Source organism: Dipodomys spectabilis, unplaced genomic scaffold (assembly GCF_019054845.1).
Source record: "Dipodomys spectabilis isolate Male_0828 unplaced genomic scaffold, ASM1905484v1 ptg000095l, whole genome shotgun sequence".
NCBI lineage: Eukaryota > Metazoa > Chordata > Mammalia > Rodentia > Heteromyidae > Dipodomys > Dipodomys spectabilis.
The window spans coordinates 23,456,009-23,704,109 of record NW_024870772.1 but is presented as its reverse complement, the minus strand read 5'-3'; the positions used below and the strand labels follow the sequence as shown (position 1 = coordinate 23,704,109).

The 248,101-nt window shown below is 38.1% G+C and overlaps 3 protein-coding genes, 1 long non-coding RNA gene and 1 other non-coding gene across 8 annotated transcripts; 4 read left to right on the top strand and 1 right to left on the bottom strand.

Annotated features, from left to right (window-relative positions):
- Window positions 1–34,769: 34,769 nt before the first annotated feature.
- LOC122112953 lies at window positions 34,770–34,875 on the top strand. The gene has a single exon (XR_006148328.1). It is a non-coding gene; the product is annotated as a U6 spliceosomal RNA (small nuclear RNA).
- Window positions 34,876–53,702: 18,827 nt separating this feature from the next.
- On the top strand, window positions 53,703–89,560 carry Rcbtb2 (RCC1 and BTB domain containing protein 2). Of its 4 annotated transcripts, XM_042685576.1 has the most exons (14): window positions 53,798–53,826; window positions 63,099–63,154; window positions 65,184–65,339; window positions 65,562–65,712; window positions 68,365–68,531; window positions 69,047–69,205; window positions 69,348–69,455; window positions 73,233–73,375; window positions 76,367–76,432; window positions 80,786–80,976; window positions 81,782–81,908; window positions 84,130–84,269; window positions 87,204–87,334; window positions 89,204–89,560. In XM_042685576.1, exons 3-14 carry the CDS (start codon window positions 65,214–65,216, stop codon window positions 89,342–89,344), a joined length of 1,650 nt encoding a protein of 549 aa, XP_042541510.1. In that variant the 5' UTR covers window positions 53,798–53,826; window positions 63,099–63,154; window positions 65,184–65,213; the 3' UTR covers window positions 89,345–89,560. The 4 variants fall into 4 exon arrangements, with proteins under 4 accessions (XP_042541512.1, XP_042541511.1, XP_042541510.1 ...); XM_042685578.1 differs by lacking the exon at window positions 63,099–63,154 and having other exon boundaries at window positions 53,703–53,826; XM_042685577.1 differs by lacking the exon at window positions 63,099–63,154 and having other exon boundaries at window positions 53,740–53,810; window positions 65,182–65,339.
- Window positions 89,561–97,282: 7,722 nt separating this feature from the next.
- Window positions 97,283–231,127, bottom strand: Rb1 (RB transcriptional corepressor 1). The gene is made up of 27 exons (XM_042685770.1): window positions 230,885–231,127; window positions 227,081–227,207; window positions 207,419–207,534; window positions 205,271–205,390; window positions 198,746–198,784; window positions 196,800–196,867; window positions 194,339–194,449; window positions 192,175–192,317; window positions 189,179–189,256; window positions 186,503–186,612; window positions 184,684–184,761; window positions 179,212–179,299; window positions 175,934–176,050; window positions 174,595–174,651; window positions 174,123–174,154; window positions 173,964–174,040; window positions 172,641–172,837; window positions 119,750–119,868; window positions 117,427–117,572; window positions 115,684–115,829; window positions 113,077–113,181; window positions 111,289–111,402; window positions 111,034–111,197; window positions 107,742–107,772; window positions 103,821–103,963; window positions 102,252–102,301; window positions 97,283–99,103 (listed from the first exon to the last, which is right to left on the bottom strand). Exons 1-27 carry the CDS (start codon window positions 231,013–231,015, stop codon window positions 99,030–99,032), a joined length of 2,781 nt encoding a protein of 926 aa, XP_042541704.1. The 5' UTR covers window positions 231,016–231,127; the 3' UTR covers window positions 97,283–99,029.
- On the top strand, window positions 145,241–147,244 carry Lpar6 (lysophosphatidic acid receptor 6). The gene has a single exon (XM_042685771.1). The coding sequence runs from the start codon at window positions 145,952–145,954 to the stop codon at window positions 146,984–146,986; it is 1,035 nt and encodes a 344-aa protein (XP_042541705.1). The 5' UTR covers window positions 145,241–145,951; the 3' UTR covers window positions 146,987–147,244.
- A 531-nt stretch (window positions 231,128–231,658) lies between the features above and the next one.
- LOC122112506 lies at window positions 231,659–235,212 on the top strand. Its single transcript, XR_006148230.1, has 3 exons — window positions 231,659–231,834; window positions 231,933–232,166; window positions 234,337–235,212. It is a non-coding gene; the product is annotated as an uncharacterized LOC122112506 (long non-coding RNA).
- The last annotated feature ends 12,889 nt before the right edge of the window (window positions 235,213–248,101 follow it).

Genomic DNA, 248,101 nt, shown 5'->3' with positions numbered 1-248,101 from the left:
AAACTTTCTCCTTCTTATTCTGGTTCCTTTTCGTCTCATCAGTGTATCTGGCCTGAGCAAAGGGTCTTGGTGCTTTATCCCTCCATTGTTTCTCCTTTGTCTCTCCTTCTGTCAATTACTTTTCCACCAAATTTATAGAGGTGAGCTTTCCCCAAAAGATCTATATTCTAACTGCTTTCTATCCTTCTCCTCTTGTTTATATATTTCTACATTATCCTCAACCATTGCCAAATTTAATATGGTCCAAATTTAATATGGTCCAAATTTAATATGGCTCCTTTCTGTCCCAAGTCTACATTCTCCTGTCTTCCCCATGTAAGCCAATGGTACCAGTTCAGCCAGTTAACTAGATGCCATCCTTAATGACTCTTTTTCTCCTACATCCCACATTGAAGATCTTTTACCTACAAAATATGTCACAGATGTATCCATTTCTCACCATCCTCATCCTTCAAACCCTGATTGTTTCTTGGATATAAAGTTGCAGTAATAGGCTGGGATTGAAGCTCAGTGGTAGAGCAAGGCTTGCCTGGTATGGCTCACACCTGTGATTTTAGCTACTCAGAGGCTAAGATCCATAGGATCTCAGTTAGAAGGTGTCCAGGACAAAAATGTTCCCAATACTCTATCTCCAATAAACTAGCAAAAAGACAGGCTGAGTCGGGCGCCGGTGGCTTGTACCTCTAGAGGCTGAGATCTGAGGACTGCAGTTCAAAGCCAGCCCCGGCAGGAAAGTCCATGAGACTCTTATCTCCAATAAACCACCAGAAAACCAGAAGTGGAGCTGTAGATCAATGTGGTAGAGTGCTAGCCTTGAGCTGAAGACTGAGGGACAGCACCCAGGCCCAGAGTTCAAGCCCCATGACCAACAACAACAACAAAAAGGCAGTCTGGATGTATTTTTTTCAAGTGATAGAGTGCCAGCTGTGAGCAAACAAGCAGAGAGAATAGGGGACCTTCTGATTTAAAGCCCTGATACAAGCAAAAAAGAAAAAAAAAGGAAAAGGAAAAACTATTGTATTCACAAAACATCAAAAAGAATAAAATACTTAGTAACTGATTTAACCAAGAATTTGAAAGACTTTTGCCCTAAAGGCTTCAAAACATTGCTAAAATAAATTAAAGGAAGATAGAAATAAATGGAAATACATTTCCATTACATACATTAACTCTTTCAATTGAGAAATTGAAAGAATATTGCCAAGATACCAGTGCTATGCAAAATGATACATAGAGTCAGTATAATCCCTACTGAAATCTCAACAATTTTTTTTGCAGAAATAGAAAAGTTGAGTTGGACACTGGCAGCTCATGCCTATACTCTTAGTTACTCAAGAGGCGGAGGTCTGGAGGATCACCGTTCACAACCCGAAGGGGCAGAAAAGTCCTCAAGGCTCCTTTTTCAAAATAACCAAAAATAACCCAAAAGTAGTACTGGAAACATGGCTCGAGTTGGGTACTGTCTGTCCTCTATTGCCATCTGTACACAGGACAATGATTCATCTTGAACAGAAAATTTGGGAATATTTGGGACACTGAGGCATGGGGAAAATTGGGGAAAAGAAGAGGAAGGGGAGAGGTAAGTCAGTCGCAAAATATCATCCTATGTGAAGACATACAGACACAGAGACAGACAGGCAGACAGAAACACACACACACACACACTTCTGTCAGACTATTTCATTGGATAGTTCTCCCAGTGAGAGATATTCTTGAGCAGCTCTATTTGCCCTCAATTCTCTTCCTTGTCTCTCCCTCTGCTGTTCTCTATGGGGCAGGGTGAAGTGTTTCAGTACCCTGAAATTCAGGACACCATGTTGGTACAGGTGGGACATGGAAAGTTGGAAGAAAAGGACCAAAGGCCATTTCTCCCCATTAGCTCTGCAGAGTGTATTTCTGATGGCATCTGGATGTTCTGGCTCTAGATCCCGCCCCCTGGCTCTAGATCCAAGCCACACACACACACACACACCCCTACCTCTGACCCTGTGGTCCAGGTCACTGTAGCCTCTGCTGTGTTCACCTCAGTCTCCCCTGCTTGTTCCCTCAGCAATTCTATCATCTCTGTGAACTATCTCTGGTTTAAACATCAGAATAGATCCCAGTGCCTGTGAGATGTGAAGGACAGGCTGTTTTGATGAGCTCCTGGGTTTAGGAAGGGCAGCACATTCAAATGTCTTAACAGCTTCTAGGAGTCTTCCTTCCATGTATACCAGGCCCACAATAATCCCTTCACACATAGTGAGTGTGTGTGTGTGTGTGTGTGTGTGTGTGTGTGTGTGTGTGTGTGTGTGTGTATGTGCACTGCTTCTGGGGCTTGAACTCTTGGCCCAGGCCCTGTCCCTGAGCTTTTCATTTTAGGCTGGTGCTTTACCACTTGAGACACACCTCTACTTCCAGCATTTTAGTGGTTAATTGGAGATAAGAGTTTCATAGACTTTTCCTGCCCAGGCTAGCTTCAAACTTTGATCCTTAGATCTCAACCTCCTGAGTAGCTACACCTATGCTTTGGCTCACATATCTCTTTATTCATATTGCTATGCCCCTGTGTGTTAGTTCCTTTTTGACAATATCTAAATGATAAGCAACCTACATTTCTGAGATGGGAAGACAGACACAGAGAGAGAACACTTAGCATCTTAGCATTGTGAAACATTTCTACAAGGCTTACATGACTTTGATGCTCGCATGAATATGATGTTTAAATGAATCCTTAAAGATGGGGGCAGTGGGTGGCTCTGAAACCAGGTATGTTCAAGTAACAGTCCAAGAAAACTGTAAAGTTCAGCAAAAAGAAACACATGGTTCAGGCAGAAAAGAGTTTCTTGGGGGAAGAGCATACTGCCGACCTGCACAAGTTGGAGGCATGCAGAAATGGGGTAAGAGGCTAAGGGCAAGAGGGCAAGGGTGCCAAGGGAAAAAGGGGCTGGACTAGTTATGGAGATGACTGTATAGGGAGAGGGTGGGGAGGAGGTGTGGCCTCTGTGAAGACCTCAGAGCCTGGGGGCAGGGCTTCCCACTGCCCCCACATGGGCCAGATACCTGGGACTTCTAAGGGAAATGACCACTGTGCGCACCAAGGGAGAACAATGGGGAAGGGACCATATTTCTCAGGCGGCCCTAACAAAAACTATTCCAAGAAACAGATCCTGCACTTAATGTCTAGAGAGCACTTTGCATTGGCCTTAATGGCTAGAGACTTCAGAACTCCACAGAGCCCGAAAATTACATTATTTTATCCAAATCATTAGGGATGCCCTGAGCACGGAGACGCTTCGGTACCGTGCAGACTAAATAATTTACTTGGCTTCTCACAAATGAGCCATGAGGCTCCTGCTGATGATAGACCAGAGCGCAATTAGTGCTCTGCCTCCACCCTGGAGGGGAGGGCCAGCCTCCATGGGAGAGAGAGCCTCGGCCAGGGAGCTGTTCCCGGCCTCCCCCCCAGTGGCCATGGCCCAAGAGGCACTCTAAATCTGATTTCCCACCCTCCAGCCATGTCAGTGTCTAGCGGTTCCTTCCTCTGGTGTATACAGAAAGTCTCTTCTGTCTGGAACCTGTTAAGTCATGAGGAGCTTGGAAACAGGAAACCAGAAAAACTAGAAGAGTAGTTTTAAAAAGCAGCTTAGTTCCATATCTTAGCTATAGTAAATAGTGCTGCAATAAGCATAGTCGTGCTGGTAGCTTTAGTGTGGTCTTGTTTGTAAAACATTTGGGTAAATGCCCAAAAATGGGATTGCTGGGTCATAGGGGAGCTCTAGGTGGAGTCTTTTGAGGAACCTCTATACTACTTTCCAAAGTGGTTGAACAAGTTTACACTCCCACCAACAATGCAGTAAGGTTCCCTTCTGTCCACATCCCCTCCAGCCCTTCAGTAGATGACTGGATCAAGAAAATGTGGTATATATACACAATGGAATTCTATGCCTCCATCAGAAAGAATGACATTGCCCTATTTGTTCGGAAATGGAGAGACTTGGAAAAAATTATATTGAGTGAAGTAAGCCAGGCCCAAAGAAACATAGGTCCCATGGTTTCCCTTATTTGCAATATCTAGTATATGTATGAGTCAAGTGGAAAAGGTCAGATAATGTGATGTTAGGAAAATGAACCCTTACATATGTATTTTAATGCTTTTTTATTTCATGCATTTGTTTCTAACGCATCTATAAGATTATCTCTTTGTTGCTTTGTATGTCCCTCCCCCACAGTATAACCCCTGCTTTCACTATATTTGATGTCAGTATAACTTGTGGAGGAGATGGGGAAAAACAAGTCATTTAAGGATACAGGTGGACCTGTTGCAACAATGAGAAGTACAAGCTGTCATGTTGAAACAAAGGAGGAAACTATGCTTGATAAGAAATGTACTCATTATCTTGCCCATGTAATTGTAACCCCTCTGTACAGTATTTTCACAATAAAAAATAATTAAAAATTTTTTAAAAAGCAGCTTCGTATATAGGTTGTAGTTCTCTCCTTTTTCCTTGCAGTCGTGTGTGTGTGTGTGTGTGTGCACATGCGTGTGCACGTGTGTTCATTTAGGGTGATATTTTGTAGCTGACTTACCTCTTCCCTTCCTGTCCTTGTCCCCTGGCCTCTCAATGTCCCAGCCTGATACTCATAGGAGGTGGTAGAAATTTCAGGAAGTATGGCCTCTACTGCTGCCATGGTACCAGAGGCCTGGCTCCTGCTCAGGCTGGCAGTACCTTTAGCCATGTCTGCATGATGCTGTTTTTGAAAACAGCACAGGGTCATGAAGGCTTCCACAGAGATTTCAAAGGAGGGCCTTACCCATCAGGCAATGTATGACAGGGTTGGATTCCCAGCAAGGAGCCCCTAAAAGGGTGAGGTACAAAGCGGTGAAGATGAAGCCCAAGCTACAAGACAAACCCCAGGATGTTATGGGATTTATTGGCTAAGGAAAGTGGCAGGCAACAGTGCAGTCGGCCCTAGACAGAAGTCACATGGGCTGCGGCCTGGAAGGTCCCAGAGATGGCTGGCTCTACCTGAGCCCACTGAAGCTCAGTTCATGACACCATGTGCCCAGATGTGGACATGGAGTTAGTTACAAGATTTCATGTTTGTCCCAGTGGGTTTTGGCCCTACCTTAGTCTGACCTTTCTCCCTTTTAAAATGAAAATGCTTTACTCTGTGTCATTTCAGAGTAAGCATATATTTACATGTGATTTTTTTTTTTTTTTTGGTGCTGGTCCTGGGGCTTGAACTCAGGGCCTAGGCACTGTACCTGAGCTTTTTTACCCAAGACAAACACTCTGTCACTTTGAGCCATAGTTCCATTTCCAGCTTCTTGATAGTCTTACAGACTGCCCTGCCCAGGCTAGCTTGGACCTTAAGTACTCAGATCACAGCCCTCTGGGTAGCTAGGATTACAGGTGTGAACCACTGTTGCCTGGCCATGTATGTTTTTGTTTTTGTTTTTGTTTTCATTATAAAGGGACTCAAAGCTAAGACTTTGCTGTTAGTCTTTGGACTTTAGGAGGAAGGGCATTATTAGGTTTTGAACTCAGGACCTCACACTTGCTAAACTTGAGCCATACCTCCAGCCCCGCCTTTTTGCTATTGTTGGCTTTTGGTGGAAAAGGGAGAAGGAGAAAACAGTGTCTTAAATTTTTTTCTGCCTGACTTAGGCTGACCTTGAACAATTATCCTTCTGTTCTCAGCCTCCAGCATAGCTAGAATCAGCAATGACTGAACTTGGGCTTTTGAACAACTACTAGCACTTATAAAGGTGGTCAGTGCCCTTTACATTATGAAATGAAGATGACCCGTTGGGGAAGCCAGGGAAAGAATGCAATGGGGATATTTTGGAGATTGACAAGTGTTAGTTAATCTTGTCAACTTGATTGGATTAAGAAACACCTCGATTAGTAAAATACTCCTCTGGGCGTGTCTATGACAGTTTTTCTTAAGACAATTATATCATGAATGCTTTGACCTACTGGAGAGATTAATCCTTAATGGAGACAGGTGATGGCATTATTGGGAGAGAGTCAAAAGTAGAAGGTGGAGGAGGCAGGTCATTGGGGTGGGTCCTTGGGGAGCTATGTCTTGCCCTTGACTTTCTATATTCCCTGCCCTCTGCTTTTTGTCTACCATGTGAACTTCTCTGCACCTCCATGCTCTTCCCACCATACTGAACAGACACCTTTGAAACTGTGAGCCTATTCCTCTCTCTCTCTCAAAGGAAAAAAATGGGGCTTAATATAAATCCTTAGGTCGTTGAAGGGTATGTCCTCAGAGGGACAGTCATCTCTTTCTCTTTTTGTGTTCTCTGTTTTGAAGGAGGAAAGAGGAGAAGGGAGGAAGAACAGAGAGGAGAAGAGAGAGGAGGAATAAAGAAGACTCTATCATCAAGCTTTAAAAATCAATATTCTGCTAGTGAAAAGGACAGATGTTGGACCACAAAACAAGCACACAGAGCTTTAAATGTGCCTTTTATTGCTGAGAAAAATCCTGGCTACTCAAGAGACTGAGATCTGAGGATAGTGGTTCAAAGCCAGTCCAGGCAGGAAAGGCTGTGAGACTCTTACCTCCAATTAACCACCAGAAAATCAGAAGTGGAGCTATGGATCGAAGTGGTAGAGTACTAGCCTTGAGCAAAAGAGCTCAGGGACAGTGCCTAGGTTCTGAGTTCAAGCCCCAGGACCAACACTTATATATAAATAAATTCTATCCTAAATTAATGATTTGTGCAATGATTGGTAAGAAGGTATTAAATAATATTTCCCCCTGTGGTCATGAAAAGGACAAACAAGCACACACATACAAGATAGATGCATTAAACAGTTTCCCAGGGAACTCTGTATATATGTGTGTCTGTGTGTCTGTGTCTGTGTGTCTGTGTCTGTGTCTGTGTCTGTGTCTGTGTCTGTGTGTATCTGTATCTGTGTGTGTGTGCATGTACAGGTCCAGGGATGCAGAAGCTGTGCCCTCAAGTTAGTTGCAGACCAGGATCAGAAACGCAGCACTGCTCATCCATAGATACTGCTACTATATCCCTGCATGAGCAGAGCTGAGCTCCTGAGGGGAGAGAACTACTGTGTTCTTCTCATAGAATATAACAGGTCTCAAGCATTTGAGCCCTGTGTGATGGTACAGTCCTGAAATATTTGCATATAGGAGGCTGAGGCAGGAAGATCTTGTGCTTAAGGCCAACCTGAACTAAAAAGAAATATTGGAGGATTGAATCTATGAATAGCTTACATTTATTCATCCATTTACATGCTGTGCAAGAATATGATTGTAGATGCCATGACAGACACCTCTGTTGAGGTTAGAAAGAGAAAGAGATTCAATAAGGACATTATAGAGGGATATTTAGATTCTGTGTGGCTAAGGAATTGTTTGGGTCTGGAAACCCAGTCTTCACAGCACACACCACAGTTGAGTGCTGGGAACTACCTCAGGCTAACCATGCTCACAGGAGACCAGATGCAATTAATTAATCTACCATGTGCCAACAGGACTGAATATTTGAATTGGCTAATTAACCTTTCTGTCCCTATGGAAAAGCCTAATTGGGAAACCACCTCTATTAGCTACATACCCCTAGAGGGCCAGTCTTAATCTATGTTATGGTTGTCCCAATCCCTAGCATGGAAAATAATTACTCAAAACATCATTTTTTTTCATAGAGAAGTAGCTCCAGGAAGGCTGACCTCTCTGCCTGTCTTACTGTCTGCTATATCCCAAGTAACTAAGAAAATTTGTTGAATGACTAGTACTGTCGATGTAATGTTAGAACAAGGACATTTTGCCTTATTCTCCTATTGTTGTTGATAAGCTCATATGAATGGACATAGCCCTCTCTGATGAGAAAGCAACAGCCTAGCAGAGGCCATGGACTAGTCTCCCTCCTTCCTGGGTGGTTTCCCACCGGCAACTTTTCTGTCATGGCCTCCCTCTCATTCTGCAGATCTGCCCCCTGGTGGGCATACTCCTTCTTCAGACAACATAGAAGCCAGGAGTGACTCTCCTTTATAGTCACTTTCCTATGACTCCCCACAGGTAATTAATTATATATTGATCCCCTGGCCATCTTGCCTGAAAGGAGTGAGCTGATGCCTGTCCAACAGACCATTTGTATTTCTTAGAGGGAGTTGATACAGCTTATGTGGATTCATCCTTGTTTCCTTCACCAAAGCCAACTAGGCCTCCAAGTTCAAGGTTTCCAATGGTCTAACCAGGGTCTATACTATAGTAAGCATTCAGTGGAAGTTGTAGAAGGAACAGATAGCCAGAAAGCTTGTCTTTTAATGTGGGGACCCTCCTTTGTGAATGTAATCATGAAAGGTCTTGTTCTGATGCCACCAGAGAAAGGCAGTAAGTGGAGAGACCATGTGACTGGGGAAGAAAGAGTTTTACTGGCCAGCTGGCAAGGTAGAAGTTGGATTAATGTAGGGATTTGTGTAGAGCATTTTTTTTTTTGGCTTCAAGCAAGTAGCAGAAGGCCAGGCCTGGGGTGGTCTGCCCTATGGGACTTCTGCTGAAGCTGCTGATGAAGGTCACCCCAAGTTCAGGGTTCTGGAATTCTAAAGAAACATTCCTTATTAGAAAGTTCCTTTTGGAAGTGGCACTATAGCTCAAGTGGTAGAGTGCTCACCTTGAGTTGAAGAGCTGAGGGACAGCACCCAAGCCCAGAGTTCAAGCCCACAACCAACCAAAAAAAAAAAATCTAGAAAGTTCCTTTTTTGTCAGTCATAGGGCTTGAACTCAGGACCTGGGCACTGTCCCTGAGATCTTTTCCTCAAGGATAGCACTTTAAGCCACAGCTCTACTTCCAGTTTTCTGGTGGTTAATTGGATATGAGTCTCATGGACTTTCCTGCCCAAGCTGGCTTTGAACCATGAGATCTCAGCCTCCTGAGTGGCATAATCCACTGACACCCAGATAAAATTAGTGATCTGTAAAGTCAACCTAAAGCAAGTGAAGCTAGAGGCTTTATTTAGGTTTTCTTTCTGCTATACAACTAGCTCAGAGCTTTTCCCATTCACTGTCAATCTTAACTAACACAAACAAAAGGCCATATCATTTGCCAGCACTTTTTATACATATCTATTTTGATCGTGCTCAAAATAACCACCTGTCATAGGTACAGCAGATATCAGAGTCATTTCACAGAGAAGAACATGGTGGCACTGCATTAAGTACCTTAACTAGAGCTGGGATTGCTAACAGATCCGAGGCTTAAGACTTTGGAGTCCTAGGGTGAGTCTTTTTTTTTTTTTTTGGTCCAGTCGTGGGGCCTGAACTCTGGGCCTGGGCTCTGTCCCTCAGCTCTTCAGCTCAAGGCTAGCGCTCTACCACTTGAGCCATAGCGCCACTTCTGGCTTTTTTCTTTTTGCTTATGTGGTGCTGAGGAATCAAACCCAGGGCCTCAGGCATGCAAGGCAAGCACTCTACCACTGAGCCACCTTCCCAGCCCCCCGAGGCTTAAGACTTTGTAAGACTCCATCCAGATGTCTTTCCCTTAACCTTCTGTCGAAGGATATCATTCAGGGTCATCATGCAGTGAAGTACAGTGGCTAAGCCAATAGTATGTCCAGGTCATTAGCAAAACTATCAGGGCCCCTGACTACTGGACTGCATTCTTCCTATCCTCACCAACATTGTTCTTCAAATGTTTTATTTTTACAACCCTGACCAATGTGACCAAAAAAAGGAATTAAAAAGTCATAAATCCACATGTGTAAAGACGACATAAGGATGCAATGGTGATAAAATTTTAAAAGGATAAAACTTTGTGGATCAGGGGCTTTTTCATGTATAGACTATTTGAAAGATAAAGGCAACCTATAACACAGAAAATAACACAATAAAACAGAGATGGATAATCGGTGTTAAAAATAGGTAAAAAGACTTCTCAACAATAGTGTGAGCTAGCATATGGGGAAAATGAGTGCTTTCATATAGGAACAGGATATGAAAACTGATGTGTTGTATCTGTCAATTAAATATGTAGAATGAGGACATTATCAGATGGGAAATTTTATTTCTTAGGTATGTTTTCTCAGGAAGTTACCAGAGCATACAGTTGTCAAAAGTATAAATATGAAAAGGCAAGAATGAATGCAGGAAGAAAGGGCAAAACAATAGATCTAGAAATCCAGCCACATGAGAGTGGCAAGGAGGCCAACAGTGGAGCCTACCATAAGTGAAAAAAATTAAAGGACAGCACCCAGGCCCTGAGTTCAAGCCCCAACACTAGCAAAAGAAGAAGGGAGGAAGGGAGGGAGGGAAGAAGGAAAAACGAAGAAATAGAGAAGGAAAGGAAAGAAGAAAGGAAAAGGAAAAAGATTAAACAGTAAGGAAAAGAAGTGGGACTGTGGCTCAAAGTAGTAGAGCATTAGCATTAAGCAAAAGAGCTCAGGGGTAGTACTCCACAACTCATCCAAAAAAAGAGTAAGAAACATAATAGCTTCTGGACAACTGGAATATTAAATAAGAAAAGGAAAAGGAATGTATTAGTACTCTGCTCAGCAGTGGCCATATCTTAAACAAGGGGAAACCTAAAAAAAAAAAAACCTGTTAGTTTCACTCATTTTTTTTTTCCTGTACAAAAAAATGGCTGGAACTCCTTGCACTCTGCTTGGCTTTTTCCACTTGAGTTGACCCTCTACTACTTGAGTCACACTTCCTCTTCTGGCATTTTACTAGTTAATTGGGTGTAAAAATCCCATGGATTTTTCTGCCCTGGCTGGCTTTCAATGGCAATTCTCATATTTCAGCCTCCTGAGTAGCAAGGATTACAGGCACGAGCCTCCCCTGTCTGCCTCCACTAGCTTTTATGAGCACTTTAACTTAGAGGTCATCTAGCGAAGCTTTAGACTCCAGTATACTCCTGCAGGCTTTGCAGTAGATAGCATCTCTGACATATTGGTCATTGTGATAACAGTTGCCTAAGTATTTGCCCTCAAGGAGCAGACTTAAGGAGACAGTAGCTTTTCCACTGGAACAGGATGACCCATTGCAACAATGATACTCACAAGACACTATGTTGGAAATGATCTTTACAACTTTGGCTGGAGGGAGATGAGGGGGGAGGGAAGCCATAGGGATAGTAGAAAAAAAAAACAAAGGAGGGGGTAACAATATTCTACAAGATATGTACTCATTACCTTACTCATGTAACTGTAACCCCTCTGTACAGCATTACAATAAAATAATTTTTTTTTAAAAAAAGGAGACAGAAATGTGAAGCAGGGATCCAACCTTATTCATAGAGCTCTAATTTCCCTCTAACTTTTCTAAATACATTGGCTGTTCCTTGGAGAGTTATCCTTTTGCTTTCCTTTCCTTTGCTAGGCACTCTAATTTCTTTTTCTTTCTCTTTTTTTTTGTCGGTCGTGGGGCTTGAACTCTGGGCCTGGGTGCTGTCCCTCAGCTGTTCAGCTCAAGGCGAGCGCTCTACCACTTGAGCTACAGCGCCACTTCTGGTTTTCTGGTGGTTTTATTGGAGATAGGAGTCTCACGGTCTTTCCTGCCCGGGCTGGCTTTGAACCGTGATCCTCAGATCTCAGCCTCCTGAGTAGCTAGGATTACAGGCGTGAGCCACCAGCGCCCGGCTCTGCTCTCTTAAGCTCAAGGCAAGCGCTCAACCACTAGAGCCACAGCACCACTTCCAGTTTTCTAGTGCTTTATTGGAGATAAGAGTCTCACGACTTTCCTGCCCAGGCTGGCTTTGAACCTGGATCCTCAGATCTCAGCCTCTTGAGTAGCTAGGATTACAGGTGTGAGCCTCCGGCGCCCCATGAGCACTCTAATTTCTAAAAAAAAAAAAAAAAGCAGATAGATAGATAGGATGGATAGGTAGATAGATAGATAGACAGATAGACAGACCTTTACGACTTGTTAACTGCTAAACAATCTTTCATTACATTTTCAGAACCCAGAACATCTGGAAATCTTCAAATACCATTAGAATGTGTGTTTTCTCTCCTTCTACTTCAATTATAGGAACCAACAATCCCTAATCCCAAAACATATACATTGCTATAGCTAACTTTCAGAAAACTTGATCAAAAACCTAAGAGAGAATCCGAGGTTGTGAGTTCAAGCCCCAGTAAAAGAAGTAACTATAACCCTTCTGTATATCACCTTTACAATAACAATTTTTAAATTTTAAAGTTAAATTTAAAAAAAAGATGATGAAGAGGAGGAAAAAGAAGAAAGAGGAAGAGGAGGAGGAGGAAGAAAAGAATGAGAAGGAGCAAGAGGAGGAGGAGGAGGAGGAGGAAGAAATATATATATTCACGGGTCCCCTAAGCATCTCACAGACACAAGCTAAAGGGAAAATGAACCCTGAGGGTGTGAGGCAGGAAGAAGAAAAGGTAACTGAAGTACTCTGCCACCCTCTGCAGGTCCTGGTAGAAAATTAAAAGCAAAAAAAAAAAACCCAAACAAACAAAAAAACTATACATAAACACACACATACACACACACACACACACACACACACACACACACACACATTCCCTAGGTGGCTGAGGAGGACAGGTGCCACACCATAGCACCCAAAATGCTTCTCCCTTTACTGAGACAAGAGATCTATGCCACCACAGAAACTTTTATGCCCAGCTTGGTTTCAAACTTCCCAGGTAGCTAGGATTACAGCCTTGAGCCATTGTACCCAGCAAGGTCGGAGTTCTTATGACTTATTTCCCTCTTCTTTCTTTTTGTCCTTCTTTCCTTTTTTCATTCAGACTGTCATAACAAAGATACCACAAATTTGAATGTCTTATAAACAACAGAGCTTTATTAATCTCAGTTCTGAAGGCTGGAAAATTCAATCCCAAGGTACAGCAGATTCAGTGTCTGGTTATGGGCGCATTCTGGCTCATAGAGAGTGCTTTCACACACATGGCAGAAAAGAGTGAATAGGCTCCTCTTTTATAAGGATACTCATCCCATTTGTGAGGGCCCTACCCTCACGATGGAGCATCTCTGGAATGTTCCACCTCTGTTGTAGTTTGGTTGTTAATATCTACTAGGACCATGTGCTAGAAGGCTGGTCCTAGCAGATGATGATTAGGAGTTGTGGACTACCAGAAGTGGAGAAAATAGATGATTGCAGACATACCCTTCACAGGTATATCTTCTCTCTGCTTACCACCAGGAGGAGAGCAGCCTTGCTCTGCCACATGCTCTTTGTCAATGTTTACCTTGTCACGGACCCAAAAGGAATGGAGTCAAGTAACTATGTCCTGGAACTGTGAATCATAATAAATCTTTCCTCCTTTAAAGTTAATTTTTCCCAGTATTTTTATAATAGCAACAAAAAGTTGACTAACATAAACTCCAAATATCCTCTTAACCCTCAGATTAAGATTTGACCAGATTTTTGTTTGTTTGTTTTTAATCGGTCATGGGGCCTGAACTCTGGGCCTGGGCACTGTCCCTCAGCTCTTCAGCTCAAGGCTAGCGTTCTACCACTTGAGTCATAGCACCACTTCAGGCTTTCCTGTTTATGTGGTGCTGAGAAATGGAACCCAGGACCTCATGCATGCAAGGCAAGCACTCTACCACTGAGCCACCTTTCCAGCCTGAACATACAGATTTTTTTTAGGGGGAATACATATATTCAGTTCATCACACCAGCCAACAAAAGATTCCTGGTTGGCATCCCTGCATGGCTATTCATTAGCATTGTGCACAGCCTCTTGGTGAAGGCTGAGCCTCCACCTCAAGTGGCTCCACTTTGAGCTAGCTGTGCTATAAGACATTCATATATCCTAGCCCCCCACTTCTACCCCATCTCCCAGAATCCAAATTCAGATGAAGCCATAGTCTGTAATTCCAGCTTCACCTCATTTTTTAATCAGGCTTTGTCTGAGAAGGATTCAGTGGGGAGTGGGTGGCCAGGAGTGACAATTTGCATTTATATAGAATCCTAGCTTTTAGTAAATTAATCAGAACACTAAGCTACCTTGACAAATGCTTCTGGGAGAGCCAGAAAACTAAACCTTGGTACCTCTTGTTTGAAATAATGATTTCAGCTGAGGCAAAAAATCTCCCAACAGGCCCTCTAAACCTCACAACCTATTATCTCTGACATAGGCAATGGTCTCCTCTAAGAAGATTGTTTAGTCCAATGAGATGATTTTCCTTCTCACTCTTCCTACCTTCCTACCCACCTTTACACTCACTCTGCAAATAGTATAATTCATGATTAGAAAGAAAGGAAAATTCCCAGGAAATAGATGTTTCCTATAATAAATGAGACCACCAAAACAATCCAGAAAGGATGGGTTGAATGCCAGCCCACCAGCAGGCTGAGGCAGAGGTATGCCTGGATAGAGTTGATGCACTCTCTAGGCCCAAGTGACCATAGTACCAGCGCTTCTATCTTCTGGGCTGCTCATGACACACAGTGGGACACTGTGAGAAATCACCTGAGTGAAGGAAAGGCAGACATTTACAGAAGAATCAAGAAATAAGCTTTGGGACATGATAAATTATTCAGGACTCTAAGCAGTCACACATAGTGAGACCAAAGGATATTCTTATGCATCTGATCATATAAAATAATAGTTATCAAAATGAATTCCAGGAAATGGAAACTAGAGGTTTTTCTCTTTGTTGCTGTTTTTGTTTTCTTTTCTTTCTGTCTTGTTGGTTCATTTATCTGTCTTTGGAGGGAAAGGAGGGACACAGAAATGGAGGGACCAAAGGGTGAACACATGCAGCAGTGGTACTCATTAGATGCTATTTTGAAAATGAACTGTACAACTTGTGGGAGGAATGGGAATTTAAAACTGGGAGAGAGTGAGGTAAAGGGTGACATTGTCCAAAAAGAAATGTACTCTACCTGATATTTGTAACTATAACCCCCTATATATCACCTTTGTAATAATAATAAAAATGCAGAAGAAAAAGAAAGAAGCTTGATTAATATGCTCAGTGATGTGGTTTGGGCCCCAAACTGTCCACTCAGTAGATAGATACCTCAGGGAAATAGAGTGGGGAGGGAGAAAAGTGCAAACATTCTCCACTTTATATTGTTCTGGAGATTTGAAATATTTTCTTAAACAAAGAGCCCAGTGTGCACAGACATGCGCCAGAAGGATTATAAAACATAAATTATTACTTTCACCTACTGCACAAGACATACTAAATTATAGCTATGGGAAATCTCCAAAGAGCTGATGATAAGGACAGAAAAGCCAGAATCAAAGGATCTCATTTCCCCACTCAGCTTTCTGAGCCTCGGGTTCTTGAAATTTAAAAGAAAAAAAACGGAAGAATTTTTCATACTTACCTGCTGTGACCATCCTAGGAAGGTTAAATGAGATGATAGCTCCTTATCATTAACCCCTCAAATTTATTTAATAAAAAATTCATTAAAATGTGCCAAGGAACTTTCTGGTTATACCCCGACAGCATGAGAATGACAACCAGCGCTGAGTAACTGTCCCAGCAAACATAAGCTGCAGATTCCCACCTCAGTCCAGTGTCCAGCACAAAACTCTCAGATGCCCAGACATGTCACATGGGTGAGGATACACACTCACAAGTAACATGAAAACATTCACCTCATACCATTTCCCAATACTTAAATGAGGCAATACAGAAACAGACCAAAACAGGTGGCCCAAGGCACAGAAGGCTCCAGGACAGTTAGAGTAGAGGTGAGATAGGGTATCATCCTGCTGAGATAAGCTCTAAATTGCAGGGGTCAAGCAGAACTGCCACGAAGTTTTAGTTTGGTCTGTACTTTCACATACACACACACACACACACACACACACACACACACTCAGAGTTACCCCATACACTGGGCATCTCATTGAGTGGGGGGAAGAGAAGTTTACAGTGGGGCAGCTGCCTTAGCCAGTATAGGTACTTAAAGAACCATATCTTGGGGGCTGGGAAGGTGGCTCAGTGGTAGAATGCCTGGCATACATGAGGTCCTGGGTTTGATTCCTTGGCACCACATAAGCAGAAAAACACAGAAGTGGTGCTGAGCTGAAGAACTGAGGGACAGTGCCCAGGCCCAGAGTTCAGGCCCCACAACAGACAAAAAAAAAAAAAAATTTTTTTTTTTGGTGGGGGGGTCCGGTCCTGGGAGGAAGAGGAGGAGGAGAAGGAGGAGGAGGAGGGAATTAAGATTAAGACAAGAAACACAAGAATGGAACCAGCAGTTCTGAGCAAACCAGAATTTGACTTTTGGTAAAGAAAAGGAAGAATTCATTCACTCCAGACAGAAAACTAAAGGTCTGGGACTGAAAACAGATGCAAGTCAAAAAGCAGCATTGACTGCAGAAGAAATGGCTGACTTTCCAGAAGCACATGTGTTATAACAAAGACTGGTACAGGCATAAGTTCACCATCACCTACTTCATGGGGAAGGTGGCCTTGGAGAGGATTTGGAACACGCTGACACAGAAGCAAGAATAGAGGAACAGCTAGGACTCCCCTCCAACCCGCCAGCCTCTCCGCTGGTCTGGTGCACCTCCAAGGAGCCCGGGAAATGCTGCAATGACGCTGCAGTGACCGCCACAGCCCAATGTTTTTGTCTATGGCTCCATGTGGCTTATTGTCAGAAATGTTGTAAATAAAGCTCTGAGTACTGTAGGGAAAAAAAAGTTAGATGGTCATCTTTAATTTGTAAAAATGATGCATGTAAGGACAGTGAGTATTACGTTATTAGACTGAGAACTCAGGATTTCATAACCCTTAGAACTAGGCTTTGCTTCATGAACCATGATTGAAATAAAAGATTTGTCTTTTTTTTTTTTCTGTTGAAGACATTGAGACAGGTGGTAGCAGAGGGAAATGAAGAAAAACAGAAAGGCAACAGTTTTAGGCTCAAGAGAGATTAGACAAGAGATTAGACAGACTTCAGGCTAGTGATTAAAGAAGAATGTTATCTGTTGTGTGTTACTGATAACCTATGGCTGAGAAAGAGTACCTGTCCTTTCTAGGGGAACAAAGTGGTTTCAGAGTGCGTAACGGTATTTCCCAAGGTGAAGGAAAAACAGAAATCAGCAGCATTCCAGTGGATATGGAAATGAGGACATTTGATCCATGCATTAAGTTGTCAGATGAAACATAGGATACGGGACTACATTCCAATTTCAGATAAATAACAAGTAAACTTTAAGTGTAAGTAAGTCCTAAGAATTGTCTGTTTTTAAGTTTCTCATTATATATCTGAATTACAGATGCAATTGGACAACAGTACTTTTAAGATCTGACAAGACTGTTAGTTACTTCAGGAAGTTAAAAAAAACTAAAACTTAGACTAAAAATAAAAAATAATTCACACAGAGTTCAGATGAGAATGGAGTTCAGAACACAAAAGAAAGGTCGGTGGGAGGTCATCCAGGGGACACCACAAAGGGTTTGTATAGAAGATGTTGAAAACCACACAATCCAGCGCCAGCTTCTTGCTCCTGTGAATGGCTGGCTTTGTTCTTAGCATGATGGAGGCTGCCCTCAGCAACCCAAATTACAGCCAGCTTGGACAAGCTTCCCGGAGTGGAACTGGTTTCCATGGCAACACTGGCTGCCAGGTGGGCAGAGACTCTAGTAGGTGCTCCATGAAGAAGGGCAGGTTATGTGAAAGACAAAGCAGTTGGATTCTCTAAATGCTTTAGTCTGTAGAGAATAGGTAATTCTTTTACAAAACATCTTAGCAACCTAAAGTATTCCCACATGGACTTATGGAGCAATGTTTAATTTTTAAAATACAAAATAAATGAGCAGTTCTTCCACCAGCAGAGCTGGGATAAACTATCCCAACTTTGTACAACTAATAACTAATATAAGCTATTAAAAAGATAAGTTTTTTTTAAAAAAACTAGGCTACCAGATAAGAAACTGTCATTTTAGACCACGAAATTGGAATAAGATTTCCTCCCTCTGTTTCTCTTCCTCTCTCTCCCTTCCTTCCTTATTTTCTTCCTTCCTTTCCATTCCCTCCCTCCCTTCTTTCCTTCATTTCTTCCTTCTTTCTTTCTTCCTTCCTTTCCTTTCTTTCTTCCTTTCCTTCCTTCCTTCCTTCCTTCCTTCCTTCCTTCCTCTTTCTCAGATCTCAGCCTCCTGAGTAGTTAGGATTATAGAAGTGAGCTACCACTGCTTGGCCAGGTATTCATTTTGAAAGACATTTTGTAAACTTGTGTTGCAGCAGTACAGAATGAACTGAGACCAGAATCACATATGAGTACTTGCCCCTTGCCAAATATGAAAATGAATTCAGCTCTCTTCCCAAAGGGCTCCAGTCATCACTACAGTGAGATCATTATAACACACAGTAAAACACAAATGGGCCTACAAAGGTACAGAATATTACAGAAGTTTAGAGAAAGGAGAAACGGAACAGAAAACAATAGTTTACAACTTAGGAAGGGCTCACATGATGAAAAGATGAGAGTCAAAACAAACCAACCAGGGGCTGGGAAGGTGGCTCAGTGGTAGAGCGCTTGCCTTGCATGCCTGAGGCCCTGGGTTCGATTCCTCAGCACCACATAAACAAAAAGAAAAAAGCCGGAGGTGGTGCTGTGGCTCAAGTGGTAGAGCGCTAGCCTTGAGCTGAAGAGCTGAGGGACAGCGTCTAGGCCCAGAGTTCAGGCTCCACAACCGGACCAAAAAAACAAAACAAAACAAAAAAACAAACCAACCAGGACTTGCAAGGAAGAATGTCCTAGTCTCATAACACAGGATGTGAGGTTTGAGGAGCTGAGTTTGGAAAGGTAGGCTGAGATTGAGTGGCACAGGTCTAGAATGTCCAGTCTGTCATTCAAAATGTTCCCTCTTTCCCAGTATCCCTGACATAGTTAAATACATGGACCCTAGGCACTTTGTTCAGCTGCCCACTGGACAGGAAATCTCTTGACCTGTCAAGTGGAGCAGAAATCTGCTATAAGATGGCATTCACCCTTTTTCTAGGTAGCTCCTAAAGAAAAGGCTATTTTTTAAGTCTAATCTTGCAAAACATGGCAGAGGCTGTCACAGTCCTGCCCTGTGGGCAACCCCAACACCATTAAAGGTCAAAGCAAAAATTAGAGATAACAGTCACCTGAGCCAAGTGCTGGATGCTCACACCTGTAATCCTAGCTACTCAGGAGGCTGAGATCTGAGAATCTCGGTCCAAAGCCAGCCCAGGCAGGAAAGTCCATGAGACTCTTATCTCCAATAAACCACTCGAAAACTGGAAGTGATGCTGTGGCTCAAGCAGTAGAGCACTCACCTTGAGCTGAAGAGCTGAGGGACAGTGTCCAGACCCAGAGCTCAAGCCCCACGACCGACCAAAAGAAAAAAAAAAGAGTCACCTGAACAGCCTTTGGATCCCCATCAGTGGCAAAGCATGCATGTGCTCCTTGGCTACAGAAATTGTTTGTCCTGGGCTGGGATGTAGCTCAGTGGCAAATCACTTGCCTAGCAAGTGCAACATCCTGGGTTCTATCCTCAGTACCAAAAAAAAAGAAAAAAAATGCAGTTAAAAAAAAAGAAATTGTTTGTCCACATCTTCTGACCCTGACTTCCAGAGGGAATTTCTGCTTAGCTGGCTCAATGAGCTCTTCCCAAATCTCTGGTTTGTATCCTTTTCTTTTTACAAAAGGAAGACACTGGTAGCTCACGCCTGTAATCCTAGCTACTCAGGAGGCTGAGATCTGAGGATCGTGGTTCAAAGCCAGCCCAAGAAGAAAAGTCCATGAGACTCTTATCTCCAATTAACCACCAGAATATTAGAAGTGGTGCTGTAGCTTGAAGTGGTAAAACACCAGCCTTGAACAAAAAAAAATGCAGAGACAATGCCCAGGCCCTGAGTTCATACCCCATGACTGACTCTCCCCACGCCCCCCCAAAAATAGGAAGACACACACCTCTCACTGTCCCAAAACTCACTGTAATATACTGTCCTAGTGTGTCAAAATTTGCACCAAACAAGGACCTACCAAGAAATTTCAGGCTCGTGAGAGGAAAATCTCCTGGATTGTTCTCTGAAAGCCATCTACCTACTTCAATATTGGAACAGAGAAATGAAGTAACAGTAATCAAAATGAATAAACTTAGTTTCTGTCAGAAAGCTGTTAGAATTTGTCTGCTTGGTTTGATTATAAAGGATGAGCTTGTCTATCAGGGGATATGGACATCTTCCATAAATTCCATAAATTCATCCTGTCAGTTTGGGTTGTTTTTTTGATACCATTAGGAGTTATTAGAATGTGTTCTAGTGCAGGCTCTTGGTATATAAGGCCCAAATACACTGTCAGTTCTTAAGCAGGAGATCAGCAGCCAGGTGGATGTGGTAGACATGCCTATTGTCATCTTCACATAGATGGGTGGCAACACCAGGCCGACCACACTCTTTGTGTAGAATTTGATGGCAGACTTCCCTTCATTGGCTACGAATGCCAAGTTTTCATGGCAGGAAAGGGAACTTGCCAACCTTACATGGGCCCAGGGGCAGGATTGGGGGAGATTTGCTTTGATCTGTGTCTCTGAGGCCAATACAGCATCACACTCTTTAGCCAGTTCCTTCTTCACGTTGCAGCTCTTCAGAGACTCACGGTCCACACGGGTAACATCCATACTTCACTTCCTCCTGTGCTGCTGGTCCCTCAGGACACAGTCAGTGAATTGGGGTGGGAAATGAGCTTAAGCCTACTGTGACCCAGAAGCATTTATCTTATTTATCTTGTTCTTTGAGTTTATCTGCAGCTCCATCGTTTCCAAAACTCCCTGTGCTTCTGCTGATCCCCAATCAGGCCTTCTAATACCTCCTGTTTGGGGGCGGGGGGGGGGGGGCAGGGAGAGGGGGAAGGAGAAGATGTCCAGACAGACTTTGCTGTGTGTGGTAAGTCACACCACATAATGGAAATACTTTAAAATACTTTAAAGCATAGAATAGACGTGGGGAAGAATAATCCCTTACAATTCAACTGATGTAGTACTAATGCTTGAACATGAGTTCAAGGCCACATAGTGAAATTCTGTCTCAAAAAAAACATAATTAAAAAGAGATATCAACTTACAGACATGACTGTTTGCAACTACGTTAGGTGGTTATGAGCAAATCTTGAAGAACATGAAGGTGCACTTCATGTTCTCGCTAAGCTAACCAGTGCTGGTTTGAATCAGACGTTGGGCTAGCTCCAGCCCCATCGGTGCCACAGCCATCTGTATAAACTGCTGGCACTGGTATTCCAGTTTTGCTCTGCAGAGGGCAGCATTGCTTAACTGTTATCAGGCTGTAAATTTTTGTTGTTTTGTTTTTTTCTTTTTAGAGTTCACTCTAGGACAACTTCTTCCTCTTGTCTTCAGGCAACTTAATAAAAATAAAAATGAACTTCAGCATGGGTGGCCCTAAGGAGAGAGTTCCAATTTAACCATATCAGAAATACTCTACTGAAGGCATGTAGGTCTAGCGCCGCAACTCTTTTTTAATTCCTTTTATAGATTCTACTATAATGCTCAGCATCAAGTGTGTGTCCAAATTTTATCTGATGGATAAGAAGTTGTGCTACTTTTAGCTCTGAGAAGGTGTCACCAGGAAGGGAATTTGGACTGACAATTTTCTAGTAGGAGATAGGAATTCTATACTCAATTTTCCAATTACCCACAGAAATCACAGTTCTTGAAATCCACTGTGAAAAGCATTTGAAGGGGTTTCACCAGGAGGTGGAGAAGATGATGGAGGCAGTAGAGGAAGAGGAAGAAGAGGAACCCACAAGGTAGAAATGTAGCAAAGGTTTATTTAATAAGACAGGGAAAGGCAAGGAGAAATAGAATAGGAGCACATACCACCTGCGTGCATGTACCCGAACCCATTACACACCCCACACAGACACACACACAGAAAAGAGCTGACAGGCTCAAAGTAGTGGTACTTGTCCTGCACTGGACATATTTATATTTTAGACTAAGTTGGGAAATCTGGTTGAAACTCTCCTTAGATAAGTGATCATGAAGACGATGTAGCATGAAGACAATGGGTTTAGGGTAACCATGTGATCTGCTTGTTTTTTAACTGTATTCTTTTTTTGTTGTTGTTTTGTTTTTTCTTTTTTGGTACTGGGGATCAAACCCAGGATGTTGTCCTTGCTGGGCAAGCACTTTGCCACTGAGCTACATCCCAGCCCTGTAACTTGTTTTGATGTGATCATCCAAATTTGTAGACTATGGGTTTTAGAGTGAGTCTAGTAGTGCCCAAATGTGGAGACAAGGCATTTAGTGATTTGGGCATGCTTGCTTGTGTGTGTGTGTGACAGAGAGAGCTTAAGCTTTCATTTCTGGTCAAAGAATTATTTCACTAGGCATACCTTCTATTCTAAGGTGGATTACTGACTCATCTAAGATTGTAATTCTTGTAATAGCTAAAAGACAAGGGTGTGAAGGGTGCAAGTATTTTCTTGAAAGGATTAGTTTGACTTTTGTTGCTCTAAAAGAAGGAATATTTGGCAGTCAACATCTTAATCCTTTAGGCGTGGTTTCTCTTCAGAATTTAGAATGCTGGGCAAAGGGAGGGGAGGCAAAAGTCACTTAGCCAAGTAACAGTCCCCTCTGAGCGTTATCAAGTTATAGTGGCTGGTGGTAGCAGTTCCACAGCTGTGGTGGCATGGTAACAGCTATTCATTTGTCACATATTTACATATTTCAGTGAATTCTTTTTGTCTTCACGTGGACTGGCTGATATTCAGAGTTTTCTGGTTAAAAAAGTAAATGTTTGGGGGTTTTTCCTTAATTTAACTTTCATGAAAAGGATGACATTGATCAAGATACAGTGTACTCATAAAATAACATGTTGAACTGAAACCTCTTTGTTCAGCCACTTAAATGATGGTTTACACTTTTAAATAAATAATTAATAAAAACTATTCTGCCTCATGCTATAGACACACAAAACAATTACTGTCTGCAAGATTCCAAAACACAAGTTGCTCACACTCGTCCCTAAAGCCCTGTCTCCCTCTTTGCTCAGATGGCTCCTAACTCAGCTGTCCCCTGAAGGCGCAGACACTAGAACTGTAAAGGACCTTTATGCTGGCTGGAACACAGCACTCAAATCCAATTACAGCTGTTTACAGGGCTTACAGGGCGCAAGATATTTTCTGCTGCCATTTCACTAAGAAAACCCTGTGGTTTCCTTATAGCTAGTTAATTATTGCCAGGCCTTGACTAAAGGCCCAAACCTTTTTTTACTGAAACTCAAGTAAAGCCTTCCTGGTTCACACCAAACACATCAAGAGCAGGAACCCGAAGCCTCTCTCAATGATCAGTTCCAGCAGGGAGCTCTGGTGGAAGAGAAAGCTCCAGGTCATGAGTTTTGCTCCTGTATTTTGTCCTGTACCGTGTCCCTTTCCAACCTCACCTAAGTGTGTGCCTGCCTCTCTTTCGGGGATGCAAAAGTTGTCTTTAGGCAAGTTTAAACTTGACAGTGTTAATCGTCTCCACCAGGCCATGCGACTAATTGTTTAATTTGCACTGAAATGCAAGATTGTGCTTACCTTAAAAAAAAAAAAAAGAAAGAAAAGAAAAAGAAAAAAGAACTCCAGCTTGAACAGGTGTGGCAGGCAGCTTTTCCAGAGAGCAGCTCTGCAGCTGTTGCTGAGCCAGCCTGGGGCAGGAAAGGAAAGAGCAGGAGGCCGAAGGCCTCTGCTAATAAGTTCCTGTGGGACCGAATTGAGCCCAGTGGAGCCAAAAGCCCATGTTCCACTCTGTTACTTCCCCTACTTCCTGGACTAGCCCAGACTAATGGCCCATCAATGTCTGTTGAGTAACAGGTTTTTTTTTTCCTTTCCTTTCCTTTCCCTCTCTCTCTGTCTGTCTCTGTCTCTCTGTCTCTGTCTGTCTCTGTCTCTCTCTCTCTGTCTCTGTCTCTGTCTCTCTGTCTCTCTCTGTCTCTGTCTCTTTCTCTCTCTCCTTTCCTTCCTTTCACAGGGAGGGGTCAGATGCATTAGGTTACAGCTTGTTATCCTGCAGGGGAGAACTATAAATCCTCTACCCTATAAATCCTCTCAGTAAACCCTAAATAGACTAAAACCAGGATGGAGAGGTGGGGTTTTTTTGTGGGTTTTTTGTACCAGTTTTGGGGCTGAAACTTGAGGCCGGGGTGCTATTAGTTTTTTCACTCAAGGATGGCACTCTACCACTTGAGCCACATCTTCACTTTCATCTTTTTTGCTAGTTAATAGGAGATAAGAGTCTTACAGACTTTTCTGCCCAGGCTGGCTTTGAATCTCCATCCTCAGATCCTGAGTAGCGAGGATTACAGGCTGGAGTCAATAAGTCTGACTTTGTTAATTCTTTCAATCAGTATTTGATAGAGACCTACCACCTACCAAGTACTTTCCATACAATATGTCCCTTCCTCCAGCTTCTAGCCTGGTGGGGAATACAGAAATGAAATGCAGCATTGCATTGAAGGCTGATGAGTGTCATGACAAGGGAGACAGAAGGGTCACAGAGAAGGTGAACCTGTTGCTGTTCAAGCTGTGCCTTTCAGTTTTGGAATTTGGTTTGATACTGCTTATAAGCTAATAAGGACATTGTTAAAAGACGTGACTCCTGGGTTAGAGACAAAGGGCTTTAGTATTTCTAGCCACCAGGCATGAGCATCCTATGTGAATTGTTTTCCTTGCCTTCAAGCCCCAAGGATCCCCCCTATAACCACATGAGTGCTGTCAGGCACTGAGCTGCAGGGACCTTTGGCTTGTGAAATCAACTCCTTTTAGCAGCTAGTAAGGGACTTACATCTTGGAAGATACATTACTTCATCTGTCTTGATAATTGGCAGCAAGTACATGCAGATGGCGCCTTGCATTGGAATATCCCAGAAGAAGACTTGGGATGCTTTCAAAATGGCTCTTCTTGAATTTCAATTCTGCATACAAACTCAAACCCTCTCTGTCCTAAGCCTTCTCAGTCCCACAGCTATCTCTTCCAGCCCTGATTCTTGTTCTTTGTACTTTCCGTTTTGATGCCTAATCATATGCTGCTTTCTCTTGTCATCTCTTTGCATTTCCATAAATGATTTAACTACGACTGAGGGAAAGAAAGCCCTTCCTCACCTACCTGTTGAGTGAGTGGCCAGTGGGAAGTAAGGGGGTAGAGATTCTTCACTTCTGGTTTTCATTTGCAATGTGTTGGGATAAAGGGCTTAATTTCCTCCTTGTGGGATTCCTCAACTTATAAACTGAAGATAATATTTGTCTACCTTGTCTTCAGAATTAATTAGTGGTTGTGTTGCACTCTGAGTCCACAAATGAAAGGCAGTTTGTAAACAGCACATCATCATTATCATCATCATCATCATCATCATCATCATCTTCATGGTCATCACCATCATTACTTTGTGTCCCAAAGATCAAAATAATTATGGAATCACCACACAAATCTTCCAAGAGACTTTACTTTCCTAGCCTTTTCAATCTCATTTATACGTTTGTAAAGAATCCGCTCACTTCCCCCATTTTTGGGACCTTGTTACCCAGAACTGAGGTTAGCTATAATTCTAAAACTTGGTTTTCAGATCCCTGGCCTAAAATCCAGGAGTCCTAAGTTAGATCTGACCTCATACCCTCATAAAATAAAGAGACATGGTGAAGGGCAAAGAAAGGAGATTTATTACATGGCAGCCATGGGAAGACAGCACTTCAATACATCTTCAGCCTTCTTTTTTTTGGGGGGGGGGGGGGAGAGGGTCCAGTCATGGGGCCTGAACTCTGGGCCTGGGCGCTGTCCCTCAGCTCTTCAGCTCAAGGCTAGTGCTCTACCACTTGAACCACAGCACCACTTCCGGCTTTTTTCTTTTTGCTTATATGGTGCTGAGGAATCGAACCCAGGGCCTCATGTATACAAGGCAAGTGCTCTACCACTGAGCCACCTTCCCAGCCCCTCTTCAGCCTTCTTCTAAGGTACAAACATTGGCTTCAGGTTAGATAGGGAGAGCCCAGGCCAGGGGATGAGCAAAGCATGCACCAGTTAAAACAGTTCCAAATCACAAGTGTGTGGCCTGCTTGGCTATTAGCTTAGTCTTTGTTCCTAGAGGAGTTACAGAGAATCGTTACCACTTTAGGACTGAAGTGAAACAGGAGCAAGTTGCCTGGTGGGTGATCTCACGAGTTTTGGGCTGTTTCCTCTAAGATGACAAGAGGCCTTTGCTTGTTGGAGGGGCAGTTTGCCTCCTACATAAGATGCTAATCAGTAAGTTTTCTCTTTCCTGGAACCCAAGGTAATTACTTGCAAAGGAACTGCAGCAGAGAATAACTCTAATCAAAAGGCACAGATACAAAGTTGGAGGGCTTTTAGTTCATTTGCAGGGCCCAACCGAAGCATCTTTTAGGATGCCTTTTACAGTTTTTGCAACTTGTGTTTCATATATCCTAACTTCAATTTGCCTTCCTCCCAGAAATTGAGCTCGAATTTTCCACCACACTCTCAATCTAAAATAGAAAGAAGCAACTTTTTCAGAGATTTGTTTTTTTTAAATCTCAGGACTCTTCAAAAAAGTTATTTCATTTTTTCCTCCCAGAATTTCTCATTAAATTATCTTTTGAGATGGCATTATATAGGTAAATATTATTGCCTTTTGATTTAATACTCTGTACCAGACCATACATTCTTTTTTTTTTGGGGGGGGGGTCCTGTCGTGGGGCCTGAACTCTGGGCCTGGGCGCTGTCCCTCAGCTCTTCAGCTCAAGGCTAGCGCTCTACCACTTGAGCCACAGCGCTACTTCCGGCTTTTTTTCTTTTTGCTTATGTGGTGCTGGGGAATCGAACCCAGGGCTTCAGGCATGCAAGGCAAGCGCTCTACCACTGAGCCACCTTCCCAGCCCCAGACCATACATTCTTGACAGTTTGTCAGTCTCTAACTCACTAAAAGTTCAAATTACAATGGCCCAAAGTGGAGTTGTTCCCAGCAGAGACTGACAGGCCTTAGGGTAACATCCTACTTTGGATAGTAGGAGCTGGACCCAGAAGTGGTGTGGATTGTGAATAGACAGGAACAGAGCTGAGTGAAGGGGGATATCTGCTGAGGACCTTCTTTATGCTAGGGTTTTCTACAGAGTCCCAGGGCAGCACAGGATATTCATTATAGCAAGAGGGGCACACACAGGGCACAGAGCCAAACTGGCTTTTAGGACCATGCTACTCCTGAGAAAACCCATTGGCTCATCAATAGATTAATCTGTTCTTGAGGGCTTAAAAGCCCCAATTAGTCCCACATATTAGTATCTCACAGTGGGAATCAAGTTTCAGCATGAGTTTTGGTGGGGATAAACCATAGCACCCCAAAATATAGATCTGGTGTTTTGTTTTTTTTTTTTGTCAGTCATGGCGCTTGAACTCTGGGCCTGGGCACTGTCCCTCAGCTCTTCAGCTCTAGGCAATGGCTCTACCACTTGAGCCACAGCACCATTTCCGGTTTTCTGGTAGTTAATTGAAGAGTCTCATACCCGGGCTGGCTTTGAACCATGATCCTCAGATCTCAGCCTCCTGAGTAGCTAAGATTACAGGCGTGAGCCACCAGCACCTGGCTTAGATTTGGTATTCTTATAAAATGATAAAATGACCACTTCTTAAGCACTCCTCTCCCTGGGACTAGTTTAATTGGTATCTGGATTCTGAAACCACCAAAATGGATGGTTTGCTAAGCTTTTTCACTTAACCTGTTCATTCTAAGTTAGTGTTGAAATGTGAGGACTGGTGAGAGCCACAAGAGCTAGACTGACTCAACCACTCAGTGATTCTAGCCCTGGCTTGTTTCTTGAATGAATGATGACAAGTTGCATAAAGAGATGGAGTTTTGATTTTGGGGTTTTGGTGACTCACTTGCTTAGCCAGACAATAATGCTAATCATAAACACACATATAGTTCTTCTAGTACTAGGCATTATTCTGTTCCTTTTGTATGACCTAAGGTGTTTAACCCTCAAACAACTGCAGAAAGCAGCTTCTGTTATCACCTCTGCTTTAGAGATAAGAAAGCTGTGGCAGAGAGGGCTTAAATGCTACATCCAAGGTCTCATGACAAGACCAGGACCTGAACCCAAGTTGTTTATGCTGAGAACACCGAACTCCTTGAATCTGAGAGTGCCTTTCGCTACATTATTTAGCAATTCTATGTCAGAAGACAGTCACTATTCTTGAGTCAAATGTAAATCAACTATTTTTCAACTCTGGAATTTTTTTTTTTGGTCAGTCATGGGGCTTGGACTCTGGGCCCGGGCGCTGTCCCTCAGCTCTTCAGCTCAAAGCGAGCGCTCTACCACTTGAGCCACAATGCTACTTCCAGTTTTCTAGTGGTTTATTGGCAGTAAGAGTCTCATGGACTTTCCTGCCCCGGCTGGTTTTGAACCGTGATCCTCAGATCTTAGCCTCCTGAGTAGCTAGGATTACAGGCTTGAGCCACCAGCACCCAGCTTCAACTCTGGAATTTTTATTCCTAGAAAAGCTCTACAAATATAACCAACCGCAAACTAGGAAGATGTATGAAGAATTTACAAGTAAAGACTTTTTTTTTTATAGTCCTGGCTTGAACTCTGTTCCTGGACTCTGTCCCTGAGCCTCTTTGTGCTCAAGGCTACACTACCACTTGAGCCACAGCACCACTTCCAGCTTTTTCTGAGTACTTTATTAGCAATAAGGGTCTTGTGTACTTTTGTGCCCTGGCTAGCCTCAAACCTTGATCCTCAGATCTCAGCCTCCTTAATAGGAAGGTTTACAAGCACGAGCTACTGGTCCCCAGCCTTTTAATTTTTTTAAAAAAAGATAACTAGGCAAGAAAAGAATATTCTGAGGACTATCTTCTGACTCCAAACAGTTTAAACCTTGTTTATTCTCTAACCTCCTCATACTTCCATTGATAGATGGATCAAATATATAGAGATATTTGTTGAATACTGGATGTTCTAGAAAGAACATAAAGGAGGAATAAAGGAAAGCAGAGTTTAGCAAAAAAAAAGCAATAGAACAATATTTTTTAGCGCAGAATACTGAAATAATCCATTGAGTGCTAAGAAAAAGAAAAAAGAAAAGATGCAACAAGACATGTCATTATTATGTAACGTGAAGGTAGGGATGGGAGGGGGGAAACAAGGAGAAGGATGGAAGGGTGGCATTGATCAAGATGCATTGTGCTCATAACCTGACTTATGGAATTGAAACTCCTTAGTACAACTACTTAATAATTAATCATCAGAACAACAGTAAAAGAAGAGCTCTGAGAGTGTTTAGAGGGAACTCAGAATGCCATTGGATTTCCCAATAGCACTGAAAGCTAGAAGATAATGGAGAAGTGTTCAAAAGTTTAAGGGACAGCCAGGCACAGGTGGCTATGCCTGTAATCCTACCTATTCAGAAGGTTGAGATCTGAGGATAAAGGTTAGAAGCCAGTCCAGCAAGAAAGTCCATGAGACTCTCATCTCCAATTAACCATCAAAAAACCAGAAGTGGAGCTGTGACTCAAAGTAAGGAGCACTAGCCTTGAGCAAAAAGAGCTCAGGTACAATGTCCAGGTTCTGAGTTCAAGCCCCAGAACAAAAAAATAAAATAAATTAAGGGAAATGATTTCCAATCTAGAAATCTACATGGGTCATATTGTAAAAACATAAACTCAACAACAGAGTGGAAAGAAGGATGGGTAAGAGGTGTGACGGGAGCCTGAGCAGGGTCCCTGGTGGTTGACCATATAGGAAAGAGGATAGAGGTGCATGCTTCCCAATCCTTCACCTCTATCAGGGACACAGAGTCCAGGAAGTGGCCAGTGGCTTGACAGTGTCATCTTGGAATGTCAGCAGCACCATTTTTTCATCTCTGTCTCTGGAGTCTCTGTATTTTTTTTTTTTTTTTTTTACTTTGAATCTATTTGCAGGTTTGGAAAACATGTTCAATAATGTTAGCACCAAGGACAGATCCAGGGTTTATGGGATCTCAGACTTATGCAATTTAGGGAAACCTCTCTAAGACAAATGAGGCAAAAGAATCAATCCAAAATTTGATATGAAATGGAATATTTAGAATCAATTAACTTTGATCACTTGGCCATATAAAAGATTTTGCCATGTTTTCCATGGAGAAAACAGAGATAATTCTTAGTCTTCCTGCTAGCAGGGTTGACTGAAATCTGTTTTCTAGAATCAGTTTCAGAGACTAGTATATCACTGGTTTGCAACTCATTATTGGTAAAGTCATGTATGTTTTCAAGATTGTTATTTAAAGTTGGATATCTTTCGACCAAGTTTTTGTTCTTTTCACTCATGAGCTGCTATACTTGCTTTGCCTATTACTCTTCAGATTTGCTGCCTACACACTCAGGAATTCTGATAAATGTTGCAGGTGTTTCTTATCAAAACATGAAAGGAAAATACTGCATAATTGTTCGAGCTGTGTTTTCAGGTGTATTCCTGACAGAAAACAACTTGTATTTGCTTTTTAAAACAAAACATACCTGTAGCTTGAACCTGGGGCATTTGTACATGTTAATCACATGCTCTACCATTGAGCTACTTTGCCCAGCTCTTGCTTAGGCTTTTTGAAAACTGAATGTAAAGATCTTGCCACAAACTGCTTTCTGTCTCCAAAGATTTCAAACCCTGTTTCTCCTCCATTCTCGTTATACTTCCGGTGACTAACAGAAGTTATGTCCATATCACAAGATGTCCTCCATCCCTGCAACCTCCTGTCCTGACTCGGAAGTTGTCATAGCTGGGACACTAGGACTGTAGTGCAAAAGCTTAACTCCACGTGAAAGAGCATGCAACAGAGAGTAATAGTTCCCATTAAATCCAAACTAAATATGTCTTCAATTCTATTCCCTCTAAAAGCCCATGGACACACAAAGGCCAATGACCAAAGGAAGAAATTAGAATGACAAAAATGACAGGAGAAAACAGAATTAGATGGAAAAGAACAGGAACTTAAAGTGATAATGTTTGAAACTTAGCTTGTAAATCTTAATTTAGAAGACTTATGGTAGCAGGGCAGCAGTGGCTCACATCTGTAATCTATTCAGGAGGCTGAGATCTGAGGGTTGCAGTTCAAAGCCAGCTCTTCGTGAGACTCTTATCTCCAATTAACCACCAGAAAACCAGAAGTGGTGCTGTGGCTCAAAGTGGTAGAGCACTAGCCTTGAGCAAAAGAGCTCAGGGACAGTACCCAGGCCCTGAATTCAAGCCCCATGACTGAAAGGGGGGAAAAAAAGGACCTAGAGCCTTAAGGGGTCTAGGTAAGGTTCCTGAAACTTATGTTCCTTTTCCTATTATTTACACACAGAAAACAGGTCAACTCACCTCTTCCCTGAGGAACTGAGGAGCCTGGGCAGAGTGAAAAAGTAGGACTGCACCTACCTAATCAAAACTGATCTTGGCTGTGTGGCTTGAGAGGGGTGAGTAGTGGTCCAGGAAGAAGCATTTCCTCATCGCCACTCTGGGAAATGTGTTCCTGACCAGCTAGGAGGACAGGAGGTGTATGTGTAGGTGTGGGCATGCATGTGTTCATGTGTCTGTATGTGTTAGGGAGGGCAGGAAAGAAAGGAAAGCTTGTCCAATTATTCTGGTCCTTAATTACTAGTAGGCACCAAAGAAAGTCTCTTCTGACATTGAATCTTGTTTTCAAATTACCAGGGTAATCAGCTAATTTATTATAGCTATATATTCTAAGTACAACCACCCCCTCTATATTTGCAAGTGTGTGTGAATCCTGTGACTTATAACCATAGCTGGATTGCCAAAAATTACGTTTGATATCTCCTTCTTACATCACCATTTGAATGTTCAAAAAATCTAAAAGCAGATCTCAGAGAGCACAAACATTGTTTTAAAGTAGGAAATGAAAACAAGAGGGTTTTTTTCTTTTTTGCTGTTTTAATTTTCTTCCTTTCTGTTCTATATATTCATTTACCTGTCTTTAGAGGGCAAGGGGGCACAGAAATGGTAGGAGAAAGGGTGAATAAATGCAGCTGTACTCAGTAGACACTATGTTGAAAATGAACTATATACTTGTGGTTGGGGATGGGAGGGAAAAACTGGGAGAGAATGAGGGAAGGGGTGATACTGTCCAAAAAGAAACATACTCTTTACCTGATTTATGTAACTGTAACCCCTCTGTATATCCCCTTTATAATAACAATATTTTTTTAAAAAATTAACATTGCTGGTAGGTAAAATCTAGAGGAACAGCAGACCAATTTAAGGCAGAAGGGTAACATATTGTATTCCAAAAAGTTATTCTTTAAAAATTCCCTGTTTATGGGTGGCTTTTGGAGAAAGGACTATTTTTAGGAGTTACTTTGTGCTAGCTCCTTTCCTCTCACAGTAATCCTAGAAGAAGATATTTTTAGGGAGACTCATAAAAAAGAGGCAAAGGGCCTGAACAAGACACCACAGAGAACTTGGGCTATTTTGTTCACTATTGATTGGTCACTGAACATTGCCCTCAATGTCAAGTTCCCGCAACAGCCTCAGTCTTCCCCTACAGGGCTCAGCATCTAGACATGAGCACTGAACCCTAGCAAGAAGCAAAGAAAAATTTTTTCTTAAGGATCTAGTGCAACACCTTCTTTGTACTTCATAATGTCTCTGGATACTTGCTGAGTAATCCAGACAGCTCACCAAAATATTATTCATTCCAGAAGAATTAATACTCCTTTTCTAAGTAAACCCCAGAGTGGAGACAGTTTATAGAAAACTTATTTTAGAAATACCTTCAAAGCCTACCATGCAATCAATACATGAGAGAGCAGGACAGACTGACCATGTGTCTCAAGGGGAACAAATCTCATCTTAGAGTCACTGCACATAGTTTTCACTCTGTACGCCTAGAAAACAGCCCAGTGTGTGTTTCCTCTGTGAGTTCGTGGGTCTGAAAGCCAATAGTTCTTGTTTGTATGCTTAGAAGTTGTTTCAAAAAGAAACCAGAACATTCTTAGCCTGCAGGGAGCTCTGCTAGCCACAGACAGCTGGAAATCCTACAATTGCAGTGAAGTAGGTTACATGGAGTCTTCAGCCCCTCCCATTCGAATTCTTGTTTTCAAAATGAAGATGCAGAAAAGCACAACTGCAGTCATAGAGAATGGTACCTGGGTTTCAAGTTTACAGTCCCCTGGAGGGGTGGTGTTGGGGCTAAGGAGAGGAAGGTACGAGGCTAGCAGCCCTTGGATTCTGTCAGATTTTTCAGAGATTTCTGGAAGAACAAACTTGATGTTTCTGTTTCTGTTTCTCAAAAAAAAAAAAATTACATGAAACGCAGAGCAGAGTTGTGTTTTCTCCTGCAAACATAATTTTGGTCTCTGATAGAATGTCATTGGCTTATATGTGCTGTTCACAATATCAGACTCATGCCTGAATGTTTGGGATAGGTTTTCTTTCCTTCTCCTCCTCCTCCTCCTCCTCCTCCTCCTCCTCCTCCTCCTCCTCCTCTTCCTCCTCTTCTTCTTCTTTCCAACTCTGAGGTTTGGACACTGTCCCTGAGCTCTTTTACTCAAGGTCAGCACTGTACCACTTGAAACACTTTTTCCAGCTTTTTCTGAGTAGTTTGATAGAGGTTAAGAGTCTCATAGACTCCTGCCCAGATTGGCTTTGAACCAGGATCCTCAGATATCAGCCTCCTGAGTAGCTAGGATTATAGGCTTGAGCCTCCAGAACCTGGCTTCTTTTTTTTAAAAAAAATTATTGTTATTATAAAGGTAATATACAGAGAGGTTATAATTACATAAGTCAGGTAAAGAGTACATTTCTTTTTGGACAATACCACCCTTGTGGGATGAGTTTTCAAATGACAAAAATAATCATCACATTTGTGTGACATCTTTCTCATGAGTAGCACAAAGAGTTACAACATTCTCACTAACTCTGGCCTTTCCCTATAAGACCCTAAATCCATTTCTCCACAAACTGCACACCCGAGTGGCCATGTCTCTCCTTCTCTATATGGTTCCTTTTTTCCACCACAGTAGGAACCTCAGATACCTCTGATACTGGTTGGTCAGACCCCAAGACAGACATAGGAATGCTATTAACCATCTGCTGTTCCAGGTCTCATCTGTGAGCTGTTAGAAATAAAGGATCTGGGATCCCTGCCCAGATCTGCCTTCATTCTAATGAACCTGCATCAATGAAACCCTGGTCTAGATTGTCTTCCTGGGACACAGTTTGAGTTGTGTTGCCAACTCTCGGGAGAACTAGGGCAGGGCACGCCACTGCCACTTCTCTGGGTTTCAATTGCTCATTTATAAACAAGGAAGTAAAACCATTTCCAGGGGCAGTGTGGTGAAATCAGGCCACACATTGGACATTGAATCAAGTGACTCAAATTTATCAGGCCTGCAGTTACACATCTGCAAGATAGCAGTAAGAACTTCCCATCGGATAAGGCTCCTGTAAACACTAAGTGACAAAATCTGCCTGTATTTCCTGTAGCAACTGTAACACATTGTTTCACATGCAAAGACTTAACTTCAGGTTTTTAATCTTACAGTTCAGTGGTTAAAAGTCTGACATAGGTTTTATTGGGCTAAAACTGAGGTATCAGCAGGGCCAGGAGGCCCTAGAGGTGAATTTATTTCTTGCCAGTCCATATTCCAGAATCAGCAATGGTCACATCCTTATACCACATCTCTCTAACCTCTAACCTCTTCATCTGTCTGTTAGCACAACCACTTTGACTCTGGACTGCCTGCCTCTAGCACTCACTTCTAGGTGCCCACATGGTAATCTAAGGAAATCTTCCTCTGTTTTAGTCTGTTTTTTTTTTTTCCTATGAGAAAATACCTGAGATGGTAATTTGTAAAGAATAGAGGTCTAGTGCTCACTGTAGCAGCACATAGACTAAAATTGGAACCCTATAGCAAAGATTTGCTTGGCCCTTACCGAAGGATGACACGAAAATTATGAAGTGTTCCATATTAAAAAAAAAAAAAAAAAGACTAGAGGTTTACTTGGGCTCACAGTTCTGGGGGTGAAGAGTCCAAGATGGGGCAAGGAGACTAAGGTCTGAGGATTCCAGTTTGAAGCCAGCCAGGGCAGGAAAGTTTGTGAGTCTCTTATCTCCACTTAACCTCAAAAAAAGCAGAAGTGAAGTTATCTGTGGCTGGAGTGGTAGAGCTGTAGCTTTGAGCACAAAAGCTCAAGTTCTGCATCCAGGCCCAGAGTTCAACCTCCCAGGACTGGAAACAACAACAACAAAAGAAAAAAACCAACACTCACCTAATTATCTTCAGATTACCTACTCACTATCTCATTTCAGCAATTACTCTATCCCATTTAATCATTCAGCAATTACTAGGCCAAGTCAGGCCAGGCATGACTTGCTAGAGATAAATTGAGAGTGAGTGGTCGTGTACCTATCAGAAGACCCCTGAAAAAGTGCTCTGTGAGTTGCTGGTCTTAGACCTGAAAGCCTTGTTTCAACCTACCAGCTTCAATTTTTTTTAACCCAACACATTAGAGTTTTGCATAAAAATATTTGAAAACAGGATCCTTCTTATGTTGTCTGGCAGACAGTAGGCACAAAGGAACCTGATAATCTCTTAAATTGAAGACCAGTGGTTTAGGACAGCAAGCCCTGCTGATTCTCCAAGTTTGGCCTTCAAGGTTGCTGAACCCTGAACTCTTCACTCCAGACCCCTTTGCTTATAAGCCTGGAAATATCTTCCTTTGCGGCCCCACAGAGGCAGCTTCAATGGGTAAGCAGCTGCTCCTCCTCTGCCCTTTGTCAGTCCCAGCTATTGCTGCTGCTGCTGCTGCTGCTGCTTCTTCTTCCTCCACCTCCTCCTCCTCCTCCTCCTCCTCCTCCTCCTCCACCTCCTCCTCCTCCTCCTCTTCCTCCTCCTTCTTCCTTCCTTTCTTCCATTTCTGAGCCACATCTCTTGCTCTACTTGTGCTCTTTCTGAAGCTCATTTTGGCCCCTCATGCCATCTTTTTTGTTTCTTGTTAGTTAAATCCCAACTCATCAGAATAGCTGTATTCTCTAAACCATTGTTGTATTTCCTGCCTTGGCTGGGAAGCATTTTAATATGGCCCTAGTTTACCAAGAGAAGAGGAAACACCACCTGCCCATCCCAGTGCCCTTTCTTCCCTCCCCACAGGGCAACGCAAATACCCAGCCTGCTCACACAGCTCTGCTGAGGCATCCAAAATTGTTGAAATTAAAGCTGGCTCATCGCTTACTTTCCACTTCTAATAACACCTTATACTTACAGCTCTTTAGAGTTCACAAAACTCTTTAACATTATTGTGTTTAATTGGAGCCTCCAACGCCCATATGAAGTCAGCAAGGCAGTGACTTATCCTTTTCTGCAGAGAAGGAGCAGGATACAGAAAGCTAGTACCAGGCCCAGCCCAAGGTCACAAAACCAGGCCCACGCTAGATCTCAAGTCCAGCACCTTCCATGCTATGTGGTCTGCTTTACTCCAATGATTATGAGGCTCAGGGCCTGTTTCACAAATAGATTTGGCAAAGGAACAAAGCAGTACAGTTAATCCTGGATGCAGCTGCTAGATCAGTGTTAGCTGCATGTTGAATTTGGAACCTCAAACAAAACTGGTAGGAGGGAGCCATGCACCCATGTCTCATGCCTATAATTCTAGCTACTCAGAGGCTGATATATGAGGATGATAGTTCAAAACCAGCCCAGGCAGGAAAGAAAGACCATGAGACTCTTATCTCCAGTTAACCAACAGAAAACTGGAAGTGGAACTGTGGCTTAAAGTGGTAAAATGCTAGCCTTGAGCAAAAGTTCAGGGACAGCACCCCAGGCCCTGAGTTCAAGCACTACAACAGACCCCTCCCTGCCCCCACCCCTGCAAAAAAAACAAAACTGATAGGAGGAAGACAAAGGAATTGTCAAATTGCATTTGGGGGTCTCCTTTGCCTTCAAAGAAAGCAAAAAAGGAGAAAAATCCACATTTCTGTCCTTGTTACACTCATGTTAAATTAAATGTCACTTGAAAATTAAACCTGTTCTTTCTGTTACAAAAATCTTTTTTTTAATAAAAGAATGTTATTTGAAGCCAATGAGGGTATAAAGTTTTCTCTAGGTGCCTGTGGCTCATGTCTGTAATCCTAACTGCTCAGAAGGCTGAAATCTGAGGACTGAGGTATGAAGCCAGCCAGGACAGTAAAGTCTTTTAGACTCTAATCTTCAATTAACTACCAGAAAGCTAGAAGTCAAGCTGTAGCTCAAGTGGTAGAGTGTTAGCATTGAGCAAAAAAGCTAAAGGATAGTGCCCACCAGTGCACAGACACACAATATTTGACAAATTTCTACACAGCACACCATTGTAAGAGGATAACATGTAAGAGGATAGACAAGGATTCTGGAGGTGAGGAGGTAGAAATAAATGGTAGGGCACATGTGTAGTTGCAATTGGCCCCAAGTTCAATCCCCAAAACAGAGAGAGAGGGGGGAAAAGGTCTCTTAACTTGATGTAGTATACATCTGTCACATTTGAGCCAGTGTGGGCTACATAACAAGTTCCAGACCAGCCGTGGTTACATAGTCAAAGCCTGTCTCAAAACAAACAAAACAAAAGATGCTTCTTCTTAATTATTTGGTAGCAGAAATATGACTCCCCTAAGTCTCAGGACACCAAATAGTAAAATGCTAATGCCTGCTATGTGGTATCATGGTGTTCACTTCTCTGCCATTCTCTCCTTTATTCTCCTTGAAGACAGCTGTAAAATTTGAGCTGTAAAAGAGCTCAGGGACAGTGCCTCATGACTGATTAAAAAAAAAAAAAAGATGTGCATCAGAAAAAAGCTAGAAGTGGCACTGTGGCTCAAGGTCCAAGTGGTAGAGTGCTAGCCTTGAGCAAATGAGCTTAGGGACAGCACTCAGGCCAAGAGTTCAAGCCCAAGGACTGGAAAAAAAAAAGATGTGTATCTTAAGAGGATATGGAGAAATCTTAAAGGCATACATATTACTTAGTGAAAGAAGCCATTCTGAAGTTACATACTACATAATTCCATTATAAGCTTTTTTAAAATGGCAGAACTTTAAAAATTATCAACAAAGCAATGGCTGCCAAACACTTGAGGTAAGGAGGAAGACCCCAAGTGTTAAGGAGGAAGACCCCCTAGGTAAGTAGGGAGGAGGCATACAGGGTGATAAAACTATTCTGTATGACACTGAGGTGTTGATTCATGGCTAAAAGTCACAGAGCCTTTTAGAAAATGAAAATTTTGAAAAATAATTTAGAAAATACCAGTATGGAATGTAGAATATCACTAAACAATCTAACTGTATTAAGATGTATAAAATACTTTCTTTGAAGAGGTGGATAAAAAAAGGCACTGATCTAAGTAACTTTGAGGAGAGTGAATCTGAACTCAGGGTATGGCTTATGTGGTTGATCCCTTGCCTAAGAAAACAGGGGGCCTCGAGTTCAGTCCTTAGTGTTAAGAAAAAAAAGTGGTAACACATCTTGCTATTTGTACATTTTGATATAAAAAGTGAGAATTTAGGTAGTTCAGAAGTAGGTGGAATTTGTAAGATCGAAGTCAAAAGGAAGTTCCATAAGCACCATCTCTAGCTAATAATGTCACTCTAGCTAATAATGTTGCTTCACACAAGTATACAGATGAACAATTCTGAAACCACTGTATGTGTAAACTGGAATTAAGATGGTAAGTGGCAGGTGCTGGGAAACAAGATTTCTCACTGCTGGGACAGGAGCTTGCAGATAAGGAAGGCAAGAAGGCTAGAAGGATCAGAAGGTAATTGATCAGAATTGGATATGAGCATGAACTCATGTGTAGCTTAGTATAGGTACAGATGATTTTGTATAGAAATATTTGTAGATACATGTATACACATGTATCATTACATATATTTCCCATTGTCAGCTAAGAGAGCCAAGAAACAGTATGTCACAAGTAGCACCTTGTGCCCAGACAATAAACCAAACCAGGGCTTCTTGAAGAAAAAATTGGGGTAGGGGATATATATGAGAATATTGAAAACTATTCATTAAGATAAAAAAATATTTAATGATGAGAGTTTCCAAAAGAGATATAAAACCAACTAAAAAAGTTCTAGCATGGCTGGAACAATTGATATAATGAAATAAATACTTAGCATTGGAGTGCAATTCAAAGGACAAAATGAATATCTATAAATTCATACTGAAGTAAATAAATGATCAAATAAGTAAAGAAATTTCGTGATGGAGGGGAATATGCAAATAATCAGTGTAGAAGAATTCTACATAATTTATGTAGCTAATCCATCATCTAAAAAGTAGAATACTTCTCCCTGTTTTTTAGGCATGACTATGCAAAATACAAGGGGGTAGAGGCACAAAATACCTTTCCAGTGGGAAAACCCAAAAGACTGCCTGGGCTAGGTAATTAAGGTTGACACCAGTAATACAGGGTCCCTCTGTGTAGTCCAGGTTGGCCTTGAACCTGTGATCTTCCTGCCTTAAGCCTCTTGAGGATTACAAATTGTATGCAGCTCATCTTAAACTATTTCATGCTTAGTGATTCTCTGTCACCACCATGTAAAAGTACCAATTACAGTAAATAACTAAATACATATATACATACATAAAATAAAAAACAGAGCTGGGTTCTGGTAGCTCACGCCTGTAACCCTAGCTACTCAGGAGACTGAGATCTGAGGATCGTGGTTCAAAGCCAGTTCAGGCAGGAAAATCCACGAGACTTATCTCCAACTGACCACTAGAAAACTGAGAGTGGTGCTGTGGCTCAAAGTGGTAGAGTACTAGTCTTGGGCAAAAAACTCAGAGATAGGTCCCAGGCCCCAAGTTCAAGTCCATGACTGACAAAAAGAATAAATAAATCTATAAATACATAAAACAGAATACATAAAATACATAAAACAGAACTATGAAGCCATTATAACAATTTGAGTATGATTGTGTTGCTTCTTTAAACTATATTCTTATTTCCCCTAGCCAATTATATCTGCAACTTTTTTTTCAGATTCTCTTCTCTCAAAATATGCAAGTCTAACACAAACTACATTGCACAATTTGTTTTCTTTTTGTTTTGCTTAAATAAGGAGCTGGGATAAAGTTGCTGATCAAGGCAAGCTAGGCAGTTGGTATTTATAAAACCTCTCAAAGTGCCTCTTATCACTGCTATAACAGTGCAGGTCAGCAACCCACAGAGGAAGTCAAACAAAGACAAGGAAAGATGATCCATCTAAACATCCTCCTTTATTTTCCATGGTCCCTATGATCATCATTTTTTTCTTTGCTGTGATAGCATGAATTTTTTTATGGGCTGTTATTGCCAATTACCTCAGAGAAGGAGTATTTGTCAATCCTTATTTCTCTGTAAAAAGTGTCTTTCTGCTTTTGTGGTTGTAATTTTATTTTTAATCTTTTCCCAAGACTGGTTGGCAACTCTCTATAATACCTTCCCTTGGGCACTTTTACCAGCAAGCACTCTGAAACACTGACAAAAATCTATGGCTGTCTTGCCAGTGAGTCACACGGCTTATTAAAAGTCTATCAAAGCCCACTGAGCAGGGATGATTTGATAGTTGACAAAACAAAGAAGTCTGTTGCCGTTTTTGTTGTTGTTATTTTAATTTAAAAAAAGCTCACTTAGCTTAATGCTCAGGTTCTTTGGCCATAGTCACTTAGAGTTCAAACACTTACATTTAAATATGGTAATTACCCTTAAAAATTAAAGCAATTCAAGTTTGGATAAAAGCAATCTGAAGAATGGGATTCATAACTGGAAGCTTTATAGCATAAAGAAAAGATGGCTTTGTCTAAGTCTTCAGTAGAAGTGGGGGCTGTTGGAACAGGCTAGGACCCTGGGTGTTAGCTGACCAATCCCATTTTTTCTTTAAGGTAAATAAGGAAGCAGGGAGCTAGGGAATCAAGTGACTCACCTAATGTTAGCAGGAGACAAAAAAGAAAAAAAAAGACTTGTTCCAATTTTTAGAATTATATTATTTTTGGACATTTGGACAATAAAGGAATATATTATTAATTAAATTGCACATTTCCTACCATTGCAATGCTAGATATTATTATTACTATTATTATTATTATTATTAATATCTCCAAAGGGCAAGGAACCTGACAGAAAATTAAACATTTTTCTTAGGTCAGGCATAGTGGTGCATACCTACAATTTTAACTATCCAAGAGTCAGAGACAGGAGGATTATGACAGGAGGCCAGCCCAGGCAGAGTTAGAGAGTCTATCTCAAAAGCAAGTAGGGCATAAGGGTGCATTATTCTCTAATGACAGAAGTATTTCCTGTAGAAAAGGCATATAATGTCTCAAGTCCCTGTGGACCACTTTTTCCACACAAATAGCATTAAGCTAGAAGACACTTGTAAAACATAGATTTGCATATCTGTGTATACTTCTGGTCTAGGAGCACATTTTAATGAGTATCTCTTGGAGACTTTCACTGAAGACCTGACCTTTTAGGATAACTTGTTTCTTTACCCTGACCTATTGTAGAAATTCAGGTATATTTTCTGCAGGTTCATTAGGTTAGTTTGTGTCTGTCAGAGACTTACTTCTTTTTCCAAAGGCCTTAGAGGAGTAGATGGTCCAACTGCTAATTAATGTTTTTGATGCATTTCATTTCCCTGTTGAAGAATTTATAAATTCACATATTTGGATGTTAATCTGGTTATATATTTATGTCATATAATAACAATATACCTGAAAATAGAACTTCCAGTGTTTAACTGGCAATGTCAATCTTACCATGAGCTTTCAATTTTCAAATTAAATATTATTGTAAACAGTAGAAGCACAGCCAGATGCCTGTGACTCATGCCTGTAATCTTAGCTACTCAGGAGGCTGAGATTTCAAGGATCACCTTAGAAGCCTGCCCAGGGAGGAAAATCCCTGAGACTCCATCTCTAACTAACCAGCAAAAAGCTGGGCTGGAGGCATGGCTCAAACAGTAGAGTACTAGCCATGAGCAAGCAAGCTTAGTAAACACAAGGTCCTGAGTTCAGACCCCGGTATCCACAAACCTTGATATTGAACAACAACAAAAAAAATTTTTTAAAGCAAAACAATGGAAAAAAAAGTGACTATTAGGTTAGATTTTTCAAAGTTGTTAAAGAATAAACAAATCATGGTTATTGGCATAATTCTTTCAAAAATCAAGGTGCTTGGAGAATAACCAATAATATAATGAGCTTCCAGCAAATTTTCAAACTAATACTGGCTGATGCAATGATTGTCCTGCCTTTTGAAGTCACCTGTCTCCATTTGAAGATGTCAACATCAAAAGTAGAACAGTATTTACAGAGAGTCTGTCTTGCTGCAGGCAATGGAGTGGAACCAAAATGAAAGAGCCTCACCCAGTGAGCTTATAATTACAGGGGAAATGACAGGTAGGGTACTTCAAGGGACAAATACATAGAAATAACAAGATAACATTGAGCAAGAAGAAATTTCAGCATGAGCTCAGGAAAATAATCTCTATCAAACTTCTCAGCATAATCATGGAGCCATTATCCTACATAATGTTGTTGGGGTTATTAGTATTAATAATAGTAATCATCATTTAATATGAATTCAGCATAGAGAACAATTTTGCAGTGGTAGACAGATAGGATAGATAGACTTGAAGAGAAATGCCTGTTCAATTCAGTGAATCCCAAGAACAAAGGTCCTAACCATTTCAGTGCTGCCTGACCACATCTAAGTCTTCTCTGAAACTCTATGCCTGTAATTAAAGAAGATGATTCTTAATATGACTGACTCAGCTGACAAAACCCCAGAAAGAGAATGGTCCGTTTACTGTTTGTTAGCTGTTAGCTGAGAGCACATTTATCCTTGTCAGCTATCTAACCACCTCTTCTCAATGCTTGATACTTTTCCTCTTCTTTTGTACTGACTCTTATTCAAGGAACCATATATACGATGTGATGTTCTAATCCACCATCTTGCCCCGCCCTCCTCAATTTCCTGTTAGTATGTACTGCCTTCAACTTTCTCTTTGTTTTGCTTTTAATGTATCTCATAAATTTAGGTGTGCGGTATCACTTTCATTTGAAACTTAGTAAGACATTTTAACGGAAATTTTATTGAAATAATTGTAGTTTCACATGCAGGTGAAAAAACTGAGAATACTTACTACCAAGTTTCCTCATTTTGCAAACTATAGTGGAATGTTGCGATCATAATGCTGATACTGATACAATTCATCTACTGTAGTCATATCTCCTCAGCTCAATATGGATAATTTATGTGTATGCATTTAATTCTATACAATTGTTTTATACATGCGAAGTTTGTGTCATTACCAGTCAACATATAGAGCATTCCATTACACAAGGAGCCTCCCTTTGCTCTTCTATAACAATCCTAACTTCTTCCCTTCCCCGTCTTGGAACCCTGCCAACCACTTCTAAAATTTTGAATTAAATGTTATATTAGTTTGGTGTGGTGTTTCACACCTGTAATTTCAGATCTCTAGGAGGCAGAGATGGCAAGGATCATAGTTGGAAGCCAGTTCAGCAAAATTTAGACACTGTCTCAATCAATAAGGATGTGGTCCCAGCTATACAGGACATAGATAGGAGGATAAAAAGAAACTGAACTCAAATAACTATCAGAATTCAATAAGCAACCAGCCACTGGTGGTTCACACCTGTAGTCCTAGCTACTCTGAAGGCTGAGATCTGGAGGATGGAGGCTTGAGGCCAACCCAGAAAGAAAAGTCTTCAATTAACCAGCAAAAATCTAGACTAGAGGTATGATTCAAAAGGAAGAGTACCAACACCATGAGCCAGAAGAGCTAAATGAGAACACAAGGCCCTAAATTCAACCCTCTACCCAGAAAAATAAATAAATAAATGAATAAATAAATAAAACACACTAGAAGCAATGTAAAGCAAAGAAGCTAGATGATATGTTGACATACCCAATAGACTAACTATAAAAATTACCTTTTGAGATTAATTTTGAGATTATTAGGAGGGATATTGAACCACAGAAAGATCACAACACAGGATATTGGCAAGTCAGGAGGAAAACAGATTCAAACTAAGATTGATATATAACTCAGTGGAAGGATCACTATTTAATTAATGTTTCAGCTACCTATTATTTATTTATTTTTGCCAGTCCTGGGGTTTGAACTCAGGGCCTGTGTACTGTCCTTGTGCACTCTACCACTTGAGCTACAGTGCCACTACTGACTTTTTCTGTTTATGTGGTACTGAGGAATTGAACTCAGGGCTTCATGCTTGCAAGGCAAGCACTCTACCACTAAGCTACATCCCCAAACCTCAGCTATCTATTATGCAGCTGTATATTTCCAGTACCAGAGGCTTAAAACAAGTGATTTTTATTTGCTTATAGTTCTATGGGTAAATGGTTCTTTCAATGACTTGACCAATGCCTGTACTAGGAAAGTTCATACACTGGATGCTGGCTGACACACTCAAATGGGACCATATGTTGGGACCTTGTGTCTCATTCTTACCCGAGTTCCTCCATTCTCTTTCATATAGCCTCAAGTTTCACTGCTTCTCCCTTTCCATGTGGCCTTTCCATCTGATAGCTCCATGCTGATCACCAAGAGGGATAGCTAGATCCTCATTTCTGTAAAATACTGCTAAAAGTTAGTAGATTCAGACAGTCCTGGGCTTGAAGACCAGTTCACTTTGAGCAAGTTGCTTAACCTTTCCCAAGCTTAAGTTTCCCATTTTTAAAATGAGGACAGTAAAACAGAGCTTATAGCATGGAATTATTTTAAGGATCAAAACAGGTCATATGTAATGGTTTGTACAATGCCTGACACACAATATTGCCCATACAAATATTACCTTTATGGTTAATTGTGCCTGTTCTTGATATATAATAGGTCCTTTCTCCTTAACAGAAGTTCTTGGCAAGAGCTTCCATGCATCAAATTCTTTCTTTCCTTCCTTCCTTCCCTTCTTCCTTCCTTTTCTCTCTTGACACTGGAATTTGAGTTTGAACTTCAGGCCTTATACTTTACAAGTAAGTCCTGTTACTGTTGAGGCCTGTCTTTAGCTCCATCAAATAATTTTCTATGTGAATGTCTTAATTTTTTTTAAATATTTTAAAGTACAATCAGATCAGGCCAAAAAACAAATACTCATTGACAACAGTTTGGGATATAATACTAAACATATCAACTTTCTATCTAAAAACTTGTTTTGACCCACAGCCACACACTATGTGAACAAATGAGAATTGTAAGACTCACTGGTGTTGTTTTCTTGATCTCCAGTTAGGTATCCAAGAGTCAGGGCCAGAAATTTTCTACAGCTTTCTTGCCCAGTTTTTGTTTTCTTTTTTGTGTGTGCAGATCCTGGGCCTTGAACTTGGGGTCTGGGCGCTGTCCTTAAGCTTTTTGCTCAAGGTTAGCACTCTACCATTTGAGCTACAGCTTCATTTCTGGGTTTTTTGGGGTAGTAAATTGGAGATAAGAGCCTCATACACCTTGCTGCCTGAGCTGGCTTCAATCTAGTCTGTAGATTTCAGCCTCCTGAGTAACTAAGATTACAGATTCGAGCCATTGGCATGCAGTTGCTTGTCCAGTCTCGTTTTTGGAAACTCTGAAGTTGGGCTTACCTGAAACCTACAATATAGTAATTGTTTCAATATACAAAAAGTTAAATTTTCCATTTTGTTTCTCATCCGATGATGATAAATATGAGACTAACAGTTCAGACTTTCTGTTATTGAGCTTCAGAAACTTTATACTTAGCCTTGCAAAGTCAAATGAGGCACTGGTTTTCAGGTTCTCTCTAATAGTTGGGATTATGGCATCAAAGATTAGTTAGGAGCTAGCATAGCAGATAGGAATCCCAGAAGGATTGAATAGATACTAAGTAATAGAGTCTCTTCTAAATAGGGCTCTTCAACTTTCTAACCAGCTAGAATGGCATTCTCAACACAAAGTAGATCTGAGATCCTCAGTACTGAATGGTTCTGCCTTTACTCCAGGTTGCTAATTTGCTACAGTGTGTCCCACAGACCTAGCTTAGCTCAAGCTGGAGCGGTAAAATCAAGTTTGAGTTCCTGCTGTTCCAGAGAAGCATTTGAGGGTCTTGTTTTAAATCTGAGTTGACTGTAGGACAGTGTTTTCCTTACAAAGAAATTTTAAAACAGAATCTGTTTTGTAGGGAAACTGCAAATGTCCTGTCCCAGAAGTTTTAGGATCACTCCAGAGTCTAGGTGTCAAGAATACCACCTTATTGAGAACCAAGACATTGAAAAAAAATGTCAAGGTTAAAATCTGGCCTTGGAATCCATGGTTTATTGTTTTTGTATCAAGAGGGATTTCCACTGTCAATCCAAGGTCAATGGGTAGATCTATCCAACTTAAACACAAACCTACACATGAACTGGATAAGATTTTAGCCACATCCATCCAAGCTACCAGGTACAAGCTGTTCCTTTTTCAGAACTCTGAAGGGTGGATAGAAAACCTTCCCCATCCCTTCAGTTTTACTGTTCCTTAAAAGCCCTCCTTAAGATTCCATTAATGCTCTGAGAGTAGAGAGAAATGCCCTCAGAGATTATATAATGTGAACATTTAATTCTAAAGTTTTCCTTTCTTCACCATGGCAAATGATTACTGAAATTCCCCTGGACTCTTGAAACCACTTCTCAGTAGTTTCCCTACATCTACATGTCCTTCTCCCACCATCTTCTATAGTGCATCTGCTGCTTAAGTTCGTCAGGGTACTCTAGAACTACCACTCCAGATTCATTACTTTAGATAATGAACTCATTACCTATCTTCCTGGGATTTATAACTTTAGATTATCAAGTCAAGGATAACAAAGTTATTTTCTACATTTAATTTGTCATAAAAACTGTCCTAATATAAAGCACACAACAATTATTTTGTTTTTGTCCCCTGAAAAGCTTGGCCTTGTTTCCTTGTGGGATAATGTGGGTTGCTAAAATCAGCTATATAAAGGACCATTAGATATAGGAAAATAGGACTAGCTTCAATTTTGCTCCAGAAGCCTAGCATCTTAAAAGTATTTCTAAATTGCATTTTAAATATTTCTTCTAAATATTCCTAAATAATATTCTAAGCATATATATTTGATTTTAAGAATGTGTAAATTTTTTAGGATAATTAAATGGACCAATGCAATTGAAATTGCTTAAATATAGGCTAAATTAAGATTCCTTAGTATTTTTTTTACTAAGTGAAAAGTGTATTAGTTATGTTTTCTTAGTGAATAAAAAATGATTCTGATAAAACATATGTTTTTCAGAAAAGTATTTCTTCAATAGGATAATTATGCTTCACTAGGCTAAAGAGTATTGTTAATTATTACAACATATTACACAAAGCAAAAGAATCACAAAAATGTTTAAGTCAGGAAATGCTTAGTGTTTCTGGAAAGCATTTATTAGGAAATGTTATTCTAGAGTCAAAACATTTCCTGTCTGATGACCATGCCATAGAAAAAAAAAACATGTGATGCCAGATAGAGGTGTTATTTTTAAAAAGACTTTTTTTAATGCTGGGATTATTTATTTTGAAAAGAAATCCATTACAAGTAACATGAAATAAATAAGAATTGCCCAGAATCATGCTTTTTAAAAACATTTACTGTTCACATAAAAATTTAAACGTTTTAGAAAAATACAGAAGAGAAAGTAAATATATTTGAGTAAACATATTTCTAAGCAGGTCTCTGTAAACATATATTATGTTCAATTTACATGCATAATTTAAAGATTTTTATATTGGCAAATACATCTTGCATATCGTGCATGTCTTTACCTGTCATAAGTCTAGGTTTTAGTATTAAGGTTGGTAATTGTGTATCTGTCACATGAACCCACTGGGACTTCCCAAGCTTCAGTGATAGCTCTCCAAATAAGTCCTCATCTGCCAGCAGAGAACAAAAGAAAGCAAGAGAAACTTGAGTGGGTACCCGTTAAGGCTTGTACCTCAGGTTTCCTCCAAACACAGGTCTGACCGGGGCCACTCACATGCTTCCCTCTCACATTCATTGCCTAATGAATTGGTGTGATGAACTCAGAAAAGCCAAGAGTTCTTCTTTGTTACCTACCAAATTACTACCTAAACAAGAATCAGTCTTCTGTGAACAAGAAAAGGGGATGACAAGTATGTAAGCTTAATTCATGAATCCACCAAAAAAATCAAACAGCCCACAAACCTAGCTGATGATGATTGCAGAATATTAGGTCAACCAACTCACTTTTGAAAACTGGCAAATTAAAGGGATCAAATGCTTATTGTTCTTTCTCATATCAACTGGGAAATCAAATCATTAAGGAACAAAGCTTCCATTTGCAGTACTATTTCTGCTCATAAGAAGTGGTAGAACCTGGGCGCTGATGGCTTACGCCTGTAATCCTAGCTTCTCAGGGAGCTGAGATCTGAGGATTGCGGCTCAAAGCCAGCCCAGGCAGGAAAGTCTGTGAGACCCTTATCTCCAATAAACCACTAGAAAACCAGAAGTGGCGCTGTGGCTTAAGTGGTAGAGCGCTAGCCTTAAGCTGAAGATCACAGGGACAGGGCCCAAGCCCAGAGTTCAAGCCCCACAATCGACAAAAAAAAAAAAAAAAAGTGGTAGAAGTTGAGCGCCAGTGGCTCACACCTAGGTACCCAGGAGGCTGAGATCTGAGGATCATGGTTTGAAGCCAGCCTGGGCTGAAAAGTCCCTGTGAGACTCTTATCTCCAGTTAACTACTTAAAATCAGACATATAGCTGTGTCTGAAAGAGCTCAGAGACAATGTCCAGGCCCTGAGTTTAAGTCTCAGAACTGACCAAAAGAAAAATGGGTAGATATCATGATATCTAACATCAACTGGATTAATAGATTGAGGGATTGAACATCAACAACTATCAACATTTATGCCTTTCATGTAAGGACTGAAGACCATCTAAGAAGTCATCTTCCAAAAAAAAAAGAATTGAACCAAGACTGTAAATCCAATCACCAATTTATGAGAAACATGGAATGTGTATTCAGGTAAATTAGAGTTCAGAAAAACATAGATGACAAGTAACTTTGGTCCTTTTTTTTTTTTCCTGATCCAGGCTTGAAGTCAGGGCCTGAGTGCTGTCCTTAAGCCTCTTTGTGCTCAAAGCTAGGGCTCTCCCACTTGAGCCACAGCACCACTTCTGGCTTTTTCTCAATAGTTTATTGAGAGAAGAGTCTCAGGAACCTTTCTGCCTGGGCTGGCTTCAAACCTCAATCCTTAGATCTCAGCCTCTTGAGTAGCTAGGAAAACAGGCGTGAGCCTCTGGTGCCTGGATTGTAACTTGGATTTTTTAATTAATAGATTTCAAGAAGACAAAAAAAAAAAAGGTTGGAGGAAGAATCTACAGACTAAAAGGAGCTTAGAAGCTATATAAACCAACTGACATGTGCAAGCTTTCTTTGAATCCTAAGCCACACAAAATATTAAGGAAAAATTATACTTATGAGGTACTTGAAAATTCAGACTCTGAATATTACATGACCAAGGAAGTATTATTACTTTTTTCTTTTTTTGGGGGGGGGGGGTGAGTCCGGTTGTGGGGCCTGAACTCTGAGCCTGGGCTCTTCAGCTCAAGGCTAGCACTCTACCACTTTAGTCACAGTGCCACTTCTGGCTTTTTTCTTTTTTGCTTATGTGGTGCTGAGGAATCAAACCCAGGGCCTCCTGTATGCAAGGCAAGCTCTCTACCACTGAGCCACCTTCCCAGCCCCAGTATTACTGTTTTTTTTAGGTATGGTAAGAGTATTCTAGTTTTTTTTAAGTCTTCTGTTAGAAGCATTCACAAAAATACTTAATTTTATTGTCATTATAAAGGTGATGTTCAGAGGGGTTACAGTTACATAAATCAGGTAGAGTACATTTCTTTTTGGGAAATGTCACTCCTTTCCTTGTTCTCTGTTTCCCCCCTCATCCTCACCCACAAGTTGTATAGTTCATTTTCAACATGGTGTCACCTGAGTATCACTGCTGCATTTGTTCACCTTTTTTTTATTGTGAAAATACCATACAGAGGGGTTACAATTACATGGGCAAGATAATGAGTACATTTCTTATCAAGCATTGTTGCCTCCTCCTTTGTTTCCCCTTCCCATCCCTTTCCATCTCCCCGCTTCCCCTATTTGTTCACCTTTCTCCCTACATTTCTGTGCCCCCCTTTACCTTCCCAAAGACAGATAAACTAACAAACAAGACAAAAAAACAATAACAACCAACAGTAACAAAGTAGAAACTTCTTGTTTCCATTTCCTGGAATTCATTTCAATAAATATTATTTTATATGATCAGATGCACATAGGCAATTGTTTCTTTGTTCCTCTCCTAAGAGTATCCTCCTTTGGTCTGTGTGAGATTCATGAAAATATTTCAGTGAAAGGAGATGCTTCAAACTAATATGGTGATAGAGGGACTGAAAGTATTAACAAGACAAGGTTCACCATGAATTCCTAATTGCTGAAACTGAATGGGTATATGAAGCCTTACTAATTAGCACATATATGTACACATACATGTATATATGTGTACATGCATGCATATATTTATGTACATACATGCATACATACATTTGTGTATATATTTATATATAAAAACTGTCTTCCATAAAAGATATATATACATTGTCCTCAATTAAAAAATATATAAATTGTCCTCAATAAAAAGAAAAAGCATGACTTTTTGGCAGGCTTCTACTAGTAATTGCTATCCTTCAATTTACTAATATAGTTTTAGTGTGTTATATGTGTATTATTCCCATGTGCTAGAATGTGAATATTGATACCCCTACTCTTCATCTCCATTCATATATTGGAACCTAATACCATTATGTTAATATTAAGACACTGTTCTTACTCTTTCCTTTGTAAGTACAAAGAAACAAGGTGCCAACCATGAAACACACAGTATGCATTTACCAAACATCAGCTTCATTGATGACCTCACTTTGGCCTTTTCTGGCCTCCATAAATGTGATCAATACATTTCTGTTGTTTATACATTAAATACCCAGTCTAAGATCTTTTGTTATGACAGCCTGAATGGACTTAGCCACCATGTATCACAATAAAACACAAGCTGGTGATTACCATTCTTCTACATATTTGCCAATTAGTAAATTCCTAGAGGTGAGATTATTTAAGTCAAAGGGCAAATTTAATCTATAAAGCCAATTGTCTTCCTCTATCATACTATGATTTCCACTTCATTTTGAAATTTAGGTAAAATCATTTTTTTACTGGTATTACATTAGATTTGCACGTCTTAAACTGTGGCATCATCTTATGTAAAAAGAAAGTATGCTTCTTCATCTTGTCTTCTTTTGTCTCTGATTTATAGTTTTCCCAATATTGATTTTTTTATTGATTTTGTAACTGGTCATATTTTCTAAACTCTATTTTTTGTTTTTTGTCAGTTGTGGGGTTTGAATCGGGGGCCTGGCCATTGTCCCTCAGCTCTTCAGCTCAAGGCTAGTGCTCTACCACTTGAGCCAGAGTGCCACTCCCGGTTTTCTGGTAGTTAATTGGAGATAAGAGTCTCAAGGACTTTCCTGCCCCTGCTGGCTTTGAACCATGATCCTCAGATTTCAGCCTGCTGAGTAGCCAGAATTACAGGTGTAAGCAACCGGTGCCCAGCAAACTCTACTGTTATTTCTAAAACTTTCTTAGTTAATTCTTAGTTCCAAAAATAATCTAAAGTCTATTTAATTTGGGTCATAAGAACAATTAATGTGGTGTTTGAGCAGGAGAGCCAGTATAACCCAAATCCTGCCCTTGACCTATTTGTTGCTGCCCCTGGAGAACTGCATACACAGGAAAGCAGAGCAGGGTAAATGAGCCATTTTGCTAGTTGAGGATTTGATCCAAGCTCTAATGTTAAAACTAAGAGTAAATTAGGCTATGGTAGTATGCTCTGGATACCAATGACTTAGAACCATCGTCTGCCATGAAACCTCTCCTTATTTACCAGCAATTCATCTTCAATCCTCTTCAATGCTCGGAAAAGCCAATTTATAGCAGAACATTGACCTGAAGTAGTTGCAAAAGAGCATTTACTCCAATGCTGGGAGTGAGCTAGCATTGTGCCTGTCATATCCTTTGGTGTACAAGGAAGGAAAAGCTGAAGATGGAACTTAAAATGTCTCCAGGTTAGGAGACATTTCCTGACTAAGAGTCACTGCCAGTATATACCACTGTGAAGCAAACACTGCCAAAGTGAAGTGTGCTACCACAGCATAGAGACATGCTCACACCCATAACCATACTCAGGAGATTGAGTTTTAAGGACTGAAGCTCGAAGTCATTCTGGGCAAAAAAGTTCCTGAGACACTTATCCCCCATTAACCAGCAAAAAAGCTGGAAGCGAACATGTGGTTCAAGTAGTACAGCATTAACCGTGAGCAAAAAAACCCCCAAAACTGCAAGGCCTGAGTTCAAGCTCCAGAACTGCGCCACCCCCCACCCTGCAAGAAAAAGCTCAGAAACTATTAATTGGTCAATTTTACATTCTTTCCTAACTTCTATACCTAATATTATTTTAACTCAATTTTTCTCCTCCAGGTCCCCTTTCCTATCTTGTTTCAGTGAGTCTGGTCAAAGGGGAGGGAATTATAGCATCCAAACCTAAAATCCTATGTAAGATCCTGTGATGCATCTAGTTGTATTGCCAAGGCCTTTTATTATTTGGCCTGCTTTCCTAATTAATTTGAAAGCGGCTACATGGTCCAGAGCATGAAGTTCAGTTACCCCCAACTCCCACTAGTTATAGGACCCTAGGCAAATTATAGGAAGTGTCTTCAAGACGATGACGATTACTTAAAGTGCAGGTTATCCTAAGGATTGAGATAAAATACTATAAAGAGCCAGGCAAAGAAAATTGGTGTGAAATTACTACTTAAAAAAAAAGTTCAGCTGGCAACATTATATTTGTATCTTACAACATGTTTTGATATGTATACACTGTGGTCTGGCTAAATCAAGCTAATTAACATGTGCATTACCTTACTTTTTTGTGACATTACTATGGAGGGTGTGATGGGTGGCGGGACAGAAGCTGGAGACGCCTGGGCTGAAAAGGGAGATTGCCTCAAACTTAACAAAAAACCCTCCAACAGTTACTATCTAATTCTCTTAGCAACCTCTGGCATACAATACATGGCTATTCTTATTAACCACAGCTTCTTGTACCTGGTCCTCTTAGCCAGACATTTTGCATCTGTTCATCAGTATCTCTCCCCGCGTTTCCCCAAGCCCCAGGCTTTAGTATCCACCATTCTGCTCTCTCTCCTCGAAGAGAACGTCACATGCAATCAAGGAGATATTTGTCCCCTGAGCCTGCTTATAAACTCCAAGATAAAGTCCTCCCAGTCCGGTTTATCCACGTGGTCACAGAAACCAAATCTCCTTCTTTTTAAAGACTTTGGACGAGGCGGCCAAAAACAACCCATGAAAAGGCCGTAAATGGAGCTGGGGAAATTAGATTGTCCCCGTGCAGAATGAAATCAGACACAAAAAACCACCCACAATGGACTCGAGCTTCAACCTAAGACCACGTGTGGGGACCACAACCCTGGAGCGAAGCGCGTCCCGCCGGGGTTCCCAGGGACCCGCCGGCCGGCGACCCCCCGTGGAGACCCGGCGTCCCGAGTCCCAGGGGGAAAGGGAGGGGGTGGGGCGAGGCGAGGCCCCGGCCCCCTCCCCTCCGGCCCCCCCATCCCCTCCCCCCCCCCCCCCCCCCCCCCCCCCCGCCCCGCCGCCGCCCGGGCACTGGAGCGCAACCCGCCGAGGCCAGGCCGCTGCGGGCAGGGGGAGGCGCCAAGCCGTCGTGGCGCTGGGCCCAGACCGTGCCTAACGGCGACCCAGAAGGCGGAGCGGACGCGGCTCCGGCGGGAGCCGGAGGTAAGCAGGTGGAGGGATGGCGTGGGAGGCTGAGGGGAGGCGCCGGACGTAAAGCCAGCCCGCTCTTCAGGTACCTCAAGACTGGGAACCGCTCCCAGACCGCCTCCGTTGCGGCGGCAGGGGCCCCCGGGGCCCCTGATGAACTGAGGGCCTAGGCGTCGCCGCGCATGCGCAAGGCGGGTGGTGGGAGGCTGGGCGCGCAAAGCTCGAAAGTGATACCCAGCGCTGGCCCAGAAGCGGGGCCGGAGGGCGCCTAAGTGAGGGGGCGGGTGAAGCTGGTGAGCATGCGTGTGAGGCCACAGCGCTTCTCTGGCATTGCGCCCACGCTGCACTGCGCGCGCGCGAGCCGAGAGCGGCGGAATGTCCAGGGCCTTTGTTTCTGTGAAAGTGGCTCCCTTCAGGGCGTTCTGTTTTCCGCTCGTCTTTCCGCTCTTCGCCCGGCGTGGGCTGCCCGTGTTTTTACTTCCGCCACCCCGTCACTAGCTCCTGCGCCTCCACCTGGCCCGCGGACTCTGGCAGTTTCTGTTCCCGGGGATAAAGGCGGGCGGCTTGCTTCCCAGACCGCTGGTGGCGGTGCGGAGGAACGCGGGGAAACAGTTCGCGCATCCTAAACCGGAAGGCCCCGCGCGGCTCAGACCGGAAGTAGAGGGCTTCAGCCCGGGAGAAACTGGGGAGACCCCGCCCAGGCCAGCCTAGAACTTTCTGAGTTGGAAAAGGGAGCTTTTTGCTCTTTCTGTGGTGGTGGTTCCTTGCGGGACTGACTGAGCTGTGAGCGCTGGAGTCGAGGCTCGCAGCCAACCCTTGTGGAGGTGCTCTGCGCCGACGCCTGGCTGCCGGGCCCGGCCTGGGGCGGGGGGGGGGGGGGGGGGGGGGGGGTTCCCGAGCTGTGAGAAGCCGACGTTCTCAGCCTCCAGCGCGGCCGGCCCTGTGCGCCGCGCGCTCGCGGCCTCGCGCCGTCCGTGCCCGCTGGGCTTAACTCCTTCCCGGACAGGGCTAAGCCGGCCTCTGGCAGCTGGAGCGACGGGGAGTCGTGTCTAGCAGTCTGGTTACTGTGTGCCTCGAGGTGTTCCGTGGCGTGCCTGTGTGTGGTATTTGGGCTGACACAGAAAAGCGGCGAATCCGAATGCTCCAGGTGAAATGTCATCTTTTCTCGCAGACGCGCCGTTCCGGGGAAAGCACAGCGGGGCGTTCCGCGCACGCCGCTCCCGCGTGCCGGCTCTAGGGCTGACTGGGCACGCCCAGAGGACCTTCGCCCCGGGGCTTGTGCGTGAGGTGTTCCCCTCAGAGTTCGCTCTGACTCCACCCACGTCTCTCCGTGGACGCTGGATCCCATTCTAGACTTTCTGACAGTTGTGAGAGAAGTGGCTGCTTCTTCTGAAATAACCACTGCCCTGTTAGTCTCACCTCTTATATCTTGTTCTTCGGACTCATCACTCTATGATTTTATCTTAATGGTCCTCTGTGTTACCCATAACCAGAGCTCAGAAGCTGGTTTGTTCATGGTATCAATGAATTGGGACTCCAACTCGCTCCAGAGAAATTTTTGGGAATTCCTGGGCAGGGAGGAGCTCAGGTATGGGTGGAGCCAAGGACCAAAGGTGGATGTCATGCTCACATGCCCTCTATGTACCGAGATTTCCTTATACTGCCCTTGGACCAGATGCTTCCCACCACTGCAAGGATACATTTAAGATGGTATACAAAGTGGAAGTCTGGAGTTTAGAATTAGTTATCTTTCTAGGAGAAAATACTTGGTACCCATGCTCTAGTATATCTTTCCTGGGTGCAATCCGTAGAATAATCATTGTGACTGATACAGAATTTATGGTATATAGTTAAAAAATCATTTTCTCCAAATAGAGTTCAATTATTTGGGATTTTGCAATTTAACCACTCATATGAAATGAGGAACCTGGATTCATGCAGAGAAGAGTAACCAAACACTAAAACTGTGCTGAGGAAAATTAGACAGTTGGCTTTCTATATACTGTTGTTCTGCACTCATAGGTAAACAAACACTGAGTTGAATTTTTCTTGAGTTTATACTAACATGTACTTTTATATGTCACTATTTCTAAACAATAAAGGATATAAATATTCACATAACATTTACATTGTATTATGTGCCATAATTAACTTAGAGATGATTTAAAGTATATGAAGAGGAGGCTAAGTGTACATTATCTGCAGTGTTAGGCTATTTCAGATAAGGGGCATAAATGTCCACAGCTTTTGGTGTTCTTGGAGTGCATGTGTATGTGGGGTGTCTTTATACTTGTCTCCCTTGATACCAAGAGAGGGCTGTATATTCACAATTTACTTCACTTTGCAATTTGTGTGTGTGTGTGTGCGCGTGCGCGTGCGTGCGCATGCACACGCACGCGCATCACACACTAGTCTCCTGGCTTAAACTCAAGGTCTGAGGGCTATCATTTAGCGTTTACTGCTCAAGGCTAGTGCTCTAACACTTGAGCAACAGCTCGACTTTCTACTTTTTGATGATTAATTGGAGATAAGAGTCTCAGACTTTACTGCCTGGACTGACTTTGAACCGTAATTCTTGTATCTTAGCTTCTTGATAGCTAGGATTATAGGTGTGAGCCACTGGCGTCTGGTGCCTTTTCTTTATCTGAAACTGTAGAAGAGGAGCTTAAATATGATAGGCTTTATGCTATCATATTCATCTCTCGTAGAGAGTTTTGAATGAGCCAGACAAACATAATTAACTTTTAGACCTTACTTATAGTAAACTTAGAGAAAGAGGACAACAGGAACAATTTTAGAAGGTAAATTGTTTACCCTAAGATCCTTTCTACTTAAGTACATCACAAGCAGTCAACATTCAGACATTAAAAATGACTAATCTAGGACTACAAATGTAGGAGACTCACAGAATTTGCTTATACCATTAGATCACTGTCATGTTCAATTTCAGCCTTACCAGTAGCTAAAGTAAAATTAAAATGCTAGGAAGTTAATGCTACTTTTGGAGTTCCTTTGGAGTTACTATAAATCATAATTGTCCAGGATCAGAATTATTGGTATTGTAGAGTGATGTCAAAGACTCTTTCTGTTCAAAGCTGAAAACAGAGGTCCATGTGGGAATGTGTGTGCTGCTACAAAAGAGCAGATAGTTTGCCTCTTGTAAGGAGTGTTCATAATGTCTACCAATGGAAGGCTGATAGGATCCTTACAGCTTTTGATATCTGAAAGGAATATGTATTTTAGTTCAATGGTGATCCCCTCCTAACAACATGAAGGTCTCTAGGAAGTTTTAAACCATAATAGTTTTTTTTAAACAGTAATATAATACCAAAGTGTGTCTTTAATGTCTTAAGCCTTGTCAATCTAACACGAGATAAGTAATTCATATGTATCTCCCGTGGAAGACATTTTGAGCTAACAAGAACCAGTGGATGGTATTGTGTGAATAACTTAGACATTTTCTGTATTGTGTTGAATGTATATGATACTGACTAAAAGGAATCTTAAGTGGAAATGAGCTGAGATCAGGAGAGTACCATGTTCTAGGAATTATTTACTTTCTCAGGCCTATATCTGTTTAATAGATACTTTTTAAGACCTATTTAAAAATTGAATTAGATTTTTTTTTTTTTTTTTTTTTGCTAGTCCTGGGGCCTGAGCACTGCCCCTGAGCTTCTTTTTGCTCAAGGCTAGCACTCTGCCACTTGAGCCACAGCTCCACTTCCAGCCTTTCCTGTTTATGTGGTACTGAGGAATCAAACCCAGGGCTTCATGTGCACTAGGCAAGGGTTAGGTCACGTTCCCAGCCCTGAATTAGATTTTTTTTTTTTGGTCGGTCAGGGGGCTTGAACTCTGGGCCTGGGCGCTGTCCCTCAGCGCTTAGCTCAAAGGGAGCGCTCTACCACTTGAACCACAGTGCCACTTCTGGTTCTCTAGTGGTTTATTGGAGATAAGGTCTCACAGACTTTCCTGCCTGGGCTGGCTTTGAAACATGATCCTCAGATCTCAGCCTCCTGAGTAGCTATGATTACAGGCGTGAGCCACTGGCGTCCAGCGTGAATTATTTTTTTTAAGAGACTGAATTTCAAGTGGGTTTACAAATAAAACACAAGTACATTACTTGTAACAATTTAAGTGTTTTGTAGTTTATGTTGAATATTTTCCATATTTGAAAAAGGCACTTTTGCTAGGTATCATTGAAAAGGCCAGTGTTGATGAGCTTAGCAATCTCTTTAAATTTAATATAGCTTTGCTGTGGACCAATCTGTTCCAATACTCTTGGTGAAATTCACAAACTTTTTTTCCCTTGTGCTAGTACTGGGGCTGGAAGTCAGGGGTCAGGGGCCAGGGTCTGAGTCCTGTCCCTTAGCAGGTGGCTCACTCCTGTAATCCTAGCTACTCAGGAGGCTGAGATCTGAGGATCACAGTTCAAAGCCAGTTGGGGCAGGAAAGTCCATGCGACTCTTATCTCCAGTAAACCACCAGAAAAACCGGAAGTGGCCCTGTGGCTCAAGTGGTAGAGTGCTAGTCTTTTTTTTTTTTTTTTTGGGTCTGGTCGTGGGGCCTGAACTCTGGGCCTGGGCGCTGTCCCTCAGCTCTTCAGCTCAAGGCTAGCGCTCTACCACTTGAGCCACAGCACCACTTCTGGCTTTTTTTCTTTTTGCTTATGTGGTGCTGGGGAATCCAACCCAGGGCCTCATGCATGCAAGGCAAGCGCTCTACCACTGAGCCACCTTCCCAGCCCTAGAGTGCTAGTCTTGAGGTGAAGATTTGACGGACAGCAGCCAGGCCCAGAGTTCAAGCCCCACGATAGACAAAAAAAAAAAAAGAATAAATAAATTTATAGTGTCTATTCAGACTTGGCCTTAGTGGTTAATAGTAAGCTTGTCCAATGATGTGTTGTCATGATCTCTCTCTCTCTCTCTCTATATATATTTTAAAGGGCTTAACCTTATTTTGATTATCTGCTGTAAGGTTCTAATTCTACTGTAGTGAATATCAGATAAAATCTTCTGAGATTAGTACTTGAAGCATGATTGTATTTAAGTAAATAATATCCTATATAATAAATTAGGAAAAAGTATTATTGGATACTGTTTATATTATATATTTATGTGTGTATATATTATATATGTATATATAAATACAAATATAAAATTTGATATATTTACATTTTATATTTGTACTTATATATACATATATATGTGTGTGTAATGCATACATAATATATGTATATATGTGTATACACATATATGTATGTATATATGTTTGTATACATATATATACACATGCACACATATATATACACATATACATACCAGTTATCTATCTTGTTGAATATATATATATATTTGGTTATCATTCCTGTTGAATGTATATTCAGCATAGATAATGTATTTATATATATTCTTGTTGAATAGATATAGATGGATAGGATAGATAACTGGTAAGAATTTAACCACAGTGTGCACATGCTTCATGCTTTCCAGAGGGCTGCTTTTGTCATTCCAGTGTCTGCTGTCACTTCCACGTGGTGGCAGCATGTGGAGATGGTTTTTTTTTTTTTTTGGGGGGGGGGGTCCGGTTGTGGGGCCTGAACTCTGGGCCTGGGCACTGTCCCTCAGCTCTTCAGCTCAAGGCTAGCGCTCTACCACTTGAGCCACAGTACCACTTCCGGCTTTTTTTTCTTTTTGCTTATGTGTGCTGAGAAATCGAACCCAGGGCCTCATGCATGCAAGGCAAGCGATCTACCACTGAGCCACCTTCCCAGCCCAGAGATGGTTTTTAAGATAAGAACTTTCAGTATTCTTGCTCCATACTGGATGACTGTTATTTCAGACTATTTTTGTTGTTGTTGTTAAAGTCTTGGAAACAAAGCTGTGTTTATTCATTCATCCTTTCATCCTTTTCATTCATTTCTCCTTTTATGTATTTATTTTACAGCTTAGCAAGTCATATATTCTTCTGTGGAACTGAGAATTGATAAGTCTGATCTTCACTGGAATTTTCTAAACCCAGAAAAAAAAGTTGACCAAATTATCAAAGTTATGAATTTTTCTTACCTATAGAACATTAACTCTGAGATGAAAAAATCCTGCTGATGTTCTTGTAGCTAGAAGGACCTACATTTATCCTGGGATTGCCTCCCCAGACCTCAGCAGCTTGATTCTATCAGAATTCCAGAACAGAACACCTGTGGATTTTATTGCTGTGAACTCCCATACCTAAAGCTTATTTCCCTTATCTTCCCTTTACTATAGTTAAGCTTAACTTGTCTTTGTTAATTAAAAGTAATTTTTTTTATAAAACATGGGGTCTCACGTGTTTTTCTCAGGCTATTCTCTGTCCTCAAGCAATCTACCTCAGCCTCTCTGTGGAGTGACTACAAGTGTGCAACACTGTTCCTCATCTAGAAGTAAAAGAATTTTAACCTATTCAGTTTCATTTGATATATGGAATCTTGATTTTACCATGTACTTTTCCTTCAGGGACTGCACAGGACTGAGTCCATATGGAAGAAGAACTTCCCCTTTTCTATGGAGAAAGTGGCCAGGTTAGGAAAAATAAGCATGCCCTGACAGCATGTGTGTTCTGTTGCATGAATTATATTTCATCAGATATCCATTGGCCACTGATGTGAGGACCAATAAGTTAGTGTCTGTCTTTGTGGCACTCTTGTGTACTGAATGAGATGCCACAGGTTTGTGGAATGCTGAAGGGCAACAGGGAACTGGTACCACCTGAAGGGAAGAGAGAGGACTGGGGTGGGGGAGGGTGCGGGCAGATGAGAATGACAGGCCTCTGCTTACACATGGGTCTGGGTCTGTCCTGCAAAAAAGCTCCTGAGTTCAACAACATTTATTACTTCTCCAAAGATTAATACATATATTATGTAATCTTAGAAGATATGTTCTCATTTCATTGCAGGTATCTTTTAATTTTTCCATCATATGTGAACATAACACTCAACTAGCTTTAAGTCCAGTCAGCATCCAAATGATACTAAAAATTACACACTTTTTGGCATGCCTAGTGATTCCCATCATGTTATTAATTTACCAAATATCTGCTCATCACCATTAAACAACTTAATACTAACAGTCACTTTTTGTGCCAGCTTTTCACTTTAATAAATCACAGTAAATCTGCAATAAGAGATGGAAGTAATTATGCACAGGCTGTATGTATGTACATATATATGTATGTATGTATGTGTTTTAAGACAGGCTCATTATGTAGCCCAGTCTGGCCTTAAACTGAATCCTTCTGACTCAGCCTCCCAAGTGCTGAGATTACAGGCAGGTACTACCGCAGTTGGCCATTCATAGACGATATTTTAAGTTGAATTATGACAACTTGGTGGTTATCCATCATCAAAAGAAGTGTGGTTATATACTACATTCCTCATATTGATGCAGAAGCATGGCTGTACAGCAACACACTCTCTAAAGACTAGTGGGATGATCTCTTGATTTTATGGCACCTGTATTTCCTTTATTATGTTTTCCTTGAGATTATCTCACTACTTTGCATTCCAGAGATGCCAGCTACAGGTGGGAAAAGTGGATTGAATGTGATCTAAGTAATAAAAGACCACTGGCCTGGGGTTAACTACCCTGTAGATGGTAGTACAGTCAGGTTACTTAGTCCACGCTAGGACTAGATTCTAGGACATGATGGTGCTGGGCCATTCCTATGGAGGCTTGTTTCCACACATAGATTTGTTTCCTGCTGGTGTCAGCTCTTACTTAGCCCATCTCTTACCTGACTCAGGGAACAGAGCTGCTGAGGGTATTTGCAGACACACTGCCATCATGCAGAATGGCTGTCTCACAATCAAAGCTTCTGCAAGTGCTATGTGTGAATTTATATACATTGTCTCATAAGTATGTTGGACAGAAGCATTTATTCTAATGTGATTGATAGTGTAAGATTCCATGAAACTACTATTAAATGTTCATATCTTGAAAAGAATAAATATGTGCATTTTATAAATTAAGCCATCATTTTCTTATTTCTCACAGCCTTAAAAACATCAGGCTTTGATGACTAATGTCCAGCAATTGGCCTTTTGATATATTTAAAAAGTATATATCTGAAGCCTGGGTTGGTGGCTTATACCTATAATCCTAGCTATTAAGAAGGCTGAGATCTGAGAATCATGGTTTGAAGGACTCTTTTGTCCTATTAACTAGCAAAAAGCCGACCCAGAGTTCAAGCCCCAGAACCTGCACCAAAACAAAACCGGAAGTACCTATCTGGTGTTCATAGACTATAGTACAATTATTTATGTTCCATTAGATTATGCCTTCTGGAAGGGAATAATTTTATCTTTAGTGATCCGGTCATACCTGACGTTCTCTTGATTGGTAGCATCTTTTCTTATTATTGTTATTGTTATTATTATTATATGTGTGTATGTATTTGTGTGTGTGTGCGCACATGTGCCAGTACTGGGGCTTCTACACAGGGCCTTGTGCTCTTACTGAGGATTGCAGATGTTGAGCTCAGGTACCTGGTTTCAGTAGCACCTTTTAATAAAGGTAATACTATAGGTTGCATTAAACACATACACCTATACATTGGAATCCCAGTAGTCAGAGAGTTACCAGTGGGCACTATAGCTATTTGTATAAGTGGACTAGGAGGAGAGTTGACACCTACTGCCATATAGATAAGTGTTTAGTAGCTGATTGGAATTTACAGCCTGATTGTAGGCATCCAGGAAGCCACTTGATTTTGTAATCAAGCAGAATGAAATGAAGGAAAATGAGCTAGTAGTTAGTCATTGCATCTTGCTACCAGTATTGTTTGCAGAAGACAGTGCAGAGCAGGCATTAGCACTCTGAAAACAATCATCAAAGCCCTACAAGTACAAAGAGCAGACTACAAGTATATAGTATTTTTTAAAGTTAAAAAAATTACCTTTAAGTAGCTGTTCAGAGGAATTGCCATTTAACAAAGTAGTTTATGAATACAATGCATCTTGATCAATGTTCCCCTTTCAACATTCTCACCTGTGTCTTCCAACCTATCCTTGGTGTATAACATTTTGTGTGAACTTTTACTCAGCCATTAGATGATATGTGGAAAAAAATGTATGCTTTAATCTGGGCTCCTCTACCTAAAGCTACTGATTTTGTAGGATGTTTAGTCATTTTTTTGTGCCTTACTTTCCTCTTCCTCACATGTATATATAATATATAAAAACTCTAATTAGAATATTAATACATTATCTACATTAGATAATTAATATCAGTTACAACCTTTGTTCTTGAAATTTACAGAAGGAAACAATAAAAAGCAGACTTCTTAGAAAATAAGATTCCTTCATGATAAGAAGGTAGGTAAATTAAAGTAGGAACTTAGACTACATTTTTAATATAATCTGATCTTTCCATCTCTGTGTAGTGGCCTTGGACAATTGCTTTTCTTTCAGTAAACAATATTTCACAGGGCTGTTACCAGTACTGGGGTTTGAACTTACGGCCTTTGGCCTGCTCATCTTGCTTGCTCACTGGTGCTCTACCATTTGAGCCATGTATCAGCCCTGCTTTTTCTGGTTATTTTTGGAGATGGAGTATCACGTACTTTTCTTCTCAGGCAGACCTTATACCTCCATCCTCTGGATCTTGGCCTCCTGAGAAATTAAGATTACAGACATGAACCCTAGCATCTGGTTTTCCTTTCCTTCCCTTCCTTCCTCCCTCCCTCCCTCCCTCCTCTCCCCCTCCCTCCCTCAAATAAAATTGGATTCCAGAGCAGAGAATGGAGGTACAGGGTAAGGGTAATGGAGTCACAGGGTAAGGGTAATGGAGTCACAGAAGGTAGGACTGGAAGGCATGTTTTGAATGTGGAAGTAGAAGTAGAGCCATTTAGCTGAACATTTATTTGTTCATTTAACCAATATATATCATCTATGATACCCATGCAAAAGATCAATGGCATGGTGGTAAAAGAGACTGAGTCTTTTCTGTCTCCGTGAACTATATTCTAGAAGCCTATGAAGGTGGCCTCAGAAGCATGCTGGGTAATAAGGATGGGGGCGCCTTGTAAATCTGTGGCATGCACTTTGCAAGTGAAGTATTGTTCTCTTGCGCTCTCAGACATCCTCAAGTGACTCCTAAGATGGAAAGAGCAATGTTCTTTTCTAGAAAATAAGTGGCTGGCCCACAAGTCTATATTAGAAGTCATTCCTAGTAAGGTTTATCTAGTAGGTGATGCATATGGCCAGATAATTTTTGCTCCATTAAATCAAACATGTTATCATGTGAACTGAGCAAACATGCCATTAGACAGCAGGTATCAGCATGGCATATTGTCTGTTTATGCATCTTGCTGTACTATTCAAAATTTTTACATGTCAAAAAATGTGTAAATAAAATGTGTCCAGTGGCAGATAAAGACTTTTTTGAGACAATTTTATGATGATCTTAATAAATGCTGTTATGGCCTTACTTGTAACCCTTCAATATTCATGTGTTCAAGTCCTAACTGACCAGTACTTCAACATGAAATGGAATCATGGCCGATATAATTATATTAGTTAAGATGAAGTCACTAGGATGAGCGCTGGTGTAGTCTAACTGCTGTCTTTATATAAAGGAGGAATGTGGACACATACACATCCAGGGTAGATGGTGCAAACTGACCTAGGGAGAAGGCAGCCACCTGCAAGCCAAGGTGGAGCCTAGAATAGATCTTTTCCATATCACTTTCAGAAGGAGCAAAACTAGCTGATTTTGGACTTTGGGTCTACAGACTGTGGGATAATCTTGGTTGTTTAAACCTCCTGCTTGCAGTACTTAGTTATAGCTGCTGTAGCAAACTGAATGTTTCTTCTAAACAGTCCCAAACCTGAGGGTTGAGCAGGGAGGAAATCCAGCCACTCCTCAAACTGAACATCAGCTGATGCTTGCCCAAGACCACGCCTCCAGTGTCCCCTTCAGCAATGACCGTTGCCAAGGATTTGTTTTATTAGGATTGAGGCATCCAAGTAGCCCTTCTCCCTTTCCTCTTTCTCTCCCTAAGTTTTTTCTTGCCTTTTTTTTAAACCAAGCCTTGTTTCCATGGCTACATTGAAAACACAGCCAATATTTAAAGTACTTGTTGATTATTCAACTTCCTAAGGGCCAGCCCTGGGTAGTTCCTGTGCCCTTGAGTAAAATGAATAGATGAGATCTGAATCCATCTGGGCCTCTGGTGCCTACTTGCTGCAAGAGCCTTCCTGAGGCAGCTGCGAGGGGCTCTCAGTGACAGACACACATGTTTAGGACTTGCTTCTTAAGATTTTGGTCCCCCTTCTGCAGAAGTAAAGGGACTAAGAAAATGTATTTTTTGTATTACTAATCTCTCCTATTTTTCCTTTTCAGCCATTACTGGCTATTCTCTCATCATTGAAGATGTTAGATGTGGGAAAGTGGCCAATTTTTTCCCTTTGTTCTGAAGAAGAACTGCAGTTAATTCGTCAGGCTTGTGTCTTTGGCAGTGCTGGCAATGAGGCTTTATATACCACAATAAATGATGAGGTAACTTGAAGAAAAACATCCAGCCCCCCCATATGTTTAGTAATGGATTTGTTCAATTGAGGATCAATGCAGATTTTTGTTTGTATGTTTGTTTAAAGCATGGCAAGTTGATTTGTATTTATTCTCTATGAAGCAGTTTGCACAGGAAGACTGCGCTTATTTGTGGTCGTTCTTGGCTCATCACATATTGGCCAACTTGAACTGACAGTGGTTTTCTCACAGATTTTTGTGCTTGGCACAAACTGCAGTGGCTGTCTGGGTTTAGGTAACATCCAGAACACCATTGAACCTCGGAGACTGGATTCCTTAAGTGGCAAAAAGATTGCCTGCCTCAGCTATGGAAGTGGCCCACACATCATCCTGGCAACAACAGGTAACAGGAACTCCACAGAGAATTGTAGCCATTGCTTTATTGATTGAGGAACATGACGAGGACTGCCCTGGAATTGAGAGGAACGTTCTGATTGGGAAAGCATTGCTGGTTCTGTCCTATGAACTTGACCATGCATTAGAAAAGGTAAAATAACAATGTATTTCAAGATCTGACCAAGATAATGTAGCAGATGGAAGGTAGGAAGTGTTGGTATTTTAGATGTAGGAATACCTGCTGCATGTCCAGTGTTTCTCTTCTCTTTGTGAATGAAATTACTGTGTGAGAATCTTATACTTACTTTGGCTCCTGAGATGACTACATTTTGAACTTTAGATGTTTGATCCATGAATTGAGTGACTAAATGTGGATTCTGGCATTTTGAGATTGTTGAGCTAAATAGTGGCATGAAATTAAACATTCTTAAGGCTGTTTTATGAATTAGACTATACAATTAAAATTAAATTATAGAGTTAAATTAAATTAAATTAGAGTTAAAAGTTCCAGGGTTTTGGTGTTGCCAGTAATGGCAGGTGAGAATTTTCACTGAAAACAACTAAAGTTCTAGATCGTTTTGCTTTTATTTTATCTCATAAAGCACTGACAAAACAGAAAGGAATGGTTAGACCAAATTTAAAAAAAAGTATCAGGGGCTGGGAAGGTGGCTCAGTGGTAGAGTGCTTGCCTTGCATGCATGAGGCCCTGGGTTCCATTCCTCAGCACCACATAAGCAAAAAGAAAAAAAGCCGGAAGTGGCACTGTGGCTCAAGTGGTAGAGTGCTAGCCTTGAGCTGAAGAGCTGAAGGACAGTGCCCAAGCCCAGAATTCAGGCCCCACAACCTGGACCAAAAAAAAAAAAAAAAAAAGAAAAGGTATCAAATCCTAGTATATAGGAGAATTGGTTACTGTGTTGCTTTCAAGGTGCCTGTCTCTATCAGCTGGAGCCAAGCTGTGGTTGTATGTACCCAGGAGGTAAAGGAACACAAGTCAAGATCCTGCCTAATGGAATAGTAGGAAACTTCCCAAATAGGCTGAACAGGAAAAGGCTTCCTCTCTGGGAAAGGATTAGCTACTTCCTAAGAACGGAACAGGAAAACTTTTTTCTATGAGCAAAGCAGGGAAGAAAGAGGGAAATGAAATAAACCCCCAGCACTTGGATGATGAGACAGGAGAATCACTATTTTGAGACCATCCTGGAATTACCAAGTAAGATCCTGTCTTACCTCCCTCCAAAAAAAAATTTAAGAGAGAGAGAGAGAGAGAAACCTCTCAGAGTTTAGATCTCTGTATTAGTTTAGATCCATAGGTTACTTTAATTCATATTAGACTCAATGGTCCTAGAAACCTCAAATTTGAATTTATTAGCAATTCTGGACTAGAAGTGCCTTAAAGGTATTATAGAAATTAATGCAGATCATTTCTAGAAGAAGACTCTTCCACTAAAGACCTGGGGGAAATCATCACAAATATCTTTTCAGTGATTATAAACAACACATAATCCAAATAGTCAGGCATAGAAAAAAAAGACAAAATCACAAGTTTAGTTTACTAAAGATTTTTATTTATTTATTTTTGTCAGTCATGGAGCCTGAACTCGAGCTATTTAGCTCAAGATTAGCACTCTACCACTTGAACCACAGCACTACTTGAGGCTTTTTTCTGCTTTGTGGTGCTGAGGAATCGAACGCAGGGCCTCATGCATATCAGGAAAGCACTCTACCACTGAGTCACCTTCCCAGCCCATACTAAAGATTCTAATTGACTTTTCTTTGTGATACTACAATCACACAATACTTCATTCCATAAAACAGAATAAGCATTATGATAACCTGATTAGAAGAGGTTGGTTTTATAGATAGAGTAGGACTGAAGACGAGGAAACAGAGAAGAGAGCAGACTGATCTTTTCAGTTATTTTCCTTATAAGGATAAACCAGAGGGAACATCATTATCTGCTGACTGAAACTGGCATGTTAGGCAATTTGACTCTGTCTTCCTCTCTTGATTCTCAAACCAAATAAACAACTTAGTTTCTGCTTGGTAAGGTGGAAAATGACTACAAGGAATGACTATTTTACTTTGGTTTGTTAGGCCTACTCTAAACCAATGGCCTCCTGTACATTCTTTAAAAAAAAAAAAATGAGAACCAATAGAAGCAACAGACCCAAAGAACTGACTACTAAATATCAAACATTAGAATTTAATATAAATTAAACACTGACTACAAGGCATTTATAGTTGTTGTTTGAAAAATTTTTTATAGAGATCATAAAAGATTTAGAAAAGACCCAAGTAAACAGTGTAGGTATCAAAAAGAAAATTCACTGAACAAATTCTCTATCACAGGAGAAAATCAGTAAACTGGAAGATAGGTCAGAAGAAAGTAGAACATAATATAAAGAGGCAATATGGGAGAAATTGTAAGCAAAATGAGTACATATTGTCTGAGTCCATTTATTTAAAGTTCAAAAACAGGAAACAATTTATGCAAGATGCATATATGAGGGACTTTGTATTTTATTACTTAAGATTGGTACATAAATGTGTACTTTAATTATTTATAAATAGTAACTGTGTTATCATCTATGGAAGCCATACAATGTATGTGTTCAGATAATGAAACATTTTGAAGGTGGTTACTTTCTTTTATTTTCAGAAGGAGAAGTCTTTACCTGGGGTCACAATGCTTATAGCCAGTTGGGCAATGGAACAACGAATCATGGTTTAGTACCCTGTCATATTTCTACTAACTTGTCAAATAAGCAGGTGATTGAAGTTGCCTGTGGGTCTTACCATTCTTTGGTCCTAACTTCTGATGGAGAGGTAAGGACAGTTAACGTAATGTCCCTTTTTTTTTTTTTTCCTGTTGCATTCTATAGATTCCTTTATCAGTCCTGGAAATAGGACCATTAGATTAAAATAACCACTTTCCTCAAATTCAGTCATATTCTTGATAGCAACTCATAGTTGTGGGGTTTATATGATAAAGTCCACTTGATTATAGTAAGGAGTTTAATCACTGCAAAATTAATCTATCTTTCCTTCTATATTGCTATGATGAAGAGATTATTGAAGAAAAGGGAAATCCAGAAATATTGAAAATATTGCTGAGGCAAAGTAAATACTTTTGTGTAATTGATATTTAATAGTAATTATTATTGTTTGACTGGATAATAACAATAACCTCATGTTACAAACTAATGAGAGAATAAGTTACAGAAACTTTAATACCAGTGCTGTGAGAATGGCTAGCTCTGAAACACCTTAAGAAGAATGTGTCAGTATTTAGTGGAGAGACTATAAATGATATTCCACATATCAAACTTTGCTTTCAATAGGTGTTTGCCTGGGGTTATAATAACTCTGGGCAGGTAGGCTCTGGATCAACAGTGAATCAGCCCATCCCTCGAAGAGTCACTGGTTACTTGCAGAACAAAGTTGTGGTGAACATAGCGTGTGGACAGATGTGTTCAATGGCTGTTGCGGACACTGGAGAGGTAGGAAGGTCATTTTGTACTTTGGTTCATTTTTTTCTTCTTTTTTTTTTTTTTTTTTTTTTACCACATCTCTGTTGTATGAGCATGACATATTATATTTCTCAAACAAACATAAGCCTTGAGTTTCTCATCTCCCCCCTAGGTCTATGTCTGGGGGTACAGTGGGAACGGACAGCTGGGACTGGGAAGCACTGGTAACCAGCCAACCCCTTGTCGAGTGGCTGCACTGCAGGGCATTCATGTTCAGCGGGTAGGTCCAGCCTTGGTTTGTGTGTATGTTTTAAGGCCTTTAATGATGAAGATACCAATGTGCTTAAAAACATAATGTTCTATCAGGATGTAAAGTTGAGCTGTTGAATGTCTTTGTTGAAGTCAAAATTAAAGCTCTGTGTACCTGAATGAATGTTTGGAGACATTCTGTTTCTAGGTTACTCTTTTTTTTTTCATTAAAAAATTTATTGTAAAGGTAATGTCCAGGAAGGTTACAGTTACATAAGTCAGGTAGTGAGTATATTTCCTCCTTTATTCTCTCTCAGTAAACCCTCCTGACTTCCCATCCCCACCCCTGAAAGTTGTATAGTTCATTTCCAACATAGTGTCTGGTAGGTTTCATTGCTGAATTGTTTCATCCTTTGTTTTACCATTTCTGTGCTTCCCCTTTTCCTCCCCAAATCAGATAAACTTATATACAAGACAAAGGATTACAGAAATCTAAAACAGGGACAGACAGGAATAAAGAAAAAAAAAAGAATTGAAAACAATATAATAGAAAACCTCTTACTTCCATTTCTTGGAGTTCATTTTGATAAATGTCATTTTACATGACCTTAAGCACATAGCTATCGAGCCCTTGATATCCCTACCCAAGAATATCCTCCTTTATTCTCACTGTGTGAATGTTTAGACTGCTGTTTAATTAATCCTGTCCTGGTGTAATTATTTGTCTTTTACTATCCATTGAGTTAGTTGTAGATTTATAGGCACATTCTAGTTATTACCAATGAGAGAAATCATGTAAACTATGTTTCTTTGGGTCTGGCTTACTTTGCTTAGTATAATTTTTTTTCGATTTCCTTATGAATGGGGTGATGTCATTTTTTCTGATGGAAGCATAGAATTCCATTATGTATATATACCACATTTTCTTGATTTGTTCATCCACTGAGGGGAATTTGTGTTGATTCTATGTCTTAACTATGGTAAACAATGCTGCAATGAACATGGTCACACTGGTGGCTTTAGTGTAACCTGGTTTGTGGTCAATTGGATAGATGCCCAGAAGTGGAATTGCTGGTTCATGTTTAGTCTTTTGAGGAACCTCCGTACTGCTTTCCAGAGTGGTTGAACAAGTTTACATTCCCACCAGTAGTATAGTAGCATTCCTTTATAGCCACATCCCCACCAGCATCTGTTACTGTTGGTTTTCCTGATAATGGCCATTTTAACTGGGGTAAGGTGGAATCTCAATGTTGTTTTGATTTGCATTTCTTTTATGGCTAGAGATTTCGAACATCTCTTCATGTGTCTGTCTATTGGCCATTCTTATTTCTTCTTTGGATAAGTCTCTCTTTAGGTCTTTATTTAGCCCATTTATTAATTGGGTTGTTGTTTCTTTGAGGATTCACTTTTGGGAGATTTAATTTCTTAATGCTCTGAGTATATTTTAGATATGGGGCTCTTGTCTGATGTATGTATAGCTAGTAAAGATCTCCCATTCTGTGAGCTTTCTGTTTTATCTTTCTAGTGATGTCCTTTGCCATGCAGAAACTCTTCAGTTTGATGCAATGCCATTTATCTAGTCTTTCTTTGATTTGTTAATTTTGGATCTTAGGAAGTTTCCATCTGTACCTTAGTGTTTCCTCTATCCCTCCTTGTAATATTTTCAGAGTATCTGCTCTTACATTAAGGTCTTTGATTTATTTGGAATTGATTCTGGTGCAGGATGATATATAAGGATCTAACTTCAGCATTCTGCACGTGTATAGTCAATTTTGCTAGCACCATTTATTGAAGAGGCTGTCTTTCTTCCATCCTAGGTTTTTGGCTCCCTTATCAAATATTAGGTGGCTATAGGTATGGGCTCATTTCTGGGTCTTCTACTCCATTGGTCTCCAGACCTATTCTTGTGCTAGTACCAAGCTGTTTTTATTACTACAACTTTTTAATGGAGTTTGAAATTTGGTTTTGATATTTCTTTAGCACTGTTCTTCTTGCTAAGTATTGTTTTTGATATTTGGGGTCTTCTGTTATTCCATATGAATTTTTGGATTGCTTATTCTATATCATTGAAGAATGCTTTTCGGATTTTGATAGGTATTGCATTGGATTTGTAGATAGTTTTGGTCAGTATTGCCCTTTTCACAATGTTAATACTTCCAGTCCAGTATCATGGGAGGTCTTTTCACTTCTTTAAATCTGCTTTAATTTTCTTTTTTCCCTCCCTCCCTCCCTCCCTTCCTTCCTTCCTTCTCTCTCTCTCTCTCTCTCTCTCTCTCTCTCTCTCTCTCTCTCTCTCTCTCTCTCTCTCTCTTTCTTTCTCCGTCATGGGCCTTGAATTCTGGGCCTGGGCTCTGTCCCTCAGCTCTTTAGCTCAATTCTAGTGCTCTACCACTTGAGCCACAGCACCACTTCTGGTTTTCTGGTCGTTTATTGCAGATAAGAGTCTCACGGACTTTCCTACTCAGGATGGCTTTGAACCATGTTCCTCAGATCTTAGCCTACTGAGTAGCTAGGATTATAGGCATGAGCCACTAGCACCTGGCTTTGCTTTAATTTTCTTGTTCAGGTTTTTAAAGTTTTTTTCATAGAGATCCTTCACATCTTTGGTTAATTCCTGTTATTTTTTTTTTTTTTTGAGGCTATTACAAATGGAGTTGCTTTCCTGATTCTACTGTCTCTCTTCTCATTGCTTGCACATAAAAAAAGCTACTGATTTTTGTGGGTTATTTTATATCTAGGGACTCTTATTTGGGACTATCAATTGTGACAACCTTTCCTGAAGAATCTTTGGTAGTCTCTTGTATCAAGAGACTTAAAAAAATTCCCTCTGACCTATAATTCTACTCCTAGAGAATTGTCCTCAGGAACTCAAGAGAACATTTCTTACAGAATTAGGTAAGAGTCAAATTGAAGTCCATTAGTATGTACAATTAATATTCATTAATAATTACTATAAAATGATTCATAAAAAGCAATAGATATAGTATAATTTACTAATCAAATAGTATGTTAATGATAAGATAAGTTATGCCAACTCTGGATGATAGGATGTTTAGAAAGAATAATGAAAGAGGAGAGAGGGTACCTTGTGTGATGATAGAAAGAATGAAGATGGAAAGCTGAATAGACAATATCATTAAAAAATTTGTGGTGCATCTCTATACCTGTACATAAATAGGAAAATACCCCAAACCCCGATCTCTTTTTTTTTTTTTGGTCGGTCGTGGGGCTTAAACTCTGGGTCTGGGCGCTGTCCCTGGGCTCTTCAGCTGGCTGAAGAGCCACAGCACCACTTCCAGTTTTCTGGTTGTTTATTGGAGATAAGAGTCTCACAGAGTTTCCTGCCCGGGATGGTTTTGAACCGTGATCCTCAGATCTCAGCCTCCTGAGCAGCTAGAATCACAGGCGTGAGCCACCGGTGCCTGGCTTCAAACCCTGATCTTGAGAATACTTATATGTTTCTATTCGTCTCCATTATTTTATGTATTTACTTTAACTGTTAGAGAAAAAGAATGTCTCTCTTACATTCAGCTCCCAACTGTGAGTTTCCTGGAGCATAAGGAATGCCTCACGAGAGCCAGTGATCCAGGCTGAGAAGTCAGAAGGACTCACCCATGTCTTTCCTGAAGTTCCAGCCTCTCAGGGAGCCTGTGCCTATATGCAAGAGTATTGGTTAGCTTAATGTTTGTTTATGGGCAGGCTGCCTCCCCCTCTTGTTCCATTTTCATTCTTAACCTACTTTTTAGAAATAGTGAGATGTTTCCTTTTATTTACAATCTTGAGAGGGTTTGTTTTTTTGTCTCCACAGGTTGCCTGTGGCTACGCACACACATTAGTATTAACAGATGAAGGTCAAGTGTATGCTTGGGGTGCAAATTCTTATGGCCAGTTGGGCACTGGCAATAAAAGTAACCAGTCCTATCCTACCCCTGTCGTTGTGGAGAAGGACAGGTAATGTTTGCATTTTCAAACTTACCCCAGTGCTCTGTTAAGTTAAAGAAGACTCAAAAATCACAACAAAGGATTGTAGGAACTTTACTGCTAGCACTAGACTATTTGTCCAGAGTATTCCTTTTTTAAAAGTTGATTGGGAATGGTTGGGGAGGTTGTTGTATGTTAAATGTTTTCTTTTCACCTGTTCCTCTAATAGCTAACCTCAGTTATGTGAGCTGTTACGACTAAACCCACAATAGCCATTCCACATTCATATCACAAATTACTCTTTTTTCCTCTTTGGAGATTTTCATACTAAAAGGGAAGTTGACAACATTTGAAGTCTGTCTTTGGTACCTTGATGAGATATGAAGCCAGTCCTCAGCTTCCTATAACAGTCCTCACTTACTTGTAAAATTTGCCAGGTGCAGATGAAACATTATTTTGATACTTTAACTCTCAAGCTATCACTATGAGAAAGAGTAAAATGGTTAGGAAAAAAGTCCTTTCTGGTGTACAGGGTTATGTTAGGTAATTTACAAATATGGAAGTTGTTTCTAGATAATCCTAATATTTTTGAAAGCCTACTGGATTTCATAAGAATGACCATATTGCCTTTTCACTCATTCTTTTTTTCTTTTCTTTTTCTTAGCTTTTAATTTGTTCTCTCTCCCTCCTCCCTCCCTCCCTCCTTTCTTTCTCTTTCCCCTCTTCCTTCCCCTTTCCTTTCCTTCTTCTCTCTGTTTCTCCCTTTCTCCCCCCCCCCCTCTGTTTCTCCCTCCCTCCCTCTCTTCCTTTCTATGAGGGATTGAACCCAAGTCCTTGAGCTTTCTAGGCAAAAGTTCTGCCACTTGAGCCATGTCCCTATCCCTTCACTCATTTCAAGACACAGTAGTATGAAGTAAAAACATTTTATTTTTCTTTTAAACTAGCGTTGTAGTCATTGTAGAAACTAATACCACTGTTCTTATTTATATTTCACGTGTCATTTTTATTATATTTGATTTAAAACAAACATGAGAAACTGGGCACTAGTGGCTCTCATCTTTAATCCTAGCTACACAGGAAGCTAACATATGAGGATTGCACTTCAAGGTCAGTCCAGGCAAGAAAGTCTGTGAGACTCTTATCTTCAGTTAACCCCTAAAAAAGTTGGAAGTGGAGCTGGCTTAAGTGGCAAATTACCAGCCTTAAGCACAAATACTCAGTGACAGCTCCTAGGCCTTGAGTTCAAGCCCTGGGGCTAGCACAAAGTAATAAAAATAAAGATAAATTGATTAGCATTTGTACACCATATATTAGATTTTTTCTGTTGGAATATGTAACAGTTAAAGAGCCAAATTGTCATTTCTTAGCCACCTCAGTTTTCATTTGCCTATTGTGAACTTGGTGAACTGTATTGAGCTTTTATTGAATAGGTCCTAAAAAAAGGTGTTTTTTTTTTCCACCCAAAGTCTTAGAATTAGACCCTTAAAATCTTAAAATTGGAGATGGGGGACAGTGGAAGGATGAACTGGCTCAGGAATGCCTACAGAGTTGTGGTTTGCTTGTTTTGTAAAGGTATTCAGAACTACTTAGGAAGGACACACAAAACACACAGTCTTGAATGAACACACCACCAGTCCAGTTAGTGGGACAATTAGTAGTTAGCCTGATCAACAAAGTGTTGAAAAATCATATGAAGACAGCTTGGACATCAAAACAATGATTTACATGGCATACACATTCCTACTTTTTTTTTTCACATTCCTGCTTTTTATGGTGCATTTATACTTAACAACTTTAGTTCCTGCATCCCTGGCTTATAGTCTGATTTTACTACTCTACCCCCACCCTCACCGCCACCCCGGTGATTTGCTCATGTTGTCTATTGGTCCCTGGTATAGAACACAAGTCTAGGTCTTCTGACCAGTTCCTGGGGGACAGACAGTTTATGAGAGAACGAACAGAAACAGGGACTAACAATGACCTGAGTACCAAGTTGGGGACTTTGAGAGTTTCTGTTGCCTGTGTGTGTGTGTGTGTGTGTGCGCGCACAAACACACGCTTGGGGTACTGAACTTAGAGCTTCCTCAGGTGATCAACTTAAGATATGCCCCACCCTTTTTTTCTTTTTTCTGTTTTCTTTTCCTTTTCTTTCTTTCTTTTTTTTTTTTTGTTAGGTAGTATCTTGCTTTCTTCCCCATATAGTTCTTGAAACTGATTCCCAGGTGTTTGCCTCTAAGCAGCCAAGATTACAGGTTTGAGCCACTGGGTACCACACACTATGCCTTTCTGTCTTTTAAAACTGCAGTTGTTTTTAAATTGTAAAGATGGAGCCAGCTATGCATCTGTGCATTTGCTGTGTCTATATTAACATTATTTTGACAGAAAAAAAAATCATGGATGAATGAGAGATGTTTCTGACTGCCTTACTTTTATAGGCTTGCTTTGGGGTGGTAGTGTTTCTGAGCTTGCTCAGTGTCTGTTCGGCCTATCACAGGTGCTAGGATTTGTTCTGCATTCTCCACCCATTTTAGTGGCTGAACCTTGCACATAGGTTATGAGTTCTTCCTCAGGAACCTTCCTCTGACTCTTCCAGGTCCCCTATGGGAGTCTGGCTAGTGAGGAATACAATTGCACTTGAGGTGGGTCAAGAACAGGTCTTTAGTTCTTAGTTACCAGCTCCCCAAAGAGAAAAGGGAGACTTCATCTACATTGAATTGTTCCCACTTTTAGTGGGAATCATAAAGAGGAGGATTGTGGTCCACGCTAGCCTAGGCAAAAAGCAAGACCTTATCTAAAAGATAACTAGAGCAAAAAAGGACCCAAGTGACTTAGTACCTGCCCAACAAGCATGAAGCTCTGAGTTCATATTTCACTACTGACCCTGCCCTTTATGGCTGTTTGGTACACATTAATTTAAAAAATGACCCAAGGCACAGAGAAGGTTTTATGGCAGTTTGCTTGGGTTCCAAGCCCAGACCTGAAGATACCCACTAAACTCTCTCTACTCTTGTTCCTATGTAGCAGCTGCTGCGGTCAGCCCGGCCCACACCCCACCCCTGACTTCCCTTGTGGAGCGAGGTGTGCCAGGTAAATGTCTCAAGGCCGTGCCTTGGGCAGCCAGTGTCAGTATTCCCTCCTCACCTCCCTCCTCTGCTCTGCCTGCCCAAGTCCGGCCCAGATCACCAGCTGCTTTAGTGACTGTAGTCCTTCATAGATGAAGGACTAATGATAGACTAAGTGTCTAATGACAGACACTTCAGAAGGGAACACAGAGACTAAATTTTGTTGCTTTTCTCAGTTGGATTGTTTTGTACAGGGCACTCTTGTGTTCCAGTTAGTGGCATTTTTTTGTAGAATATTATCAAGAAAAAGGGAGCCAGATGTTTTTTTAACCCGGTCTCTGAGTGCACAGAAATAATTCAAATAAAAGTAACAGTCTGTGCTTTGTAGGTTATTATGAAAGGGCTCAGATAGGAAGAGAGCATGTGCAGCTCACCAGTGCTTAAGGAAAGATTGTTGGGATTGCCCAGCACCACACAGCTTTACCACGGACTGGTTAAGTATTCATGACCTTTTCTTTCTTTTATTTCTTGTGTAACTCTGTATGCTGAGCCCACAGCAGTACCAGGCCAGGCCAGTATTATTTGAGCCTCCCTCAGTACCATGAGGCTGGGCTTTTCCTAGATATATTCTCCTGGGGCCATCTTCGGGTCCTGTCCTTGGAAATGCAAGCTACCCTGATTCCTCCGTGGTGACATGGCTTGAATGAGATTGGCCTCTATTAGCTAGCCTCCCACTATCCTTTCTCTCCCTTTCAGACTATCTTTCTCATTGTTGCCAGAGGGATACTTCTCAGAACACCACTTTTCTCCCTTACTACCCCATTCACAAAGCTGTTTCCCGTTTGCCTACCACTTGAGATCAAGACAGAATTCATTGTTCTTCTAGCAGTTGCTGGGGTCAGCCTGGCCCACACCTGGCCCCTGGGTATAAGACAGCATAGTTCTTTGTAAGACATGGCTTGCTGCCCCTAGATGTACTCTGTTAGGAGCACTTGTAGTGTGTGCCTCTCTCCAGTCTCACTATGTCTGCCCTCTGCCTACATGGTGGCTCACTCACTTCTCAGCCTTACAGGTTCTTGGTCCATTTCTGACAAGTCCAAAGCCTCTGGGACCCAGTGAGCTCCCCAGGTCTCTTCCTTTTAGTACCTCAAGAAGTGTTTTTTTTTTTTTTTTAAATGCTCCACTCTGCTGGGTACCTCATTTCATTTCTTCTGTACCACAAACCCATGAGATCACCTTATCTTATCCCCTGCCTGTGCCTGCTTTCCCCTCCCTCTGAAAAGAGGATAAAACTGATTCTAAGATTGAAATTAATTAGCTTGAGCCCATGTCCTGTCTAGCTCAGACCATCCCAGAGGACTGGCGCTATTTCCTTCAGGTTTGCTTGTCAAGAAGTAGACAGGAGCAGGGGATGTAGTTACCTTTGAGTAGATAAGTTTCCTCTTCTTCCTTCTTCCCTTTGCTTTATTTGTTGATGAGTATGCTTATTGGGAAGCCAAATAGTATGGACCATTTTCCTTTGGGTCAAGGCTTCTTTGCAGAGTGGAAGTTGGAGCCAGTTGACTAACCCAGCCATGATCATGTCAGAAAAGGACTGTTTTAGAGAATTTGGTCGTTCAAAATACTGTACCTTCTTGGAGAGGCATCTGTCACTTGAAATGCTGAGCAATGAGAGTGCTAAGTTAAAAACTACCAGAGGCCCATTGATTCGGACCAAACCTCTGCACTCGGGCTCCCTATACTGGACTAAAAATCAAAATGGACTTTCTTATGTTAAATTTCCCATCGAAGAGCTGGAACTCAATTGTTTATCTGATTTTCTGAGAAATCAGGATTAGAGAGATAACAAAAGTTCTTAAGCAGACTCATTTTAACTCACATAAGAGTGACATTCCCTGTCCTTAGTCTTTAATGCAGAAAGGTAACCTGAGGTAGCCTGATGCCAGCTAGTCAGTCATTTCCTCACAGTTCAATCTCTGGGTTCCTGTTTTACAAGGACAGTGACTGTGTTTCCGGCTGCCTTCCATTAGCCCTTCTCTGCCTATGTAACCAATCACGGTTGCTCAGCCCATTGGAATGCTCCTTCCGTTTCATGGAAGGAAATGTTCTCTGATTCTAGAGTTGAAAATGAAGCCAATTAAGATCATTAAAGTAAATCATTGTAATTTTGTCCTTGACTGTATTAAGAACATTAAGAAAAATCTTATGTCACTTGTACACTACACACTGTGCTTGACACTTAGCATTTATTTGAACTCCCATGCCAATCCTGAAGTGTAATGAACTGAGGCTTCCAGACCTAAGAGTTCTCCCTTCTGCCTCTCAGTTTTAAGGCAGGGCTGGGATTCAAACCTGAATTCCAGGTTCTCCACTGTGGTACTTCATGGTCTCTTTCCCTCTAGTACTACTGGGTATTGAAGAGCTGAGAGCTGTCCTCTAATAAGTCAGTGAAATTGTTTGTGCTGGCCATGAAGACACTATGTGTCAAGCTTGTGAGGCGAGCCAACACCTCAGCCTCCAGGTTGTGTTGAACAATTTTCCTCCTATTGGGAAACATCTTGAGGAGGCAGGGGAGGGCATAGCCCCTCCCACTGCTGCCCTTGGCCAGTGAGGTGTTGCCCAACCCTCAGCTGCCCTAAGTTGTAGAATCTTCCCTGGTTAGCCAGTCAAAGCCTGTAAGTTGCATTTACTAAGGTACTGTATTATATGCTTAGAGATCTAGGAGGATAAGCCAGTGATCAGGCCTGATGAGATCTTGTAATCTGAGACCAAAAGGTGAACCTTATACACACATGAAAATAAATGAAGGCCAAACTGGAGTGGCATAGACGGAAAATGCTATAATTGCTTAGGTGAGCATCTCACTCAAGGCCTCACAAGACAGGTAAGGTTTGTAAGGCAGAGGAAAAAGGAAACATTGCTGTTCTGAACAAGCATGGTAGCCACGAATGTAAACTTCAAGGGGCCAGAACACATGCTATGTAACCAACGTGATTTGAGTGAAGGCAGCACTGAAGAGGAAGCCAAGTTCTGCACAGCCTTACTGTCAGCTCTCAGTCTTGGTGGGTGTGAGGTCTCAGGAGGATTGCTAGCTGCCAGTTTGGTGTGACTTGGGGCTAAGGAGAGAGACAATCTACGGCCTGAGCCCAGGGAGACTGTAGGTGTCATAGATAAGGACTGTGTCTGGCCAATGACCAGGCTGATAGAAACACTTAGAAAGAAGAGCATTGCTTGGGAACTTGCTGTTCTGGAGGAAGTGGCACATGAGAGAATTCAAAGGCCACTATGAAGTGCTGAACCCATCTCTGAGGTTCCTGGAAACTGCGAGCTTACTTAGGGTCAGAGAAAGAGTTACTGTCTTTCAAATTGAGTAGTAGCTTAGTTGTACAGAAAAGAAATTGTTTCTTGATCAATAGGACAATGTTTTCCATTAGGAAGTGTTCTCACAACAATGTCTCCTTCACTCAAGAACTTAAGTAGGAGGGTCTTCACTGAGTCAGCCCAGGAAACTACTGTCTGGCTATAGTTGACTTAGTCCTGGATTTCATCCTCAGCATCCCCAAAACAAAACCAAAACCAGAACAAAAAATGTACTGAATTTATGCAATCAGAGGGAGTTGGGGTGACTCTGCATACTCTCTTTAATCTCAAATTAGGTGAAATTTATCTTTTTGAGCTGAGGATTGAATCCAGGGCCATGAACTCTACCACTGAGTCACATCTCCAGCTCAAAATGGCAAAGTTATGACTAAAATATGTAATTGTTCACCCTAAACCATGATAGTCGATGTCTTTATTAACTACCAAGTAATGTTTTGTTTTTTTTTGTTGTTGTTGTTTTTGCCAGTCTTGGGGCTTGAACTCAGGGCTCCCTGAACTTCTTTTGCTCAAGTTTAACACTCTACCACTTGAGCCACAGTGCTACATCTGGCTTTTTCTGTTTATGTGAGTCTGAGGAATTGAACCGAGGGCTTCATGCAAGCTAGGCAAGCACTCTACCACTAAGCCACATTTCTAGCCCCCTAGTAATGTTTTAAGAGTGAAAAAAAGAACGAAATCATCCTTTTCTTTTTGATGTCCACTTGACTTGCTTGTACTTGAATTTCGGAATGGGATAGTGTGTATTTTTTATAGGCCTACTGGATTGCAGGAATAATAAACAGATCCTTAAAACAGATGAGTTATAAATGTCATTAAAATGTAGCTCCAGTGTTTGATGCCTGAAAATTTAGGAGGTGAGCTGCCAAGTCTTGTTTTGCTCCTTTTTTTTTTTCCTCTCTCTCTCTTCTTAGACCTGCTTCTCTCAAGTTAAGTTTAAGAGACAGTCTGGCTTTCCTGTTGCTTACTGTATTTCTGTGGTGTTTGCTTGTGAATTTAGGGTCATAGAGATTGCAGCCTGTCACTCCACTCACACGTCTGCGGCCAAGACCCAGGGTGGGCACGTGTACATGTGGGGCCAGTGCCGGGGCCAGTCCGTCATCCTCCCTCACCTCACCCACTTCTCCTGCACAGACGACGTGTTTGCGTGCTTCGCCACCCCGGCTGTCACTTGGCGCCTCCTCTCTGTGGGTGAGTTGGTCTCTGTCCATTGCCACATGGCCTAAAAACCAGGAAGAAAACCTAATGCTTTCATTTTGGTATCAGGATTTCCTTGGGGGCAGGGTTCAGATTCATTTCCTTCTAATGGGTTCCTGTGAAAGAGAAGTTGGTTACTTTTCTTAAAATCATCAGGAAACACCACTAACACTAAATTAGAAGTAATTTTATTTGTTTGCTTTTTTAGTTTAATGTACACACAGAGATACATTTTTTTGGCGGGTGGGGTGGGGTGGTGGTAGGGCTTGAACTCAGGGCCTGGGTAGTGTCCCTGAGCTCTTTTGCTCAAGGCTAGCACTCTACCATTTTTTGTCACAGCTCCACTTCCAGTTTCGGAGTGGTTAATTGGAGATAAGAGTCTCATGGGGACTTTTCTGGCTGGGCTGGCTTTGAACTGGGATCCTCAGATCTCAGCCTCCTAAGTAGCTAGGATTATAGGCGTGAGCCACTGGTGCCTGCCTACACATATTTTTTTAGCTAGGCTATTCATTCAACCATTTTATTATTTCATTCAAAATTAGTGAAGCAGATTGGGACTTACTTGGTGTTTTGGTAAGACTCATAAGCAAATAGGTGTGATTTTTTTTAATCTTTATGGATTGCAGAAATGTGAATCCATATTTCATGAGAAAGCATTGCTCAGTTGGTCAGTTATTTAGCAAATCAGCATTTTGTGAATGTTGGAAGAGCTAGGCCTCGTCGAGGTCTATAGGTGTGAGCCTGTGGACAGGGTCATGTAGCTGTGGCTGAGCCTAGAACCCTTGTGTTGCTTTCTTAGAACCTGATGACCACCTCACAGTTGCTGAGTCATTGAGGAGAGAATTTGACAACCCAGACACTGCAGACCTCAAGTTTCTGGTTGATGGAAAATACATTTATACACACAAAGTCCTTCTCAAAATTAGGTAAGGGATCATTTATTTTGAGAATTAACATCAGTCCATTCAACAGTTATTTCCTTGTCCAAGGGACTGCTGAACACTTCAGTAATTTTATTTATTTATTCATGTATTTATTCATATATTGGTTATGGGTCTTGAGCTCAGGGCCTGGGTGCTATTCCTGAGATTTTTTTTGCTCTTGACTGGTGCTTTACTACTTTGAGCCACAGCTCTATTTTGGTTTTCTGGTAGTTAATTGGAGATAAGAGTCTCATGGACTTTCGCGACTGGGCTGACTTCATGTTGCAATCCTAGATCTCAGCTTCCTGAGAAGCTAGGATTACAGGTGTGAGCCACTAGCACCCGGCTAGTAATTAATTTTTATTAATGCTTATACTAGCATAGAATTGAGAGAAGAGTTGTTGTGGCACTTCAATGTTTATGAAAAAGTGTTCTTTGCCTCTGGGAGCACAGTGCAACTATGGGAAGCAGGATTTGGGAAACAGGAAGTACTGCTGGTCACTGTGACGGTGCTGGGTGCATGGTGGGGAAACAGTGCTGTGGTCATTCCTCAGGGTCTAGAGAAGGTTCTGTCCACCTCGGCATTACAGAGTAGCCAGCTGCCAGTGGGTAAATGTGCTTTATGCTTGTCAAGAGTGTTGACCTAAGTTATCTTCCCTGCCAGGAGACTGAGCTCAGCCCATGGCAGCACGTGTTCAGTCAGAACAAGGTCTGGATGACGGCAGCATAGAGATGTTTACAATCACAGGTGTTGGTTTAATTTATGAACAATGAGTAGTATCCATTTCAGATGCGTGTTGGATGACTTTTGTGCACACCTGTGAGACTGTGGCCCCACCTCCAGACATCTAGACCTGGAAGAGTTCTGCCACCAAGATGAGCCTGTTGGCCCCAGCCTGGGCATCCCATGCTCTTTCTCTACCACAAATTACTTACATATTCTAGAGACTTATAGAAACTAAGTGATACCATATGCCTTCTTTTGTGCCCAGCTTTTTTCCCTCTTGGCATAATAATTTTGAAATTCATCATATTGTTGCATAATTGATATTTAAATTCTCTATATATTATTCACAGACTTGAAATGACCTTTCAGCCTCAAATTCCTCTTTCATAAGGTCAGGCTGTGGCTCATGAATTCACTCTCACCATCGTAGCACATAAGCCTTAATTGAGGCAGCAGGTGGACCACTTTTCTGTACAACATAGAAATAGCTCTGACACTTCCGGAGGCTGGAAGTCTGAGTTGTCAGAAGTATGATTTTTAAATGAGGCTGGGAGGGAGGATCTGCCCCATTCCCTTTTCTGGCTTCTAATAGTTTGTGACAATCTCTGGCATTTCTGTTCATGTGACAGTTTGCCTCAGATCATCCACAGTGTGTGGATTGTGTCCAGATTTCCTCTTTTTGTAAGGACACCAGTAATATTGGAGTAGGGCAAACTACAATGACCTATTTTAACTAACTACTTGGGAGGTTTGAGTTCAATACAAGAACTTTTAGGCAACACAGTTCACTGTATCTTGTGATACGGATCACAAGAAATACATTAGCTCATCTTTATCAACCTTCCTTATTTCAGTAGGGATGTTATGAGAAAGATGCCATCTTCAGCAGCACACATAAGAGGCAGCTTCCCTGACCACGCACAGCAATAGTAGTTTGCATTTGCAGCCTTGTTGAATAAATGATGAAAAACTTCAGGCCAGCAGAGAAAGTGAAGAGCCAAGGCAAGGATGTTAGCTTAGTCAGTTTTCTATCACTGTAACAAAATAGCTGAGACAATGAACCACTAACAATAGGCTTAGTAGTTACTTCTAGAGATTGAACCCACACATGCTAGGCATCTGCTATATGTCTAGCTAAAAAGACTTATTTGCCTCATAGTTTGGGGGTGCCAATAAGTGATCGACTGGCCTCATTGTTTTGGGCCTGTTGTATGGTAGCATATCATGGCAAGAACAATTATGCACAGAGAACAAAGAAGGAGAAATGGGATTGGGTCCTACAGTACTCCTCGAGAATATGTCCTTCATATCTACCCTACCTCTTAAAGGGTCTGCCATCTTCCAGTATGCCACCCTGAGACTAAGCATTTGCAGTCTCAAGGTCTATATTATGACAAAGAGGAAGGTGTGCAGCTTTAGAGAAAGAGTGTAATCCTCTGGAAAGCCTTTGGCTCTGGCCTGCAATCCTGATCAGACCCATTTTCTTTCTTTCTTCAGGTGTGAGCATTTTCGTTCTTCCTTGGAAGACAACGAGGATGATATTGTAGAAATGAGTGAATTTTCCTATCCTGTGTACCGAGCCTTCCTGGAGTACTTATATACAGACAGCATCAGCCTTCCTCCTGAGGAGGCAGTAGGTAACTGCCCAAGAATTTTACCAAGAAACTGGCAAAATGTTGACAGGTGGTTTCCATAGAGCCTAAAAGAAAATAACAGTGAGGGTAGTCAGAGGAAGTTCTTTTCTGTGTGTTGACTTCAAACTCTTTTTTATGGAGGGTGGGTAGGAGGGAACCCACAATCTCATGCAAGCTTTACCACTGAGGTCCATCCCATCCCCATGCTATGAACCTAAACTATGCCATTGTTGTTATTTCACAAAAAAGGTTTCCTGGGTAGAGAGAGGTCAGTGGAATATCAAACTATCACTGGAATATCACAGGTAGCAGGATGGAGGAACGAAAGAAGAGCCTTGGCTAGTGGACTAGAGCAGTTAGGCCATACCTGCTTGCACAGGAGACTGGGAAAGTGGGAATATCCAGATGTCCATGACATAGCCAAACATTCTATGATTTGGAGCAAGGGCAGAATATGGTGTGTGTGTGTGTGTGTGTGTGTGTGTGTGTGTGTGTGTGTGCACGCATGCATGAGTGTGTGTGTACATGTGTATAGGTGTATAGAGGGTAACAACTATCAGCTTTGCTATGGAAGAGATGTGATCTGTTTGTAAAAGGTCAGTAATTTTAATTGTTAAGGTGAGAAATGGTGGGCTCTGGGTTTTAGAGGATGTAGCAGTGGAGATGTTGAGAAGAGATCAGATTCTGGATATGTTTTGAAGATGAGGCTGGTGAGATTTACTGATGGAATGTCTTGTGGCAGGAGAAGGATTAACTTTGCTGAGGTATTTGGCTTGCATAGTTGGATTAGGGCAAGTGTTATCAGCCAAGATGAAGGAGGTATAGAGCAATTCAGTTTGCAGTCTGAAAGGTTAAAGAAGTAATTAACATCTCAGGGACATTTTTATTTTATTTGAATTTTTAAATAATTTTTTCCTTGCTTTTTGGTAGGCCCACCATAACAAGGGGAATAGTCCCAATAGCCATCTATATTGTCTATCTAAAAACTTACGGTAAACCTCAACTATCCATCCTGTACTAAAGGCAGCACTGTGGTTTGGGGTTGTGCTAGAATGCAGTGGTACAGGAAGGACAGACCTCTGGCCTCTAGATTGCAGCTACATCCTGCATAACAAGGACTGTGCAGGCCCTGCAGCCTGCATGTCCAAACTTAGCTCATCCCGATTCTGGGCCACATCTGGGGTTGCACACTGGTGGTGTAGTTGTCAGAGGGAGGAAACCTCAGGCCCTATGGGTTTCCACATATCCGAAGTGTGAGCTGCAAGGCCTGGGGTTCTTGTGACAAGAGGATACATGGAGGAGGGGCAGAGCCTGGGATCCAGGCAGGTTTCTCTTCAGGTGGACTGTATCAATTGAGTCTAGAATTTGGGGTTGCTGGTGTGAATTTCAGTGTTGGGGGGAACTGATTCCAAACAATTCATTAATTCACAGGTTTCAGAAAGATTCAGTGAGCCCTAGGTCTGCCTTAATTTTTTTCTATTAGCCATGTTATAATGAAGGAGGGTTTCTGATCAGATTCTACCACATGGACAAAACTTATTAGGAGCCAAATACAAGCACAATTAATAGCTTAACAATAATGAAATACCAGCTTCTTCTTTCAGGCACGCTGGAAAGCTCAACCCTCTGCATGAAAGGGGAACTTGAGGATTTGACAATATTCTAGTAAGCAAGAGCCAGGCAATCTATTGATCAGGTGGCAACCCAGGACTAACTGTAGACCTGGCATAGGTATCAGTCAAGAGTGTCTGGCCACTGGGTGCCAGGGCTGGAGCTCCACTCATTCAAGGGTAGAGGCCATATATCCTCAAGAGCACTTACTCATCAATAACTTTCTCTCTGCTAATTAAAACCTTCTAATAAAGATTTAGAGGGCAATATCTGAAAACCAATAGGATCTTCCAATGTTAGTTGACCATTGCTGATGAGGAGCTATCGTATTGTTCATTAGGATAGATGAACTCAGTCTCCATCAAACTATTTGAAACTGGTGACATGTATTACCTCTGGGCCCATCTGCATCTGCACATAGTATTTATTTATTTTTATTGTTATTGTTATTATAAAGGTGATGTTCAGAAAGGTATAGATGATATTTAAAACGGAGACTGGAGCTCACTTGCTGAAATAATCAAATAAGTATCTGAGTCTGAATGCTGTGGAAGTTGGGTACAATGGCCCAACCAGGGAATTTGGTAGTCCCCAATAAAGGAGAAGAAAAACATAAACAAGAGCAGAGGGTGATATGAAGTATCATCACACACATCCAATTCAATGTGAGCTTTGCATAAGAGGAAAACAGAGACTGAACCTTAGGTTTGGCCCTACAGAGGGACTTCATGAGTGGTGGGGGTAGGCTTTTGTTTGGACTGGCCTTTTGAGGACAGAATCAGAGATAAGAGCCAGCAGATGTAGACAGCCCTCTAGGAGTTTTACAATAGAGAGGAGTAGAGAGATGGGGCAGTTACAGGAGGCAGACATGCTCTCAATGAAAAAAGTTTCTCTTCTATTTCTTTGGTGCTGGGGATTCAACCCAGGACTCTGAGCATGTTAAGCACATGCACTACGCCATGGAGCCACATCCTCAGCCACTTTCCTTTTTAAAGGATGGACTCTAGCACAGCATGATCGCTGATGGGCCACATCTGGGAGGAGACAGTTACAATTCAGGGGGCTTGTTATTAACATAAGCATATGCATGTTCTTCCAGCCCTCCCCCCAGGAAATTATTAAAGCATCTTCACTTTGCTCCTGTTTTTCTTACAGCTTATTTGCTCAGTCCTGCCACCATCTTAGGGGAGCTGCACTCCCCAAGTGTAAATCAGGGGTAGTCTGTTTACACAGCACTCTACCAAGTGTCACACGGTTAAGTGAGTTTCAATCAGGATGCTTGACATGCCTCCCTAGCACATCTTAATAAGCACTTCTTCCCACCAGGATTGCTAGATTTGGCCACATTTTATAGAGAAAATCACTTGAAAAAACTCTGCCAACAAACTATCAAGCAAGGAATCTGTGAGGAGAATGCCATTGCTCTGCTCTCCACTGCTGTGAAATACGATGCCCAGGTGAGACAAAGCAGCCTTCCCTAGCTGACCTGGACACAACAGAAGTTCCCTAAACTAAAAGAAACTAGGAGATTAAAGATGCAACACGAAAGAAAACTAAACAATAAAAGTAGTAGAAATAAAGTGTCTATTAGGATGGTCATCAAAGGCAGAGACTCTGCAAAATTCAGTCAAAGAGACATATCTTTCAGTGCACTTTTGTATGCTATATGCAAACATTTCATTTCTAAACTTCAAGTCAAACTGTATGATTTTTAAGTGTATTTTGGGATAGTTAGCATATATCAGCAAAACACATTTTTATGTGTAATGACAAGCCACAGTGTCAGAAGTGTATGTGAATTTCCCATTTCTTCTCTGAGATTGGAATATATCCAGAGCTTGGAATATATCACACTGCCAATGTGACTTTTAGCAGCTTGCTTGTCTGTACTGAGTAGCTTTTCTTCCTGTAGTTTGTTTCTTTTCCTAAAGATAAATGTATTCGAGGTTCATGGGCCCATTGACATGACTGTCAGCATCCACAGCTTTTCTATTATACTGCTGTTTTGTTATCAGCATTTGCCATAGTTTATATGTATCTAAAGAAGAAAACAGGAGAGTGTGAAATGTGTTTATATGATTGCTAGGAAGTTACTTAGGGTTTAAAAAAATTAGCTTTAGCAACATAGAGAAGGAGCTTTAAAAATAGACTGGGCTGTCACATCTTGTGCTGGATCTGATGACTGAATAGCCCAGGTTCTGAGGCTTATTGGGGTTCATCAGGCTAATCTTAATTTTCCCCAGGAGGGAAAAATAACTACATCTGCTGGTATGAGAGTGTTGCTCATTGGTAGATTACATACCTATCATACACAAGGGCCTTAGTTCAATCCCTAGCAGTACAAAAAATAAATACTATAATTTTACATATTATATATATATATACATATATATGTATATATATATATATATATATATATATATATATACACATACAATTATAGCTTGAGATATACCTGATATTATTTTGATGTCTGGGATTGAACTCAGCACCCTGAAAATGCTCAGCTTACACAATACCACTGAGCTACCCCCTAGTTAAGATTACTGAAGGTATGTGTAGCATGGTAAAATCTATCCATTCTACTCTGTCGTCTTGAAAAGGAAAAGCAGCAGTGTCCTCTTATAAAAGGAAAGTATTTTCCTGGCATTACTTTTTTCTCTTTCTCTTTTTGGTGCCAGTCCTAGGGCTTGAACTCAGGGCCTGGGTGTTGTCCTTGAGCTTTTGTGCTTAAGGCTAATATTCTACCACTTGAACTACACCTCAACTTCTGGCTTTTTGATACTTAATTGACGATAAGAGCTCATGGGCTTTCCTATCAGGGCAGCTGGTTTATAACCTCAATTCTTATATCAGCCTCCTGAGTAGCTAGGGTTACAAATATGAGCCACTGGCGCGTGGCTCCAGCAATGCTATTTGTTATAGCTCCCACCTTTTCTTCTACAAAGTCTTTATAGGTAGAAAATTTAAAGGGCTTAAGGGAACAGAAATGGGGATGCAGTACTTTTAATACATATTGAACATGGAAAGAATAGTTACAAGTGCTATCATTCAAAACAGGTACTGAATAATTGAGCTTTCTTTGGAAAAAAGTCAGATTCTTTGCATTGGTTAAAGGAACTTGAACATTTCACTTTGTATTATTTGTGTTTTTACAGTCTTGAGTCCATACTATTTTATATACTTTAGCCCGTGCTACTATAGTTTTTGTAACTGTTCTTTAGGTACAGTATTGTTGCACCAGTATTTCCTTGTTTGAGCAATCTTGCCATGTTGCATTGCATTGGGATATATGAGTTTGTTACTGCTGTTTTTGTTGTTTCTAGGATCTGGAAGAATTCTGCTTCAGGTTTTGCATAAACCATCTGACTGTAGTAACACAGACTTCAGGTTTTGCAGAAATGGATCATGATCTCCTGAAGAACTTCATCAGCAAAGCTAGCAGAGTTGGAGCCTTTAAAAATTAATTCCCACCTACAAGAAGGGAGTTTTTGAGCATTTCCTTTCTTCCTGCAAATAAAAAAGAAAAGAAAAAGAAAAAAAAGTTCTTAATGGACAGCATTTATGATGAGCTACAACCAGATGAATTCTTGTGTCATCAGGATGGTAGTCTTCTCCATCTACCTAAATCTGAAGTTTACATAGAGAGCATCCAGTGCCCTGATCAGATGTGATTATACACAGGAAAAAAGGAAAATGTCTTATATATTTACCATTTCTTCTTTTGAGTCACTTAAGTTGGATACATTTGGTGAATTCGTACTTATGGTATCTTGGCCATATGTTCCATTATTCAGCTGCTTAAAGGGTAGCTAGACAAGGAATGCTGTCATTATCCTATTTCAGCCACCATACCATGCGTGGGGTATGGTAGCCACTCAGTTAATTATAAATCTGTGGAAGGCTAAATGAAGGAGTTATACAAAATAAATTCTAAAACAGTCTTAATTATTGAGGCTTATATTCTGGAGCATCATTCTGAGGAGTAGTGACTAATTTAGAGCAATAATTGGAATTCAAAAAGGCCTAAGGGCTAATTTTAATTTTCTGTTTACTCTGAGTCATTTATTTCTCACATGGGATTACTGAATATGAAAGTATTATCTGTGAATGAATGTTTCTTCTGGTCTCATCCACCTTACATAATTGCATAAAGTCCTTCATTTTTTTCTTTGTGTTAAAGGGGTTCCGCCTCTGTAAGTACAAATGATTTTTTTCTTATTCTTTTTTTTTTTTGGTCAGGTTGTGGGGCCTGAACTCTGGGCCTGGGCGCTGTCCCTCAGCTTTTCAGCTCAAGGCTAGTGCTCTACCACTTGAGCCACAGCACCACTTCTGGCTTTTTTTCTTTTTGCTTATGTGGTGCTGGGGAATCGAACCCAGGGCCTCATGCATGCAAGGCAAACGCTCTACCACTGAGCCATCTTCCCAGTCCCACAAATGATTTTTTTCTTATAGTGGATTTTTATATCACTATCAGTAAAAACCAGGTTTCTTAACCTGGCATTAATACAATTTTAGCATTAAGAATGAAAGAGATTTATAATTTTAGATCAAGTTACCCAATTGCAAATGTGAAACTGGATGTAGTGTCAGATTTTGTAATTTGTGTCTCACAGAAAGATGCTGTGTAAAGAAATCCATTTAGGAATTAGAAATCTTGTTTTAATGCCCAACTATTTGATAATAAAGTGCTTATTTGCAGTATTAGAACTCATGTGCTTTTTTAAGAAACAGCAAACATAAATTGTCAACTGCATCTCTCTCATCAATGTATGTTAAGTCTGTGTGTGTGTGTTTGCATGTTTGCACGTGCACGCACATGCCAGTCCTGGGGCTTGAACTCTGGGGCCTGGGCAAGGTCCCTGAACATTTGTGATCAAGGCTAGCACTCTACTTCCAGCTTTTTTGGTAGTTAATTGGAGATAAGAGTCCCACAGGCTTTCCTCCCTGGGCTGGCTTCAAACCATGATCCTCAAATCTCAGCTTTGTGAGTAGCTACAGTTGCAGGTGTAAGCCACCAGCACCTAACAAATCCATTGTTTTTTAAAAACAGCTGTTTAGCCGGGCATTGGTGGTTCATGCCTGTAATCCCAGAAGGCTGAGATCTGAGGGTCACGGTTCAAAGTTAGCCCGGGCAGGAAAGCCTGTGAGGCTCTTATCTCCAATAAACCACTCAGAAGACCAGAAGTGGCACTATGGCTCAAGTGGTAGAATGCTTGCCTTGAGCTGAAAAGCTGATGAATAGCGCCCAGCACAGAGGTCAAGCCCCCCCCCCCAAAAAAAGCAGCTGTTTAGATAAGGTCTCAGAGCAAAGCCTACACTAAAACATAACTTACTTATAAACAATCTAATTACTATCTATACTGTTGCCTTTACTCTTTATTAATGAGAACTCTATTAAAGATTTTTTTTTTCAGAGTTTGCAGCAGAACAGGAAAGAAAAGAGATTGTTCCTTTACCCCATCCCCATACATGCATGGTCTTCCCCATTATCAGCTTCCCTCTCCAGAGTGGTACACTTTATCTGTTGTGATCACTGTATGGCCATAGTTTACATTAAGATTCACGCAAGGTGTAAATTCAATGGGTCTGGGCTGTTGTATTCCTGCCAACAATGAAGAAGAGTTCCTGTTGTTCTACAGCCACACTGGCATTTGATGTTATCAGTGCTGCTGACTGAGCAGTCTTAATAGTATGTATGAGTATGTCATCATTTTAACCTCTGTGATGACATGACAGTGTCTTTTCATATGATTTTTTGATATTTTTGTATCTTCTTGATGTCTAGTTAGGTTTTCTGCCATTTAAAAAACTGAGCTGTTTTTCTGTTGTTAAATGTGAAGAGTTCTTTTTATATTTTGGGTAAATTTATCAGATATATCTTCTGCAATGATTTTCTCTCAGTCTGTGATTGGTCTCATTCTCTTGAGATTACTTTTGGGAAGTTTAGTTTTTGACAAATTGTCCTTTTTTTTTTTGTATGCAGTAGAGGCAAAGAACATGGGTAACTCTAGTTCAAAATCAGACTCTTGTGTCTGAAGGTGTGTGTGTGTGTGTGTGTGTGTGTGTGTGTGTGTGTGTGTGTGTGTGTGTGTGTGTGTGTGTGTGATGAGGCAAACCAGAGTCCATGACTGCTAGGCAAGAATTCTACCACTGAGCTAACATCCCCAGCCCTATTTTTTTTTTTTTTTTTTTTTTTTAGGTGCTGGTCCTAGGGCTTGAACTCAGGCTGGGCACTATCCTTGAGCTTTTTTGCACAAGCCAGCTGCTTTACTACTTGAGTCACATGACCACTTCTGGCTTTTAGTGGTTAATTGGAGATAAGTCTCATGGGCTCTTCTGCCTAGGCTAGCTTTGAACCATGATCCTCAGATCTGCCTCCTGAGTAGCTAGGATTATAGGCATGAGCCACAGGTACCATTTTTATTTTTATTTTGAGACAAAATCTTTTTTGTTGTTGTTGGTCATGGGGCTTGAACTCTGGGCCTACATGCTGTCTCTCAGCTCTTCAGCTCAAGGTGAGTGCTCTACCACTTGAGCCACAGTGCCACTTCCAGTTTTCTGGTGGTTAATTGGAAATAAGAGTCTCACGGACTTTCCTGCCTGGGCTGGCTTTGAATCACGATCCTCAGATATCAGCCTTCTGAGTAGCTAGGATTACAGGTGTGAGCCATGGTGCCCAGCAAGACAATGTCTTTTTAAGTTCGCCTAGGATCTGTGCCTCAGGATCTGGCACTGTATATTCTTATTTTCTTTAAAGAGCCACACACTTGTCTTCACTTTTTATTTTATCAAACAAAGAAACATTTCGACGTGGGAAGGACTAATAGCCATCATTTCTAGCCATTAAGACAACCATGATCTTCATTTATTTGATCTTTATTCTTCAACCTCTTATGCTAGCTTGAATAGACTTGGCCTTTACAGCTTCATGCATCTTCAGAAACATTAGGTTCCTTTTCCTGCCTATTTCCAATCAGATCTTCTTAAGTTCTCATGCCTTTTTATTTTATGAGTTTGTTCCATGTAAAAATTGAAACATTCAAAGGGGAATGAACTGCCCTGTACCAAACTCCACAGTGAGCACTCTTACCGTACAGGTTGTACCTGTCAATTTTTTATTTTTTGCCTAAGCTTTAAGTAGGGGGCACTGTTATCTTAATGCTTATCTGTATACAACATAATCTATACAGAATATAGCTTTGAGTATTCTAGTTGAGTATGTTTAAGAAGCTCCCTAAATTAGTTTTTTGTTTAACCAAGGAAAAGAAGTGGTTTAGCTCTTAAAACTCGTGGCTCCAAACAACAAGGAAGTACTAATTTTAGAGCAGCTTGAGAGATGACATGTGGTCTGGGTGTGGATACTTTATCTAAAAAAAAAAAACAAACCAGATTTTTCTTTCTAGTTTTCATAGGCTTGCTGTTGACACTTATATGGGAAAGCAACATATTTCCTTCCTTTATTTCCTTCTGACAGATGAGTGAGTGGAAAGCCTCAGAAAATCACTCTGCTTATTAGTGGTAGGTGGAGAGAAAGGGACATTTTGATAATGATATCATATCAGAAATGACTGATCTTGACTGGGTCTTTTCTTTTATACAAGCTCCTCTTAAGCTCTAAGCTCTTAAGTTTTTTTTCTCTTTCTTGCTCCCACGTCAAGAGTGCAATATACACAGGTGTATATTGCACACCTAATGTACACAGGTGCTAATCCCCACCTGTAGAAGTTTGTGAAGGTAGTTATTTGATTTTTTTTTTTTTTTTTTGCTTGCCTGGGCCTTGAACTCTGGGCCTAGGTGCTGTCCCTATGATCATTTTGCTCAAGGCTAGCATTTGGCCACTTGAGCCTGAAGTAGTGTTTCCGGCTTTTCTGTAATTAATTAAAGAATCTCTCACTTTCCTGCCTGGGCTGGCTTTGAACTGTGATCCTAAGATCTCAGCTTCCTGAGTAGTTTTCGATTATTCAGGCATGAGTCACTGGAGCCTGGCTTGATTCATTTTTAAAAGCAAAGTTAAAGCATATTAAATTGTGCTGTTTAGTTTACAGCTACTTTAATGTACTATCATCCAGACTGTAGGGTTGAATTATAAAGAGAAAGGGAACTAAATAATTTTTAAAGAAATGTTGCAGTAGCAGGGTTGGAACTCAGGGATTTGTAATTGTTAGGCAGGTACTGTACTGCTTGACTCATGCCTCCAGCCTCTTTGCTCCTGTTACAGGAGGGTGACAGGGTCTTGCTTTTTGTAAGGCTTTCCTGCTCCACAATCCTGTTTATGAAAGGTGTGCACCACTGTACCCAACTATTGGTTAAGAAAACTTTTGCCCAGGATGCCTGAAACTGGCAGTGGGATCCTCCTAATATTCTCCCTCCCCACCCCACACCGGCAGGAGGTAGGATTACAGGTGTGAGCTCCAGCTCTCAGGTGAACATTGGCATCTTACTATTATTTTTAATTCAGTCTTAAGCTGGGTACTGGTGGCTTATGCCTGTAATCTTAGCTAATTGGGAGGCTCAGATCTGAGGGCTGAAGTTTGAAGCCAGCCTGCACAGACAAATCCAATACGGTTATCTCTGACTAACCACCAAAGAGCAAGAAGTGGAGGTGTGGCTAAAGTGGTAGAGTACCAGCCTTGAGTAAAGTAACAAAGCAAGAGCATAAGGTTCTGAATTCAGGTCCGAGTACTGGCACATACACTCAAAAATTCAGTCTTTGTCAAAACATAGCAACATACATCCTACAGATTTTCTCGGTAACTTCATTTAACAATTGTAACATTTTCACTTTAGGAAGTAAATATTGGACTGTCTAATAAGAATGTCAATACTAATATTTAAGTATAGTCCCATGCAAAAAGATTTATAAACATGGATGAAGCCGGGCACCGGTGGCTCATGCCTGTAATCCTAGCTACTCAGGAAGCTGAGATCTGAGGATCGCAGTTCAAAGCCAGCCTGGGCAGGAAAGTCCGTGAGACTCTTATCTCCAATAAACCACTAGAAAACCAGAAGTGGCACTGTAGCTCAAGTGGTAGAGCGCTCTCGCCTTGAGCTGAATTGCTGAGGGATAGCGCCCAGGCCCAGAGTTCAAGTCCCACGACCGACCAAAAAACACAAAAAAAACAAAAAAAATAGATGGTTATCCCAACTTAAAAGTTTGTTTTAATCCTGTACACATTATCCATGCTATTCTCATATGTATAATTCAGCATCTTATTTCTATTTTGTAATATGTGAGGGCTACCATATAAAGAGAACAGGTTTGTTTTGGCTCACAGTTCTGTAGATTCCAGTCCAAGATCTCTCTGGGCCTCTGTGAGGGTGTTGTATCATGGTAGAGTTTACTGCGAAGCAAACTGCTTATGTCATGAACAAAGAAAAAGAAAAGGAGACCGGAAGGTGTGTGTGTGGGGGGGGAGGTGTCCTATGGGGCCTTTAAGGATATGTCCCCATGACTAAAGAACCTCCCAACAGGCCCTAACACTGGTTTCTCCACCTCACAGTGGTGTTACTCCGCACCAAGCTTCTACCAGGATGGGGTGGGGGGAGGGCACTTAAAGTTCAAATTATGACACCATGCTGTTTCTACTGAAGAAGGTATTTGTGGCAGAAGCTTAGTACAGTTTTTCTAGAGGTAACGTTTCAAGATGCCCTTTAAAAACTACTGAATCCAAAGGAAAAGTCTACTGACTCTTAACTCATACTGTATATACTATATTGGCCCCAAAACAAAGGAACATAAATATGCTTCTAAAGGCTAGGGTTCATGAAACTATCCACATAATAGAACTAGAAGGTAAAAAGAGTTACACCTTCATCCATTTGTGCCAAAATTTTTAATGAAAAATAAATGTATGATTTTGGATGTCTCCTTTATTATTTATAATCCTATAACATAATCCTTTAAGTACAATACAATCCTATATTATTATATGTAATAATGTCTCTATTATAAGTTATTATAACATTTAAATCATTGGGATGCTAAATAGATTACCATAAGTGATGAACTTTTTTGTAATTTAGACTACAAATGTTTGGTGATAGCATTAGGCTCTTTGGTTTTTCCTTTGCTGGGACTGGGGTATTAACTCAGAGCCTTGTACTTGCTTGGCCTACTTGGCTAATGCTCTATCACTGGAGCCATGCCTACAGCCCAGCTTTTTGTTAGGTATTGTGAAATGGCATCTTAAAACCTTTTTCTGGGCTGGCTTCAAATCAAGTTCCTCTAGACTTCAGTTAGGATTACAGGCAGGAGCCACCAGCACCTGGAAGCTCCTTGATTTTTACTTAATCTAAGTGATACATTTCATGTAAGATCATGAACAGGAGTACAGCCTATTGAGATGCAACTTTTCATCTTGTCCTCTTTGCCTTTCTCCCTTCAGTAGCAAACATTTCTGTTCCAGAAGGAACAGCTCTGTTTTGAGAAATTATGTAAATTCAAATCCATAGTGCTGAATACATTTCAGTGTTTGTTTTTTTATGTTATAAATGATGGTATGGGGTTGGAGGTGTGGAGGTAAAGACTTGCCCACCAAACCTAAGCCTGGAGTTCAAACTCCAGTACCACCACTAAATAAATAGTAAGACAGATGATATATAATATCCAGAAATCAAATTTGCTTCCATTTCTACAGAGAAATATGAATATTCCCAGTATGTGAGATCAAGACCATAGAAGGATGCATGCCTATTTAGACATCAACATAATTTGTGACAGCAGGGGTTGGAGGCATGGCTCAGGTTGTAGACACAAGCCAATGAGTGAAAGCAAGCATCAGATACCAAGTTCAAGAGGAAGGAGGGAAGAAGGGAGGTAGGAAGGAAGGAAGGAAGGAAGGAAGGAAGGAAGGAAGGAAAGAAGGAAGGAAGGAAGGCAGGCAGGCAGGCAGACAGGCAGGCAGGCAGGCAGATGTGGCACAAAGAAGCATTTGGTTTTTTGAATTCTAGATTTTCCTTTTCTTGTTTCTGGAGATTGAACCTCAGACCTCAGGCAAGCACTCTACTACTTGAGCCATGGCACTAGCCCAACTTTCTATATTTTATTTCTATATTTTAAAAATGAATAGATTAAGCAGTGGTCCAGACAAGAGTTAACCGAGGACTCCTTTTAAGTGTTAGGCTTTTTCACAGTGTTTAGTAAAAGGGTGAAAGAGTAGCATAGAAACCAGTACTTTTTGTTTGATCTTGATTTAAATCTCTAGAAGCTGGGAGCAGGAAGAATTTGACAATTTGATTGGCTATGAGAACTTTGACTTCTGAGGAGAGGTCAAGTCTAGCAAAATAAACTTGGGGATCATCCAAGTCCATCAAAGGCTGTGAGGGGATGAGACACTTGGAGACAGTTTACATACAGAAGAGAACATCACTTCACATAATTACAAAGACCACACACCAGACCATTAAGACTTAACGACTAATTTATTTTAAAATAGACAAACTATTGTAGAAAATAGTAACATAGCAATTTTAAATGTACAGTTTTAACCAGTACAAAGAAAAGGCAATAAAGCAGTATATGATAAGCCTGAAGAAACTTCAATGCATGATCTTGGAAATTCCTAAAATTCTGTCACTAATTCTAATGTCAGCTTAGTAGCAAACAACCCAGAAATATGGTAAGCCCTTGACCTAAAAATGAACTGATCTGTCTGTAAAATATTCATGCAAAACTTTAAATGAAGAAATAGGGTAAAGCTAATGTCATTGTTATCCAAGTAACTGAAATAGTGAGCTTGAAACTTAAGCACAAAATAAAATTGTTCTCTGACAAATAAGACCAGATTTCTTTTTAAAAAGAACTCTGAGTTTAGACAAAGTGATTTCCCTAAATGCTAATTGATACTATCTTAAATACCACCTATTTTAAATTATACCATCTCTAAATAAGTTAATCACACAAGATAGTTTAAATACACCTTTAGGTATGGGGGTAGGGAGAAAACGTCTCTTTTTCTAATACGGCTATTTTAATTGAAAATTTTGCACAAATCAGAAACATAATACCTAACTTAAAAAGACCTTTGAATACTTTCAACTTCAAACTAGAAATGTGGCTTTGAAATGTGCCAGTGTTAGACCATATTGACTTCAAAAGATACATGGAATGTATCATTCCAGAGAAAACACAAACCTTCCCAAATCTAGGATGGCAGACTCATTGTTGCAGTGATTTGTCCTTAATATCCAAGGGGGAAAAATTAAGGCTCCTACAGTTAACAGTCTGTTTGTGGAATAAAATTAGTTTATGTCATGATTTTTCAGGACCCAGAAAGCTTAGAAAGTGCACTTGAGACATACTATTATCAGGGTCCCCTGTGGCAAAGCTCTGGCTGGACACTACTTTTTCAAGTATTAGATGGGTATATATATATATATAAATTCAGTGATCTGAATGGTTTTTTAAAAGTTTCAAGAGTATTTTCAATAATCCTTTTTTAAAAAAAGAATAAGTTGGATGAAGAAAAGGGTAAGTTCTAATAAGTTCTGAGGTATGAAATCTGTTTCAGTAGTATGATAGTATTACGTTTAAACTCTGTGTTTTGCTTGTATTTAAAAAGCCAAAGTTTGTAATACAAGCACATGTCAAGTCAGATTCCAATACTAAAAGTCTAACATGTAGAAATTAGTAATTTTTTCCTAGTTTCTACTGTGTTTTACAGTTTATGATAATGTGGGTGGTAGGCAGTCAATTGCATTTGGAAGACAGGAGACATTTCCTAAAGGTGTTCATGTTAAATTAAAAAATATACATATAAATTAATAAAAACAAGAGCAAACATCACACATATGCTACAAGGGAAGGCAAAGTAGTCAGACGGGCATGGCCTGTTAGGACGCTACTCCAGAGCCAGCCTCATTACTCATAAAGCAGAGCCATTTTACTTTGGGAATGCAAAAATCTGAAGTACTTTTTAAATGGCATGGTTTACACAAGATTCTCAATCTTGTGTAATAAATCTTTATACCATTGACCACAACATCAAAAGTGGCTTAGGAATTACCACGCACAAATGTGACTTACATCTGCACCTTCTATTATCTACAAAGCTGGAGATGTTTCATGGGCTGTAAACAGAACCAGGGAGAGGGCCTGGAGAGATGGTGAAGCCAGAGGTGTATGCAGTGTCCACCAAGGCCCTGAGATCCTCACTTTTCTTCCTTGTTCAAGGTATCCATGCTCTCATTCATCTTCTGCTTTTGCATTCGTGTTCGAGTAGATGCTGAAATGAGGATGAAGAACTGTTAATAGTGTTGAGGGCACTGGGTTAGTTGGAAAGGGCTGCTATATAGGTTATATGCATATCATATTGATGAAGTTCAGAATGTTCCCCACAGTGGTCTCTAAGGTTATTTTGTGAAACAGGCTCTGGATATATAGCACAGGCTGTCAATCTTCCCTCCTCAGCATCCCTGGTGCTGGGATTACAGGTATACCACCATGCTCAGCTAAACTTTTAAAATCAAATCACTAGAGGCATGCCCCAAGTAATTGAGCACTTGCCTAGCAAATGCAAGACCACTGAAATACCTATTTTCTCTCAGTAAAACTTTTTCCAAACATGTGCCACCAGACTATTTGCCTGTCTCTCAGTCTGAATTGCTGTGCATACAAACTATAAAATATATACCTCAAATAAACAGTAAAAGGAGATAAAAATAAATAGTACTTCTTTCCTTTGATATACCAAAAGATGGTTCTGCACATTCCCAGATATGCCCCACTTTGAGGTCAAGTTTGGCATGAATTTGAGCAAACTAGAAGTATGGGCTAGCTGCTGGCTCTGCTGGAGTGAGTGGTGGTATTCTTTACAAAGCTACCAGGTGGCTTGTATATGGAGATCCCTTGCAGGTATTACAAAATTAAATTGGACAGGAACATCTTGAAACAAATTATTTATTTAAGTCCATAACTTTAGAGGTAGCAAAGAATTCTTTTTTTTTTTTGCCAGTCCTGGGACTTGAACTCAGGGCCTGGGCACTGTTCCTGAGCTTCTTTTGCTCAAGGGTAGCACTCTACCACTTGAGCCACAGTGCCACTTCTGCTTTTTTCTGTGTATGTGGTACTGAGGAATTGAACCCAGGGCTTCATGCATGCAAGGCAAGCATTCTACCACTAAGCCACATTCCCAGCCCAGCAAGAATTCTTTATTTGAAAACACACATACACATACACATGCACGCATGCACACTGGAGTTATGGCTCTAGCAGTAAAGGACTTGCCTAACAAGCAGAATACCCCAAGTGCAAACTCTGGTGCTACAAAAAACAAAGGGTGCGTTTGTGGTAGTATATACCTGTAATAAACATCACTTGGGAGGCTGAGAAAGGAAAATTTTGAGTTCAAAGCCAGCATGAACTATGAGACTTGGTCTCATAAGACAAAATAATAAGGGATAAAGCTTTCTGAGAAGGACCCCAAATTCAAGTTCCGGACTCTCAGTCCAGAAAAGAGAAAGGAAGGAAGTAAAGAAAACAGGAAGGAAGAAACACAAGAAATATTCATTTCTGGAAAAGAAAGGAAATAGTCAGGAGCTGCACCACGGCTCCTGTTCCACTTGGGCAATCTAGCACCATGTGATGATCTTTCCTGAACGCCAGAGGCAAGCGGACAGGTCTTCTGGAGAAAGCCTAACTTGGCCTTAGCAGTTAAAGCTCCCATTGCTTGTCTCCAGTACAAAGACTGCGAACTTCAGCCTGGCAAAGGAAAGTCAACATCTTAGCTCCTGTGTCACTAGGAACTGGACGGAGTGCAGCCACAAAATTCTTCTGAGGCAATAGACATGTTTTTAGAGCCTTCTATCCCTTTTTAAATGTATGTTTGTGAGCTCGAAAATGCTTCTCAATGTTTACAAGAGATAATTTTGATTAGAAGCTTCATATCCATTTTCATGTACTTGGGGAAAAGCTACAACTACCAAGATAACTAACAAATATACTAGTTGATGTAAAGCCTACAAAATGTAAATGCTTAGTATATTCAGTTGTTATTGTAACATATTAGCACACTTAGGAAAAAAGGTTCAAAATTCAAACAAAAGCATTATTTTAAATACTTCATATCTCAAGGTTAGTTTGTACAAATGAGTCCAAAGCCTATCCCTGGTATTACTCTCCCTGATATATTTTCTGATGCAGGAATGGCACTTACTAAATCTTTTTCTGCTTTCCAAGTCCCCCTGTTCTTTTTTTTAATTAATGGATGTGACAGCAGCTATACTCATGAATACACTTCTGAGACAAGCAGCAGTGGTCAGCAAACACTGACCTCTTTCCTGTAGTACTTCCTGTCTACTTATTTGGACTAATTTTTTAAAGTCTCAGAATAGCTTAAGAGAAGAGTTTCGTTTGTCTTAGGATTCCTTGAAATAGAACCTAGGAGCTTGTCCACTCTAGACAAGCAAGTATTTTACCACAGAGTGATACTCCTAGCCTAGCATTCTAAATCTGCCTCATTCTGAAACTTAGAAAATGGACTTGATGTTCTTTATCAAAATTTTGATGGCCAGGGGCTGGGAAGGTGGCTCAGTGGTAGAGCGCTTGCCTTGCATGCATGAGGCCCTGGGTTCGATTCCTTAGCACCATATAAGCAGAAAAAAGCCAGAAGTGGCACTGTGGCTCAAGTAGTAGAGCACTAGCCTTGAGCTGAAGAGCTGAGGGACAGCACCCAGGCCCAGAGTTCAGGCCCCATGATGGACAAAAAAAAAAACCCCAAAACCAACATTTCTGCAACTTAGGCAAATCCAACAATTGCAAAACTAAAAATTCAAGTGTGAGGAAGTTTAGACATGGTAGGTTTGTGAAGCCTTTCCCTGTACCTCACATTATGGAAGAGCTTCCAGGATGATCCTGTTGAGAGTGCTTCCTGAGCATGAGTCCCTTGGATGTGGTAGGCAATGTTTTACTTCTTAAGTCTTCTTGAATGAAAGGTCTTAGGGTGCTGATGACCTTCACTTTGTACTCACATTTAGTCCACAAATGTATGAGATACATATACACCTGATGATTTATATTGTAAATGTATTATAAGTCTGCTACTTGAAGGAATAATGTATGTAATCTGTTAATAAGGTGAGAAACTTCTTTGCAATAAAAATAATTTCTTTTGTAGTGCTCTGGTGGCTCTCATCTATAATCCTAGCTATTCAGGAGGCTGAGATGAGGATGGCAGTTCAAAGCCAGCCTTGACAGGAAAGTCCATGAGACTCTGATCTCCAATTAACCACCAGAAAATCGATGTTGCGCTGTGGCTCAAGGGTGGTGTGCTAGGCTTGAGCTGAAGAACTCAGGGACAGCGCCCAGGCCGAGTTCAAACCCTACAACCGACAAAATTTTTTTTTCTTTTATAAAGGAAAATGATAAGTACTTACTCATTTCTGCCAGTTTCTGTTGAAATTTGGACTCCCCTGGGAGATGTTTACTGCAGATTAAAAAGGCAAAATATTTCATATTAAAGTATAAACAGAAAGCTAAAAATGAATAATTATGGTATATTCAATATCATTTATCCTATTGTTTTAGTAAGAAATTGTTAGTCTCCAAAGTTTACAAGCCATCTAGAAATGTCACACATTTAAATTTGCTTCATAAATGTATTATAAAACCCAGGAGTTAACATTTTTCAAGAGTAGGACTTTGTAAATCTAATATTAAAACTAACAAAATTTTTATCAATAGTTTAAAAAATGATGAGTTTTCTTTTTGTGTGTGTGGTTTACAGAGTAAACCTACTCAATATGCCATCAACTCGTCTCTTATGTGAACTATACTGTGAAATTGACACTGAGAAGATTAACAAGGTGTCCATTTCATAAGTCTGAATTCATTTTCACATGATTTTACACACCATTGTCTACTAAAACAGTTTTAAAAAAACATATCTTAGTTTTCAAAGGCATGACTATAAACTGGCAGACAGCAAATTAGTTCCTTTGTCTTTACTTACCACAAAATAAAGAATGTAGGTCAAAGAAAGCATAATCAATTACTCATATAGAACAGTATGTTTGTATAAATCTGAAGCTTTATGAATGGATGGGTTCAACCTGATCTACTGAAGAGATTATTTAATGAATAGACTATAAGGAAATTAGATAGATTTTTTTTTTTTTGTCAGTAATGGGTCTTGAACTCAGGGCCTGCACTGTCCCTGAGCTTTTTTGCTCAAGGCTAGTGATCTACCACTTTGAGCTGCAGTGCCACTTCTGGTTTTCTTATGGTTAATTGGAGATAAGAGTCTCATCCATTTTCCTGCCAGGGTTGGCCACAAACCGTGATCCTCAGATCTCAGCCTCCTGAGTGGCTAGGATTATAGGTGTGAGCCATGAGTTCCCAGCTGGATTCAGTGTTTTAAACTTTAATCATTAATAATGTAAGTAGCACTATTCACGCTACTTAAAAATTTAAAAACCTGTTTCTGAACTCCAAGGAGGTGGCATATATATACCACTGTGCCACCTGTCCTTAGGGTTACGTCATTATATATTCCAAAAAAAACACTTTAGCTTTCAGAAACAGTCACAAATATTTAAAGAGTGGTTGTATAAAGCACATAGGGGATATGTGTGGGAAAGTGAGTGATAATCCTGAATCTCAACAGTGATGCTGGAGGGTGAAGGTCCCTCCTACCTCTGAGAGCTATAAAACCTTGTGTGTATAGGTAAGACGATGACAAGAAATCCCTTTGAAACAAAAATATTAAATAGAAAACTCATTCACTGTGGTTAACAACTAATGTCGTCAGTATGGGTAGATGGTGTATGATTTGTATTGTGCTCTTACATGGGCTGCTGACATTATGTTCTATTTTGAGCCATTGTCACAAACAGGGACCATTGTCATGACAAGGTCTGGAGGACATTAGAAGCTGTACTGGAACTCTGGCTCTCCAGAGGTCAGTTCAGTTCAGCTGCCGGGAAGCATTCCAAGACACTTCCTACCTTCCATCTGCTTCATCTGACCCTTCAATGTCAAAGCGCAGTTTTTTCAGTGGTTTAGGAGGGTTACTTCCTTCAGCACTTCTTTTGAGTACTCGGTCGCTGTTACATACCATCTGATTTATTTTGTGGAACTTCTCAGAAGTCTGCAAATTACAGAGTTCTTGATGTCAAATATATGCCAGCATTTTGAAGTTAATGACTATAAATTACAGTTTGTGTCAAAAATTAAACAGAAATAACTTTAAAAATTCCAACCCCATAAAATATTTTAAAAACTTCAAAATCATAATAACTATACCAATTCTGTTCGCATTAAATATCCACTCTTCCTGTCATTTTCCCAAGGCTGCTACTCCTCCAACACTCTGATATCCTATCTCCTCGTGGCTAGAACTCACTCCACAATAAATGGGTTTCTCCACAAAAGTAGTAGAGCCAAGTCAGTTTTCTGGAACCTTATTTTTGACAGAACCTTTTTTAGAATGCTACATAATAGGAAGGAAAATCATAAGAATCTGGTAAGAGGTGATGTGCCCAATGGATAGTCATTTTTTATTTACTTCATGAGTTTTATGTTGAAAAGCCATACAGTTTATGTACCATAACTACAATGGTATAGTATTTGTTGAAAATCTCCTGATTCATAAAGGTTTTTAATGAAAAACTTTAAACATTTCTGAATTTCAGTTGAGGCAATATTTTTTGAAATAACTTCGGATATCCTCCTAGGGAGAATACTGTCATAGCAAATAGCAAAAAAGCTGGTAAGAAGTACAAAGTGGGCATACCATGCATTTTATTCAATGGGTACATACATGGAAAATTTCTATTTCTTAGCTATTTGTTTAGAACCAGAGAGGTGACTCAACCATGTATATTTACATGTTTATTTGAACTAAAGAAATAAAACCATGCTTTCTGATAGAAATTAAATATGACTTGACTCATTGATAACAGGATTGGCTTTGTCAGTTGTGATTTATTTTTTTAAAAAATCAAATACAAAACAAGTTTTGATGGAAAATATATTTAGAGCACATATTCAATAAGACAAAGTTAAATTGTTTGCCCTTATTAAGATTATTTTAGTTAGCCTGATTAAAGATATGGAAGTATAGATGTTTTCTCATTGTTTGAGAGGTTATGGCAAATAAAAACATTTGAAGGCCTCTGTTTTATGCTTGTCCAGCTTCAAATCTTCTTGCATAGCTCCACATTTCCTTTGTGATGTCTGACAGCTATGGTCCATCTTCAAATACACATCAGAGTGCTAAGCATTTGAAATGTGTAGTCTGACAGTTAGTAATCGAGCATACAAGCTTTACTCTCCAGTTACTTCATTTAGGGCAGTGTAGTTCACAGTCTCTCAAATAGCTCCTGGTGATCTCCACCTCCTAGTACTCATAGCTTATGTGATCTTTTCCCACTGAGCTTAGTAGAGCTTTAACACTATATTCCTCCTAACCCAAGTAACTTGGCAAAAGTGATAGAATGTCATTTCTAGTATGTGCTCACGGAAGACTGTAAATTCTATCCTTCTTTGGAAAGCTTACTATAGGAACAACAAGCAGTATTATGGACAGGCTGAGTGGTAAGAAACATATGACTTCAGCTGAGAGCCTTTAAGGATCATCCCACAATTATGAGGATCTTCCAGTTGAACCTAGAGAACAACTGGTGGACATCTTGATCATAGCCTTGTAAGAAATCCTGGACCCAGTGAAGCTAGGCTCAAGTTTCTGACTCATAGAAAGAAACCAAGATAAATAACTAATTTGGGAAGTAATTTATTTTGCAGCAATAAGTAATCCAAGCAGTGTTCTCATAAGCCTATGAGCTCTCTAGAGGAGTGGTGGTACAACATACACGGAATACAGGTCTACCAAATTAGTGATATGCTGCTAGTGATGCTAATGAAAAGCTAACCAAAGTAGGGGTTTTCAGCCTAAAGCAACTGTTTCAAAGCTATGCTTGCCCTTGGATCTTTTAAAACAAAGACCATCATATCAAGTTCTGCCTCTTTCACTGTGGCAGGGTCTCATGTAACTAATTCTTAATTTACCAGAGGAAGATATCCTAGATGTGAAAGGAAGGAAAAGTAAAAGGAGGAGGGAAGAGGAAGGAGACCACTAGTTAGAGGCAATCTGGTGCTATTTGGATATGATGGTTACTACATAATTTACAGTATCACAATTCAAATCAGTCAAACTGTTTTGGAAATGTTCTTATGAGATTATATACATATACATGTGGTTCACAGAAATATTTGGTCTTTGTCCCCTGTTCGTGGCACTGACCACAGAAAGCCCTTGGAATTTCCTCAGTAATAAGGATGATAGAACCATCTTTTGATCTAATGAAGAGATACTTGCTGAACCCCTAGTTTTATGATAGAGACTGGCTTTGATTAGAAGCTAGCAAACTCAGCCATACTTTCTAACCTCCAGGGTGGGAGAGGACCTGGAGTCTGAGTCACTCAGTCATGTTAAAATCATGAACTTCTGGGAGAGCTTCAGACTTGGCAACTCTTCTGGGACAGAAGTTGCTGTGTCTTTGTAATACACTGATGATGATAAGTAAAGCATTTTCCAGAGTTTTGTGAGCCAGACTAACAAATAATTCAATCTGAAAGGTGAAGGTCCTTGAGAAATTCCTCAACCTTTAGCCATGTCGAACCGAAGTGTGGTATTACCTGAAGCCTAACACTTGTGACTTGGTGTCTACAGCAAGAGCAGTCTTGTGAAGCTCTTGAATTTGTAGAGTTCTTATGATAACTGGATAATCAGCATCAAAACTGAATTAAATGGTAGGACATTATTTGTGTTCTGAGGGTTACAGAGTACACATAATTTGGTGCCAAGACTGTTTTGAGTAAAAATAGTTCACATATATGCATATGTATATACATGAATGTATACATTTATATAATCTCAGGAATGTTTGAAAGTTCATCAACTGTATCATTTAAAATTAAACTTGATTTTAAAATAAATCTTAGATACTGTCCTTTTTTGTGGGGGGGGGGAGAGGGAGGTGTAGGTTCTAGGGCTTGAACTCAGGGCCTGGACTCTATATCTGAGTTTTTTTTGCTCAAGGCTAATGCTCTACCACTTGAGCCACAACTCTACTTCTACCTTGTTGGTTGTTGAGTGGAGATAAGTCTCACAGACTTTCCTGCCTAGGCTGGCTTTAAACCATAATCCTCAAATCTTAGCCTCCTGAGTAGCTGGGATTACAAGCGTGAGCTACCAGTGCCCAGCAGATGCTTTCTAAATTCTATTTAAAATGCCTAAATGAGGTGTTTGAATAACAATATTTATAAATTCTTTTTTTTTTTTGGATCCGGTTGTGGGGTCTGATCTCTGGGTCTGGGAGCTTGTCTCTCAGCTCTTCAGCTCAAGGCTAGTGCTCTACCACTTGAGCCACATCGCCACTTCCGGCGTTTTTTCTTTTTGCTTATAGGGTGCTGGGGAATCGAACCCAGGGCCTCATGCATGCAAGGCAAGCGCTGTACCACTGAGCCACCTTCCCAGCCCTAACATTTATAAATTCAAGTAACAGAATCTCAAATTGCTTTTTTTTTTTTTCGCCAATCCTGGGGCTTGAACTCAGGGCCTGGGCACTGTCCCTGAGCTACTTTTTCTCAAGGCTAGCACTTTAGCTCTTGAGCTACAGTGTCACTTCTGGCTTTTTCTATTTATGTGGTACTGAGGAATCGAACCCAGGGCTTCATGCATGCTAGGCAAGCCACGTTCCCAGCCCTTGAATTACTTATATAGCTGTACCATATATAGTAGTATCAACACATAGGTATTCATCAAATAAGGGCTAACAGCAGCCAATAAAAGCAATTGTACAATACTGTCAATTTTTTACTTAATATTCTGAATCATATATACTTCATAGAAAGAAAATACTTACCCCAAATGATTCACCAATTGATACTAAAATTCTGTCAAGTTAAGAGGAAATACAAATTAGTGAAGAAAATCATATACAGATTTTACAGAGTACAGAGATGAACAGAGACACATCATTCTGTACTATCAGAAACACTGTATCAGAATGTTCTCTACCTAGAACCATTGATAAATTATCTTAACTAGGGAGTTATTCTAATAATGCTGATCAAAAGCTCAGCTGGTCATTTAAGATTTTTCTTTTAAAAAATGTGGTGCTGGGGAATCATATTGAGGGTCTCAACATATTAAGTTTGCACTCTATCACTGAGCTGCAATCCCAGCCTGCTTAGATTTTCAAACCAAGAACTATAGGTCTTCAAGAACATATCCTGCCATTGCCCACATTTACAAAGGGTAAAAAAGTTTCATGTGTATTCATAAATCAACAGGTAAATTACCAAACTTAAAAAAAGATTTTCATTTGCAGGTCTCCTCACAGTCTAGATCAGGCAGCAGTGGGAGGAGGGAATTTAAGTTCCATTTGGGCCAAACAGTGTTCCATAACAATTAGACTTCTAATTACTATCTATATTAATACATGTTGTTTATAATATATTCTAGAATCAGAAATCCCTACTAGTCTATTTGCCTTTTAACCATATAATGTTCTTGATAATAAGGCTGAAGAAAAGCATTGATATGGTTCAACAACAGCTTTAAAATATGCACATGGAACTAAAGAATATATATTTTATTGTCCTCTATGTCCTTGATAAATGACTATCATGGCAGTTATAATATTTGATTAGCTAGAATACTGAAATATGCTGAGTAAACAGAGTAGTTAACATGATCTCTTAATGCCTAAATAATGATTTATCAGTTTAGGATATCAGTATGTGACTTTTTTTGCTAGAGATTACCAACATAAAAGTGATTTCATTATTAGAAAATAGCTAACATTATCAACATAATATATATTATCATACTTTAAAAAGAATGATAGAGGCTAGGCGCCAGTGGCTCACACCTATAATCCTAACTACTGAGGAGGCTGAGATCTGAGGACTGCGGTTCAAAGCCAGCCTGGGCAGAAAAGTCCATGAGACTCTTATCTCCAATTAACCACTAGAAAACCAGAAGTGGCACTGTGGCTCAAGCAGTAGAGCACTTGCCTTGAGCTGAAGAGCGCAGGGATAGTGCCCAAGCCCAGAGTTCAAGCCCCACCATCAAAAAAAAAAAAAAAAGAATGATAGACTATATTTTCATGTAACATGAGACTGTATAAATTTAGTTAATAGACATGATGTGACTCTTAACAGCTTACTATGTGAGTTATAGATGTCAGAATACAGACATTCATCAATAAGGACTCCAAAAAAGTAAAGGAGGCTCGAGGGTCACAAAGAACACTTACATCGTATTTTCAACTATTTTTCATTTAACATTTTTCTGTAGTTTGAGATTTTTCTTTTAAGTATGTATTACTAATGTAATTAAACATACTACACAGATATATCCTAAAAGGTTAAATATACTCCCCTCTTGTTTTTCTCACCCAGTACATATAACTATATGAGCTGACAATTTCTGAGCTGAGATATTAACTATCTTAGCTAATCTGCCTCTTACTTCATGCAAATAAAGCCATTTCAAATAGCCCATGATAACACATAATTAGTCAATTGAAGGGCTTCAAAGCCAGAAAAGATAATATAATGACTTGTGGTTGTACCACCTTTCATCTAGGAATTTAAAACAGCTTTTCACACTCATTCCCCTGTTCCACAGTGCCTTCTGAAGCAGATATAAAGATATGCCCACGGTAAGGTAAGGAGGCAGAATTAGGGACAGACCTCTAAAGACTTAATTGATAATAACAAACATTTAGTAATTCATCTCTACTTTTTAACAAGCAAAATGAATGAAATCTACAAAGAGTTTACAGAAAATTTAAAAAAAAACTATAGAATAAAGTTTCTTAAGCTAAAGCAAGCTACTTTGTTGGCTACTTTCAAAAATATGAAAGTGGGCTGAGCGCCAGTGGCTCACGCCTGTAATCCTAGGTAGTCAGGAGGATGAGATCTGAGGATCGCAATTCAAAGCCAGCCTGGGCAGGAAAGTCCATATGACTACCATCTCCAATAAAACCCACCAGAAAACCGGAAGTGGTGCTGTGGCTCAAGTGGTAGAGTGCAGAGCTGAGGGATAGCATCCAAGCCCAGAGTTCAAATGCCATGACCAACAACAACAACAAATTGTTTCAAAAGTGCAGTGTCTATTTGCCTCTGATCATATAAAATGATATTTATCGAAATGAGGGTCTGGGAAAGTGGCTCAGTGGTAGAGTGCATGCATGAGGCCCTGGGTTCGATTCTTCAGCACTACATAAGCAGAAAAAGCCCAAAGTGGTGCTGTGGCTCAAGTGGTAGAGTGCTAGCTTTGAGCTGAAGAGCTGAGGGACAGCATCCAGGTCCAGAGTTCAGGCCCCACAACTAGGAAGGAAGGAAGGAAGGAAGGAAGGAAGGAAGGAAGGAAGGAAGGAAGGAAGGAAGGAAGGAAGGAAGGAAGGAAGGAAGAAAAACTTATCGACAGGAAATAGAAACAAGAGTTTTTTACTTTGTTGCTATCTTTTTGTCTTATTTGTTTATCTGTCTTTAGGGGTAAAGGGGTACAGAAATGGAGGGACAAAGGATGAACAAAAGCAGCAGAAGCACTCACTAGAATTATGATGAAAATGAACTGTGTAACTTGTGGGTGGGTATGGGAAGGAAAAACTGGGAGAGAGCAAAGTAAGGGGTGACATTGTCCAAAAAAGAAATGTACCCATTACCTGACTTATGAAACTGTAATCCTTTTGTATACCACCTTTATAATAACAATTTAAAGATAAAAATTTTAAAAAATTAAGTGTTTTTAAAAGTAAAAACAAATTGGGAACGTGAAGGTGTGGCTCAAGTGGTAGAGCCCTAGCCTGGAGCAACAATCGCTCAGGGACAGTGCCTGGAACCTGAGTTCAAGCCCTATTACTAGCACATACACAAAACCAAAAAGGAAAATTGATTCTCAGAGTTTTTACCAAAGAAGAGACTAGTAACAGGGAAAGTTGATAACTCAAATTGCAAAACAATCTAAGTAAACAGTATTTCCCCTGCTCCCCCCCCGCAATTCTTACCATACCACTATAAATAAGCAAACTAAAAACTCAAGGGGTTAACTTGTTTTAAATAAAGAAAGTTTTACCTTTTTATGTTGAGATGAAAACAATTTCCTTATTTTTTAGTACTTCTCCATGAAAAGAAAACACTAACCTTGATCTTGGAGTCATTTTTGTTGGTGTTGGCAGACCTTCTGAAATTTTATAGGGACTTTTCAGGGGTGATATATAGATGTTTCCCCCAGGGACCCTTAAGGGAGAACTAGGAAACTTGTAAGGGCTTCGAGGAATGTGAGGTATTGGTGACAAGGTAGGAGGCTAGAACAAAACAAAACAGATCATCAAATATTGTAGTAGTTTTATTACTTTACCATTAAAATTTCCCACCCAAAGGGTGCTTTCAACATACCCTGGTGGAAGCATACTGTAAGATATTTGTTTTCAGCCTCTGCATGAAAACTGAGTTATAGAATACTATAATGGAATCATACTCCTCTTCACGGATCAAAACACGTTTGAATGTCTAAGGAAGAATAAAAACATTTGTTAAATTAATGTAAGAACCTTTTTAGATTTTCTTTTCTAATACCCTGCATTATTTTTTAACTAGTGAAGAATATATTAAATAAGAAATAACAATCTGAAAAGCCCTCTTAGGCTTGGATTATAGTGCTATACACTAGGATTATACTGGTATACATTAAGAGAAATGTCCCAGAAGGAAATTTGGAAGCAATGGAAATTAAGGGGACACAGCTGAGCAAAATACAATGATATTAAACACCGATATTTTAAGCCACATCTTAGCCTGTGCCTCCCTGCATCCCAACAACCAAAAGGTTCAGAAAGCGTGCAGGTTCAGAAAGTGTGCAGGTTCAGGAAGTATCCATTGCAAGAAGTAGACATTTAGTAAAAGCACTCTTTTTGTTTAAATAGCTACCTTTTACCTAAATTTTACCTTGTTTATGCTGCTTTAAGACACGGGGTCTTGTTATACAGCCCAAACTGGCCTAAATCTTGGGATCCTCTGGCTTTAGGTCTTCTGAGTGCTAGAATTATAGGTATATGCCAAATGCCCAGCTTATTTAAATTAGGTAAAGGCTGAGAAAATTTTAGTATGACTCTGATACATAATTTAAATGCTAGATTTAGAAAATAAGTCCAGGGGCTGGGAAGATGGCTCAGTGGTAGAGCGCTTGCCTTGCAATGCATGAGGCCCTGGGTTCGATTCCCCAGCACCACATAAGTAAAAAGAAAAAAAAAAGCCGGAAGTGGCGCTGTGGGAAAAAAAAAAAGGAAGAAAGAAAATAACTCCAAATATGTAGAAAGCAATGTGGTTTGTATTGCTTTTGAAAACTCCAAACAGGAGGGCTCAGCCTGTTCAAACCAGACCTGGCAGCAAGTCTGAGAGATTCTTATCTCTAGTTAATCTCCAAAAAGCTGTAAGTGGAGGTATGCTCAAGTGGTAGATGACCAGTCTTGAGTAAAAAAGCTAAGTAAGAGTAGGAGCCCTGAGTTGAATCCTCAGTACTGGGAAGAAAGGGAGGGAGGGAAGGAAAAGAGGGGGAGGGAAAAGGAAGTAGGGAGGGAGGGGAAAAAAAACAATAATAAATTGGAAAACTAACCTAGAAAAAAGCATATAAAATGTGTGCCATAATAAATGCTGTTTACCATTACAGCTTCTCTCCATAGGGAAGGGAAACTTGAAAATACAAAATGCATTAACTCTGAAAAATTTTAATGTTTATTTTTTCTTTACTTTTTAGTACTGTGACTTGAACTCAGAGAGCTCTATTAGTCCATTTTGTTTTTGACAGTCTTGCTAATTTTGCCTGGGCTGACCTTAAATTCTTCCTGAGCAGTTGGGATGATAGATGTGTGCCAGAACACTTGCGTTTACACTGTCTTTTCTTATGGAAAGATAAAAACTTATCTAATGTCTTATCACGCACGTTAAGTTTATTACAAACATCCACCTTATTGTACAGAAATAGACCTAACTTTAAACTATGAATTTGGATAGTTTCATAATTTGCCTTGTCTTTCCAATTTCATTTTAGTTACTATTAACATATCATATGAAAGTACAAATGTGATTTATGAATATACATAATAAAATTGGAAATGACCCAACTAATGAGTGAAATTATATGGAGTTACAAAAAAAAACAACACCTTACCATGAACAATTACCTACCTCCTGAACAGCATGAGGAAGATCCTTGTATGCTGTTACAATGATTTTGAATTTAAGGTCTATATTCTTCACTTTGCATATACCATACATAGAACACATCATAATCTAGTAAATAAGTAAGCACAAAAAAGTCAGAATTCTATTACATGATTTTGTTCGAAACAGCACTGCTATCTTTTTTGTTAACCTTAAAAAGAGAGAAATTCAATTTCTAATAGGGTTTGTTTTTCATCCTGAGCTCAGTTTGAAAGTCAATATGAAATGCTTAATTCACTTTTGTGCAAACAGCAAACTCTCAGGTTATATAGATCAACAGAAGAGAATTGAAAATGCAGAAATAATCACTTATATATCTGACATACAATATATATTCATACTCAACTTATTTTTCAAAAGCTGTTAAGGGAGAAAGAAAAAAATTTTTTTTCAAGAAATGGCACTGGAGTGGGGCAACACTTGTGTAGCCTAGATGAGTCCCTGGGTTAAACTCCCACACTGAAACAAACAAGCAAAAAACAAAAGAAACAGAGAAGAAATGGTGTTGGAATAATTATCCACAACAGGAATAACAACAAAAAATGAAGTACCCTACTCTATACTATTTATAAAATGTATTGAAACCTAAATGCAAAACCTAAAACTATAAAACTTTTGAAAGAGATCAGGGAAAAGTCCTAATGATTTTAGATTTGGCAACAGTTTACTAAGCACCAGTAATAAAAGAAAAAATATTTATATTAATTGAAGCCATTCAGTGGCTATCTATGATCCCAGTTATGCGGAAGATGGAATTCAGAAAGACTGCAATTCAAGACCAGTCCATATAAGAAGTTAGACGATCCCATCTCCACAACAAAAAAACAACATGTGGTTCCATGCCTGAAATCCCAGCCAGGTGGGAAGCATAGATAGGAGGATCACTGTCCAAGGTCAGCCTAGGCAAAAATGTAAGACTCCATCTGAGAAATAATTAAAACAAACAATGGGTAAAGTCATGGTGAAATGGTAGAAAACTTGTCTAATAAGTGTAAGGCCTTGAATTTGAGCTCTAATACTAACAGTAAAATTTATAGAATGAGGAAAAATATTTGCGAATCATAGATCTCATAAGGAACACATATGCAGAATATTCTTGCAACTAGGTAACAAGATAATCTAATTTTAAAATGGAGAAAAAAATTTTTGTTATGTTATTTTCTTTTTTTTTTTAGACCAGTTGGACCATGTAGCCCATGCTGGCCTCAAATATAACACCTTCTTGCTATAGCCTCCAGTTGTGCTAGGATTATAGGCATAAACCATCATGCCTAGCAAAAAGGATTTTAACAGAGAATTCTCTAAGTAGGATGTATTAGTGGACAATGAATACATGAAGATGCTCAATATCATTAGCTACTTGGAAAATAAAACTTGACACTACAATAGATAAATTGGAACCTCATGTTATTTGTAAGAATGTAAAATGCCATAAACACTTAGGAAAATAATGTGGCCACTATTCAAATGTGAAATATGGAGTTATCGAAAGACCTAGCAATTTCCCTATAAGGTATATAGTCAAGAGAAATGAAAACTTCTACCTAAAGCTTATACATGAGTGTCCATGGTAACTTTACTCTTAATAGTACAAAAGTGGAACCAATCCAAATATCCATGTAGTATAGATCCATATAACATGATATTATTTGGCAATAAAAAGGAATCAAGTACTGAATCAAGCTACACAAATCAACCTTGAAGGCTTGCTAAAAAATAAGCCAAACACAGGACTGTAATGTAGCTCAATTGTACAGTATTTGACTAGCATTCACAAGACCATGGATTCAATCCTCAGCAAAATACACGAACACAAATATACACACATACATGTGTCAAAGATCACATGATCACAAAAGATCATATATGATGAAATTCCATTTATATAGAATATCCAGAACTGGCAAATTTATAGACAGAAAGTACATTAGTGTTTCCTAGATCCGAGGAGATGCAGGAAAAGGTGAGGCTTATTCCTTAAGGGTATGGAGCTTGTTATGGTGTGATAAAAATGTTCTCAAATTGATTATGATAATGGTACAATTTTGTGAATATACTAAAAACCACTGAATTGTTTATTACAAATATGTGATTTGTAAGATGTATGAAATATAATAAACTGTTATACCCATGATATTGTGATTTTATCCCGTTGAAGAGGAGAAAAAGAAAGATATGAGATCACTCTTTTTATAAACTAATTTCATTTATTCATTAATTAACTTATTCATGATTATTTTATGTCAACTGATTCATAAGTCTCATATTTTTTCCATACTAAAGAGTAGGCTTACCACAATACAAAAAAGCTTATGATAGATTCTTTGATTTTTTTTATAAAGGCAATTTTATCATAAATATGTAGTTATAAAATATATTCTTGATGTCTAAAGCTCTAACTTGTAAGAATATAGTAAAAATATAAATAGTACCCAACAAGTAGATATAAGTATACTATGTTAATCTATGCTAATCTAGCTTTTCATTTGAGTTCAATCTTTTCTTAAGAAGTAAGTACAGAGCTAACAAATAAGTAGGGAGAAGAGAAGGTAAAGTGCTTGATTTTCTTACCTGGTCCAAATGCCTGTCTCTCATGAGCTCATACTCATTTTGTAGTGTATGTTGGAACAGAGTCCAGATAATGTGCTCTAGCTCTGGGTGGTCAGAGAGGAGGCGTGCACATAGGGTATTTAGTCGGAGATATGCCAGCCGGTATACTGTAGATATAGTGGAATGAATCATGTTTACTGTTCACTTTTAAGCACAAGTAGATTTTTAAATTTTTTTATTGTAAAAATACTGTACAGAGGGGTTACAGATACATGAGTAAGGTAATGAGTACATTTCTAATGGAGCATTGTTACCTCCTCCTTTGTTTTTCCCCTACTATCCCTTCCCTCCCCATCTCCCCAACTCTTCCTTCCCCTCCCCCGAAGTTGTAAAGTTAAGTTTTCAACATAGCGTACAAGCAGATTTTTTAAAAACCATTAAATCGCTACAACCACAATGCTGTTAGCATTGTGACCTTACCATCACCACTGTATTCCTTATGAATAAGTGATTCCTGGTACTAGGTTAGTGCTAGGTATACAAAAGACACCGTAATACTTGCTGAATTAGCTATTCTATCACAAAACTGAGGCAGTGGTGGAAGGGTAGAGAGAGGGGAAAGGTCAAAAAATATTGTGAAATTAGATAAATCAAATAAGACTTGCTTCAGTTTTGGGGTAATTACTCAGCAGAAATGTTGGAAATTCTCACTACCAATATTCAAGAAGGATAATTCTTTTTAAACTAATGGAAATGCCCATGTGTATTAATTTTTCCAATCCTAAAAGCAAAATATAACTATCCTATTCATTTCTCCATGAAATACCAACAGAGAACACTCTGAAAAAAATGGTAAATATCTAGATTATCTAAGTGAAATATGACTGTGATATAAAATCCATAGTCTATTAAAATATTATGATAAATACAAGTTTGGAAAAAAGAATTTTATTCTATCTACTTCAAATATACTCTCAATTTAAAATGTACCCTTAAAGACTTGCATAAGATACAGAGAACTTTTAAAAACTAACAATTTGTCCTACTGGTTCTAAAACTTTATCACATATCAGACTTGACTAAGGGTTGGTTACAACACAGACTCTGGGGGCCTATCTTAGATTTTCTCAGTGACAAAGTCTAGGTGGAGCCCCCAACTCCTGCTGGCTTGGGATTATCTTTGAAAGCTCCTTCCCTAACCTAGGGGAATATTCTATAAGCTTCATTACATTTTTAATGTGAATAACCTGAAGAAAATGTCTTGGACTTGCAGGTATGGACTTGCATGTACAGATATGTAAAACTAACCTCTCTACCCACAACATATATACACAATCAGAGAATGCTATACATTCTATACTTCTAAATGTTCTGCAAATGTCAGAAGATGTGTCTGTATTAGTCACTGCACATTACATAGTCTCAACTCTGCATACCCAGCATAAACTCTGCATAAACAGCAATAACATTGATGCAAACAAAGGAACAACCACAGAAGCAGTAGCATCACTAATGTCTAACATTTTCTGAGTGCACTGTATGTACTAGGCATTGTTAAAAATATTTTATTGTATTAACTCATTTAATGATCTAAAAATACACTTATTATAATAATGTAGCTTATTATTATTTTAAAGATGAGGAAACTGAGGTACTGAACTATTAAGTGTTCAAAGCCACACCTACTAAGTAGAGGAGCCATGATTTCAATCTAGTCACTCTCTTTTCAGAGACCATGCTCTTGAAAGTAAATCTTCTACTAACCCTTTTTGTAAAAGAGTGAAAGGGAGGTAGATTTCGATGGCTTCTGAGTCTGTAATGCTGAGGTGGCTTGTGTCTCAACATTTGCAGTAGCATTCACACGTGTTGTTGAACCTTTTTTCTTTGGGGATCTTAAAGGAGAAAGATACCTAGATATAATCAAAGAGAAAATCATCATTAAAAGTTTGCACACATATACTAAAATACATTTTACCTATTTGATCTGTTATTCTATATCAAATTCTCTAAGCAGGTTATTAAAATTCAAGCGAGGGAGAAAGCTTAATGATTATGCTAGATATAGTCATGTCTAATTCTATTGTAATAAGTGGCTTTACTTGGAAATTATTGACTTACTGGGGAAAAACAGCTGAAGGTGCATAATTTTCTACCTAATAATTACATTTAGATTGATATCATAAAATGACTCCAGCTTAAAAAGCAAGTTATTAATTCCAAAGTGTTACCATTTGTCTTTTATTCTACACTTAAATTTTGTTCATAAGTACAATTCATATGCATGTTAAGAATTAAGCTGTGTATGCATCTTAATGATATAGTACAGAATTCTATCACTAAATACTTCAAATAACATCAAAACAGATTTAAACCTGTATACTACATATGCCAGTATAAATTGAAGTGGAGGTATTAACAAATATCTCGTAACTTATGACAATTCTATTGTTTTGTTGCCCTTTAATAGAATAGCTCACATCTTTGTCAGTCAAGTGGTGTGGTATGGTGTGGGGTATGTGAGTGCATGTATATGTGTGTGCACGTGTGTGTGTGTGTGTGTGTGTGCATGAGCATGTGTGTGCACCGGTCTTGGGGTTTGAACTAAGGGCCTAGATGCTGTCCTTGAACATTTTGCTCAAGGCTAACTCTCTACCACTTGAGCCACAGTTCCACTTTTGGCTTTTTGGTGTTTAATTGGAAATAAGAAATTGAGACAAGAGTCTGGTTTTCCTGCCCAGGCTGACTCAGATATCAGCCTCCTGAGTAGTAGCTAGGAATACAGGCATAAGTTACAGGCACCTGGCTCTTTGTGAGTTTTAAGTAGCAGAGAAACAAAGTATGACCCCTTACTATTTCTACTATATACAGTATATTAACTAGTAAACAGGAAAATGGATTCACTAGCACAATTATTTAAAAATACATTGGTGTCTGACCTTTTATAACTGCTCTTCCACTGCCCTTTAGTTCTTTATCAGGTAATTATAGACTGATTTAACTTGGTTACTGGTTAATCTCCCTGCAATACTAGGTACAAAAATCCAGTTACTTAATACCCGTAACTATATTCATCACAAAAGTACTAAGACTAAAGCAGAACCTTGGCTTTCTTTCCCAAGTTCTTCCTGTCTGAACAAATGGCTCCATATTATATTTAATGTCTTAAAAGTTAAAAAAATGCAAGAATTGTTTTTTAATTTTCCAGTTTCTTATAGGCTTGCTTTCTTTTGTCATCACAACTACAGTGTACTAATTAGACATGCTGTTCCGTATCTCACACTACTGCCTAATTTAGGCTGCCCTGCACTCCAAATGGTGTGGCACATACTGAACTGAAAGTGTTTCCTGCTTCCCTTGCTATTATGGGTTTACATCATGTCTGGCTTTTAGAACACTATTCAACTTCTCCAATTTTCATGCTGATATCCTACTCAATCTTATGGTTTATCTAAACTGTAACCTCTGCCAGAGAAACTACCTTCAACTGGGAGTTGGTTGCTCATGCCAATTAACCAGCAAAAAGCTGGAAGTGGTAGAGCACTAGTCTTAAATGAAAAAGACAAGTGACAGCATTGAGGTCTGAGTTCAAGCCCCAATACTGGACAAAAACAAAAACAAAAAGGACTCTGCCTTTTATACCAAGCCTATATAATTCAGCTGTATTTTTATTCCTTTCAACAACTTTATTTTTAGGTTATTATCTTTTTTAAAATTTTTGTCGGTCACAGAGCTTGAACTCTGGGAGCTATCCTTGAGCTCATCAGCTCAAAGCAAGCACTTGATCACTTGAGCCACAGCACCACTTCTGGTCTTCAGGTGGTTAATGGAGATAAGAGTCACACAGACTTTCCTGTCCAGGCTGGCTTTGAACCACAATTCTCAGATCTCAGCCTCCTGAGTAGCTAGGATTACAGGTCTGAGCCACTGGCGCCCGGCGGGGTATTATCTTATATCCCTCATTCTCCAAATTAGAAATAACGTCATATGAAAAGTTATATTCCCTACAACTTCTATGAAGTATCTTGCATTGCCCTTATGCTCAAAATCTATTTGAAGTTTTAATGAATAACATAAAATATCCACTTACATATCTGCTGCCGTGTGATTATTCTGGAGAGGGAGGTTGAGAGGACAAGCAGATTCAAGGTGATCTACTGGTCCTTCTCGGTCCTTTGATTGTTTAATAAGATCAAATAAAGGTGAATCCTATAGGAATCAAGATGTCATTTTAAAACAAAATTAGTAAGTATGATTTTCCCATGTAGATAAAAAATAAAATTGATTGATATGGTTACCCTATCAATTACAACTGATAAAGGCAATTGAGAAGTCAGGATGAGATCCTTTTCTTTTGTACTTACATATACAAAGTAAAAAAGAGGAAAATATATAGCCTTAAATAATTACACAGGTAGGATATCCTTTATTAAATCTTTGGGACAAGGAATATTTTAGATTTTTACTTATGTGGGTTTTTTAGTTTGAAATATTTGCATCCACATATAGAAATATCTTAGGATTTGGATCCATGTCTAAACCCTAATCTATCGAAGCTTCACATACACCTATATACATACAGCTTGAAGGAATCTAAATACTCTTTTAGTACCATTTTGATTGTGTTCTATCATATGATCTCACTCATAAATTACACCTATATACATACAGCTTGAAGGAATCTAAATACTCTTTTAGTACCATTGTGATTGTGTTCTATCATATGATCTCACTCATAAATTTTTAGGTCTGAGGTGGTACAATGCCTGCTTAGATGAGCAAGACTCTAGTCTCCATTCCCAGAATCACAAAAACTTGCAGATATTAAAGCATTTAATGTTTCAGGTTAGGTATAATACACCTTTACACACACACAAAAAGCATTAATATGTCAGTAAATGGACCAATGTTAAAATGACCTAATTCTAATGAGTAATGAGTGGAAGATGAATATCAAATATGAAGAAAACTGAATCTGGAAAACTATGGATAAGTGGCAACCACTGAGCAGGTAAGAAAAGGCCATATGGAAATCTAAAAATTAGGAAAAGCAGTAACAACAAGGGAACCCTTTGGAAGCAGTGAAAAGCCAAGCAATGAGGGGAAAGGAAATTAGCAGACAAATTAGCATTAGTACCAGTAGGAAGTGCAATTCAGAATATGGCAGACTTCTAAATAGTCTCCTTTTTTTCGTTTTTAACTGATGAAAAAAGGGTTTATAAAACACATACATTTATTATGGAATGAGTGTGAAACAGAATCCTCTGTCCTAAAAAACTGAGTCCAAGGAGGATCTACCACATTAAAATGGACAGGATCAAGGAAAAGATCATAGCATGAATACTGTATATACCAGACTGCTTCCTATCTCCATACCCTAGGATATTTGCAGCCTTGATCATATCCTCTAGCCATAAAAATAGAAGAGTCCAAGCTGAGTATATATGAGTTTAAGAGTCTACCATGAGTTTAAGAGAAAAGTCCTAGAGGCCTTAAATGAGGATTTCTTAAGAAAACATTCTAGCAAGTTTACAATCTCCACCCAGGAACTCTCAGCGCTGAGCTAATTTTCAGTGACTTGTTCTTATGCATGAGTTACAATCAAGTATTTGGGGCAAGTCTCTAATATGAAAATGAGAAAACAAACAAAAAAGCAACTTGAGAAAAATGTATAAAGAGCAAGTTTTGAAGAAAAAAGTGGTAAATTACTCAACAGTCCTTTATGATAAGTTACTCATGATTAGGACATACATTCCTATATACAACTCATCTACCCCAACAACAAAAAAACTTTGAAGAGCATAGGTTCTGGAATAGGAAAGCTAAAAGCTTAATTCTGTCTTCAATCTTACTAGTAAAGAGAAGTTTTGCTCTCAGAACTGGTTTCATTTCCTCAACAATAGAAAGAACCACACCATGTCGCAGGGGAAATAAAGTGGCTTCACTGTAGCACTCACATATTTAACTCTTTTATTCTTTTTTCAGTGACTGAGAATGAATATTTTGAGTACCTTGAATGTATATATGAATTCATTAAAGATAATGCTCTCAGGAAAAAATATGCCCAGGAAAAAATATCCTTTTAAAATTTACTTTTTCTTTATGAGGCATCATGTAGGCCCTCATAAGTTGAATTTGAATGAAGAGATACAACAAAAATTGATTATTTTCAATCCTTCTTCCATTCCAACGAAACAGTGAAAGACAGGCTACATTTGTAATAGTGCTCAGTATAGGAAGCATTCTCAAAGCAACATTGGTGACAGGCCTGGGTTGTCTACTATGGAGGCATCAGTGGAAAAGAGTTGGAAAAAGAAAACTTTACCTCCCACATGATGTAATTTTTTACTGTCAAATTATTGTTTTTTTATATTCATTAAATAGTGGCTTTCATTTCAGTAATGTTAACAATTAGCACCTAGAAGATTCACTCTAGTTACTGCATAGCTATACTTGGTGTTTCACATTTTATAGTCACGGATGAATTGCTCTTTTCTTAAGTATAAGGGTATAAACCCATATACATTCTGGAAGAATGGCCTACTCTCACTTTCCTCTCAAACTAATTAGGAGACCCTTGACAGTTCACAACAAATAGGACTTAAGTATGCTATTCAGCAGGCATTTTACTTACTTTTTAGACATATGTTAAAAACCTGCTTTATAATTCAGATTATCCTAATAGAATTATACTAAAGTCCCCCTCTAGGGATTAAGGTAACATTTTTGACAAGTAGGCTTCATGCCTAGTAGTCTTCATGTACCAGTAGTCTTCACTTTATGACACCAAATCAAGAGGTTACACAGATAGTGAATGATAACCAATATGTTCTAATGGTAGGAGGAAGAATAGTGCAGTATACAAACCCAGAGCATACACATGGGTTCAAGCCTGGCTGCTTATTTGTTACAAGACTTCAAGCAAGTTATTTAACTTCACTAGGATAAATGTAAAGTGAAAATATTAATGATAATAAGCTATAATATTGTGAGAATTGAATTAATACATGCTAAGCATTAGAAACAATATTAGCAAGTCTTATTTACATGTAGTTCTTATTTATACCTATAAATGCCATTACACAAACAACAATGCATTTGTTCAAATGCAAATGTATGCCTAGTTATCCATCTCAGTTATCCACCCAGTCCTCTATTCTGTACTAGGAAGTAGGGACATTAACAACCCTCCCCTCCAATTGGCAGACATATCTGTCTCCTTCACCTTACTTAACATCTTTACTTGAAGTCTAAGAGAGTAAGTTGCTTCTATGTCCTCCTTTAATTCTACTACATATTCTTCATAGCATTCATAAGTACTTGAAATTATATCATGTATTCATTTGTTTATATGTTTATCAACTATCCCACTAGAATTAAAGATGCAGGAAAGTCTGAGTTTTATTTAGCATATTCACAACAGTATTTCTAAAATGTAAAAGTGCTTTGCAGACGGTTTCTCAATAAACATTTGTTGAATGAATGATTTAAACAAGAACATTAAAGTGCTCAAATCTCAGTGGTTAACTCTGCCTTAAAGTAAGGATGAAAGTAAAAATATGCTTCTGACAGGCACTGATGGCTCACGCTTATAATCCTAGCTACTCAGGAGGCTGAGGTCTGAGGATTGCCGTCCCAAGCCAGTTGGGGCAGGAAAGTCCACGAGACTCTTATCTCCAATTAACCACTAGAAAACTGGAAGTGATGCTGTGGTTCAAAGTGGTAGAGTGCCAGCCTTGAGAGAAAAAGCTCAGGGATAGTACCCAGGCTCTGATCAAGCCCCATGACTGACAAAACATTACAAATTTTATATATATATATATATATATATATACATACATATATATATATATATATATATATATTAGTTACATAACTAAATCTTTAAAAAATATTTTTTGGTGGTAGTGGGAAGAAATTAACCCAAGGCCTTGTGCATACTAGGTATGCACTTTACCACTGAGCTACATCCCTAGGTCTCAAAGTATTTTTAACTACTCCTTTCTCCCATGTTCTCCCAATAATTTCATCAAACAAGCATGTGCACTTTAGCCATAAAGCATGTAAACTGCTTCAAATGTTTTTCTGAAGACTTTTTTTGGGAAAAGAGCTGTACAACCTGGAGTAAAACTGAAAATTACTTTTATCTGTGAATCACTGTCCACTGAGTGTAAAACATTCACTGAATACCTAAAATGTACCAGCACACAGATTTTGTTCTTGTCCAAATGGTACTTAGGAAGAGGCAGAGAATAAGCAAGGAAGTAAGCATGTAATGACAAACTCAGAAAAGTTCTATTAGAAAACAGTAAATATTTGTAAAATGAGTAAAGTTCTGACTGTAGGAGGAATTAATATTATAACGGAACTGATACAGAGCGAGAAACAGACATGGAAAGGGGAACAAGGCATGGAAGTTCTTGAGGGGAAGCTGGCCTGTCTGAAACTGATGAAAGACAATGCTTTGCCAAATTTTGAAGGAAGAAAAGGTCACTGAATAGGAAGCATAAGAAGGGTAAATAATAGTTCAAATGTCAGGTATAAATATGCTTGAACTGCTTAAGTGGGGAGACATCAAATTATGTACTAACAATGCCTATGTCTATAGTAAGCTAACAGCACACATCCTCTGATTAAATGATACAGTTAAAGCAATTTTCCTCAAATAATTTCCTGCCTCTCAACTAGGGCCTGTATTCCAGAAAATCAAAATAACCAGATTTTTAGCTTATGGAAATCTACCAAGTATCTTTTACTCATATTTTTAATCCCATGATAGCTGATATTGCATCATCTTTAAGTTATTCATAGTGCCAAAGTTTTATGTTACAAATTGTTTACTAATGGAACATGGTATAGTATTATTTTCAAAAATTAAAACTAGCCAAGCATAGTGTCACATGCCTGTAATTCCAGCACTCAAGACCCCGGGGTAGAACAATCACAAGAGGCCAGCCACAATGCAGAGGAAAAATCCTGTCTCAAAAATTAATCAACTAAAATAAAATGAAGAAATTAAAATAATTAAAACAAACTTAGAAACTTGAGCTAGAGGCTAGGGATGTGACTCGGTGGTACAGAAGACATGCCTAGCATGCACAGAGCTGTGGCTGAGTTTCCAGTACCACAAGGGAAAAAAATAAGATAGAAAATTAATAAAGTATTTCATTGGCTTTGGATTTTGTTGCTTCTACTTCTAAGTTGTAGAATTTAATTATCCTTCAAGGTTCTAACTCTAAAACTGAAGTAGTCACTTTAACTGTTTTCATAAATATAAAGCCAGATACTAAATTTGAACTAAAAAAATTAACTTGGGTCAGGCCCATTAGGGCTATACATACAAAGAGCCTCCCTTACACATTTGGATAAAAGTTAAAAAAGAAATACATACTAGCTATATGTCCATGAGTAAATAAAAATGAACAGGATCTAATGTATGTGAATGTGCAAAAAGAATGTCTTCATCATCTCCATCTTCCCTCTTCTCTGCCAAACAGAACATAGCTAAAGCTTAACTACTTTTGTCCCAGGATCCCAAGAAAAGGAATTAATATGTTTTAGAACATCTAGCTTTAGTTTTAAATTATATTTTATCATGTAAACTCTATATTCTGTCATGGCCTGTAATTTATTTGGAAGGCAGTATGTATTGAAGTCCTTAAGAAGTTTATTAAACACATGTCAGGTTTCCCTTCCTCCACTTAAGACTGATACAGTCAGAAAGGGTGAACAGCTACATTGTAGATGAACCCCTGGACAGGGCTAGGGTACGGCTCTGAGGTTAAGTATTTGCCTATCATGTGTGAGCCCCTGGATTTGACCGTCATATTTAAAACTTTTTTTTTTTAAAGGAAGTATTCAAATAAAAGAAAGCTCCTGAGCAATTCTACCTCCTCTCTCATGCACATTTCCCAACTATATACGATATATATTATCTCGTATGTCACATATGTATACATTATACATTATAGAGGTGGCTAATATACATGTTTATATATATGTATCTTACATACATATATAAAGAGAGAAAGAGAGAAAGAGAGAGAGAGATTCACTATCTCCTTAAGAACTGTATTTTTCCTACATCTGATATTAAAAGTGATTAACTTTTCAGAATATTTTATAGGAACTCCATTTCTGGTTCTCTTAGGTTTGAAAAGGTCTCCTTTCAATCCTTGCTCAACTTCTGTTTCTAGAATAATGTAAATCTGAAGTATGTTAGTCATAAAGTACAGTTTCAATTGTGAAACTTAGAAATCTTCTCAGTCATAGCAGTCAATTTGCTGGTAGAAGACTTTGGATTTTCTTTTTCTTAGCATTCTGGCAAATGTAATGAATGTAAGAAAACAGAATATTAGAAACATATCATTCAGTGTACTTTATAAGTCTAATTTTTAACTTTATTTCAGACACTCTAGGCCAAAGTGTTCTGTCTGCCAGTAAAGGTACTTATGTTGTAAGATAGAACTGTAACATTTCTATCACACCTAGATTTTTGATAATTCTGATTTATGACTCAAAGCCATTATTACTACATATTTTATAAGCTGATTTTTATTTCTATCACTACTAAAAGTTTGCCTTCATGATTCTGTCAATTTAGTAAAAGTGCTAGTAATTCAGCATCTACTATATGACAGGTATTATATTTTACATACATGATATCATTTAATCCTTTCAATTAATATATAAAGCATATACAATTATTGCTGTATTTTAGAGACAAAAGTTAGAGGCATATAAGTTAAGAAGTCTGTCCATGTTGTACAACCAGTGAATGGTATGGTAGAATTCAAACCCAGTCCACTGGTTTCTGGAACGTGTGCTGTTAGCTACTACATTAGCAGGTAAATTTTGTTTCTTTGTCCATTCTTGTTTGCCTGTTGCCATGCCTGAACCATGTTTCCATGTTGTTGTCTACGCCTACAATTAGCACCATCCCTCACAATTTTATCTATCATTCATTCACACCTCCATTTGGCTAGAGATGCTTAGAGAAACAACACATTAATAGTAGTAGTACCATTAAACTACCAAAAACTTTCCTATTGTTATCATTGGGATGTGGGATGTCCCTCAAAGGCTCCTGTGTTAAAGGCCTTGGATGCTACCCTGTGGTGCTCCGGGCTCCACTGTAGTGGAACCTTTATAAGGTGGGGCTTTGTGGAAAGAAATTAGATCACTAGAGATAAACCCATAAATGGGATCCTGTTCCCCTCCCTTCTTTCCTTTCTCTGTGCTTTCCAGGTACTATGAGGGGAGCAGCTTGCTCTACCACATTTCATGTCATGATGATTTGCTTGAAACCTCTGAAATCATAAGCCAAAATAAGTCTACTTCTTTTTTTTTCTTTTCTTTTTGTACTGGTACTGGGGCTTCAGCTCAGGCCTGGGCATTGTCCTTGAATTTTTGTGCTCAAAGCTATTTATGTCACAGCTCTACTTCTGGCATTTTTGATGTTTGCTTAGAAATTAGGGAAAATTTCTTAGAAGAGGTTATGCCTAAAATGAATCTTAAAGAATAAGTAAACAGAGGAATAGAGTACTTAGAAGCAAGGGAAGAGAAATTGTGGCCCTAGAAAAATGAAGGTAGCTCATTTATAAAATGTGGAAAATAATACTTCCTCATACGATTTGTATTATTCATTTTCTATTACTATGAGGAAATACTGGAGGCTGGGTGACTTAACAACAATAACAACAAAAGAAATTTGTTTTATTTGGATGCTGAAAATCCAAACAACATTGAGCTGGTGCTGTTAAGGGCTCCCTGGTAGCAACCCCACCAGGATGAAAGGTCATAGAGTAAAAGAGGAAGGCAAAGCCAAGCATGGTGGTAAATATCTGTAACCCCTGCACTTAGGAAGCAGAATCAGGACTGTGAGTTTGAAGCTACCCTGGACAGGAAGTCAGGGCACTAGGAAGGGCCAGACTCCCTCTGTAATAGCACTCTAGTTACAAGTCAGGGTTCCGTGAAAAGTTCCTTCTAGGACAAGGCTCCACTAGGTTCAAGATTACCACACGGAGAACCAAGATTTGAATACATTTAAGCAACAGCAAGGTTATTCTGACAATTAAATGAAATGGCAAAGATAAAGTACTTAAAATGGCACCTGCCACAAGAGATCTTAAGAAATTATTACTTCTATAGAACTAAAACACAGATTGTACACACACAAAAAGGAATCTGTGACTCTCCTGATCTAGACAGAAATCTTTTAGTCTTTAAAACAATATCCAGAGTTGGAGCTGTAAGCCTATCTACTTGAGAGGCTGAGAGTAGGATTGTGGTTTAAGGGGACTTCAGGCAGAAAAGTTCACAAGACACTATCTCAAACTAACCTGGAATAGCCAGGCATGGATGGCAACTCAGGAGGCTGAGATCTGTGGATTGTAGTAAGAAGCCAGTCTGAGCAGATTAGCCTTGGAGACTCTTATCTCCAATTAACCAGCAAAAATTCCAGAAGTGGAACTGTGGCTCAAATGGTAGAGTGCTAGCCTTGAGCACAAAAGTTGCAGGCCCAGAGTTCAAGCCCCATGATCACCCACACACACAAAATAATCTACAGAAAACGAATGAAGGTATGGCTAAAGTGGTAGAGCACCAGTCTAGTAAGCACAAAGTCATCAGCTCAAATCTCAGTACCACATTCCCCGCCCCCCCCCACAAAATAAAAATAAAAAAGGAAAAGGAAAAAAGGAAATCCCCGTGGCCAACTTATAATGAACACTTAGTACATGTTTTTAAAACATTAACATCCAACATATCCATATAGTGGATTAAATTAAATACAACAAACCACAAATAAGAACACTGACAAAATGATTTGCTTTCTGACACTGAATGAAAACTGTGGCCAAGATCACCACCATAATCTCTGACACTGGTTATTTGTACACTCATAGACCATTCCTACATTGGACATAATTAGTCTGTATAACAATATGCAAAAATAATAGCATTAGCCTATAAAAATCCCTGCAGAACTTTCTGAGATCTCCTGATTTGGTGAAAAGCAGCTGCTACATAATGAGAAGACTAATTAAAAGGTACATATGACAAAGAAATGAAACCTGCCAACAATCACGTGAGTGAACTGTCAAGCCAATTCTCCTACCCTAGTAAAGCCTTAAACTACTGTGGAGCTGGTTTACAACTTTAGGATGGCTCAGAACAAAACCTGAGCCAATCCAGATAGCTAAATTACTCACATTCCAGACCCAGGGAATTATAGAAAAGAGATTAACATTTATTATTTTGAGTTGCTACAGGTAACTTAATAACTCTTATCAATACCTAGGTACAGTAGTTGATAACGACTACAATGAAAAGATGTAACTGAATAATAACCTTTTGAAGTAAACTAGGCATATTTTCTCTGTAGCATTGTCTCCATCCAGCATTCAGGCAAGCTGCCTCATGCCACTACTTATCTACTCAAACTGTCAGCATAATTGTTCTCTGTACTATACTCTATTGCCCTGAATTCTGTCATGTTACTAAATCCATGAGAAGAACCAGACTCTGTCAGCAAGATTAGCCCAAGTCTCATCGAATAAATAATACTGATAGAAGTAGACGCTAAATGTATGCTTTTTTTTTTTTAATTTTTAGGTCCAAGACTGAAATTCAGACTCAGTACCTGATGCTTTTGCTTACTGGCTAGTGTTGTAACAAGTGAGCCATGCCTCCAACTCCTATATGTGTGTATGCTTAATAATCTTTCATAATTAGCACACATTTATAAAGCAAGTATGCTTTTCCCCCAAAACTAAAAGACAACAAGGCTATAAAGACCTGATATTCCTAGAAGAAGTTCTGATTATCTAAGTAAGCATAAGGTCTCCAGTGCTATTAGAAAAATAACAATAGGGGAAGTAGCAGGCAGGAATTGCTATTGTTTCTGGGTATTTTAAGGAGTATTACTGGGCCTACATTACAGGAAATGTTTTTCCACTATCCTTAGCTAAATTCTAAGACTGTTTTGCCTTTCAGAAGGAAACTAGTTTAGAAAATAGAAAAGACTTGGCCCTGACCTTCCTGACAGTGCTCTTTCTTTTTTACTTTACTGGTCCTTTAATTCTGATATTCCTCTGGATCCTCATGTCAATATATATGTCCTGGTTAAGCCACTATCTATCATTGACTAAAACTGGTCTTTTAAGCTTCAGATTCATGTTTTCAATTAGATACTGAAAATTTCTAATATGAAAATCACAAACATATCAACTATGACATGTTCCAATGTTAACATGAACTCATTACAATGAGGCTGGGAGAAATAGAGAGATGGAAGGGGTGACACTGAATAAGAATCATTACACTTACAAATTGGCATGAATTCTAACACTTTTGTACAATTGCAAAGTAATTTATTTTAAAATGAACTCATTACCTTTGTTACTAATGGGCTAGAATACCTTCAATATCCTCTTCAGTTAACTATGTTATCAACTACTTAATTTTCTCTCCCTACATATGTTATATATTTAGTTATCCTTAATTTCATCCAGGCTTCTAAATTTTTGATTTCTAATATATATATCCCTATATTTAAAACTGGCTTCTACCAGGTGCCAGTGGCTCTTTCCTATAATTCTACCTACTCAAGAGGATGAGATCTGAGGATCACTGTTCGAAGCCAGCCCAGGCAGGAAAGTCTATGAGACTCTCATCTACAATAAACTCTTCAGAAAAAAACCTGGAAGTGGCACTCTAGCTCAAGTGGTAGAGTGCTAGCCCTGAGCACAAAGAGGCTCAACGGCAATACCCAGGCCATGAGTTTGAGCCCCAGGACCAGCAAAACCACACACACACACACACACACACACACACACAGACACACAGACACACACACACACACACACACACGCTTTCTGTTGACAGTATTGGAGTTGGGTCTAGCTTTTTATCCACTGATAATTTTTACTAATTTGGCTGGTTAGATCACTTACATTTAATGCAATTATTAATATGATTAATTTAAATCCTATATCTATTTGTAAATCAATAGAAAAAATGATCATATTTTTTTTAAAAAAGGTCCTAGAATATTGAGCAAAGGTCATAAAAACAAAGAACAATAAAAACCCCAGAAAGAACCTTGACCTTAATCTTGAAGCTTCTATAAAAGCAAATAGCTGATAGGATTTAATCCCCAGCATCTCCCTAGAATAAATAAACTCAAAGGGTTGTGGACTTAAAGTATCATTACAAAACTTTCTTTTTTTTAAGTATAGGGGAAAATCACTAGGATTTACAGTTCTTAGAATTGATACCAAAAGCATAATCCATAAAGGAAGAAACATAAACTAGTCTTCATCTCAAAAATAAAAACTTTTCTATGAGAAAAGCCCACAGTATTTAAAATAAAAAAGAATTCTTAAAACTCAACAGTAAAAAAGTAATAATCAATAGAAAATGGGCAAAGAAGATGAAATACAGATTATGAATAAGCAGAGAAAAAGATGTTCATTAACCATTAACCTGATGGAAAATGCAAATAATAACCTTGACATATGAACATGACTAAAATAAAAAAAATTGATGAAATCAAGTGTAATGAAGAGACACTGGATCACTCACACAGTGGGAATTTATTTATTTTTTATTTATTTATTTTTTTGGTCCAGTTGTGGGACATGATCTCTGGGCCTGGCCGCTGTCCCTCAGCTCTTCAGCTCAAGGCTAGTGCTCTACCACATGAGCCACAGTGCCACTTCTGGCTTTTTTTTTTTTTGCTTATGTGGTGCTGAGGAATCGAACCCAGGGCCTCAGGCATGCAAGGCAAGTGCTCTACCACTGAGCCACCTTCCTAGCCCACACAGTGGGAGTTTAAAATGGTTCAACCACTCTGGAAAACTTTGATAGTTTCTTATAATACAAATGACACACCAAGCATACAACTATACTCTTTGGGTGTTCATTTTAGAGAAATAAGATCATGTTCTTTTTTTTTTTAAGGGGTCCGGTCATGGGGCCTGAACTCTGGGCCTGGGCACTGTCCCTCAGCTCTTCAGCTCAAGGCTAGCGCTCTACCACTTGAGCCACAGCGCCACTTCCGGGTTTTTTCTTTTTGCTTATGTGGTGCTGAGGAATCGAACCCAGGGCCTCAGGTATGCAAGGCAAGCGCTCCACCACTGAGCCAACTTCCCAGCCCAAGATCACGTTCTTATAAAGCCTATAAACACAAATGTTCACATATACTTTATTTGTTCAAGTAAAACACTGGATCCTGTCCAAATATATTCTTCAAATGTGTAAGCCTAAAGAACTGTAGCACATACATAGTATAAAATATTAGTCAGAAATGAAAAGGTCTAAATTCTTTTATAGGCAATATACTCAAAAAACGATTTTGAGTTAAAAACTAAACTATTTAGGCAATATACTCAGTAAATCTCCAGGAAATTAAGCTGAGGGAGGAAAAGTTAAACGTTAAAAACTAAATCTTGTTAGATTCCAATAATGTAATACTTCTGAAGTGGCAAAATCTGAGAACAGATTAATAGCAGTCAGAGGTAAGGGGCAAAGATAGGTTATCCAGAGTAAGTGGGGCCATTCTTGTGGTAATGGAACTGTTCTGTATCTTAAGTTGGTCAGGCTGCCAGGTGCCCCTTAGTGGGGGTGGAATATGGTATAATTTCCCTTGAGCACATCTTATTGTATTGAGAAAAATGGTCAGAGAAAAGGAGTCTTGGGCCTGTCCGGTCAAGGAGACTTCCTGCCAAGCTGTTTGATGTAGCTGGGTCCCTGGCTAATTCCATTTGCTTGCCACAGGACTCCTGCTGGGAAGAGAATTCCATGATTCTTAGGTCTGTCAGATAAAGTTCCATGTGTACAATGACTAATGCCACAAACAGATACTGCTGGCAGAACAAAACTGAAAGAATGTAGGTGTTTAAAAAATTCTCTTTTTATCATCAAGACAGAATCCTACTCCTAGCATTTGAGAGGTTGTGGCATGAGAATTGTGAGTTTAAGGCTTATATCTTTTAGAAAATCTAAACAAATGAATGAAAAAAAATTTTAAAGCCTGATTCCCATAATATTGAAGCAGAATTTTAAATTTGCATTTCAATGAGTAATAAAATGCCAAGCCATTATTTCCTCTAGTTATCAAGATTTTTAAAAGTACATTTTCCTTATAATCATTAAATACTGAGGTAATAAACATTAAATTGTAAGACATGCTCTTCCTCAAGAAGAAACTAATTTAAAGATGATCAATAAAAACAAATGTGAAGATGCCAAACATTAGTTTTACAGGATAGTCAAAAAGTCAGATTGTTGTTTTATATGGCAGTACATATCTAGCTTTAACAGTAAAAACAAGAATGTGAGTTTATCAAATAAAAACAATACTCTAGCCATAGGACTTGATAGTGATTCTACTAGTAATTTAAAATGAGTTCATTTAAATATAGTCTATCCTACATCATACACCACAAGTTTATTAACAAGCAAATTACAAGTCTTGTCAAATTCATCTCCAGTGAGTAATCTAAGGGAATCCTGAAAAAGCTCTAGCTACATTAGACAGTAAGGCAAGAGTCTCAGCTCTCTCTCCCAGAGAGTACACAGCACATCTCACACAATTTTGCTATTTCTGACCAACGAATGTTCCAATATTTACAGTTAAAAATCAACTAGATGATTTTAAATGTTTTAAAACATCAAAGCACATTTTCCTATCATCTAAGTTTATTTAAGTATACTTTTATATACAGAAAAGCACATGGCATTTTCTAAAGGAAAAATTAAAGTCTACAAGAAGTAAATGTATTCCTAACACGTCACATCCACATGGTAACAGTGATGGGGCTTTAGTGGTTTACATGTATGCTCATGTCAGAACTTATTCATTCATTTCTCAAATAATTTAGGATGGACGGTGGTTCAAGTCACTCTGAGAACTTTATGCTAAGAATCAGTTTAAAAGACACAATAAAAAGTGTTCTTAACTATAAAAAGAATCTTAACTATATTATTCTCTAATTGGAATTATTGAATTATATTATCATAAATCATACTATATACATATTATATATGCATATCATGTATATGATATATGTGTATAGTATATTACTATATAATATATACTCTATAATTTGCATAATAATGATTGAAACCTAGATAGTTATAAACAGTTGACTTATTTGGACAGTGATCTTTTTCCTTCTAATTTTATTTTAATTTCACCTATGAGCCTTAACATTAACATATTTCTTATATTAAACCTTGTATAGTTAAAAATGAAGCCACTGAGCAAGGGCCTGATTAATGAAAGCTATTTTACAAGTACCAAGTTCGAAGAATACTGTCAAGGAGTCAAAAACAAAGCAAGTTTCCCCCCATTTATGAGGTAGCATGCAATCAGAATTAGATGCACAGAATTCACACACACACACACACACACACACACACACACACACACACACACACACACACACACTTTGAGGAGAGCTGTATAGGGGAAACTAAGTCCCTTTAATTGGGTAAGCGGTTGCTCTAGACCACTTGAGCCGCACTGTCAGCAACTAGATGAACAAAATTAGAAATTCCTAATTGCCATTAAATCTTGTAGACATGAGCTTGATGAGTGAATTTATGGGAGAGGAGGCTGAAAATACTGATTGAAAAGGCCTTTTAAAGTTGATCAGCTAAAGATTAATCCCTGAGAGAAACACAAGATTCCTTCAATCTTTTCATTTATCAAGAAGGCCTTCTTTTGATCTTTCTAGATAGAATAGTTTGATCCCATCCTTTTTTCCTCCCAAGTACGTATTTTTTTTCAGAGCACCTGTTGATCATCCCAAGTTGATCACCTGTATCCCACACATCAAGTATAAATCCAGAGATTCTGTTTTATTCACTGCTGCATTCCCAACACTTAGAAAAGCATCAGGCATACATCTGGCATTCAGTTAATAGTCCCATTGAACAAACAAACATCAGTAGAACCAGAGAAGAAGATAACATGAGAAAGCAGGGTGGAGTGTTTGGAGATTTTGTTTGCTTTGGGTTTTTGTTTTTGTTATCCTAGAAGGAGTTTGAGCTCAGCTTACTTGCTTGGTGGTGCTCTACCCTTGAGCCATTCTTCCAGACAAGCTTTTTGCTGTTATTTGAGAGATGGCATTTCTATCTGTTCTAGCTGAGCTGGCTTCTACTTGAAATCCTTTGGCTCTCAGCCTTCTGAGTAGTTAAGATTCTAGATGTGAGCCACCAGCAGTATCCAGCTACTTCATTTTACTTTGTTTTGTGGTACTGGGGATCAAACTGAGCACATTAGCCACCAAGAACACCACCAGTGGCCCATAAGAATGATTTTCTAATATGACTACTGTTTGTCTATATGTGAGCAAAAGAACTATCTAGCAACCTTTTTGGGTCAGGTCAAAGGGTGCAGTTCTGTTTAACTTAAACAACAACAACAAAATGTGAGCTTAAAGACAGCTCTTTTGTAGAGACAGGCACTCCTTCCTGTCTTTTGTTTAATTGAGGAAGTACAGCAACATCTGGCATTGACAGAAAATCTTCAAAATTTCCAAGATTCAGTTAAGTGAAGCAATTAAAGTAACATACTAGTAAAAGAAGTGGCCAATAGAAAGTTCATTCTGGAATGGATAACCAGTGTCTTGGAACCTTTCTCACAAGCCTAGATCTTTGAGTGTTCCTATCTGTTGATGAGCCAGTCTTTCTTCCATTGTAATTGGGCTATGAGCATAACTTCCTAAAGTAAAAAAAAAAATTTTTTAAGTACATTTGAAATAGTGTTCATAGAAATAGACTTTTTAAAAATCTGTCATTTAAAAAAAATCCAGTGTAATATGTGATCTCTTTTACTTTGAAGGTAAAACCTTGTTAGAGATAAAAATATTAAATTTAGAAGCTGGACTCTGGTGGCTCTTGTCTATCCCAGCTACTCAGGAGGTTGAGATCAGAGGATCACGGTTCAAAGCCAGTGTGGACAGGGAAATCTCTGAGACTCTTAACTCCAACTAACCATCAGAAAACTGGAAGTGGTGCTGTGGCTCAAAGTGGTAGAGCACAAGCCTTGAGCACAAAAGCTCAGGGACAGCACCTAGGCCTTATGACCAGTAAAAAATAAACTTAGGTAATGAAAATTGAGATCCACTTTTAGGAAAAAAGTAGATCATTTCCCTTTTGTTTGAATAGTCTATTAAATTTTGTCAGTATGTTCTAATGGATTTTTTTTTCTATCAAGATATGTATGGGGGCTGGGAAGGTAGCTCAGTGGTAAAGCACTTGCCTTGCATGCATGCATGAGGCCCTGGGTTTGATTCCTCAGCACCACATAAGCAAAAAGAAAAAAGCCGGAAGTGGTGCTGTGGCTCAAGTGGTAGAGCGCTAGCCTTGAGCTGAAGAGCTGAGGGACAGTGCCCAGGCCCAGAGTTCAGGCCCCACGACTGGACCGCCCCCCCCCCAAAAAAAGATATGTATTATTTAAATACACAAAAATGAAATCTGACAGGCATTTTCTTTCCACTTTACAGTATGGGTATAACAAAAGTATCTAGTCAAACATTTATCTTTTTTCTCTAAAACTTCACAGTTCATGTAATTCTGAGAAACTTTTAGCATTCTATTATTATTATTATTTATTTTATTTTATTTTCATGGTGCTGGGGACTGAACCTACAGCTCTGGCAGGGGAGTCAAGCACTATCCGTGCTACACTCAGCCATACTGTTACTTTTTTCAGTGTACTTCCCTTTCCTCCAGAATTTTTATGGAGTGACTTTTCTTTTTTCTTTTTGCGGGTCCTGAGCTTGAACTCACAGCTGGGCACTGTCCCTGAGCTTCTTTTGCTTAAGGCTAGCACTCTACCACTTGAGCCACAGTGTTACTTCCAACTTTTTCTGTTTATGTGGTACTGAGGAATTGAACCCAGGTCTTCAAGTATGCTAGGCAAGCACTCTACCACTAAGCCACATTCCCAGCCCACTTAAGTGATTTTTTTTCTTTAATGGATTTCCCTCTTAAAATTGCTATCCAGATGACTTACTTGCATTTTTATTGAGCTATCCATTTTCTCCAGGGATCTGAAGTAATAAGGTACAGTAAGCCACCTTAGATTTATAGTCTATTTCTAGGGTCAACTCAGAAACAAATGCAAATAAAGAAGATGCTACTTCTGATCTATTAAAAGTCTGATAATCATCTGGTTTGGGTGGGGTTGTGAGAAGCTAGGTACAACTGATAAAGGATGCAAATTAAGAGAGGAGGAAATTTTCTTAGAAATGAAACTGCCTGGCTATATAAATCACAGATACATTTCTATAGGAGAACAAAAATATAAGGACAGTTGATAAAATCCTATGGGGATCTGTACTGGAATGGCATTAAATTTATAGATTCGTCACCTATACAAGTCTTCTTTCATGGCCTTCACTAAAATTTGTCTTTTTGTTTATATTTAAAATTTTGGTTTTTGACTATTTATTGCTAAGGTATTTTATACTACTTTTGGCTCTATACTGAATCTTTTCGATTACATTTTCTAGTTGATTACTGCTAGTACAGAAATGTCTACTTGATAAAATCAGTAACAATGAACTGAAAAGACTAATAAAAATTGTTTTTAAGTGAGACATGTAATTCTTTGAAATGACAAGATCAGGTTCTTTTATGAGCAGAGTTCCAAGTTGTTTTTCTTCTATAAACCACATCAATGTTTATGATTTTTACTATGAATAGGGTAATGACACTTACAATTGAACCTGACAACTAGAAAAACCAATTCTTCTAGTTTATAATTTCCCCTTCCCCTATATTTACTTCTGAATCATTTCAAAGCAACAAATTCATTTTACTAAAGACAGCAGTTTTCTCTCTTATATTTTAAGTACAACTACTATTTATACTTATAAGTCAAACATGAACAAACTTTTCTTTAAATATGTACAAATTTGTAATAAGCATGTAATTTCACTAATGGGAGAACTGTGATCTATCAGACATTGGCTTTCTTAAAACGAAAAAAAATCTTTTCCTACCCTCATCCTCAGTCATAAGTTTAAAAAAAATTCAATGTTGCTGGGTGCAGATGGCTCATGCCTGTAATGCTAGCCACACATGAGGCTGAGATCCTTCCCATCTCTGGAAAGGAAAGTTCATGAGACTATTATCTCCAATAAAACTACAGAAAACCAGAAGTGGATCTGTGCCTCAAGCAGTAGAGCTCTAGCCTTGAGCTCAGGGACAGTACCCAGGCCCACAGTTCAAGCCCCACAATAACAACCACAACAACAAATTCAATGTTTATTGAAATACACTCTGTAGATTTCTGACAAAGTATTCTGTGAGCTGTTAAATTCACAAAACGACCCCCATTCTAATCATTTGAAAGCAGACATACTTCCTTCCTCTGTATGTTGGCACAGTAGTATTTTAATCAATAAAGGTGACACTGAATGCTTGCCACAGTATTTTAATGTACAAATGGATGGAATTTTCTAAGATTAAATTTCCATCAACATGTTGTAACTTGGTGTTTCAAAAAAGTTTATAATATAGAATCAGATATGTAAAAGATAAACTACCTTACTTAATAGTAAGCTATGAAGCAAATTTCTGAATATATATATATATATATATATATATATATATATATATATATATATATATATATATATATATAAACAAAGGCTAGAAGCTACCTGTAGAGACAGAAAACATAATAAAGTCAAAAACTGGACCTAGGATTCTAGGTCCAGTTAAACTTTAGAAATTTGCTTCCCCTACTGTTTTCCTAGCTGTACTTCAGAAGAAAAGCCCAACTAGTGAAAAAATGAATAACACATAAATGATATATATGCTAGATGAATATAAGGCAGATTTGTATTTTATAGTTTCTCATATGCATGTGTATATATGTATATACATATATCTAATGTGTGTAATTTACTGATGTTTTATATTGTGATATGAACTACATAAGTATTTCAGTTTTACTACAGAAGTACAAGAAGGGATTGATAAGATTGAGAAGACTTATTAAAATTTATGATAGGATTCTAAGAGTTGGAGATGAGGGAAGGATGGAGGAACACGCAGAAATGGGAAAAATTACAGGAATAACTCAAGTGTAGGCAAAGATAAATATTTTTATTCAAGTTTTACATCTCATATCAAAATAACATCCTTCTAAATTTTCTCTGCCTTCTTTCTAGAACCTGCTTCCACTATCATTTCCATCCCCTCTGACTTTGCTATAATTTAATCATCATTCTTGTCCTCCCACACAACTTACAAGCTGGCTCGATCCTTTGAAACTAGGTCAATGACTCACACTCCAGTAAAGTAACATAAAGCATAAAGTTTGAAATCATGACAGGAAAAAAAACAACTTCTAAATTATATCAATAGACATAGTAATACCAAATTTGTCTAGAATGTTGTACTTTTTGCTTAAGTAAAAAGATCTTTCTATAGGAAATAAATGTATTCTGTTTACATAAATTACTGATGTTGATTTATCAGGTTGAACATGTTCTATTTCTAAACCTAAGTAGAAAATATAAATAAACTGGCTTTAGAAATATTCAAATGAACAAAACTTTACTTTTTCTTTCTAAGTGTAAATTAATAGGTAAAAAAAGAACACAAAAGACTCACATCTCACCAGGGCAAAATTTGTTGCATTTAAAATGAGTGCACGGGCTGGGATGTAGCTCAGTGGCAAAGCGCTTGCTTAGCAAGTGCAACGTCGGGGCTGGGAAGGTGGCTCAGTGGTAGAGTGCATGCCTTGCCTGCCAGAGGCCCTGGGTTCGATTCCTCAGCACCACATAAGCAAAAAGAAAAAAGCCGGAAGTGGCGCTGTGGCTCAAGTGGTAGAGCGCTAGCCTTGAGCTGAAGAGCTGAGGGACAGCGCCCAGGCCCAGAGTTCAGGCCCACGACCAGACCCCCCCCCCCCCAAAAAAAAATAAAATGAGTGCACTTAGATTTATTTATTGACTGAGTGATTGATTGATATTGGAGTTTGAATTCAGGATCAATTCTTGTTGGATATTGTTACCCCCTTCCTTGTTTTCTCTCCCCCTCTTTTTTTTTTTAATAGTATATTCTTTGTCCAGGCCAGGTTAGACCACAATCCTATTTATAGTTCTTGAGTAGCTGGAATGACAGATATGCACCCAGATCATGCTCAGCTTCTATTGGTTGAGATGAAGTTGCCTAGTTCTCTGTTCTCTTTAAGGAGAACATTACTGCACTGTCCAACCATCACTACTACCCCCAGCCGCCCTGCTCCATATCTCACACCTTCCTGTGGTATCACAGGGAGGACAGGTGAAGCAGAAAGTTGGGAGGTCCCATCAAAATAAGGAGGCTCACATAGAGAGTACTGGAATGAAAGTGCAATTCTAAACAGCAATTTGGCTGTTGCTGATTTATCCTGTGAAAGTACCACATCACTTCTACCTGGCCTCAACTGCTTCCACCCCTCATCTATATTACTCACAAAATCTTGTTCCAAAATCTTGTTACAATTACTTAAACATTGAGAATGCAAAGTGAATCCTTGATTTGTTAGACCTAAGAGTATAAAAGCTCAATGTGGGAGCTTGACGACTCAAAGTATTAAAAGAATTAAAATCAGATAGGGCTGCAGAAAGGGACCTTTATGCACTTCAACTTCTTTTGTTTTTACAGTCAAATAATCAGACTCCTCCAAGAGCCAGATGACAAGACGATGAAACTTCTCTGATTATCTGGGTGGTGTACTTTGAACAATATTTTCCTATTAAAGAATAATATGTAGATTCACATTTTATGGGTCACATATAAATTCTATATTTTATACATAAAAGAGTCTGCACTAGCAACAGTCTAGATTCTTTTTAGTTTGTTCTCAGACAAACATTCAAAATATTTCAGATATTCCCAGATATTTCAGAAGAATAACCTGCGAGACTTGTTGATCCTTGATTTCTTCAGATGTTTGTTTCTCATGATTTTAGTCATGTTTGAGAACCCCAAAGATTGTGACACTAGACCCTAAGTTGGGAAACACATATGAAAAGGGTCTCAAGATGTTAAGATTACAAAGGGCAAATTCTTTGCCCTAAACTTACTTCTGAATTAAACTTAATTATCACATATAACTGATCCACCAACAAATGTTTTCCCCTAACTCGATCTTACATTTGGTGAATTTCCTAAAATGAGGGCCAAAATGACATGGCATTTCATAAGTAAATATTTCTGCCATTAGAAAATATTCTTCAGTGGTATATGTGTAAAGATAACCTTTTTTTTTTTCTTGTGTCAAATGTAGCCCTGTCCTTTAGTCTAGATCTTTCTAATACATCACACACCTTCCCATTATGTATCTCCCCTATAGTTTATGACTAATTCTTTTACTAATATATAAATGGATTTCCCTTCTAAGAATTTTTTGCATCTTGTAAACATTTATTGCATTCAAATGAGTAATTTTAGAAAAGGAACATGACGTGGAGAAGAATACTTATCATATTTCTTTTCTTTTTCTTTAACTGTATTTCATTTTTTTCAGCACTAGCAATTGAATCCAGGGCCTCCTAAATGCTAAGCTAGATACTTTACCATTAAGTTACACTTCTAGCCTTCCATATTTTAAATTAACTCTTCCCAATGTTAACTCCTCTTTGTTTTTACACACTTATCCACTAAGTTATAATCTGCATATCTGAAAATCTTAATTTTGAAAATAAGACCAGGCATTGGTGGCTCACACCTGTAATCCTAGCTACTAAACACTCTACTTAACCACCAGAAAATGGGAAGTGGAGCTGTGGCTTGAAGATATAAAGCCCTAGCCTTGAGCAAAAGAGGTCAGAGACAGAGCCCAGGCCCTAAGATCAAGCCCCAAGACTGACAAAAAGAAAAAAAAAAAAGAAATCGATTGAACATTACAATAATCACATAGATAAGAATGATTGGTTTTATCCAAAAAGATTGCAGTGAGAGTGAAAAACAGGCAAGACAAAACTAGTCAGAAAATATTAGCATGAAAAAGAAGAGAAGAATGGTTGAGGAACCCTCTTCATACTCTATTTATACTAGTGTTCAATAAAGAGTTAATTAACAAATGTCTGAGCCTATTTTGAAGTAAGATTTCCTGTCTCTTCTAAGCACAGTCACAGAAGAATTTTAGTCTACTGAGAAGTGATACCTGCCACAGTAACACACTCTTGTAATCCCACAAAAGCTGATATAGGAGGATGGCAATCTGAAGCCAGCCCAGATAAGGTTTGGGAGACCTTATCTGAAAAAAGAAACTACAAAAGCCAATAAGGGCTAAAAGCATGGTTCAAATACTACCTCACCAGCCTAGCAAAGCAGGAAACTCTTAGTTCAATCCCCAAAACTACCAAAAAAAAAATCATCCAAATCCTTCAACTTCTAATAATTAACAGCTAACTTCTGATAATTAACTCTCAATCTGATAAAAGTTTTATAACTAAAAGAGTAAGACCATTACTGATAAATAAAACATCTACTTTAGAGGCCAGTTGGTTATTTACCTAGCTTCTTGATATAATTATATTTTGAAAAGTTATTAGTTGTATGAGTCACCATTTCAATGGATTGTTGTACACTTTAGAAAAATGCCAAAACAATATAAAATAACTCCTCCTCGTCTTCCTCCTCTTCTTCTGTCAGTGGGGCTTGAACTCAGAGCCGTGGCACTCTCCTTGAGCTTCTTTTGTTCAAGGCTAACACTCTACCACTTGAGCCAAAGCACCACTTACAGCTTTTTCTATTTATGTGGTACTAAGAAATTGAACCCAGGGCTTCGTGCATGCTAGGCAAGCACTTTACGACTAAGCCACATTCCCAGCCATAAAATATCTTCTAACACTCCTGAATGTCTTAAATTCTCTTGCTTTCTCTCTCTCTTCCTCTCTTTCTGGTGACAGGGGCTTGAATCCAGGGTGTCTTATTTGGCTTTGTCCACTCCAGACTGGTGCTCTACCACTTGAGTCACACTTAAATTCTGTCTGGTTAACGGATAAGAGGCTCCTAAATTTGTCTGCTTGGGCTGGCTTCTAACCATAATCGTCAGATCTAAGCCTCCAAAATAGCTAGTGTTAAAGGTATAAAGCATTGTTGTCTAGCTTTTATATCAACTTCTGACTTTAGTGTTTTTTTCCCCCCAATTTCATTACAGAACCCCAAAATTCACTTAAGAAAAACTGTCTCCATGGCTTAACTTGGAAGAGTATACACATTTCTCACCAAAATAAGTTTGTCTAATCTATCAAATTTAAAGCACCTATTAAATGTTTAACATTTAACTAGATTTAACTCTTTTTTGTAAGTTGCCATTTTGCATTTTAAAAATCACCTAAAGATTTTTCAAGGTAATGAATTTCACTTTGGTTTCTTAGAATTCAAATTTAAAAAATATATTTAAAAAATCCAACTTCAATCATCTTCTTCCTGTTGAGACAATCCCTCTGCTACTGTTCTTCCTCAACTGAACAAGCTTCAACAAAATCCATGTTTATTGATATGATTTATTCATCACCAGACATGTCTGTGTCTACTAAGGGTCAAGAATTATGCTGAAAATAAGCAATACATACACTAACATACTACTAATAAGGAAAGTCTTAGCAAATAATGATCTTTCCATTGTTAAGCAACAACAACTCAAACATGCAAAAACTACAAATGAACAATGAAATGATTAACAAGTCAAGTGAGAGGCGGCAATGTATAGAAGAATACTCTAGCGCAGACTGAATATATATTTGCCTTCTTTGATGAGACACCATATTCAAAATGAAAGTAAAAGTAGGTCAGGGCATATAGCTGTATATATTTCATTTTGAAAGGTGATTAAAAAGACTATAAATTTGAAAGAGATAATAACTAAGATTTTATATTTTTCTGCAAAAAGAATGATTTTATTAACTGTTCATTTCATTTCTGCCCAACATTCTAATATGAGTACATATATGTATTTTTCCCTATGCCAAAAGTAATACAAAGAAATTCAAACCTAAAAAAAAAAAAAAAAAGAAATTCAAACCTTCAATGTTTCAAGTTTTTGGATTATAAGTAATAATTATATTATTTGTATATTATTTAATTATAGATAAAATTTCTTAGTCAAAACACTAATAGCTTAAATTCACCAACAAAAGTTGCTTAGCATGAGAGTAGTCCCAACAAAAAAAGTTGCAAAACAGTATAAAACATGTTATGCAATATTCTTTAATATTTTTAAATTAGCTTAATATTTTATGAAGAAAAAATAAATTACTCTTAAATGTCTTGACTCAAAAGGAAGTGTTTTGGTTCTAACAGTAAAACAAAAAGGAATCTAGACTTCAGAAAAATAGAAATTTAGGAGCTGAGGACCTAGCTCAGGGAGGTAACATGTGCTTAGCATGCACCAGACCCTGGGCTCAGTCCCCAGAACCAAAAAATGGGGGAGGGGAGCAGCTTAAAATATGAAAAACATGTGTCTCTGAGGCTCTGAGAAAATAACATTTACATTCAGCTATCCTTCCCCACTCATATGTTCTTCTGATATGAGAGTGGTCAAGTATGAATATACTTGACCCATAAATCTAGAGAAATCATTTATAGAAATGTTTAAATGAAGATAAGGTCTGAAATACATGCCATCATATAGTTAATGTAATATAAAGGAAGTTAAAGGAAAAGATGGAATGAATGAAAATAAAATTATGAACCTAGAATTACCCAAGTACTAACTCATAGTCTCCAAAAATTATTTCATTAAATTTAGGGGGGGAAACTTAAAAACCTGATGGGCAAAATAAAAAGAACACATCAAAAAACTGTTTTTTGTTTTGCTTTGTTTTGTTTGGTGCTAGGGACTGAAACCTAGGGTTTCCCATGCTAAGTACATTGTATTCTTACACTGAGCTACATATGCAGCAAAAACCAACATTTTAAAATACATTCTTTGGTGAAAGGGCTAATTACAAAGTAAAATAGCTCTAAAATATTGTTTCAAAGGAATGAAGAATGTTTAGAAGATTGTTTGTCAAAAACAAAAACAAAAACAAAAGAGACCCAGGATTAAAGCTACTCACAATCATACCAATTAAGTTAAATCTGGAGGAGTAATTAGAAGGGGGAAAAAAAGAAGGGTGGAAGAACTACTGGTCTCTAAGTCAAGTCCTTTTCATACGTAAAGGTTAAAGGTCTCTTTCAATTACTAAATAGTTCCTTAAAATGCTAGTATTGCTAACAATTTCAGTTTGTAAATATATACCCATACACACTTTATCTTTTTTAAAAAAAGCCATATTCCAAATAGAAAGCACTAAATAAAAGACAAATAGACTTAAATTGATTTAATTCTAGTTCAATTATTACCACTAAAACAAAACAACACAAAACCAACTGAGAGAGCTTGCCAAAACCCCACAAAGCATTTCCGCATAAAAAGAGTTAATTCACCAGTGACCATTTGCAAGCCTGCTAGGTACAATCCCAGCAGACACATTATCAGATGAAAGGAACTGCAAACAAACTGGGCTGAAACCTTTCTTTGTCCAAACCCAGCCTCTTCTTCCTGTGATGTCATACTACAAATCTAGTGAGCCTTTTCTTTCTACTTCAGAGAAAGCCCGCCTCACAACAGAGCCAGCAACTGTGGAAAAAGCCTCAATTCGGCAAGAACTAACAAGCTTCGGAGTTTATTTTGGAACCTTAAAAAAAAAAAAAAAAAAAGACTCTTCTACTTACCACCATTTGAGATCCACTGCAGGAAAACCAAAAAGGAAAAGCTCGTTTAAAAGAAGTCTAAGGACAAATTAGGTATGTTTCAGTTTCTGAAACCCTGCACTGAAAATCAAAGTGAGATTGACAACTGGAACTTAAACTTTCTGGAGCCTGAAGAAACTTTCATTTTGGAATATTCATCTTAACTACAGCAAAACAAGTTTACAAGACAAATGACTGTGTTCCTATCTAAAGACGCAGCTTTTCTTTACAATTGCGATCCTATGGGTTGGCTTCACGACTGAACTTTCCCTCAAATAAGCCCCAGATTCATGGATTTTCTCGGGACTAGAAAAATGAGAATATTTTCCTGTTGAAGAAGCTACTGGAAAGTTTACAGCAACAAGTTTCATGTTTCTTTTGGAGATTTCTGAAGGAAATATAATTTATAAAACCACTAAGAGATCCAAATAATCTGCAAACAAATTGAGTGTTGGTTAGTCACAATCAGAATACCGAAGACGACTGCCAGCAAGGGACAAAAGGGCCTCACTCAGAAAGCGGGACTGCCTTTATCATGGTAAGCTCTAACAGCTCCCATTGCTTCTATGATGACTCCTTTAAGTACACTTTGTATGGCTGCATGTTCAGCATGGTGTTTGTGCTTGGGTTAATATCCAATTGTGTTGCCATATATATTTTCATCTGTGCCCTCAAAGTACGAAATGAAACTACAACGTATATGATTAACTTAGCAATGTCAGACTTGCTTTTCGTTTTTACTTTACCCTTCAGAATTTTTTACTTTGCAACACGGAATTGGCCATTTGGAGATTTGCTTTGTAAGATCTCTGTGATGCTGTTTTATACCAACATGTATGGAAGCATTCTGTTCTTGACGTGCATTAGTGTAGATCGATTTCTGGCGATTGTCTACCCATTTAAGTCAAAGACTCTAAGAACCAAACGAAATGCAAAGATTGTGTGCGTTGCTGTGTGGTTAACTGTGATGGGAGGAAGTGCACCAGCAGTGTTCTTTCAGTCTACCCACTCTCAGGGTAACAATACCTCAGAAGCCTGCTTTGAAAACTTTCCAGAAGCCACGTGGAAAACGTATCTCTCAAGAATTGTAATTTTCATCGAGATAGTGGGATTTTTTATTCCTCTCATTTTGAACGTAACTTGTTCTAGTATGGTGCTAAGAACTTTAAATAAGCCAGTGACATTAAGTAGAAGCAAAATAAACAAAACTAAGGTTTTAAAAATGATTTTTGTCCATTTGGTCATATTCTGTTTCTGTTTTGTACCTTACAATATCAATCTGATTTTATATTCCCTTATGAGAACACAAGCGTTTGTTAACTGCTCCGTAGTGGCAGCAGTAAGGACAATGTACCCAATCACTCTCTGCATTGCTGTTTCCAACTGTTGCTTTGACCCCATAGTTTACTACTTCACATCGGACACAATTCAAAACTCGATAAAAATGAAAAACTGGTCTGTTAGGAGGAGTGACTCCAGATTCTCTGAAGTTCAAGGCACAGAGAATTTTATTCAACACAACCTACAGACCTTAAAATGTAAAATATTTGACAATGAATCTACAATATAAGCTGCCTGAAATAAAAGCACTGGGACTTCACTGGGACAAAAAGCTACAAGTTCCTTCAACTGTGAAAAGTATTCTCTTGGAAAAACTATTTCTCCACCTCCAAAAGAAAATAAACATGTGGACATTTTAATGTTTTTAAAGAAGATTTGTATTCAATGTATTAAGCATTAAAATATATTCCGTTCTTGTATAAACTCCATTTTATTTTTCTGAGCCACTATCATGTGTTTTCTTCATTAAAAAGATCTCAAAATTTAACTCAAAGTCTGAAAGTGGTTATGATTTCAATAAGGTGATAACTCCTTACTTTTAAAATTCTTCATTAAAATACTAAATGGTTTCCTGAATTTTTATGCTAAACTATTTACTCATGTGAAAAGTTTTAAGAAGTTAATAGATTATTCAGTATATTTCTATTTCATTTTGGAAACTCCCAATCCTGTTTTACACTATAAATGAGAAAGAGTAATTTGAAATAATAAAAAAAAAAGTAGAGTTATTTCTGCCAAATAGCTAAAAATGTAGTCTCTTCTGTAGAATGACATCCTAACACTATTTGAAGGTCATAAGCAGTTTACATTTGTAGAAAACACTTAAAAGTTTTCTCTCTGTAGTTAATAAAGAAAAAAACAGGTACTGCCTAAACATTTTTAACTTTCTAGCAATATACTTAATATTGGAATTATATATGCCACAAAATCTAGAGTGAAGAAACTAATAAAATGCTACTTTGTTAATAAGTACATTACTTAAGTAAAATGCTATCAAAAAGTATATTTAAAGGTATATTTATGACACAACAAAGAACTTATATTTTAAGTTTAAGAAACACTAGATAGTGGAGTAATTAAGATACTATTTACTTTTCCTTCCTTTTCCTCATCATTTTAAGCTACAGAGTTGAAATATGCTATTTAAATAAGCCAAATGGTTGAATAGTTAGAAATGCTACTTAAAGCTGGAAAAATGTTAATGTCACAAAATTAAGGTCATAATTTTTACACAAAAAGAAACAAACCTACAAAACAAATAATTAAACACAAATTTTCATTACACAAAACGAAAAGATAAGGCTTTGAGCTTTAATTTAGAAAGAAAATACCAAGTACACATAAACTTTCATTTTTTCAGTGTATCACCTCAAAAATTCAAGCAGTTTTCTCCAAGGTGGACCTGTTAGACTGAATTCAGTAGCTTATTCAGTTTTTACCACTTTATTTCAAGTCTTAACTATAACTGAAATGGTACTTTTAATTTTGAGTTTTGCTGTTCTGAGCTTGGAATGCAATGATTACAGATAAAAATCATAGTCTTTTGCCAGATCAGATAAATAAGATAATAGAGATCTATACTTTCCTTTAGGTAAGCCTAAAGTAAAATAAACCTTTAAAGAAAAACAAACAATAAACTAACAAAGAAATTTAAGCCTGGTCTAAGAGACATTTATATATAAACTGTAAATATGTTTTCTTCAACTGACTACAAGTTCCTATATGTCATATCATACTTCAGAAAAATAAATAAATTTAGCCTTCTCAAACATGATTGCTGCGTTAAATGGCACTGATTTGGAGAAAAGTGGCCAGAGTTCTGTTAACTTTGAGATTTCTCAGAGTTTGAGATTTCTCAGAACTCTCCTTGCCTAAAAACAAGCAAATAAAACTTAAGGTAGATCACAAAGCATGAATATTACTTTAAAATTCTACCAAATAGTTACTACACAGTTGTTAGTACTGAGCTCACCACAGAAATTTTTCTTGCCCTCTTGTGAATGGTAGGATGTATGAATCAACATTTATGATTTCTTCATGAATACCATTACAGGTAATACTAGTTTTTTCATCTAGAACTTCAATTACTTAGCAAATCTTACCTATATGGACAGAAAGAGTTCCAGAACACAACTAAAACTATCTTCCTTGGCTTGAGTTGCACTTAAAGTTAATCATATATTGCAAGGGTTTTTCTTTCAGCTTTACTCAGGAAATCTATATTAATCTTAGAATACTGAAGCTTTACTTACTTTTTCTTACCTTGAAATGATAGTACGAAATTTTAGTCATTCCCCCAAAGTACTGTGCCATTCTTTATTTCTGGGTTTTCTCCTTTTTTTCTTTTTTCTTTTCTTTTTTTTTTTTTTAAGATAATTTACTTTCTACAACATTTTATTCTTTTTTTTTTTTTTTTGGTATGCTGGCATGAGGCTTGAACTCAAGGCCTCCTGTGCTAGCTTGGCTTTTTTGCTCAAGGCTGGCACTCTACCTCTTAAGCACAGCTCCAGTTCTTATGTCATTGATTTCAATATCTTCATAAAATCGTTAACTATTCAACTCGTGTTTCCGTGTTACCTTCCTTCAAACAGAGTAAAATCAATAACTTTTTCATACCTTTACAGAATTCTAGGAACTCATTCTGAACTTATATCTTTCCTGAGAAAAATACCAACTAATTAACTATGTACAAAGTATGTACATACTATAGACACAAAAAAGTAAAGAAAATGAGGAAAGTACTTTTTCATATAGCACTCATCCAATCTTATTTACATTCAAAATATTGGAAGTCAATTTTAATTAAAATCCTGATTACACATACTGTTATTTCAAGAAATTAGCTGTTCAATTGAGGATATAAAATTAAGAATGGAGAAAAGCTCACCTGCCCAACTGAGAAACATTTATAAATGGTAGGTAGCTACTACTCATCTAAAGAAATACAATTAGTTTTGTCTTTTGTTGCTATATTAAGTTACTATTGCCTAAAGAATCTTTATTATTTCCCAACATTCTATTTCAAGGTCAATCCAACTCTACATGTCACAAATGAAGATTTTGTTTTTAATTACAAATGACATTTTTGCATATAAATTATTTTAGTAACAGCACTAAGATGTAGATGAAATCCCAAAGTAATGCTACAATAAATTTCTTAAAAAGTGTGGCCAAGAAAACTGAACTACCCATTTAAAACATGATGTCTAAAAGATAAATTCCAAATTCAAAAGACTAATAAATTTATGATAATAGAACATATTTAAATCGATCAATTATTTAATGGTCAACAATACAGTTTAATTGGTAACATGAGATCAACAAGTACATACTACTAAAATTATGAATTCTCATCAGGAGCTGGTTGTGCACATCTGTAATCCTAGCTACTCAGGAAGCTAAGATCTGAGGATCGTGGTTTGAAGCCAGTCTAAGCAGGAAAGTCTGCGAGACTCCTATCTCCAATTAACCACCAAAAAGCCAGAATGGAGCTGTAGCTCAAGTGATAGAGGGTCAGCGTTGGGCAAAAAACCAAGGGACAGTGTCTTGTCCCTGAGTTCAAGCCCCAGTACTGGCATGCATGTATCATGTATACACACACACACACACAAAATTATTCAGAGTATTTTAGTATTTTATCTCATATTCCCTAATACCTGACAGGGATTTTTTTGTTTGTTTGTTTTTGTTCGTCATGGGGGCTTGAACTCAGGGTCTGGGCACTGTCCCTAAGCTCTTTTGCTCAAAGTTAGTGATCTACCACTTTAAGCCACAGTTCTACTTCTGGTTTTCTGGTGGTTAACTAGAGATAAGAGTCCTATGGACTTTGCTGGCTGGGCTGGCTCTGAATCAGACTCCTCAGATGTAGGCTTCCTGAGTAGCTAGGATTACAGGTATGAGCCATCCTCAGCTAACAGTTTTATAAAAGAATACAGTGTATAAATTAAACAAAGCAATGGAAGATTTTTTTAAAAAAGATCAAGAAATTAACTTCAGGCAACTTCTCTATTCTCTGCAAAATCCTTCTCCCTTTCCAAGATTTACTTTGTTAACCTTTTAAAAGAGTATAAAATTATCTCCTTCATCTGAAAAGTAGTGATAAAAACACAATTTAGGAAATATGACCCCAAAGTAGGCATAATTAAACAATTAATAAATATTCAGGGGGCGGTGGTGGCTCATGCCTGTAATCCTAGCTACTCAGTAGGCTTAAATCTGAGGATCATGGTTCAAAGCCAGCCCGGGCAAGAAAGTCTGTGAGACTCTTATCTCCAGTAAACCACTAGAAAACCAGAAGTGGCACTGTGGCTCAAGTGGTAGAGCGCTCACCTTGAGCTGAAGAGCTGAGGGATAGCGCCCAAGCCCAGAGGTCAAGCCCCATGACCGACCAAAAAAAATAAATGCTTTATAACATTGAGCTACATCCATCACCCTGGTTTTCGTAAATAAAGTTTAATTGAATGTAGGAGTAGCAAATATGTATTGTATACTTACAGATGAGCTAATCTAATAGCCTTAGTGAAACCTTAGTGGTTTCAAGGCAGTTCTGAAATAGTTAAGAGGAAACCCAGAAACTAAAAGTCTAAATAACTTGTACAAAAGTCATGTAAGAAGTTGAGGTGGAAACTGGGTAAAAACTCAATTATTTTGACTTACCTATCTCATTAAAAAACAATTATTAGCACCTGTTAACTGTAACTAACATAGTTCTTCAATATTTAATAGTGGCCAAGGAGAAGCACATGCAAAGACCAACATACATACATACATACACACATACACACATATATGCATACACACACAAACACACATACAATTGAAAGAAAGAAGGAAGAAAGAGAGAAAGTATATTTGTGTAAGGTTAGTGCAGTGTTAAGATTATACTATATTTGAAACTAGATTCTCAAGCATCAATAGCTGGTGAAATAACAGTACACACATCACATATAAAAAATGTAGTACTACTAAGAAGTTAAAAATAAGGAGAAATGACTCTGGTCATTGTGATATGAATTATTTCCAGAAAGAAGTATTAAGCAAATAAAAGCAAAGAGTAAGAGTACCTTCATGTACGGAAAGGCAAAGGAGAAAAAGGAACCATGTTTACCTGTTTATTTTTACAAAAATAAACTAAATAAACTAAATAACAAGGCATGGGTGCAGATGAGGTTCAAGGAATGCTGAAGAATATGATACTTTTCTGAATATATCTTTTTGTACAATGTTTATTTTGGGAAGAGTATTTATGTACCTGTATCAGTGAAAAGCAAACTTTGTCCTCAAGAATCAGAGAGGAAATGCTTTAGGCCTGTGGGCTACACAATTTTGCGCAATTTAATTCTGAACTGCAGTGCACAAGAAGGTCTAATCAATAAAGTAGCTGTGTTCCAATAAAACTTTATTTACAAAAACAGGTGGTAGCCCTGTGAACCACATGTGCTCTTGGCTAAAGCCAAGGAAGATAAAGAAAGAAAAAAAATCCAAATCTTAATTTGTATTACTGCCTTGTATATAACATTATTAATAACTATTTGTTGAATAAATGTATATTAAAAATTATTGTATTAGCACACATGAATTGAACAAAGTGAGGAGTTTCATTGTGGTATATCCATATATTGAACATTGTACTTGATCAAAGTCATCACTTATATCACTTTTCCTTATCCTATCTTCCCCCAAACTCACTTTGAACTTTTTTGTGAATTTTTTTAGTGAATTATGACCTGTTCATAAATCCATACAATGTATTCTAAACATATTAACAGAAGGACAGGAGTTCTGATCACGGTTTTGCTAGTGCTAGTATGCCCTTAGTTAAATCCTTTATTTACCATGTTGAACTCTATCTTCAACTAAGGATTTTTGGATTAGGTGAAACTTAAACTCCCTTCTTTTTTAAAATATTTGCATTGCTCTGACAGCTTTTTTATTTTTTTAAGACCATGATCTCTCCTTTTTTCAATCCCTTTTTCATTTTTTTTGTCATTATTGGAGCCTGAACTCTGAGCTTGGGCGCTGTCCCTTTTTCATTTTGTTAAAGTATATTCTGAAGGAATTTCATTTCAGCTATAACAATCAAGCGATAAATTATTTTTTTTGTCTGAAAATTATGTTTGACCTCAGTTTGACAGTGTAGCTCAGAACTTTGTTATCAAATATCTAGTATTCCTGACAAGAATGCTAATTTGGATCTTATTCCAAACTTATTTGGTTTGAAAACTTTTGTATTATGTTAATCATGAATTTTTACCAAAACATGTTCATTCATGGATGGCACAGCAAGTGAGCTTTCCATCTCACTTTGGAAAACTTCTGCTCTTTTATTTTGGCAGTCCTGGGATCTGAACTCAGGGCCTTGTTAGGCAGGTGCTCTATCACTGAGGAAGCCTCCTGTTATATTTTTTTCTCACCTCCATTTTCCCAAATCCTTCTTGTGGAATGAAGAGAGAAATACTGAACTGTCATGTTCCAAAATATCCAAGTAAGGGACAATATTATCCAACCTAACAATACAATATTTTGTTGAATTGTCCAAATCTGTTACAGAAGTCTGAATTTACCAGTTTCTACTTTTTTCTCTTTGGCACCATCAGGAAACTCCAGTCCTAGGTATTTATATACACATAAAACTTAAGATGAGGTAGGGCCAGACATAACCAGATGCTCCCTGATTTACGGTTCCATTAATGGTGATTTGAAAGCATAAACATTATTCCATAGAAACCATACTTCAAACTGTAACTTTTTAATCTTTTCTAGTAATAGGACTTGTTTCCATTCTGGGTAGCCACAGTGAATCATAGTCATGTGACCACAAAGGCAAACAAGATGCACTGTTCAGTTTACAGTGTTGAGTTGCTATGCTATTCAGTAGATTAAAGGTTTAAAATATTTTTTCTTGTTGTATTTTCAACCTGAAATCAAAGGGGTAATTGGGCTATAACATCACTGTAAGATGAAAAGTGTCTACATTTGTACCCTTTGTACTTTGTGCCAATAGTAAGGTGTGCCAAACTCTGCACTTAGCTGAAGTGGGCCTTACTTTTTGCCCAAACTGGCTGCAAACTGTGATCCTCCTGATTGTTATCTCTAGATTTTGATCAGAATAATTAGCAGTAACATCCCATTCTGCATTTGTTACATGAAGTTTGGAGGCTAAGACTCTAATTTTTATCAGAATTTTTTTGTTACATCCATCAATAGATGCTCACTTACTTTTTGGCAGTACTGGAGTACTGGGTTTGAAGTTTAGGCATTGTGCCACTTGAAATACACCTCCAGCCAACTCTCACTAGTATTTTTTATTTTTTGACAGTTGTGGTACCTGAATTCTGGGCCTGGACATTGTCCCTCAGCTCTTCAGCTCAAGGCTAGCACTCTATCACTTGAGCCACAGCGCCACTTCTGGCTTTTTCTCATGTGGTGCTGAGGAATCAAACCCAGGGCCTCATGCATGTAAGGCAAACACACTACCACTGAGCCACCTTCCCAGCCCTCTCACTAGCATTTTATTCTCAAAAAATAATCAACATCTCCATTTCCTTCCATACTTCCCCACTTCATAGTCTTAAGCCCTGCTGAGTATCGAGTGTGTGTGTGTGTGTGTGTTTGTGTGTGTGTGTGTGTGTGTAAGGGAGAGGGAGAATTTGTCATTTCTGAAGGTTTTTTGGAGATAAAGGGTGTAAATGTATGTGAAAAGCAGTTTGATCCAAAAAAAAATTTGAACCAGAAAAATTGTTGGGTACAGGGAGAAAGGAAGTAATAGCATCATCTAAGAAAAACAAGAAAAGTCATACCATTTAAAAATGCTTTTAATAGTCGGGCGTCAGTGGCTCACACCTGTAATCCTAGCTACTCAGGAGGCTGAGATCTGAGGATCATAGTTCAAAGCCAGCCCGGGCAGGAAAGTATGTGAGACTCTTATCTCCAATAAACCACTGGAAAACTGGAAGTGGTACTGTGGCTCAAGTGGTAGAGTGCTAGCCTTAAGCTGAAGAGCTCAGGGACAGCACCCAGACCCAGAGTTCAAGCCCCACAACCAACCAAAAAAAAAAATACATCCTTTTACTCCAGCTAAGTAATAACAAAAGGGGTTTTCATCAAAATGTAAGTATTTTATGAACAATATAATCTTCAACTTAACTTTGCTTAAAAGGATAATTTTCTAATTTATTTTATGTTATTGTTAGCTCATATTTTAATAGGACATAAAGACCTATGATTCATATACAATTCTGTTTTAAAAATAAAGAAATAATTACAGAAGTATAAGATATCCATATTGGCAAGGCATAGATGGCTCATACTTGTAATTCTAGCTACTCAGGAGGCTGAAATCTGAAGGATTGCAGGTTGAAGCCAGCCAATGAAAAAAAAGTCCGTAAGACTCCATATCCAAAACAACCAGCAAAAATACAAGTTAGAGGAGTGGCTCAAGCAGAGGAGCAAGCAAGCCTATCAAGAATGTGAGCTGATAAGCAATCCAAAGACAAAGATGGGAAGGGAGGCATGAAAGGGAAAAAGGGAACAGCTTACACTAAGCAAAAAGAAGGAAATGTACATATTACCTGATATGGAAGAAATAACTGTATTGTTAAAGCTCATAGAATTCACAAACTTTATAAATCATGATAATGACAATTTGCCTTGTAATGGTTAAAATGTGTTTGTGACTTTAAGTATCACTATTCCATAATACTGTGAAATTTATGTAATCACCTAATCTCAATTAAAACAAAAAGGAAAGTGAGAGAAGGGATGGGTTAGGAGCACTGGGTGAAGACAATGTTGTCAGACACCTTGTGTTTATATACTCTTTTGTAGAATGGGAACTTCTTTGTACAACTACTTAAAGATAATATAATAAAAATATTATCAAATTATAAAAAAAGAATGTTAGTTCAGGGGTAACAATGCTCAATAGGAAATGTACTCATGTAACTGTAACCCCTCTGTACAGTATCTTTACAATAACAAATTAAAAAAAAATTTTTAAAGTAAATATATGATATAATCTAAAACAAAACAAAAGAAGAATGGGGATTCAGCTGGGTGCCAGTAGTTCACACCTGTAATCCTAGCTACTCAGGAGGCTAAGACCTGAGAATCGCGGTTCAAAGCCAGCCTGGGAAAGTCTGTGAGACTCTTTTTTTTTGGTCCGTCGTGGGGCCTGAACTCTGGGCCTGGGCGCTGTCCCTCAACTCTTCAGCTCAAGGCTAGCGCTCTACCACTTGAGCCACAGCACCACTCCCGGCTTTTTTCTTTTTGCTTGTGGGGTGCTGAGGAATCGAACCCAGGGCCTCGTGCATGCATGCAAGGCAAGTGTTCTACCACTGAGGACCTTCCCAGCCCCTTCTATGAGACTCTTATCTCCAATAAACCAACAGAAAACCAGAAGTGGTGCTGTGGCTCAAGTGGTAGAGCCCTAGCCTTGATCTGAGTTGCTGAGGGATAGTGTCCAGTCCCACCCAAAGTTCAAGTTCCATGATCAACAACAACAATGTGAGTTCAAGCCTCAATTCTGGCAGAAAAAAAAAGTATTCACTCTGAATTTAGGTTCTTCAGAGGAAAATATTTTCTAGATAAAGGCTGATAAACAGAAGCAGCAGTTTATTTAAATAAAAAACACTAGTAAAGAACCAACAGTGAACTGGCTCATGCATCACACATGTAATTTTTATTAATGGCCAAAATAATTGATTTCATAATATTTTATATTGTGGTCTCAAAACTTTTTCATCAGATCAAAATACTTAAAAAAACACGTAATTCAGTATAAGCTACTGATGTGTTTATTTTAAAAAAGGAGATATATAGTTACTCCGCAAGAGATTATAGAGCTGTTCATTCAAAAGTAATTACAGAGGTCAAGGATATAATTTTTTACATTAACATGACAATCTTTACTAGCTTCTATCATCTATAGGCCAGCCATTTTTCACTGGAATTTAACTGTGAAAAGTTCTTTTTTTCAAGAGAGCCTATTTCAATATAAGGGAGTTTTAATAAGTTAGCTAGTGACCTAAAAGTACATAATTCTAGCTGGGAACTGAGAGCTAACACCTAGAATCCTAGCTACTCAAGAAACTAAGATGTCAAAGATTGAGGTTTGAAAACAACCCTGAGCAAAAAAAGTCTCTGAAACTACAATTCAAGTTAACCAGTAAAATGCTAGACTAGAGACATGACTAAAAACAGAAATCTAAGTTAGATCAAGGCTGAGCTCAAGTCCCAGCACTGGTATAAAGAAAATATTTAGTACCAAAAATATCCAATATTGGACATTGAGCTATAATTTGGCTTTTCACTCATGGCTGGTGCTACTACTTGAGCCTCTAAATTCAACTTTTTGCTAGTTTAACTAAAGAGTCTATTTGATTGCCTGACCTAGCTTAAATCTTCAATTTTCAGATCTCCAGTTCCTGAGTAAGCTAGTATTATAGGTGTGAGCCCCAGGTGCCTGGCATTCAATATACTCAGTAGTAAGAAAGATAATGCAAGAGGTTGGATTTTCAAAAACATTTTTATTGTCAAGCATCAGTATGTCATGCCTGTAATCCTAGCTACTCAGAAGGATGAAATCTAAAGGTTGCAGTTCAAAGGCAGCCTGGGGAGGAAAGTCCATGAGACACTTATCTACAATTAAACACACATGCACATGTACCCATAAGCACAGCCAGAAATGGAGCTGAGGCTTAAGTGGTAGAGAGCTAACCTTGAGCAAAAAAACTAAGGGACAGTGCCCACTTCCTGAGCTCAAGCTCAGGACCAGCACACAAAATATTTTTATTATTCTTGCTAAGTTTCAGTATTTCTTACTATCATTAAAATATAACAGTATGTCATGCCTGTAATCCTAGCACTTGGAAGACTTGGAAGACTGAGGCAGGAAGATCTTAAATTCATGGACATTCAAGACTATGTAAAAAAAAGAAAATCAAGGGCTGAGGTTATAACTCAATAGTTATAGTGCTTGACTAGTATATTATCAAGTCCCTGGCTATGCTTTCAGTATATAAACAAAACAGCTTTTTACTAAACTATACACATTAGGACAGATACTTCATAAGGTATTCCTTTGTTTTTTGCATATGCAGAATTCTATCTTCACAACTCCAGAAGAGATAACAAGTTTAAACTGAAAACTCTTAAGACTGTATTCAGGAAGCCTTTAAGACCTGTATTGGCCCCTCTAAAAGGACAAGTGCTTCAATTCCCACAGGTTAAGCATAGGAGCTATTCCTCCTTTTTGTTTGTACTTGAGTAGGGAATAGCGCTGTCAGGATTAATTACTGACATGAATCATAACTCAGTCAATATAACAAATTCCAACAGATGTGTAACAGCAACCCTCCTACACTTAACAATGCCAGAGTTCATTGACAACTTTTCTCCCCTAAATTCTTTCCACTTTGAGAAGGTGATAGGATATATGGGGCAAGCAGGAAAGGGAGGACAAACAAGCCCAATACCGAACCTACGTTCTTGGTTCTCTGCTCTTAAGAAATCACTGCATGGAAAAGGCAATAAAGTAAAGAGAAATAACAACTGAAATGTTTCTTATTATCATTCTTATATATGCTCATTTATTCCTCACAACTCTAAATGATCAGCATTATTTTCCCCATTTTACAAATAAGAAAGACTGAGATAGTGAGACATACATGTTCAGAACTACACCAAAGCAAGTCACATGATATCTCTGAACCTTAGGTTTCTTTATCTATTAAACAGAGAGAGCAGTGTTTATCCTTCCAGACAAATAAGACCTGTGATACAAAACTCAGACTCCTACCACAACACAGTAACACATATGAGGAAAAAGGCAGGCACAGATAAAACACAAAGAAACTAATTCTGACAGCCCAAATTTCAAACAGTTAACTAATACACACCAAGAAGCAGCATAAAGTACAGTATGGACCCAGAGCCTGAGTAAAAATGCTGACTGTACTACTACCAACTAGTTTTATGGACAAAATAAGATGTCTCCATTTCTCTGTGCATGTTTCTTCTGTGATAATGAAAGCTTCTGTTCATAAAGTTGGAAAATATAAAGGGGTTAGCAAATGTAAACACCTTTTATAGTGCCTCTACATGTATAAAAACATTGGCAATTTTTTCCTTTTTATAAAAACAGTTGTGTAAAGGGGTTTCAGTTTAACACGTCAATTTTTGTGTACAAGAACTTGATCAGAGTCATCTCTTTTATTATCCCTTCATCTTTACCATTTCCACTTATCTCCTCAAGGTTCCTAATTCAGTTTACACACACACACACACACACACACACATATACACACACACACACATATATACACATATACATAATGGACATTGTCTGTTCTTATTCCTACACTGTAAGTCTAGTGCTAATTTGTATAAGGAAACATTCCAAAGAAGTAAGGGAGAGATGAGCTGGTTTAAAGCATTGCTTTCTAAATAAAGTTTCTATAAGCTAGTTAAAGGCATTCCTGAGTTACTAAAAAAATTTTTCAACCTGAATTTTTTTGTGCCATCGCACAAAGAAGTAGGTACAGTGTGGACGGTGTAGAGGTGAGGGGTAAAGTACCTTCTCCTCCACAATGAACTGCAATTTCCAAGATTAAAGAGGGGGCAAATCCATAGAGAAAAGAATAGACTTAGGGTCTAAAAAAAGATCCAACCAAGTACTAGAATTTGCTTGAGAAAACATTTAGACAAAGATTTTGTTTCAACTGCAAACAGACTTAGCTTAAGAACTTGTGCTTACAGAAAACTAAATACAAAAGAAGACTTGCACTGTCTGTGTTTTACATAACGTGTAGAGTCAACAAAAACAATACATTTAATGCCTTACTTTGATCCTGAGTAACTAAGAAGAAAGTTATTTTACTAAATTGAGCTTATATATTCTTGGATCTTTTCTTAGTAAGGGATTTTGAACTCAGGGGCTCAGTGCTTGCTAGGCAGGTACTCTAACACTCCATCAATATTCTTGGATCTTTTCTAAAGCAATCATTTCTATATACATTTCAGTGAATACTTAGTAAAATAATTATTTACATGAACTGAGTTACTATCCTATTTTCTTTTGACATTTACTGTGTATCTATGCATCTTAATTTTCTTATGAATATTAGAATTCTATTTGGAATTTATTCCTTGATATTTTCCCTGTTTTATAATATTCCATATGCCAAAATAAATGTTACAGTGGTATCAATGAGAGAAGGGAGCCCTGAGTTCAAATCTCTAGTAATGACAAAACAAAAAAAGATTTCCTTCAAAAAATGTTACGTAAGCCTGGGAAGGTGGCTCAGTGGTAGAGTGCTTTGCCTTGCATGCATGAGGCCCTGGGTTCGCTTCCTCAGCACTACATAAGCAAAAAGAAAAAAGCCGGAAGTGGCGCTGGGGCTCAAGTGGTAGAGCACTAGCCTTGAGCTGAAGACCTGAGGGACAGCGCCCAGGCCCAGAGTTCAGGCCCCACGACCGGACCCCCCCCCCCAAAAAAAAGTTATGTGAATACCTGTTGTAAAAAATAATTAGTGCCTACTCTAAGATACCCAGGATGCAGAGATTAGGAAGAGTATAGCTCAAGCTTAGGCTAGACAAAATGTTAGTGAGACCTCATATCAACCAGTAAGCTGGATGGGCATGGTGGCACATATGTGTAGCTACATGAGAGACAGACATGGGAGAAGCAATCCTAGAATGGCAGGGAAAAGATGAGATCTAAGTTGAAAAGGTAAAAATGACTGGGGCATGTCTCAAGTGGTAGAGCACTATCTATGAACAAATAAAAACAAGCAAGAGGGCTGGGAAGGTGGCTCAGTGGTAGAGCGCTTGCCTTGCATGCCTGAGGCCCTGGGTTCGATTCCTCAGCACCACATAAGCAAAAAGCTGGAAGTGGCGCTGTGGCTCAAGTGGTAGAGCACTAGCCTTGAGCTGAAGAGCTGAGGGACAGCACCCAGGCCCAGAGTTCAGGCCCCACGACCAGATCCAAAAAATAAAATAAAATAAAAAATAAAAACAAGCAAGAGACGGAGACTTAGAGTTCAAGCCCCAGTTCCCAGCAAGTACAAGGCTCTGAGTTCAAACTGAACTACAACCAAAAAGAAAATTGTGCTTAAAATTATTTGGTGTATTCACTTTTCTAGCAAATATACTTTACCAATAGTGTTATGTTTTCAGTTTTACAAAGGTAGGTACTCTACAATCTAGCTTTTAACACCATTTTAATCCTCATGTACCACTGCACATTTCTAAACCTGCTACAATTTTCCCTCATCCACATATGACTTTTTTTTTGGGGGGGGGGGTCCAGTCATGGGGCCTGAACTCTGGGCCTGGGCGCTGTCCCTCAGCTCTTCAGCTCAAGGCTAGCGCTCTACCACTTGAGCCACAGTGCCACTTCTGGCTTTTTCTTTTTGCTTATGTGGTGCTGAGGAATCGAACCCAGGGCCTCAGGCATGCAAGGCAAGCGCTCTACCACTAAGCCACCTTCCCAGCACATGACTATTCTTTTATACTGATTCACTTCTCTACTAGATTCCAAACTCCTTGAAGGCCAAAGACTGTCTCATATATATTCATGATGTGTGTGTGTGTGTGTGTGTGTGTGTGTGTGTATGTGTAAATATCTACACCCACACAATTCACAGAGGCAAGTAACAGTTCCTTTAAAAATAGTAGATGTACAGTAGAATATCATGTACAGCCCAGAGAGGAGAGAACTGGGAAGAACTGGGCTAAAGGAGAACAGGAAAGTGAGCTCTGTTATCTTTCTTAAAAAAACTATTCTTCTCTTGGTATCCTCAAGCCTGTAATCCTAGTTACTCAGGAAGCTGAAATCTGAGAATCATAGTTTAAACCTGCCTGGGCAGTAAAGTCCACGAGATTTTATCTCCAATCAACCATCAGAAAACCAGAAGTGGTGCAGTGGCTCAAAGTGGTAGAGCGCTAGCATTGACCTGAATTGCTCAGGGACAGGGCTCAGGCCCAGAGTTCAAGCCCCATGACTGACCCAAAAACAAAAACAAAAACTAAAAAACAAAAAAGCAAAACAAAACAAAACAAAACCCTGAGCCAAAAAGCCAATAGCAGAGCTGTAGTTCAAATTGTGGAGTGCTAGCTTTGAGCATAAAAGATCAGGACCAGCACAGGGGCACTTATGTCAATCCCTAGCACTAGCACCAAAAGGAAAAAATATATAATTTTCGGGCTGGGGAGGTGGCTCAGTGGTAGAGCGCTTGCCTTGCATACCTGAGGCCCTGGGTTCGATTCCTCAGCCCACATAAGCAAAAAGAAAAAAAGCCGGAAGTGGTGCTGTGGCTCAAGTAGTAGAGCGCTAGCCTTGAGCTGAAGAGCTGAGGGACAGCGCCCAGGCCCAGAGTTCAGGCCCCACGACCGGACCCCCCCCCCCCATATATATATATATATATATATATATATATATATATATATATATATATATGTATGTATATATATATATATATAATTTTCTTGAATATTTTATAAATCTTAAATCAATCCAAAGGAATATGGATTCTTATTCAGTAATAACAAGAAATTCTGAGCATTAAATGGCTTTGTAAGAACAACATATACAATTCTAAAGGACCTTAGTCATTTGGTATATCTCAATTTATGAAGCTGAAGCATGGTAGAGCTAAGCATGTATAAGTTCCTAGTTTCATCCTCAGCATCATCAACAGGAGAAAAGATGCAAATGTTTCTATTTACAAGGAAGAAACTAACACACATTAACTTGTACATGGAAGTGCTAAGAGCTAAAATCACGTCTTCTGATTCCATGTCCCATAATATGCATGCCAGCTCTCATTGGATAAAGTGGTTTGAACCAGAGATGGCAGTGAGGAATTAATAGAGTTGTGATAACAAGACAGGGCTACATTATCACAGTCATAGCAAAGATGTTAGGTTTCCTGGAAGGCAGTGGAGGATACTGTAGGTCCCTGAACAGGAACATACCAGGAATAGCATTTAGGAAAACTAAGTAGGCAAAAAACCAAACAAACAAAAAAGGTAGACAGTAGCATAAAAGGTGGGAGACCAGAGCAGGCAGAAGGCGATGATATAAGAAGGTGGTCTATGGAAATATAAATTAAAATGGATTTTTAAAATAATTAAATCTGAGAGGCATGGTAAAATATTTTTAAAAATCATATAGAACTTAGTGGATAAGTCCAAAGGTCAACTACCCTGAGCAACTAATGAACTCTTTTTTATTGTTGTTGTTGGTCATGGGGCTTGAACTCTGGGTTTGAGCACTGTCCCTCAGCTCTTCAGCTCAAGACTAGCGCTCTACCACTTGAGCCACAGTGCCACTTCCGGTTTTCTGGTGGTTTATTGGAGCTAAGAGTTTCACAGCTTTTCCTGCCTGGGCTGGCTTTGAACCTCGATCCTCAAATCTCAGCTTCCTGAGTAGCTAGGATTACAGGCATGAGCCACCGGCACCCGGCTTACTAATGAACTCTTTATCAAAATGAATACCAGGAAACAAAAACATGTTTTGGGAGGGGGCAATGGGTCAGAGGCACAGGAACAGAGTGAGGAAGGGTGAACAAATGCAGTCATTACAGTCAATGTACATCATGAAAAGAATTGAACTACGTAAGTCGAGGGTAGGGATAGGAAGAATGATGGAAGAGGTGACACTGAAAAGATACATTACATTCATAACTGACTTAAGGAATTATCCCCTCTTCATACAACCATTTAATAATAAAATTCTAAAAAAATAATTATAGGAATTCCAGGTACTGGATTCCTGTCTTTAATCCTGGCTACTTAAGCTACTAAGATCTAGAGGATCACAGTTAATAGCCAGCCCCGTCAAAAAAATTCATCTCCAATTAACTACCAAATGGAGGGACACCCCAAGTGGTAGAACCCTAACAGTGAAAAGAAAGCTCTGAGTTATGAGACTCTGAGCTCAAGCTCTGAATTTAAATAAATAATTAGCATCAAAGTCTATTTTAAATTATAGAAAACAAGATGGAGAGACTGCTTGATATTCAAGCCTAGAAAGTTTTTAAGTAATAGAAAAATGGAGATATTGGGCGTAAAGCAGTATTTTGAATAAAATAATTTCAGTTCTGAATAGTGAAGTCAAGTCTTCTAAGTCAACTGAGAATCTACTAGTTGACTGTACAAGTTAGGAACATGACATTAGGAATAAATTGGGTCGGGGTGAGAAAAAGTAAAGCCTTAACTTCAGACATAATAAAATTTCTAAATTTTGATTTTTAAAATAAATTAGCATAATTGTTGTGTTACTTTATGACTTCTATTGTTTCACTGTCTTTAGTGGTTAACTGTGACTTAACCATTATTTTATAATTCATTTGCCTTCCTGACACATAGTTTTTTATAAAGAGAAACTTAAAAAATGTGTCTCATGGTAAATACTAAAACCTTTGTGCAAAGTGCACCAGAGGTTAATGACCCACTATTCAAACAGACAACAGATATCCTTTTTTGGCTTTCTCCAGGCTACAGGCTTTTCTCCCTTTTGTGTTCACTTCCTGTCAAGTTTGACATTTCAAAAGAATACTAGAGAAAAAAAAACTACTTATAAGTTTGTCACCAAATAAGAACTCTAAAAATAGGAGCTAGCCATTATCAATGTACTGATGTATTTTCCTTCCTTTAAAATTTGGAAAAAAATAATTGAAAAACAATTGGAAAGTAATTGTCAATATTTTCTTATGTAAAAGTACGCTGATCAAACTAATGTAATTTCATGAAGAAATCTCCTAATATTCCACAGAAAAATGGAATAACAGAATCCAACTACATTTGACATTTAAATGGAATTCAGTTTTGATACTTACTAAAATTTAGAAGAAATAATAACTAGCACTTTAGTGTATTTACTGTAGGAAGTCAGAAATATCCTCTAAAATTCTTTTAAGTGCATGTATTTCATATTTGTAAGTACTTTATCCATTACAAACTCTTATGCTTATTGATCCTGTCAGCCCTAATAAAGGAACAGGGACCAGATTTGTTTCAAACAACCGCAGTATTAAAAGACATAAATGAGACCTAAATGAAACAACAGTTTTCAGGCACTGAACAGGCAATCTGAGATCTCTGAGAGATGGAAAACCAATGGTGATCCTCACTGTTGCCACAGTTTACTGAAACAGTTTCCAGGCAATGACATAAGAAGAAGAAACACAATTGGATACCAATAGTTCCAAAATAACAGATATGAAAAAAACAAGGATGTTAAGTAGAGAGTCACTTTGGCAATAAACAAGGGAACTAAACAATTGGAGGAAAAAAAACCACCCCAAAGAGTAGAACCATCCCAGGCCTGGAGCACGAAAGAATTCTGATTTCTACTAGCTAAAGTAAAAAAGGCTGTTATCTATATTTGATGTAGAAAACTCAGAAGGACACTGCCTGGGCAGTGGGGAGAAATTAGTTATGTAGACTGCTTTTTGTCTAAAAACAGGGGGAAAAAAATGAAACATGGAAAAGATCAAGTAGTTGTTAATAATTTAACTGTATCCCAAAATAAAATCAAAGAATATTAAAAGAACTATGAAAACAGCTAGGACCCAGTAAGGTAAAATTCACAATATATAGCAAGCAGACATGTGTGTTGATTTCTCTTATTTTGGTAGTACTGAAGTCTGAACTCAGGGATTGCATCCAGCACTCTTTGCTTTAGGTTATTTTTCACATAGGGTAATAGCCTTTACCCTAGCTGGCTTTGTACTGAAATCATGTTCATTTCTCTTAGAGTAGCTGGGATTACAGGTATGAGCCTGCATGTCCAACAAAAATACAAATTTTTAAAAGAAAAAATAGTAGCCAGCTGCCAGTTGCTCTCACCTATAATCCAAGCTACTAAGGAAGTTCAGATCTGAGAATTGAGGTTTGAAGCCAGCCCAACCAACAATCTTAAGAGACTTTTATCTCCACTTAACTTTAAAAAGCTGTTAGTAGGATGTCAGCCATGAGCAGAAAAAGCTGAGCAACAATGTGAGGCCTTGAATTCAACTCCAGTATGGGTACCAAATAAAGAAAGAAAGAAAAAGAAAAACAAATAGCAGTTAATAGAAACAGACATAAAAGGAACTAGACCTTAGAATTAGTACACAGGGATGTAAAAAATTAAAGATTAAAAATATAGTAGATGCAATGAATAGCGTATTAGATATTTCCAAAGGGGTAGGGAAATCAATGAACTTGAAGATGTAATTTTATAAATCCTCCAAAACAAAATATAGAAAAGGAAACTTGATTAAAAAAAAACAAAAACCAACATCAATAAGCTGTAGGATGTCAAGAAATCTAATATTTATGTGACTAAAATGCACACTGAAAAGCTAGGGGGAGCCAAAAAATATCTTAAATAATGACCCAAATTTCCAAATGTGCTATCAGTAAGTTCATGTATCTAAGCAGAATTCCAAACAAAAGAAACATGAAGGGCACATCAAGGCAGATCATAACCAAATTGCTTAAAATGGCAATTTTAAGTCAGAAAATCTTGGAAGCAGCCTGAAAGCATAGTCCTACTACACGTAGAAAAACAAATACAAGGCAGATTACGTCAGGAACAATGCATACCAGAAAACAGAAGTTATGTTTTTAAATCACTGAAAGAAAAAGACTTAATTTAAAATTCTATGCTCAGCCAAGTATCTTTCAATCCCTTCTAGATATATAAAAGTTGAAAGAGGGGGAGGGGGTGAGGAGGGTTGGGTGGGGGGGCGAGGGGAGGGTGGGAAGGGATGGGAAAGGGAAACAAAGGAGGAGGCTACAATGCTTGATAAGAAATGTACTCATTATCTTGCCCAGGTAATTGTAACCCTTCTGTACAGTACTTTCACAATAAAAAAAAAATTTGAAAAAAAGGAAAAAAAAGTTGAAAGAATCCTCACTAAAAGCCTATACAAGCATAATCTTAAAAAGAAAAATAATGCCAGATGGAGATCTGAATAACACCAAGAAGCAGTTTCTCCACAAGAAGGCCAGGAGGATAAAATGTGGCTTGCAGGAGGGAGGGAGGAAGAAAGGAGTGCCAAGTGTACACGGAGAAGCAGCAAAGTATCAGATGTGCTAGTAAAGAAGAACCACGGAGGCACATCTACCTCTAGACATCTGCTGACACCACATGGTCAGAGATAAACTGCCAAGTTCTTCCTGAATGCCTGACCTACAAACTCCTAAGTAAAATTATTGTTTTAATGCACTATATTGTTTCCCATAGAGAATACTCCTAATATCTCTTTACCATTTAATTCCTATTGATTCCCCTACCTTCCACTCCCCAAGCTCTGTCTTTACTTTTGTTGTATCTGTAGTTTCCTTCATAGGCAAACTTCGTTTTAAAGAAAGCCACATATAATCAGTGTTTCCACTTTATCACAATTTGCATCTTATCCTGTCCCCACCATTTCATTTAGCAGTCTTGCTGCTTTCATTGTCTTCTTTTGTCATTATTATTAGAACTTTTCAGTTCTCTCAAGGTTACTTCCACAGTGACTGAAACAGCAAGCACTCTACTCTCTCAGACTTTACAATGCTCTCTCTTAATGACTCTAACATCTTTTATTTCTTATGTAAGAGAGAATATTCTTTTTCCTGTGCTTTGTTTAAAGGCTGGAGAGTCTAAGGATTCTATCTGTGGCCTTCTCTTTTCATACTATAATAGAAATACTTATAATTCATGCTCAACATAATCAAATGGAATTTGTTTTCCCAGAAAATGACATCGAATGGTGGGTATCTTATTTTAATGAATGACACTATTACCTACTTAAAGTCAGGTAAATTGACGCATCTCTGTCCTTTACTATACATTATATAAGCCATTGCTACATCCGAAAATACGATGACAGATCCTGTTTTCATTGCTTGTCATACATTAAACCACTTAACAAAAGGTGTGCATATGTAATAATACATAAGGCTTATAACATGACTAATACATGGCATGGCTAATGAACAAAAAATGAGTGAAAAGGAAGGAAGGATGATTACAGCCTAGTATAAGAAAAGAGGAAAAAGCAAAAGGAAACTTTAAAATGTGGTAAACAAAAAGGCAGGGAAAAGTATTTCCTTGAGGACAGGCAGAAACAAACCTGCTTGTCCTGAGTGGTAGTTAAACAAGAAAGAGAGCTTATAAACCTTTTATATTCTGCCAGGCGCTAGTGGCTCACGTCTGTAATCCTAGCTACTCAGGAGGCTGAGATCTGAGGATCGAGGTTCAAAGCCAGCCCGGCAGGAAAGTCCCTGAGATTCTTATTTCTTATCTCCAAGAAACAACCAGAAAATAGGAAGTGGTGCTGTGACTCAAGTGGCAGAGCACTAGCCTTGTGCTGAAGAGCTAAGGGACAACACTCAGGCCCAGAGTTCAAGCCCCATTACTGACAAAAACAAAATCCCTTTTACATTCTTAAATTACTGAGGATCCAAAAAGGCTCTGTGTGTGTGTGTGTGTGTGTGTGTGTGTGTGTGTGTATGTGTGTGTGTGTATGTGTGTGTGTGTGTATATTTACTATATTGGTATTGCTTTATTTGAATTAAAATTTAATTAAAACCAAAATCTTATTAAAATAGGTGATTTATTTTAAACAATTATAGGTTAAATTAGTATTTTGATTTTAAAAAACATTCTAAACAATGACAACAGAAGAGTGGCATGGTAATCTTTCTAATGCCTTTATTATCTGATTTAGCAAAAGATCTGGAGTCTTACATCTGCTTTTATATTTACTTTCTTTCAGTATGTTGTTTTGAAATATACAGAAAAAAGTGTACACTTTCCCCCTTAGAGGGATAAAAAGAGACTTCTAAAGACTTTTTAGGTAATTTTGGTCTTTCTTCCTTGACACTACATCAAATTCAACAAGTGGTACTTGAAGATTAGATGCACTGTTGAATCAGTATCAGTGAACAGAAACTTTTCAGTCTAAGAACTTACAATTAGTATATCATACTTTTAATGAACCTCTTATACCTTTATAACGATGCATTAATCATTTGTAATATTAATTCCCTGAATTATGAAGATTTCTCAAATGTTAAAAAATATACATATAAAAATCATATTCACTGATATCAGCATTAATATTATCAGAAAAGTTTTTCATGTATTGGAAAGACGTTAAGGTAACAGTGATGAACAAGGCTTCCCAAAATTCTAGTTTTCACTTGAAGATATAGTCTATCATTGGTAACTTTCATTGTCAAGTTTTTGTTGAAGCTTGTTTTATTTATCAGGAAAATGTACACAATTGCTTATCCATCTCATAAGTACAATATGTGTGTTTTTATAAAAACACCAACTAGTTCAGTCTCAACTCAACCAACAACTGTCCTCAAGACAACTAAGAATTCTGTGGTATGTACCTTTACATATCCTTCAGTTTCACAATTGAATGTTTTAAAAACATATATTCAAGAGTGGAGATTTGCCAGGCACTGGTGGCTCACGCCTGTAATCCAAGCTACTCAGAAGACTGAGATCTGTGGATCTCAGTTTGAAGCCAGTCCAGGCAGGAAAATTCATGAGGTTCTAATCTCCAATTAATGACCAAAAAGACAGAAGTGGAACTGTGACTCAAGTCATAGAGAACTAGCTTTAAGTAAAGCCATTCAGAGACAGAGCCCCAGCCCTGAGCTCAAGCCTCAGTACTAGCACCAAGAAATAAGGAAGGAAGGAAGAACAAGCTGTTAGTAGAATGCCAGCCATGAGCAGAAAAAGCTAAGCAACAATGTGAGGCCTTGAATTCAACTCCAGTATGGGTATCGAAAAAAAAAAAAAGAAAAAGGAAAACAAATAGAAGTTAACAGAAACAGACATAAAAGGAACTAGACCTTAGAATTAGTACACAAGGATGTAAAAAATTAAAGATTAAAAATATAGTAGATGGAAGGAAGGAAGGAAGGAAAGAGGGGAGGGAGGAAGGGGGGAAGAAGGAAAGGAGGGAGGGAGGGAGGGAGGACAGAGAAAGGGAATGGGGAAGGGGAAGGGAAAAGGGAAGAAGGAAGGTGAAAGGGAGGAAAGAGAGAGAGAAAATAAAGAGGGAGGGAGAATTTAATCAAATCAATATTTTCCAACAAAAATATCTTAAGTGAAACTGATACTTTTTTAAAAACTAAGTGTGCAGTGCTTAAGAATCCAACACTATTAGCCAGTTTTTTACCACTGCTTTAATTCATGCAAAGGTGTTAATAGCTTTAGATCATCTGTTTAAATATCAGCAGACTACGAAAAGCTAAATTACATCTTATCAGTAATGTACAGATTCCCTGAAGTAGTTTCAAGTACCACCAAGGAAACTTATCCCACACTCTGAACTGCTGACATAGAAAAAGCACAAAGCTTTTTAAAAAGAACATTTGAGCCATCAAATAGTTAAAGCTCTCAAAACGTGTTTGATTTTTCTGTATGATAAGTAATTTTATAATTACATTTTGACATCATTTTATATCATGAAGATTCTGGATTCTTTTCTTATTCTTGAATATTGATTGAGTGATTGTGTGTCTATGTTATCAGGCACCTGTCTGTCATTGCTAAACTTGAACTGTACATTCCCATTTACTGGGCAGCAACTCCAGTCACAATTCAGACCTTTTATCTTTCATTAAGCTACTCAGAGTAGTTACGTACAGGAATGATTCAGGTTTCAGTCAGAGATGGGGGTCCTCAGAATTTGGGCATACATTCTCTGGTTCTTTCCCTTGCAAGATTCTTCCATTTTCTTCAATGGCCAAGGATTCCTCACTTGCAGATATCTCTACTTTCCCTTATCAGAAAACCCAGAGTTCCCACTGGAATCCTGACATCACTGTCTTTCCCATTCTTACTCAGAGACTCCTCCACAGGCTGAGAGCTTTCCTCTGTCTTTTCATTTATGCCTGTTCTTTCCCGCCAATAATTTCAGGCCATTGTTTTCTATATGCTGTGCAGGTTGTATAGTGGCCATTTTTTTTTTTTTTTTTTTTTGGTATAGAGTCATGTCATGAAGGGTATCCTTCCCAGATCACTAGGGGAATACAACAGCAGAACATATCTATCTGGGGAATTAGCATAAGATCTGCATAAAATCTGGCTTCAGTGAGAAAAATGGTCAAAAGGTAGTAAATGGGATATTATAAAAAGTAAATAATACTGCTGGGAAGAGAGACAAACTGGAGAATAAACACCTAATGTCTGTAAAGATTTACTGGAAAAAAACATGGTATTTACAAATTACAGAAATCAGTATATATAAATCTCATCTTATCACCTACTAGCATTATGAACTACTTTTTTTTTTTTTGGTCAGTCATGGGGCCTGAACACAAAGCCTGGGCACTGTCCCTCAGCTCTTCAGCTTAAGGCTAGTGCTCTATCACTTAAGACATAGCGCCACTTCCAGTTTTTTCTGCTTATGTGGTGCTGAAGAATTGAACCCAGGGCCTTATGCATGCAAGCAAGCACTCTACCACTGAGCGACCTTCCCAGCCCCCATTATGAACTTCTTAATAGAGTTAATAGGCCCAAATACCTGGAAGCCACTTAACCCAACCTTTAAGTGTGATGAATTCTCAAATTTCCAGAGAATGTATTTACTAGATTTATCAATAGATCATCCCAACATCATACACTTACAAACTGTTTGCTAATCTCCCTGAATTTGTGTTTCTCAAGACTGTCAAGCAAAGATGCTGAACCTGTTTCCCCAGAAGATCATTCAAACTACAATGATATTCATTATTTCATTGAATTATAGGAGTCAAGAATGGGAATTATTTAGTTCAGTGGTAGAGACTTGGCGATCTATGTGCTCAATTCCCAGCATCCCCCAAAAATATTGGCAATGGTAACTGATTTGATGTTTCCTAACCAATATTAGACAATGTACCCATCAATCTCTGAAGTTAATGAGAAATGTCTACTGTGATATAGAACCTAAAGACTGTCCTCAGAGTTAGTTGCACAGATGGGCTTAATTTATGAAAACTTTCAACTATCATTTAAAATAAATACTTTGTATGTGTGTATATGTTTGTATTACACACACATATGCATGTCATATCCCTTCTCTATAAAGCCCATTGTTTTCATGGGAAAAATACAGAGTGTCCATTCTGTTTGTGAGGAAGGAGTTATCTTCACATAGTTACCCACTACTACTCTAGGTTTTTGGCATGAAAAAAGTAATATATTCAAACATTAATAATATATGATCATATAGATGTTCTCTATTGTTTCATCTCCTAGAAAGTACACTTAGAATTTCAATTCTGGGGCCTATCGGTCTCACACCATCCTATCATAAACAAAAAAACCGCAAATATTATTGTAGTAATTTACAATTGGTATATAGGAAATGCTGCATTTAAGTCAAAGGCATTATCACTAGCTATGTGCTATGAACAGAATGCCTAGAGAACAAGATTTATGCCCTTATCATGTTTTAAACAGTGCCTATAATAGACAATAGTGTAGTTTTATGTTAGCTTAAATAATGGAACAAAAATGAATCCCACTAAATGATTAGAAAGTGTAATTTTAATCACCTAAATAGCATAATCTCAAATTGTTAATTTTGTTGAAATTTAAAAACATTTACATTATAACAACTGTATTTGAAATAAACTACCTAAACACTTTAAAGTCTTTTGCTTTACTTTAAAATGCTATGTTTTAAGGAAAGCTATTCTCAAATCACTGTACCAGATGATCTGGGGAGTACTAATAAATGTCTATTCTAATATCCCACTTAATTGTTAGTCTGTACACTGAATAATGCATTATTCATTAAATCGAATGTTTGCTCTTAAGGCAAAATTCTCACTATCAGATTATTTATTAGCTATATGCTAATAAGTATCTTTAATTATTTTAGCTAGTTACTTACCGAAAGCCATGCCAGAGATTCCATGATTCGATGTTCACATCGTTCTAAATGTTTAATCATTTCTCTTGTCAAATTAGCTTCTGCTTTGATAAAACTTTCAATCACTTTGTAAAAATCAAAGGCTTTTAATTCAAGTACATTCAGAATCCATGGGAAGGATAAATCTGTTCCAGAATCAAGATTCTGAGATGTACTTCCTAAAAAATAAAAGAAAAAAATGTGTAGGTGAAATGTTAAGGCCTAAATATTTTATTTGGAAGGTTTTCACAAAGAAAAGATGGTACATATAGCAGGAAGATTCAACAACCTTTATTTATAGTAGAATATTTTATTCTAGAATATACAGACTTGAATGAAATAGGCTTCTTAATTTTAAGTATATTTACATGTATGTTTTTCTAAGAAAAAGAGCTCAGAGTTAATGTCAAATTTGCAAAAGTTTAAAACACTCCAAACTTTTTTCAGAGACAAATTTAACATCTTACCAGAAATGCATTAGCATATTCACTTAACTTTCACTAATCTGTGGTGCAAAGAGGGAATGATTTTTTAAAATATTGCTAATTTCATCTCTTTAAAATGTTTAGTGTTTAAAATGATTCTGTAATATGTTCAGAGTTTCTCTTTTATTGTCCTTTTGTTTCTGCATGTAAAACTTTAACATCTGTGACATTATTTACAAAATAACCTGTACTTAAAATTATTTTTTATGCCTGGTGCCAGTGGCTCACACCTGTAACCCTAGCTATTTAGGATAGCTAAGATCCTTGAGGACTGGAGTTTGAAGCCAGCCCGGGCATGAAAATTCCTGAGACTCTTATCTTCAATTAAGCTCCAAAAAGCCAGAAGTAAGACAGCACACAGGCCCTGAGTTCAAGCCCCAGAACTGACTGACTCTCTCTCTCTCAATAGGTATTTATCAGAAATTATTAAATTTTCATCTTAGTTGGTATAAAATCATAGACCAAATAAGAAAACATTCAGGCTCTGGTGAATTCTATTTCAACTGTTGGTCTCATAAGCACAGTTTATATTGGTGTTTTCAATACTGGCTGCTCTTTAATGCTCTTCTGGTACTTTACAAACTCATAGATCCTTAAGTTCCAACAACTACCTTTCATGGATTCAATATGTTCACAATGAGAATCTACTACTATAATACCCCCAAAAATGACTGGAAAAATTAAGATATTAAGCCTCTTAAATATCTTCATGACAACCAAAACCAAACCAAACCAAAAAAATAATAAAAACAACCACAACACACCATAGGGTTTTTGTTAACTTTAAACTAAAATGTTTATTTACTAAAATTTAACTTACTGCTATATGTAGCCATTACAACTTCAAGAGCACACGCCAATAAAGACATATGAAAGATATTGTCATTCAGGAGTTTGCTAAAGGAAGAAAAAGAATGACTTTAAAATATTTACTTTTATACAAAGAAGAACTTGTTTGTACAAAATTTTTAAAAATTACCTAAAATTTTGAATGGATAGCCGTTCTTCTTCCTGAAACAAATTTTTTTTAAAGTTTAATAAAATCTTATTTGTGAGTGACATTGTCCAAAAAAAAAAATGTACTCTTTACCTGACTTATATAACTATAACTCCTCTGTACATCACCTTTAGAATAACAATAAACATTTTTAAAGATATTTGTGCCAGTAGTAAGCTTGATGTCCTATATATATAGAGAGAGAGATAGATAGATAGATATATATTTTTTTTATTTTGGGTCCGGTCGTGGGGCCTGTCTGGGCCTGGGCGCTGTCCCTCAGCTCTTCAGCTCAAGGCTAGCGCTCTACCACTTGAGCCACAGTGCCACTTCCGGCTTTTTTTTCCTTCTGCTTATGTGGTGCTGAGGAATCAAATCCAGGGCCTCATGCATGCAAGGCAAACACTCTACCACTAAGCCACCTTCCCAGCCCTATATATATTTTTTAACTTACTGATTTAAGCATAGATTCCATCACTCGGTAATACAATCGGACTCCAAGTTTATATCTCTACAAAGGAAAAGAAAAATAAGATCTTAATATTTTAGAAAATTACAAAATTACTTTTTAGTAAGTATTTTCTTGAAATGTATTTCAGAACCTTCTTGGAAATATGAGCTATCAAAGGACCACAAAAGTAGCAAGGTGCCAGTGGCTCATGCCTGTTATCTCAGGAGGCTGAGATCTGAGTATCTTGGTTCAAAGCCAGCCCAGGCAGAAAAGTCTGTGAATTCTTATCTCCAATAAAGCACCAAAAAGCAGTAAGTGGAGCCATGGCTCAAATGGTAGAGCACTAGCTGTGAACAAAAAAGCTCCAGGAAGCCGGGCGCTGGTGGCTCACGCCTGTAATCCTAGCTACTCAGGAGGCTGAGATCTGAGGATCGCGGTTCAAAGCCAGCCTGAGCAGGAGAGACCGTGAGACTCCTATCTCCAATAAACCACCAGAAAAACCGGAAGTGGCGCTGTAGCTCAAGTGGTAGAGCGCTCACCTTGAGCTGAAGAGCTGAGGGACAGCGCCCAGGCCCAGAGTTCAAGACTCACGACCGACCAAAAAAAAAAAAAAGCTCCAGGACTGGCACCAAAAAATAAAAAATAATTAAATTTAAAAATCACAAAAGCTATCTAAAACTCAAGACTTAAATATAACTGATGGTAAACATTTACAGGAAATTATTATGAGAATAGGTTAACTACCTGACTTCCCTTCAATCCATTTCAATCTGCATCATTTATACTAAGTGCAGGTAATGTACCCAGCACTATTTTAAATCCTTTACATACCTAGTGTAATACTTGTAACCTAGAACATTTGTTTTAAAACAAGTCATGTAGGCTTAAGAAAACAATCTCTGTACACAAAACTTAACAAAACAGGCAAAAATCAGACAAACAAATTTATTAGCACTAGGTTTTAACTAACTAGTGTTTATCAGTTGAAAGAGTAATAAAATTTTTGAGTTACATATACATATAAACACTGAAAATGGTATGCTAATATAAACCCATTAGCATTATGTATATATGAATATTCATATATATATACACCAAAATTTTAATAGTATGAAATTTTAATTATTTTTCTTATTTGCACCTTGTATATCTTCTACAATAGATATATGCACTTTTGTATTTTTATAATGAGGTAGGGTATGGTTTGCCTTGAAGTTTCCCATAAATAGCTATCCTATCTACCAGAATTTTATAGGACTGGACAAATAAATATTACAGTAGTGTACAGTATTGCTAAATACTGCCTTTAAAACTTCTACATTGTAGAAATTAACTCAGTTACCTGTGACCCAATTTCAGCACATCCTTGTCCCACGGCTTTTGCAAATTTCTCTTTAAAGATGTGTCCAATATTCTGTACTCTTTTCAGTATATTTTCTCTTGGATTTACTGTGCAGTTCTTTAAGAGATGTATAGAGAAATCAATATTGAGGAGATTGTTCATTAAAACTGTTCAATAGAAATTAAATTTTCTATTACATAGTAGATAATTTCAATTATCTACAAGAACACTTTCACAATAACTAAGCAAACAAGACTACAGATTATATTCAGACAACAGAATTCCATTGAATGTAGTGGCCAAAAATAAAAAATAAAAAAAACCCACACTATTAAAAGAAATTACTTAAATTTTCTGTTCCTAGGCTAGGGAAGAACTGATTTCTTTTTTTTTTGTCAGTCGTGGGGCTTGAACTCTGGGCCTGAGCACTGTCCCTCAGCTCTTTAGCTCAAGATGAGTGCTCTACCACTTGAGCCACAGCGTCACTTCTGAGCAGATTTCTTAACTCCTTTAACCCATCATGATTCCTCATCTAAGATGTTTATTAAAATATATGTTACCTTCCCCCAAAAGCAAATGAAAAAAACAAAACAAAGATGTGAACTTGGTATCACTTCCCAATTCACAGTTAGGCTTTAAATGAGTTAAAAATTAGTCAAATCATTTAACTATGTTTTCACAAGTATCAGATGGGGAAATGGGCATAAAAGAAAGTCTTAATACTTTATCATTTGGTGAGACAACATCAACTTTAATCATTAAAACAATTTACTGGATATTATATTACAATAAGTAATATGATGTATTATATCCTATAACTCATTAAAATATATCAGACACATATCTTAACACCTTGATCAAAGATTGATCTTATTTTTTATAATCTTTATAGATAAGATGTGCCCAAAGTATTCCATAGATGAAAATAAACTTTTCAAAATTAAATCTGATTATAATTCTTTGTAATATATATAGTATCACTCAAAAAATTCACATTCTGCTGGTCATTGGTGGTTCATGACTATAATCTTAAGATACTCAGGAAACTGAGATCAAGCAGATCCCACTTCAAAACCAGCATGGGCATAAAAGTCCACAACTTCCATCTCCAAAATAGACAGCAAAAGAATAGGCTGGAGGCATGGCTCAAATAGTAGAGGACCAGCCAAGCAAGCAAGCCAAGCAAGTATAAGACCATGAGTTCAAATCCTAGAACTGGAAAAAAATTCACATTTTAAGAGATCTGTAATTCTATCCCTGAAAGAAAACAACACATATATCTTAGAAATATGTGACAAATATTTCCCGTCACAATATCATTGTTGTCAAAATGTTCATTAAAACATATGTAGCTTCTAAGATTTTACAAATAGGGAAGATGACTGACTGGTGGCTCACACCTGTAATCCTAGCTACTCAGGAGACTAAGATCTGAGTATGGAAGTTCAAAGACAGCTAGGACATGAAAGTCCATGAAACTCTTAGCTCCAATTACTTACCAAACCAACCAACAAGCAAGGAAAAAAAAAAAAAAAAAAAACCACCAGAAGTGGAGCTATGGCTCAAGCAGTAAAGCACTAGAACTGAGTAAAAAAGCTCAGGGACAACATTCAGGCCCTAAATTCAAGCCACAGGACAGGCACCAAAAAAAAAAAAAAAAAAAAGGAACTTGAACTAATGAAGAAGTGAAATCAAGGAAAAATGTAATGATCTCTAAGACATACTTACTCTGAGACAATCTGTCATCTACATGAAACTGCAGTTAAGCTATAAAGCTTCATTTTAAAAGTTAAGCTTTAAATTGAACTAGACAGAATGTCTTTCAGGCAGAATTTTCTGCCTAACTAAAGAAATTAAAATGAAAACAAAAGCTCCTATTTTGTGCAACACTGGAAAAATACTCAAAATAATATTTGAGAAGAGATTATCCTTCTTTTAACTTCTATCATTATCCTTGCTAACAGTTCAGGCAATTGGATAGGTATGTTATGGCAAATATTCTTGTCCTACAGATAACTCATAGACAAAAGCAACTTAATACCAGTTGGACAAGCAAAATTAGTTCTAAGCCAACACAATTATGAATATGATGAAAGAAATTACTTCACTATTCCTGCAGAACAAGGCAAGAGATGACAACAGCATATGACTAAATCATAAGCATCTTATAGTAGTAGGAGTTGTTAACCACTGTAGAAAGCACATAATTACTAGAATAAGCCAAATTTTAAAAAGTGTTCTGGCCTTGTATAGATAAGCATTTCACTGAGTCCTAACCTTTACTCATTTAGGTTAAGTAAGGAGGGAGTAAGTCTGTTAATATGGGTGCTAGGGTTTTTGTTTTTTCTCTCTCTCCCTTTTTTAGAAGAAAGGTTATCAGGGGCTCTCTCAAATGCCAAACTGGAAGTCTATTAGGGATTGCAAATTGAAATTCATACAGCACCAGGTAAGAATTGTAAATGAAAGTGACTTAGAGGGGCTGGGAAGGTGGCTCAGCAGTAGAGGCTTGCCCATCATGAATGAAGCCCTGGGTTCAATTCCTCATAAACAGAAAAGGCTGGAAATGGCACTGTGGCTTAAGTGGTAGAGTGCTAACCTTGAGCTGAAGAGCTGAGGGACAGTGTTCAGGCCTAGAGTTCAAGCCCCACAGCCCTCAAAAAAAAAAAAAGAAAGAAAGTTAAAGAATAAAAAAGAAGAGTACAATACTATGATGAGTATTCAGTCCTATCTGACATTACCTTTAAAGAATATATCTTAAATGTAACCAAAGAGAAGAGATAGAGTAGCTATAAAAAAAAAACACTACACTGACACAAGACTTCTTAAATTTAGCAACAATAGGAACCAAAAAATAGTGAAATGATATCAACAGAATAATAAAGCAATATTTTAAACTTCTCAAAGTAAACCTCAAACGAGAGCTGAAGATCCAGCTAAACCACCTCTCACAAAATAGAGATAAAGTCATTTCTAAGTTAAAAAAGTATAATATTATCCTAAACTAATCTTACTAAAAGAATTTTTAAAAAATCTGAAGGAAGAAAATTATATCAAAAATAACATATAACTTGCAAAAAAGAATGATGTGCAAGGAAAATGACAGATGTAAGATAATCTGAAAATAAAATTGTATCACCAATAATTCTAATTTAGGGGGTTAAGAAAGCATGAAAGATATATTAAGCAAGAGGTAAGTGCTTTAAAATAGTATTTTAACTTCTAATTTCAAATTTCTTTGCCAAAGTATCATGAAAAATAATGTTTAATATATGGCTTACATTGAAATAGGCAATCAGATTTTCAGATGGTTGATCATTTGCTGAATTTAAAATCATCATTAACTGCTGGATAGTATTCATAACAGTCCTACAGGGGAAAAAAAGGAGCATTAATCGATTAAGGGAAGAAGGAGAGAAACATATTAAACACATCTTCTAATACACTGTCTTCTAGTTATCTTTTAAAAGTTCACTGAAATAAGGCCTTATTAACAGCCAGGTATGACTGTGTATGCATGTAAATCTCAGTGCTCAAAAGTCTGAGGATCAGGAGTTTGACCTTATTGCTTATGCAGGTGGTTCATGTCTGTCATTCAAGCTATTCAGGAAGATGAAATTAAAGCCAACTGTTTGCAGAAAAGTCTATGTGAGACTCCATTTCAAAAAAAAAGCCAAAAGCTGGTTTGGAGGCATGGCTCAAGTGGTAAAATCTCAGCTCAGCAAGCTTGTAATCAGTAAGTTTATAATTATAGAACTGATACATTAACTAATAAACTGAAATATGTTAATATAACATTAATTGGCCAAATAGATGACGTTATTGTGGCATAATATATTTTCATATAATATGGAGAAATAGCTGGCATAAGACACTTTCAAATAAAGACAATAGGTATTTAGTAACTCAGGTAAAGAGATTTTCTTTCAAAGATCTACAAGAAGAAAGGATATCAAAGTCCTAGATACCTTAAAAGTTACCATCGTTAAAGAAAAAGATTAAATTAATCTCTTAAAATCTCTTTCATTCCATATTTTTTTTTCTGGTCCAGGGGCTTGAACTCTGGGCCTGGGTGCTATCTTTGAGCTTCTTTGTGTTCAAGGAGAATGCTCTACCATTTGAGCCACAATGCCACTTCCAGCTTTTTTTGAGTAGTTTATTGGAGATCAGAATCTCATGGAGTCTCCTGCTTGGGCTAGCTTTGAACCACGATCTTCTGATCTCAGCCTCCTGAGTAGCTAGGGTTACAGGTGTGAGCCACTGGCACCTGGCTCATTCTATAACAAGCATGGTAACAGTAACATCTGTGTGTGTGGTGTATAGTAAAAACTAGTATTCCAGTTTTTGGAGAGTATTACATTTCAGACATTGCTTAAGGATGAAAAGAACTGTACAACACTGTTTAGAACTGACGAGATCTACCTAGCAAAACATATTCAGGCCGGGTGCTGATGGCTCATACCAGTCATTCTAGCTTTTCAGGAGGCTGAGATCTAAGGGTCATCATTCAAAGCCAACCTGTGAGTCTCTAATCTCCAATTAATTACCAGAAAACAGAAGTGGAGCTGTGGCTTGAGGTGGTAGACCACTAGCCTTAAACAAAAAGAGCTCAAGGACAGTGCGTAGGCCCTAAGTTCAAGCTCCATGACCCACAAAACAATGGACAACAAAAAAATAAACAACAACCAAAAAACCATGCTCAGTGTTCTCAGAAAAGACTCTCTAATATGATATCTATACTACACTCTTCAAACATATTTCCATGTGGCTTTTGTATCTGTTCATCTGCTAAAAACCAAAAGACCTTTCTCATTTGTTCTATGAAATGAGACTTCCCTGAAGCAGCTCTTTCCTGAAACTCAGTAGCCTCCTTTGGTTTTCATGGCTTTTAACATTAGGCTCCATAACTATAGTCTTCTTCTAAAAAACTAACTTCTACCCAGTGCTTAAGTGCTAGTGTTCTTACTGCTGAACACCTTGCCATCCATTCTTGGCCTCTTCAGACAGTCACATCTATTTTCATGCACAATTTATTTTTCATGTATCAATCTTAATGCTTACTATTTGCTTCCATAAATGTTATAAGACTAATAATCCATAAACATATTCATCAAATACTTATTAATCTTATTTTGGTTCCTATATTCCCACCACTACTTGATTAGTTCATATTGTCAGCATCTCTCAACAACACTATAACAATTATTAAAGACCATATTGAGGACCAGAGATTTTTTACTTATTGTAGTTTTAAGGTCTAGCCATGTAAACTCTGACAAAATTCCTCAGGCTATTGTAATTTGCATCCTGATTAAGCACTAACACAAATTGGCAGCCTATTTCTCATCATGTTCTATCTTCTTGAGGTTTACCCTTCACAAACCACTAGCACACAAAAAATAAAAATAAAAAAATCAGCTGGTCACTGGTGGCTCATGCCTGTAATCCTAGCTACTGAGGAGGCTGAGATCTGAGGATCACTGTTCAAAGCCAGCCTAGGCAGAAAAGTCTGTGAGACTCTTATATCCAATTAACCACCAGAAAACCGGAAGTGGTGCTGTGGCTCAAGAGGTAGAGCGCTCACCTTGAGCTGAAGATAGAGCCCAAGCCCAGAGTTCAAGCTCCACAACTGACCAAAAAAAAAAAAAAAATCAAGCCTGACTTTATCCTTACTCAGTGTATTATCCACTTACTGAACAGGCTACCTCATCCACAGTTGTGAACACACCATAGAAGATCTTCCAGCTGTTTTATCCTCCCATTTTACAATTAACACAAGGCTGCTAACAATTCACCAGATACACTATGTCATTTCACATTTCAATGCTTTTATATGTGGCTATTACCAACCCCTGAAATTCTTGTCTCATGAAGTATTTCAAAATTCTGTTTAGATATCACCATATAAAATTTACTCTGTCATCTGAACTTTCCTGTAACTCTATTACTATATTTATATGAAATGTGTATGTTTATGTGTCTGTACAGTCATTTGAAATATACTATTTGTCTTCTATGTACCAAGGTAGGCCTTAATTATAAATGGTTAACAAAAAAAGTTATGGTCCATATAGTTTGGAATTTAAACTAAACTATCATGGATATAAATGAAAAGCAAGCTACACACAAATGAATTTATAATAATTATGTGATAAGGCTATAAAGGAATAGGACTAGATGCTATGAGAAAGAGTAAATTTTTTAAATTATCTTTTTTTTGTTTTTGGTCCTGGTACTGGGGCTTGAACTAAGGGCCTCAGACTCTTGCCTATTAGTTTTTCATTTCTATTACTTGAGCCACACCTCCACTTCCAAGTTTTTGCTAGAGTGGAGATAATAGCTTCTCAGATTTGTCTGCCTGGATGACTTTGACCCACAATCCTCAAAGCCCAGCCTCCTGAGTAGTTAGGATTACAGGCGTAAGCTAGTGGTGTCTGGCTAGGAGATCTTTCTTTTTTTTTTTTTTTTAAAGCAGTATATGTGCTAACCATAAAGGAAGAGTAGCAGCTGGAAGTCCACGGAAAGGAAATAAAGAAGAATTTCAGAAAGAAGATACCAAATGTAAAAATTTGCAAATACAAAATAACTTACAGAATTGAAAAAGAAGATGACCAATGTGTGCCCAAGCAGAGTAAACAAGAAATGGAGATGAGTTTGGAGAAGGAACAAGAGTCAGATCACCCACTTTTGGGCATTTACCCAAATGATTACAAACAAGACCATACTAAAGCTACCAGCACAACTATGTTTACTGCAGCATTGTTTACCATAGCTAAGATATGGAACCAACCCAGCTGCCTCTCAGTAAATGAATGGATCAAGAAAATGTGGTATATATACACAATGGAATTCTATGCCTCCATCAGAAAGAATGACATTGCCCATTTGTTAGGGTATGGAAAGTCTTGGAAAAAATTATATTAAGTGAAGTAAGCCAGGCCCAAAGAAACATAGGTCCCATGGTTTCCCTTATTTGCAATAACTAGTATAAGTCTGAGACAAGCAAAAACAATCAGATAAGTTGATGTTAGGTAAAATGAACCCCAAGATAAGGACTCAAATGGTTTTTCTTTCTTGCTATTGTTTCTAACATATTTATGATTACTTTGTTGCTTTGTATGTCCCTCCCCCCTTTCATTGTATTTGATGTTGGTATAATTTGTGGAGGGGAAGGGAAAAAACAATGGTTTAAATAGGGATACAGGTAGACCCATTGCAACAATGAGATGTACAAGATGTTATGTCAAAAAACGAACTTTACAACTTTGGCGGCGAAAGGGGGGGATCTGGGAGAGCAGGGAGGGTAAGGGGAAACAAAGGAGGAGGCAACAATGCTTGATAAGAAATGTACTTTATTACCTTGCTCATGTAATTGTAACCCCTCTGTACGGTATTTTCATAATGAAAAAATTTATTAATAAAAAAGAGTCAGATCACACAAAGTTTTATAAGCATTGCTAAGAAATTTGCATTGTATTCCAATTACAACTGGAAGCAATTAGAGAATTTTAATAGCAACATGAAAATACATAAACTGATTTGTTCTTGGAATTCTCTTGAGAATAGATTTGTTGGTGGTGGGAGAGAGAAACAGTCTTTGATAAAAAGCAGAAGTAAAAAAATCAGTTAGCAGGTTACTGGGGAAACTCTAAGAGAAACAGAAAGATGTCTTGGATAAAGGTGGCAGGAGCAGAAATGAAGGAAAAAGGCAAAAGGACTTCATATTTTAGAATAGATTCGATAAAATCAAAAAAAGAATTAGATGTGGCAAGTGAGTAAGAAAAAGAACATTAAACAACCCAGATGCCTCACTACTGATGAGTGCATCCAAAAATTGTGGTACCTATCTACAATGGAATATTATGCAGCCATTAGAAAGGACAAAATAATGCCATTTGCAGGGAAATGGATGGAACTAGAGCAGATTATTTTGAGCAAAGTAAGCCAAGAGCAAAGAGATAAATGACACACGGTCTCCCTGATATGTGGATGCTAAAGACAAAAAACAAGAAGATATGACAAAGTAACAGGACTCAAGAAACGAAGGACAGCCACCCATTTTGTCATATCATTGCTAAATGACTCCATGTTCTGGACCATATATATGGTAGATTTATGCACACAACAGAGGGAAGCCAGGAGGAGGAACAGAATAAGTGAGAACAGCCTACACTAAGCAAAAGAAAAGAAATGTAAACATCACCTGATGTGGAAAAATAACTTGTATTGTCAAAGCTCATAGAATTCACAAACTATAGACCATGATAATGACAATGTGCCTTGTGAAAGTTAAAATGTGTTTGTGACTCTAAGTATCACTATTCTACAATACTGTGAAATATGTGAAATTTATGTAATCACCTAATCTCAATTAAAGAAAAAAAGTGAGAGAAGGGATGGGTTAAGAGAGATGGGTGACAATGTTGTCAGACACTTTGTACTCATACACTGTTTTGTAGAATGGGAACTTCTTTGTACAACTACTTAAATAAAAAAAAGTTCAAATCCCTTAAGAATATGTAGATCAAATGTAATATTTTTTCTTTAGTAAGGTGAATCACACATAATCCTTCTGAACAGACGTATCTAGGTCTGATAACTGTAACCTAAGCAACTCATATAAAGGACACAAAGATCTCTCAATACATTACATGTATGTACAAATACAAGATGAAACAAATAGATAAACCTGAAGCATTATAAGCCATTGAATAAACAATTACAATGAAAATTACAAGTAAGAAAATCCATACCTAACTGGAGTATGTGGAGGAATCACATTCACTTCTTCATCAGGGTTACATTTTCGTGGTGTTCTCTGCATCTCAAAACTAAATGATAAGCAAAGTCATTCATACAACAACAACAAAACCGTATAATACCTCCTGTTGTCTCATATATCATACAACATAGTAAGTCAGTAGGAGAACTAATAGTTAACTAAACTGCTCCTTAAATTTTTCTTGTTTTACTTAAGTATGTGTTTCTTTCCAATAGGTTTATGACAAAGGCACAGCAACCATTCAGTATTTTTCTTAAATGTGGAAAAAAAGTCAAATGTTTTTGAATGGTAATAGTACTGGTAGTAGTAGCTGGTAGTATTAATCAAACTTTAAGAATTTTAAACATTGAGGCTCAAGTTATATATTTCTACTTAAAATTAGAGTTCAAGCCTCACAGCCGACCCCCCAAAAAAAAAAGAGAAATATTTTACTGTATTTTATTCAAAATTAAATGTAGTACTTTCAATTTCACATAGAAAGATTTCCTCCTAAAAACAAAATTAACCTTACTTATGATCAGTCACAAACTGTTTAATAATAACTGTCAACAGTTCTAATTTTGGGATTCTTTCTGTTAATCCCAGAGTATATATTTTCTTAATTTTTTAAATGAGGTAGGCAGGCAATAGATTAAAATGATGGAGAAAAACAGACTACCACTTGAGTCTCCAAATTAATCCAACCATTTCTACTTTCTTTTTACCAATACTAGGGCTTGAACTCAGCTTCTCCACAGGCTTTCTTGCTCTCTGCGGGTGCCCTACTACTTGAGCCACACCAGGTTTAGGCTGGTTAGCTGAAGATAGAGTCTCATGAACTTTTCTATCCAGGCTGCTTTCAATTACCATACTCCAGGCCTGTCTCCTAAAGAGTTAAGATTACAGGAGCGAGCCACCAAGTGCCCAACTACTAATCATTTCCTTTTTTTGAAAAAGAGAAGAAATATTTATTTTAAAATTATTTATTTTTCTTAAGTTTTAACCTTAGTTAATTACCATTTATGTGATGGTACAAGCATTTGCTCTAACATTTTCTTTCTCTCTCTCTCTTTTTTTTTTTTCTGTCAGTCATAGGGCTTGAACTCATAGGGCCTGGGCATTGTCCCTGAGTTCTTTTGCTCAATATTAGTGCTTTAACACTTTGAGTCACAGCTCCACTTTCGGGTTTTGGGATGGTTAACTGGAGATAAGAGTCTCCTCTTGCCTGCGTGGGTTGGCTTTGAACGGCAATCCTAAAATCTTAGCCTCCTGAGTAGCTAGATTACAGGTGTGGGCCACCAGCACCCAACCGCTACCACTTTAAATGTACATTTAAAAAATTACTATAGGGCTGGGAATGTGGCTTAGTGGTAGAGTGTTTGCCTAACATCCATGAAGCTCTGGGTCCGATTCCTCAGTATCACACACACAGAAAAAAAGCCGAAGTGGCACTGTGGCTCAAGTGGTAGAATGCTAGCCTTGAGCAAAAAGACCTCGGGAACAGTGTTTAGGCCCGAAGTTCAAGCCCCAGGACTAGCAAAAAAGAAAAAAAAAATTACTATAGTCAGCTAGATAAAAAAGATAATTGTTGTACTTTACATAAATGGTGGAACTTGCACAAAATTATTTATATTTACTTAAATTTACATAAAATCTCTATTAATACATTTTACCTATTGAAAATACTGTTGTCTTCTTTATTACAGCACATTATTATTATTATTTAAAAGTCAATAAAACAGATTTGATTTACTCACATTTACTCTATAAAAAAGACATACCAATAAATAAACGTATATTATGTTCAATACCTGTCTATAGGATCAGTCTGAAGAGTTTGATCATGATCCAAAAATAATCGTGCATCAAGATCTTTATTTTTAAGATAAATTTCTTCATATCGTTTAGAGAGACTTTCAACCTTAAAAAAAATCATAGCTTATCTTTTTGTGTAATTATATCTCTCAGCATACATTAGCAGATTTCATTCAAGAATTTTTATACATTTCACATGCAATGTAATTACAGTCTAAAAGGAGAGGCAGAAATTTATTTAAATGTATGTTTGCCTTCTTAAGTATACAAGGACAGTTTTTTCATGTTTAGATTGAATCACTGTCCCTATCTTATCTTAGGCACTAATAATCATCTATAGATTGGCAGTTATATATGACATAATAAGGTAAGTAAAAAATTTTCTCAAGATTTGTTTTACAATTTTAATACATTCTAAGGGAAAAAAATCATCACTGCAAGCATTTAAGCTTCTTTAGAGTTGAAAACAGGTCTGGTACCTAAGATAGTAAGAATATTCATTAACACAACACTAGGTCCCTTATTACTTCTCAAGAATCGTACCTTACCACTCTTTCTGTCCTGTCTCCCAACCTTAAATAATTTCTTGGAATTCACTAGATAGGCTACATTATCAAACATCACTCCACCTTTGAATTTACAAAGTCCAACCCATAGCAATGGCATCTCTTACAAGGCTTACTCAGCTCAATAATCACATCACCTACAAACACTTTTTAAAAACACCTATATACCCCAGATCCACACAGAACCCTGTGTATAACTTCTATCAGACTCTTGCAGACTCTTGTAATGTTCTATTTATTTGACTGTCTCTCCCACTGACACCTTAAGGATAACTGAGAGTTAAATCTCAGTGTCACAGTATCTAGCACAAATGCCTAGCATATAACAAATATTCAACAAATATTTAGTAAATAAATTAATGAATTCAAGAATTGGCTACTAAGCCAGGTCACAGAAACGTCAATCCAGCTGCCTAATTTCATGATTTGGTCTTGGTGACTAATATTAGGGATGTATAAAATATGCTTCATCACTGAGAAGTTGTTCATCATGCAGCAAAACATCCATTTTACCACACAATTCACCATATCACCTAAAATTCTTAGTCATTTTGTTCTCACTAGAAAGACATTTGTAGCAAAATATGAAAAGAAACAGAAGGATGGCATACCAATAACACAAATATTCTTGCAATACAATAACATACATTCCAACCAAAATTATTTTTATTAAGCACAGTTTGGGTTGTTTTTTGTTTGTTTTGGTCTTGGGGTTTGAACTCAGGTCCTGGGTGCTGTCTGTGAGCTTTTGTGCTTAAGGCTATATCACCTGAGCTACAGTTCCACTTCCAGATTCTTTTTAAAATAAACTAGAGATAAGAGTCTCATGGATGTTCTTCCTAGGGCTTGCTTTAAAAAATAATCTCAGATCTCAGTTTCCTGAGTAGCCAAGATTACAGGTATAAGCCCCGGCACCTGGCTGAATAAGACACTCAAAGAGATACTCTGGCTGTAAGTTGGCTCAGTGGTAGAGTGCTTGCCTCGCATGCATGAGACCCTGGGTTCAATTCCTCAGCACCACATAAGCAGAAAAAAGCCAGAAGTGGCACTGTTGCTCAAGTGGTAGGGCACTAGCCTTGAGCTGAAGAACTGAGGGACAGCACCCAGGCCCAGAGTTCAAAAACAAACAAAAAAAAAAACCAAGATATTCTACATTATATAACACAATAATGCAATAATGTTAATTGCATTAATTGTAGAACCTATGTTTGAGAAAGCTTAGTAAAGCAAATTAGAATTTAAAAAATGTTTAATGATACTGGGGTTTTGAATTACTTGCCCACACTTGCTAGGCAGGTACTCTACCACTGAGTCATGCCTCTATGTCCTTTTTTGTACTGATTATTTTCAGATAGGGACTCAGTTTTGCCAAGGTCCATAAATTAACCCTACAATCTCCTATTTTTTCCCACAGCAGCTAGGATGGCAGTTGCCCACCATTAGTCCAGCATTTTCTTTTGAGATAGTCTCACAAACAGGTGGGCCTTGAACTGTGACCTTCCCAATTTCAACTTCCCAAGTATCTAAGAACTTTGTGCATGGCTCTATAATCAAATTTGTGTGTTTAGTTGTACTATATTTAGATATATAGTGGCATTTAGAAATTTAAAATACTATAATTTTGGAAACAGTACAGATCAATTTCTAGTACAAATCATAAAATGATGCTTATTTGAATATATATTCCAAGAAAATTTTATCATCCAAAACTTGATTTTACAATACCTAGGTAGATTACTTTCTTTGGGCAAAAAAATATATGTATATATACGTTTGATATACAGTAAATTGATCTTAATGTGAACACAGCAAGTTGCTGGTAGCTCATACCTATAATCCTATATACTCAGGACTCCAAGATTTGAGGATAAAAGTTTAAAGTCAGTACAGAATAGACAAATATAAGACTCTTATCTCCATTTAACCAGCAAAAAGCCAGAACTTGAAACATGGCTCAAATATGGGTGTTAGCCAGGAGTGAAAAAGACAAGATAATGAAGCCCTGAGTTCAAGTCCCAATACCAGGAAAAAAGAAATATAAACTATCCTCCCTCCCCAAAGTCTTAAAACATATTACTTTTTAAATTAAATTTTCTTTCAGATTACCTCTGGAAGTCCATTAGAAGTTATAATTCCAAGGGAGTTCATAAATGGTATAAAATTTTTGAAATAAACATTTTTAACCTGAAAAAGATGTACAATATGATCATTAAAATTTAAAACAAATTAAAGTCTAATCTCTGTCATTAACACAAGAATAAAGTAATAATTCACATTTGATTAATGGTATACTTTCATTAATGAAACTTATTCCTATTATCTGCTTTTTACTTTTTAATGTATGTGCACCAAATTCCAAGTCATAAATAGAGATAAGTGGAGACTGTTCATGAAATATGATTTATGAGAAGTCACTGAAACCAACTCAATATTCCATATTCAACAAAAGATTAAAAGAGCACTCTAAGCCAGCACTGGTGGCTCACACCTGTCATCCTATCTACTCTGTATGGTGATCTCTGAGGATTACAGTTTAAAGCCAGCCCAGGCAAGAAAGTCCATGACACTCTTATCTCCAATAAGCTACTCAGAAAAGCTGGAAGTGGTGCTGTGGCTCAAGTGGCAGTGGGGTAGCCTTGAGCACAGAGAGGCTCAGAGACAGTGCTCAGATCTCGAGCCCTAGGACCAGCAAAAAAAAAAAAAAAGCACTCAAACAAATTAAGCAAGTTGACCAAAGCTGTATAGGTAGAAAGTAACAGAGTTAGAATGAAAATCTACTTGTCTACCACCAAAAGCCACAACTCTTCTGCACTGCCTCTGATTTCTCCCCAAAGTATATTTTGAGCCACTTTGTACATGTATCTTCTGATACCTGCTTAGGGAATAGGAAGTCAATTTTTTGGGGGAGGGGAGGTCCGGTCGTGGGGCCTGAACTCTGGGCCTGGGCGCTTTCCCTCAGCTCTTCAGCTCAAGGCTAACACTCTACCACTTGAGCCACAACACCACTTCTGGCTTTTTTCTTTTTGCTTATGTGGTGCTGAGGAATCGAACCCAAGGCCTCATGCATGCAAGGCAAGCGCTCTACCACTGAGCCACCTTCCCAGCCCTGGAAGTCAATTTTTAAGCAAGAAAATAATTTACACACAAAATACCCAGTAATTTATTTCAAGCCAAATAAGAATGTTTTGTGGGATATGCATTGTTTCATGTAAAAGTACCCTACAGATAATATAAATTTTTCAAAATTACAGTTAGACAGAGGAGTGAATCTGATCAAAGTATGTGGTATGTGTAGTATATGGACATGTCAACATAAACCCCCCAGCCAGGTAATGGTGGCTCACATTGCAGTTCAAAGCCAGCTGTGGCAGAAAAGTCCATGAGACTCTTTTCTCCAATAAACTATTCAGAAAAGGCCAGAAGTGGTGCTGTGACTCAAGTGCTAGAGCATTATCCTGGAGCCAAAGAAGCTCAGGGACAGTGCCCAGATACTGAATTTAAGCCACAGGACTGCCACAAAAATAAAATGAAATAAAAACATAAAAGCCCCAAGTAGCAAGGTGTTGTGGCTATAATCCTAACTACTCAGAAGGCTGAGATCTGAGGACAGCAGTTCAAAGCCAGCCCAGGCAGGAAAGTCCATGACACTCTTAATTCCAATTAACCACCTCAAAAAATTGGAAGTTGAGGGCTGGGAAGTTGGCTCAGTGGTAGAATGCTTGCCTTGCATGCCTGAGGCCCTGGGTTCAATTCCTCAGCACCACATAAGAAAAAAGAAAAAAGCCAGAAGTGGTGCTGTGGCGCAAGAGGTAGAGCGCTAGCCTTGAGCTGAAGAGCTGAGGGACAGTGCCCAGGCCCAGAGTTCAGGGCCCACGACCGGACCCAAAAAAAAAAAAAAATTGGAAGTTGATCTGTGGCTCAAAGTTTGAACACAAAACCTCAAGAACAATGGGAAGGGGGTGGATGGGAGAGGGAATGATACCCAAGTACACCTAATTGACAGAAATGAAAAAAATCATAGTCCAGTCAGGTGTCAGTGGCTCATGCTGTAATCCTAGCTGCTTACTTAGGAGGCTGAGATCAGAGGATCAGAGTCAGAAGCCAACCTAGGCAGGAAAGTCCATGAGAACCTTCTCTCTAACTAACCACCAAAAGGCCAGAAGTGGAAGTATGGCCCAGATAATAAACTGTTGGCCTTGATCAAAAAAGCCAGACCCTGAGTTCAACCCCAGGACCATCCCAAAAAAGAAAAAAAAAATCATAGTCAGAAAACCTACAATTATACTACTGGCTATTTTATACTTGTAATAGGTTACTGAATTTTTAAAAACTTTCATTTATTTAACTTTCTTTTCCAAGCTTGGGAGTAATTTAATATCATTTTCTACCTTCTACTTTACCAATAAGTTAGATTTAGCTTACAAACTCGTAAGTAAATATTTGGGTGGTATGCAAGTATATACAAATATAACTGAAATATGGTAGATTCTAGGGAGATTTGAAATAGTGTAATTCCTTAGAAAGGTAAAATCAAAGTTCAGCAAAATAAAATACCAGACAGTTGGTACTCAAAAGGGATGGGGTGGGGTCAAAGGGAAAGGGAACAAAAGAAGAAGGGGAAAATTCAGTCAAGAATCCAATGTATATTCTACAAAATTAAGTAGAGTGAGGGAGAGGTTAATAGGGAAGGATGGGTGAGAATGTTGAAATCAAGATTCTGTTCATAAAATTCCTTGTTAATTGGCAACTCCTTTGTACAACCAGTTAAAAACAATAATTTAAGAAAATAAGCTTTCTTCCAGGAACTAGTGTTCTATACCTATAATCCTAACTATTCAAGAGTCTGAGATTTGAGAAATGAGATTCAAAGCCAACCTAGGCAGACAAATCTGACTCTTACTTACAAAAAGCCAGGTAAAGGCCAGAAGTGGAGGTATGGCTCAAGTGGTAGAGTAAACAGCAGAGAGAGAGTATGGTAATGAGTTTAAGCCTTAGTCAAGAGGAAAAAGGCAAAAAAAATATGCTCCTTGTTAAAGAAGTATTTTTTGTTAGCACTTATATCTAAATTTACTTTAACTGTTCTAAAGGTATCATACATTTACCTCATCTATATTACATTCATGTTCTTTGCAGAGAACTTCAATAATTCTTGTATCATTTTCTAGTTGTCTTGCTACTCGTGCACTTCTGTTCTGACCTCGCCTGGGTGTTCGAGGTGAACCATTAGTAGGTATTACCGCTGTTTCTGTAAAAATAGTAAATTAGGTAAGAACAACTACATATGGTCACTGTATAAAATAATGAGATATTCTCATTTTAACCAGAAAAGTCAGAAAAATATTGATATTGTTTTATTTCTTTTACTTATCATTACAAAGACAACAATTTTACTTAATTATTTAATATCTACTATCCTTTTATTTTTATTTGTTCACTTTTTTGGAGGTGGGGTGCTAGTGATAGAACCGAGACCTTTGCACATTCTAGGTAATCACTCTTCCCCAAGCCCTGAATTCATATTGTAAGTTATATTTTGATATTAGCTTTTGCCATCCCTATGTTTTCCTGCCCCAAATAGTCCAAAAGGAACTACAATGCCTATAAATCCATATAGATACATACAGAAGTCAGAGAAATAGTCACTTTAGAAACTAATTCTAAGTGTATCCTACTCAGTTTGCAAGAGCAAAAACTACTTTCATCTTATAGCCTTAAATAAATGAGCAAATATTTATAAATTCAATTTCTAAATATAGTATAAAAACTAGTTTTTAGATATGATATGACTGCCATTTTGCTTTAAAAATTTCTTTACAGACATTCAGTGGAAGAGACAAGGATGAAAACATATTTAAGGATATGCTTCAAGAAAATACTGCTGGAGGAATTGGGCAGGAGATGGGGCTACAGACTGACAATTCATTGTCTGTTGATGCTAAGTGTTAAGAATGTGGAAACATATACTACTGTCCTCACTGTCTTCTTTTGTATTCATTTAAAATTCTCCACACAAAAGTAAATTTGAAATTCACTATACTCAATAAATTCAATATCTTCTCTTGGTTTGTATTCAAAATAGTACTTAAAGAATTAAGTACAGATCTGAATTATCCAAAAGAAAAAATATATTAACTGAAAGAAAAACATGACATCAACTTATTGACATTAGAACACCAAAAAGGTGGAAGTAAAGAAAAGGAAAAATTTTAAAGTTAGAAAAAAATGTGAAGCAAATTTATTTTTTCTAGAATTTAAAATTCATTTCTTTTACTTTGTATGTTGTTTCCTAAATGAAAATTTGCAAAATTCTATTCAAGACTACATTTTTCCATTAACTTAATGTTATCAGAGATTAATTGTGCTTCAGTCTTTCAGCCTCTTCAACAACACTTTGAGACTTCATTGCTTGATTTTCCATCTACATGTATTAATAACATTATAGGAGAAAGGAATGAATCTAGCTCCAGGAAATTTACATTTTTCTGTAGTATAATAAGTGATTTTTTATATCCTACCACCAACGCTACCAAAGGAAGAACTTCTAGTCTAAGAAGAATATACCCATCTTTGTAAAACGCTATTTCATTATATTAGAAATAGTTGTTAATCAAATACCTTCCCATCTCATCACTAACATAATATCACTTACAGTTTACTTACAAAAAATCATAGTTATTATAGCATACACCACTAACAGTAATTAAGCTGTCCCTGTAGAATGGGATGATTTTTCCACACAGTTCCATTGATATCTTTGTCTTACCTCTTACTCTTATTTATGGGAAATACTTTCATTCAATTTTTTCAATACAATGCCTTCCCCCAGTGTTAACTACTGGTCAATACTCATTTTCAAATACTATCTTTTTTGTTGGTATTCTTTGATTTTCTACAACTGGAAAAACTTTCCTATTTCCCAAAGGACAGTAGGACTATAACTCCTTCTTTATTTGTCTTTTATTCCTTCACCCTATGGTAAACAGTTTTGTTCTACCATGCATTTCCACCACAATGTGCTACCTTGCCACAGGCTTAACAGGCCAAATTTATCATGGACTGGAACCTTCAAACCTATGAACTAAAATAATTGTTTTTTCTATATAAGATGATTATCACCCATACTTGTTACAGTAATGGAAAGCTGTCAAGCACAAGTGCACAATCCGTATTTGACGTTTTCAGTTTGCGAATAAAACTGAATATACTAGATATTCAATAAATGTTGAAGACAAAGGACAAGGGACATACATTATTTAAAGTACTTACTATATGGCTCTTTGAGTAACGCAGGAGGTGAGAGCTTGATAAAATAGTCCAGCACACACAGCATTAACTGAAATGAGATTACCAGGTCATCTTCCATTTGCAATACTTCCCCTGAAAATAAAGATTCACATTTTTAAGGAAAGTTAGAGATGAAATGTTTAACTCAAGAGAAAATTGTGGGTTTGGGCATCTCAGTGTTCAGTTATTTGATAATCATTTTACACTTTACATTATAATTAATTGTGTATGAGTAGTTAATTCTGTATATAAGTTTTGCTTCTGAAAAACTTTTTTTCCAGAACTAGAGGAATGGCTTATTAGTATTACAGCAGCCTAGCAACCATGAGTCCCTGAGTTCAAACACCAGTAGTGCCAAGAAAAAAAACTTTTCCAGTTTTTTTGGTATGAACTACATAATGTATTAGTTTTGAAAATGATTAGTTTTGAAAAAGATTTTGAAGCACAATACATACAACTTTTTAATTATGTTCATAAAAGTTCATCCTGACACAATTCTACTATAGAAAGAAGAATTATAAAGGTTATTCTAACAAAAACTCAGAACCACAAAGTCTTACATTACTCTAGATGATTCTCTAGTCTCCTTTACCTTCTGGCTAGAAAAAGACATTAATAATGCCTGTTTGTACACTGATATTCTTTGGGAAACACAAACAAGTTATGGATTATGTAGAAGATAGATGAAGAGAGATTCTCTTCAAACTACCTCAGAGAAAATATCAAGTCAGGGTCAGCTGCATAAAGTCTCAGCAAGATTTAAAACAAAAAAGCAGGTAAGAACAGCAATTACACAAATACATCACAGAAAAGGAAAACAGAGTCACAAATAACAAAATAGTGAGACAAAGGACAAAGGATGAACCAATTCAACAGTAATACTCACAAGACACTATGCTGGAAATGAACTTTACAAAAGGAGAATAGGGGAGCAAGGAATTTGGGAGGAAAAGAGGGAGGGTTACATTGTTGGACAAGAAATGTACTCATTACCTTACTTATATAACTGTAACCCCTCTGTACATCACCTTTACAATAAAATAAAATAGAAAAGAAAATATATATTTATGGGAAAAACTCAAATGAAGAACCTAATATTGAAAAGAGTCTTTAAAAAAAAAAAAGAACTTAAAGAATTCACCAGGCATGTTAGAACCTGCTTACAATCTGTAAATCCAGAAGCAAAGACAGGGAATTGAAAATGCGAGGCTAGCCTGAGCTACTTACTCAGATCACAAATTATACAAAAGCAGGAGGTAGATAAGCTAAGAAAAAAGCTCAGAAACAAATAATACCATTACAAAAATAGCTCAAAACAGAAAGACCTAAGATAAAAATAGCCAACGTTGGGGGGGTTGGGGGAGTACAACAATTCTCAGAATATACTTCATTTATAATTTTATAACAATAATTTTTATTCCTATTTAAATATGTTAAACCCGATCTTGATTTTTTGGGGGGAGTACAACAACAACAAAAATAGCCAGAAAAAAATGAGTCAAAATAAAGAACTCAGAAATGGAGTCATTATAATAAAGGAGTTCTGATAAACTTAGAAACGATTTAAATATAGACTGGAGACTAAGCAAGTATAATTATTATTATTTTAGAATGTAAATGTTAACTTGATAACTAAATGATAGTAAAATAACTAATTGGAAAATAGGGAGAGGGAAGGTTACAAGACAAGAAAGAATACTAACGTTCTGTTTCAAAGCAGTTTAATATATATTGGTTGAACTCAAAATATCAAGTTAAAAAACAAAAAGACGCTAGACTCAGCTTTTTCATAGTGCTTCCTCACCTCAGAGAACATTTTAAGAAAGAATACTACTTAAACTAACAAAATTCGTACTAAATTTAAGCAATTATTGCTATTTTTCTTTAGAAAAATTAATGCTTACACACTAAAGACAGCACTATATAGGATAGTAATATTTTTAGAAAATTACATTTGTTAATTCCTATTCTATCCATTTTTGTCAGACTGTATATATACACATTCACACACATATACATATAAAATATGAATCCCATAATTTTAATGATAGTTATTACCGTGTAAATTTCAGATAATTATCCTTGTATTTTGCTATAGTACTTATCAAAAGCAAATCATCTTTATAAACACATTAAATCTTTATTCCTAAAGAAAGAAAAAAAAAAAAGACTACTGAGAATGTATCTTAGGGGAAGGGGGGAAGTATGCAGAGGGCCTTGATTCCATCACCAACATTGAAAAAAAAAATCAAAAGAAGGAAGGATAGATAGACATAAAACAAAACACTTCCAAGATTAACAAAATTAGACATTTCTAACAGACAATCGCCAGGTAAAAAATGCAGTGGATATATGAATTAAATAAAAAAATGTACAATCAGTCAAAAGAATAATTTAATTAAAACATTTGAAACATTTGCATATAATGAACATAATAATTTACCTTTGGCTAGTAAAAATGTAATCCAAGAAACTTTCAGAACCAATAGAGAACTTATCTCAGTAGATAACCTAGTAAAAATAAAAGAAAAATTCATCACTGACAAAATTTTCCAACTATACCTTTTGGGTATTTTGTTTTGTTTTAAATTAGGTCTGAGTTGAACACATATTAGAATTCAGTTCATTTTATTTTTTTTTTATTTTTTTTTTAGAATTCAGTTCATTTTAAGTGCACAAACTACACTTGAACTCAATTTATTTCAATTCACTTTGTGTTTCTACCACAATGTTGTATTTACTATACAGAACAGAATATATTTCACATAGAATATACTAAATAGCTGCCAGGCACTGGTAGCTTATGCCTGTAATCCTAGCTATTCAGGAGGCTGAGATCTGAGAATCAAGGCTCAAGCTAGCTAGGGCAGAAAACTCAGTGAGACTCTTATCTCCAATTAACCACCGGAAAACCAGAACTGGAGGAGCCCTGAGCAAGAGTTCACAGACAATGCCCAGGCCCTGAGTTTAAGGCCCATGAGAGAGAGAGAAAAAAAAAATATATATATATGTTTGTATATATATATACATATATATATATATGTATATATATATACTGAATAGCTAATTGCAGTCTAAAAATATAAGATCAAGGTATGCTGTAACTGGTTTCAAATTATCTTAATACTTATTTGCACTTTATTTTCTAATTAATATCAACACTTAAGCAGGCACATAAAGGTTTAAATGGCTCTGGCTTGTCAATTTAACACTTTGTATTGGGTAAGTTTTCCACAGACATTTATTTGTTAAAATAAATGCATATCATTTAATTACTATACAATTTTCTCTTACAGAAATCTCTCTGTGTCTCTGTCTCTGTCTCTTGTAGCATTAGGGATTGAACTCAGGGATTTGCACTTGCCAGGAAGGTGCTCTATCCCTAACCATACTCCCAATCCATTTTTGCACTGGTTATATTCAAAGTTGTATCTCAATTTATGCCTGTGCCAGCCTGGGCTGTACTTCTCCTGCTCGTGCTTCCTCATGTCATAACAGATTCTAGGTACATACCACAATGCCCAGCTGTTGTGCTTCCCCCACGTTGGGATAAGAGGTCATTTAACATAGCCACTAAATGAGATGGGAGTCTAGCCTCAAACTGATCTCCCCAATCTCTGCCCCCAAAGTAGCTAGGAGTATAAGCTTGAGCCACTGCACTCTATATCAATCAAAAATTTCCATACCACTATTTCATTGGGGTACAAAGTCTCTAGTGCTCATTCTGTTTCAAAAGAAAAACTCTGGAGTGATACATGGGTGTGTTATTCAAGTATTATACATTAAAATTATTTGGAAATTTTAGTATTTGGAAATTTTAGTATAGAAATTTTGTTCTTACACAAAAATTGTGCTCTAAGTCATATATTAATAAAATGCAGGGGCTAGGGGTTTAGCTCAGCAGAAGAGCGCCTGCCTGGCAAGCGCAAGGCTCTGAGTTCAGTCCTCAGCTCTGGAAAAAAGTAACTAAATTAAAATAAAATAAAATGCCTGTGACAGACTCATAATAAAGATTTAATCGATGAATTAATACTTTTCCAGAGTAGATGGTATTTTGTACTGAATCAGTTTCTCCCTCGTTACTTCTCCTTTGCAGTATAAGGGATATATTTCTTTATAAAATAAATAATCTACATTGGATTTCATCACTTTATCTTATAAAATAACATGTTATCATCAACCAAACTAATCCTAAAGTTATCAATATATTTGAGATTATAGTAAAGTCATTTTTTAAAAAGTAAAATGTAGAAGTGGAGCTGAGGCTCAAAGTGGCAGAGACCTAGCCTTGAGTAGAAGCAGCTCAGAGACAGCACCAAGGACCTAAGTTTAAGCACTAAGACCAAAGGGGCGGGGAATAAAATATATAAGATGCTCTCAAATACTTACGAATTGCTGGGTTGAGTCAAATATATAAGTTCACATGTTCTAAAAGAAAGAAACAATTTTGTTACTATATGCCTTTTTAAAAGATTACTTTTAATAATAAAAACTTTTTTTTTTTTTTTTAATACAGAACAACCTGAAGTCTGCATCATAACTTAACAGTTACCTAGGTGTTTTACAGTGTGCCCATCTCAACAGCATGGTTCTAGGGTTTGGGTTCCACACCAACACAGACAGGAGCTTCAGAAAAAGGGAACATAGCAGGAGTGTGTCTCAATCCTTTCTCAAGGAAAAGGTAATTGAGCATTCCAAGCCACTGAAAACCTGTGCCAATGGGACTTCTAAAACAAATACTGTTCTGTGTGCTCTTGAGGAAGGAGCAAGAGGCTGATAAATAAGGGAACAACCTCTGGTAGCAGGGAATAATATGGGGGAGGTCTACTATTTTGAATGCCCCCAGCCCTTGGACTGGATACTCAAAGAGGACCATCTCCAACACTGAATTACTTCTCAGTTCAAAAAGAAATGCTAGCTGGGTGCTAGTGGCTCACACCTGTAATCCTAGGTACTCAGGAAGCTGAGATCTGAGGATCACCCTTTGAAGGCAGCTCAGGCAGAAAAGTCCCCATGAGACTCTTATCTCCAATTAACTGCTCAAAATCCGGAAGTGACACTATGTCTCAAGTGGTACAGAGTTAGTCTTAAGCTCAAAGGCTCAGGGATAGCACCCAGGCCCTGGATTCAAGCCCCACAACCAGAAAAAAAAAATGCTAGGCCCCTTCAACCAGACCACGAAAGGGCTGGCCATCCCTTAGCTTCTATTAATACAAGACAAAAAAGGCCCCAGGAAACAGGTCAGAGGATAGTGACTTACTTGTATTCTGTAAAAGTAAAAAGCTTAGTTCACACTAAGTACTAATAAGGCCAAATGACAAGACCACAGATCAGAAAGATCTGCACATAGAGGTATGGACCAACAGGGAAAAATCTAGAGCATCCTCAGCTTGAGGCATGGGAGGTGTAGAGTGTCTGGAAGGAGGTATTCAAGCAGTGGGAAACTGAATACTCCTAGACAGTGGGGCTTAAACTCTTGGCCTGGGCGCTGTCCCTCAGCTTTTCAGCTCAAGGCGAGTGCTCTGCCACTTGAGCTACAGCACCACTTCTGGTTTTCTGGTGGTTTATTGGAGATAAGAGTCTCATGGACTTTCCTGCCCGGGTTGGCTTTGAATGGCAATCCTCAGATCTCAGCTTCCTAAGTAGTTAGGATTACAGGTGTGAGCCACTGGCGCCCAGCCCAAACCTTAGTTTTAATGGGCTAATTTTTAAAAAAGAGATCAAGTGCTGGGAATGTGGCTCAGTGGTAGAGTGCTTGCCTAGCTAGCATGCATGAGGCCCTGGGTTTGATTCTTTAGTACCACAGAAGCAGAAAAAGCTGGACATGGTGCTGTGGTTCAAGTGGGAGAGTGCTAGCCTTGAGCAAAAGAAGCTCAGAGACAGTGCCCAGACCCTGAGTTCAAACCGCAGGACTGGCAAAAAAAGAAAAAAAAGAGAGAGAGAAAGATCAAATCAAACACTTGGTACACATAACAAGTGCGATGCTTTTATGATCACCTGGTAGCATACAAAAAAAAAATGGCCAAGACATGTCCAGCTAACCAACAGGTCTTTCTAGGAGGTGTCTATGTATATTAGGCTTGACAAAGCTGACAATCCAGCATGGGAACCAATACAGCAGTGACACTCACTAGACGCTATGTTGATAATTAACTATACAACTTGGGGGAAGGGAGGTCAGGAGGGAAAACACTGGGAGAAAATGAGGGAGGGAGTGACACTGTTCAAAAAGGAATGTACTCAAGGCTGGGCTTACTCCTGTAATCCTAGTTACTCAGGAGGCTGAGATCTGAGGATCACGGTTCAAAGCCAGCCCAGGCAGCAAAGTCCATGAGAATCTTATTTCCAATAAACCACTAGAAAACCGGAAGTGGTGATGTGGCTCAAGGGATAGAGCACTCACCTTGAGCTGAAAAGCTGAGGGACAGCGCCCAAGCCCAGAGTTCAAGCCCCGCGACCGACAAAAAAAAAAAAAAAAGGCATGTACTCATTACCTGACTTATGTAACTGTAACCCCTCTGTATATCACCTTTACAATAAAATATAAAATAAAATGAGGTACTACAATGAAAAAATATACATGTATAAGAAAGCAAAAAAAGATTACTTTAGAAATACTTTTTTTTGTCAGTCATGGGGCTTTAACTCTGGGTCTACCCACAAGTCCCTAAGCACCACTTCCGGTTTTCTGGTGGTGAATAAGAGATAAGTGTCTCATGAATTTTTCTGCCTAGGCTAGCGTTGAACCCTTATATCTCAGCTTCTTGAGTAGCTAGGATTATAGGTGTAAGTCACTGGCACCCTGGCTGAAATGTTTTTTGTCATTTTTCTATTTTTTTATTCTCTTTAAGTAGTTGTACAAAGGAGTTGCCACTTAATAAAGTAGTTTACAAATACAATATATCTTGGTCAATGTCATCCCTTCCAACATTGTCATCCATAGCTCTCGTATCCATCCCTTCCCTCATTTTCTTAATTTTGTAGATACACATTGGATTCTTTTGTAACAGAAATCATAGCAATTTTATCACACTTCTAGTCATCTTATTTTAAGTATACATTTTAAAAACAAAAACATGTATAATACTATGAAACAAATTTAAAGTAGCTTTCCCTAATTTATGACATCTCATATCACTCTAATATTTAATTACAAAAGGACTGGATTCTATATGCTAATTTTTAGATGGAAATATAATTTGGTCTAAAGTTAGATAATTGATGATCAGTTTATAGAGTCTCAGATCACATCATGACTAATACCTTTAATAACCATATATTAATAAAAATCTACATTTAAACAGGCATTAGTATCACAATTCTTTTTTTTTTTTTTTTTGGGCTGGTCATGGGGCCTAAACTCTGGGCCTGGGTGCTGTCCCTCAGCTCTTCAGCTCAAGGTTAGTACTCTACCACTTGAGCCACAGTGCCACTTCTGGCTTTTTCTGCTTATGTGATGCTGAGGAATCAAACCCAGGGCCTCATGCATGTGAGGCAAGCACTCTACCACTAAGCCACCTTCCCAACCCCACAATCTTTTTTTAAAAAACAGAAGGTACAAATCAAACAGAAAACCAAATAGAAACCATTTTCATCCAAGGCCTATAGAGTTAGGGCTAAATTTTTGTCATTTGACTAGTCAATAAAAATTCTAATTCTTTTTACAAAGGCCTGAGTAGTCTTTTAAGGCTAAATCTATTTTAAGCCCCAACTTAAAATTATTCAATGACTTTCCCTTGCCTGCAGTGCAAAGTCCAAGCTTACTACCAATCTAATCCCTATCCACCTTTTAGCCATTAGTAAAATCAAAGTACATCCAGCTACTGCTTTGGCTTTGTAGACAAATTAATCCCTCCACCTAGCAGGCTTGGTCCCAGTTGCTAAATTTTTACTAGCTGAATTTCCATTAATCTTAAGCCCTATTCACACACTGACCTGTCATTTATTTCCTGATCAAAATCACAACTACAGTTACTCTTCTCACTTGTTTAAGGTATATACTTTGCCTATGCTCACTACACAATTTCTACTCTCTCTCTCTTTTTTTTTGTCGGTCATAGAGCCTAAACTCTGGGCCTGGGTGCTGTCCCTCAGCTCTTCAGCTCAGGAGAGAGCTCTACCACTTAAGCCACAGCGCCACTTCTGGCTTTTTCTGCTATGTGCTGCTGAGGACTCGAACCCAGGGCCTCATGCATACAAGGCAAGCACTCTACTACTGAGCCACCTTCCCAGCCCAACAATTTCTACTCTTTTTAAACTCTACAATATGGCACCACATTCATTACTGCATTTATTTTTATAAAAAATAATTTATTTGTAATTTATTTACTACTGTAAATATAATTTTGTATACTCATTGTCTAAATATCTGAGTACCAACAGTTAATGCTTGTTATATTTTATCAATTTCTTTGCAATAAAACATCTGATAGTATAAAGTTTCTTAAAGTATTTTCCACAAAATACTTTGGTAAGATTTTAATTAATGGTAAACACACATGAACATATGTAAGTAGTCTATTAAGATTAGGAAATGAGGGGGTAACGATGTTCGACAGGAAATGTACTCATTACCTTACTCATGTAATCGTAACCCCTCTGTACAGTATCTTTATAATAAAAAATTAAAAAACAAAAAAAGATTAGGAAATCCTGAATTCAACCAAGTCTAGTAGATTTATTCTATTGTACTTCTAAAAACTTTTGAGTTTCCACTGTACATTGGAAATACAATACGCAGTATTTCCTAAACTGAGCAGATTTTTAAATTTTGATTCTCAGGGATGTTTATTATGTATACATTAGGCTAACCATGCCTTATCTATTGTAATATATTAAAAACTTAATGCTCAGGTTTTATCAACTTAATTTAGACACTAAGAAACTAAGCACAGAAGTTAGATAACTCACTTGTCCAAGATCACAGCATGCGTTGGAGTTCAGATTAGGGTCTAAATCTATCTAACTCAAAGACTCCACTCTCTTCTCCATTAAGCTCTACTTAATGGAGAGTGAAGGTCATCACACCAGACTATGCTACTATATTGAAGAAAATTATTTGGGAACTCTGGTCTTATGTCCTAATTTCTAGTCTAGAAACATTGATGTTTATATTACCCTTCAAGATAACATAGGAAATAGGATGTAGGAAGACTCTAAGCACTTCAGTATTTTAAAGCTTTCACATTTCAATATACAATAACTGTAATATTCAATTTTCACTTCCCTTACTTATCTCACTTTTCAGTTATCTAAGCATCTTCTGTAACTTTCTTCTTCCCATCCTTACAGATTAACTATTTCATACTCCTTAAAATAAATACACTTTTTTTTTTGGTCAGTAGTGGGGCCTGAACTCTGGGCCTGGGTGCTGTCTCTCAACTCTTCAGCTCAAGGAGAGAGTTCTACCACTTGAGCCATAGCACCACTTCCAACTTTTTCTGTTCATGTAGTGCTGAGGAACTGAATCTAGGGCCTCATGAATGCAAGGCAAGCACTCTATCACTGAGCCATCTTCCCAGCTCTTCATATACATAATAAAACCTTAATATCAATATACATAATACACATAATAAAACCTTAATATCAATCTGAATATAAAAAGAAAAATGTTGGGTTATTTGGTTTACTGATACATGTTCTCTATTTTTAGAAGACGTAGAGAGCAAACTACCTAACCCATCTATTTTTTTCTAAAAATAGAGAGCAAACTACCTAAACCAAGTATATTGGAAAGCCTACAACTACCTACTTAGATTATTCTACATTTTTATTCTTTTAAAAAATTATTAGTATATATTAATTATACAAAGGGCAGTGTATTATGTTATTTCCATACATGCACACAAAATCACCCTCCTCTATTACTTTTTTATGCTGGTCTTGGAGCTTGAACTCAGGGCCAGGGCACTGTCCCTGAGCTTTTGTGCTTAAGGCTAGCATTCTACCACTTGAGCCACAGCAGCACTTCCAGTGGGTTTTTGTTCTGTTTTATTTTAGTATGAGGTGACTGATCGGAGATAAAAGCCAATGGGCTTCCCTGCCAGAGCTGGCTTCAAACTACAATACTTAGATCTCTACCACCTTATTACACAATTGCTTATTTAGTTAAAACATTAACTTTCTTACTCAAGTAAAATGGTCAAACATAACAGACACATGCCCTGTTAGGGACTACAATGCTTGAGGAGACAAAAGTTTGAATGAGGGGCTGGGAAGGTGGCTCAGTGGTAGAGTGCTTGCCTTGCATGCATGAGGCCCTGGGATCGATTCCTCAGCACCACATAAGCAAAAAGAAAAAAGCCGGAAGTGGTGCTGTGGCTCAAGTGGTAGAGCGCAAGCCTTGAGCTGAAGAGCTGAGGGACAGCGCCCAGGCCCAGAGTTCAGGCTCTATGACTGGAACAAAAAAAAAAAAAGAAAAAAAAAGTTTGAATGAAAACTGTATGAAAAATATATAATTCAAGCTTACTTATTCTTCTCCCAGTTGAACAGTAATGGTCCCATTTCTTTTAGATTACCACTGGAAGCACACATTATAATTAAGTAACACAGGTCATATGCCTCCTACAGTCAATATTGTTTCTTTCTAAACTAGGTAACACCAAGGGAAGAAGTTAAAGTCTAGAATACTATTCATAACGAAGAGTCTCCAAGTATCCAAGTATGTAAGGCTAAGCTGGGTACTAAACTTAAAGTCTAAGGAAACAAATGAGATGTGAAAGGATAGAAAACCAGTTAATTTTGAATATTCAGATGTTTATGACTATATAAAAATCTAAGAATTAATAAAAATCAACAGCAAATGGGACAAGACTAATGAATAATAATATCCTTATTCAATATATAACAATCCAACATTAACTAAACAATGACATAAAAAATCAAAGTATAATCCTAATAAAATTTTTACTTCACCTTTCTAATTTGCTGTAGAGTGCACACAATACATTATACTTCTTCATCAGTCTTGACATAGCATTATCAACTTTGGTACTGGTATCAATTTCTTTTAGTAAGTCAAAGAATTTATAGACACTACAAAGGAAAAAAAAAACAGAAAAAGTGGAGCTTTTAACATTTCCTTTAGTTCATTTTCAAATCATAGACATTTCAGGTAAAAAGATTACCAGCTCTATATCAAATTACTATTATGTTCTTTAGAAAGAATAATTTTTTCCCATTCTCCTAGATTCTGAGGAAGAAAACTAGCTTTTAACCTATGCCCCAATATCTATTTCCTATATCAAATAACTCTTTTATGATTGAAAATACAGAAAAAAGGATCATGGACACATATGTATACTTATTTTTAAATTTAACTGTATGGATTTTAAACTAAAATTTGTATGAATGTGCTGGTGCTGGGGCTTGAACTCATGGCCTGGGCATTATCCCTGAACTTTTCTGCTCAAGGCTAACACTCTACCATTTGAGCCACAACTCCACTTCCAACATTGTTAATTGGAGATAAGAGTCTCTGGGACTTTCCTGCCCAGGCTGGCTTTGAACTATGATCCTTAGATCTCAAACTCCTTAATAACTAGGATTACAGGCAGAAGCTATGGGTGCCCAGCAATTAAATTTATTTTAACTGATACATAAAGCATTGTACATTAATAGGGTACCATGTAATGCTAAGCAAAAGGAAAGAAATGTACATACCTAACCCAATGTGGAAGAAATAGTTGTATTGTCAAAGCTCAAACATTTAGACTACGATAATGACAATTTGCCTCGTGAAGGTTAGAATATGTTTGTGACTTTAAATATCACTATCCCACAATACTGTGAAATTTGTGAAATTTATGTAATCACTTAATTACAATAAAAAAAAACTAATTTTTGAAACATCCATTCATACATTTTCCAATAGGGCACTAAAGGAAATAATAATCAATTGCTTATCATATGCTAATTTCTAATCAAGTTTGTATGAAGAATTATACTACTAGGTACCAGTGGCTCACACCTGTAATCCTAGCTACTCAGGAGGATGAGATTTTAGGAGAGAGGTTCAAAAACCAGCCTTGGCAGGAAAGCCAAAGAGACTCTTACCTCCAATTAACTACTAAAAAGTGGAAAGGTAAGTCATGACTGAAGTGGTTGAGCACTAGCTTTAAGCACAAAAGCTCAAGGAGAGCACCCAGACTCTTAAGTTCAAGCCCTAAGACTAGCACACACAAAAAAAGAATTATGTTAAAGCAGCTAACTAAAGCATAGTAGTTTCTTAACCCATTTAAGAGCTATCCAACAACAACTAAAAGCTTCCACTAAGGCAAGTAAATGGTTCATGCTGTGGTCCCAGGATTTGGAATGCTGATGTGAAAGAGGGTCACTTGAGTTTGGGAATTCAAGACTTAACTGAAAAACAGTGAGACCAAGTCTAAAAAAAGAAAAAAAAATCACCAACTGGCACAGAATCTCTCCTCACTTAAACAAAAAAACAAACTTATTAAGGATTCCCATTACATACACTACATAGAATGGATAAAGGCTGTCATGATAAGCTATGTGGAAAAGAAAGAAATAGAAATGGCAAAAGATGGAGAAGATCAGGATGTTGACTACAAGAGAATATGAAATAATTGTGCAGAGTCTAGAGAAAAGAAACAAGCTTAAGAATAGCATTTATTAAAGAAACACTCTCAATTTATATTTTCATGAGGTAATTGTCATCTGTCTTGAGATTACCAAAAAAACTCGATTGTTATAATCAAGTTTTCTTTTTCTAGTGTAACTTAAGAAAAGGAGAGAAGAAAGGAAGGAAGAAACGAGGAGGGAGTTGTTATTTGTTGAGATATAGATACTGACTCTATTAACTCAGTTTTTATTTTATTTTCATATATTTATGAATATATGGGGCTTTGTTTCCACATTTTAGTTATAGTAAGAAAAAGTATTATAAAATCTAACAATTTAGCTTGTTAAAATAAAACATAAATTATATTAAATTTGCCAGTTTAAAAAGAGACACAATTAATTTCTAAACTCAACAAAAGGAAAGTCCAGATATGAAAGAGTTTTTTTTAGTAGCAGAGGTAAAATTTATGTAAGAAACTTTACCTGGTTTCTATGTTTTTCTGTAGCTCAGTAAAAGTAAACGGCATCTCATCTAGGTCAACTGCAGCAATAAAAATACAGATTCCCCAAAACTCCTTTTTCTTTTGAATGTAACCTTCCTGGGAACAACAACAAAAAAGGTACTTTATTTAATCATTCATACATTGGATACTGTGTTTAAACTTTATTATATGTTATCTTTTTTTAATCTGGCATAACAAGATGTGTTTTTAAATCCTTACAATGATATAATTTGAAAATATTTCATTCTACATTAGCATAACAAACACTCAATTTTAGATTTATAAGGCAAAAAAATTTACAAGATATTAAGAAGGCTAAATCACAACTTCCTGTGGAAACTTTAAGAGTCAATTCTTTGAAATAGTTATTTTTAAAAAACCCAATGTCATCAAAGTCGAGTTAAACGATTTGAATCATTTATAAATTGAAAACTAAGTCTCCTTATTTCATAGTCCTTCCTTTTCTCTAATTTTCTAATGCATTAATTCTTTTATCATTTTGTTCACCCAAATATTTTCAAACCTTGTGTAACTTCATGTTTCAATTCCACAACTGTCTTACTTGTAAAATGGAAATAAGATCTAGCTCATTTTATAAGAACTAGATTATATTTAAACCATTTGGCACAGTGCCTGGAACATATTTAGTACTCAATGGGTGATCACTATTACTATTATTAGAATGTTTGCATCTGACATTATTTTCCTCCTGACAATAAATAATACTTCCTAAATATATACGGATTTTGAAAAAAAAATGGTCTAGTAAACTTAACCATTTACTTACTCTTTCTTGAAGACAATAATAGAACTGAGAAAAGCAGGCAATGCAATTTTACGTTATTTTATATTATCTCAATTATATACTAGGTACAGAATAAAAGACATTTTCTAAATTATCAAAATTTAGATGAGAAGTTTAACATCCAACTCCAAACTTTTCCTTAATTTTAACCACTTACAATATGATTATTTTAAAATTTACAACTACATACATCCTAAAATGACTAAAAGTAAAAAGATAGAATATCAAGGTTAGTAAAGATGTAGATAGATGAATCACTGGCACACTAATGATTAAAATACAAAACATTAAGACCATTTTGGAAAAATAAAATTTGGTATAATTTTGTTCTTATATACTTTTTTTTTTTTGTTTTGCCGGTTGTAGAGCCTGAACTCTGGGCTCTTCAGCTCTTCAGCTCAAGGCTAGTGCTCTACCACTTGAGCCACAGCACCACTTCTGGCTTTTTCTGCTTATGTGGTGCTGAGGAATCGAACCCAGGGCCTCATGCATGCAAGGTAAGCGCTCTACCACTGAGCCAACTTCCCAGCCCACATGCAAGGCAAGCACTCTACCACTGAGCCACCTTCTCAGCCCCCACTTACGGCTTTCTTTTTGCTTATATGGTGTTAAGGAATCGAACCCAGGGCCTCAGGCATGCAAGGCAAGCACTCTACCACTGAGCCACCTTCCCAGCCCTGTTCTTATATGCCTTCTTTAAACACTTAGCAATTCTACTCCGATATTTATGTCCAGGAGAAAGTAAACATTATACATGAATGTTCATGGCAACTTCATTCATAGTAGCCACAAAATAGCAACAACTCAATTTTCCCAAAACAGAAATAGTTGCATATCCATATAATGGAATGTAATTTTAAAGTACATACCAGTTCAACTGATATATTTTATTGCGTGCAAATGTACCTTAATCAATTTGGCTTTGAAACTATGTTGTATACTTTTATTTTGGTAATTGAACATACAAAGTATACACTGAACTAGGCACTGATGGCCTGTAATCCTAGCTACTTAGGAGGCTGAGATCTGAGGATCAGGGCTCAAAGCCAGCCCCGGCAGGAAAGCCCATGAGACTCTCTTCTCCAATAAACCTCTCAGAAAACTGAAAGTGGCGTTGTGGCTCAAGTGGTAGAGCACTCAACTTGAGCTGAAGAGCTGAAGGACAGCTCCCAGGCCCAGAGTTCAAGCGCCATAACCAACAACCAAAAAAAAGTATATACTGATTCACTATTATGATTATCAAGTATGTACTTTTGAGTATTTTAATAGAATGAGGAGCATCAACTTTTGTGTATATATTTTTATTAATAAAGTCAATTTCATGGGAAAAATTAAAATCAAGATCCATGTTTTTTTTGAATTTTTATGTTTACTTCTTTTTTTTTTTTTTGTTGGTCTTGGGGCTTGAACTTGTGCCTGGGCACTGTCCCTGAGCTCTTTGGCTCAAGGTGTGTGCTCTACCACTTGAGCCACAGCGCCACTTCTGGTTTTCTGGTGGTTAATTGGAGGTAAGAGTCTCATGGACTTTCCTGCCTGGCCTGGCTTTGAACCATGATTTTCAGATCTCAGCCTCCTGAGTAGCTATGATTACAGGAATGAGCCACCAGCGCCCGGCCATGCTTACTTCTTATTGTTTTTTGTTTGCTTCTCTATCCTTTGCTAACTATCATCTGTTGAATAAAAATATTCTCAACGTGCCTGCTTATAGCAACTCCTTTTCTTCCTACCTTCCTTTTTTTTTCATCATTCCTTTCATCTTTCTTTTCTTAAAGGCTAACAGATGAAAAAACTAAAGTAGCTAAAATTTAGCTTATGTTGTTTAACCACTTTTTTAAACATAAAAATAAATTATGTGTTTGATTCTGGGGAGTGAAGCCAGGCCCTCACATGATAGGCAACTACTCTACCACTTAGCTGTATCTCCAACCCTAAAACACCAAGTTTTATTCAAATATAGTTCACACAATACTGTACAAAATCAAGATCATTTGATACAAAATTCCTGAATGAAATGTTCTATAGTCTCTGATATTTTTTTTTGTCAGTCATGGGACCTGAACTCCGGGTCTGGGTGTTGTCCCTGAGTGCATCATCACTCACAGACACAGCAATATTTCCGATTTTCTAGTGGTTAATTGGAGATAGTCTCAAGTATTTTCCCTCCCCAGGCTGGCTTTGAACCATGATCCTCAGATCTCAGTCTCCTGAGTAGCGAGGATTACAGGTGTGAGCCAACAGTACTCAACTAGTTTCTGATTTTTAAAGACCTGAGGAACTTTCTTTTGAGCAAAGTATGGCCTTTATTTCAGATATGGCTTGTTTTCGTTTTCTTAAAAATCCTATTTTAAAGAGAGGAAGTTTTTTTTTAACAATATCACACACTGAACACACAACTTGACTACTCTGTTACATTCCAGGCCTTATTTTCCAATGGTGATTTACAACCTATAATCTGTAAGTTGATATGTTAATCTCCCAGAACATAATACTGCACATAGCGAACACACATCCCTTTTGCTATACAGATATCAGACCAGGCTACTCAGGTTCTCTCAGTTTTCAAAGATAAGTTTTCTTGAAGATAAAAGAAGTTCAGAATAGCAATTTAAAAACTGTTGAAACAAAATCAATTCAGAGTAAAACTTAGAGGAAAAAGCAAAGAATACACATTTTGCAAAACAAATATTTTTTCAACAAACTTTTGAAAATGCTGAAACTTGGTCATCAATTGATTTTCATTAGTGTGTATCAAAATGCTTCCAAGTTCAGTTTTTATATCTAAGAATTTATTGAATAAAAATATTGGAGAACTAAGACTTATCTAAAAGGTGTTCAAAGAATTATAATAGCAAAAGCAACACTTAAGTATCTTAAAACAGGAGCTATATCATGGAATAATATAAAAGCCCTACAACATTTCAACGAGTATTTTATAAGGACATGGGGAAATACCCAAGATATAATGTTGAAGGGCAAAAAGCACAGAATATAAAATTACTTGCATATGTTGATTCAAATTCTGTAAGAACTCAAAAAAGGTGAAGAAAAGTTCAAATATATGCATAAAATTTTAGTGATTATCTCTACAATTGGTAAGGTTATGAATAGTTTTCATTCCTTCATTAATCTAGATATATTTTCTCAATTAGCTACAATTGAGAAAGGTCAGTAAAATGCCAAATTTGTATGTGGCAGGTTATACGAATTGTAATAATTCTGGTTAAAAAATCTTTACAATATCAAAACTTTAATTTCCTATGTATTGCTATTTAAATTAAAATCTACAATCAATAAGTAAAGAGGCTACTTATGCTATCATTCAGCACACTAATGATATCCTCTACTGACAACTTACATGTACTTTTTTAACAACACATTTACTTATAAAAGAGCTCCACCAAGTGGTGATATAATCTTGGAACCAGTTTTCGTTAGAAAATAATCATGAATTTGAATTGCCATTTCTCAAGTTAAAAATACTCCCACTTAATTAGGAGAAACACTAGAACTCCTAGGCAGAGGCAGAAACTTTTTGAAAAAGTCCCTGGACATAGCAGATAGGAGAGAGACTTGACAAATGGGATTACATCAAAATGAAAAGGTTTCTACACAGCAAAGGACGTAGTTACTAAACTAGAAAGGCAGCCAACAGACAGAGAAGTCCTCTACCAGCAATATATGAGACAAAGGCCTACCATCCAAAATTATACAAGAAATTAACCCTTCCCCAAACTAATAAACTAATCACTAAATGGATTTAAAAAAAAAGGTAAGGTGAGACTTCTCAGAAGAGGTAAGAATGGCAAAGAAACATATGAGGAAATTCTCAACATCAAAACAACACTGAGATTCTGTTTCACCCCAGTAAGACTGGCCCACATTATGAAATCAAACAACAAATGTTGGCAGGGATGTGGGGGAAAAGGAATCCTATTGCACTTTTGGGAATGTAAACTAGTACAACCACTCTGGACAGCACTCTGGAGGATCCTCAAAAAACTAAACATAGAAATTCCCTACAACCCAGCCATACCACTCCTGGGCATCTACCCAGAACACCACAAGACAGGATACCATAAAGAGACAGTTGTACATTCATGTTCTTGCTGCATTATTCATAATAGCCAAGTTGTCAAACAGCCTAGATGCCCTACAATAGGTTAGTGGATCCAAAAAATGTGGTACCTATACGCATACAATGTTGTACACAGCCATTAGAAAGAACACTATGGGGCTGGGGATTTAACTCAGTGGAAGCCTCAGCTCTGGGGGAAAAAATGCTATAAAAAGAATACTATGTCATTTTCAGGAAAATGGATGGAACTAGAACAAATCATATTAAATGAGGTAAGCCAAGTTCAGAGAGACAAACAATCCATGTTTTCTCATATGTGGAAGCTAGATCTAAAATACACCAGGACATAATAACTTAATACAGGTCTCCAGGCAGTCACTCACAGCGAGACCAAATGAATATACTCTTAAGGGAAGAATCGAGAGGTGCAATGCCTCTATGCCTCTGATCATATAAAACAATACTTACTGAACTGAATTTTCCCCAAAAATTATTCCCTCTAAAGTTTTTAAAAATATGTTGAGCAAAGTAAAAATCTGAAATATATTCTCCAAGTCAAAAGGATATATCCTTACATTTAATTCCTGAGACTAAGTGGTTAGAAATAATTACAGTAAGTATATTACAGGGCAATAATACAGAAAATGGGAAAATGAGCTGTCTATTGTCTTTTATGCTTAGATTTCTTCCTCTGCTATGTGCCATATACGAACAAAAAGAATAATAAGGTAGTATGCCATAACCACCAGCCCTCCACCTTGTAATAGCATTACCTAAGCACAGTCAACTGTTAAGGACATTCTTCCATATACACAAAAGAAAATATAGGATGGTAAGGGGAAACAAAGGAGGAGACAACAATGCTTGATAAGAAATGTACTCACTATCTTGCCCATGTAATTGTAACCCCTCTGTATGGTATTTCCACAATAATAAAAAAAAAGAAAATGCAGAAGTGGCAGTTATGAGAAAGAATGCAGAAGCTAATCCTGCTTGAATGTGAATCACATTTTTGATACAACATGCTTCAGCAAACACTACCTGAATCAACCACCAGTCATATAATACCTTTGAGGGAAGAACTGATTCCACTCCCAGAAAAACATGTACCTGGCAAGTTCGGATTATCCGGCACTCTGCCCAAAAGATGAGCACCTGAGACTCCCTTCCTTAGGGACACTATAAACTCAAAGCACAGGATTATTTATACTCTTAACTGAACTGTGACTGATTTGCTTGCTCACTTGTCCCACCTCAACTACTCTGTAAGCATCTCCATGGCAGAAGAATACCTTTTCTGTACCCTAAGAGTCTAACATAAAATGGTGTTAAAAGTGGTTGATTGTGGGCTGGGAACGTGGCTCAATGGGAGAGTGCTTGCCTTGCATGCATGAAGCCCTGGGTTCAATTCCTCAGCACTATTTCAGCAGAAAAAGCCGGAAGTGGCACTGTAGCTCAAACGATTGAATGCTAACCTTGAGCCAAAGAGCTGAGGGACAGCGCCCAGGCCTAGAGTTCAGGACCCACGACCGACAAAAAAAAAAAAGTGGTTGGTTGGTATTGTTTTCAAATTGTGACAATAGCCATATCCAATGTATGATGGAGTGGCTTTTTGGGGGGGGGGGTCCCCATTTTTTTCTTAGTATAAACAGAGAAGCAGCAACTGAATCACCAAAATAAGGTTAGTTCCACACTAGTCTCTTCAGCTCCCATTCACCCCGATAGGAATCTAGTAGGACTACCAAAGAAACTTAGACCTATTTTCTAATCGAGGATGCATAACTGTCCTAGAACTTCATTTCTGTTCAAGCTCCCTGATGAACTTTTGGAGACCATTGTCTAAAGGAGATACACTCAAAAAGATACAATCAGCAAGGTACCAGTGGCTCATACTTGTTAATCCTAGCTACTCAGGAGGCTGAGATCTGTGGATTGCTGTTTGAAGTCAGGCCAGTCAGGAAAATCCATGAGGTTCTTATCTCCAATAAACTACACAGAAAAAGCCAGAAGTGGCGCTGTGGCTCAAGTGGTAGAGAGCACTTGCCTACTATGTCAGGAAAAAAAAAAAAGCATAGGGTCAGCAACCAGGCCCAAAGTTCAAGGCTGCACGCACACACGCACGCACGCACGCGCACACACACACACACACACACACACACACACACAGAAATAATCACACATTCTTGGATCCTAGTGGCTCACATCTGTAAATCTAGTTACTCAGGAGGCTGAGATACAAGGATTCCAATTTGAAGACAGTCTAGGTAGGAAAGGCTATGAGACTCTTTTCTCCAATTAATCAACAAAAAGCCAAAGTGGAATTGTGACTCAAGTAGTAGAGCACTAGACTTGAACACAAATGTGGAGGGACAACGCCCAGGCCTAGAGTTCAAGCCCCAGGACCAGCAAAAAAATAAATAAAAATTAAAAATAAAAATACCAATAATGAATAAACAGATGTAATTTCTCTAGCTCTTAAGGCATAAATGAGTGATATAAATTGTTTATATTTAAGGTATGCAAGAGGTTTTACCTGTATATATATATATGCATATATATGTATATATATATGTATATATATATATATGCATATGCATACAAACACAATGTGAAATAGTTAACACTGTCAGGCTAACATACCCACTGCCTCACAGTTACTCTTTTTTGTGTATATGCAATGAAAATATTTATAAAATAAACTCAAAATTTTCAATATAAAAACAGGGTATATAATAAATTCATTCATCTTATAATGAAGTTTACACTTTGATTCACATCTTCCTATTTCCCACACTTTTTCTGGGCATTAAAGAGTTTCTTATATACCACTATGTAAGTATTTCTCTTTTAGTTGTTTGTTATTTACTAGTTTAATGATGTCCATGTTGCCACAAATGGCAAGATTTTGTAAATTGAACAATAATACACACACACACACACACACACACATGACACTGTCTTTACCTATTCATCCACTGACAGATGAACTGTCCCCACATCTCGACTACTGTGAATAATGCTGACATAAAAATGGGAAAACAGGTATCTCTTACAAACTGACATCATTTCCTTTGGATATATCCCCAGAAGTGGAATTGCTGGATCATGTGGCAATTTTATTTGTAATACTTTAAGGAGCCTTCATATTGTTTTCTGTAGAATCTATCAATTTCCAAAACCACCAACACATGCCAAGTTTCTCTTTTCTCCATATCTTCTCCAATACTTGTTATGTTGCACTTTTAAAAAACAGCCATCCAAATATGTAAGGATTTCACTGTAGATTTTGTTTTTGTGTTTCTCTAAAGATTAGCAAAGATGAAAAGGTTTTGTGTATGTGTGCCAGTTTGGGGGCTTGAACTCAGGGCCTGGGCACTCATTGTCCATGAGCTTTTCTGCTCAAGGCTAGCACTCTACCACTTGAGTCACAGCTCCACTTCTGGCTTTTTTTGGTGCTTAATTAGAAATAAAAATCTCACAGACTTTGCTGGTTGGGCTGACTTCAAACCTTGATCCTTAGAGCTCACCCTTCTGAGTAGCTAGGATTACAGACATGAGCCATCAGTGCCCAGCTAAGATAAACGCTTTTTAATATTCTTATTGGCTATCATGTTTTGTTTTTCTTTTGTCAGTTTTAGAGCTTGAACTCAGGGCCTAGGCATTGTCCCTGAGCTTCTCTGTGCTCAAGGCTAGTGCTCTACTACTTGAGCCATAGTGCCATTTCCAGTTTTTGAATGGTCAATTGGAGATAAAGAGTTTCATGGGGACTTCTGCCTGGGCTGGCTTTGAACCATGATCTTCAGATTAGCATCCTGAGCCACTGGTGACCGGCCCATCCTGTCTTCTTTAAAAAAATGTTTATTTGGGTCCTTTTCTCAACTTTGACTTGATTGCTTTTTCACTATTATGAGTCCCTTACATATTTAGCATGTAACCTCTTTTCAGATATATAGTTAGCAAACATTTCATAAATTCTACCATTCCATTGATTTCCTTTTCATCCCGTTGTTTCCTTTGCTATACAGATAATTTTTGGTTTGATGTAGTCACTTATTAGTTTTGGTTTTGTTGCTTGTGCTTTTGGTGTTTAACAAGAATTTATTACCAAACAGGATTGTAAGTTCCATGTCATCCTGTGCTACAAAGTTCTAGGCAATCCTCCTACACAACAAGCTCTACCTCAATGAAGCAAAATAAAAGCTACAAGCAATGTTGTGAGGGTTTTCTCCCGTTTAGTTCCAGCAGTTTTATCATTTCAAGCCCTAAGTTTAAGACTTTAGTTCATTTTGAATTTTGATGGTATAATTCATTTCTCTTTCCCATAAGGATGACTATCCAGTTAAAACTAGCACTACTTATTGAAAACACTATTCATTTGCTGTTGTGTATACTTAATACCTTTGCCAAAGACTAACCACGTTTGGGTTTATTTCTGTGCTTTCTGTTCTGTTGGCCTATGTATCTACTTTTGAGCCAGTATACTACTCTTCATTACCTTAACTCAATAATATAATTTGAATCACAGTGTTATGCCACCATCTTTGCTCTTTCGGTTCAATATTGATTTTACTACTTGTAATCTTTTGTGGTTCTGTAGGAATTTTAGGCTCCCCCTCCCACATATCTATAAAAATTGCTGTTGAAATTTTAATAAACACTATATTGAATCTATGTACTTTCCATAATATGGGGGGAGGGATTTTGACAGTATTAATTCTTCTAATCTATGAATGTGGGATTTTACCTTTACCTGGGTCTTGATTTCTTTCATTAATGTTTCAGTTTCAATGCATTCCTGCACTGAAATATTTATTTCTTTGTATTTTATTCTTTTTGCTACTACTATAAATTGAATTTTTTGGATAGTTCATTATATATTTGTGGGTAGAAACAACATAGTTTTTTATGTGGATGTAGTACCCTATGATCTTATTGATATTTTTTTTTTTTTTGGTCTGTCGTGGGACTTGAACTCTGGGCTTGGCTGCTGTCGCTGCGCTCTTCAGCTCAAGGCGACACTCTACCATTTGAGCCATAGCACCACATCCAGTTTTCTAATGGTTTATTGGGATAAGAGTCTCATGGACTTTCCTGCTGGCTTTGAACCATGATCCTCAGATCTCAGCCTCCTGTGTAGTTAGGATAACAGTTGTGAGCCACCAGCACCCAGCTTCTTATTGAATTTTTTTATTCAGACAATTACTTAATGGAATATTTACCACTTTGTATATATAAAACCATGTCTTCTACAAACTAGTACAATTTTATTACTTTTCTATGTGTTATGTCAACTGGTTACAGGTAAAGCTCTTATTTTTCACCAGTGGGTTCAATGTTAGCTGTTGGTTGTCATATATGGCCTTTACTGTGTTGATACATTCCTTTATACCTAGTTTAAGAATTCTTATTATGAAAGGATAATTTGTGGCATCTACTGAGTTGATCCTGTGATTTCTTTCTTCATTCTGTTAATGTGTTATATCACATACTCTCCAATAATCAATATACACAGGGAAATAAAATGTAAAATGATATAGGAAATCTAAGCAACATGATCACTCAGCTGAATTAACAGGGCATTCTACCTGACAACCTCAGAAAAGATTTGTGAAGAAACAAAAAAGCACAGAATTGAGTAAGAAGTTAATAATGAGCCAGGTACCAGTGGCTGACACCTGTAATCCTAGCTATTCAGGAGGCTGAGATCTGAGGATCACGGTTCAAAGCCAGCTTGGGCAGGAAAGTCCATGAGACTTTTATCTCCAATAAACTGTAGCTCACAATAAACTGGCACTGTAGCTCAAGTGGTAGAGTGCTCGCCTGAGCACCCAGACCCAGAGTTCAAGCCCCATGACCAACAAAAAAAGAAAAAAGTTAACAATAAAACATAGCCTGAAAACAGAAAAACATTTTGGAATAAACAATGTACTTCTAAATCAATTTGAAAGAGGTCACAATAGAAATTAGAATAAAAATAGAAATAACATTGAGTTCAATCCCCATTACCTAAAAAAAATGCAAACACAAAATATTAAAATATATGGTTTACAGCTAAAGTATAACTTAGAAAAAACTATAACATTAAATGTTTATATTTGAAAATCAACTGCTCAATTTGGTGAAATATGCTTCTACCTTCAGAAACTGGAAAATATAAAAACAAAGCAAGCAGTAAAAAGAGAGAGCAAGTCTAACAAAAAGCAACAAAATTGAAAACAGAGAACAAAAGGTTGTTTATTTTAAAAAAGAGTTTAAAGGAGGGGAGGGAGAAAAGGCAAAGCACATTAAGATTTTTGGAACACTGACACCATAATGGCAGATTTATATTATTACATATTTGTCAAGATCCACATAATATATACTAATCTTGAACCCTCCTGATGTAAACTATGGACTTGGGGAGGCGGTAAACAAAGGAGTAATGTAGGTTCATCAACTATAACAAATAATACCACTCTGGTGGGAATACTAACAAAAGAAAGGCACAGTAAGTTATGAAAAATATTTAACTGAAGACTTACACTTTTAAGTCATAATAGAGTAACAGGAACCAGATTTAGTGTTTGGCCTGAAACAACTAAAAAGCCAAAGAATGAATAATGAAATTAACTCAAGACATTAGACACTAGGTAATTAAGGACAGTGATCCTTAAAAGAGAGGAATCATAAAATATGACTCATACAAATACTCTAACTAGCTTGCTGGGGAAAGATTATAGACAGCAGTGCAAGGAAGAAACCAAGGGGAACACTGGTCTTTATGAACTGTTTTGACATAATTAGGAATCCAAGGAAGTTACTGTAGTTTGAATATGGTTTGTTCCCTCTGAAAAGCACCTTGAAATTTGATTGCTATTGTAGTAATATTAGAGTGGGGCCTAGAAGAGGTGAGTAAGGTAATTAAAGGAGATTAATGACATTCTGGTAGCACTGGATCCTCAAGGGAATTCTTACTTGATACAACTAGATTAGTTACCACAAGAGCTGGTTATAAAGTGAGACCATTCTTCAGGGTTTTTTTCTTTCTTCTTTTTCTTCTGCATGTTCCTGCTTGTCCTTTGCTTTTTCATCATTTTAAGAAGCAGAGCATGAGACACTCACCAGATGCAGATCTTGGACTTCCAGTTTCCAGAACCATGAGCCAAGATAAATCTCTCCAGGCATACTTTAAGTTATTACATTTTGCCTTATAGCACTTCAAAATAATTTTCACAATTCAAACATTTGCAATAACCTTACATAGAACAAGCCTATTGATAATATTTTTTCAACAGCTTGTGATCATTTTGTTTCTGTTTTTCTTTTGTTTTAAAGGGATTTTTGTTGTTGTTGTTTTGGATACAAGGTCTTGCTCTGCATCTTCAAATTTGGGATTTTCCTGCCTCCAAATCCCAAGTGCTAGGATTACAAGTATATTCCGCCACATCCAGTTTCACTTCATACATTTTTTTTTGGTCACATTTTGATAATTCTTACAATACTTCACATTTCTTTCAGTTACCTATTATGACTATATGCAATCAATGACCTTTGATGTTACTATTATAACATGAACTATACCCACGTATGAAAATTTAAATGATAAATATAGGTGTTCTGGTTCCTTAGACACAACAGTATTGATACTAGACCAGCTAATAACCAATAATGGCCTCTAGTACATCTCTCACTTTATAATCTCAAAGCTAAAAATGATTAAGCTTAGTAAAGAAGGCACACTAAAAGCCAAAGTAAGTTTTAAGTTAGGCATCTGTGTCAATTAGCCAAATCGTGAGTGAGAAGAAAATGAAACAGAGAAAGTTGATTATTGCTGATATAGAGTAAGTTTGAGTGACTTGGAGAGAACTAACAAGCAACAGTTTCTTAGACCAAAGGCTAATCTAAGGAAGGTCCTAAGTGGCTTGAAGAGAACTAACAAGCAACATCTTCTTAGACCAAAGCCTAATCTAAGGAAGGTCCTAATTTTTCAATCCTATGAAGGCTGAGATGAGAAAGCTTCAGGAGAAATTCATGAAGACAGCTGAGGTTGACTCATGAGTTTTAATGAAGCTGACTCCAGAAGATAAAAAGTTTATGAAGCATCAAATAAGGATGTAGAAGCTTCAGCAAGTTATCCAGAAGATCAAGTTAAGATCACTGATGAAAGGACCACATGAAACAGATTTCCAATGTAGATGCAACAGACATATGCTGAAAGAAAATGCCACTTAGGGCTTCTATAACTAAAAGGAAGTCAATGCCCAACTTCAAAGAACAGGCTGACTCTCTTATTAGGGGCTTATACAGTTGCTAAACCTAAACTGAAGCCAGTGCTCATTTACTATTTTGAAAATCTTAGCCTTTAAGTATCCTAAAAACTATACTCTGCATTTGCTCTATAAATGGAACAAAGGCTGGATGGCAGTGTAGTTATTTGCAACAAGGTTGCACTGTTGAGACCTACTGTTCAGGAAAAAAAGGACAATTTTCAAAACGTCACTGCTGCCAGGGAGCTGGTGGCTCACATCTGCAACCCTAGCTACACAGGAGGCTAAGATCTGAGGATTGCAGTTCAAAACTAGCCCAGGCAGGAAAGTCTGTGAGAATCTTATCTCTAATTTACCACCAGAAGTAGAGCTGTAGCTCAGAGTTGTAGAACATTAGCCCCGAGCGAAAAAAAAAAAAAAAAAAAAAGCTCAGGAACAGTGCCCCAGTCCTAAGTTCAAGCCCCATGACTGACAAGACAAAAAAAGTCACTGCACACTGAAAAGTCTTGGTCACTCAAGACCACTGATGGAAATGTACAACATAATCACTGTGCTTGCATACTTGCTGATACAAAATCCATGCACAAATAATCCAGACTTTCAAATCATTTAAAAAATGTATTTTGTAAGGCTGTGGCTGCCCATTGCTCTCTTATGGATCTGGATAATAAAAACTGAAAACTTTCTGGAACGGACTTACCTTTCTATAGGCAACCAAAATATTTGTGACTTAAGGGAGGTCGTCAAAATATCTACATTGGGCTGGGCGCCAGTGGATCACACCTGTAATCCTAGATACTCAGGAGGTTGAGATCTGAGGATCATGGTTCAAAGCCAGACAAATCAGGAAAGTCTGTGAGACTCCAATAAACCACCAGAAAACCGGAAGTGGCGCTGTGACTCAAGTGGTAGAGCACTAGCCTTGAGCTGAAGAGCTACAGGACAGTGCCCAGGCCCAGAGTTCAAGCCTCACAATCAACCAAAAAACAAACAAACAAACAAACAAACAAAAACTACATTAACAGAAGTTTAGACTTGATCAATTGAAGACTTCAGCAGAGGAAGTAACATAGGTGTGGTAGAATAGCCAGAGAACTTGAATAAGAAATGTAACCTGAACATGTGAATGAACTGTTAAAATCTCATGATAAAAGACTAATGGATGAGAGATGACTTTTTTTTTTGGGGGGGGGGGGGGTCCGGTCGTGGGCCTGAACTCTGGGCCTGGGCGCTGTCTCTCAGCTCTTCAGCTCAAGACTAGCGCTCTACCACTTAAGCCACTGCACCACTTCTGGCTTTTTTTTTTCTGCTTATGTGGTGCTGAGGAATTGAACCCAGGGCTTCATGCATGCAAAGCAAGCACTCTACCACTGAGCCACCTTCCCAGCCCGTCGTGACTTCTTTTAGATGACTAAAGAATGTGGTATTCTGAGATGAAATCTATTTTTTGGGAGGATGCTGTGAAAATTGTTGAAATGATGAAATAGAAATTCTACTGGTGATAAAATGCTATCAAACATCATACATTTTATGAAAGGAAATCAACCTATACAGCAAATTCATACTTTTAAGAAATCACCACAGTCAGCCTTCAGCACTCACTAAAAAAGCAGTCCGTAGGCTGGGAAAGTGACTTAGTAGTAGATGCTTGCGTAGCATGCATGAAGCCCTGGGTTCGATTCCTTAGTACCACATAAACAGAAAAAGCCAGAAGTGGCATTGTGGCTCAAGTGGTAGAGTGCTAGCCTTGAGCAGAAGCTCAGGGACAGTGTGCCCAGGCCCTGAGTTCAAGCCTCAGTACTGGCAAAACAAAAAACAAAAAAATAGTAGCCATCAGCACTTTCTGACACAAGCAGAAAGATTACAACTTGCTTAAGGTTCAGGTGATTGTTAGCTTTTTGAAAATAAAGTATTTTATAAAGTATTTTTAAGTAGTTGTACAAAGGAATAAAGAATTTTTAAATTAAGGTATGTACTTTCATTAGACACAATGTTATTACAAAGTTAACAGACTATAGAACAGTATAAACCTAACTTTTATATGAACTGGGAAACAAAAACAAAAACCACAAGTTAACTCACTTTATTGCAATATCCAATTTATTATGGCCTGAAACCAAATTTGTAGTATCGCTAAGGTGTGTAATACATATAGACCTATGATAAAGGAAACACTTAATGGCTTCTCTTTGTCATATCCAAATTTGCCAGCATCTCTACTCCTACTTTTGGGATCACTAATAAGAGTTCTTTGAATACATGAATCATGAGAGTCAATCTGATACCCAGATAAGTGATTAACAGGAAGTAGCATATACTGCATAAATATGCAGACAAAGGAAGACAGAGTGAGACACTGAGAAGTTTCATCATACTACTCACAACAACAAGTAATTTAAAACTTAGGAATTTTTATTTCTGGAATTTTCCATTGAACATGTTTGGACTACAGTTAACCACAGGTAACTGAAGCTGTGAAAAACAAAACCTCAGATAAGGTAGGACTAAGGCACAATTATAGTTTTTCAAGGCCTTTTTCATTCTTTCACGTTGCCATTCAAGAGTCAGAAAGAAAACCAAAGTTCTCGCAACAGATTTACTTCAAGTAATAATATAAGTAGCATTCCTAAGTCCCTTCCTTTCTTCTTCCCTCCCTCCCTCTCTCCCTTCCTTCCTTCTTTTTTTGTGCCAATCATCTTGGGGCTTGAACTCAAAGCCCAAACACTGTCCCGGAGCTTTTGTGCTCAAGGCTAGCCCTCTACCACTTGATCCACAGTTCTACTTCTGACTTTTCTGGTAGTTAATTGGTGATTAGAATCTTACAGGCTTTTCTGCCAAGGCTGGCTTCAAACCACAATCTTCAGATCTTGGCCTCTTAGTAGCTACTATTACAGCTGTGAGCCACTGGCACCCAGACTTAGTCCATTTCTTAATGAAAAATTTCTAGGGCTAGGAAGGTGGCTCAGTGGTAGAGCGCTTGCCTTGCATGCATGAGGCCCTGGGTTTGATTCCCCAGCACCACATAAGCAAAAAGGAAAAAAGCCGGAAGTGGCGCAGTGGCTCAAGTGGTAGAGTGCTAGCCTTGAGCTGAAGAGCTGAGGGATAGCGCCCAGGCCCAGAGTTCAGGCCCACGACCGGACCCCCCCCCCCCAAAAAAAAATTCTATTCATTTGCTAGAAAAACATGGTCAAAATCTAATTTTATAACAGCAGTCATACATTGTACATTAAATGTTTTTTCCTAGACAAAATACTACAAAACTTTAATAAAAAAGAAAATGTTTTCATGTACATATCAACAACTTTTCTGACTCTGAAGAACTGAAGAAGATTTTAACAAAAGCATCACAACAAAATCACTATACATTCATTTAAAAACTGAATCATTTAGAGATGAGATACAGCTCAGTAGTAGAATACTTACCTGATATATGCAAAGCCCTAAGTTAAATCCCCAGTGACACGCACACACATAAACACATATTTTAAACTGACTTTCTGGGGTGCAGGGGGCCTAGACTTACTAGGTAGGTGCTCTACCCCTTGAGCCACACCCCATAGCTCTGAAACTGATTATTAAATTCTCCTAAAAAAAAAACTATACGAATAATAAATTTACCAGACTAGGTTATTTGTTTTCTTTATTTGCTCCTTCACAAAACTGGCACACAACACTTGAGCCATGTGTCCTGCTCAGTTTTTGTTGGTTATTTTAGAGATGAAGCCTCATGGGCTTTTCTGATGGCTATCTTCAAACTGATATCCTTCAGGTTTCAGCCTTTTGAGTAACTAGGATTATAGGCATGAGCCATGAGCACCAGCTAAGCTGGTGCATAAAGTGAAATTATCTATTTATATAACCCAATAGTTACTCCTTGCCATTTATGTGCTTGATATGAATTAATCTATTTAATCTACACAATAATTTCAAGATCTAGAAGTTATTATCAACCTCTTTTGGAACTAATAAATAGTAGAGCTGAGACCTGAGTCAGTTCAGTCTGAATCCAATCTTAGCCTGTTTTTTATTTCACACCGTCTACTTTCGACAGTCAAAAGGATTCCCCTGAATTGTTACATGCCTCTTCTCCTGAAGACAGACAACTGTCAGTAGATTACCTGCACAGGTAACAGGTTCATTCTAACATTATATTTGCTTTTCAGAATGCACTCCATTATGTTCTCCTTTAAAATTTATTGTGTATATGGAAGCTAAATTTTCAGGCTGAATATAAACAATTAAACTATCATTTAAAATAACATTTCAAAGAAGAGGTTTGTTGAATTATAATAAATGATCTTCATCTTTTATTATGTCCTCTAAAAATGTACTCCAGGTCCCAATAGTAACATGAAGTTCTTCGGTTGTCTTTGTCCCATACATCACCAGGAATGATTTCATGTATTCTAGTCCTCATCACAAGCTCCACTAGGAAATGAGATTTAAACTATGCCAGTTCTCAGGAAAGGTTAAGAACAAAGCCAGGAAGAGAAAGGGTAAGGTAAGGAAGTAGTCACATTTATTTGTATATCTATTCAATTCTAAAGCTGAAAGGGCTTCTACATTAATACTATTATTGTTATAATTCAATTTTTTAAAAAGTCTGAACAATGATGAATATCTAACTACCATACTTACAGATTTGGAATTCAACACACTTACAAACTGCAAACTATTTGTATTCAATATATTGTTTATTATAGCTATCTCTTCCAATTTTTCTGAAAATTTATAGCTTAATTACTTGGGGAAAGGTAATGTTGAGGAAGCTATTGCTCCTTTTAAATGCATAAGTTTTAAAAAGGCTTTGTACATAAAGTAGTCAGTCAGCAGATATAGATTTTTGGGATAATGTCATTCATTCAAGATACATAATCTTCTCATTTTAAACAAGAAGTCTGATACTATGTTCAGATCATTGGAACTTGTTTTCTCTAACTGCCAGAGTTTTAAAATGTTTTTAACAGATTTTTAAAAAATGGGCCACATAGAGACATAGTTCATTGTAGTTCATTGTGTTGAACTAATCAGTAAAACCAGACAGACATGCACTAGTAGTAATATGTATATGTACACAGTATTCTTATAGTACAATGAGAAATAATTTCATTCAAAACATCAGCCTGAAGTGCAATTTAGCAATAATTTCAAAGTCACAAAAATGTTCATAGCTTATAACTCTGTAATTCAACTTGTAAGAATTTATTCTAACAAAATATCAGAGATCTATTAATTTAGTAAGTTACAACAGACTGTGTTAGGCATTGTTTTTATGATCCAGAATTTGCAATCTGATATTATATCCTAGTCTAGTTATTTAACTTTCCTATACTCAGTATATTCATCTATGAAAGGTTTACACATTTTATGAGTAAAAGATTTTATATTTCAGGGCTGGGAAGGTGGCTCAGTGGTGGAGTGCTTGCCTTGCATGCATGAGGCCCTGGGTTCGATTCCTCAGCACCACATAAGAAAAAAGAAAAAAGCCGGAAGTGGCGCTGTGGCTCAGGTGGTAGAGCGCTAGCCTTGAGCTGAAGAGCTGAGGGGCCGTGCCCAGGCCCAGAGTTCAGGCCCCACAACTGGACCCCAAAAAAAAAAAAAAAAAGATTTTATATTTCATATCTCAATGGGTTGTTAAAATGACTTATTTGTAAAGTTCTTGCATTCAATAAGCACTCTGTATATAAACATAAAATAGTAGTTATTTCCTGTAATTATTATATATGCATATATATACATATGTAAATAAAATTTGAAGAAATATATCAAAATATTATCAAAGATCCTGAATCCTAACAAAACTAATTCGGAGAAAAATCAGAAAATCTATGCAATGATTATATATTAGAAGATATTAAAAGGTATTTTATAAGGCCAAGTATTGTGTTTCATACCTATAATCCCAACTACTCAGGAGGAAGTGATCAGTTTAAGACCAGCACAGGCAAAAAGTTAGAACTCACCTTAACTAACAAATTGAGTTTGATGGTGCATGTCTGTAATCCTTGCTTTATGGTTAGAATAAGTAGGTGGATTGCTGTTTTAGGCCAGTGCTGGCTTAATAAATAAAACAGGACATTATGTTACAAAATACAACTAAAGCAAAAAAGGGCTAGGGGACTGGCTCAATTGTATAGCACCTGTCTAGCAAGTGCAAAGCCCTGATTTCAAATCCTAGTACTGCCAAAAAAGTTAAAAACTAAATATGTATGATAATTTTATATATAATGCAATATACATAAGATATGCTTCTATTTTTAAAAAGTTCTTGTATAATAATGAAGTATTTGTGAATAAAATATGTATTTAAGATTTATTTTAAAATACGTTAGAGATTTATGTAGAGAGGTTTTCTTCAAAAAACATTCTTAATATTAAAGAAGTAAGTTACTTCTGGGTAATGATTATTACTAGATTTTATTTTCTTTATATTTTTCTGTTTCTACAGTGATTTGTAATTATTTTTAAAAGCAGGAAAAAGTTAAAAAAAAAAAAAAACTTGAAGAAAATCCTTACCAATACTCCATCCACAGATGAAACTTTCTCCCAAGTTAACCAAGCTCTTTCTCTGACATGATCTGGTATCTTTAATTTCTGACATAATGCAGTAAAATCAGGTTCTTCCGTTTCTTCAAACTCAAGCCTACCAAATGAAAATAGTCATATAATAGGCACACACTTATAAATTAAACTGGTTAAGTGAACATTTGTTTCAAAGGTTTATACATAATAGCACTATTCTAAAAGGGAACATGACTATGTACTTTGTCTTATTTTTTTAAAATCATACTTAGAATTTAAGCGTATGTTTATCTTTTTCATGATTTTCCAAAATAAGGATACCACATGGTGAAAACATGGTAAATCAAATATACTCTAGAGCAGCAAAACAGTTTTGTAAAGAAAGCAAAATAGCTCATCCTCTTGGGAAAATGGGATAATAGCAAGAGAAAAGCCCATGTATAATATTACAGTGATTTCAATGCCAATGACTTGGCTAAACTGTGGTCTATACTTATCAATGTTTCATAGAATTACTACCTACTAATTACTACCTACTAATAATAATCTTACATGATTATTAAGCTGCTATAAATTATCACTTATTCCTGCTCTTTCTCTTCAAACTTTCTTAAACATAATAGTCATCCAGTAAGTTCTTACCGTCTAATTCCTTTTCATTCATTTAATACCTATAGTATAGCATAATTTATTACCCATGATATAGTATAGTATAAGGAATAGCTTAATTTTTGAGTAGTTACTGTGACCCTGGTACAAAGTACCTTAGATGCATGGTTTCACTGAGTCCTCACATGAGCCCTATTTGCAAAGTGCTCCCATCCTTGTTTTATACGTCTCTACAAAATCAAAGACGTTAAAGCACTCAATCAAGATCATAGCAAGTAAGAAGTAACCATGACAGGACCCCAATAGTTTAACTCTATAAAACATACCCTGACTACATTCTAGCTTGCCAACAACTCCTTCAAAGTTTCATTAACTTTTGGTTATTTCAATCATGACCGTGGCATGCTGTTCCTAGTCACAGTTTCACTTTCAATTACATTACACAGGCCAAAGATAGTTCAATAGAAATACCAACTCTCAAAGTAGAAATGAACACTGTCACTGCATCCCTAAAGCAAGGTTTTTTCCCAGACTGCTAAATGGTGGTACTATCCTTACTAAGTACAGTCAGCAACAGAATATGGAACAGTAGTCCTATAGATTATAAAGAAGCTGAAAAATTCTTACCACTCAGTGACAGTTTAGCCATCATAACGTAGCACAACTATTTACTTGTTTTGAGTAATGCTGGCATAAACAAATACAATGCACAAGTCATATAAAGAGTATAGTACATGTAATTGTATACAGTACATAATGCTTGAAAATAAAATCATATTGGTTTGTACGATACTAAAATTTTATCATTAAAACCACCACTTATTTTAAAAGTTTGATATAAAAATTTGTGTAAGCCAGTAGCAGCCTTATAAATCTGGTATTCCCCCCTCTCCTGACTGGAGCTAGAAGCCACATCAAGACATTAACCTGTAGATCAACCTAGGTTTGTGTTACATGAATTCTATGATGTTTACACAAAGTTCACCTGACAGTTCTCAGAATATGAGTACATATTCCTGTTAAGCACACAACTGTAGTTAATCTACAAAGACCTACTGTCTGACCTATTGACTTTTGTGGATATAAATAGCAAAGAACAGACTGTATTTGTATGGCTTTGACTTAGAGGAGAATGTCTGATAGTTCCCAAAATTAGGTATAACATAATGCGTTGAGGGAGGGAAAATGAAAGAGCCAACGTCCCAGGTGATAGCCAGAACTTCAATTTCTGTGCTTACTCTAAAATAACAAGACAGTTCTAAATGTGTGTGAATGGCATTATAAGACAAATCCATTATGAGGCAAAAGGATGGTAAGCTCTAGGCAAACCTGAGATAGAGAAACTCTATCAAAAGCAGGAGATCGTTGATCATGGAGAATAAGGCAGAAGTGATCCTATTCACCTGCCAATAGATCTCTGGTCTCAAAACCAGTAACATCAACAATGTTCTTTCAATTCTAGGGTGAATTTTTTACATCGCTGCTCTTTGCAAAGTTTTATATACATCAGAATTCAATTTAAAAAACTTCTTCTAGAACACCTTCCATCTAGGTTCGTTTGTTTACCACTGAGTAAGGTTTTAAATGGAACTTTAAGACAATCTAATTAAATATATGAATTTAAATAGCTTTGTAAAAGTCCATTACCAAAATTCTTTTCCTATCTTTTACAATCCTGTCTTAATTCTGTTAAAGTCTGGGCAGAAGAAAGAAAGGCACTATTCAGTGAGGATAAAATGGGGCCTGGTCACCAGGCATGGTGGCACAGGCCTGTAATCCCAGCACTTGAGAGAACAAGGCAGGAGGATGGTGAGCTCTAGGAATGCCTGGGCTAGAGTCTGTATCAAAACAACAACAACAACAAAAAGAAAGAGAGGAAGGAAAAAAAAACAATGGTTGGATGGAGGTGTTGGTGAAAAATGAAAATAGGGGAGAGAGAGGTGAGGGGGCATAAACTGATCTCATTCCCTTGCCAACAGATCTGTGGCCTTAAAGTAAAACCAGTCAAATCAACAATCCTCTTTCGATTTTATTTAATAATAGAGTTAACACCGTTGGAAAAAAAAAATGTTGAAATACAGTATCTCTCTGTCATGTTCCACTGCGTCCACACGGACTTGCTTTAGATTTCACTTAGTAAGTGAAGAGAAAAAGTTCCTGCTAGCAAGAACCCCACTGATTCCGTACTCCCCCCCCCCAAAAAATAACCCCGAAAAGAAGGGTGCACACCTTTGAGGGGACACTCAAAGGCAAAAGACCAAAAACAAACAAACAAAAGGACGAAATACTGAGGCATGCCAACGTCGATTGGCACGCAAGTCCTATTCAACAGAGAAAGGAAAAAAAAAAGTTTTGGAAACTTGCACGCATTTTGGGTACAATATCCCAAGAAAAACTTTTTGCCCACTTACCAGTCCCTCTCAAGAGTTCTGCTTCGCCAGAACTTTAAATCCCCCAAGGCCTGGCAGGACTGAGTGAAGGGCACCCCCCCCCCCCGCGCCCCACCAAGCCGCTCAGCCGGGAACCCTCGCGGGGCCATCGACACCCACGACTCCAGCAATGCACGTTCGAGGCTTTTTATCGGCCTTTCCCAGGACTGCACTGTGCAGGACGCAAACGCTCGCTCAACTGTTGGATTTGCAGCAGAACCAAATTGAGGGGGGGGGGGGGGGAGAGGATGGGAGAGAAGGAATGGGGGAGTCTCCAAACGACTCCGGAGTCTTCCAGATCTCCGTAGGAAAGACCTTCTCCGGCAGACACCGGTCCGCGCTGCGTCTTTCACTCGGCTGGGCTGCGCCCGTCGGGGGCTCGCGCGGAGCCGGCGCCTCCCCGCCGGCCGCCGGCCGCCGCAGAAGCCTTGCACCTGTCACTTCGCTCAGGAACCCGAGCCCCACCCGCCCGACACCTGTCAAGCCGGAGCCGCGACCCCGGCGGAGAGATGCCCTTCCCCTCCGCTCGCGAGCCCGCAGCCCGGTCCCCCGCCGACCGCCGCCGCTCCCGCCGCACTAAGGAGCCCGAGCGCGGTCGTGCCCCGGCGGGGACCCGGTCCCCCTCCACACACGCACGACAAAGATGCGCCCCCCACCCCCGCCGCCGCCGCCGCCGGTGCCTCCGCAGGGCGCCCGCGCGCCGCACCTTCCGCGCGCCCTTCCCGCCCGCGGGCCCGCGGCGGCCGCGGCGCTCGCTCACCTGGCCAGAGGCAAGTCCTCGGGGCCGCTGTCTGGCTCCGGGTCTTCCGCAGGCGGTGGTGGTGGTGGCAGCGGGGGTGTTGGGGGCTCGACGGCGGTGACCGCCGCTCTCCGGGGGTGTTTGGGCGGCATGACGCGCTTCCCCGGGCTGGCGCCGGCGAGCTGTGGAGACGCGCGGGCGGGCGGGTGCGCGCGCGCGGCGGGGCACGCCCCGTCCCTTCCCGAGACTCCCGTTACAAAAATAATGTGGACGTCCCCTGAGACAACCGGACGCGCCCTCACCCCCCCCCCCACGCCCGGCAACCGAGCGCCGCGTCCAACCGCGGGAAAACGTCACTTCCGCCCGCGGCGTCACGTCCGCGAGGCTCCCCGGGCCTGCCGGCGTCTTGTTGGGGGGAACCGGGGCGCCGGGTGAGACGCGGGCCCGGACGAGGGCACGCGGACTGGGCGGGAAGCCTGGGCCTCTCCTTCCCGCCCTTTTCCCTCCTACCCCGGAAGCCTGTGCCCGCTGCCTGCATCGGCGTTCGCCAAAACCTCTCCGGTCGCAGCCGGTGCGCTGGTGGGGCAGCTTCACAAAGAGGCTGACAGGTGACCTCGGGACCCCATCCTTTATCTGTGGGGCTCTCCGGGGCCAGCGCGCAGCCAGGCCGCCGGCATCCCCGGGCTCTCGCGCCCCGGGCGGGCACGCCCCTCTCCCTCCTCCGGCCGCGCCTCCCTCCGCTCCCGGCTGCTCCCGCCCAATCCCCGGACCTCTGTCGGCCAAAACAAAAACAAACGTGGAACCGGAGTAGGGGCTGGACTTTGCCTATCGCTAGTGGGAGTTACCGCGGAGAGGCAATTGACCAGCCCGTCGGGATCCCAAGACAGGAAAAGAACAGACTGTAGGACAATAAAAGGTCTGGGTGGGGTGAAAACGGAAGACACCGTTTAAGGAGGATCTTCAGAGAAACTGTATGTAGCCACTGAAAAGAAGTTTGGTAGCCAATTTAAAGTTTAAGGCCAGCTTTCTAAGTCCTGTGTTTTACATAATCATCTCGTTTAATCCTCAGAAACAGCTCCTCGGAATGGATAGGATTAGCATTCCACGTTTCGGATTGGGAAAAAGACTCAGAAGAGTTCATTCAAGTGATGGGCAACGACTTGAACCCAAGAATATTTGACCAGATGTATCCTAAGTACATCAGTGCTGCAAACAGACATCAGAAAAGAGCAGACTAGAACTACCACCACTGAATATGGGCTTAGAAGTTGTAGCTCTTTGTTTATATTAATAGATTTCTACGGTAAGTACACGATTTCTCTCTTTAACACACTCTAAATTGCTCTCCCAGAACAACTCCGATAGCTGTTGTGAATCAAGTGCAGATGTGCTCAGGTAGAAACTCCTCTTGGAGCAGCTGCACAAGGATTGAGGCATCAAGTAGGTTACAAGCCTGGATTTATCCCCAGGAAGCTGTGTAGTGGTTCTTTATTTCTCTGTGTATCATAAAGTATGTCAGGATGTGTGAAGGCTTGCAAACACTGGCCTACTCACTAGCCAGTCCTGCCCAACTTCAGAAGTTCTCCATTTGGAGAGGAGCTAGGGCCAAACCCAGATCCAGTCACATAGAATGAATGACTAAAACAAGAGCTCCATTCACCTTGCACCACATAGGAGCAAGAACTCAGGATGCTGTTTTAACTTTTGTTAAGATTGAAGATAGTTGGCTAGGAGCCTGGTAAAAAGAGATACAGGAATGACAAAAGCCTACCTCTTAATTGTTATGCAAATGTCACACTTGCTAATTGTTGCACTTGTTGAAAGCTGAGATAGACTAACCAAGAGACAAGCAGAAATGTTGAGGTTAATGTAGTAAGAATAGCAAAAGTTCTGAATCCTCAGTAACAGTCTCTTGATTTAACCAACCCTAGAACTGACTTCAACTGAGCTGTTGTTTTCAGCATCATAACTGATCATTTTCCTGTGAGCCCCTTCAGGATAGAGACCAAACTTAGCTGTCTTAGGATACACAGTAATTGCTTGCTGGCTAAAAGTAGGGAAAATAATAACAATAAAAAATAAAAATAAACAAAAGTAGGGAAAGCCAAGGAAAATTCTTGGAATAGATGTTAATGTTCTTTATATGTAGAAATGACTTGCTTTTTTAAACCTAGTTTATTAACATCTTAGATTTACCACAACTAGGATAAATCAAAAGAGGCTTACCAATTTACAAAATGATATGTATCTCTACCATGATTTAACTTAGCTTTACTTCCTAGTGCATTTTAAATATATTTCTCTTCCTCACAACCTGGGGATAACTGAGGAAACCAAAATTCTTGCATTCTCCACCACAGCCTTCTTTTTTCAAAGAAGTACTAAAAATTACAAATTCTTTTTTAAATTTTTATTTGGTTTAATTGGTAAATAAATACAAGAGAATTTTTGGAGACCACTGACAATATAGTAAACTTTAGAGAATTTATTTCTGTTTCACTCACTTATGCTTCTTGGAATGGAATATCTGGCATTATTCACTAACAAATGTTTAATGTGGTTTAAATTTACGTTCACTTTATTTTCAGAAACTTGAAAAACAATCTAAATAAGGATATACAAAAATTCTTCCTTTTCCCCTGAGAATTTAAAATACCATTTTTACAAGTTAAAACCTTTAATAAAAATTTAGAATTATAGTGCCTAAGTATAATAAAATGGTCACATTTACTTACTTGATCATTAGTAATGAAAAAAAAAATATGGTGGCTCCTAAAGCAAGGGAAATTTGTAAAGTGAGAATTTCCCCTTGTGGGGACTCAAAGTTTTGCCTTATTACTTTTACTTCACCTTTTCAAACAAAATTGCTCCAACTTATAAGAATGTTTACATGGAGACTTTTAGCCTTGAATATTGGTTATACATGCTAAGATTTAAGAACTCCCAATAATGAGATTCAGAAGATGACCCACACATTGGGATGTGTAATTCAGTAAAAAGAAGTTTCCTTTGATCAACACACACACACACACACATTGCATTTTTTAAAAGATTGATGTAATATCAAAAATAAACACTTTGCTAGGCACAAATGGGTCAGTCTGTAATCCAGGCTGAGATCTGAGGATCACAGCAGGAAGCCAGCCTAGGCAGGAAAGCCCATGAGATACTTATATACAATTAACAACCAAGAACCTGGAAGTGGAACTAGGTTCAAATAGTAGGACACTAGCCTTGAGCAAAAAAAGCTTTGCTACAGTGCTCAGGCCCTGAGTTCAAGCCCAAGACTGGCACAAAAATAAATAATAAAATAAAAGCTTTCTTAGAGTTTTTAATCTGGAAAGGAAACCTTTAGTTTGAGACTCCTTCAGTGACATTAGAAAACTATTTGTCTCCACTAGTTAACAAGTTTTCTTCACCATGTTTGCCTGGCCAACCTTACACAATATTTCTTTTTCTTTATCTAACTGCAGCGCATTGAAAGAGCAGTCTCCTTTGGTTTGTACTACTTCCCCAATTTCTCCATTTCCCCAGATGTGCCTGGCTCATCAACACCACCACCATATATATACTCTGCTGAAACCACTGAGTCACCAATGCTTTACTCTACTGAAATCACTCTTGTTTCAAAGGAACCAGTGTCCTAGTTGTCAGATCAGTGGCTTCTTTGGGGGTCGTCAATTTCCTTGAGCTTTTTTACAGTTTACACAGTAAATTACTCCTTTCTTTAAAAAAAAATTCCCTATTCATTCATAAATCTATGTTTCCCTTCTCTCTTCTCATTGTAAACTCTTGTTCGTTTTCTGCTATCACTTCTATGAGGGAATTCCTCTGGAGCAATACTAGGCAGTGTGGTCCTTGTACCAGTACCAGTCAGGAAACTGCTGTTTAGTCCACAAATTTGAGTAAGTATCAAATCATGCTGACTTGCAATCCCAGCACTCCAGAGGCTGAGGCAAAAGGATCTGGAGTTTGAGGCCAACCTGTGCTAAATAGTGAATCCCAAGCCAATCTGGGTTACAAACTAAGGCTCTCACTCAAAACAAAGCAGAGATAAGTTCTAGAGCACTTTGGCATATCAGCAGTTTCCAAACACATAATCACTGGACACCTCTCATTACACAGAATTAGAGCAAAGAACAGCTCTCTAACAAGTTCTCTAACTTGTATGATGAGTTAGAGATAACATGGCTTGTCCTTGTCACATGTATGCAGTAAGACCATATGGCAATGAATGACATTTAGGTTATTTTGTCTCCTGCAACTTGAAAGGAATAAAAGTCTGTGAAAATGTATTTATTTACTCATTGATTTTCAGTCATTAATTTTAATTGTGCTTGTTATATTGATATTTATAGCTAAGTTAAAGAAATAAAATTTATACTCTTTAATAAGCATGTTATATTTGTTTGTTTGTCTGGTGCTGGTACTGGAGCCCTGAACTCAGGGCCTTAAGTTCTTTCTTGGCTTTTTCCACTCCGGGCTGGTACTATATCGCTGGAGCCACAACTCTACTTCCTATCCTTTATTTTAAATCCTATATTATACACATGAAAAAATTCCTCACTGTCTTATGAATAAACTTCACACATCTATAGTGTGTTAGTAATAGTGTAGTAAATTAAACAGTAATCATAGAAATAATTCCAAAGTACTAAAGATCTAAGTGTTGGTACAGTTTTACTTACTGCTTACTGAAATCATTTTTATAACTCATGGCTAAAACCATCTGCCAACTACATAAGCAATGAAGCTGTCAAATGTAAATAACAGTTGTATATGTATAAAATATGAAGAAACTATGAGCTTTCCAAGACATTTGACTATTTACTCAAAATAAGCTTTACACAAAGTAATCATGAGTGGAGTCCATTTCTTTATTGAAAGTTCACTCATGTGTAACCTTATAGGACAATTTTTTAAAGTTGTATTCTGATGAATTTTGGTTAAAGATGAACAAAGCCTTCTTCATTATAGATAAAAGTCAAAAGCAAATATCCTGAACTTACTGAAATTACTTTAGATTTCTTCTTCATACACTTGGGAGTTTTTTCTGTTATGCTAGTGCTATTAACATACAATTTTTTAAAAGCAGTTTAGCTATACATTATCTCCTTAGAATAGAATATAACCAATTCAGTCAACCTAGATTAGATTGTTTAATGAGCAAGGGACATACTCCTTTATCATATTAAAATGTTTTAAGTTAATATTCATTCTGGCTGTTAATGTTCAATGTGAGAAATTGTTACTTGACTAACAACTAAGAGCCAAACATATGTACAGCAGTGTTTGGGGTAGGAAGGAAAGCATAATGTGTTGTCTAAATATTGTTTCATTACCCTGTGAAACAGAAATAGGCTCTGGCTTATGGAAAGAAGTAACAATTTATTGAAAGAATACTTCATGGAATTAAAACAAATGCTGGAAGCTAAGATTCAGGAAGGACAGTGTATCAGACACACCAAAATGTGTATATGGGACTGGAGGCATGTGTATATGGTACAGTCTGCCTAAAACTGTAAGGCTCTGAGTTCGGACTCCAGTACTCCCTCACCAATGTGATTTTTTTCAATGTTTGTTTTATTTTGTTTTAAAATATGTATACAACACCAAACCCCTTTCCTGACTACAGAGTCAATGGACATTTGTTTTCTCCAGCTGCTACCACAGCAACCAACTCTGCACAGGCTCTGCTCAGCCACTACTGCTGCAAGAGACTTCCCTCCCAAGCCACACACAGCTCACCTCCCACCACAGCATGAGTGGAATATTACCTATTCATTGGGTCTTTAATGTATGAGCAGCCTGGAAGTACAGAGGAGTTCATGCTTTTGGGGTAAACCTTTATTCAACACAGATGCATCCAGTTGAGGCATTCTTTTCCCTTCATTGATGAAGTTGGTAGAATTCAACTTTTACATTTGCCAAGCAAACTCACTTTTCATGTAAAGACAAGTTGCTGTATTTCTCACATCCTGCCTCTAAGAAAAAGACTCATTACTTAGTGGCCATTTTTAGATTCAAGAACAACATGTACTGTTTTTATGACTACAACCCCCGCCACTTATTACATGACTTAGAAAGATTCTATTTCAAATGGCTACCAGAATGGGAAAATACAAAAGACTTAAGATAGGGCAAGTGCCTGACGCCAGTGGCTCACCCTCACAATCTGAGGATCATGGTGTGAAGCCAGCCAGGGCTTTGGGAAAGTCTCCAATTAATCACCAACAAGCAGGACAAGTAGCTGTGGTTCAAGTGGGAAAGCCCTAGCCTGGAACTAGAGTGCCCGGGCCCTGAATTCAAACCCTAGGACTGGCAGAACAAAAGAATAAAGGCAAGATTAAATTATGAAGTCAGATTCCTGGGAATATAACTCAAGTAATTCATATTTATTGTAGTATAACTTACAAATAGCCAAAATTGTGAAGTAAGCTTAGGTGTCCAACAACAGATAAATGAATAAAGAAAATGTGTAATGTATATTCAATGGAATATTATTCAGGCATAAAGGAGAGTAGCACTCTATCATTTGAACAAAAATAGATGAAATTGCATATCATGTTAAGCAAAATAAGCCAGATTCAGAAAGACAAAAATTACATGTTTTTAAAGACATAAAAGTAGAAAGGAGACTATTTGGGAATGAAAAAGGACCTGCTGGAGGAGGAAGTGAGGACATTAGTGGGTAATGGGGAAATTAATATGGTCAAAGTACATTATGTACTTACATGAAAATGTCAAATAAAACCTACTAAAATGGTTATTTCTAAAAGAATGAAGTCAAAAGAAAACAAAGCATTCTCTTAGGAATAGAATAGGTGTGTTCCCCCTCCAAAGTGGTAAAAGTAAAAAAAAAAGGAGATTTATTAATGAACTGGACACAAGCAAGAAGAGGTAGGAAGGTATTAGAACCCATCTTCTGACCAGTGTTTTAAGTTTACACAGAGGAAGAATTGGAATCAAGGGATTGAGAGGCATGCATAATTAAGCAGTCCGGGGCAGGCTGTAAGGGAAGTAGTCACCACCGTCATCACTTGAGGGAAACAATCTGGTTCCCATAAAATGATTACTCCTGATACAGGAGGCCCAAGATGATAGGTAATTGTCTGCATTTGGAGGATGATCTATCCTAGGAAGGTCTGCTATTCCTTTCCTTGGGGGGATTCTCTGTCCTTTGTTATAAAGATTCTATTGGATCAATCCTGTCTTTCCTGAAACCCAAGGTAACTACAAAAGAGAGAGTCAGAGTATAATAACATTGGTGCATAATGAAGGTAGAAATGCCAAACTTTTGTCCTGCTTTTAGTCAACATGTGGCTCAAGAAGTGAGTCAATTATTTTTCTTTCTTTTTTCCTTCCTTCCTTCCCTCCCTCCCTCCCTCCCTCCTTCCTTCCTTCCTTCCTTCCTTCCTTTCTCTTTTTTGCCGGTCCCTGGGCTCAAACTCTGGGCCTGAGTGCTGTCCCTGAGCTTTTTTGCTCAAGACTGGTGCTCTACCACTTAAGCCACAGTGCCACTTCCAGCCTTTCCTGACTAGTTTACTGGAGACACAAGTGTCACAGACTTGCCCAGGCTGGCTTCAAACCACAATCCTCAGATCTCAGCCTTTTGAGTAGCTAGGATTATAGGCATGAGCCACCAGCACCTGGCTGTTTTTCTTAACAAAAGTAGTTTCTAAGTACTAGATATAGTCTCTCCTCCTAGTTACAGGAACATGCCTGGTGTTTCTGCATACCTGTATGTGGGCACTGAGGGGCACAGGCAGTGAGCCTCAGTGACTCATCAGGGTTAGTTCTCCCTCCATTTACTGGCTAGACTCCTTTCCCCTCAGCCCAGAGGATTTTTGTTATAGTAAAATGACTTCTATGGTTGTGTTCTGAGTCCTCTTCATGGGGTTTATGATAATTAAGTGAGATAATTATAAAGGCGTTGCTCATGTATGAGTAAAGTTGGCATCATAGTATTTCTCAGCCACCAGGGATTTTTCATCCAGAGCAGTGTGGGAAAATAATTGTCCATTAAAAGGTATTTTCTGAGTCCATCATCTTTTTGGTATGAAAGCTGCCATTTCTTTTCATAGCTAGTATTTATTTCAAGTATGGGATATAAGTTTACCTTCTTGTCATCATTTTTGTCATCTGAAATGGAATTATGAAATGTATCACTATGGAGGGCTATAAGAGTGTGGCTCAAGGGGTAAAACTACTTGCAGGTAGGAGGCCCTGTGTTGAAACCTGCAGTACTGTCAAAACAAACAAAAACCATTGTGTGATAATTTTTAAGGATTAGTTCATTTTCTTTCCCTTTTCTGCTTAATTTCTCTTTCTGAAAACAATCAGGAAAAATATGATAGTCTTTTTTTTAAAGGTACGGGTAGGGGGAGAATAGAAATCAGATCTATAAATCTTTTCCTCAAGCAGTTTAAGATCTTTTTAGAAAACTAGATATCACCAAAAAAAGTTTAAACAATGGTAAGATTATAGGTGAGGAACATAAAATGGGAAAACTATTTCAAGTGATGTGAAGGTTTTGTCTGATTATTTGTTTTTGTAGTGCTGAGGATTTAGCTAAGTGCTCTACCTCTAAACTATACCACCATTCTGAACTGAAAAGCTGTTTTGTTTTGCAGACTTTTGAGGGTTGAGGGAATGAATCAAATGGTAGAACATCTGCTTGGGATGCACATGGCCCTAAGATCAAATCCTGTTACCACTCACCCCTACAACACATGCCCAAACAAAACAAACAAAAAACTGGAACATAAGACTTTCAAGAAACTCCTAAATCTTAGAAGTTATATTATTTTCTGATTTGTATCATTAAATAAACAACAGATGGGCTGGGATGGTGGCTCAGTGGTAGAGTGCGTGCCTTGCATACATGAAGCCCTGGGTTTGATTCCCCAGCACCACATAAGCAAAAAGAAAAAAAGCCAGAAGTGGCACTGTGGCTCAAGTGGTAGAGCGCTAGCCTTGAGCTGAAGAGCTGAGGGACAGTGCCCAGGCCCAGAGTTCAGGCCCCACAACTGGACCTCCCCCCCCCCCCCCCCCCCCCGCCAAAAAAAAAACAGAATGAGGCCAATCAGCAGATCTTTCTAAATAAATGTAGCATAAAAATATTTCTATAGAATTCAATATCTTGTTTATTGTTCCATCTGATTTTGTCATTTGTTTGTTGTGTACCAACTGTGTCTCTGTGTGTGTCTATTTTGGGTAGGAAGTAAAGAAAGTGAAGAAGCTAGCCACCCACTCCTGCAGCTGTCTTAACAGCTGCATGTCACATTGAAGGAAAAGTATCTAGCTGTCACAAATGTGATAGAGCTGCAGAAAGTTCATGAAGTTATAGGATTGCATCTGTACCCACCAGCTGGTACAGCCTATGATGCGGCATTTCCAGATTTATTTTTTTGTTGATTTCCTCATCTAATAAAATATTTATCAACTCCCTACTGGATAGATACTCAGAATCCAGGAGAGAAGCTTATGTTCCTGCCCCTCCACCACTGCTTTTTTTTTGGTAGGTCGTGGGGCTTGAATTCTGGGCCTGGGCGCTCTCAGCTCTTCAGTTCAAGGCTAGTGCTCTACCACTTGAGCCACAGCGCCACTTCCGGTTTTCTGGTGATTAATTAGAAACATGGACTTTCCTGCCTAGCCTGGCTTTGAACCACGATCCTCAGGTCTCAGCTTCCTGAGTAGCTAGGATCACAGGTGTGATCCACCAGCACTTTTTGTTTTGTGATGCTGGGAATAAAACCAGGCACTTTCACATGCTAGGTAATAGCTCTAATGTTAATACTGGGCTACATTTCCCGCTCCCTATGGGGAGCCTTTATAGCTAGGGATCCTACTTTCATGAAGCCTATTAGCAGCTAGGGGAGGCAGATATGAAAATTATTCAAGTTCACCATTACAAATTGAAGGAATTGATGGAGGGTGAGGCTGCTCTGCTCCAAGGTACTCCGGGACAGTCTTCTTGGAAAAGTGACATTGGAGCTGAACTAATAGATGATTGGGGAATTAGACAACTGGCCTGTGGAAAAGCCTGGAGGCTGTTAAGGAAATAGAAGAGTCTTTGGTCCAGAGCATAAGAAAGGAAAAAAGCAGCCTGATAGAAGATTAGAGAGGCTGACAAGAGTAAGGCAGGCCAATGTGGGACACTGGAAAGTTTTTTTAAACCAAGAAAGGACATAATCAGATTTCTTCACTATGGTGTGGAGAGTTGAGAAGAGGAAAGGAATGGATTCAAGACCACCAGCTAGGAGGCCCCTATGTTGTGGCTTGTTTTGTCAAGAACAGCCTCATGGCTCTTCTGGATAATTGGTTACTTCAGGAGAAGCCCTTTGGAAATCTTAGATTCAAGTTACTACTAAGATTGGTTGGCAGCTTTTCTTATAGGATACAGTTTGGTTAATGAAACCCCTTAGAGTCCCTAAATCTTTAATTTATGTTTATGATGCAGGCCTTCTACATGTGGATTGCAAGAAACATTGCCAAGCCCAAATGGCTAAAGTGAGAAAGGCAGAGACCTCTTTGGGTGGAACAAGCACCATTTAAATAGAGACCTTGAATGCACCAGTCCTGTCTGTTCCATAACTATAGAGCTAGGCCTCCTTTAAACCATGGTCTGTCTAATATGGGGGACAGAAGACTCAGTTATGCAAGGGTAGGGGTGTCAGTCTGCAGTACTCAAGTCCCATGGATAAAGGTAACAAATTGGTGTCAAACTTTCACTCCGTCTGGGTTCACTGCCTGATTAAGTTGGGATTTGCTACCACTTCTGGGAGATGGTCATTGATTGACTCCTGAAGTACAGTTTATGCCAACCTCTCTTTGAGTCCAGGTAAAGAAAGTTAAAGGACCCTGGTGAATGAAACTGTAGACTCTTGACCAATTCTGGTAGATCATCAAAGTCTTGCAAAAACCTATGTGAAAGTATGCATACATTTCCATCAGATGATCTATCTGCTTACATTTTATAGGAAGGTAATTATCTTCCTCCAAGCTCAAAAGAGAATAGATGGTATTTGAGATTTTGGCCAGAGCTAAATAGTATAATCTGGGAGTTTTCAAACTGCTCCAGGCTCAATATAGGAATTGGCTGCAGGCACTTCAAGCAGTAAGTTCACATCTGAACTCCAGGTCTGATGAACAGTAGCTTTTTTTTTTTTTCTATATATAGAGTAGCTAAATATTCTATTAGGCTTTTCATAATTTTACTCAGAACCTAAGTCCTGGCAATAATCAGTATATGTGTGAAAACAGAACAATGACACTTATTGAGATTGGTTTGGAAAAAGGGGAGGGGAGGGAAAGGGAATGAGGGAGAGTGATGGAGGGCTTGGGTCTGATCACGGTACATTGTTGTATGTGCATATGGACAAGTGAAAATAAAACTCTGTTGTACAACTAATTGAGGCTAATAAAAATATTAGAAAAGGGGGGAGGGAAAGTGGGAGAAAAATGAGGGAGGGGGTAACAAGTTCGACAAGAAATGTACTTAGTACCTTACTTATATAACTGTAATCCCTCTGTACATCACCTTGACAATTAAAAAGAAGCAAAAAAATTAGCAAAGCATAAAAGAAAAAAGAGACAGCTTGCTAGATATGGTGACACCTATTTGTAATTGTAAAACTCAAGAGGATGAGGCCCAGACTATATAGTTACAAAATAATACCCCGTATCAAAAAAAAAAAAAAGGCAGGAACTGGCAGCACAAAAGAGATAGCGAGAGAAGCAAGTGAGAAATTCAAGAAGCAGAAAGTACAGGTCCTACAAAATGCTTCTTTCCCACATTTTCTAAATCTTCTAAGCTATATAACAATGGGTCTTTTTTGTGACAAGGTCTTAACTATGTGTAGCCCACGCTGGCCTCAAATTCTACATTCTCCTGCCTTAGACTCTTGAATGCTTGGATTACAGGTGTATATAAGCACTCCAGGCTTGATGGTTCTAGTTTTTGTTTTTTTCTGGTTTTGGGGGGGCTTCTTGGTACTGGGGTTTGAACTCTTAAGACAGGTTTTTTTTGTTGGTTTTTTTTTTTATCAGTAGAGGTGCCTGAACTATGGGCCTGGGCACTATCCCTCAGCTCTTTAGCTCAAGGCTAGTGCTCTACCACTTGAGCCACAGCACCACTTCAGGCTTTTTCTGCTTATGTGGTGCTGAGGAATTGAACCCAGGGCCTCATGCATGTGAGGCAACCACTCTACCACTAAGCTACCTTCCCAGCTTGCTTATGGCTCATGCTCCATCACTTGAGCCAGGTCTCCAGACTGTTACTGATTATTTTGGACATGTATGCTCAAGGATTTTTCTGCCTGGGCTGGCTTTGAACTTTGGTTCTCCAGATCTCAGATCCTGTGTTGCTAGGATTACAAACATGAGCTACTGGTGCCTAGCTCTGGCAGTGGTTCTTTGACCAGGAATAGTAGCATCACCTAAAGGTTGTTAAGAGATACACAGATACACGTGCAAAAACCAGAAACTCTTAAGAGCAGTCTTTGCTTTAACAAAGCTTTTAGGTACTTCTTGTTCACTGGCTTAAATTATAAATAATACTGGGTTTATGGAGAACACTAAACATCATAAAAATGGTACTTTGCCCAGATATTTATTGATATTAAATAAAATATGACATATGCAATATAACATATGTATATATTATGTGTGAATGTAAAATATATGCACATATATAATATTGCATATATGTGTACATAAATATATAATTATGTAATATGCAAATGTGTATATTATATAAACATGTAAATAACATATACTACATATGTAATATTCCATTACATAATGAAATATTATTCAGTCTTGAAAAGGGAAGGAAATTCTGACATATATTATATTGGATAAACTTTGAGAACAGTATGCTAGCTGTGATAAGCCATTCACATAAAGGCAATTATTTATTATTGTTCTTATATGAGATATTTAGAGTAATCAAATTCATAGAAATCAAAATGGTGGTTACCAGGGACTAGCAGAAAGAGAAACTAGAGAGCTTTTGTCATTTAATGAATATGAAATTTCAGTTTTGCAAGATAAAAAGAATATAGATCTGTTGCACAACAATGTGAATATACCAAACACTACTTAAAATAGAAACACTTAAATTTTGTAATTTTACAATTACAATTAAATTTTTTATTCAAACAATACTAGCAGTCAGTTATAAAGTATAGATCTTTGTTGGATCCTAATTCAAATTTAAAAAGAAAATAGAACTTGTAAGACTGGGAAATTTCAAGAGTAACTATGTATTTATTGATGTTAAATTGTCTGTTTTTTAGGTATGATACGGCATTGTTAATTTTTTAAGTTCTGGCTTTTGTTAGTAAATACAGATTTATGGAAAGATAGCTTAATGCCTGGAATTTGCTTTAATACAGTCAGGTGGGAAGTACCTAGGAGCATAAAGCTAGACTGGCTATGAGTAAGCAATTGTTCAAGTTGGTTGAGAATATTCTGATCTCTCTCTCTCTCTCTTTCTCTCTCTCTCTCCACCAAAATACACACATACCCTTTTTGATAGTATCTGATACTATTCCTTACTGATATTATTCCTTTGCACATAGCAGATACCACATTTATGTCAGATCACAATGACATGCTTGTTTTCAACTCTGTCTAGCAAATCTGTTCCCTTCTGTCACATACCATGGAACTAAAGTAGTTCACTGCATTTCAATAGCTCAGAAGCCAGAATAAATAGCTTTGTGCCACATGGCACCATTAGGCCCTGTACACAGTCCAGAAATAACATTAGAAAGTGGGTAACTAATGCATGTCTGTCTGCTGAAACATATCCTGTAAGCCACAAAGTGTCAAAAAAAAAAAAAAAAACAACCCTGTAGACTGATTCTTGTCCTACAAACAGGACAACACTGGAGACACTGAGACTGATTTTCAGGTTAAATTTATCCAAGAAGGAAACAGACAGGCAATGTTTATATGAAATGGTAGGAAACTGAATACTAAGCACATCAGCTAGCTGCTTCAAACCATTGTCCCCAGAGTTTCTTGTGGAGTGAACAATTAGCTGTTTCCTGCCATTTATTTCTAAGCTCTGTGTTTGCATTTCAAAGTATTGCATGATGAAAGAATTTGCTTTGATTTCCTCTAATAAGCATTTCATATTTGCACTTTTTTATATTCAAGTATTTCTGCAAATAAAAAAGACCATAATCAGTAACATAACAAACAAGCTTATTATGTTTCTACTTTTCTTTTGAAACTAAAAGGTTAAATGGTTCTTGAAAGACATATTTATTTAAATTTTTCCATGAGGATAATTGTATTAAAATAAAGAGACTCAAGAGAAAAAGGGCCAGGTGCCAGTGGCTCATGCCTATATTCCTAGCTATTCAGGAGGCTGGGATCTGAGGATCATATGGTTCAAAGCCAGCCCGGGAGGAAAGTCTGTGAGACTCTTATTTCAAATTAACCACCAGAAAGTGGACATGGAGCTGTGGCTCAAAATGGTAGAGGGCTAGCCTTGAGAAAAAGAGCTCAGGGACAGTGCCCAGGCCCTGAGTTCAAGGCCCATTACTGACAAAAAAAAAAAAAAGGTATGTACTGCAGTATTTGCAGGTGAAATGATATGCTGTATATAATCTGCTTTAAAACACTCTTACAGAAAGAAAAATAAAGACATAAAATGAGAAACAAAATGTTAATTGGTAAAACTGAGTGAATTCATGAGAATTTATTATTTCTATTTTTGTGTGCATGTTAAAGAAATTCCTAAATAAAAAGTCAACTCCACATTTATACTTCCAGAACTTGGAAGATTGAAGCAGGAGGATCATGAGTTTGAAACTAGAAACCCTGTCTCAAAAAATAATAAATAAATAAAAAAGGAAAATGAGCTGAGAATGTGGCTTAGTGATAGAGTGCTTGTCTTACATGCATAAAGCCCAAGGTTCTATTCCTCAGTGCCATATAAACAGAAAAAGCTAGAAGTGGCACTGTGGCTCAAGTGGTAGAGTGCTAGCCTTGAGCAAAAGAAGCTCAGGGACAATGCCCAGGTACTGAGGCTTGTGGGGGGAAAAAAAAGAGTAACGAAAAAATTGTGTTCTTTAAAAACAAAGACAGCAATCAATGGACTCAAGAGCCCTTCTCTTTGTGGTCCTCTCTCTGGCATGCCCAATAAATCCTCTGTTTTGAGGCAAGGAGGTTCAGTATATTAAAAAATGCATTTCAAAGTCATTGCCAAGAGATTTGCAACTTTTTTTTCCCCTCCTCAGAACTCAAGGCTTCCAAGACTCTCAGAAGACAAGACCTTCCATTTTCTGCCTAAGGATTGATTCTCTGAGAGATAACAGGTCAACAGGTCACAACTTGTCTTAAGCTCCTTGTTTTAAGTGTGCTGTTATTGACAGTCATCACTGAGCAGAGAAAGTTTCCACTGATACTTTGTGGCTTCCTGTGAAAAGGGTGGTTGCTCTAAATCTGACCTCAACCTGTGACTTTTCCATTCTGGCTTAAATTCTCCTTGTCTGCAGTATGAGTGTGGTTTTAGGGCCAAACACAGATGATCTTCCCCATCCTTGGCTAAATTTAGCCAAGTTCCTTACATGATCCATACCAATTTTTGACTTTGTAGACTCAGTTTTTATATACACATGGCTATTTAAAAAGCTGGTTCCTCTGTTTTTTCTGCTTACTACTTCTTACTAGAATTTGGTGGATAGAAAGCCCTTGGATTTGCTGAGAGCCATAATAAACATTTATTGGATCATGCCCTTTAAATATTGGGGGAGGATGAGCCAGATATATATGACTCAGTGGGAGATGTAGCTCAGTGGTCAAGTGTGGACTTTTCATGCACAAAGTGCTTAGTTTGATCCCTGGCACCATAAAGAAAAAAAAATTAAAATATCTGAGCCAGAGCCAGAATTTTTTTTAGGATAGATAAGGCAACATATACATGTAATCCCAGCACTATGGAAACTGAGGTTAAAAAATCTTAAGTTTGAGGCCAGCCTGGGTTGCTAGCAAGTTAAGGCCCAGGCTGGGTTACATAGTGAGTTCTTCAAAAAAGGAAGACTCACAATCCTCCCAGGTCTGAGCCCCATGCCTGATATAATATCAAATGTGGTCTTATGTTAATGTCAAATATCCTATTAAAATCTGACATAGTAATAAACACTAGCTGTTGATGTTTCAGCAAGACATGTGATCTATAAGACAGGTTCCTTAATGGAACATCTTTTCTTTCACTAGAAACAGTGACCTTACAGAGAAAGACAGCCAGGCTATGGTTCTCCTTTCATTCAAATCCCTAGGCAGAGGGGCTAGGAATGTGGCTTAGTGGTAGAGTGCTTGCCTAGCATGCATGAAGCCATGGGTTCAATTCCTCAGTACCACAGAAAAAGCTGGAAGTGGCGCTGTGGCCCAAGTGGTAGAGTGCTAGCTCAGGGACAGTGCTCAGGCTCTGAGGACTGGCAAAAAGAAAAACAAAATCCCTAGGCAGATACAACCAGAAAGCAAAAGCCAGGCACCAGTGGCTTATGCTGGTAATCCTAGTTATTCAGGAGACTGAGATCTGAGGATCGTAGTTTGAAGCCAACCTAGGCAAGACAGTCCATGAGACTCTTATCTCCAATAAATCACCAAAAGAAAAGAGAAAAAAAAAAAAGCCAGAAATAGAGCTGTGGCTCATGGGGTAAAGCACTAACCTCCAGTGAAGAACTAAGGGACAGCATCCAGGCCCTGAGTTCAAGTCCAATACCAGCCTTAAAAAAAAATGAAACAAGCAAAAGATAAAAAAAAAAAAAAAAGGAATGTTTAGTTTGTTTGATATTAGCAGCCTACGAAGTCTATACAAAGACTACATAGAACCATGTTTAAAACACTGAGCAAAATTCACTCTGTTACTGAGTACTTAATATGTCAGGTGCTATTCTCAGAGCTGGGACACAGCATGAGCAACAAAAAGTCTCTGCTGTTAGGAAATTTACATCTTACTTAGAAAAACAGACAACAAACAAGTACAAAAATAAATGCATAAGTCAAGCACTAGTTGGTGGCTCACAGTTACTCAGGAGGCTGAGATCTGGAGGATTGCAGCTCAGACAGGAAAGTTCAAAAATAACCAGCAAAAGCAGACTGGAGGCAAGACTGATTGGTATAACACCAGCTTAGACAAGCTTGAGGCCCTTAGTTCAAACCCCAGAACCACTGAAAAAGAAAAGAAAATGGTGCATATTTTAGATGGTAATTGGT

Coding starts and splice junctions, on each gene's coding strand:
- Rcbtb2 (XM_042685575.1), top strand. CDS start 60,323: ATGGAAGAAGAACTTCCCCTTTTCTATGGAGAAAGTGGCCAG. Junction 69,206..69,347: donor CTGTTGCGGACACTGGAGAG/GTAGGAAGGTCA, acceptor TCTCCCCCCTAG/GTCTATGTCTGGGGGTACAG. Junction 69,456..73,232: donor AGGGCATTCATGTTCAGCGG/GTAGGTCCAGCC, acceptor TTGTCTCCACAG/GTTGCCTGTGGCTACGCACA.
- Lpar6 (XM_042685771.1), top strand. CDS start 145,952: ATGGTAAGCTCTAACAGCTCCCATTGCTTCTATGATGACTCCTTTAAG.
- Rb1 (XM_042685770.1), bottom strand. CDS start 231,015: ATGCCGCCCAAACACCCCCGGAGAGCGGCGGTCACCGCCGTCGAGCCC. Junction 192,318..194,338: donor GTTACTCAAAGAGCCATATA/GTAAGTACTTTA, acceptor CTATTTTTACAG/AAACAGCGGTAATACCTACT. Junction 119,869..172,640: donor AATCTCTGGCATGGCTTTCG/GTAAGTAACTAG, acceptor TGATTCCTATAG/GATTCACCTTTATTTGATCT.